The following is a 267,819-nucleotide window of genomic DNA, read 5'->3' on the forward strand; positions in this document are numbered from 1 at the left end:
ACAAAACAATGAAATCGATCCAGCCAGTGATGGAGGTTGTCAGAGCTTTGGAGACACCCTTGATGGCTTTCATTTGCACATTTAAAACCATAAACAATTCCATGCAACTTTACATACAAGAGTGATGCAGACCCCAAAGTGAGACAGACAGATCCAGCAGACAGGGACCTTAACAGGTGTCAAAGTCAGACAGGACTCACAGATTTGTCAGACCGCTCTGTTTATTTCAGCAAAGCTCTGCTAAAATGCATCCAGAAAATGTGAGCACCATACAAGGTCCAAACCCCTTGATTTATACAGTCAAAAGGCCAAGTTAACAAGATCAAAGGGTGTGGCAAAACTTCACATTATTAGTGTGGTTAAGTATCCTCATTTCAATATCAAGCACACAGCAATCTCCTGGCTATATCTCCCTGATTATCTGGAATTGCTTTCTGTCTAACACCTAATGTTCCTTTTCCTGTTAAACTCAGGCCCAAATTGGCTAGCACCTTGATCTGCATACCTACAATCAACATTAACATACTTTTCTTCTTCCTCTTAAAAAGACAAACAGAATTCCTTCAACTTATTCAATTATTGCAGCACAATTCATCTTTTTCTTACAGTATAATTATTTCTACTTTCACACAGGGATAGGGTTGCACCAGGTATTTTGTCCAAAGCATTTTTGAGTTATGCATGGTTGTATCCATAAGACTATTTCATACAGCATGGGGGTGGGGGTTCTGCCACAGCTCCCCTCAGAGCAGTGAACCCACTGTGGATTTGGGCTGTATTCCCTGTTTCCTAAAGGCTCCCTTTCCGCCCTGCCAGAGAGGAATTTTGGCCCGTCTGCCTCTGCCTGTCACTGCACTCAGCCTTGTGTCCGGCCACATCCTGGAAGAGGCTTTGCTCTCGCTGCCTTGGGCTGCCCATGGGAATGTTAACTCAGGGTGAGCCAGCGGGCTGACTCCTAGTCCATGGGAGATAGTCCTTCCTGCGGGGACCTGCTGCTGGTTTTAAGAAGGGTTCCCTGTGACTTATTACAAAACCAGATGCCCACATGCTCCAGCACTCGGCTGGGGCAAGCTGCACTGGTCTGGCTTCTTGCTACATTCCCTGCTGTGCCCATGGGAAAGGCCAGGAGAGGGGAACAGGGATGAAATCAACCTATTTATGCTTTTCAGATGATTTCAAATAAGCTAAATCTGAGTCAATAGCCACAGGGAAAGCACACTGGGCATGGACCCGTTGGGGAGAAGGGGCTCCCAGGGGCACCACAGTTTCTCAGGCAGATGCCGGGATCAAGGCTGAAGATGATAAACTAGGCAAATATAACTTAGATAGGGCCACGATAAGGTGGGTGCATAATTGGCTGGATAACCGTAGTCAGAGAGTGGTTGTTAACGGTTCTAAATCCTGCTGGAAAGGGATAACAAGTGGAGTTCCTCAAGGGTCTGTTTTGGGACCCGTACTATTCAATATCTTCATCAATGATGTAGATATTGGGATAGAGAGTACGCTTATTAAGTTTGCAGATGATACCAAACTGGGTGGGGTTGCGACTTCTTTGGAGGATAGGGACATAATTCAAAATGACCTTAGCAAGTTAGAGAAATGGTCAGAGGTAAACAGGATGAGGTTTAATAAAGAGAAATGCAAAGTGCTCCACTTAGGAAGGAACAATCAGTTCCATACATACAAGATGGGAAGCGACTGTCTAGGAAGGAGCATGGCAGAAAGGGATCTAGGGGTCATAGTGGACCACAAGTTGAATATGAGTCAACAGTGTGATGCTGTTGCCAAAAAAGCAAATATGATTCTAGGTTGTATCAACAGGTGTGTTGTAAGCAAAACTCGTGAAGTCATTCTGCCGCTCTACTCTGCACTAGTTAGGCCTCAGCTGGAGTACTGTGTCCAGTTCTGGGCGCCACATTTCAAGAAAGATGTGGAGAAATTGGAAAGGGTACAGGAGCGAAGCGGACAGGGGACTGCAGACAGGGGAGTTGAAGAGGGAGAGCAAAGCGACCCCACCGCCGAAGAGGCTACCCGGTGAGAGTACAAGCTGTGGTGTGAGTGTGTGCCTGTGCCTGACTGTTTGAATTTTACAGTTTGAAGTGGTGTGAATTGAGAGTCTGATTCCAGGTGAGTGCTAGCAGTTTCAGTTTCAGCTTCTGTGGCAGTTGGGACTGAGAGCCTGCCATTGTTCCCTTGATTGCCTCTGATTAGCCTCAGGCTCAGCCTTCCCCTGTGTGACTCAGAAGGGGGCAGGCCTGACCTAGGCAAGCAGGCTTTAAAAAGCCAGAGCAGTGCGACCAGGGGAGCGAAGCGGATAGGGGACTGCAGACAGGGGAGTTGAAGAGGGAGTTGGGCAGAGGGAGTGACTGATGGTGATGAAGACCCGTAGCGCTTGTGCCAGTACTTCTCCTGTCTCCTCCACCTGTGCCTGTATCCAGACAGAGAACCTGAGCATGGATGCCTCTACCCAGGTCCTGGTGTGGTCTTGCTGTATTTGTGGCTTGCAATTCCCACTGAGTGATCTCCAGGCTGGGGGAGACAACCATTGTGAAAGGTGCCTGCTGGTGGAATCTCTCAGGCAGCAGGTGGGAGAGCTACAGGAGGAGGTGGCCAGGCTGAGGAGCATTCGAAGCCATTAGGAATTCCTGGGCAGTATTCCTGTGGAGTCCACGGAGGTCACTGTCCTAGGATGTGGGACTGTTGACCAGCCACTTATGGAGGAGGCAGTGGTGCAGGGTGAGAACTGGCAGCTGGTTACTTCCGGCAGCAGGCAGTGTTCCACCCCTGCTCCTAACCCTCCCACTGTGTTACATAACCGTTACACTTTACTTTCAGCAGGAGACAAGGAGTCACTCCCCACAGTGGAGGAGACCAGGCCTTGCACCACCAAGGTTGAGCAGTCTCCTGCCACCACTGCGAGGAGGAAACGTAGGGTAGTGGTGGTTGGAGACTCTCTTCTGAGGGGAACGGAGGCACCCATCTGTCGTCCTGACAGCTCATCTCGAGAGGTATGCTGTCTGCCAGGGGCCCGTATCCGAGATGTTACGGAGGCATTGTCGAGGATTATCCGGCCCTCTGACTACTACCCCATGCTACTCATCCACGTGGGCACAAATGATACTGCCAGGTGTGACACTGAGCGGATCAAGTGTGACTACAGGGCTTTGGGAGTACGGGTGAAGGAGTTTGGAGCGCAGGTGGTATTCTCTTCTATCCTTCCTGTCAAAGGTAGGGGCCCGGGCAGAGAGAGGTGCATCCTGGAGGTGAATGCCTGGCTGTGACGATGGTGTCGCCAGGAGGGATTCGGCTTCCTTGATCACGGGGTGCTCTTCCAGGAAGGACTGCTTGGCGGAGATGGAGTTCACTTTTCTAGGAGCGGGAAGGCCTTGTTTGGACACAGACTGGCTAACCTTGTGAGGAGGGCTTTAAACTAGGTTTGTTGGGGGCAGGTGAGCAAAGCCCACAGGTAAGTGCTGCATGTGTGGGACTGGGAGATGGGTTGGAAATGGGGGGGACTACGGCCTATAATGGCAAGGAGAAAGGAGGGTCAGGGCACAACAGGGAGGCAAGATTAAATCAGTATCTTAGATGCCTATATACAAATGCGAGAAGTATGGGTAATAAGCAGGAAGAACTGGAATTGCTAACCAATAAATACAACTATGATATCATTGGTATTACAGAAACCTGGTGGGATGGGACGCATGATTGGAATGTTGGTATGGAAGGGTACGGCTTGCTCAGGAAGGACAGACAGGGAAAAAAGGGAGGAGGGGTTGCCTTGTATATTAAAAATGTACACACTTGGACTGAAGTGGAGATGAACGTAGGAGATAGCTGTGTAGAGAGTCTCTGGGTTAAGCTAAAAGGGGTAAAAAACGAGGGTGATATCATGCTAGGAGTCTACTACAGGCCACCTAGCCAGGTGGAAGAGGTGGATGAGGCCTTTTTTAAACAATTAACAAAACTATCCAAAGCCCAAGTTTTGGTGGTGATGGGGGACTTCAACTATCCAGACATATGTTGGGAAACTAACACAGCGAGGCACAGGCTATCCAATAAGTTTCTGGACTGCATTGGAGACAACTTTCTGTTTCAGAAGATTGAAAAAGCTACCAGAGGAGAAGCTGTTCTGGATTTGGTTTTAACAAATAGGGAGGAACTAGTTGAGAACTTGAAAGTGGAAGACAGTATAGGGGACAGTGATCACGAAATAATAGAGTTCATGATCTTAAGGAAAGGTAGAAGGGAGACCAGCACAATTGAGGTAATGGATTTCAGGAAGGCAGATTTTGATAAGCTCAGAGAACTTGTAGGTAAGGTCCCATGGGAAGCAAGACTGAAGGGAAAAACAACTGAGGAGAGTTGGAAGTATTTCAAAAGGACGTTGTTAAGGGCCCAAAAGCAAACAATTCCGCTGTGTAGGAAAGATAGAAAATATGGCAAAAGACCAGCTTGGCTTAACAAGGAGATCTTGCACGATCTCAAAATAAAAAAGGAGTCATATAAAAAATGGAAACTAGGACAACTAACAAAGGATGAATATAGGCAAGCAACACGGGAATGCAGGGGCAAGATTAGAAAGGCAAAGGCACAAAATGAGATCAAACTAGCTACAGGCGTAAAGGGAAACAAGAAGACTTTTTATAAATACATTAAAAGCAAGAGGAAGACCAAGGACAGGGTAGGCCCACTGCTTAGTGAGGAGGGAGAAGCAGTAACAGGAAACTTGGAAATGGCGGAGATGCTCAATGACTTCTTTGTTTCGGTCTTCACCGAGAAGTCTGGAGGTGTGCCTAACGTAGTGAATACAAGCAGAGAGAGGGTAGGTTTAGAAGATAGGATTCACAAAGAACAAGTTAAAAGTCACTTAGGAAAGTTAGATGTCAGCAAGTCACCAGGTCCTGATGAAATGCATCCCAGGATACTCAAGGAGCTGATAGAGGAGGTATCTGAGCCTTTAGCTATGATCTTTGAAAAATCATGGCAGACAGGGGAGATTCCAGAAGACTGGAAAAGGGCAAATATTGTGCCCATCTATAAAAAGGGGAATAAGAACAACCCAGGAAACTACAGACCGGTCAGTTTAACGTCTGTCCCAGGGAAGATAATGGAGCAGGTAATTAAGGAAATCCTATGCAAACACTTGGAAGGTAATAAAGTGATAGGGAATAGCCAGCATGGGTTTGTGAAGAACAAGTCATGCCAAACTAATCTGATAGCTTTCTTTGATAAGATAACGAGCCTTGTGGATAAGGGAGAAGCGGTGGATGTCATATACCTAGACTTTAGTAAGGCATTTGATACGGTCTCGCATGATATTCTTATTGATAAACTAGGCAAATACAACTTAGATAGGGCCACGATAAGGTGGGTGCATAATTGGCTGGATAACCGTAGTCAGAGAGTTGTTGTTAACGGTTCTAAATCCTGCTGGAAAGGGATAACAAGTGGAGTTCCGCAAGGGTCTGTTTTGGGACCCGTACTGTTCAATATCTTCATCAATGATGTAGATATTGGGATAGAGAGTACGCTTATTAAGTTTGCGGATGATACCAAACTGGGTGGGGTTGCGACTTCTTTGGAGGATAGGGACATAATTCAAAATGACCTTAGCAAGTTAGAGAAATGGTCAGAGGTAAACAGGATGAGGTTTAATAAAGAGAAATGCAAAGTGCTCCACTTAGGAAGGAACAATCAGTTCCATACATACAAGATGGGAAGCGACTGTCTAGGAAGGAGCATGGCAGAAAGGGATCTAGGGGTCATAGTGGACCACAAGTTGAATATGAGTCAACAGTGTGATGCTGTTGCCAAAAAAGCAAATATGATTCTAGGTTGTATCAACAGGTGTGTTGTAAGCAAAACTCGTGAAGTCATTCTGCCGCTCTACTCTGCACTAGTTAGGCCTCAGCTGGAGTACTGTGTCCAGTTCTGGGCGCCACATTTCAAGAAAGATGTGGAGAAATTGGAAAGGGTACAGAGAAGAGCGACAAGAATGATTAAAGGTCTAGAGAACATGACCTATGAAGCCAGGCTTCATGAACTGGGCTTGTTTAGTTTGGAAAAAAGAAGATTAAGGAGGGACATGATAGCGGTTTTCAAATATCTAAAAGGGTGTCACAAGGAGGAAGGAGAAAATTTGTTCCTCTTGGTTTCTGAGGACAGGACAAGGAGTAATGGGCTTAAAGTGCAGCAAGGGAGGTTTAGATTGGACATTAGGAAAAAATTCCTAACTGTCAGGGTGGTCAAATATTGGAATAAATTGCCAAGGGAGGTGGTGGAATCTCCCTCTCTGGAGATATTTAAGAACAGGTTAGATAGACATCTGTCAGGGATGGTGTAGGTGGAGCTTGGTCCTGCCTTGAGGGCGGGGGGCTGGACTCGATGACCTCTCGAGGTCCCTTCCAGTCCTATGATTCTATGATTCTATGATTCTATGTACAGGATGTTTTGTTTCAATTGTCAACTAAAACCCTTCAGCCCGAAGAGATCTGTCTCCACGAACCCTTTCAGTGAACCCTCATTTTCGGACAGGAAAACGTTGAATTTGAAATTTGTCATCGGTCGGCCCGATTTCTTCTTCCCTTTGCCGCCCTCCCGACGGGTGTCCCAGGGGACCCAAGGTGCCTCAGACAGAGCAAAGGCATTTTCCTGTCAGGTGGGAGCCAAACAGTTCCCAAGGGTGGACGCAGGCTCAGCAATGGTGATGTTAGGAGGACACCTCCTCTGCTGATGCTTGGGGCCCAGGGAGAACCTCTTCTGCCCCACAGTGACTTGCGGAGCCTGCTTGGTATTTCCAAGGAGGATGAAGGGAACTTCCCAGCAAAACTAGCACTTGTTTGGTCATGAACAGCCCAGCAACTTGTTATTTTGACAAAGGAAACAGGGCGGCAGAGGACGAACCTCGAGAAGCAAATGAACTTTTGTTTGATGCTCTTTAAAGATGTCTAGCAGAGTACAGAAGTTCATCTTTAATGGGAGGGCAACCCAGAATGCTGAGAGCTGTGGTCTGACACACATCTCCCGCTCCAGCGCCTTTGAAGTATCGTCTGATTTCTCAGTCTGCCTGAAGTAATGTTAGATTTATGCAGCAGATGGGGAATAGTCCCTCGTTACGTGGCTCATACTCCCAGGCAAGGCAGCCCGCCTCGTCTGCACACTTAAGAAGAACTCTTCGACAGTCTTGTGGGCTTCGGGGAGCTAAGTCTGTCATTTGCATATTTTTTTCTGTTTTGCTCTAAAATTACTCTTGAGAAGTCCAACATGTTGTGAGCATCTTCAAAGGAGAAGTGGGTGGAAGTTTGTCTGAAGAGCAAAAGGTGAATCATTTGAATTTGTTTGAAAACAACTCACCTTGTGTTTGCGGGGAGAAATGATGAAGGACTGAGACAGGAAGGCCTTACCATGACCTTTCTCAAACGCACTGGCTTTGAAGATGTGTTTGAAATGATTTCCCTGCAAACCTGGGATCGGCAAGGCACTTCCTGAGCCGAGCCCCCATCCCTGTGGGAGACTGGGGTGCTTCCCTGAAGGAGAGCATCACTGGAGTGAGCTGAAGTCGGTGGGAGGAGGGGGAGAGGAAGCGAGCCACAGATTAAGGGGATCTAAGTGTCTTGCTGGTTCAGTTAGCAGCTCTGGTGGCCGTGTGGCACGCTGCCTGCAAGGAGGGGACCCAACTCACAAGTCGGATGCCAGGCCTAGGTATGAGGGTGCTGCCCTCTGGCTGAGCCCCCAGGCCCACAGCTGAGGCTGAGCTGCGCGTTTTGTGTCAGAGAAGCTGACCTAGAGACTGACCCTTTGTTCCCAGCTTCCTTCCATCCATCTTGGGAACTCCGCCACCTCAGCCCCCAGCTCAGCACTGGACAGAGGCTCTGGAGGGGCAGCAGGTGTGTAGCAGTCAGAGAGAAGGCAGCTCTCGGGTAACCCTGTCCACCCTCCCCCAAGGACTCTGACATGCCCCAGACCCTGTTCCCTGGCATTTCATTCCCCACCCATCTGCTGCTTCCTGCCTCCGGGGTAAAGCACCAGCCTCCCTCAGGGTCCTTTGGCTGCTGCCTTCACCTGATCCCACCTGAACATGGGCTTTTCCACAGAGACAATCCAGGTACTGCACATTGGCCACCCAGGAGAGCTGCTTCCTTCCCAAACCTTTCAGGGCAGGGCAGGTCCCCAGCAGCACCAGGTCCCCAGGGAAGTATAAACTGGGCTAGATACTGATGCTATCTCAGGAGCACTGCATTTCTGGGGCAAGGTCAAAGCCCTGGTGGGAAACCCTGATTCCTGTTGGGCCATCTGCTTGTCCTGAGGCCCATTCAGATTGAAGGTGCCGAGTTCTGCAGGAGGAGGAATGGTCCACAGTGTGCCTGGTCCCCAGGAAGGCCAGTGTATCACACTGCAAATTAACTGCAGTCATTGACGTTATGCAAACAATCGTTTGCCCCAGTAGATTTGCGGCTGCTGCAGCCTTCCCTAGATTTGAACTTCGATGTTTTCCCTCTTGGCCAGATGTGGCCAGAGTTTATGCTCCTATTTAAAGCCCCCCTTTTCCAGACAAAGTTGCGTTTTTCTTTCAGACTACACAAAAGTCTCCCTGGAGTTTGCTGTGCCTGGGGGTCACTGATCTCCTTCCACCCTAACTTGTGATCTCTGAAGGGTTCAGCTCTGCCCGTCAAGGTACTGCCCAAATCCAGGGAAACACACTCAGCACAAGCCAAGACTAAGCCAGATTCATGTCCCACTGGCATAGCCTGTTGGGAGAGTTGGACTCAGTTCTCTGTGTGATGGGACTTTGGCCCATATGCCCAATGGGACAGCATCGCTGTATGGACTGGGTGGAAGGCAGATCCTGGAGAATGGCTGCAGCTCTCTTGGTACAACACAGTCATTCATCACCAGGGATGGACTCTTGTAGGCAAAATATTTCACCGGCCGGCAGAAGGCAGCATCCCAGTACTTGTATTTCCCCTCCACGGACCAGCCACAGGGTGTCTGCTTATAAGGGAGCCAGCCTTGACCGAAGTGCAAATCTAATAAGCAAAACCCAGGTCTGTCTCAAGTCTGGTGCACGTAATCACACAGGCAAGGCTGAAAAAAGCTTTGAAAGGCAGGAATGTTTGGGATAACATTGCAGATACAGCGAGACCATGACAAGCAACCTGGTACTGGTACTTCTGTTTCTAATAAGCAAAAACAAACAAAGAAAATAAAATACAGCATAAAACTGAACTACTCATATAGTTTTTGCAACATCCGGAGTAGCAGGATGGACCCCAAAAAATGGGCATAAAAGGTTCCTTACGCAATATGTACTTAATTAGTAAATGTAATTAAAATAACCAGGCCGAGTATAAATATAGATGTAAAAAACATAGTGAAAGGGATTGGATAAGGGGTCCTCACTACCTTACTTACTGTAATTAAAAAATTAGTACCTGTTCCTACCAGCAAATGCATTGTAAACGCCTCTGCATGTAAAAAAAAGCGGCAACTGTAAGGGTATGTCTACACTACAGCACTATTTCAAATTAACTTAATTCGAAGTAGTTAATTCAAATTAAGCTCATTTGAAATAATGCATCTAGACTCAAAAACTAATTTGAAATATTGTTTTTCTAATTCAAAATTACACGTCTACATTGAGTGGACCCTGAATCGAAGGTAAGGCTGGCCAGAACCAGTGCCAAAAGGGCATCAGAGTCGGACTTAGTGTGTGGGGCTGCTGCCTGAGGCTAGCCGAGGTCTGTACTTAAAGGGACCCAACCCCCCATCTCAGACAGACAGTTCTCAGGTTTCTCTGCTTGCTGGTCCACCTTGCTAAGGGACAGCAAAGCATTCGTGTCTCGGAGTGCTCTGCTTGCCTTCACTCAGGACACCATAGCACTCTGCAACATGGAACCAGACCTGTCCCTGGGCACACCAGTGCGTCTCATGGGATTGTTGCCATCAGCCCGGCTGCACTTGCTGCAGGCTGCCATCCGGGGAGTTCATCGGGGGGATCCAGGAGGAGCCCAGAGGAGCCCTCAGAGCCACACCAGTCCTCCCCACCGGGGGCTCGTGCTCCATTCCTCCCTCTCGTCCTTCCACTTACCCTTCCCTAGCCCTCCTTCCTGATGTCAAATAAAGACACATATTTTCAAAAATATTAACTGGGTTTGTTGAACACAACTGGGAGGGGGATGAAACTGTGGGGAGACGGGGAAAAGGAGGCGGGAGAGGGCAGGAGAGAGGGTGGGAGAGGGGAGGAGGAAAATTGGGAGGAGGGAGCTGGAAGGGGAAAGCAAGGGGAAGAAGGGGGAGGGGAAGCTCAGCACTCAGGGCTGGGGGTCTCGTTGGGCTAACCACCTCCCATCATGGCAAGGGAGGGAGCCTCGGTGTCCCTGGGGGGATGGGGAGGAGGGGGCAGAAGTTGAGGTGGGGAGTGTGGACATTGAGGGGGAGGGTGTGGAGGTTGAGGAGGAAGAGGAGGGGGGGCAGGAGTGGGAGGAGGAACAGTAGTTGGGGGGGCAGCAGGCACAGGACCGGCACAGGGCACCATGCTCTGCAGCAGGGCCTGCAGGTGACAGTTCCTTGCTTGGTCCTCTGAAAGCTGCTCCCAGTGGAGCTGCAGGTCCTCCAGCATCCAGGCCTGGACAGTCGGTGCAGGGCTCGCAGGGCCCCCAGGTGCTGGTCCCAGAACTCCTGCCACGTGGTGGTGTTCCAGACCAGGCAGCGGGTGTGGGAGCATGTCCCGGGCAGGGTGGTGCGCCCTGCACGAGCAGCTGGTGCAGCTGTAGAGAAAGAAGAGAAATGGTCAGTCTCCCTGGGAACACAGTGGATGATGCCCAGCCCCCCCCTGCCCCGTGACGTGAGGACGACCATGCCCTGCACCGTCAGAGCCATTGTGCTTGCACAGAGACCATGGTCAGGATGTCTGGCTCTCCCCGGGACTGGGAGCTGCGCCAAGACCGCACCCAAGACGCATCGTGGAATGAGGAGTACAGCTAGTTCGGATTAGGAAGCCTAATCCGAACTAGCTACTCCGTGCCGCGTGTAGCCGCGTGGCACGGGTTCGAACTGCTGGCATTTAAAAATGGCGCCGGCCAGCTTTATGCAAATGAAGCCCGGGAAATTCAAATCCCGGGCTTCATTTGCAAGTGCGGTATGCCTACATTACCCTCCTAGTTCGAATTAGGAGGGTAGTGTAGACATACCCGAAGAGATTAAACAGCAGATACAAAAAGGTTTAAAAGAGCTGTCTGAGCAGCTTGCTCCACTGATAATGTTACTTTTTCAACATGTGTTGGAGCGCTGGGTTCCAGAAGCCATCAAAAAAAATCTAATGTTGGGGGCCAGTTTTTAAAAAGGGTAAATGAGATGACCAGGATAATTATAGGCCTGTCAGCCTGACATTGACCCTGGCAAGATAATGTAATTGCTAGTATGGGACTCGATTCTATAATCAAGACCTAAAGAAGAATTATGTAATGCATGCGTGCAAAACAACATGGCTACGTCTAGATTGGCATGATTTTGCGGAAATATTTTAACGGAAAAGATTTTCCATTAAAAGTATTTCTGCAAAAGAGCGTCTAGATTGGCAAGGATGCTTTTGCACAAAAAGTGGTTTTGCTCAAAAGCATCCGTGCCAATCTAAATGTGCTATTGCGCAAGAAAGCGCCAATGGCCATTTTAGCCATCGGGCTTTCTTGCGCAAAAAATTAAGGTGCCTGTCTACACTGGCCCTCTTGTGCAAGTATTCTTGTGCAAGAGGGCTTATCCCTGAGCGGGAGCATCGAAGTATTTGCGCAAGAAGCACTGATTTTGTACATTACAACATCAGTGCTCTTGCGCAAATTCAAGCGGCCAGTGTAGACAGCTGGCAAGTTTTTGCGCAAAAGAGGCCGCTCACGTCAGACTCTCCTGCAGCCAGCTAAGCCTTGCCTGCTTTTCCCTCGGTTCCCCAAAAAACAGCCGCCAGTCTCCCAGCAGAGCCTCCAATATCCCCAGCCACAGCCCCTCCCCGTCCATTGTCTTCTCTCCAGGTACGAGGGTCGCCTGGACCTCTCTCTTCTCCACCTCCTCTCTGTCCAATGTTCTCCCTTCACTGGGATCAGCTGGGCTGGTTGCCAGGGTCCCTCTCTGCAGCCCATTGTCTGTCATCTGGCTATGTCCTCTAAGTAGGGTTGGGGTCACCAGGGTCCCAGACACCACAGCTCCAACTCTGGGCTGTTCTCTGAAACAACAACCCCCCCGCCCGTCACATTAAACCAGTAACTGCTGGGCACTGAGTGCCCCCTGTATGCAACACCCCCTTTGAGCCCCCAAAACTCCCCACTTCCTCACAGATACCATAAGAAATTTTCATAAAATATTAAATGGATTAAACCTGGCTAAGTGATAGATCTCGACATGTAACTGGGTATCAGCCAGCAGGTCAATGTCCAGAGGGGTCCTGGTGGAATTGATTTTTGGCTTTTCACCATTTTAACACTTTCATCAGTGATATTGAAGAAAACATAAAATCATCAGTGCTAAAGTTTTGCTATTGATTGTCGAGCTATCCAGAGGGACACATTAATATGGGTGCCAATCACAGAGCAAGGGGCACAACCCCCAACTTTCTTGTGGTTCCTCAATCAGTTTTCACCGACTACGTCCAACATGTGAAATCCTCAAGCACAGAGTCCGAGTCCCCGGGAGCACGCCGGTCTAGCCTTTCAGCCAGGCAAGCTGTCTTGGCAATAGATGGCCCCAAAGTCCAAAAATCACAACAATAGCTTCGTTGCTCCCGGTCCCAAAGGATCAGTCTTTTCCTGCTGCTCAACTGAACTGCAGTTCTCAAATGCAAGACAACACTCATGGCCAATTGTAGCAAGATTTAGTAACTAGGAAAAAGAATTGAGAGAGATTTACAAGCTTAAAATAGAGCTGCAACCCTCCCCCCCGCCTCCCTGGGGATCCTTTGCTTATGCTTAGAAACCTTTGCCACTCAGTCCCGGAACTGACTCTTCCTCTTCAGAATGCCTCTAGGCCGATGTCTCGCCCACTATTCTCTGTCTTTTCCCAGTTCCCCACCTTCTTGCCTCAGGCCCATGTCCCTCCCAGACCACGGTGCCCCTGCCCCTGGGTTCTGACCTGTGGCAGCACACGCATTCTTGGGCCTTCCCCTCCCGGGAATCCTGTCACCCACTGCCATTCATCATCTTGCCCCTTCCTCGGGGCAAAGTGCAGTCTGCTGGCCTTTGCCTGCCCTGGAGCCGGTGAGCTGCTGTGAGCCCCGAGGCCCTGCAAGGGACCAGTGGGTTTTGGCTTTGCTAGTGATTGGTCTGAAGAGAGGGGGAGGGGGATGTTCCCAGAGAACAGCTGGGCACCCCAGTGGCCTCTTTGCTCTGAGGGTCGGGGGAGGGCTTGGGGGCCTGACGGGGCCAGGAGCCCCAAAGGATCCAGGAGAGGCCAAGAGCTGAGCTGCCCAGGGAGGGAACAGTGACTTGTTTGGTGTCTACACACGCTCCTGGATGCACGTGGCCCATCGCCAGCCCCAGGGGGCTTTGGACAAATGAGGAAAATGATGGACTAGAAGGGAATTAACGGAGCAGAAAATGACAAATGATGTAGAAATAATTCCCTGGTCTGAGGGGAGCTTGTTGGCTTTTTCATTTCAGAGCACAACTGGTTTCCTGTTGCAAAATTACAATTATCAAAGAGCGGGCCCACTGCCTGGTCCAGAATCTGACTGGTTGGAGCCCCCCATTACTCTGGGGGTGCAGGGCGTGGCTGGGCGGGGGTGTCGCTGTGCACACAAAGTTGCAGGCAAGCGTGCAGCATCCACCACAGATGAGGTTGGATTAGGGCAGAGTGTTGTGCAAGATGGTGCTAAAGCAGCAGGATCAGGTTCAGGGTATCAACGAGAAGGCAGCCGGATTAGGGTCCGGGTATCGGCGAAAAGGCAGAAGGTTCAGAGTCGGGGTGTCGGCAGGAAGGCAGCAGGATCGGGGTTGAGGGCCATGAGCTCTGGCCAGGCGAGTGCTCAGAGGGGCGAAAGGACCCTCCCCATTGTTTGCGCCTGGCCCCTGGGTTTCAGCTGCTCTCCCCCCCAGTAGTCGGGATTGAGAAGATGAGTTAGTGAAACTGTGTCACTTCAAACCTGCTCACTGGGGAACCCAGAGCAGCATCCTGCTCCTCTATGCCTGCCCCAGAGCTTCTGAAACCTGCCCTTCCCACAGGCCCACTGGGAGCCAGGACTGTCCCAGGGCGCTGTGCTCCGCACTGGGGCCTGGACACAATGGCTGTGTCTAGACTGCATCCCTTTTCCGTAAAAGGGATGTAAATTAGACGTATCGCAATTGCAAATGAAGTGAGGATTTAAATCTCCCCCGCTTCATTAGCATAAAAATGGCTACCGCTTTTTTTCGGCTCGGAGCTTTGCCGGAAAAAAGCACCAGTCTAGACGTGGATCTTTCGGAAAATAAAACCTTTTCCATAAGATCCCTTATCCCTTATTTTAAGAGGGATAAGGGATCTTTCGGAAAAGGCTTTATTTTCTGAAAGATCCGCGTCTTGACTGGTCCTATTTTCCGGCAAAGCTCTGAGCCGACAAAAAAAGGGGCAGCCATTTTTATGCTAATGAAGCGGGGGGAATTTAAATTCCCGCTTCATTTGCAATTGCGATATGTCTAATTTGCATCCTTTTTACAGAAAAGGGATGCAGTCTAGACACAGCCAATGGAGATAGAGGAGCGGACACAGGACATCTCCCTTCAATGGCAAAAATCATCTGGTAATCATCCAGGAGCCCTGAGGAGTGGAGTCAGCTCATCCTTGAGAGAGGAAGAGAACTCAAGGTGTCCTTCAGCCTCACAGCACAGTGAGCTGCGCTGTGCTCAGCCCCCAGAGGAAAACCCCAGGGAACTACCCACTCACTCGTCTCCAGGGCAGCCAGAGGAGCCGTCACACACCTCCAGAGAAGAAATGGACTCGATAGAGACCTTAGATGGGCACTTCCATTCCCCTTGGCTGGAGACAAGAACAAGGGACATTCAATGATACTGAAAGTGGGCAAATTTAAGCATCTGAGAGGAAATATTTTGCACACCTGCCACAGTTAGCGTGTGGAACTCACTGCCTCAGGATGTAGTGAGCTTCTAAAGGATGGAGCATTTATTGGAGTTGTCACATTATTGGATCTTGAGGGGAGCAGTCAGATCACTGATGCACCCATAGGTGGGGGTGTTGGCCCCAAAAATGGTATAGAAGGGGGCCATGTGAGGTATTGAATAGGAGCTTACTGTCTGCTGATCCTATGTACACTAGTCATATGATTGTATAATGTCTGTGTGTGTAGTTAGGAATCTGTGTAGATACTGAATATTTCTCTGCATGTAGTTGAGCAGTGGGCAGAGCCCGGCCTATGGACATGTTAATCAGTGAGGCCTTGTGGGGCAATGGCACTCAGTGGGCCAAGGACACACCTAAAGAATGAGTGGTGATTCATACCTAGGGACTACCAGCAGGGGACACAGGATAGGCCATGGGCCAGGTGACCTGGTGTAGCCAAGAAGAGACCAGGAAGGAGGGATAAATAGGTCATGTGGTGGTCTCCATCTTGATTCTCAGCTCAGCACTTCATCCCAGAGGCAGCAATGCAGGGATCAAAGAGCCGGAAAGACCTGTGAACCCATCCTGATCCTAGGATGTGCAACAAGGACTTTTAAACTAGCAGCTGTAACATCTCTGCTAGAGCCTGCATCGAGGACTGGGAGATTCAGTGCATGTAATGTACTATCCTTTAACAACCTTACTCTCAGGCTTTTCTTTCTTGTGATAATAAACCTTTAGATGTTAGATGCTAAAGGATTGGCCCAGCATGATTTGTGGGTAAGGTCCAAAGGGTAATTTGACCAGGGATCTGTGGCTGGTTTCTTGGAACCAGACAGGACTTGTTTGGGGTAGGTGGGATTGGGTGCTAAGATCCCTCACCTGTGTATGAGGCCCAGGGCCATCTGAGGCACGGGTATTGCTGGGGTGTCGGAGGGGTTTTGCTCGTGAGGCTTCAGGCAGGCTGCTGAAGCGCTCTGTGGGACTGGTTTGTGGCCTGTTTGGAGAGGTCACCAGTCTGGGGGCTGTAAGGAGCCCCAGATTTGAGCAGAGGCCAGGCGAGGACTCCTCCAGTTGGACCGTGGGCAGAGGCCGGGCAAGGACTCCTCCAGTCGGACCGTGGGCACAGGCCGGGCGAGGACTCCTCCAGTCGGACCGTGGGCACAGGCCGGGCAAGGACTCCTCCAGTCGGACCGTGGGCACAGGCCGGGCGAGGACTCCTCCAGTCGGACCGTGGGCACAGGCTGGATGAGAGACAGAAAACCAGGGGAAAGGCAAGAGAAGGGCTGAAAAGCAGCAGTAGCCGAGAAATGAGCAGACTCTCCTGCTGCCCTGGGATGTTCAGTGTTTCTCTCTCTTGTAGAGGCCTCCCCGGGGCCGCAGGGAAGTAGCTGTCTCGGTGAGGTGTGAGGCACGGAAGGCACTCTCAGGCAGCTGGTGGGGGCAGCGCAGGGCTGGAGCCCCTGGCTGTTTGCTCTGTTGTGCCAACAGTAGCGTGTAAAGTGCAGACTGTGCGAGAGGAATAGCGTGTCAAATGTCCCTCTGGGCCCGGGCTCACTGCTTCTCCCTCCCCTCCCCAAGAACTCTTGAGTGCTTGCAAAAGCAAACAGGAAACATGGCAAAGAAAGTGGGCGAACTCAGTTAGGATTGATTCAAAGTACCAAGAGCCAGTGTGTGTGACACCTGCACAAGCCCAACCTAGCCCAGCATCACTGTCAGTTCCCAGCTTGAATTCGTAGACTTGGCCCTTCCTAAAACCCTCCGGAACTGAACAGGACGAAGCCTGCTCGTGAAATTGGAACTGCAGCTGGCAAGGATGTGAAGGGGGGAACAAGAAAGGTTTCTACAGGCATGTTAGCAATAAGAAGGTGCTCTCAAAGAGTGAGGGCCCCTTACTGGATGAGGGTGGTAACCTAGTGACAGATGATATGGGAAAAGCTGAGTGACTCAATGCTTTTCTGCCTTGGTCCTCACCAACAAGGTCAGCTCCCAGATGGTTGCACTGGGAAACACAGTGTGGGAAAGAGGTGGGCAGCCCGCAGTGGAGAAAGAACAGGTTAGGAACTATTTAGTAAAACTGGACATGTACAGATTGATGGGCCCAGATTTAATGCATCTGAGGGTACTGAGGGAGTTGGCAAGTGTCATTGCAGCACCTTTGCCCGGCCATTATTTTTGAAAACTTGTGGCGCTCAGGAGAGGTCCCAGATGTTTGGAAAAAGGCAAATGTAGTGCCCATCTTTAAACAAGGGAAGAAGGACGATCCAGGGAACTACAGACCAGTAAGCCTCACCCCTCTCCCTGGAAAAATCATGGAGGGGATCCTCAAGGAATCCATTTTGAAGCACTTGGAAGAGGGGGAAGGGATCAGGAATAGTCAACATAAATTCATGAAGAGCAAGTCGTGCCTGACCAATCTGATTAGCTTCTATGACGAGGTAACTGGTTCTGTGGACATGGGAAAGTCAGTGGATGTGATATACCTTGACTTTAGCAAAGCTTTTGATATGATCTCCCACAATATTCTTGCCAGCAAGATAAGGAAGTATGGTTTCGATAAATGGACTGTCAGATGGATAAGAAGCTGGATAGATTGTTGGGCCCAACAGGAAGCGATCAACGGCTCAATGCCAGGTTGGCAGTCGGTTTCTGGAGGAGTGCCCAAAGGGTCGGTTCAAGGGCTGTTTTTGTTCAGCATCTTTATTAATGGAAGCTTCAGGGTTAGTCTGTAAGGAAAAAACAACAAATGGTCTGGTAGCACTTTATAGACTAACAAAATGTAGATGGGATCATGAGCTTTCATGGGCACAGCCCACTTCTTCAGATGACCGGAGTTTTGAATTTAGGATGTGCAGACCCAAAATAAATAGGGGAGAAAGGGGAGGGAGGAAGGAAAAAAAAGAGGGGGGTGGAGACAGGGAGCAGAGGGTATGGAAAATCAAAGGGAAAAACAGGAAGGTAGAGCTGGGAGTCAGCAAGTATCTGAAGATTGGGTAGTTAAAGAGAAGCAATAATTGATCTTTATGAATGACCTGGATGAGGGGATGGATTGCACCCTCAGCAAGTTTGCAGATGACACTAAGCTAGGGGAGGAGGGCAGGGTTAGGGTCCAGAGTGATCTAGACAGATTAGAGGATTGGGTCAAAAGAAACCTGATGAGGTTCAACAAGGAAAAGTGTAGGACGGAAGAATCCCAAGCACTGCTACAGGCTGGGGACCGACTGGCTAAGTAGCAGTTCGGCAGAAACATACCTGGGGATTGCAGTGAATGAGAAGCCGGATGTGAGTCAATAGTGCGCCCTTGTAGCCAAGAAGGCCAACGGCATATTAGGGTGCATTGAAGGAGCGTTGCCAGCAGATCTAGAGAAGTGATTTTTCCCTTTATTCAGCATTGGTGAGGCCACATCTGGAGTATTATGGCTAATTCTGGGGCCCCCATTACAAAAAGGATGTGGATGCATTGGAGAGGGTCCGGTGGGAGGCAACCAAAATGCTGAGGGGGCTGGAGCACATGACCTATGAGGAGAAGCTGAGGGTATGTCTACACTAGAAAGTTAGTTCGAACTAACGGACGTTAGTTCGAACTAACTTTCCTATGCGCTACACTAGCGCTCCGCTAGTTCGAATTTGAATCGAACTAGCGGAGCGCTTAGTTCGAACTAGGTAAACCTCATTTTACGAGGACTAACGCCTAGTTCGAACTAGCTAGTTCGAACTAAGGGCTGTGTAGCCCTTTAGTTCGAACTAGTGGGAGGCTAGCCCTCCCCAGGTTTCCCTGGTGGCCACTCTGGCCAACACCAGGGAAACTCTATGCCCCCCTCCCGGCCCCGGACCCCTTAAAGGGGCACGGGCTGGCTACGGTGCCCGTGCCAGGTGCAAGCCTGCCAGCACCCAGCTAGCAGACCCTGCACCTGGCACGGCACAGAGCCACCCACCCGATGCCCCCCAGCCCACCCCCTCTTGCCGGGACCAGGCTGGCGGCTCCCGGGAGCTTGCCCTGGACCGCAAGAGGCGGGCACCTTCCTGGGCTAGTGCGGACATCGTGGACCTTGTCCACGATCTCCGCACTAGGCACAGGAAAGTGGCCGTCTAGGGCAGGAGAGCTGCCAGCCTGGCCACCCAGGACCAGGTGTGCATGAAAATCAAGGGGGTCCACTGAGACCCCCGACACTGAGCCCTGAGCTTACAATGGCCGTCCTGGGTCAGACCAAAGGTCCATCTAGCCCAGTAGCCTGTCTGCCCACAGCGGCCAACCCTAGGGACCCTGGAGGGGATGGACCGAAGACAATGACCAAGCCATTTGTCTCGTGCCATCCCTCTCCAGCCTTCCACAAACTTTGGGCAGGGACACCACTCCTACCCTCTGGCTAATAGGACTCCATGGACCCAACCTCCATGACTTGATCTCACTTCCCTTTAAACTCTGTTCTAGTTGTAGCCTTCACAGCCTCCTGCAGCAAGGAGTTCCACAGGTTAACTATTTGCTTTGGCAACAACAACTTTCTCTTACTAGTTTCAAGCCTGCTACCCATTCCTTTCCTTTGGTGTCCTCTAGTCCTTCTTTATGGGATCTCAGGAAGAACTTTTCTGAATGCACCCTCTCCACCCAACCCCTGCTTTTACAGACCTCTATCCTGTCCCCCCTCCGTCTCCTCTTTTCTAAGCTGAACAGTCCCAGTCTCTGTAGCCTCTCTTCATCTGGGACCTGTTCCCAACCCCTGATCATGTTAGTTGCCCTCCCCTCTCCCAGCCTTTCTCTTCCCCTCTCCCACCTCCTTTTCCCAGTCTCCCCCAGTTTTTTTCAATAAAGACAGAGTCAATGTTGGAAGAAACGTTATCTTTATTTTGTACATCAAGAAGAAGGGGGGCTAGGGAAGGGCAAGTGGAAGGAGGTGAGGGAGGAATGGGGTACGAGCCCCCGATGGGGAGGACTGGGCTGGCTCTGCGGGCTTCTGGGGGTGGAAGCTCTCCTGCAGCCCCCCAATTACTCCCTCTCCCCAGATGGCAGCCTGCGGCAAGTGCAGCCGGGCTGATGGCCGAGTGGTGTGATGTGCCCAGTGTGGGCACTCAGGGCACTCCAAGCCAGAACTTCTTTGCAAGCGGGGCACCCCTTAGAACTGTGTGTCCGGGGTGGGGGTCGGGACCCTTTAAGCGCAGCCCTCGGCTAGCCTGAGACAGTATCTCCATGCTCTAAGTCCTCCTTTTATGCCCTGCCGGCACTGCTTCCGGCCATCCTTAAGCCCTGTTCAGAGTCCACTCAATGTGGACTTACTAGTTCGAACTAGCAAAACGCTAGTTCGAACTAGTTTTTAGTTCTAGATGCGTTAGTTCGAACTAGCTTAGTTCGAATTAACTAATTCGAACTAAGTTAGTTCGAACTAGCGCTGTAGTGTAGACGTACCCTGAGGGATTTGGGTTTGTTTAGTCTGCAGAAGAGAAGAGTGAGGGGGGATTTGAGAGCAGCCTTCAACTTCCTGAAGGGGGTTCCAAAGAGGCTGGAGAGAGCCTGTTCTCAGTGGAGACAGATGGCAGAACAAGGAGCAATGGGAGAGGTCTAGGTTTGATATTAGGAAAAACTGTTTCCCTAGGAGGGTGGGGAAGCGCTGGGATGGTTCCCTAGGGAGGGATGGAATCTCCAGCTCTAGAGGCATTTAAATCACAGCTTGACAAAGCCCTGGCTGGGTTGATTGATTTGGGGCTGGTCCTGCTTTGGGCAGGGGGCTGGACTTGATGACTCCTGATGTGTGATTCCTGAGGACTTACTGCAGCTGTGTATTAGGTCCAGATACCTGAGGGCCAGACTCAGGAGATCACAACCCCTGCCCAGAGAAGGGAGACTGGAGAGGCAGGGCTGCACCAGGCTGGGGGGTAGGGCTGGTCTCCTCTGGGCTAGGATGAGTGAGGAGGCTTGGACTCTCGGCTGAGCAGTGTCACGTGTGGAGCCGCACAGCTTGACAGCACTACAGGCGGTGGGTGGGTGTGCAGCCACGGGGGACAACACTGTGCCAGCCCTGGTCTCTGCCGGCTTGGAGCGCTGCAGGGCCAGGGCAGGATCATCCCCGTCTCCAGCCAGACTATACAGAAGGGAAGAGCTGTGCCAGGCTCAGCGGCTCCTGGCAGCGCAGAGCAGGCCCGTTGGGAAAGGGGACCGACTGGGAGGGCAGTGGAGTCATGCTCTGTCTGGCAATAACACGCAGGGCACGCTGCAGGCAGTCAGGCGCCAGGGACAGGTCTGGTTCCACCAGTGCTGCTTCCTGCAGGCAGTCACCCCATCCTGTCCCCATCTGTGCCTTGGCGGGGGCTGGTTTCTGAGCCCCCGGCCAGGGTCAGGTTCATGGGAAGCGCCAGGCAGAGGGTGGACGTTGAAACTCTGAGGAGCGAGGAGGGGAGCCCTGGCACCGGGATGAGCAGACCCCAGGATCAGCTGCTGTGCTTGCGGCCGGCCCCGGGGCTGGGCGGAGGAGCCGTGTGCAGGGCTGGGTCATGGAGCAAGAGGTATTGATCTGTTTGCATGTTTCCCAGGCCGTGGTTTCCTGCCGGGATAGCGTGAGGACTGTTCTTTCCCTGTCACCTCGGTGAGAGCTGGGTCCCTGTGACTCAGATGGAGCGAGGCACAGAGCCTCACGGGGCTGGCGCTGGGGAGGGCAGCGCACTGAGCTGGGCACCCCTTGCCCTGCACCCATGAGCACGGAAGACGTTTCAGGATGCTGGGCTAATGGTAAAGCCAGTTAAAAACTGATTGAAACTGACAAGCTCCTGGCCTCCTGCAGGGTCGGGATTTAAAGAGCTGGCCCCACCCCCCGCTCGCAGCCTGCATTGCTGTGTGTGGTGCTCACGCGATGGGGCTTAGCACGGCCTCCCCGGAGCTCAGTGCTCCCGGCAGGCGTTCGGCAATGCACAGGGGTTTGCAGCGTATTACCCAGACAGGTTGAACTCACCCCTCTGTGTGGACAGGCGGGCGGGTGGGAGAGACAAAGGAAGCCCCCACTGCAGGGGCTCTGGCAAAAAGCCCCAACTTGCGATCAAGGCCCCATGTCCTGACCCCCAAAGAGCCAGTTCTGGTGCAAGCACAAGGCTGTTTGTGGAGCTGAGGCCCAGACAGACGCCCCCAAACAGCCGGTGCATGGGGACAACCTCTGACCTCGGCAGAGCAGGCCGGCGGCAGGCCCGGAGGCGGCCAGGGGGTGAGTCACGCAGACCCAGTTTGGCAGGTTTGTCCGGTGCAGTGCGGGAGCCTGGGCTTTGCTGGCTCGGTTGCCAGATCTCCCCCAGTGACTGGGGCAGCTCCACTCACAGGGAACAGCAGTTACCCCCGAGCACGAAAACGCGGCTCAGCTCCCAGGCACAGAACAACTGGCAGGGTCAGTGGGGGAGTGTCATGGCTCACAGGTCGTGCCTGTCGGTCCCTGGGTGGATCCCCCTTCTCAGGGAGTCCACTCCAGTGCCGTAGCCCTCTCAGCTGGCGGGTCTGCCCTTCCGCCTCCGGGACGGCGCCTCTCAGGGCCTCCAGCCGCCTGCCCTCACGTGAGTCTCCTCCCTCTGGTCTCCAGAGCGAGACTCAGCCAGCACCAAACAGGAGGGTTTATTGAGCTTAGCATGCAAAGGATCTCTCAGGCCTGGCCCCCCAGCCTCCCACATCCAAGTCTCCCTGCAGCCAGGTGAGCCCTGCCTGCTCCCCCTCTGTCCCAGCTGAGCCTTCAATATCCCCTGGCAACAGCCCCTCCCCTGGCAATTGCCTCTATCCAGGTAACAGGGTTGCCTGGGCCCCTATTCTTTCCTCCTCTCCTCACTCCATTGTTCTCCCCTCGCTGGAGCCAGCTGGGTCGGTCCCAAGGTCCCTCCCTGCAGCCCATTGTCTGTCATCTACCCAGACCCGGCTGTGTCCTCTGGGTGAGCAATGCCGGGCACGTGGGCACCAGACGTTGGGGCTCCAGTTCTGGGCTGTTCTCTGCAACAACAAACTCCCTCTCCCCTTGCCATGGTGAACCACTAGTATCCCTTTGCACTAAGTGCCCCCGCTGCATGAAACCGCCCATTTGAGGCCCCAAAGCTCCACACTTCCTCACAGAAGTGACAAGGAGTCCTGTAGCACCTAAGAGTCTGTCTACACTGCCACTCTAATTCGAACTAGGGTGGCTAACGGAGGCATTCGAACTTGCAAATGAAGCCCGGGATTAAAATATCCCAGGCTTTATTTGCATGTTCCCGGGCGCCGCCATTTTTAAATGCCCGGTAGTTCAAACCCCCTGCCCGCGGCTACAAGTGGCATGGACTAGGTAGTTCGAACTAAAGCCCCTAATTCGGACTACCGTTACTCCTCCTGCATAAGCTTCTGTGGGCAAAGACCCAGTTCGTGAGATGCACGTTTTGCCCACGGAAGCTTATGCTCCAATACATCTGTTAGTCTATAAGGTGCTACAGGACTCCTTGTTGCTTTTGCAGATCCAGACTAACACGGCTACCCCTCTGATACTTGACTTCCTCACAGAGTATCACACTCCCTGACTGTAAACCCTGCCCAGTCCCTGGGTGCAGCAGTGTGTCACCTGCCCGGTACTGGAATCCACAGTTACCCCGACTTTCCTCAAACTCACCAGTCCCCGGGTGCTGCAGTGTGCCACATGCCTTGTCCTCCAAGGAGCCCAGTAACTGCAGTGTGCCACCCCCATCCTCAAACCGCCCATTCTCTGGGTGCTGCAGTGTGCCCCCCGGGAGCGTGTCAGGCTCTGAGGGGGGGGGGGGTGGAGCAATGGAGCCCACTGGAGAGACCGGACAGCCTCCCAGGGGAACCCTGCAAACCATAGTCCGCCCAGGGGAGGGTCCAGCCCAGCAGAGCTGCGGTGGCTGGAGATCCAGCTGCGGATGAAGGAATTAGAAGTAGAGGACCGAGGGTATGTCTACACTACAGCGCTAGTTCGAACTAACTTAGTTCGAATTAGTGAATTCGAACTAAGCTAGTTCGAACTAACGCATCTAGAACTAAAAACTAGTTCGAACTAGCGTTTTGCTAGTTCGAACTAGCAAGTCCACATTGAGTGGACTCTGAACAGGGCTAAAGGATGGCCGGAAGCAGTGCCGGCAGGGCATAAAAGGAGGACTTAGAGCATGGAGATGCTGTCTCAGGCTAGCCGAGGGCTGCGCTTAAAGGGTCCCGACCCCCACCCCGGACACACAGTTCTAAGGGGTGCCCCGCTTGCAAAGAAGTTCTGGCTTGGAGTGCCCTGAGTGCCCACACTGGGCACATCACACCACTCGGCCATCAGCCCGGCTGCACTTGCCGCAGGCTGCCATCTGGGGAGAGGGAGTAATTGGGGGGCTGCAGGAGAGCTTCCACCCCCAGAAGCCCGCAGAGCCAGCCCAGTCCTCCCCATCGGGGGCTCGTACCCCATTCCTCCCTCACCTCCTTCCACTTACCCTTCCTTAGCCCCCCTTCTTATTGATGTACAAAATAAAGATAACGTTTCTTCCAACATTGACTCTGTCTTTATTGAAAAAAACTGGGGGAGACTGGGAAAAGGAGGTGGGAGAGGGGAAGAGAAAGGCTGGGAGAGGGGAGGGCAACTAACATGATCAGGGGTTGGGAACAGGTCCCAGATGAAGAAAGGCTACAGAGACTGGGACTGTTCAGCTTAGAAAAGAGGAGACGGAGGGGGGACAGGATAGAGGTCTCTAAAAGCAGGGGTTGGGTGGAGAGGGTGCATTCAGAAAAGTTCTTCCTGAGTTCCCATCAAGAAGGACTAGAGGACACCAAAGGAAAGGAATGGGTAGCAGGCTTGAAACTAGTAAGAGAAAGTTGTTGTTGTTGTTGTTGCCAAAGCAAATAGTTAACCTGTGGAACTCCTTGCTGCAGGAGGCTGTGAAGGCTACAACTAGAACAGAGTTGAAAGGGAAGTGAGATCAAGTCATGGAGGTTGGGTCCATGCAGTCCTATTAGCCAGAGGGTAGGAGTGGTGTCCCTGCCCAAAGTTTGTGGAAGGCTGGAGAGGGATGGCACGAGACAAATGGCTTGGTCATTGTCTTCGGTCCATCCCCTCCAGGGTCCCTAGGGTTGGCCGCTGTTGGCAGACAGGCTACTGGGCTAGATGGACCTTTGGTCTGACCCAGGACGGCCATTGTAAGCTCAGGGCTCAGGGTCGGGGGTCTCAGTGGACCCCCTTGATTTTCATGCACACCTGGTCCTGGGTGGCCAGGCTGGCAGCTCTCCTGCCCTAGACGGCCACTTTCCTGTGCCTAGTGCGGAGATCGTGGACGAGGTCCACGATGTCCGCACTAGCCCAGGAAGATGCCCGCCTCTTGCGGTCCAGGGCAAGCTCCCGGGAGCCGCCAGCCTGGTCCCGGCAAGAGGGGGTGGGCTGGGGGGCATCGGGTGGGTGGCTCTGTGCCGTGCCAGGTGCAGGGTCTGCTAGCTGGGTGCTGGCAGGCTTGCACCTGGCACGGGCACCGTAGCCAGCCCGTGCCCCTTTAAGGGGTCCGGGGCCGGGAGGGGGGCATAGAGTTTCCCTGGTGTTGGCCAGAGTGGCCACCAGGGAAACCTGGGGAGGGCTAGCCTCCCACTAGTTCGAACTAAAGGGCTACACAGCCCTTAGTTCGAACTAGCTAGTTCGAACTAGGCGTTAGTCCTCGTAAAATGAGGTTTACCTAGTTCGAACTAAGCGCTCCGCTAGTTCGATTCAAATTCGAACTAGCGGAGCGCTAGTGTAGCACCTATTAAAGTTAGTTCGAACTAACGTCCGTTAGTTCGAACTAACTTTGTAGTGTAGACATACCCCGAGAGAAGGAGCGCCAAGATCGAGCGAGGGACTGCCAGGACTGAGAGAGGCAGCGATAGCGTGAGTTGGCCATGGCAGAGTGGAGAAGCGGTAGGGCCCTGGCTGCGCTGAATGGGGAGGGGTCCCAGGGTCCTGGGGCTGCCAGATGCTTGGAGAAGCTTGTGGTGGCCCAACTGAAGGACATGGGTGACATAGACGGGTTCCTCAGCTCCTTTGAGGGGCTTGTGGACTGCAATGGGTCCCCCCAGCTGACTGGCTGCAGGAGCTCATCTCCGTCCTGAACCAGGAGGCTGCCAGGATGCTCAATTAGCTGGAGGACCTACAGCCAGGGGATTACCAACGGGTCAAGGAGGCCCTGCTGCACAAGTTCGGGCTGACCCCCGAGATGTACAGGAAGAAGTTCCGGGGGGTGCAGAATGGGCCACAGAAGACCTATGTGGATATGGCTTCCCGCCTGGTGCAATACTGCCGCAAGTGGGTGTGCGGGGCTGGAGCCCAGACCGCAGAGGACTTGCTTAAGCTGGTCATGATGGAGCAGTTCTATGAAGAGTGCACACCCAGACTGAGGCTGTAGCTCAAAGACCGAAGACCAGAGAACCCCCAGGAAGCTGGGAGGCTGGCGAACGAGTTCACGGAGATCCGGTCCAGGAGTGAACGGGAGTCCTGGAGAGAAAGTGAATCGCACAGGGACCGGTTCTCATCTGAGCAGTGGAGAGAGTCATCTACGAGGCGAGCCCAAGAGACAAGGACCAACCGTCTGTGCCCCAGAGAACCAGCCAGGGCCCGGGCAGAGCCGGCCCAAAGGGACCCGCAGAACTTGCCATCGCTGTGGGCAAAAAGGCCACAAGAGGACTCAGTGCACCAGGCACCAAGACCTGGGATTTCCCAGGGTTAACTGGCTGAGGCTGGGGGAAGGACAGGCTGCCCCAGAGGCAGGGGCAGCAGGCAAACCTCACCTCAGAGTGGGGGGAAGGATGCTCAGTGCACCTCCCCTAGGAGGTCTGATCCTCGGATTTCTCTGTGTACCGGGTGGGGGCAGGGCGGCCCCTGCAAACTGAGTGCCTCATGCCACTGCAGGCTACTAGGACACGGGAGCGGAGGTGACGCTGGTCCGGCCCGAGGTCCTAGCCCCAGACCATGTGGTACCTAACACTCAGCTGACCATGAGGGGCATAGACCCCGTTTAAGGTGCCCGTAGTCCGGGTGCATCTGAAATGGGGGCCCCCAAGGAAGTGGGGGCACCAGCACTTGCCCACGGAGGTGATGATGGGGGGTGACCTAGAGGAATGGCCAGATGGACCCCACATGGCCCTGGTCACCACCCGTAGCCAGAGCCAGCAAGGGGCTGGCTACCCTGACCCAGGGGATACGGGGTCCAGCCAGGTTGGGAGTCCGGACCTAGGCACGGGTGGGGAGCAGGTCCCAATCCCTGCCCCAGTGGCTGAATTCCAGGCTGCAGTGCAGGCAGACCTCTCCTTGCAGAGGCTGAGGGACCAGGCTGGCCTCCGTGCAGCTCAGCCCCTGGGGAGAGGAGACCAGGAGAGATTCCTGTGGGAGCGGGGATTCCTGTTCTGGGAATGGCTTCCCCCCAGGAAGGTGAGGGCATGAGGGGTCCAGCGGCAGCTGGTAGTCCCCCAAAAGTGTCTCCGCAAGCTACTGTATCTTGCCCACGACATCCCCTTTGCAGGCCACCAGGGGATCTGGCGCACCCGGCTGAGGCTGCTCCAACACTTTTACTGGCCGGGGATATTTGTGGCCCGTGCAGCGGTACTGCCGGTCCTGCAACTCCTGCCAGAGGGGCAGGAAGGCCCAAGATGGGAGGAAAGCTGCTTGGGACCCCCTACTCCGTATAGAGGAGCGGTTCTGGAAGGCAGCATTAGAGATAGTGGGGCCTGTCGGCCAGGCGTCCCGGACAGGGAACAAATACATCCTGGTAGCCGTGGATACGGCTAGCAACTGCCCTGAGGCCGTGGCTCTGCCCTCTCTCGAGGCAGACACAGTGGCAGACGCACTGCTGGCCATTTTCAGCAGGGAGGGTTCCCTCAGGCGGTCCTCACGGACCAGAGATCCCACTTCATGTCAGCCCCGCTCCGGTGCTTGTGGAAGAAGCACAGAGCCCAGCTCACCCAGGCCCCAGTTTTTGGCGCCTGGCAAAACGGGCTGGTGAGCAGGTTCCAGGGGACCCTAAAGCAGATGCTGGAGGCCTTTATGCTCTGGCACCCGCAGGACAGTGTGCCACCCCCATCCTCAAACCCGCCCAGTCTCTAGGCACTGCAGTGTGCCACCCCCATCCTCAAACCCGCCCAGTCTCTAGGCACTGCAGTGTGCCACCCCCATCCTCAAACCCGCCCAGTCTCTAGGCACTGCAGTGTGCCACCCGCATCCTCAAACCCGCCCAGTCTCTAAGCACTGCAGTGTGCCACCCGCATCCTCAAACCCGCCCAGTCTCTAGGCACTGCAGTGTGCCACCCGCATCCTCAAACCTGCCCAGTCTCTAGGCACTGCAGTGTGCCACCCGCATCCTCAAACCTGCCCAGGCTCTAGGCACTGCAGTGTGCCACCCCCATCCTCAAACCCGCCCAGTCTCTAAGCATTGCAGTGTGCCACCCGCATCCTCAAACCCGCCCAGTCTCTAGGCACTGCAGTGTGCCACCCGCATCCTCAAACCCGCCCAGTCTCTAAGCACTGCAGTGTGCCACCCGAATCCTCAAACCCGCCCAGTCTCTAGGCACTGCAGTGTGCCACCCCCATCCTCAAACCCGCCCAGTCTCTAGGCACTGCAGTGTGCCACCCCCATCCTCAAACCCGCCCAGTCTCTGGGCACTGCAGTGTGCCACCCCCATCCTCAAACCCGCCCAGTCTCTGGGCACTGCAGTGTGCCACCCCCATCCTCAAACCCACCCAGTCTCTGGGCACTGCAGTGTGCCACCCGCATCCTCAAACCCGCCCAGTCTCTAGGCACTGCAGTGTGCCACCCGCATCCTCAAACCTGCCCAGTCTCTAGGCACTGCAGTGTGCCACCCGCATCCTCAAACCCGCCCAGTCTCTAGGCACTGCAGTGTGCCACCCCCATCCTCAAACCCGCCCAGTCTCTGGGCACTGCAGTGTGCCACCCGCATCCTCAAACCCGCCCAGTCTATAGGCACTGCAGTGTGCCACCCGCATCCTCAAACCCGCCCAGTCTCTAGGCACTGCAGTGTGCCACCCGCATCCTCAAACCCGCCCAGTCTCTAAGCACTGCAGTGTGCCACCCGAATCCTCAAACCCGCCCAGTCTCTAAGCACTGCAGTGTGCCACCCCCATCCTCAAACCCGCCCAGTCTCTAGGCACTGCAGTGTGCCACCCCCATCCTCAAACCCGCCCAGTCTCTGGGCACTGCAGTGTGCCACCCCCATCCTCAAACCCGCCCAGTCTCTGGGCACTGCAGTGTGCCACCCGCATCCTCAAACCCGCCCAGTCTCTGGGCACTGCAGTGTGCCACCCGCATCCTCAAACCCACCCAGTCTCTAGGCACTGCAGTGTGCCACCCGCATCCTCAAACCCGCCCAGTCTCTAGGCACTGGAGTGTGCCACCCCCATCCTCAAACTCGCCCAGTCTCTAGGCACTGCAGTGTGCCACCCCCATCCTCAAACCCGCCCAGTCTTTAGGTACTGGAGTGTGCCACCCCCATCCTCAAACCCGCCCAGTCTCTAGGCACTGCAGTGTGCCACCCGCATCCTCAAACCCGCCCAGTCTCTGGGCACTGCAGTGTGCCACCCGCATCCTCAGACCCGCCCAGTCTCTAGGCACTGCAGTGTGCCACCCCCATCCTCAAACCCGCCCAGTCTCTGGGCACCGCAGTGTGCCACCCGCATCCTCAGACCCGCCCAGTCTCTAGGCACTGCAGTGTGCCACCCGCATCCTCAAACCCGCCCAGTCTCTAGGCACTGGAGTGTGCCACCCCCATCCTCAGACCCGCCTAGTCTCTAGGCACTGCAGTGTGCCACCCCCATCCTCAGACCCGCCTAGTCTCTAGGCACTGCAGTGTGCCACCCCCATCCTCAAACCCGCCCAGTCTCTGGGCACTGCAGTGTGCCACCCGCATCCTCAAACCCGCCCAGTCTCTGGGCACTGCAGTGTGCCACCCGCATCCTCAAACCCACCCAGTCTCTAGGCACTGCAGTGTGCCACCCGCATCCTCAAACCCGCCCAGTCTCTAGGCACTGGAGTGTGCCACCCCCATCCTCAAACTCGCCCAGTCTCTAGGCACTGCAGTGTGCCACCCCCATCCTCAAACCCGCCCAGTCTTTAGGTACTGGAGTGTGCCACCCCCATCCTCAAACCCGCCCAGTCTCTAGGCACTGCAGTGTGCCACCCGCATCCTCAAACCCGCCCAGTCTCTGGGCACTGCAGTGTGCCACCCGCATCCTCAGACCCGCCCAGTCTCTAGGCACTGCAGTGTGCCACCCCCATCCTCAAACCCGCCCAGTCTCTGGGCACCGCAGTGTGCCACCCGCATCCTCAGACCCGCCCAGTCTCTAGGCACTGCAGTGTGCCACCCGCATCCTCAAACCCGCCCAGTCTCTAGGCACTGGAGTGTGCCACCCCCATCCTCAGACCCGCCTAGTCTCTAGGCACTGCAGTGTGCCACCCCCATCCTCAGACCCGCCTAGTCTCTAGGCACTGCAGTGTGCCACCCCCATCCTCAAACCCGCCCAGTCTCTAGGCACTGGAGTGTGCCACCCCCATCCTCAGACCCGCCTAGTCTCTAGGCACTGCAGTGTGCCACCCCCATCCTCAGACCCGCCTAGTCTCTAGGCACTGCAGTGTGCCACCCCCATCCTCAAACCCGCCCAGTCTCTGGGCACTGCAGTGTGCCACCCCCATCATCAAACCCGCCCAGTCTCTAGGCACTGCAGTGTGCCACCCCCATCCTCAAACCCGCCCAGTCTCTTGGCACTGCAGTGTGCCACCCCCATCCTCAAACCCGCCCAGTCTCTAGGCACTGCAGTGTGCCACCCCCATCCTCAAACCCGCCCAGTCTCTGGGCACTGCAGTGTGCCACCCCCATCCTCAAACCCGCCCAGTCTCTAGGCACTGCAGTGTGCCACCCCCATCCTCAAACCCGCCCAGTCTCTAGGCACTGCAGTGTGCCACCCCCATCCTCAAACCCGCCCAGTCTCTGGGCACTGCAGTGTGCCACCCCCATCCTCAAACCCGCCCAGTCTCTAGGCACTGGAGTGTGCCACCCCCATCCTCAAACTCGCCCAGTCTCTAGGCACTGCAGTGTGCCACCCGCATCCTCAAACCCGCCCAGTCTCTAGGCACTGCAGTGTGCCATCCCCATCCTCAAACCTGCCCAGTCTCTAAGCACTGGAGTGTGCCACCCCCATCCTCAAACCTGCCCAGTCTCTAAGCACTGCAGTGTGCCACCCCCATCCTCAAACCTGCCCAGTCTCTAAGCACTGGAGTGTGCCATCCCCATCCTCAAACCTGCCCAGTCTCTAAGCACTGCAGTGTGCCACCCCCATCCTCAAACCCGCCCAGTCTCTAGGCACTGGAGTGTGCCACCCCCATCCTCAAACTCGCCCAGTCTCTAGGCACTGCAGTGTGCCACCCGCATCCTCAAACCCGCCCAGTCTCTAGGCACTGCAGTGTGCCATCCCCATCCTCAAACCTGCCCAGTCTCTAGGCACTGCAGTGTGCCACCCGCATCCTCAAACCTGCCCAGTCTCTAGGCACTGCAGTGTGCCACCCGCATCCTCAAACCTGCCCAGGCTCTAGGCACTGCAGTGTGCCACCCCCATCCTCAAACCCGCCCAGTCTCTAAGCATTGCAGTGTGCCACCCGCATCCTCAAACCCGCCCAGTCTCTAGGCACTGCAGTGTGCCACCCGCATCCTCAAACCCGCCCAGTCTCTAAGCACTGCAGTGTGCCACCCGAATCCTCAAACCCGCCCAGTCTCTAGGCACTGCAGTGTGCCACCCCCATCCTCAAACCCGCCCAGTCTCTAGGCACTGCAGTGTGCCACCCCCATCCTCAAACCCGCCCAGTCTCTGGGCACTGCAGTGTGCCACCCCCATCCTCAAACCCGCCCAGTCTCTGGGCACTGCAGTGTGCCACCCCCATCCTCAAACCCGCCCAGTCTCTGGGCACTGCAGTGTGCCACCCGCATCCTCAAACCCGCCCAGTCTCTAGGCACTGCAGTGTGCCACCCGCATCCTCAAACCTGCCCAGTCTCTAGGCACTGCAGTGTGCCACCCGCATCCTCAAACCCGCCCAGTCTCTAGGCACTGCAGTGTGCCACCCCCATCCTCAAACCCGCCCAGTCTCTGGGCACTGCAGTGTGCCACCCGCATCCTCAAACCCGCCCAGTCTATAGGCACTGCAGTGTGCCACCCGCATCCTCAAACCCGCCCAGTCTCTAGGCACTGCAGTGTGCCACCCGCATCCTCAAACCCGCCCAGTCTCTAAGCACTGCAGTGTGCCACCCGAATCCTCAAACCCGCCCAGTCTCTAAGCACTGCAGTGTGCCACCCCCATCCTCAAACCCGCCCAGTCTCTAGGCACTGCAGTGTGCCACCCCCATCCTCAAACCCGCCCAGTCTCTGGGCACTGCAGTGTGCCACCCCCATCCTCAAACCCGCCCAGTCTCTGGGCACTGCAGTGTGCCACCCGCATCCTCAAACCCGCCCAGTCTCTGGGCACTGCAGTGTGCCACCCGCATCCTCAAACCCACCCAGTCTCTAGGCACTGCAGTGTGCCACCCGCATCCTCAAACCCGCCCAGTCTCTAGGCACTGGAGTGTGCCACCCCCATCCTCAAACTCGCCCAGTCTCTAGGCACTGCAGTGTGCCACCCCCATCCACAAACCCGCCCAGTCTTTAGGTACTGGAGTGTGCCACCCCCATCCTCAGACCCGCCTAGTCTCTAGGCACTGCAGTGTGCCACCCCCATCCTCAAACCCGCCCAGTCTCTGGGCACCGCAGTGTGCCACCCGCATCCTCAGACCCGCCCAGTCTCTAGGCACTGCAGTGTGCCACCCGCATCCTCAAACCCGCCCAGTCTCTAGGCACTGGAGTGTGCCACCCCCATCCTCAGACCCGCCTAGTCTCTAGGCACTGCAGTGTGCCACCCCCATCCTCAGACCCGCCTAGTCTCTAGGCACTGCAGTGTGCCACCCCCATCCTCAAACCCGCCCAGTCTCTAGGCACTGGAGTGTGCCACCCCCATCCTCAGACCCGCCTAGTCTCTAGGCACTGCAGTGTGCCACCCCCATCCTCAGACCCGCCTAGTCTCTAGGCACTGCAGTGTGCCACCCCCATCCTCAAACCCGCCCAGTCTCTGGGCACTGCAGTGTGCCACCCCCATCCTCAAACCCGCCCAGTCTCTAGGCACTGCAGTGTGCCACCCCCATCCTCAAACCCGCCCAGTCTCTTGGCACTGCAGTGTGCCACCCCCATCCTCAAACCCGCCCAGTCTCTAGGCACTGCAGTGTGCCACCCCCATCCTCAAACCCGCCCAGTCTCTGGGCACTGCAGTGTGCCACCCCCATCCTCAAACCCGCCCAGTCTCTAGGCACTGCAGTGTGCCACCCCCATCCTCAAACCCGCCCAGTCTCTAGGCACTGCAGTGTGCCACCCCCATCCTCAAACCCGCCCAGTCTCTGGGCACTGCAGTGTGCCACCCCCATCCTCAAACCCGCCCAGTCTCTAGGCACTGGAGTGTGCCACCCCCATCCTCAAACTCGCCCAGTCTCTAGGCACTGCAGTGTGCCACCCGCATCCTCAAACCCGCCCAGTCTCTAGGCACTGCAGTGTGCCATCCCCATCCTCAAACCTGCCCAGTCTCTAAGCACTGGAGTGTGCCACCCCCATCCTCAAACCTGCCCAGTCTCTAAGCACTGCAGTGTGCCACCCCCATCCTCAAACCTGCCCAGTCTCTAAGCACTGGAGTGTGCCATCCCCATCCTCAAACCTGCCCAGTCTCTAAGCACTGCAGTGTGCCACCCCCATCCTCAAACCCGCCCAGTCTCTAAGCACTGCAGTGTGCCACCCGAATCCTCAAACCCGCCCAGTCTCTAAGCACTGCAGTGTGCCACCCCCATCCTCAAACCCGCCCAGTCTCTAGGCACTGCAGTGTGCCACCCCCATCCTCAAACCCGCCCAGTCTCTGGGCACTGCAGTGTGCCACCCCCATCCTCAGACCCGCCCAGTCTCTAGGCACTGGAGTGTGCCACCCCCATCCTCAAACCCGCCCAGTCTCTGGGCACTGCAGTGTGCCACCCGCATCCTCAAACCCACCCAGTCTCTAGGCACTGCAGTGTGCCACCCGAATCCTCAAACCCGCCCAGTCTCTAGGCACTGCAGTGTGCCACCCGCATCCTCAAACCCGCCCAGTCTCTAGGCACTGCAGTGTGCCACCCGCATCCTCAAACCCGCCCAGTCTCTAAGCACTGCAGTGTGCCACCCGAATCCTCAAACCCGCCCAGTCTCTAAGCACTGCAGTGTGCCACCCCCATCCTCAAACCCGCCCAGTCTCTAGGCACTGCAGTGTGCCACCCCCATCCTCAAACCCGCCCAGTCTCTGGGCACTGCAGTGTGCCACCCCCATCCTCAGACCCGCCCAGTCTCTAGGCACTGCAGTGTGCCACCCCCATCCTCAAACCCGCCCAGTCTCTGGGCACTGCAGTGTGCCACCCGCATCCTCAAACCCACCCAGTCTCTAGGCACTGCAGTGTGCCACCCGCATCCTCAAACCCGCCCAGTCTCTAGGCACTGGAGTGTGCCACCCCCATCCTCAAACTCGCCCAGTCTCTAGGCACTGCAGTGTGCCACCCCCATCCTCAAACCCGCCCAGTCTTTAGGTACTGGAGTGTGCCACCCGCATCCTCAAACCCGCCCAGTCTTTAGGTACTGGAGTGTGCCACCCCCATCCTCAAACCCGCCCAGTCTCTAGGCACTGCAGTGTGCCACCCCCATCCTCAAACCCGCCCAGTCTTTAGGTACTGGAGTGTGCCACCCCCATCCTCAAACCCGCCCAGTCTCTGGGCACTGCAGTGTGCCACCCGCATCCTCAAACCCACCCAGTCTCTAGGCACTGCAGTGTGCCACCCGCATCCTCAAACCCGCCCAGTCTCTAGGCACTGGAGTGTGCCACCCCCATCCTCAAACTCGCCCAGTCTCTAGGCACTGCAGTGTGCCACCCCCATCCTCAAACCCGCCCAGTCTTTAGGTACTGGAGTGTGCCACCCGCATCCTCAAACCCGCCCAGTCTCTAGGCACTGGAGTGTGCCACCCCCATCCTCAAACTCGCCCAGTCTCTAGGCACTGCAGTGTGCCACCCCCATCCTCAAACCCGCCCAGTCTTTAGGTACTGGAGTGTGCCACCCCCATCCTCAAACCCGCCCAGTCTCTAGGCACTGCAGTGTGCCACCCGCATCCTCAAACCCGCCCAGTCTCTGGGCACTGCAGTGTGCCACCCGCATCCTCAGACCCGCCCAGTCTCTAGGCACTGCAGTGTGCCACCCCCATCCTCAAACCCGCCCAGTCTCTGGGCACCGCAGTGTGCCACCCGCATCCTCAGACCCGCCCAGTCTCTAGGCACTGCAGTGTGCCACCCGCATCCTCAAACCCGCCCAGTCTCTAGGCACTGGAGTGTGCCACCCCCATCCTCAGACCCGCCTAGTCTCTAGGCACTGCAGTGTGCCACCCCCATCCTCAGACCCGCCTAGTCTCTAGGCACTGCAGTGTGCCACCCCCATCCTCAAACCCGCCCAGTCTCTAGGCACTGGAGTGTGCCACCCCCATCCTCAGACCCGCCTAGTCTCTAGGCACTGCAGTGTGCCACCCCCATCCTCAGACCCGCCTAGTCTCTAGGCACTGCAGTGTGCCACCCCCATCCTCAAACCCGCCCAGTCTCTGGGCACTGCAGTGTGCCACCCCCATCCTCAAACCCGCCCAGTCTCTAGGCACTGCAGTGTGCCACCCCCATCCTCAAACCCGCCCAGTCTCTTGGCACTGCAGTGTGCCACCCCCATCCTCAAACCCGCCCAGTCTCTAGGCACTGCAGTGTGCCACCCCCATCCTCAAACCCGCCCAGTCTCTGGGCACTGCAGTGTGCCACCCCCATCCTCAAACCCGCCCAGTCTCTAGGCACTGCAGTGTGCCACCCCCATCCTCAAACCCGCCCAGTCTCTAGGCACTGCAGTGTGCCACCCCCATCCTCAAACCCGCCCAGTCTCTGGGCACTGCAGTGTGCCACCCCCATCCTCAAACCCGCCCAGTCTCTAGGCACTGGAGTGTGCCACCCCCATCCTCAAACTCGCCCAGTCTCTAGGCACTGCAGTGTGCCACCCGCATCCTCAAACCCGCCCAGTCTCTAGGCACTGCAGTGTGCCATCCCCATCCTCAAACCTGCCCAGTCTCTAAGCACTGGAGTGTGCCACCCCCATCCTCAAACCTGCCCAGTCTCTAAGCACTGCAGTGTGCCACCCCCATCCTCAAACCTGCCCAGTCTCTAAGCACTGGAGTGTGCCATCCCCATCCTCAAACCTGCCCAGTCTCTAAGCACTGCAGTGTGCCACCCCCATCCTCAAACCCGCCCAGTCTCTAAGCACTGCAGTGTGCCACCCGAATCCTCAAACCCGCCCAGTCTCTAAGCACTGCAGTGTGCCACCCCCATCCTCAAACCCGCCCAGTCTCTAGGCACTGCAGTGTGCCACCCCCATCCTCAAACCCGCCCAGTCTCTGGGCACTGCAGTGTGCCACCCCCATCCTCAGACCCGCCCAGTCTCTAGGCACTGGAGTGTGCCACCCCCATCCTCAAACCCGCCCAGTCTCTGGGCACTGCAGTGTGCCACCCGCATCCTCAAACCCACCCAGTCTCTAGGCACTGCAGTGTGCCACCCGAATCCTCAAACCCGCCCAGTCTCTAGGCACTGCAGTGTGCCACCCGCATCCTCAAACCCGCCCAGTCTCTAGGCACTGCAGTGTGCCACCCGCATCCTCAAACCCGCCCAGTCTCTAAGCACTGCAGTGTGCCACCCGAATCCTCAAACCCGCCCAGTCTCTAAGCACTGCAGTGTGCCACCCCCATCCTCAAACCCGCCCAGTCTCTAGGCACTGCAGTGTGCCACCCCCATCCTCAAACCCGCCCAGTCTCTGGGCACTGCAGTGTGCCACCCCCATCCTCAGACCCGCCCAGTCTCTAGGCACTGCAGTGTGCCACCCCCATCCTCAAACCCGCCCAGTCTCTGGGCACTGCAGTGTGCCACCCGCATCCTCAAACCCACCCAGTCTCTAGGCACTGCAGTGTGCCACCCGCATCCTCAAACCCGCCCAGTCTCTAGGCACTGGAGTGTGCCACCCCCATCCTCAAACTCGCCCAGTCTCTAGGCACTGCAGTGTGCCACCCCCATCCTCAAACCCGCCCAGTCTTTAGGTACTGGAGTGTGCCACCCCCATCCTCAAACCCGCCCAGTCTTTAGGTACTGGAGTGTGCCACCCCCATCCTCAAACCCGCCCAGTCTCTAGGCACTGCAGTGTGCCACCCGCATCCTCAAACCCGCCCAGTCTCTGGGCACTGCAGTGTGCCACCCGCATCCTCAGACCCGCCCAGTCTCTAAGCACTGCAGTGTGCCACCCCCATCCTCAAACCCGCCCAGTCTCTGGGCACTGCAGTGTGCCACCCGCATCCTCAGACCCGCCCAGTCTCTAGGCACTGCAGTGTGCCACCCGCATCCTCAAACCCGCCCAGTCTCTAGGCACTGGAGTGTGCCACCCCCATCCTCAGACCCGCCTAGTCTCTAGGCACTGCAGTGTGCCACCCCCATCCTCAAACCCGCCCAGTCTCTAGGCACTGGAGTGTGCCACCCCCATCCTCAGACCCGCCTAGTCTCTAGGCACTGCAGTGTGCCACCCCCATCCTCAGACCCGCCTAGTCTCTAGGCACTGCAGTGTGCCACCCGCATCCTCAGACCCGCCTAGTCTCTAGGCACTGCAGTGTGCCACCCCCATCCTCAGACCCGCCTAGTCTCTAGGCACTGCAGTGTGCCACCCCCATCCTCAGACCCGCCTAGTCTCTAGGCACTGCAGTGTGCCACCCCCATCCTCAGACCCGCCTAGTCTCTAGGCACTGCAGTGTGCCACCCCCATCCTCAGACCCGCCTAGTCTCTAGGCACTGCAGTGTGCCACCCCCATCCTCAAACCCGCCCAGTCTCTGGGCACTGCAGTGTGCCACCCCCATCCTCAAACCCGCCCAGTCTCTAGGCACTGCAGTGTGCCACCCCCATCCTCAGACCCGCCCAGTCTCTGGGCACTGCAGTGTGCTACCCCCATCCTCAAACCCGCCCAGTCTCTAGGCACTGCAGTGTGCCACCCCCATCCTCAAACCCGCCCAGTCTCTGGGCACTGCAGTGTGCTACCCCCATCCTCAAACCCGCCCAGTCTCTAGGCACTGCAGTGTGCCACCCCCATCCTCAAACCCGCCCAGTCTCTGGGCACTGCAGTGTGCCACCCCCATCCTCAAACCCGCCCAGTCTCTGGGCACTGCAGTGTGCCACCCCCATCCTCAAACCCGCCCAGTCTCTAGGCACTGCAGTGTGCCACCCCCATCCTCAAACCCGCCCAGTCTCTGGGCACTGCAGTGTGCCACCCGCATCCTCAAACCCGCCCAGTCTCTTGGCACTGCAGTGTGCCACCCGCATCCTCAAACCCGCCCAGTCTCTAGGCACTGCAGTGTGCCACCCCCATCCTCAAACCCGCCCAGTCTCTAGGCACTGCAGTGTGCCACCCGCATCCTCAAACCCGCCCAGTCTCTAGGCACTGCAGTGTGCCACCCGCATCCTCAAACCCGCCCAGTCTCTAGGCACTGCAGTGTGCCATCCCCATCCTCAAACCTGCCCAGTCTCTAAGCACTGGAGTGTGCCACCCCCATCCTCAAACTCGCCCAGTCTCTAGGCACTGCAGTGTGCCACCCGCATCCTCAAACCCGCCCAGTCTCTAGGCACTGCAGTGTGCCATCCCCATCCTCAAACCTGCCCAGTCTCTAAGCACTGGAGTGTGCCACCCCCATCCTCAAACCTGCCCAGTCTCTAAGCACTGGAGTGTGCCATCCCCATCCTCAAACCTGCCCAGTCTCTAAGCACTGCAGTGTGCCACCCCCATCCTCAAACCTGCCCAGTCTCTAGGCACTGCAATGTGCCACCCCCATCCTCAAACCCGCCCAGTCTCTAGGCACTGCAGCGTGCTACCCCCATCCTCAAACCCACCCAGTCTCTGGGCACTGCAGTGTGCCACCCCCATCCTCAAACCTGCCCAGTCTCTAGGCACTGCAGCGTGCTATCCCCCGTACCCTTCCCTCTCACATGCTGGGTGACTGCTCCCGCCTCTACTAATCATAGAATCATAGAATTATAGGACTGGAAGGGACCTCGAGATGTCATCGAGTCCAGCCCCCCGCCCTCAAGGCAGGACCAAGCTCCGTCTACACCATCCCTGACAGATGTCTATCTAACCTGTTCTTAAATATCTCCAGAGAGGGAGATTCCACCACCTCCCTTGGCAATTTATTCCAATATTTGACCACCCTGACAGTTAGGAACCTCCCTTGCTGCACTTTAAGCCCATTACTCCTTGTCCTGTCCTCAGAAACCAAGAGGAACAAATTTTCTCCTTCCTCCTTGTGACTCCCTTTTAGATATTTGAAAACCACTATCATGTCCCCCCTTAATCTTCTTTTTTCCAAACTAAACAAGCCCAGTTCATGAAGCCTGGCTTCATAGGTCATGTTCTCTAGACCTTTAATCATTCTTGTCGCTCTTCTCTGTACCCTTTCCAATTTCTCCACATCTTTCTTGAAATGTGGTGCCCAGAACTGGACACAGTACTCCAGCTGAGGCCTAACTAGTGCAGAGTAGAGCGGCAGAATGACTTCACGAGTTTTGCTTACAACACACCTGTTGATACAACCTAGAATCATATTTGCTTTTTTGGCAACAGCATCACACTGTTGACTCATATTCAACTTGTGGTCCACTCTGACCCCTAGATCCCTTTCTGCCATGCTCCTTCCTAGACAGTCGCTTCCCATCTTGTATGTATGGAACTGATTGTTCCTTCCTAAGTGGAGCACTTTGCATTTCTCTTTATTAAACCTCATCCTGTTTACCTCTGACCATTTCTCTAACTTGCTAAGGTCATTTTGAATTATGTCCCTCTCCTCCAAAGAAGGTGCAACCCCACCCAGTTTGGTATCATCTGCAAACTTAATAAGCGTACTCTCTATCCCAATATCTACATCATTGATCCTACATCAGCACCATCAGCCAGCGCTGTGCTGGGAGCAAGACACACAGGGTCCCCTTCCTTTCTCTGCCCTGGTAGTGGCTGTTCCTCTTTGCCCTAGGGCTGATTCCCCACCCCACTCCTGCTGGGTGCCGCTCCAGGCAGGCTGGTAGCACCGTGGGCAGATCAGGAGCAGCCCTTCCATCTAGCACAGCTAGATGAATGAGCTGGGCCTGGCTCACTGCTCCCCAATTTCAGGGAGCCGCACTGTATAAACTGGAGGAGCGCAGTGGTGAGCCTGCACAGGGAGCTGGTGTAGCACCCGCCTAGAAAGCCCCACAAGTCCGCAGGCCGTTGTGCTCACCGTGTTGCTCAGTGACCCCTGGCAGCCAGAACCCTGGTGCTTTGCTGTAATCATTTCTGCCACCTTTTAGGTGTGACTGGTCACAGGGCCTTCGTGCAGAGCAGTGGGTGCTGCATCATTGGAATCCCTGTTCCTAAAGGGAGGGGGCTTTCCTGGGCCCACCCTTGAGGGGCAGGCCGCAGACATGCTTCCTTCACCCCCCCAAAGACTAAGGACCCCGCCCACCAGATATGGGCAGAGTGGGTGAGCATGTGGGGGGACATTCTGAGAGCCGATGGGCCCATTCATGCTCCCCACACCCTCACACTGCCCTCACCAGGACAGCAGTGCACTGCATGCTGGGACAGCTGCTGCCCCACATTACCAAGGCAAGAGGCTAGCTCTTGGTGGAGGTCAGGCTCTCGAACTTGGGGGCATTTGTCTCCGTAATGACATTCCCGCATCGTCTCTTTGCAGTAACACCAGTAAACAGCCTGTTTGTGTCTAGACTGCATCCCTTTTCCGTAAAAGGGATGCAAATTAGACATATCGCAATTGCAAATGAGGCGGGGATTTAAATCCCCCTGCTTCATTAGCATAAACATGGCTGCCGCTTTTTTCTGGCTCGGAGCTTTGCCGGAAGAAAGCGCCAGTCTAGACGCAGATCTTTCAAAAAATAAAGCCTTTTCGAAAGATCCCTTATTCCTCTTACAATGACCTTGAGAGGTCATTGAGTCCAATCGCCTGCTCTCACAGTTCCTAGGACCAAGTACCAGCCCTGGCAGATTTTGCCTCAGATCCCTAAAGGGCCCCCCCCCCAGGGTCCCTGGATTGAACTCACAATGCTGGGTCTAGCAGGCCAATGTGCAAACCACAGAGCTATCCCTCCCCCCTTTGAGGGAGGGCGATGACATGGATGCCTTCCTCACAGCCTTTGAGAGGGCTTGTGCTCTGCACCAGATCGACCCTGCGGACGGCTCTGCAGCCTGACCGCCCCCTGCTGGGCCCAAGGCCATAGCGACATTCGACCAGGTGGACGGGATTGAGACTGGGGACCATGAGCTGTTCACACAGGCCTTGCTGTGAAGTTTGAGCTGACCCTCGAGGCCGACTGGACACGGTTCCGGGGCACACACGCGGGTGGGGGGACACACTCTGGGGTGGGGTGCACACACACACACACTCTGGGATGGGAGGGTCGTCAAATGCTCTCCCCCTGCAGACAGCAACCCCCCAATGCTTCTAGGCTGGTGTCGCCAAGCGGAGAAGCTGAGGGTGCATTGCTCCTTGTTCTGCCATTGGTCTGTACTGAGAACAGCCTCTCTCCATCCTCTCTGGAACCTCCCTTCAGGAAGTTGAAGGCTGCTCTCAAACCCCCCCTCACTCTTCTCTTCTACAGACTAAACAGACCCAAGTCCTTCAGCCTCTCCTCGTAGGTCCCATCTGTCCTTCTAACTGCACTGCACAGCTATGTCGAGATACTGGGGGTATCCCAGAATAGCTACCCTGCATCTACACAAGCTGCCCGTTATTCTGAAATATTTTTCAAAATAATAGGTGCGCTATTTCACCATCCTGGTAAACCTCGTTGCACATGGGCTAAGGAATGGCTTGAAATAGCGCCTTGTGTCGAAAGCTGGCGCTGTGTAAATGAGCCAAATTTCAAAATATGCGATTTCAAAATAGATTCAAGCTAAGATATGCAATTTGCAGGTTAGGGTGCTGTGTAGATGCACCCCTACTTATGAAGGTGCTACTGCTCTTTCAATAGTAAACTTGGTAAATTGTCTCTTCTCTTCTACCAGAAGGTGCATTATCCTTGGGCGTCACAAGGCGGCGCTGGTACACTTGTTACAAGGGACATTGAACCCAGTGTGGAGGCAGATCTTGGAGGAAAGCTGCATGGATTGCAGTGCTGGTCTCTTTGGCCGGGAGGAGGATGAGCGGACGATGTCCCCAGGAAAAGTTTATTCATTGCCTGAGTCACTCAAAATGATCCCTTAGCTGCAGAGCTGCTATCTATAGGACATCCCCCCGGAAACGAAATTATTGCTTCATGTCAAGCTGACACCAGCAACTTGGGACCCCAGTACCTCTAGCAAGTCAGCGTGCGGAAAGGCAAGAGCGTGCTGGGGCAAAGGCTGGGTAATAGCTCCTGCCTCGCCTGCCAGTCAGTGCACACATGGTGCCGTATCGGCTCTGCTGAGCTGAGGAGGGACCGGCCCTGGGATCCCAGCGTGACAAAGGCGCAGACAGCAGAGGTGGGATGGGAGCGTTCAGGGCAGCTTTGCTGCCAGGAAATTCATTCCGGAGCGAGGACACGCAGAGGCGAAAAGCCCAGGAAGGGAAGGGGCCGCACGGCAGCCTTGGGAGAAGATCAAAGCGAAGGAACAGCTTTGTGAGGGCAGCCGTGGCTGTCAGCACCGGCGCCAGGGGACTTATCAAAACTCTGGGAGCTTTGTGCAGCCTGGAGTGAGAAATCCTCCCGCTCCGCCACGTCCAGCCAGCCAGCTCCCCTCCCTGCCAGGCGCGTTGCAGCGGGGAAATAAAACCCAATCAGTTCCCTTCCTGCCTGTGGTGAAGTGTGTGAGGGGAATTGTTAAGAGGCCTCAGCTGCCTGCTCCCAGGTGCCAGGTGCAGGGCTCTGCTGCCAGGGCCGGGGCTCCCTGGCTGCTGCTAGGCGTTGTGGTCCTGGCACCAGGAGGCCTCACCTCTCCCCCGCAGCAGGGCCAGGTTCTCCTGTCTCAGCTTTCTGGCCTGTGTCCCTGCCCCTCTGCTGCGCAGCCTGTCCTGCTGCAGTGACAGCCCCAGGGCAGCTTCAGCATCCCCCCCCCCCCCCCCACACACACACCTTTGCTTTCCGGCGGCACCCAAAACCTTCCTTCCAGGGCGCACCGCTCATCACACACAGGCCTGCTGCTGCCCCTGGACACAGGCAGTGCTGGCGCCAGACATTTGCTCCTGCAACTCCCACCCCCAGGGGCCCTGTCTCAGGCCGTGCCAGGGGTCCGGCAGGGTGCCCGTGTGTGGAGGTTAATGTGGCAGGCGATGTTGATTTGCCTTGGACTAGTTTAGAGAACAATGAACATTTTTAATCTCGCTGGTAGTTCGACTCTGGACACCATTACTTGTTGTAAGGCCCACGGTACTGGACGGGGGATAGTGTGTGTGGGGGGATGCAGGCACTGTGGGTAGGCAGTGTGTGCATGGGGGGGTGTGCGACAGTGTGGGAGGTGTGGGGCAGTGTGGGGGGGCAGTGTGTGTGGGGGCAGTGTGTGTGGGGGATGAAGGCACTGTGGGTAGGCAGTGTGTGCGTGGGGGGGAGCCATGTAGTTTAGACATACCCACATACAGACAATCAGAGACAGTTTCTCCTTTGTCCCAATACTTCTGGCTATTCTCAGGCACGCAGCTAGCTGCTGAGACAGCTTACTTCACTGACCCACTGCTACTTTTATCAGCCAAATGGCCAGCTTGCACACACTGTGGCTGCTCACACTGTGCTTCTCCACACAACTCACTTCCAGCTAGTGCCAGTGTTGCTTCACGAGCATCACCCGCCAACGAGTCATCCTCCTCCAAGAACTGTCTCTTTTTTCTTAGCTAAAACTCCACTCCAGACTGCCCCTGAGAAACACTTCCCTGATCTCTGGGCTTTTTCTGCCCTGTTCTTGATTTCAGCCTCACCTTTGAGGCACTAGACAGGCCCTTAGAAGCCTCACTCACAGACACACGGCTATCTGCCACAGGCAAACGTTTAGAGACACTTTTCTTTCGGTTACAATAAGATTGACTAGCCCCAGAAAACTTCCCAGAGTCACCTGTACCCCCCTCACAGATCCCATACATGCTTTGGGGCTGGGTTACAACATCAGACTGATTATAATCACACCACATACTCACACAGATATACACCGAACTTTCAGGAGAATACAGTCCCTTTTGTGCTTCTATTCTCTTAGGCTGAAGTTCAAATCCGGCAGCTTTTTCCTTGCCTTGATTGATTTCTCTATCCAACTCTGCCATTCTCTCTGCATGTTCTGCCATCTCCTCTGCATGTTTTGCCTGCTCTCGCTCCATCTCCTGCCTTACTTCAGCAATTTTTTCCTCTATCTTTTGCCTTCTTTCAGCAGCATCCTTGGCTCGCTTCTGCTCCCTTTCAGCCATATCTTCGGCTATTAACACACATTCCTGCTCTGGCTTAGAGGCTCTTTCTCGAAAGGTAATGCCTCCCTCCCAGCACAAAAGTCTCAGAGCCCTTTTGTCCAGACTCTCATACTGTAGCTCACTCATGTCAGCAGCCCTTTAACCCACCAAACTCTCAACACCCAAAATATCAAATGTAGACAGCGTGGGATCCTGATCCAAAGCTCAGTTGACCAAGATCTGTAGATCCTGCCGACTACGCCACTGTGATAGACCGGCCGTGTCTGGGCACCGCTGAGGGCATCTGCTCAGGGCAAATTGCTCAAACTCGGGACTCTCTCTAGCCCCTGACTGGCGGCCCTTCCCAAATAGGCCACAAACCAGCCCCACAGAGCACTCAGCTGCCTGCCTGGCCAGCCAGAAGCCTCACAAGCAAAACCCCCCTGACACCCCAGTGCTCTCCCTGCCCCAAACGGCCGCTGGCCTGCCCACAGGTGAGGGGTCTTAGAGCCCAATTTCACCTACCCCAAACAAGTTCTGTCCGGTTCCAAGAAACCAGCCACAGATCCCTGGTCAATTTACCCCCTGGACCTTACCCACAAATCACGCTGGGCCAATCCTTTAGCATCTAACATCTAAAGGTTTATTACTACAAGAAAGAAAAGCATGAGAGTAAGGTTGCCAAAGCAAAGGATCATATATTACATGCATCAAATCTCCCAGTTCTCGGTGCAGGCTCTAGCAGAGATGTTATAGCTGCTGGGTTAACAGCCCTTGCTGCACATCCCATATCAGGATGGGTCCACAGTTCTTCCCGGCTCATTGATCCCTGCAATGTTGCATCTGGGACGAAGAGCTGAGCCGAGCACCAAGATGGAGTCGGCCACATGGCCTATTTATATCCCCCCTGGCTTCTTTCAAGCTGGGGTCAGTCACATGGTCAGTGGCCTGGTGTGTCTTTGGCCTTCAGAGGTCCATTGTTCCCGGGAGCTTTGCTCATTAGCATGTCCATGGGCTGAGCGTTCCTTGTCTATTGCTCAGCCACAAACAGAGAAGTTTCCAGTATTGACACAGAATACATCTTCATAATTCCACACCCAGACACTATACAGATATATGAAGAGCAGATACAGAACCAGTAGAAAGTAGCTTTTGTTTGACACCTCACATGGCCCCCTTTGTACCCACTTTTGGGGCAAACACTCCCCCATGGGCGCAGCGTGATCTGGCTGCTCCCCTCAAAATGGGAGATGGGATTGCACTGCTCACCCAGCCCCCCCGACTAGTACTGGGGTAAGGGCAGGAGGCAGTGGATTGGGATCCAGCTGTGGAGCATGGGGGTCAGGTGGGATGGGGTGGAGGGGCAACCTTGACCAAAACCAGCATGAGCCCCTTACCCATGGCAGGTGGCAAGCAACATTCAGAGCCCCTACCCCACCTGGATTTCCCTTGTGCAGCTTGCCCCTTGTGGTCATTCTGCAGTATAGCTGTCCCTTCTATCAGCCTCCCCCACTCCATGTCAGAAAAACCAATCCCATTCTAGGCACTATCCGTTGTCTTGGCACCACCAACCCCAGCCTTGCTTTAAATTAGGAGATGAGGAAGCTGCCTAGCAAACGTGGTGGTCCTGGCTCTTAACATTTTGGAGCAGTTCTTGAACAAACAGACTCTCGGACGGACGGACGGACTCACGGACACACAAACGCTCAGAAATATATAGGAGTAGAAGACAGGAGGGTGGAGTTGCAGCAAACCCCTGCATGCTGAATTTCCTGCCCTTTCCTCATTTCCTAGCTCAGACTTAGCACAGGGGAGCTTTAGGAAAGGAAGCCCCAGATCTACCTCCAAAGTAAAGTCCCATGAGTCAGTATCAATCATGGCCAACTTGAGTCCTCCCTTGTTTGCTCTCTCCTGCCTGCTGCCTCCCTCCAGGCTGGGGTGACCGGCGGGAAAATTGGCAACCTTTAAAAATCTGTTTTACAGGAGCAATACGATTCTCCTTTCTGCTGTTTGCTGGAGACACAGGTTCTCAGGCAGGGCCTGGGTCTGTTGGACCCACCTGACTCTCTCCGGCAGGGCCTGGACCCGTTGGACTGCCCGGCTCTCCCAGGCAGGGCCTGGACCCGTTGGACTGCCCGTCTCTCTCAGGCAGGGCCTGGACCCATTGGACTGCCCGGCTCTCTCCGGCAGGGCCTGGACCCGTTGGACTGCCCGTCTCTCTCCGGCAGGGCCTGGACCCATTGGACTGCCCGGCTCTCTCCGGCAGGGCCTGGACCCGTTGGACTGCCCGTCTCTCTCCGGCAGGGCCTGGACCCATTGGACTGCCCGGCTCTCTCCGGCAGGGCCTGGACCCATTGGACTGCCCGGCTCTCTCCGGCAGGGCCTGGACCCATTGGACTGCCCGTCTCTCTCAGGCAGGGCCTGGACCCATTGGACTGCCCGGCTCTCTCCGGCAGGGCCTGGACCCGTTGGACTGCCCGTCTCTCTCCGGCAGGGCCTGGACCCATTGGACTGCCCGTCTCTCTCCGGCAGGGCCTGGACCCATTGGACTGCCCGGCTCTCTCCGGCAGGGCCTGGACCCATTGGACTGCCCGGCTCTCTCCGGCAGGGCCTGGACCCATTGGACTGCCCGTCTCTCTCAGGCAGGGCCTGGACCCATTGGACTGCCCGTCTCTCTCAGGCAGGGCCTGGACCCATTGGACTGCCCGGCTCTCTCAGGCAGGGCCTGGACCCATTGGACTGCCCGTCTCTCTCAGGCAGGGCCTGGACCCATTGGACTGCCCGTCTCTCTCCAGCAGGGCCTGGACCCATTGGACTGCCCGTCTCTCTCAGGCAGGGCCTGGACCCATTGGACTGCCCGGCTCTCTCAGGCAGGGCCTGGACCCATTGGATTGCCCGGCTCTCTCAGGCAGGGCCTGGACCCATTGGACTGCCCGGCTCTCTCAGGCAGGGCCTGGACCCATTGGACTGCCCGTCTCTCTCAGGCAGGGCCTGGGCCTGTTGGACTGCCCGGCTCTCTCAGGCAGGGCCTGGACCCATTGGATTGCCCGGCTCTCTCAGGCAGGGCCTGGACCCATTGGACTGCCCGGCTCTCTCCGGCAGGGCCTGGACCCATTGGACTGCCCGGCTCTCTCCGGCAGGGCCTGGACCCATTGGACTGCCCGGCTCTCCCAGGCAGGGCCTGGGCCTGTTGGACTGCCCGGCTCTCTCAGGCAGGGCTCTGTGCCTGTCGTATTGGCCCAAGTCTCTCCGAAAGAGTCCAGGGACTGTCCTATTGGCCCAGCTCTGTCCAGCTGGGCCCCATGCGTGGCTCTGCTGCTCTGTATTAATGTTGTTGCTGTTTCCTTGCTCTGTATTTTGAGCTGCTCACCCCGTCCTTGTGCTTACAGGCCTCCACTGTAATGTGCCTGGAAGGCAGCTCCCACTAAGCACACTGCTCAGCCAAACTCACCGAGCAGCGAGGCAGGGGACAAGGGGGACGCCAGGCGTGTCCGGGGATCCTGGCGGTGGCTTTTGGACAAGGGCAGAAAGCTAATGGCTTGGACACGGAGGTCCCCAGTGGAGGCCAGGGCAGAGGGGGTAAGGCCATGGGAGGTTGGCAGCAACCAGGTGTGAGGTTCCAGACTGCTCCACTGCGCGGATCCCTCGCTTGCTGAGACCCCCGCACTCGCTCCACTGGTGGACAAGCCCCAGCAGCTCTCTCAGCTCAGCTGCCGGCCCCACAAGTTTGCTCCTCCCAGCGTCATGTCTCCCTCTTCACAGCTCCCAGGCAAAATGCCACATCAAAGGCCGGAGCCTTTTGTTTATTCCCCGTTTGAAGTGCGGCTAATTTTCGGGATGCATGCAGCGGCGCTGGGCTCTGCTCGCCCGGAATAAATGCTTGTCGCGCGGCTCTTAACTGACTGGAGACCTCCAAGTTTAATCTTTTATTCATAATCTTCTTGCAGCTCAGACACAGAGAAAACATGTAAATGCAAAACCTCTGGGAATGGAAAATTTCATAAGTGCTGCTGACCCTTCCCTGACAGCGCAGGATGGGAGAGACATGGAGGAATTCTAATGAGGCGCCTCTCCTTTGGCGTACAGGGCCCTGCACAGAGGGGGCTGCTGGCCTCACTGCTCTACACCAGAGGGAGAGCACAGGCAGGAACCAGACCCTCCCTCCAGGGCCAGGGACTGCTCCTGCATCCCTGCTCATACCTGTCAGGGTGCTCATGTCTGGCTGCATGCGTGTGCACTTCCAGTCACCTGCACATTCAGCTACACACTCATCCAGTGCTCCCTGCAAGTGGGCGCTTGTGTGGCCACACAGGAGAGATTCAAGTGCCACTCTGCACTTGAGATTCAGAGGTAGGTGTTTGTTGCTCCTGGTGGTGCACATTCTCACATACCTCAGTGCCCATAAAAATGTATTCCGCACATGGATGGAAAACAATGCCCTGCCTCCTCACCACAGTGCCCTGGAAAAGATTGCACACACCCATTCTCTTGCACACTTGCCTCTGCTCACTGCCTGTACCCACACACCCTCATGGTGCACACAGCAAACCTCCTAAGTGCCCATTCAATGCATCTCGCTCACCAACTGACATTGGGCCACTAAGGGCACATCTAGACTACCTTAAGCTTCCGAAAGAAGATATGCAAATTCAGCGTGAATTTGCATATCTTCTTCTGATCCCTTTTTCAGAAGAGATTTTTTTGAAAAACAAAAAGCAGTTTAGATGGGGGGGTTGCGCACCCCCGTTTTTCGAAAGAACCCTTATTCCTCAAAAAATGAGGTTTACAGGGTTCTTTTGAAAAAGGGAGGGGGTGCGTGAAAAACCCTGTGTAGACTGCTTTTCTTTTTTTAAATAACCTCTTCCAAAAAAGGGATTGGAAGAAGATATGCAAATTCATGCTGAATTTGCATATCATCTCTCGGAAGCCGAGGGTAGTCTAGCCGTGCCCTAAGCAATATCCCCTTCCCACGGTCGCTCTCGCTGGGCCAGCAGGGATTGTCAGGAGACAGACGCAGGAAGTGAGCCAATGCCTGGGAAGAAGATGCCTCGGGGGTGAAACGCTTCATGGCCCTTAAGAGATCACTGGCTGGGAAGACCCCGCTGGGGCGCACCGGCAAAGCCTCCTAGGGCAGACACAAATCAGCCTCACTGCAGGGTGGTACCATGTCATGACGCTGCCTCCCCGGGGAACAGTAGCTACATCCTTTGAAGCTACGTGCACGGCTGTAGGGCTGGTCTGTTACACTGGGGGTGGAGGAATTCACACTCCTGAAAGCTGCACGTCAACCAGCCGGGAGTGCAGATTTTCAGAGCAGCTATGGTGGCCTCCCTTGAAAGTGTAGCCCAACCCTTACTGTGTCAGGCTGGAGGCCTCAGAGCCAAAGGGTGCGCTCAGCCTTAGCAAATGACTCTCCAGAGATGGGCAGCTGTCAGGGGCTGCTTGGGGCCCTGGCTGGCAGAGGGTCTGAAGTTAGCTGATGCTGGGGGACTCTGGTAAGCTCCAGAAGGCCAGGCTCAAATTCACAGCTTTATGGTGTGTATGGCTCTGAGACAATCACAGCGTTCTCAGGGTTGAGAACAGGCACCGTCCTGTCTGGAAAAGGCTGTTGGGTCACTCTTTGGCTATCACTGGCCCCAGCTCCTGAAGGTGGAACTGCCCTCCTGGGGCAATCCCGCTGGTGCCCAGGGGCCTGTGCCCTACACCCAGCCCTAAGAATGGGGAAATCGTCCCCGAGAGAGGAGAAAGCTCCAGGCTTGTCACCTGTGGGGGATCCACGGAAGGGTGGCTGCAGCGCCGGCATGAGGACACTTGCTCCGGTGGTGGAAGGGGGTTGCTGTTCTGGAGCCAGTCAGCGTGCCAGTCACAGCCAGGACTCAGCGTTTTGCACAGCCCTGAACGTCTGGATTCTCAGCTGGAAACCAGGCCTGAGTGTTCATTCAGGGACCTCACGGGCAGCTGCGTCCGAGAGAGGACCGAGGCCGCGACTCCACAGCGCTCGCCTGACCTGAGAGACATCGCTGCAGAGCTGCCCTGCCGATGGCTGTCTGTGGCCTGGAGGGGTGCTCAGACCCGTGGCTGCCAAGAGCCTACACCACGGGCAGATATGTGGGGGAGCCGTGTAGCAACCCTAGTGGGGGCAGTGCCATCTGGGAGCCGAAATGAGTCACCCGGGGATCTCTGGGAGCTAGTGTGACACTTTCTCTAGCCTCTAATGCCATTGTAGCAGGGTCAGCACCCGCCTTTCATGAATGCCCCTTTCTGTGGCTCACAGTGCTGGCAGTGTCTCGGCTCGGGGCGCCCCCTTTCCTGCCAGGGGATTCCGTGGTGAGTTCAGAGATGTCCTGAGCCACCTACACTGTGCCCTTTGCCAGGGTGCACTGGCCACCCGGGCTCATCTCAAAGCCTTCCATCATGCCTGGTAGCCCTCCCCGGATGCCAGCGTCTCTGTAGCCCTCCCTGAGCTCTGGGCCTCAGTCCTCTAGTTGGCCAACTGTGACAGACCGGACTGGTCTGGACACAGCTGAGGGCGTCCGCTCAGGGCGAATTGCTCAACTTCGGGGCACCTTACAGCCCCCAGACTGGTGACCTTTCCAAACAGGCCACAAACCAGTCCCACAGAGGGCTTCAGCTGCCTGCCTGAAGCCTCATGAGCAAAACCCCTCCGACACTCCAGCAATATCCATGCCCCAGATGGCCCCGGGCCTCATACACAAGTGGGGGGGTCTTAGAACCCAATCCCACCTACCCCGAACAAGTTCTGTCCGGTTCCAAGAAACCAGCCACAGATCCCAGGTCAATTTATCTTCCGTATCTTACCCACAAATCACGCTGGGCCAATCCTTTAGAATCTAACATCTAAAGGTTTATTGCTACCAGAAAGAAAAGCATGAGAGTGAGGTTGTTAAAGGATAATACTTTCCATGCATCGAATCACCCAGTTCGCGATGCAGGCTCTAGCAGGGATGTTATAGCTACTGGCTTAGAAGTCTTTAGTTGCACATCCTAGATCACAATGGGTCCACAGTTCTTTCCGGCCCTTTGATCCCTGCACTGCTGCCTCTGGGATGAAGTGCTGAGCTGAGTACCAAGATGGAGTTGATCACATGGCCTCTTTATCCCTCCTTCCTGGTCTCTTCTTGGCTACTGCAGGTCACCTGGCCCATGGTCTATCCCTGTGTTCCCTGCTGGTAGCCCCTAGGTATGAGTCACCACTCGTGAGGTGTGTCCTTGGCCTATAGAGGGCTACTGTTCCAGAGCTTTGCTCGTTAGCATGTCCATAGGCTGAGCTGCTTTGCCCATAGTTCAACCACATACAGAGAAACATTCGGTATCCACACAAAGTACATGCTTATAACTTCGCATACCGACATTATACAATCCCATGAATAGCGTATATGGAATCAGAAGACAGTAGGCTTCTATTTGACACCTCACATGGCCTCCCTTTGTGCCACTTTTGGGGCTAACACCCCCCATGGATACAGCAGTAATCTGGCTGCTCCCCTCAAAATCCAGTAACGTGACACCAACTTACTCGTGGGACCCGGGGTGCAGCGGCACTCCTGGGGGGTTTGCACCCGCCCTTTTGTCCTCTGACACCAGCTTGCTCAGTCTAAAGCAGCTCCCTTCTGGGGATTAACAATTCCCTGGACAGTCCCTTCCATGAGCCGGTCTCCACTCCTTTGTTGGGGGGGAACCAGGCTCGGCCACTTCAAGTCCCAGCCCACAGACCCAGCCACATGCTACATCCCTTTAACTAAGTGAATTTCCTGGGGCCACTTTCCCACCGCCTGTCTTAAGCGAGTCCTAGCAGCCAGCTGGAAGCTCTTCCACGTCCCTGGTTCCTGCCAGCAACTCCCTGCCTTAGCCAGTCAGGAAGCCTCTTGCTTCCCCAGTGCGTGCTAGCAGACTCCACTCATTCAGCCCTGCAGCTCCTTTTATAAGAGCCTGCTGGGCCCTCCCTGGATACTTTTTGCAGCTTATCCGGTTGGCTGCTTCTCCTGCAGCCTCTCTAGCCTGTTGGGAGGACATGCTGGCTGTGTCTAGACTGGCAAGTTTTTCCGGAAAAGCAGCCGCTTTTCCGGAAAAACTTGCCAGCTGTCTACATTGGCCGCTTGAATTTCTGCAAAAGCACTGATGATCTCATGTAAGATTGTCAGTGGTTTCCCAGAAATACTATGCTGCTCCCGTTTGGGCAAAAGTCTTTTTCCGAAAGGCTTTTGCGCAAAAGGGCCAGTGTAGACAGCACAGTGGTGTTTTCCGCAAAAAAGCCCCGATTGTGAAAATGGCGATCTGGGCTTTTTTGTGGAAAAGCGTCCTGCCAATCTAGACACTCTTTTCCGAAAATGCTTTTAACGGAAAACTTTTCCGTTAAAAGCATTTCCGGAAAATCACGCCAGTGTAGACGTAGCCCTGCATTGTTCCTTTCTGGGGTGCGTGTGACAGGACCCAGCAGGGGCCTTTGGGCCCTCGGCCATGCATGTCTCATCGTCTTTGTGTCTTATTCATTTTTAATCCCACAGACCCGAGTGGCACTTTTCCATCTCCCCCATCTCTGACAGAAGCACGGTGCCCACGGAACTCTGCCCTGCTCTCGTGGACGTGGCACATATACGGCACGGGATTCTCCTGTCTCTGCAGATTGGCAGGAAGGACCCCCTCCATAGGGGATGGGATGTTCCTTCAAGGACAGTTTGTTGCGGAACACAGAGGAGAACAATGTGCGGTTGCTGGCGGCTTTCCCAGAGCAGCTGCAGATGGTGGAGAGTCACTTTGGGGCCGAGAACGGAGCCCTGACTGTGGGATCACATTGCAATGCAGGTTTGGGATGATGAGCTGCCGGATGCCAAAGGGCCCATTCCTGGGTCTGTGAGCGAGCTCAGCTTTGCTGGACGGGGCAGCAGGCTGAGCGCTGCCCTGACAGTAGTGAAGCGAGTGGCAACCACACTCGGAAAGCTTGGAACACGGGATCCATTTGGGACTGGAAAATCCACCATGGGGGCTGTTATCATGCCCGTGTACAGGGCCATTCATTGTCTCTTGCTGCACAGGACTGGGCCTTTAGCACCATGCACGTCCTAGCGAATGGATTTGCAGCAAGGAGGCGCCTGCACCACAGCGAGGCAATCGATGGGACCTCCACCCCCATTTCGCACCGGCCCACCTTGCAACAGAGCATAGCAACAGAAAGGGTGCGCGGCCAGCACTGGTGCATCATCAGGGGCTGCTTCGCTCACACCAATATGGGCTGGCCCTGGAAGGAGCGAGATGCAGGTGAGTTCAGAAACCTGCCAGCAGAGACCTTCTGACTTGAGCAGCAGATTACCCCTGCTGGTCAATATTGAAAACAGGAGTGATTCTGGGAGACCAGCTGGCCCCTTGCTCCCCTGATCACCTTGACAGCACCAAGCAGAGATCCAGCTCCGGCCTCAGCAGGTGCAGACGAGCTGACTGTGCTTTGCAAAGGCATGTTGGTGGTATTTACAAACCCGATTGGATCTCAAAAAAAATCCCTTGGGCCCTGACAGTCATGGGGTCAGGGGAGATCCCACTACAACACTCTGACTTGTACTGTGACAGCACAACTTGACTAATGCCTAATTCTCCTGGGCTATTTCCTACCACAGTCCACTGGTGTGGCTCCGTAGCCTGTGGGTCCTCCATCTCAGGTTAAGTGACAGATGGCTTCCCAGTTATTCTTCCTCTAGGGTGAGGCTATGCAGTACCATAGGTCGAAATAAGATACACAATTTGAGCTATGCACAATTTGAGCTTATTTTGAAATGTGGTGCTGTCTACACAGCACTTATTCTGAAATAAATCGCTATTCCGAAACGTCCTTTACTCCTCGTGGAATGAGGTTTACAGGGACGTCGGAATAATGAGCCCATTAAGTTTTGAAATACCAGACATGCTCAAAAGACTTGGAATAGCTATTTTGGGATACCTCCAGTACACTGAAATAGCGCTACAGTGTAGACGCAGCCTTAGAGTCTCATGGCAGGACTATTAGACCACCCCTCACAAGTGTGTAACCCCCTCTTTCCTCCCTGGGTTACTCGGGAGCAGGCCACGCTCACCAGAGTGCCTGAGTGCTTGATGGTTTTAATATTAAAGGAGCTCCTGAGTGCCCCAGTGGTGACGTTGGATAGTTGGGGTTGGGATCCCCTATCCACCCCCTTACAACAGTCCCTTGCTTCTAAAGGAATATACACAGCAGTGCCGCTGCCTGGCTGGCCCCTGTACACACTTAATGGTGTGCCTTGAATGCCTCCAGGAATAAACTTACTCCAGTAATAATCCGGATCTAACTCCAAAGCAACAATTGCAAATAATAGACATCTACTTGATTAAATTAGAATTCGCACAGCTTTACTTAACAAATTAAAGAAACAGGGTTTAACAGAGCAAAAGTGAATAAAATCAATTAACAAAGTACAGAGAAATAAAGGAAACTTACCTACCTGGCATTTATACTGCTCCCATTTATCCCACCCCAGAGTGTGCCCGCCTCTGGATCTCAGAGTCCCTGATGCTTATGTGGGTGTGTGACGATGCGTTGGGGTCCCCCGTCTCCTGCACCCCCGAAATGGCACAAACAGACTCCACCAGCCGGTAGAATAGAGGTGGTTTATTGCTTCCCCAAGATACAGCACAGATGTCATCAGGTTACAGGGCAGGCCTAGGATGCCTCAGCCCCCCCTTGATATGGGGCTTCTAAACCCCCAGCTTGTTGCTGAGGCTGCTTCCTCCATGCTCCCAGACAGAAACTAACTCACTCTCCTCCAGCCCTGCCCCCAGCCAGGGCAGCATCCACCTTCCTTTGTTTCTCCCCATGGGGGGTGGCTGGTCAGACAGGTTGAGACACTCTTTGCATAGTGACTCATCCTGTTTTGCTGGGCCGTGGTACCAACTGCAGCCAGTGGGGGTTCCCCCAGAGCCAGCAGCATAGAAACCAGCCAGGTACCCCCACTACGTCACAGGGTGCACTGGAAGATCTGCAGCTGGAGTGGAGACAGCACTGTGCAGGTTGTGTGTGTGTCAGTCCAGGCAGCAACAACTGAAAAATCCCACTGCCACTGGAGCTGGCCCCACCAAACGCCAGCAGCTCTGGTTCACTGGGCAGATCACTCCGGTTCTCGTCGGACTTCTGTGCTCCATCCCAGGCAGAATTTTCCCAAACAGCCACAGTTACTCACAGCAGGCCCTTCTCAGTCACAGGCACAGCCAGAGTCTCTCCCGTCCAGGGACAATCACCAACAGCATCTGAAGCAGCCTGCTAGATCCAAGCCCCAGCAGGCTCTAGCTTCCAGCAGCAGCACCTGGACTGGAAAAGGCTCCACACCAGCAATCTGCCTCCTCTCCCCAAATTGGAGCCCCCCAACTCTCCCCGCACTGCCTGGAAGAGTGCAAAAGTTTCCCTCCTTTTTTCCCAAGGCATCATGGGAGTTGTAGTCTCTAGGGCTAGATTGTAGCACAGAGGATCCTCCCAGTAATAGCCAGAGGCTCCTATAGTAAAGGGAGCATACAAGTGTTTGTTTAACTTGCCCTTAAAATTTCCAGTGATGGAAATTCCACTTACTCCATTGCTTAACCACCCAGGGTATGTCTACACTACCCTGCTAGTTCGAACTAGCGGGGGTAATGTAGTCATCCGCAATTGCAAATGAAGCCCGGGATTTGAATTTCCCGGGCTTCATTTGCATAAGCCGGGCGCCGCCATTTTTAAATCCCGGCTAGTTCGAACCCCGTGCCGCGCGGCTACACGTGGCACGGAGTAGCTAGTTCGGATTAGGCTTCTAATCTGAACTAGCTGTACTCCTCGTGGAATGGCTTTATGCTGGCCGGCTTTATGCAAATGAAGCCCGGGAAATTCAAATCCCGGGCTTCATTTGCAATTGTGGATGACTACATTACCCCTGCTAGTTTGAACTAGCGGGGTAGTGTAGACATACCCCCAGACAGTTAGGAAGTTTTTCCTAATATCCAACCTAAACCTCTCTTATTGCAATTTAGTCCCATTGCTTCTTGTTCTATCATCTGAAGTTAAGGAGAATATTTTTTCTCCATCCTCCTTGTAACAACCTTTTAGATACTAGAAAACTTTTCTCACGTCCCCTCTCGGTCTTCCAGACTAAACAAACCTAATTCTTTCAATTTTCCCTTATAGAGCATGTTTTCTAGACCTTTAATCATTTTTTTGCTCTTTTCTGGACTTTCTCCAGTTGTCTGCATCTTTTCTGAAATGTGGTGCCCAGAACTGGACACAAGACTCCAGCTGAGGCCTACTTGGTGCAGAGTAGAGCAGAAGAATCACGTAACGTGTCTTGCTCACAACACTCCTGCTAATGCATCCAGAGCTATGTTTGCTTTTTTCCCCCCACAACAGTGTCACACTGTTGACTCCTATTTAGCTTGTGGTCCACAATGGCCCCAGGTCCCTTTCTGCATAACTCCCTCCCTCCTAGACAGACACCTCCCATTTTGTATGTGTGTCTTGGACCGTCTTCCTAAGTAGAGTGTTTTTCATTCGTCCTTATTGAATTTCACCCTCAGACCATTTCTCCACTTTGTTCAGATCATGTTGAATTTTCATCCTATCGGTGTGTTGTTTGTTTATATCAATCCTTTGCATGTTGAAGTTGTTTCCACTTTGTGTAGGACTCTTTTGATTTTTAGATCTTACAAGATCTCCTGGTTAAGCCAGGGTGGTCTCTTGCGATTCTGTCTAGCTTCCTACGCCGTGGGATAGGTTGCTCTTGTAACAAAGGGGACTGGAGGAGCAAACGGGGGATAGAGATTGCAAGTGGAAGGTGAGGTTCCACAGGGAGAGCCTGGGGCTGGAGAAGAGGAAGAAGGCTAGTCAAGCAGTGTGCTGAACAGGGAGAGTGCAGGGAACAGCCTGGGGAAAGGACTGACCGGAAGAGACAAGAGGAGAGAAGAAAACTCCTGTAATTTTTGTAATCGTAGCCATAGTGGAGCAGAGTAACAAGGTGCGACTCACCGCCAAGGGCACCTCCTGCTGGACACTCTGGGAATTAGATTTTCAGCTCTGGAGCATCCTCTTTTGTCTGGTGTCTCACCTGCTGTTACCTCTTTTTCCTCCACCTCTGTGTATTAGGACCCACAGCCCTCTTCATGTGTGGGGCCCTCCCCTCTGAGTACTGCCCTGCAATGCGCCCACACTCCGGGGTCCTCCCTCTTTGGGAACCCCCATCCCTAAGCCCACCTTGGCTCAGTGACCCACAGCCTGTCTTCATCTCTAGCCCCTGTCTCAGGGGCAAACTGCAGCCTGGAATAGCCACTCATCATAGGCAAGGGGTGTGGACTGGCTGCCCCCCTGCAGCCCGAGTACTCCCAGGCCTTGTTCAGACCCTGCAGCCTGGGAACTTGCCTGGCCAGAGCCACCCCCCCCCCCCCCAGCTCTGCCTGCCTTTCCCCAGCCCTGCTCTAAGTCAGGAATCCATCAGCTTCCCTGGCAGCCAGGTCCTTCCTGCTCCCCAGCTAGGAGCCTTTATTTAGATAGTCCCAGCTGGGCCCTAATGGAGTACTAGGGCTGCAGGGGGGCAGCCAGTCCACACCCCTTGCCTATGATGAGTGGCTATTCCAGGCTGCAGTTTGCCCCTGAGACAGGGGCTAGAGATGAAGACAGGCTGTGGGTCACTCAGCTGCTGGTTCCACATCTCCACCACTCCAGCCCTCTCCCAGGCTGGGTTTTGACCCTTAAAGGGCCAGTGCAGGGCAAATGCCCCATCACAAGCAGCTTCCCCAGGGGAGGTGGAGAGCCTGGCATCAGATTGCCCCAGAGCCTGGGGTGACGCATGTGCCCGAGAGGCAACAAATCGCTTCTCCCCTGGCGGGAGGGGAACGTTGGACCTGGGGCTCATACATGCAGCTGAGGGCTATAACCCTGGGCTGTGTCGACATTGGCATGATTTTGCACAAAAGCCGGTCCTTTTGCACAAAAACTTGCTGCCTGTCTACACTGGCAGGGAGTTCTTGTGCAAGAGCACTGACGTTCTCATGTGTGAAATCAGGGCTTCTTGCACAAGAGCGATGATGCTCCCACTCAGGAAGAAGCGCTTTTGTGCAACTGTTCTTGTGCAAGAAGCCAGTGTAGACATGCAGCCCCCCGACCCAGGCTGGCCCCTGTGCTGCAAGGACTCAGCTAGCCTGGAGGCTCAAATGTGTCTTCTGCCTTCAGCCCCCACTGGGAGTTGCTGGGAGAAAAAACTCAGCTGGGCTCAGCCACTGGCTCTGGTGGACGAGCCTGGCCACAGGCACCTCTTGCAGAGGGGGGAGGGACAGGTCCCTTGTCGCGCCGGGGTTTTGTGGGGGCATTTCCCAGAGAGGGGCTCTTGGCATGGACACTTGTTTAATTCTCAGAGCCTGCAGCTGAGCAGAGGGCTTTAGTATCCCCACATGCCCATGGCTGTGCCAGCTCGCATACCGATGGCACTGGGCTGCCTGGGCCCGTCTCTAACACATGTAATCCCCCCCCCCCCCCCGATCGGGTGCTTGCTTTTGGACTGAGGAGCCCTGAATATGGCATCAGTGCAGCGTGGCAGCCCCAGGCCTGCCAGAAGGGTTGGCAGAAGCAGCCTGCGGCTCCTGTAACAACAGCCCTCATGCCCGAGAGAGCAGTGCTGCCCAGCGCATGAGTCAATGACAACCAAAGAAAGGGGCAATGGAAGAGTTTTATTGTCCTGGAAGAGGTGCACACTCTGAGCACGGAGCAGTGGCAAGGAAGAGAGAGGCAGGGCCCAGCTAGCAACCCCCCACCCCTGGAGACCAGGGTCCATCTAGTAACATTCCTCTGCAGGCCAGGGCCTGTCCGGCCACTCCCATCCCCGGGGTTGGGGCTGTCCAGCAACCTCTCCCTCCTCCCTGGTCCCAGGATCCTTCCAGCAACTCAGGATCTGTCCAGAATCCCCTGCCCTCTCCGTGGGCGCAGGAAGGGCTGCTGTGCCACGCGCCGAGTACACGACCCCGTCACTCACTGACTGACCCTAGCACTGGCACGAGAGGGCTGATCCGGAGAACGGAAGTGGAGCCGCATGCTGCGTGTGGCCCTCAGGAGGAAGAGCTTCCATAGGAAGCAGGAGAGCCCAGGCCCACGCCGAGCAGGACCGATCCCCTGGATAGAAAACGAAGCCAGGCCTGGCAGAGCCAGAATTATTGCCGACTGGAAAATGGCCTTACATCCCAACCGCCTCCAGCTCGTCTGCTGCTGGAAGGAGGCGACTGGGCCAGATTCCACTGTCAATCCGCAGTATCCCCACTGGAACGGGATTGAGTCTGGAGTCCTTTGCCGGAACCGAGGGCAGACGCTGGCCTCGCCACCGAACCGGCGTGGATCGCAGGCACGGACCAGCTCGGTGCACTCCGGCTACATGGCCCCTCGAGGGCTCTTGGCTGCGTGAGCACCCCTCTGTGCAGTGTCTAACTGAGATGCAGCAGCCTGGCTTTGGACACAGTAGAAAATCGTATTTACAAAGGGGAGCAAGGGGCCTGCTTTCCTCACCAGCCTGCGCCTGTCTGGCCTCTTCAAGCCCATTTCTGCCTCTAGGCACAGCTCCGCCTGTCCAACAAACCCATCGCGCTAGCCTGCCACCTTCCCGGGCCCTCCACATGCCAGGGGCATGTTCCCCCGCAGGGGGCGTGAGAAGGGAGCTGTGCCGGCTCCTGTCAGGGTGGCCTAGAGATGCCTTCTGCGCTGGGCAGCCCGGGTCTGACAGCTGGGCGGGGGTTGCACGTGCTGCTGGGCTCCAGGAGTCTGCCCCTGGCTGCTTTGGGGCCATGGAAGTGCAAAGCGGAGTTCAGTAGCCCCACCTCAGGCCCTGACGAAGAAGTGACGAGGGAGGGGGCTCACTGTTGTGGCTCGGGGGAGGCAAAGAAGAGGTGCAGCATCTTTGCAGCCCTGGAGCAAACCTGAGTGCGTGGCCCTAAGACGAATGCTCCCCCCTCCCCCCCGGCCTCGGCCTGCTGGTGCTAGTTTCAGGAAGTGGTGACCTCCTAGCTGGTTCTGGGTTCTCCTTTGACAGCCCTTCTCACACCTGCCCAGGCACACGGCAGCCCCCAGGCCCCTCTCCCCAGCTCCGGGAAGGTCCCTTCCGCTCCCAGCACCAGCAGAACCTCCAGCGGGTTCACAACTGTCGGTTTCCAGTCCCACATGGGCTGGCCCTGCTGGGGGCGGTGGAGGACAGGGCTGAGGGAGGGACTGGTCTGCAGGTCCTGGGCAGGGCAGGCACCATCCCAGTGTGGCGGATGCGGGCGATGTGCTCGCTCTGCCATGCCATGGTGCAGGAGGCCCTACAGGGCTCCCGCTACGGCTCCAGGCCGTGCAGGCGGCAGCAGCCCACGGAAGAGACTTGCCCAGCTGTGCCGCCATTGCTGTCAGTGCAACTCCATTGGCAGAACAGCTCAGGGCCAGCCTGAGCAGCAAGCCCACGTGCTTAGCACCCTGGAGCCCCTAGGCCAGGGAGCAGCCTCAGCCCGCAGGGATGCAGGACGGAGTACGAAGGGGCCTGCCCTGTTCTGGAGGCTGCTCCCACCTTTAGCGGGAGGAAGGAGGCGGCAGATTCAGCAACGGAGCTGGAAAGTGCTTCCCAGCAAGGCCATGGGAAGCCGCAGAGCAGGAGGGCCTGGCTCAGGTGCCTCCAGCTAGTTGCTTGCCGCTCTGCCAGGACCAGTCCTTCAGACGTCAGCTGCTGGGCCTGGGGAGCTGGGGATTAGAGGTGGCGCCAGGGGCCATTGGGGTTCAGCAGCTGGGACCTCATGATCTGGATGCTGCTCAGGATCTTCTTCTGGTGCCCCAGGAGGGTGATCCCCAGGCTCCGCACGTCACTGTGAAAACAAAGGCAACGTCAGAGCCACGGCTCCCCAAACAGCCAGGCCCTGGGGCTCCCCAAACAGCCGGGCCCTGGGGCTCCCCAAACAGCTCAGCACCGGGGCTCCCCAAACAGCCGGGCCCCGGGGCTCCCCAAACAGCCGGCACCGGGGCTCCCCAAACAGCCGGGCCCCGGGGCTCCCCAAACAGCCGGGCCCCGGGGCTCCCCAAACAGCCGGGCACCGGGGCTCCCCAAACAGCCAGGCCCCGGGGCTCCCCAAACAGCTCGGCACCGGGGCTCCCCAAACAGTTGGGCACCGGGGCTCCCCAAACAGCCGGGCCCTGGGGCTCCCCAAACAGCCGGGCCCCGGGGCTCCCCAAACAGCCGGGCACCGGGGCTCCCCAAACAGCCAGGCCCCGGGGCTCCCCAAACAGCTCGGCACCGGGGCTCCCCAAACAGTTGGGCACCGGGGCTCCCCAAACAGCCGGGCCCTGGGGCTCCCCAAACAGCCGGGCCCCGGGGCTCCCCAAACAGCTCAGCATCGGGGCTCCCCAAACAGCCGGGCCCTGGGGCTCCCCTAGTCGTTTTGCGGCCCTTGCCTGCCAATGGGGCAGCGGCTGCTGTCTGGTTCTGGTTCTGGTGCTGAGCTGCTGTTCTCAGGAGCTATGTCTGGCTGTGTTCGCCAGGGCCCCACAGCGCCATGGCCCCAGGCTGTCCCTGGGGGGAGGGAGCAGAGGGGAAATAGCTACCCATAGGCTAAGTGCAGGCAAGAAGGTTGCTCTGAAATTGGATTCTTCTTTAGTGAGCTGCTCCCAGTTAATCCAGTCTGACCCACAGACAAGGGACGGATGGACAGACAGACGGACGAGCAGACGGACGGGCAGACAGATGGATGGATAGACGGACAGGCAGACGGAGGAGCAGGCAGACGGATGGGCAGACAGACGGACGGATAGATGGACAGGCAGACAGAGGAGCAGGCAGACGGACGGGCACACAGACGGACGGATAGATGGACAGGCAGACAGAGGAGCAGGCAGACGGACAGGCAGACAGACGGATGGATAGATGGACAGGCAGACAGAGGAGCAGGCAGACGGACGGGCAGACAGACGGACGGATAGATGGACAGGCAGACAGAGGAGCAGGCAGACGGACGGGCAGACAGACGGACGGATAGATGGACAGGCAGACAGAGGAGCAGGCAGACGGACGGGCAGACAGACGGACGGATAGATGGACAGGCAGACAGAGGAGCAGGCAGACGGACAGGCAGACGGAGGAGCAGGCAGACGGACGGGCAGACAGACGGACGGATAGATGAACAGGCAGACAGAGGAGCAGGCAGACGGACGGGCAGACAGACGGACGGATAGACGGACAGGCAGACAGCCCTCTCCACTCAGCAGCTTCTCTGCTGTGTCCCTGGAACACCAAGCTTCAACCCTCACTCTGCAATCAGGCTGTGTCCGCCCAGACACTTGGTCGGCCAGTGGCTGAACTTCCGCCATGGAGCTGTCCAGTCGACCCTGCTATACACACCATACAAAGCCCTCTGTGCGTACACTCACATACACGCAGAGCTCTCTGCGCATACACACACACGAGCACACAGAGCCCTACGCACACACACGCAAAGCCCTCTGCGCATACACACACACACAGCCCTTGCGTGTACACACACACATACACAGCCCTATGTGCGTACACACACACACACACAGCCCTATGCATATATACACACACACAAACACATAGCCCTATGCACGTACACACACACAGAGCCTTCTGTGTACACACACACACACACACACACACACACACGGAGCCCTATGCACAAATACATACACAGAGCCCTTTACACATTTACACATTGAATGTATTTACACATACAGAGCTCTATGTGCGCGTGTGCACACACACACACACACAGAGCCCTCTGCATGTGCATGCACACACACAGAGTCCTATAAACAAACACATACAACACAGAGCCCTATGCACAAATACATACACAGAGCCCTTTACAGGTGTGTACACACACACAGAGCCCTATGCACATGCACTCCGAGCCCTATGGTGTGACCATGTACACACCCAGGGTACGTCTAGACTACATGCCTCTGGTGACAGAGGCATGTAGATTAGGCTACCTGGCATAGGAAAATGAAGTGGCGATTTAAATAATCGCTGCTTCATTTAAATTTAAATGGCTGCCGCGCTGAGCCGAGCAGCTGTTTGTCAGCTCAGTGGGCTAGTCTGGACGCTCCGAGGTCGACATCAAAGGCATTTGTCAACCTCCCACGTAAACCTCATCCCAGGAGGCATAACAGGGAGGTTGACAAATGCCTTTGATGTTGACCGCGAAGCGTCCAGACTACCGCGCTGAGCCACCAAACAGCTGATCGGCGCGGCAGCCATTTAAATTTAAATGAAGCGGCATTTATTTAAATCGCCGCTGCATTTTCCTATGCTGGGTAGCCTAATCTACATGCCTCTGTCACCAGAGGCATGTAGTATAGATGTACCCAAAGAGAGCTCTATGCTCATGTGCGCGCACACACACACACACACACACACACACACAGCCCAATGCAAACACGTGCGCACATACACACACACTGAGCCCTGTGCATATGTGTGCATACACACACACACACACACACACACACACACACACACACACAGCTCAGCATCACCTTGGAGCGCTGGCTCTGGACCGACTCATCAAGGAGACGCCGTGGAGAGATGCGTCAAGTCCCCTTCCTTCAGGATTTGGATTTTCTGCACTAGCCTCCCCTCCACATGCTAACTACGCCTGATGCCGAACGGGTGGTACCAGCCCATCACGGCCCACTTCAGCCACTTCTCCCCTTCGTACTCACTCAACGTTCATCCGCATCACTGCCCCCAGCGAGGAATACCCGGCCACGGCGAAGTTTTCTCTGTAGCGTCCCAGTCTGATGGACTCCAGCCAGTCCTCCACCGTCACGCAGGTTGTGAAATCAAAGCAGCTGTTGTCAACCGGCCTTTGGGTGAAGCTACCCGTCAAGAGACAAGACAAACGGGCCGGGGGTGGGGGTCAGTGAGTAGAACCAAGGCAACTGCAAAGCAGACATAACCCAGGGCGTACAGCTGGGAGGCAGCCTGCTCCCCCCCCGCACCCCCCGCTGCCGCATTCCCATTATTCTCCTATTGCAGAGCCCCCACTCCCCACAGCCTGGGAGCTCTCTGGTCAGCGTCGGCACTCCGGGTGCGTTCGGAGTGTCTCTGGCTAACCACGGCCATGAGCAGGAGATGCGGTAACCTGTGCAGCTATAACTGGCTCATTCTGACTGGGACCTGCCTTACCAGATCACCATGGCTGTCGCTGGCCTTACAGATTTAGAGTAGCCGGCCCTATGGGATCATCAGGGCTGTGGCCGGCCCTATGGGCTCGCTGGGTCTGTGGCCGACCCTATGGGCTCATCGGGGCTGTGGCCGACCCTATGGGCTCATCGGGGCTGTGGCCGGCCCTATGGGTTCATCGGGGCTGTGGCCGGCCCTATGGGCTCATCGGGGCTGTGGCCGACCCTATGGGCTCGCTGGGTCTGTGGCCGACCCTATGGGCTCATCGGGGCTGTGGCCGACCCTATGGGCTCATCGGGGCTGTGGCCGACCCTATGGGCTCATCGGGGCTGTGGCCGACCCTATGGGCTCGCTGGGTCTGTGGCCGACCCTATGGGCTCATCGGGGCTGTGGCCGACCCTATGGGCTCGCCGGGGCTGTGGCCGGCCCTATGGGCTCGCTGGGTCTGTGGCCGACCCTATGGGCTCATCGGGGCTGTGGCCGACCCTATGGGCTCGCCGGGGCTGTGGCCGGCCCTATGGGCTCGCTGGGTCTGTGGCCGATCCTATGGGCTCATCGGGGCTGTGGCCGGCCCTATGGGCTCATCGGGGCTGTGGCTGGCCCTATGGGCTCGCTGGGTCTGTGGCCGATCCTATGGGCTCATCGGGGCTGTGGCCGGCCCTATGGGCTCATCGGGGCTGTGGCTGGCCCTATGGGCTCATCGGGGCTGTGGCTGGCCCTATGGGCTCGCTGGGTCTGTGGCCGATCCTATGGGCTCGCCGGGGCTGTGGCCGGCCCTATGGGCTCGCCGGGGCTGTGGCCGGCCCTATGGGCTCGCTGGGTCTGTGGCCGACCCTATGGGCTCGCCGGGGCTGTGGCCGGCCCTATGGGCTCGCCGGGGCTGTGGCCGGCCCTATGGGCTCATTGGGGCTGTGGCCGGCCCTTTGAGCTTGCCGGGGCTGTGGCTGGCCCTATGGGCTCGCCGGGGCTGTGGCCGGCCCTATGGGCTCGCCGGGGCTGTGGCTGGCCCTATGGGCTCGCCGGGTCTGTGGCCGGCCCTATGGGCTCCTCGGGGCTGTGGCTAGCCCTATGGGCTCATTGGGGCTGTGGCCGGCCCTATGGGCTTGCCGGGGCTGTGGCCGGCCCTATGGGCTCGCCGGGGCTGTGGCCGGCCCTATGGGCTCGCTGGGGCTGTGGCCGGCCCTATGGGCTCCTCGGGGCTGTGGCCGGCCCTATGGACTCCTCGGGGCTGTGGCCGGCCCTATGGGCTCATTGGGGCTGTGGCCGGCCTTACCGGTTCACTGTGGCTGTGCACTTGAGGTTCTCAGGGTTGCGAATAAGCTTGTCCAGGAGGCTGACGATTTGGGAGAAGCGCGGCCGCTCACAGCGGTCCTTCTGCCAGCAGTCCAGCATCAGCTGGTGCAGGGCTGTGGGGCAGCCCATGGGGGCAGGCAGGCGGTAGCCTTCCTCCACTGAGTTAATGACCTGAAAGAGAACGTGCTCTGAGTGAGCACGCAGCCCTGCACACGCGCACTCCATGGGAGCCAGCCACGGGCTGACGCTGGCCGAGCAGCTGCAGGAGCAGCAGCCAGTGGCCCATGATGCACCTGTTGTGCGGAGGAGCCGCACTGAACACACCATCCCCTGGGCTGACTGGCCTTTGTGCCAAACCCCTCACGCTCCTGTCCCCTCCCTTGCTTTGTCCCTGGCGGGGTGGGGACGCCCAGTGGCGTGGGGGGAGGGGCGGGGTACCCCATAGCATGCCGTGGGGAGGAAAGAAGGGCTCCAAGCATTTATCTTTCACATGGGACATTTGGCAAAAGCCCCCCCTGCTCCCCGCTTGGCCCCTGCTCTGCCCTCCCCAGACAAGAGAACATCTCGCCCAGGACGGGCCGAGGTCACCAACATGCCCTTGCCCAGAGGCAGCGACGCCTCTGCCCAGAGACCTACACTCTGGCTCTGGACTCCCTTCCCCAGGAGCCCTCCCAACCTGGGAGGGACCTGTAGGGAGGAGCCGGCTGACGCTCACTTACATCCCTGTTGGTCATGTTCCAGTAGGGCCGCTCCCCGTAGGCCAGCACCTCCCAGGTGACGACGCCGTAGCTCCACACGTCGCTGGCTGAGGAGAAGGTGCGATACGCTATGGCCTCGGGGGCTGTCCAGCGGATGGGGATCTTCCCCCCCTGGAACAGAACACAGGGACACCCTCCAGCGCAGGCTCCATCCAGGGCAGAAAGGGGGTTACGGTGGAGAGCCAGAGCCGGGCTCAGCCTGCAGTTGCTATCTCCATGACAGCCAGCGCTCCCCGGGCTGCTATGGGAACCCACGTTTGAATCCTGTGTGCTTTCACACTGCCTGGGTCTTCCCGCAGCCCCCCAGCCTGGCTCCGAGGCAGGGCTCTCCGTGCTCTGAGCGCCTGACCCACAGCTACTAGGGACACGGCGTCAGCCAGTCACAGCAGCCCTGAGAGGCAATGGGCCCCGGCGGGAGCATTCCCCAAGGCAGCGTGGCGGGCGCCATGGACAGAGACTGAGCCTGGAACAGGCAGCTCCCCCCCCAGATCCTAGGAACCTGTCCCAGCCGGGCCTGAATGTAAACGGCCCCCCCTTCGCTCGCTGGGCCGGACTGTGAGCAGCTCCGTCCCCCTGGGCTTGTCTGCACCAGCCAGCAGGACCCCCGGATCCCCACGGGAAGCAAGAGCAGGTGCACTAGTGTAGACAGGGCCAGGCATTTCCACCACGTGCCACAGCGTGGCTGACAGGACTGCTGGGCCCCTGGGCACCCTGGCGGGTGGGGGGGGGGCAGCTTCATGCCCCTGGAAGGGGGAGGGCCTTGGGCAGAAGGGGCAGGGCTGGGGCAGCCAGTCCTCAGCGCCTCCCCCCAGCCACTCCTCAGCTCTGCCTGGAGCCCCCCCCCCGGCCAGCCCTCGGCACTGCCTGGAGCCCCCCCCCCGCCCGCCAGCCCTCAGCACTGCCTGGAGCCCCCCCCCGGCCAGCCCTCGGCACTGCCTGGAGCCCCCCCCCCGCCCGCCAGCCCTCAGCACTGCCTGGAGCCCCCCCCGCCCGCCAGCCCTCAGCACTGCCTGGAGCCCCCCCCCCCGCCCGCCAGCCCTCAGCACTGCCTGGAGCCCCCCCCCCCCGCCCGCCAGCCCTCAGCACTGCCTGGAGCCCCCCCCCCGCCCGCCAGCCCTCGGCACTGCCTGGAGCCCCCCCCCCCGGCCAGCCCTCGGCACTGCCCGGAGCCCCCCCCCCCGCCAGCCCTCGGCACTGCCTGGAGCCCCCCCCCCCGGCCAGCCCTCGGCACTGCCCGGAGCCCCCCCCCCCGGCCAGCCCTCGGCACTGCCTGGAGCCCCCCCCCGCCCGCCAGCCCTCAGCACTGCCTGGAGCCCCCCCCCCGGCCAGCCTTCGGCACTGCCTGGAGCCCCCCCCCGCCCGCCAGCCCTCGGCACTGCCTGGAGCCCCCCCCCCCCCGGCCAGCCCTCGGCACTGCCTGGAGCCCCCCCCGCCCGCCAGCCCTCGGCACTGCCTGGAGCCCCCCCCCGCCGCCCGCCAGCCCTCAGCACTGCCTGGAGCCCCCCCCCCCGGCCAGCCCTCAGCACTGCCTGGAGCCCCCCCCCGCCCGCCAGCCCTCAGCACTGCCTGGAGCCCCCCCCCCCCGCCCGCCAGCCCTCAGCACTGCCTGGAGCCCCCCCCCGCCCGCCAGCCCTCGGCTCTGCCTGGAGCCCCCCCCCCGGCCAGCCCTCGGCACTGCCTGGAGCCCCCCCCCCCCCGGCCAGCCCTCGGCACTGCCTGGAGCCCCCCCCCCGGCCAGCCCTCAGCACTGCCTGGAGCCCCCCCCCCCCCGGCCAGCCCTCGGCACTGCCTGGAGCCCCCCCCCCGGCCAGCCCTCGGCACTGCCTGGAGCCCCCCCCCCGGCCAGCCCTCGGCACTGCCTGGAGCCCCCCCCCCGGCCAGCCCTCGGCTCTGCCTGGAGCCCCCCCCGCCCGCCAGCCCTCAGCACTGCCTGGAGCCCCCCCCGCCCGCCAGCCCTCGGCACTGCCCGGAGCCCCCCCCCCGGCCAGCCCTCGGCACTGCCCGGAGCCCCCCCCCCGGCCAGCCCTCGGCACTGCCCGGAGCCCCCCCCCCGGCCAGCCCTCGGCACTGCCTGGAGCCTCCCCCCCCCGGCCAGCCCTCGGCACTGCCTGGAGCCTCCCCCCCCCCGGCCAGCCCTCGGCACTGCCTGGAGCCCCCCCCCCCGGCCAGCCCTCGGCACTGCCTGGAGCCCCCCCCCACGGCCAGCCCTCGGCACTGCCTGGAGCCTCCCCCCCCCGGCCAGCCCTCAGCACTGCCTGGAGCCCCCCCCCCGGCCAGCCCTCAGCACTGCCTGGAGCCCCCCCCGCCCGCCAACCCTCAGCACTGCCCGGAGCCCCCCCCCGGCCAGCTCTCAGCACTGCTTGGAGCCCCCCCCCGGCCACTCCTCAGCTCTGCCTGGAGCCCCCCCCGGCCAGCCCTCAGCTCTGCCTGGAGCCCCCCTCCCGGCCAGCCCTCAGCACTGCCTGGAGCCCCCCCCCCGGCCAGCCCTCAGCACTGCCTGGAGCCTCCCCCCCCCCGGCCAGCCCTCAGCACTGCCTGGAGCCCCCCCCCCCGGCCAGCCCTCAGCACTGCCTGGAGCCCCCCCCCCGGCCAGCCCTCAGCTCTGCCTGGAGCCCCCCCCCCCGGCCAGCCCTCAGCACTGCCTGGAGCCCCCCCCCCGGCCAGCCCTCAGCTCTGCCTGGAGCCCCCCCCCCGGCCAGCCCTCAGCTCTGCCTGGAGCCCCCCCCCGGCCAGCCCTCAGCTCTGCCTGGAGCCCCCCCCCGGCCAGCCCTCAGCACTGCCTGGAGCCCCCCCCCCGGCCAGCCCTCAGCTCTGCCTGGAGCCCCCCCCCCGGCCAGCCCTCAGCACTGCCTGGAGCCCCCCCCCCGGCCAGCCCTCAGCTCTGCCTGGAGCCCCCCTCCCGGCCAGCCCTCAGCACTGCCTGGAGCCCCCCCCCCGGCCAGCCCTCAGCACTGCCTGGAGCCCCCCCCCCGGCCAGCCCTCAGCTCTGCCTGGAGCCCCCCCCCCGGCCAGCCCTCGGCACTGCCTGGAGCCCCCCCCCCGGCCAGCCCTCGGCACTGCCTGGAGCCCCCCCCCCGGCCAGCCCTCGGCACTGCCTGGAGCCCCCCCCCCGGCCAGCCCTCGGCTCTGCCTGGAGCCCCCCCCCCGGCCAGCCCTCGGCTCTGCCTGGAGCCCCCCCCGCCCGCCAGCCCTCGGCACTGCCCGGAGCCCCCCCCCCCGGCCAGCCCTCGGCACTGTCCGGAGCCCCCCCCCCGGCCAGCCCTCGGCACTGCCCGGAGCCCCCCCCCCGGCCAGCCCTCAGCACTGCCTGGAGCCTCCCCCCCCCGGCCAGCCCTCAGCACTGCCTGGAGCCTCCCCCCCCCCGGCCAGCCCTCAGCACTGCCTGGAGCCCCCCGCCCCCGGCCAGCCCTCAGCACTGCCTGGAGCCCCCCCCCACGGCCAGCCCTCGGCACTGCCTGGAGCCTCCCCCCCCCGGCCAGCCCTCAGCACTGCCTGGAGCCCCCCCCCCGGCCAGCCCTCAGCACTGCCTGGAGCCCCCCCCCCCCCGGCCAGCCCTCAGCACTGCCTGGAGCCCCCCCCGCCCGCCAGCCCTCAGCACTGCCTGGAGCCCCCCCCCCGGCCAGCCCTCAGCACTGCCTGGAGCCCCCCCCGCCCGCCAGCCCTCAGCACTGCCTGGAGCCCCCCCCCCGGCCAGCCCTCAGCACTGCCTGGAGCCCCCCCCGCCCGCCAGCCCTCAGCACTGCCCGGAGCCCCCCCCGGCCAGCTCTCAGCACTGCTTGGAGCCCCCCCCCGGCCACTCCTCAGCACTGCCTGGAGCCCCCCCCGCCCGCCAGCCCTCAGCACTGCCCGGAGCCCCCCCCCGGCCAGCTCTCAGCACTGCTTGGAGCCCCCCCCCTGGCCACTCCTCAGGTCTGCCTGGAGCCCCACCCGGCCAGCCCTCAGCACTGCCTGGAGCCCCTCCCCCGGCCACTCCTCAGCACTGCCTGGAGCCCCCCCCCGGCCAGCCCTCAGCACTGCTTGGAGCCCCCCCCCTGGCCACTCCTCAGCTCTGCCTGGAGCCCCCCCCGGCCAGCCCTCAGCACTGCCTGGAGCCCCCCCCCCCCCCGCCAGCCCTCAGCACTGCTTGGAGCCCCCCCCGGCCAGCCCTCAGCACTGCTTGGAGCCCCCCCCGGCCAGCCCTCAGCACTGCCTGGAGCCCCCCCCCCCGGCCAGCCCTCAGCTCTGCCTGGAGCCCCCCCCCGGCCAGCCCTCAGCACTGCCTGGAGCCCCCCCCCCGGCCAGCCCTCAGCTCTGCCTGGAGCCCCCCCCCGGCCAGCCCTCAGCTCTGCCTGGAGCCCCCCCCCCGGCCAGCCCTCAGCACTGCCTGGAGCCCCCCCCCGGCCAGCCCTCAGCTCTGCCTGGAGCCCCCCCGCCGGCCAGCCCTCAGCTCTGCCTGGAGCCCCCCCCCCGGCCAGCCCTCAGCTCTGCCTGGAGCCCCCCTCCCGGCCAGCCCTCAGCACTGCCTGGAGCCCCCCCCCCGGCCAGCCCTCAGCACTGCCTGGAGCCTCCCCCCCCCCGGCCAGCCCTCAGCTCTGCCTGGAGCCCCCCCCCCGGCCAGCCCTCAGCTCTGCCTGGAGCCCCCCCCCCGGCCAGCCCTCAGCACTGCCTGGAGCCCCCCCCCCGGCCAGCCCTCGGCTCTGCCTGGAGCCCCCCTCCCGGCCAGCCCTCGGCTCTGCCTGGAGCCCCCCCCCCGGCCAGCCCTCGGCTCTGCCTGGAGCCCCCCCCCCGGCCAGCCCTCGGCTCTGCCTGGAGCCCCCCCCCCGGCCAGCCCTCGGCACTGCCTGGAGCCCCCCCCGCCCGCCAGCCCTCAGCACTGCCTGGAGCCCCCCCCGCCCGCCAGCCCTCAGCACTGCCTGGAGCCCCCCCCGCCCGCCAGCCCTCAGCACTGCCTGGAGCCCCCCCCGCCCGCCAGCCCTCAGCACTGCCTGGAGCCCCCCCCCCGGCCAGCCCTCGGCACTGCCAGGAGCCCCCCCCCGCCCGCCAGCCCTCAGCACTGCCTGGAGCCCCCCCCCGCCCGCCAGCCCTCGGCACTGCCTGGAGCCCCCCCCCGCCCGCCAGCCCTCGGCACTGCCTGGAGCCCCCCCCCGCCGCCCGCCAGCCCTCAGCACTGCCTGGAGCCCCCCCCCCCCGGCCAGCCCTCAGCACTGCCTGGAGCCCCCCCCCGCCCGCCAGCCCTCGGCACTGCCTGGAGCCCCCCCCCCCCGGCCAGCCCTCGGCACTGCCTGGAGCCCCCCCCCCCCCGGCCAGCCCTCAGCACTGCCTGGAGCCCCCCCCCGCCCGCCAGCCCTCAGCACTGCCTGGAGCCCCCCCCCCGGCAAGCCCTCGGCTCTGCCTGGAGCCCCCCCCCCCGGCCAGCCCTCGGCACTGCCTGGAGCCCCCCCCGCCCGCCAGCCCTCGGCACTGCCTGGAGCCCCCCCCCGCCGCCCGCCAGCCCTCGGCACTGCCTGGAGCCCCCCCCCCCGGCCAGCCCTCGGCACTGCCTGGAGCCCCCCCCCCCGGCCAGCCCTCGGCACTGCCTGGAGCCCCCCCCCCGGCCAGCCCTCGGCACTGCCTGGAGCCCCCCCCCCGGCCAGCCCTCGGCTCTGCCTGGAGCCCCCCCCGCCCGCCAGCCCTCGGCACTGCCCGGAGCCCCCCCCCCCGGCCAGCCCTCGGCACTGCCCGGAGCCCCCCCCCCGGCCAGCCCTCGGCACTGCCCGGAGCCCCCCCCCCGGCCAGCCCTCAGCACTGCCTGGAGCCTCCCCCCCCCGGCCAGCCCTCAGCACTGCCTGGAGCCTCCCCCCCCCCGGCCAGCCCTCAGCACTGCCTGGAGCCCCCCCCCCCCCGGCCAGCCCTCAGCACTGCCTGGAGCCCCCCCCCACGGCCAGCCCTCGGCACTGCCTGGAGCCTCCCCCCCCCAGCCAGCCCTCAGCACTGCCTGGAGCCCCCCCCCGGGCCAGCCCTCAGCACTGCCTGGAGCCCCCCCCCCCCCGGCCAGCCCTCAGCACTGCCTGGAGCCCCCCCCGCCCGCCAGCCCTCAGCACTGCCTGGAGCCCCCCCCCCGGCCAGCCCTCAGCACTGCCTGGAGCCCCCCCCGCCCGCCAGCCCTCAGCACTGCCTGGAGCCCCCCCCCCGGCCAGCCCTCAGCACTGCCTGGAGCCCCCCCCGCCCGCCAGCCCTCAGCACTGCCCGGAGCCCCCCCCGGCCAGCTCTCAGCACTGCTTGGAGCCCCCCCCCGGCCACTCCTCAGCACTGCCTGGAGCCCCCCCCGCCCGCCAGCCCTCAGCACTGCCCGGAGCCCCCCCCCGGCCAGCTCTCAGCACTGCTTGGAGCCCCCCCCCTGGCCACTCCTCAGCTCTGCCTGGAGCCCCCCCCGGCCAGCCCTCAGCACTGCCTGGAGCCCCTCCCCCGGCCACTCCTCAGCACTGCTTGGAGCCCCCCCCCTGGCCACTCCTCAGGTCTGCCTGGAGCCCCCCCCGGCCAGCCCTCAGCACTGCTTGGAGCCCCCCCCCGGCCACTCCTCAGCACTGCCTGGAGCCCCCCCCGGCCAGCCCTCAGCACTGCTTGGAGCCCCCCCCCTGGCCACTCCTCAGGTCTGCCTGGAGCCCCCCCCGGCCAGCCCTCAGTACTGCTTGGAGCCCCCCCCCTGGCCACTCCTCAGCACTGCCCGGAGCCCCCCCCGGCCAGCCCTCAGCACTGCCTGGAGCCCCTCCCCCGGCCACTCCTCAGCACTGCTTGGAGCCCCCCCCCTGGCCACTCCTCAGCTCTGCCTGGAGCCCCCCCCCCGCCCGCCAGCCCTCAGCACTGCTTGGAGCCTCCCCCGGCCAGGCCTCAGCACTGCTTGGAGCCCCCCCCGGCCAGCCCTCAGCACTGCTTGGAGCCCCCCCCGGCCAGCTCTCAGCACTGCTTGGAGCCCCCCCTCCTGGCCACTCCTCAGCACTGCCTGGAGCCCCCCCCCGGCCAGCCCTCAGCTCTGCCTGGAGCCCCCCCCCGGCCAGCCCTCAGCACTGCCTGGAGCCCCCCCCCCGGCCAGCCCTCAGCACTGCCTGGAGCCCCCCCCCCGGCCAGCCCTCAGCTCTGCCTGGAGCCCCCCCCCCGGCCAGCCCTCAGCTCTGCCTGGAGCCCCCCCCCCGGCCAGCCCTCAGCTCTGCCTGGAGCCCCCCCCCCGGCCAGCCCTCAGCACTGCCTGGAGCCCCCCCCCCCGGCCAGCCCTCAGCACTGCCTGGAGCCCCCCCCGCCCGCCAGCCCTCAGCACTGCCTGGAGCCCCCCCCCCGGCCAGCCCTCAGCACTGCCTGGAGCCTCCCCCCCCCGGCCAGCCCTCAGCACTGCCTGGAGCCCCCCCCCCCCGCCAGCCCTCAGCACTGCCTGGAGCCCCCCCCCCCGGCCAGCCCTCAGCACTGCCTGGAGCCCCCCCCCCCCGCCAGCCCTCAGCACTGCTTGGAGCCCCCCCCGGCCAGGCCTCAGCACTGCCTGGAGCCCCTCCCGGCCAGCCCTCAGCACTGCCTGGAGCCCCCCCCCCCCGCCAGCCCTCAGCACTGCTTGGAGCCCCCCCCGGCCAGGCCTCAGCACTGCCTGGAGCCCCCCCCCGGCCAGCCCTCAGCTCTGCCTGGAGCCCCCCCCCGGCCAGCCCTCAGCACTGCCTGGAGCCCCCCCCCCCGGCCAGCCCTCAGCTCTGCCTGGAGCCCCCCCCCCGGCCAGCCCTCAGCACTGCCTGGAGCCCCCCCCCCGGCCAGCCCTCAGCTCTGCCTGGAGCCCCCCCCCGGCCAGCCCTCAGCTCTGCCTGGAGCCCCCCCCCCCGGCCAGCCCTCAGCACTGCCTGGAGCCCCCCCCCCGGCCAGCCCTCAGCTCTGCCTGGAGCCCCCCCCCCGGCCAGCCCTCAGCACTGCCCGGAGCCCCCCCCCCGGCCAGCCCTCAGCACTGCCCGGAGCCCCCCCCCGGCCAGCCCTCAGCACTGCCTGGAGCCCCCCCCCCGGCCAGCCCTCAGCTCTGCCTGGAGCCCCCCTCCCGGCCAGCCCTCAGCACTGCCTGGAGCCCCCCCCCCGGCCAGCCCTCAGCACTGCCTGGAGCCCCCCCCCCGGCCAGCCCTCAGCTCTGCCTGGAGCCCCCCTCCCGGCCAGCCCTCAGCTCTGCCTGGAGCCCCCCCCCCGGCCAGCCCTCGGCACTGCCTGGAGCCCCCCCCGCCCGCCAGCCCTCAGCACTGCCTGGAGCCCCCCCCGCCCGCCAGCCCTCAGCACTGCCTGGAGCCCCCCCCGCCCGCCAGCCCTCAGCACTGCCTGGAGCCCCCCCCCCGGCCAGCCCTCGGCACTGCCTGGAGCCCCCCCCGCCCGCCAGCCCTCGGCACTGCCTGGAGCCCCCCCCCCGGCCAGCCCTCGGCACTGCCTGGAGCCCCCCCCGCCCGCCAGCCCTCAGCACTGCCTGGAGCCCCCTCCGCCCGCCAGCCCTCAGCACTGCTTGGAGCCCCCCCCTTGGCCACTCCTCAGCACTGCCTGGAGCCCCCCCCGGCCAGCCCTCAGCACTGCCTGGAGCCCCCCCCGGCCAGCCCTCAGCACTGCCCGGAGCCCCCCCCGGCCAGCTCTCAGCACTGCTTGGAGCCCCCCCTCCTGGCCACTCCTCAGCACTGCCTGGAGCCCCCCCCCCGGCCAGCCCTCAGCTCTGCCTGGAGCCCCCCTCCCGGCCAGCCCTCAGCTCTGCCTGGAGCCCCCCCCCCGGCCAGCCCTCAGCACTGCCTGGAGCCCCCCCCCTGGCCAGCCCTCAGCACTGCCTGGAGCCCCCCCCCGGCCAGCCCTCAGCACTGCCTGGAGCCCCTCCCCCGGCCACTCCTCAACACTGCGTGGAGCCCCCCCCCCCGCCAGCCCTCAGCACTGCCCGGAGCCCCCCCCGGCCAGGCCTCAGCACTGCCCGGAGCCCCCCCCCCCGGCCAGCCCTCAGCACTGCCTGGAGCCCCCCCCCTGGCCAGCCCTCAGCACTGCCTGGAGCCCCCCCCCGGCCAGCCCTCAGCTCTGCCTGGAGCCCCCCCCCCGGCCAGCCCTCAGCACTGCTTGGAGCCCCCCCCCTGGCCAGCCCTCAGCACTGCTTGGAGCCCCCCCCCCGGCCAGCCCTCAGCACTGCCTGGAGCCCCCCCCCCGCCCGCCAGCCCTCAGCACTGCCTGGAGCCCCCCCCGCCCGTCAGCCCTCAGCACTGCCTGGAGCCCCCCCCCCCGCCCGCCAGCCCTCAGCACTGCCCGGAGCCCCCCCCCCCGGCCAGCCCTCGGCACTGCCTGGAGCCCCCCCCCCCGGCCAGCCCTCAGCACTGCTTGGAGCCCCCCCCCGGCCACTCCTCAGCACTGCCTGGAGCCCCCCCCGGCCAGCCCTCAGCACTGCCTGGAGCCCCTCCCCCGGCCACTCCTCAGCACTGCCTGGAGCCCCCCCCCTGGCCAGCCCTCAGCACTGTCTGGAGCCCCCCCCGGCCAGCCCTCAGCACTGCGTGGAGCCCCCCCCCCCCGCCAGCCCTCAGCACTGCCCGGAGCCCCCCCCGGCCAGCCCTCAGCACTGCCTGGAGCCCCCCCCCCCCGGCCAGCCCTCAGCTCTGCCTGGAGCCCCCCCCCCGGCCAGCCCTCAGCACTGCTTGGAGCCCCCCCCGGCCAGCCCTCAGCACTGCCTGGAGCCCCCCCCCGGCCAGCCCTCAGCTCTGCCTGGAGCCCCCCCCCCCGGCCAGCCCTCAGCACTGCTTGGAGCCCCCCCCCCCGGCCAGCCCTCAGCACTGCCTGGAGCCCCCCCCCGGCCAGCCCTCAGCACTGCCTGGAGCCCCCCCCCCGGCCAGCCCTCAGCACTGCCTGGAGCCCCCCCCCGGCCAGCCCTCAGCACTGCCTGGAGCCCCCCCCCGGCCAGCCCTCAGCACTGCCTGGAGCCCCCCCCCGGCCAGCCCTCAGCTCTGCCTGGAGCCCCCCCCCCGGCCAGCCCTCAGCACTGCCTGGAGCCCCCCCCCCCCCGGCCAGCCCTCAGCACTGCTTGGAGCCCCCCCCCTGGCCAGCCCTCAGCACTGCCTGGAGCCCCCCCCCCCCCCGGCCAGCCCTCAGCTCTGCCTGGAGCCCCCCCCCCGGCCAGCCCTCAGCACTGCCTGGAGCCCCCCCCCCCCCCGGCCAGCCCTCAGCACTGCTTGGAGCCCCCCCCCTGGCCAGCCCTCAGCACTGCCTGGAGCCGCCCCCCCGGCCAGCCCTCAGCACTGCCTGGAGCCCCCCCCCCCCCCCGGCCAGCCCTCAGCTCTGCCTGGAGCCCCCCCCCCGGCCAGCCCTCAGCACTGCTTGGAGCCCCCCCCCCTGGCCAGCCCTCAGCACTGCCTGGAGCCCCCCCCCCCCCGGCCAGCCCTCAGCACTGCTTGGAGCCCCCCCCCCCTGGCCAGCCCTCAGCACTGCTTGGAGCCCCCCCCCCTGGCCAGCCCTCAGCACTGCCTGGAGCCGCCCCCCCGGCCAGCCCTCAGCACTGCCTGGAGCCCCCCCCCCCCGGCCAGCCCTCAGCACTGCTTGGAGCCCCCCCCCCTGGCCAGCCCTCAGCACTGCTTGGAGCGCACCGTGGTCACTGCAGCCCCCCCCCCCCCCCCAGCCAGCCCTCAGTGCTGTTTGCAGCATGCCATGGTGTCCTCCCCGCCCGTTGAGCCCTCAGAGCCACCTGGAGAGGGCTCAAGGCTCTGGTGGCCACTGCTGCTATGGCAACTGGCCCCTTTGCCCCCATGTTGGCAGGTTCCCCAGCAGACACACCGAGCCCTGGACCTGGCTCGGGTGCACCCCAGGGGAGCAGTGAGTTCTGGCTTTGCCAGGTCGCAGGGCTCCGGAGCAGCTGGACCACAAAGGCGGCTCCTCAGGCCGGACTCCGGGCTGGCTCCCAGGGGAGCAGTGTGCTCCTCTCAGAGATCGCCTGGCCCCCACCTTGGGAGAGGGGCTGAGTGTTAAATCCATTTTCTTGCCTCTGCACCAGGCTCAAGGTGGCCATTCCCCCCCCGCTAGCACCCACCGAAGCAAGGGGACCTCCTGACACCCTCCGTCAGTGGCAAATGCCCACGCGGGGCAAAGCACGCCCTGGAGCAGGGCTGGGCAGGACGCGGCCCCCGAACACGTCGATCCAGGCTGTGTCTGGCTGTTCTCTTGCTAGCCTGCTGCCCGTGCCAGTGAATTTTCCGGCAGTGGTGCAGGCAGCAGGAGCCTATTTAAATGTGCTACCCTGGCAGGGGCCGGCCCAGGAGCCCTTTGCTGTGTTTTTCATTCAAAGCCTCCAGGCCCAGACAGCTGTGGGGGAGGCTAGTCCCCAGCCCCACCCCTTCCTCTCCAGGCCCCGCTTCTTGCAGGGGCGGAGCCGCCCTGTCACCACAAACCAACATTTATTAAGTGGCCCCCCTGCGAAAATGATTGCCCACCCCTGCCCTAGAGTCTGCCTGGAGCACCGCCTGCATACTCAGTGCAGAGGCGCAGGGCGGGCCTGGAAACGGCAGCTGGATTGGTGAGGGCCCTTGAACGGCTCAAGGCTTGTGTCATGTGACACCCCAACCTGTCAGGATAATCTCCCCCTGCCCCCCAAGCTGAGTGCCGAGAGTTCGCTTGCGCGCAGGCTGACCCTGAAAGCGCCGGGGAACAATGGTGAGATTAGCACAGCGGCTGGAAGCCTCCACTCGCCGAGCCCCGGAGAGCCGGTTATACACACGGCAAGGAAGCAGAGCGGGGTTCACATCCCACCAGCAAGCCTGGCGTGGAGCACCCGTGGAGGAGGCAGGCTTACCCGGGAAGGAGCAGCCCGCTGCAAGGACCCCTCTCACTTCCCAGTTGGGTGGCTTTAGGCCAGACATGCACATGCCAGAAATGTGACCAGGACATGTTTGGATGGCAAAAGCGGCACTGCAAGGTTAAGAATTGTCACCACTGCTGTGGAACACACGGCCTCCATGCTACGCCCTTGTGGGACCGTGCTGGGCACTGAATGAGGCAGGGTCCTATGGCAGATAGATAGGGTTGCCAGGTGTCCAATTTTCACCTGGACAGTTTGGTATTCGGGTCCCCCGTCCAGTTAAAAAAAACCCAGAAAATACCGGACAGTTTCCCCCGCTGCATTGGGTGGGGGCAGGGGAGCGCGGCGAGCGGGGCCATTTAAAGGTGAAGCAACTTTTTTTTTTGCTCAACAACTTTGGTCTCCCCTCCCCCCCCCCCTTTTTTTGGCTCAACCAAGTTTGCCATGTTCGGGATTTTTGTTGAAAGCATCTGGCAAGCCTACAGATAGAATGTGGAAGCATGTTCCTACAGCCTAGGCCAGAATCAGGCCCGCCGACGGAGTAGAAGCAAAGGGGAGGGGTACTGCTGCACCTGAAGCAGTGGCTCTCAATCTTTCCAGACTTCTCTACCCCTTTCAGGAGTCTTGCTTTGGGTACCACCAGGTTTCACCTAATTTAAGAACAACTCGCTTGTGAAATCACAAACAAAGCAGTTTCTCCTCTCTTAGGGTACGTCTACACTACATGGCTCCGTCGACAGAGCCATGTAGATTTGTTGTTTTGGCAAAGGCAAATGAAGCCGCGATTTAAATGATCGCGGCTTCATTTACATTTACATGGCTGCAGCGCTGAGCCGACAAACAGCTGATCAGCTGTTTGTCCGCTCAGTGCGCTAGTCTGGACACTCCCCTGTCGACATCAAAGCCCTTTGTCGGCAGCCCCGGTAAACCTCATCCCACGAGGAATAACGGGGCTGCCGACAAAGGGCTTTGATGTCGACAGGAGAGCGTCCAGACTAGCGCGCCGAGCGGATAAACAGCTGATCAGCTGATTGTCGGCTCAGCGCGGCAGCCATGTAAATGTAAATGAAGCCGTGATCATTTAAATCGCCGCTTCATTTGATTTTGCCTATGTGTCTAATCTACATGGCTCTGCCGACAGAGGCATGTAGTCTAGACACAGCCTTGGTGTTCAACCTCCAGATCAGCTACTAGAAGTGGGCCTCATCCTCCCTGATTGGATCCACCTCGTCATCTCCAGCCTGATTCTTGCCTGCATATTTATACCTGCCTCTGGAAATTTCCACTACATGCGTCTGATGAAATGGGTCTTTGCCCACGAAAGCTTATGCTCCAATACATCTGTTAGTCTATAAGGTGCCACAGGACTCCTCGCCGCTTTAACATCTCACAGTGCACTATTACAGAAAACCTGCTGACTTTCTTACTTCTGCCATATCATTTTAAAATAAATGAATTGGAAAACAGCGTACTTACATGTCGGTGCTGCCTACAGAGCAGTATAAACAAGACACTATTAACCTAACATTCAATGAAGGTGCAAACAGCTCTTTGTGTAGATTCCTGTGTTAGGAAGGGTACTGTCTATTGACTTTGATTCTTATCTGCTTCGTTTGAACTATCCAATCTTCAGGTACTCACTGATTCCCAGTTCTGCCTTCCTGTTTTTCCCTTTGATATTTCCATACCTTCTGACCCTTGTTTCCCGCCCGCCTCCTTTCTCCCCTATTTATTTTGGGTCTGCACATCCTAAACTCAAAACTCCGGTCATCTGAAGAAGTGAGCGGTGCCCACGAAAGCTCATGGTCCCATTTACATGTTTTGCTTATCTATAAAGTGCTACCAGACTATTTGTTGTTGTTTAAGTTTATCTGTACAGACCAACTTGGCTCCCCCCTGAAGCTTCTGATCTAAATTATGTTTGCAGTGCCCTTGTAGCAGGATATTAGAGAGACCATGAAAAATGTTTGTTTGCCCACATTGTCTTTCTAACCGATGTTCATTTAACATTGTTCTTGTTTGTAGGTTCCAAGATTTTCTTTAAAAGGAAAACCACACTCTGTGATGAATAACTGTCAACTCCCTGTGCAGGATTTGAACCCAGAACCTTCATGAAAGTAATCCTAGATCTGGACGAGTCCTCAGAAGGTCATCAAGTCCAGCCCCCTGTTCTAGGCAGGACCAATCCCAACTAAATCAACCCGGCCAGGGTTTTGAAGTGCCGACTTAGACCACATCACCCAGGACTTGAAGGGACAGGGCTGGGTTTGAGCCCCCTCTCATGTAAGAAGCAATGGGTTCCTGCTCCCTGTGGCCCCCATGGTGCGGGGGATGGGCTCCTGCCTTGTGCATCAGGTCTGGGAAGGCGTGTGGTCAGGGGGAGGCCTTGTCCCCACTCCCAGCACTCCGGCTGCTCCCGCAGCTCCCTAGGCCGTGGCTGCCACTCAGGCAGAAGCAGGGCTTGTCCTTCAAACATCTGCACCGAGCTTCTAATTGGCAAACTGCCACCTCTTCTCAAAGCCACGCAGGTGAGAGAATGGGGATGGTGCTCAGTGGGATTTCACGGGGCAAGCAAAAGGCACATCTCCAGCGCAGGTGCATTGCCCTAGCCTGGCTGAACAGCCAAGGCCTGCTGGGTATAATGGAGGTGTGAGAGCTCTGGGGGAAAAAAAAAAGTCACAAGAATCTTTTGTGCCAGAAACGGAGGCAACCGGAATCCAGGGGTCTCACCTCTCTCCCCCTAACTCAGAAACCCTCTCCTGCTGCCAGCAATGGGACTCAGTGCCTCGGAAGAACCCTGCCCCCACCTACGTCAAACCTGGCTTGTTCTGTCATAGAATCATAGACTCATAGAATCCCAGGACTGGCAGAGTCTCAGGAGTCATGAAGTCCAGCCCCCTGCCCAAAGCAGGACCCACCCAACTCAATCATCCCAGCCAGGGCTTGGTCAAGCCGGGACTTAAAGACCTCTAGGGATGGAGAGGTCAGTAATAAAAAGATTAAATAATAATGGTCCCAGAACTGATCCCTGAGGAACTCTGCTAGTAACCTCTCTCCAGCCTGACAGTTCATCTTTCAATATGACCCGCTGTAGTCTCCCCTTTAACCGGTTCCTTATCCACCTCTCCATTTTCATATTGATCCCCATCTTTTCCAATTTAACCAATAATTCCCCATGTGGTACTGTATCACATGCCTCACTGAAATCGAGGTAGATTAGATCCACTGCATTTCCTTTATCTAAAAAATCAGTTAGTTTCTCAAAGAAGGAGATCAGGTTGGTTTGGCACGATCTACCTTTTGTAAAACCATGTTGTAATTTGTCCCAATTGCCATTAACCTCAATGTCCCTAACTACTTTCTCCTTCAACATTTTTTCCAAGATCTTGCATTCTACAGATGTCAAACTAACAGGCCTGTAGTTCCCCAGGTCACTTTTTTTCCCTTTCTTAAAAATCGGAACTATATTAGCAATTCTCCAGTCAAATGGTCCAACCCCTGAGTTTAGAGATTCATTACAAAATTTTGCTACTGGACTTGCAATTTCCTGTGCCAGTTCCTTTACTATTCTTGGATGAAGATTAACTGAGCCCCCTGATTTACTCCCATTAAGATGTTCGAGTTTGGCTTCTACCTCGGATTTGGTAATATCTACCTCCACATCCTTAGTCCCATTTGTTATGTTGCCATTATCCCTAAGGGTATGTCTACACTACAAAGTTAATTCGAACTAACAGACGTTAGTTCGAATTAACTTTGATAGGCGCTACACTAGCGCTCCGCTAGTTCGAACTTAATTCAAACTAGGGGAGCGCTTAATTCGAACTAGGAAAACCTCATTTTATGAGGACTAACGCCTAGTTCGAATTAGCTAGTTCGAATTAAGGGCTGTGTAGCCACTTAATTCGAACTAGTGGGAGGCTAGCCCTTCCCAGCTTTCCCTAGTGGCCACTCTGGGCACCACCAGAGAAACTCATCTGCCCCCCTCCTGGCCCTGGAGCCCTTAAAGGGGCACGGGCTGGCTACGGTGCCCGTGCCAGGTGCAAGCCTGCCAGCACCCAGCCAGCAGACCCTGCACCTGGCACGGATCGAGCCACCCACCCGATGCCACCCAGCCCTCCGCCTCTTCCCGGGACCAGGCTGGCGGCTCCCGGGAGCCTGCCCGGGTCCACAAGAGGCGGGTGCCCGCCTGGTCTAGTGCAGAGATCGTGGACCTCATCCACGACCTCCGGACTAGGCACAGGAAAGTGGCCATCTAGGGCAGGATAGCTGCCAGCCTGGCCACCCGGGAGCAGGTTTGCATGAAAATCAAGGTGGTTCACTGAGACCCCCGACACTGAGCCCTGATCTTAGAACATAAGAACGGCCGTACTGGGTCAGAGCAAAGGTCCATCTAGCCCAGTAGCCTGTCTGCCGACAGCAGCCAACACTAGGGACCCTGGAGGGGATGGACCGAAACAATGACCAAGCCATTTGTCTCGTGCCATCCATCTCCAGCCTTCCACAAACAGAGGCCAGGGACACCATTTTTACCCCCTGGCTAATAGCACTCCGTGGACCCAACCTCCATGACTTTATCTAACTTCTCTTTAAACTCTGTTCTAGTTCTAGCCTTCACAGCCTCCTGCAGCAAGGAGTTCCACAGGTTGACTATTTGTTTTGTGAAGAAGAACTTTCTGTTATTAGTTTGAAGCCTGCTACCCATTCCTTTCCTTTGGTGTCCTCTAGTCCTTCTATTATGGGAACTAATGAAGAATTTTTCTTTATGCACCCTCTCCACACCAGTCATGCTTTTATAGACCTCTATCATATCCCCCCTCAGTCTCCTCTTTTCTAAGCTGAGAAGTCCCAGTCTCTTTAGCCTCTCTTCATATGGGAGCTGCTCCAAACCCCTGATCATTTTAGTTGCCCTCCCCTCTCCCACCCTTTCTCTTCCCCTCTCCCACCTCCTTTTCCCTGTTTCCCAGAGTTTTGTTCAATAAAGAGAGTTTCTATTTTTGAACACACATGTCCTTTATTTTGTACATCAATAAGAAGGGGGGCTAGGGAGGGGTTAGTGGAAGGAGGTGAGGGAGGAATGGGGTACGAGCCCCCGATCGGGAGGACTGGGGTGGCTCTGTGGGCTTCTCGGGGTGGAAGCTCTCCTGAAGCCCCTTGATTGACCCCCCCCTCCAGATGGCAGCCTGTGGCAAGTGCAGCCGGGCTGATGGCCGAGTGCTGTGATGTGCCACTCCAAGCCAGGACTGCTTTGCAAGCGGGGAACCCCTGAGAACTGTCTGTCCGGGGTGGGGGTCGGGTCCCTTTAAGCACAGCCTTCGGCTAGCCTGAGGCAGCAGCTCCACGCTCTAAGTCCTAATCTGATGCCCTGCCGGCACTGCTTCCGGCCAGCCTTAACCTCAGTTCAAGGTCCACTCAGTGTGGACATGCTAATTTTTCAGTCTAGATGCACTAGTTCGAATTAGCTTAGATTGAATTAACTAATTTGAACTAAGTTAGTTCGAATTAGTGCTGTAGTGTAGACATACCTTAAGTTCTTCATTAGCCTCATTAAATACTGAAGCAAAGTATTTGAGGATTCTCTGCATCTTGGGGTCTTCAAAGTATTTGAAGGCATCAATATCTGAGATATAGATGAGAGGATTATTCTGGGTGGGGTGGGTGAGATTCTGTGGCCTGCACTGTGCAGGGGGTCAGACTAGATGATCATAATGGTCCCTTCAGACCTTAAAGTCTATGAGTCTATTTGTTTAGGTATTGGGCCATGCCTAGATAATCCTTAACCTCCACTCCATCCTCAGTGATTAGTGGTCCTACTTCCTCCTTTTTTGTTTTCTTCCTTATTTATATGGCTATAAAACCTTTTACTATTGGTTTTAATTCCCTTCGCAAGGTCCAAGTCAGCATGACTTTTAGCCTTTCTCACTTTGTCCCTACATGCTTGAACCTCAGTCAGGGAGTTTTCTTTGCTGATCCCTCCCATCTTCCACTCCTTATATGCTTTCTGCTTTTTCTTAATCACCTCCCTGAGATTCTTGCTCATCCAGCTTGGTCTAAAACACCTACCTACACATTTTTTCCTCTTTCTTGGGATACAGCCTTCTGACAGCTTCTGCAACTTTAACTTAAAATAATCCCAGGCCTCCTCCACTTTTAGATCCATAAATTCTTTAGTCCAATCCACTTACCTAACTAATTTCCTTAATTTATTAAAATTAGCCCTTTTGAAATCAAAAACCCTAGTCTCAGAGGGTATGTCTACACCACAGCGCTAATTCGAACTAACTTAATTCGAATTAGTTAATTCGAACTAAGCTAATTCGAACTAGTGCATCTAGACCTAAAAACTAGTTCGAATTAGCATTTTGCTAATTCGAACTAGCATGTCCACATTGAGTGGACCCTGAACCAAAGTTAAGGATGGCCGGAAGCAGTGCCGGCAGGGCATCAGGTTAGGACTTAGAGCGTGGAGCTGCTGCCTCAGGCTAGCCGAGGGCTGTGCTTTAAGGGACCCGACCCTCACCCTGGACAGACAATTCTCAGGGGTTCCCCGCTTGCAAAGCAGTCCTGCCTTGGAGTGCCCTGAGTGCTCGCACTCGGCACATCACAGCACTCAGCCATCAGCCCGGCTGCACTTGCTGCAAGCTGCCGTCCGGGGGGGGGGGGGTCAATTGGGGGGCTGCAGGAGAGTTTCCACCCCGAGGAGCCCACAGAGCCACCCCAGTCCTCCCGATCGGGGGCTCATACCCCATTCCTCCCTCACCTCCTTCCACTTACCCTTCCCTAGCCCCCCTTCCTGATGTACAAAATAAAGGACACGTGTGTTCAAAAATAGAAACTCTCTTTATTTAAGAAAACTGGGGGTGGGTGGGGGATTAACCTCTGGGGAGACTGGGAAAAGGAGGTGGGAGAGGGAAGAGAGAGGGTGGGAGAGGGGAGGGGGAAACCTGGGAGGAGGGAGCTGGAAGGGAGAAGCCAGGGGAAGAAGGAGGAGGGGAAGTATCAAACTATAGTACACCCACATCTTCAGTACTGTGTACAGATGTTATCTCCTCACCCCAGAAAAGATATTTTGGCCTTAGAAAGGGTTCAGAAAAGGGCAACTAAAATGATCAGGGGTTTGGAACAGGTCCCATATGAAGTGAAGCTAAAGAGACTGGGACTTTTCAGCTTAGAAAAGAGGAGACTGAGGGGGGATATGATAGATGTCTATAAAAGCATGAGTGGTGTGGAGGGGGTGCATAAAGAAAAGTTCTTCATTAGTTCCCATAATAGAAGGACTAGAGGACACCAAATGAAATGAATGGGTAGCAGGCTTCAAACTAATAACAGAAAGTTCTTCTTCACAAAACAAATAGTCAACCTGTGGAACTCCTTGCTGCAGGAGGCTGTAAAGGCTAGAACTATAAGGGAATGTCTACACTACCACCCTAGTTCGAACTAGGGTGGTTAATGTAGTCATACGAACTTGCAAATGAAGTCCGAGATTTGAATTTCCCTGGCTTCATTTGCATGTTGCTGGGCGCCGCCATTTTTAAATGTCCGCTAGTGCGGACTCCATGCCCGTGGCTAAACGCGGCATGAACTAGATAGTTCGGAACAGGAAGCCTAATCCGAACTATCTTGTTCGTGCCGCGTGTAGCCGTGGGCACGGAGTCCGCACTAGCGGACATTTAAAAATGGCAGCGCCCAGCAACATGCAAATGAAGCCCGGGAAATTCAAATCCTGGGCTTCATTTGCAAGTTCGTATGACTACATTAACCACCCTAGTTCGAACTAGGGTGGTAGTGTAGACATACCCTAACAGAGTTTAAAGAGAAGTTAGATAAAGTCATGGAGGTTGAGTCCACGGAGTGCTATTAGCCGGGGGGTAGAAATGGTGTCCCTGGCCTCTGTTTGTGGAAGGCTGGAGAAGGATGGCAACGAGAGAAATGGCTTGGTCACTGTCTTTGGTCCATCCCCTCCAGGGTCCCTAGGGTTGGCCGCTGTCAGCAGACAGGCTACTGGGCTAGATGGACCTTTGGTCTGACCCAGTATGGCTGTTCTTATGTTCTAAGCTCAGGGCTCAGGGTCGGGGCTCTTACTGGACCACCTTGATTTTCATGCAAACCTGCTCCTGGGTTCGCATGTGGCCTTTGGTGGCCAGGCTGGCAGCTCTCCTGCCCTAGACGGCCACAGTCCTGTGCCTAGTGCGGAGGTTGTGGACGTTGGAGGCCTCCCCCCTAACTTGGATGAGGTCCACGATCTCCGCACTAGACCAGGCGGGTGCCCACCTCTTGCGGCCCCGGGCAGGCTCCTGGGAGCCACCAGCTTGGTCCTGGGAAGAGGCGGAGGGCTGGGTAGCAGCGGGTGGCTGGCTTGTGCCGTGCCAGGTGCTGGGTCTGCTGACTGGGTGCTGGCAGGCTTGCAACTGGCACGGGCACCGTAGTCAGACCGTGCCCCTTTAAGGGTTCTGGGGCCGGGAGGGGGGCAGACGAGTTTCCCTAGTTGTGCCCAGAGTGGCCACCAGGGAAAGCTGGGGAGGGCTAGCCTCCCACTAGTTCCAATTAAGTGGCTACACAGCCCTTAATTCGAACTACTTAATTCGAACTAGGCGTTAGTCCTCGTAGAATAAGGTTTATCTAGTTCGAATTAAGCGCTCCGCTAGTTCCAATTAAGTTCAAACTAGCGGAGCGCTAGTGTAGCGCCTATGAAAGTTAATTCGAACTAACGGCTGTTAGTTCGAATTAACTTTGTAGTGTAGACATACCCAGATTTATTTTCGTTTATCCTTCCATTTAGTTTGAACTGAATTAGCTCATGATCGCTCGAGCCAAGGTTGTCCCCGCAACCATTTCTTCTATGAGGTCCTCGCTACTCACCAATCTAAAATGGCTTCCCCCCTTGTTGGTTCAACAACTACTTGATAAAGGAATTCATCAGCAATCACACCTAGGAAAACCTGAGCCCTATTATTATTACCAGCGCTTGTTCTCCAGTCTATATCTGGAAAGTTGAAGTCTCCTATGATTACGCAGTTTCTATTAGTATTTACTTCTTTAAAAACATTAAAGAGGTCTCTATCCATATCCAAATTAGATCCTGGTGGTCTATAACACAGCCCAAGCACTATCCCAGGGGAGGATCTAATAGCTTTCTTTCCCAATGTGATTTTTGCCCATAGAATCATAGAATCATAGAACTGGAAGAGACCTCAGAAGGTCATCAAGTCCAGCCCCCTGCTCTAGGCAGGACCAATCCCAACTAAATCAACCCGGCCAGGGCTTTGTCAAGCCGAGACTTAAACACCTCTAGGGATGGAGACTCCACTACTTCCCTAGGGAACCCATTCCAGTGCTTCGCCCCCCTCCTATTGAAATAGTTTTTCCTAATATCCAACCTGGACCTCTCCCACCACAACTTGAGCCCATTGCTCCTTGTTCTGCCATTCGTCACTACTGAGAACAGCCTCTCTCCAGCCTCTTTGGAACCTCCCTTCAGGAAGTTGAAGGCTGCTCTCAAATCCCCCCTCACTCTTCTCTTCTGCAGACTAAACAGACGAAAGTCCCTCAGCCTCTCCCCATAAGTCACATGCTCCAACCCCATAATCATTTCGGTTGCCCTCCGCTGGACCCTCTCCAATGCGTCCACATCCTTTCTATAGTGGGGGGCCCAGAACTGGACACAATACTCCAGATGCGGCCTCACCAGAGCCGAATAAAGGGGAATGATGACATCTCTGGATCTGCTGGCAATGCTCCTCTTAATGCAACCTAATATGCCATTAGCCTTCTTGGCTACAAGGGCACACTGTTGACTCATATCTAGCTTCTCATCCACTGTAACCCCCAGGTCCTTTTCTGCAGAACTACTACTTAACCGGTTGGTCCCCAGCTTGTAACTATGCTTGGGATTCTTCTGTCCCAAGTTCAGGACTCTGCACTTGTCCTTGTTGAACCTCATCAGATTTCTTGTGGCCCAAACCTCCAATTTGCCTAAGTCATTCTGGACTCTATCCCTGCCCTCCAGCGTATCTACCTCTCCCCCCATCTTAGTGTCATCTGCAAACTTGCTGCGGGTGCAATCCATCCCCTCATCCAGATCATTAATAAAGATACTGAACAAAACCGGTCCTAGAACCGAACCTTGGGGCACTCCGCTAGAAACCGACCGCCATCCTGACATTCAGCCATTGATCACTACCCGCTGGGCCCGACCTTCTAGCCAGCTTTCTATCCATCTTACCATCCATTTATCCAATCTACAATCCCTTAACTTGCTGGCAAGAATATTGTGGGAGACCGTATCAAAAGCCTTGCTAAAGTCAAGGTATATAACACCCACTGACTTTCCCATGTCCACCGAGCCAGTTACCTCATCATAGAAGCTAATCAGATTGGTCAGGCACGACTTGCCCTTTGTGAATCCATGTTGACTATTCCTAATAACTTTCCTCTCATCCAAGTGCCTCAATATGGATTCCTTAAGGATCCCTTCCATGATTTTTCCAGGAACCGAGGTAAGACTGACCGGCCTATAGTTCCCTGGATCATCCTTCTTCCCTTTTTTGAAGATGGGCACTAAATTTGCTTTTTTCCAATCATCCGGGATTTCTCCCGATCTCCATGACTTTTCAAAGATAATAGTCAAAGGCTCCACAATGACATTTGCCAACTCCCTCAGTACCATCGGATGCACTAAGTCCGGACCCATGGATTTATGTACGTTTAGCTTTTCTAAATAGTTCCTAACCTGTTCTTTACCCACCACGGGCTGTCCATCTTCATCCCATCTTGCGTCACTTGGCACAGAAGTGCAGGAGCCGACCTTGTCCGTGAATACAGAGGCAAGGAAAGCATTGAGTACTTCAGCTTTCCCCACATCATCTGTCACTAGGGGTACGTCTACACTACATGCCTCTGTCGGCAGAGGCATGTAGGTTTGTTTATTCAGCAAAGGTAAATGAAGCCGCGATTTAAATGATCGTGGCTTCATTTACATTTACATGGCTGCCGCGCCGAGCCGACAAACAGCTGATCAGCTGTTTGTCGGCTCGCTGCTAGTCTGGACGTTCCTCCTGTCGACATCAAAGCCCTTTGTCGGCAGCCCCGGTAAACCTCATTCCATGAGGAATAACAGGGCTGCCGACAAAGGGCTTTGATGTCGACAGGGGGAATGTCCAGACTAGCGGCGAGCCGACAAACAGCTGATCAGCTGTTTGTCGGCTCAGCGCGGCAGCCATGTAAATGTAAATGAAGCCGCGATCATTTAAATCGCGGCTTTATTTACCTTTGCCTACAACCCTAATCTACATGCCTCTGCCGACAGAGGCATGTAGTCTAGACACAGCCTAGGATACCTCCTTCATCCATTAGGGGCCGCACACCCTCTCTGATCACCTTCTTCTTGTTAATATGCCTGTAGAAACCTTTCTTGTTCTCCTTCACATCCTTAGCCAGTCGCAATTCCATTTGCGCTTTCGCCTTCCTGATAACCCCCCGGCATTCTCGAGCTATACCTTTAAACTCCTCCCTGGTCATTTGTCCAAGTTTCCACTCTTTGTAAGCTTCCTTTTTGTGCTTAAGTTCACCAAGGATTTCCCCTGTAAGCCAGTCCGGTCTCCTACCATGTTTGCCTCTCTTGCTACGCGTCGGGATGGTTTCTTTCTGTGCCTTCAATAAGGCTTCTTTAAAATACTGCCAGCTGTCCTGCACTCCTTTCCCCTTCATGTTAACATCCCAGGGGATTCTGCCCATCAGATCTCGGAAGGAGTCAAAATCTGCTTTTTTGAAGTCCAAGGTTTGTATTGTACTACTCTCTTTTCTTCCTTTGGTCAGGATCCTGAAATCTACCATCTCATGATCACTGCTTCCCAGGTTGTCACCCACCTCCCCTTCCCCTATTAGTTCCTCCCTGTTTGTGAGCAGAAGGTCAAGCTGCGCACGGCCCCTGGTCGGATCCTTCAGCACCTGTGTCAAGAAGTTATCCCCAACACTCTCCAAAAACTTCCTGGATTGCCTGTGTACTGCCGTATAGGTTTCCCAACAGATGTCAGGGTGATTAAAGTCCCCCACGAGAACCAGGGCCTGCGATCTGGAAGCTTCGCTCAGTTGTCCGAAGAAAGCCTCATCTACCTCATCCACCTGGTTCGGTAGCCTGTAGCAGACACCAACCACAACATCACTGCTGTTGTTTGCTCCTTTAAACTTAACCCATAGACTCTCAACAGGTTTTTCTCCCTCTTTATACTGGAGTTCAGAGCAATCGTAGTGCTCTCTTACATATAGTGCAACTCCTCCTCCTTTTCTCCCCTGCCTGTTCTTCCTGAACAGTCTATACCCTTCCATGACAGTGCTCCAGTCATGCGAGTCATCCCACCAAGTCTCTGTTATCCCAATTAAATCATATTTCTTGGTCTGGGCCAGGGCCTCCAGTTCTTCCTGTTTGTTGCCCAGGCTTCTCGCATTAGTGTACAAACACTTCAGGTACATAAGGAGGGAGGGCAGAGTGGATAGTAGTCTAACAGGTCATATTGGAAGTACAATGTCCGGGCCAAATGGGGTAAAGAACGTGAGTGAGGTGAAACAGTTGATCGTCCTATCTTCTCCATTCGAAACATGGGTCCTCCTTTCTTGCCCCTTCCTCTCTGCATTTCTTCCCGGTATCCGACTTTCCCTCTCCCCTCAGGGTTTTGGTCACCGTCCCCCGACGAACCTAGTTTCAAGCCCTCCTCACTAGGTTTGCAAGCCTGCCCGCAAAGATGCTCCTTCCTCTCTTCGTTAGGTGGATCCCATCTCTTCCTAACAATCCTTGCGCCCAGAACAGAGTCCCATGGTCGAAGAAACCAAAGCCCTCTCTGTGACACCCAGACAGACTCTGTCTTCTCCATCCCTTCACTTTTTAATCCTTTGCAATCTACGTCATCATTGATATACAATGCTACTCCACCACCTTTACCTTTATTTCTGTCTTTCCTAAACAGCACATACCCTTCAATACCTGTACTCCAGTCATGCCTAGTATTCCACCATGTTTCTGTTATTCCTATAATATCTGGTTTCATTTCCTGGACCAATAGCTCTAGTCCTTCCATTTGTTACCTAGGCTCCTCGCATTGGTGTACAAACATCTTAATTTTTGCTGATTCACCTCACTCACATTCTTTACCCCATTTGGCCCGGACATTGTACCTCCAATATGACCTATTAGACTAGTATCCACTCTGCCCTCCCTCCTTATGTACAATCTCCTACCCCCAGCTATATCCTTTCTTACTTCGTTTTCCTCCCTCTCAATGCTAAAATCCGGCGTAGAGATTACCTGGACATCTCCCAACTGTCTCCCCCAAATTCCTAGTTTAAAGCTCTCTTAATCAGTTGATCCAGCCTCCATCCTAGAAGTCTGTTTCCTTCCCTACTTAGGTGAAGTCCATCCCGAGAGAACAGTCCTCTGTCCGTGAATGCCTCCCAGTGGCCATACATCCCAAAGCCCTCCTTACAGATTCGTTCCAGCGAGAATCTAGCCGTATCATTTGTTCCTACATGAAGGATGATCAATGGATTCTTTCCCGCCCCCTTTAGGATCCTCTTCAACCTTAGTTCCACATCCCGTATCTTAGCACCTGGCAGGCAGCACACCCTTCTGTTCTCTGGGTCAGCTCTGGTTACAGGCCTGTCTCTTCTTCTCCATAAGGAGTCCCCAATCACATAGACCTGCCTTTTCCTGGTGACAGTGCGATTCTCTTGTCTATCCCTTGTTTCCTCTGGCTGCAAGTCCTTTCCATTCCTATCTTCCCTTGTAATCCTCTTCAACCCATCCTGTATCCTTCTGGTGCTCATTATTGGTGTTGTCTCCATTGACTCTTCCCCTTTATGTATGGGACTAGCCAGTCTTCTCTTCTTCCTTACCCTTCCATCTTCAGTGGCCACCTGCTGTATCCCTTCTCCATTCTCCAACTCCGCATACCTGTTCTTGAGCTCTATTTCTCCTTCACTGACCCATCTTTTCCTCTGCCTGGTTCTCATAGTCACATGCTTCCACTGACCATTTTCTTCGCCCAGCAGTCCCCCCTCAGAGGCCTTTGATCCTGCTTCCATCTGCATATCTAAGCTTTCCCCTTCAGCCACGTCATGCCTTTGCTCCATCATCTGCTCAAACTCCCGTCTAAACTCGACCAGAGTTTCCACCTGCATCTCCAATCCTCGGATCTTTTCTTCCATCAGTTCTATTAGGCGGCATTTCATACAAACAAAACTCCTTTCATGTACCCCCTACAGAATCATATACATACCACAGCTGCCACATGCAGTCAGTCTCATTGTGTCCTCCACTGCTTGGATTATGGCCACTGCTATCTCAGCCTTCTCACCTAAATCCTGTTAGTTCGGCAAAAACAAAAACAAAAGCAAACCAAAACAGCCCCCTACGGCAAAAACAAACCCTAAACGAGTCCCACAATCCAAACTCCCCTTACAAACTCCCACTCAAACTCCCCTGTTTACAGCTCTGTTTTCTGGCTCCTGCGCCGCTGCTGCTGTCTGTGACCCCTGGCAACCCCTCCCAGCTTGGTATCATCTGCAAACTTAAACAGTGTACCCTCAGTGCCAATACCTAACGCGATGGAGATAAGGCTACATTCCTTGACTTTAGACTGTCTGATTTCTCTCCCTGAAGACTGTGTGGAATGGCTGCTGTTCTTTAAGACCCAGCACAGAGAAAGAGACGTGTAACAGCAGCAGGAAAGACGTGGAACATACCGTGGTGGTGTATGCAGCCTCCGGATCATCCTCAAGGATTCGCGAGAGGCCAAAGTCAGACACCTTGCAGACCAGGTTGCTGTTAATGAGAACATTACGGGCAGCCAGGTCCCGGTGCACGTAGCCCAAGTCGGAGAGGTATCTCATGCCGGCGCCAATGCTCCTCAGCATGCCCACCAGCTGGATGATGGAGAATTGCCCATCGTGTCTCTGGAGCAAGAACAACCCAGTCTTTATTCCTGGCCTCTCACCGGCACCTGACAAACCCCGAGTCTAGGCAATTCAGGTGCTCCTAGCAACCTGCAGGGCCTCAGGAAGCTGCATTCACCCAGCTCCCCTGTTGCAACCTGTAACACTCCCACACTCAGGCTCCTAACCTCGACGCCCCTTGGAGCAAGCCTGGCCAGGCATGGGGAAACGGACAGGTTGAACTCCTGCCACCTCCACTCCCCTCTCCACAGTCCTGGCCGATGCTCCAGTGCCTCAAGAACAGGTGGTCCTCTTGGTCCTCAGGAGAGCAAGGCCAGACCCCTGCAGCTAATGGATGCTCAGGGCCTGCACCTTTTCCTCAGCGGTCAGAGTGGCCACGAGGCTGCAGAGCGTGGCTCACCCTGTTCTCCCTCAGCCTCTCAGCCCAGAGGAATGTGCACGACTAAAACCACGGAGCTGATTACCCGGAGGAAGGAGTCCAGCGAGCCGTTCTCCATGTACTCTGTCACAATCATTACCAATTTGCCTGCGGGAGACAAGAGAGGTCAAGTTACGAGAGAATTCACTTTCTCCCAGGAGTCCCAGTGCCTGGTGCCAATCCAGGGCCATGGCCAACCACAGTGCTCCCACAGCCCTGCAGACAGCAGGTGAGTTCCCGCTCTCGTAGGGTGGGCCCACCGTGCTGGGCCCCTGGCAAGGTGCGGGGGCTGGGCTCTGCTGCTGGAAGGGGCGGGGCCTTGGGAAAAGGGGGCGGGGCCAGAGGAAACTGGCCAGCAGCACTGCCTGGAGCATGCCGCTGCCCTGCCCGGGCAGTCCCCAGGGTGGATTGGCGTGTTGTGCGGTGCTCTGGTGCCAATGTAAAGGGCCCAGGGCTCCTGGCTGCCACAGGAACAGGGTTGGCTGGGAGCCCGGGGCCACTGTCCCCTTCCCCCCTCCCATCAGTGGCTCTGCATTCTGGTGCCGTGGGTGAACCACCCCATTGTGTGAGCACAACACCAACACATCCAGCTCCCGCTCATGCATCCAGCTTGTGCGCTAACACAACCAAGTCACGCACACACATGCTACTGGCACTAACACAACTGACTCACACACACATGCTACTGGCACTAACACAATCAGCTCACACATATATTCAACTGGTACTAACACAACCGACTCACGCACACCCATCCAACTGGCACTAACACAACTGACTCATGCACACCCATCCAACTGGCACTAACACAACCAACTCACGCACACCCATCCAACTGGCACTAACACAACCAACTCACGCACACCCATCCAACTGGCACTAACACAACTGACTCACGCACACCCATCCAACTGGCACTAACACAACTGACTCACGCACACACATCCAACTGGCACTAACAAGTCCTCTTTGCAATCATGCATCCCACTTGAACTCACATATCCAACTCAGTGGCTCTACATGCACCATTGATGGTGCTAAGTCAGTTTCATTGTCAAAATGAAATTTGCATCCCATTACCATAATGCTTTGCATTTCAGTGTGCCTTTTAAAACTAACTCTTCTCATTATAATTGAATAGGACAAACGCTAATGCCTAGTGCTTCTTCTCCGGCCTTGAGGGGCGGGGCAGGGCGGAGCCGGGGAGGGGAGCCATCACACTACCCCTCTGCTACAGAGGCCCTGTCAGGCGCCCCATCTCACAGTGTTCTCCTGTGTGCGCTGCAGCCAGGAGCGAGCCCCTCCTGTCTCTGATACAGCCCCAGGGAGCGGAGAAGAGCCCCGGTCCTGCAAGCGACCAGCAGGCTCCCTCTCACAATGCCCGTCGGGAACGTCAAAACAAGAGAAAGCTGCTGGGCTGGGCAGCTGGCTCCCGGAGCCTCAGTCGAGCAGCCGAGCCCCCAGCTCAGGGTCAGACTCTATCCTGGGTCCTGGCCAGCAGCAAGCCCAAGACACTGCCAGGATTCAGGGCTCGTGCATGGCCCTGAGCAATGCAGCCCCCAGGCAGGCATGGCGAGGGCAGTGCCAGGCAAGCCCTCCAGCAGGGGACAGACCAGCTAGCTCCACCTTCCTCTGGTAGGCCTGCTGCTGGGTTCCCAGCCTAGCAGCTGGCACCCTGATGTGCCACCAGCCTGTTGGGAACTGGTGGGAGAGCCCACCCATGAGATGTTTGCCCCCACGGCCTGGACACATTTCATATTGGCCATCTGTGCCCCACCTTCCTGAATTCCCTCTGCAGCTCCCTCTGGATACGGGAGCCTCTCTACTCCTGCCCTAAGCCCTTTGGGGGTGTTGCAAGAGTCCCACAGCTGCCTCATTCCACCCAGAGGTGGCTGCATGTGGCTGGTGGACAGGGGATCTCTGCCCAGCAGTTCCTTTGGCTTGTTATACTGGGGATGACAAGGGCTAGCAAAGTGCAAGGCTCCCTTCCGGGAGATACGCCTTGTGCAGCAGCTGGCTGCCCTCTCGGGACCTAGTGGGAGCGGGGTCCCTGCCCAGCTTGGGGGAGGAAATTGCCAGAGATCAGCTCCCTCTTGGTGCCCGTAGCACTGCACTGTGTGACTCTCTGCTGCTGCACCCAGCCACGTACTCCTGGTGACCACGCCCTCCAGGTGGATGACGTTGGGGTGGTCGAACTGCGCCATGATGCTGGCCTCGCTCAGGAAGTCCTGTCGCTGCTTCTCCGTGTAACCCGCCTTCAAAGCTTTGATGGCCACAGGAAGTTCCCTCTTCCCTGGCACTTCCAGGTAGCCGTAGCACACCTCCCCCGATTCACCTGCAAGGCACGGAAAGACGAGCTTCTCAGTTCATGGCAGCTTCCTCGCACCCCCCCTCGCCCCCCCCCGTCTGCCGCTGGGCTAAGCTGATGTCTGAGCCACAGGCAGGGGCTGGTTTTCTAGAGCCAATACAGCTGCAGCATGGTCTGTGCTTAGGGGGCCATGACTCCTGGGCTCTACCTCACACAACCCACGCATCGTAAGGAAAACTGCAGGGCAAATTCCGGACGCCTCCCAGGCTGGGCCCCCTGGAAGCTGTCGGGGCCCTCGTGTCCTGGCTGGTTCCGTGCAAGTGCCAGGCAGGAAGGTGCCCAGACTCTGGATACTAGGGGTGTCACCAGCAGCCAACAGCTCGCTCGCTCCCGCATGCACTTGCCTTCCAAGCCCCCATCCTCAGCTGCTCACTTTTCAGGATAAAAATCGACATTTTTGCTGAAATGGCTCAAGCATCTCCTCAGCCTGAATGTGAACCGGAGGGGGGAGGGGTGTGAAATTCACTGTGGCAGCTTTGGAGACACCCCCGCATGGCTGGGCAGAGCTGCAGCTAGCACAAGCTGGCGCTGCTCCGTTCCTGTAGCTGAGCGTTACCGATTAACACCAGCTGAGCACCGGGCTCCGGAGGGCTCATTTCTAACATTACAAAATTCTGCACATGCTCCGCGTGCTCTGCAAGCTACAGAACGGCTCGGGCCCTCACAGGGGATCAGCGTAACACACAGCACGAGCTGCATTTAGTTAGCCCCTCGCTTCTCCAGAGCCCTGCCCAAACAGCAGCGCAGCGCCAGGGCAGACGGGGTTTCCGAAGGACGCTCTAAGTGGGGGAAATGCACGGAGCCAGCGCACTCACCAGACCCAATGACTTTCTCAATTTTAATCCTGGAGGCCTCGATCTCTCGTGGGAACTGGTGCCCGGCTGGGGCAGGGTCCTCGTACGTGTGGGGGTCCACGTAGAACTTTGCCTCGGGGAACTTCACTGTTCCACGTCAGCGGGAAAGAAAAGGGGAGATGACCCCAATGGCAAAGGGGAGATGACCCCCATCGCAAAGGGGAGATGACCCCCAATGGCAAAGGGGAGATGACCCCCATCGCAAAGGGGAGATGACCCCCAATGGCAAAGGGGAGATGACCCCCATCGCAAAGGGGAGATGACCCCCAATGGCAAAGGGGAGATGACCCCCAATGGCAAAGGGGAGATGACCCCCAATCGCAGGGAGGCGGCTGGATTCTACACGGTGATGCCGACTCCCTGGGGCCTCATGCAGAAGAAAAATGCCCCAGTCTCTGGCACCCAGATGCCCCCTTCCGAACATAACACTCCCCAGAGCGTCCAAAGGCCGAGGCCCCGAGGGACGAGGAAGATCACCTGAGCTGCCCAGAACTCAGCCCCTGCTGGGAAGCAGAGAGCGGCTCACCCCAGTCACATCTCCATGGGGGCGCTGTGAGAACGTGAGTTCCACCTGCTCAGCTCCCCTCATGCCATGGACCGATACGGCACCGACCCCCCTCCCCCCGTGAGGCCCAGCACTGGCAGCCCCACTAGCACTGGCAGCCGGGCCCCGGCGCAGCTGCTTTCACTACTCTCACCAGCGAGGGGCTGCTGGACACCGTGGCTCTGGCGCTGAGTGAACAGCCAGCCCCCGGCTGCGCTGGCAGCTGAGGCGCCACGTGCTCGGTGCACTGAAGACAGGAGCCAGCCATGCACCTACCCTGGCCATTCTGATAGTGCATCTTCTCCTCGTCCGAGTCCTGGAAAGCCTTGCTGTAGCCACAGTGCCTGCCAGGGAGACACGAGGGGATTCCTGATACGGCGGCTCTGTCTCCCATCTCACCCTCCCCAGGGCGCAGGAGCAGAGATTCACCCCCAAACTGAGCTGGGGCAGGCTGCCACTGCTGCACCCCTCCCCTCGCAGCCTCAGGACACCCAACAGGTGCACCACGGGCACCAGCTCGGAGAACAGCATCCTCCAGTCCCTGGTCTCCCAGAGCTCTGGGTTTGCCCACTGCTCCCGGCCTGTAGCCCCTGCGGTCGGCCCTGCTTTTGTGGTTTCTGTATGTCAACCCCACACATCAGATGCCCACCTAACGCCACTGCCACTGTGTAGCATTGTGAAATATCGCCCTTTCACCCCACCCTCGCCGCCCCTTGGCCAGCGGGAGCCCGTGTGATGTGGAGCAGACAAAATCCAGGCAGAAGAGTCCTAATATATGAGATCCGTATATTTACCAGTTCAATATCCATCAATAACTGCACGTATTTGAATAGGGCCCATGAGTCACAGGGCTGGGGGGATTGCATGGACCTTACTTGTCATTTAACACAGCAACCACTTCTTCTGATGTGAAAACCAGTCACCAAGCCAGAAACATCTCTGTGCAGCAAAATTATAAACGTAACCATGGTTGTAAGCAGAGACTCCCTGTGGCGTCACCGTATGTGAGCGACGGTGTTCGGTCTCATTCCAACCACAGTCGAGTGTCCCAGTGTTAGAAATACACCTCGCTACTCCCCATGGCGGTTTTACCTGTAAATGCTAACGCTGATGTTGTCAGGTTGCTGCAACACACCACACCCCCTTAGCATGCCCAGAACACAGTCCACGGCAGCTCGGCTCATAGACGTAGAAGATGCATCACCTTCGATTTACTTCCCAATAGCTGTGCACCATTCTCCGATACTGGCATTGGGACTGTCACCGGGCACCAGCCGGACTGCTGTGAATCCAGCGGCGGGGCAGCTGGATCCAAAGCACCTGACTCTGGGCTTGTTCGACAGTTCCTAGCAGAGCTCCCTTGGGGCGGTAAGGAGCTGAGCTCGCTTTTGAGGCGGCACCTTTGCCGAGTCTGCCCAGGATTTCTGCCACGCTTTAAGCTGGGGCACGGTTTGATTGTCTGTAGCGTTCAGCCATGAGTCTGATCGCCTGCTCAGTGACAGCAGGCACTGCTGCACTGCGCCACCAGCAGAGAGGGAGTCTCCAGCCTGCAGAATTTGCACCAGACTACGGCTACTCAGGCCTGATAGGAAGCTGCTGGAGAGAGCATGGCCCCTACAGCTCCAGCACAGTGCAGTAGCCCGGAGGGCGATTACAGCTCTCTCTGGGCCGGGGGTTCCACAGTCACCACGTCTGTCGGGCTCTGAGCAAGGAGCTGGCGCGAGAGTAAGGCGCGCACACCAGTGGCCATGGGGAATACAGGCTCCTGGCAGCTGTCGCGGCTTGTAGGAAGGTGTCCTTGGCTTCCTCTCTTGAGCATCAACCCTCCCTGGCTGTGTGCGGCTCAGGTGTTTTCTCTGCCTGTGCTAAGTGGTTCAGGCATGCGCGTGTGGCTCACGCAGCGTCCCGCACGGGGAGTTCTCACCAGCCACCTCAGTCGAGCTCTTTCTTCTTTCCATTAACTGTCAAGGCCACTTTCTGGGGAGGCAGCTGCTGCACGCTGCCTGCTTCCGCCGCCATCTCCATGTCGTGACTCTCCTTGTGCCCAAGGGCTTGCCCCGTCCCGGGTGAGGTGCAACCACCTGCACAGTGTCGCCTGCTGGCAGAACTCGGATGTGCTGGGATTCGCAGGAGGGGCGTCGGCCGGTGCCTCTGGGGCTGCTTCTCTCTCTGGGATGCAGTGCGTCAGCAGAGGCAGTGAGCGTGGAGGGCAGGTTCTCGGCATCGCCCCCACGCACGTGCCTACAGGCCCATCACTCTTCCCGAGATAAGCTCCGCACCAAGTATCTTTGCTGGACTGAGCTGTTGTTGCTGCCAGTGTCTCTGCTCCCCCTGCTGCTGTGTCTTGTCACTGACCCCGGGGCGGGCCAGCTGCCCTCACATTCACTGCTCGTAAGTGCTTTGCCGACCGTCACTGCTGGCTGTGCCTCTGCTACTGCTAGTGTGTGCAGCAGCCTCTGGGCGGGGTCAATGCCCCCAGCTCTAGTGCCTGACTCCTGGCTCCTCTGTCCATGGCATCTGCAGCCATCTCCGGTGGCTCCGGACTCCTGTGCTGTGTGTGATTTCTAATGTCTCTGATCAGAGCAGGAAGGGCTGCGAAGCATGGCACACTGCCGAGAGCAGCTCTGGCACAGGAGAACCTCCGATCTGCAAACAGCAGAGTGACGAACTGGCCGGCCACACCCCGGCTTGAAGCCAGAAGCAGGCACTCCAGCAGCAGAGACCAAAAATAAAAAAAAGCAGCTACTGTCCAGTCCGCATGTCAGAGAAAATAATAAACCCAGCAATGACGATAATACGTACAAAGACGTCGAGGTGTGGTCAAAGCACCCGGCAGTGATACCCAAGCCTTTGGCCCGACGGCTGCCTGCTGTCTGACTCCTGCCTGGCAGGACGCTGGAATACAGCCCTAGCAAGGCCCTTCCCAGCAGGCCTATGGCCACTGAGTGCCACAACCCTCACGGCCGTGTCAGGCTCCTGAGGTGCCCGGGAGCCCTGTTCTCGTCTGCCTGATCCAAGGCTCCCATTTTCTTGGCTGCTCTCGAGGGCGCTCCACTCCCCAACAGGCGGGGCAGAGGTGGCGCTAATGCAGCCTCTTGCCCCAGCTCTAGGGGGAGCAGCCAACTGGACGCGCCTGTGAGTTGAGCATGCAGTGACCGCTGCGGGTCTCCTACCTCTTCTTGCAGATCAGAACCACGAGCAGGAGTACAAGGCCCGTTATCAGGGTCAGGCAGATCCAGATGATTGTCATGGTGTCATACCTGAGAGCTACTGGAAAAGAAACAGCACAGACGGGGACCTGTGGGCACATGGGCCTGGTGTAGGTACCCACTAACCCACCCTCTGTCAAGACACAGAACACGCTGTCCCACTGCCAGCCTTCTACTGAGGATCCTGATGGGAAAGGCATTAACTGTCCTGACTCCCCATGCGGTCATCTCTTTCCAGGGGAAACTGAGGCATGAGGGTGGGCCAGTGGGAGTGGCATAGCAAACCCGTGGCAGAAGTGAGTGCAGAACCCAGGCGTGTCGGCTGCCACGCGCCTGCGCTAATCACTGCGCTGAGCGGCAGCAGCCCAGGTGTGCTCCCTCGGACGGGCGGCGGCGTCGCTCCGCCCACACAGCGACCCCGCTATTCCTGCAAGGAGCAGTGCGCACTGCAAAGCCCCGCTTGGATTCCAGCCCCATGCAGGTCGCTAGGATCCTGGGGGCACGCCCCATGGCTGCTTGCGCTGCAGTAATTGGTGCGCTGGGTGAGTCTCTCCCAGTGCATTGTGGGAGAACGTTTCTGTCCTTTGGGGCACCCCACAGGGTGGTCACTTGTCTGGAGGCCCTGGAGGCTCAAGCCGCAGTGATCCCCTGGCGTCACGTGTTGGGAGGCCACTCGCTCGGCTTTGTGGAGGGACTCAGCAGCAGCTGTGCCTTTGTCCAGGGAAACGAGAGAACTGTGCACGCAGGAGGGGCTGGCGGAGCCGGGGGAGGTGGCTCTGGGAAGGGTGGCACTGGCAGGGGTGGGCCCACGCAGGGGGCTGCCCTGTATTCTGGGGAGGCGTCAGTAGCCCCCAAAGGTCAGAGGGTCAGTGTGTGGATGGGGCGCAGGGTGTGAAACACCCACCGAGGGGCTGCAGGGAAGGCAGACCCAAGGGGGTCTCTTCTGCCCTTCAAGTCTGCGATGTCACGTCTCAGCCTCCTCCCCACTTTCCCACCCCATCCCACAGGTGCACCCCCAGGCTCCCTTTTGTGACAGAATCGCTCCTGGCCCTTCCCACTTCCCGCTGCTCCCAATCCCCCCAGCAAACCTCCATCCAGGCGCCAGCTGGTGCATCGCCACCGCCAGCACCTGGCTTCCCACTAGAGCCACCAGCCCCCTCCGACACAGCCTGTCCATGCACTCGTCTCCCCTCGGCCTCCCAGTGACTGAGCAGTGGGTCTCAAACAGCCCCGGCTAATCGCTGGGCGGGTGGACGCAGCCCTGTAACCCTCCGGCCCACGCACGGCCGCTCTCCCCCAACGCACTCACTCGCTTTCCCAGTCTCCACCTCCACCGTCTGGCTGAACCTCCCACAGCCAGCAGAAGTCCGGGCCCGAACCTGGAAGATGTAGCGGGTTGCAGGCTTGAGCCCAGACACAGTCGCACTGGTGCCTTTGGATTTCAGCGTGGAGTAACTCTGCATTTCCTTGTCCTGTTGCAGAGCAAGGGAAAGGTCTCCCTGAGACAGGCTGGGAGGGCCCAGAAGTTCCCTTGTTTGTGTGTCTGGCTGGGAAGATTACACCCGCTCACTAGAAGGTCGGCAATAACCCTGTCTCCATGCCCCACGGCCAGGCTGCGGGGCGGTTACCTTCTCGTAGTACTTGACCTCGTACTCCAGGATGACGCCGTTGGGCTGGTCCGGCTCATGCCACAGCAGCGTGACGCTGTTTTGACCCGTGTTCTCCTGGCGGAGCACCACCACCTGGGATGGGGCTGAGAGTGCAGAGGGCAGCACGTCAGCAGCTGGGCCTGCCCGCAGGGACACAGCGACATGCTGCAGCCTGGGACACCTCAGGGTCCCTGGGACTTCGGGAGCCCGTGCAGAGCCCAGCCACTGCCCCCATCTTGGGGTCTCTGGCAAAGGTAGCCCAGCTGTCTAGCACGTCCCTCAGAGCAGGACTCTGCTGTCCATCTGCCGGGCGCCCGGTGGAGCACTGACCCTCCAGACCCCCCCCCACTTATGCACAGCCTGTGCCAGCCCCCCCTCGCTCCCTAGTGAGGGGGTCCCAGGCCGTGGGACTTACTTGGGGTTCACAAAGGCACAGCAGATTCACACCCCTTTCTGGTCAATGGGGCCCCAGTCACACCCTTGCCAGCCCAGCCCCATTGTGCAGATGAGCACAGCTGGGCTCAGGGGGACCGATTTTCAACTCAGGTCTGTCTAGCCCATCAGCAGCCAGGCCAGACTACGGGGCGGGGCAGGGACAGCCCCACCCACACAGGCCCTGGGCACGCTGCTGCCTGTCTCGTCACTCCATTGCTGTGCACGGATGGATGCAGGGAGCCGTATGGAACGTGCCTGGCACAGGGACAGGGCACCGCTGAAAGGCTCCTGGGCCATCGTGGGTGGATGGAAGGGACCGTTCTGATCCCGCAGCCCTGGACGCCCAGGCCACAGTCCCCCCGCCCCCCACGGCTCTTGCATCTGGCCCAGAGATGTCCAGTCTCAATTAAAAGGCTCCAAATGACAGAGATTCCTCCCCTCTCCCCCCCCGCCCCCCCAGCAAGCTGGTCCAGGGCTTCATTAGCCCATTTCCACTGTGACTTTATCCAGCTCGGCTTCCAGACGCTGGGTCTTCCTGTGCCCGGGGCAGCTGGATCGGGCCCTGCTCCCAGACTCTCCTCTGCGAGGGCCTGGGCACAGGGCAATTCATGGCCCTGCTTGCACTGGGGGTAAGATGGGCCAGAATGGAATAGTCCAGTTTTTCAGTTGGTGGGGGCAGCAATGATGGAACATCCCATTGTTTGGTGGGGTGGGTGGGCGGTGGGCATAGAATCCTCTGGCTTTGGGGGCCAGGTGGGAGGGTCGCAGCAACAATGGAAGAGTCCGGTTTGGGGGGGGCAATAACATTACCCCGCCCCCAGGGCTGCAGGGGAAGAGGACTTGTCATTTTCAGAAGCCTCAACTTGCAGCCCCGCTGGTGGGGGAGCGTGGGGGGGGGCCAGGGGGCACCGGCTGCGCTATGCCCATGGAGACACAGGGCTGCAGTTTTACCTCATTGTAGCCCCCTGCGGCCCGGCCAGGCGGGGCGGCCAGGCCCCCGCGGCGCCATGCGCTGCAGTGACACAGCCGTGACTGGGCCGCACGGGGCCTCTCGTGCTGATGCTCACACAGAGGAGCTGGCGCCGCCAGTGCCTTTGTCAAAGCACCTGGGGATGCTCCCCCCCCCCCCCCGTGTTTCTTCCTGGCCATAGCGTGGATGCCGGGATCGGCCCATGGGCTGCAGTACGGCTGCCACTGGACCGCGGCAGAGCAGCCCAAGGGCTACGTGGGCAACGCTGACCCACAGCAAACATTCGGGGAGCATCCGGACTAGCCTGTGGGGCCTCAGACCTAGTGGGCAGAGCTGCAAGGCAGGAATCGGTAGCGAGGCCGCGCTCCAGCCCCAGGAAGCCCTGCTGGGCACAGCAGCCGGGAATGCAAGTCCAAGCAATCCCCAGGGGCAGAGCACTCCCAGCAGACCCTGGCAGTCCCGGCCCCCGGGAGCGGAGAGACCCTGGCAAGCCCAGGAAAGACTGGGTGGGAGTAGTGGGAGTCTGAACATACTGCAGGGGCGGGGAGCATCCGATCCGACTTGTCTGGATCCAGCCCCCACAGCTACCGCACCCCCCTGCCACCCCAAACCTGCCTCCCAGCAGCCCGTCCTCGCCCTGAGCCCCTCGCCTAGGCTCTGTCTGGGTACGTCGCCACTTGCTCCCTAGTTCGAACTAGGGATGCAAATGTAGGCGACCGAAATTGCTAATGCAGCAGGGATTTAAATATCTGGTGCTTCATTAGCATGATCTCGCCTGCGTGCTATTCTGACCGCCAGCCGATTTGAACCAGGAAGTGGGCGCCGGGACACGCTAGTTCGAATCAAACCGCTTGGTTACTCCAAGGAGTAACGTTAGTTCAAACCAAGCGGTTTGATTCGAACTAGCACGTCCCGGCGCGCACTTCCTGGTTCGAATCGGCTGGCGGCCGGAATAGCGTGCCGGTGAGATCATGCTAATGAAGCACCGGATATTTAAATCCCCGCTTCATTAGCAATTTCAGTCGCCTACATTCGCATCCCTAGTTCGAACTAGGGAGCAAGTGGAGACGTACCCTTAGTCTGCTGTCTCTGTCGGAGGCCACATCAGTGGGGGGGCTTTGGGGTTGTTTGCTTCTCACTTTTCTGGCCCCCAGCTCTGAGTTTTCTGTGGCTCAGCGACCTTGACCCAGAAAAGGTCCCTTGTCCCCGCTGTGATGTCTGTCTAACACAGTGCTCATCTGGCCCCTCCCCGCTGCACCAAGTCACGCTGCCCTGCCCAGAGCGCACGGGGAGGGAATCCGCTCCCAGCTCACCACCTGCCTTAGAAACCTTATGATGGGGGGAGGGGACTTGGCTTTCCTGCACGTGCAAATGGGAGTCAAGTCCCTCACTGCTCTGAGCGGGGCAGCTGTCGGGGTGACCGGGAACCATTCTTTACCATCACACAACTTTGGTCTCCTCCCCTCCTTTTTTTGCTTCAACAGAATTTTTTCCCGGTGGTTTTTTTTTTGGGGGGGGGGGTCAGTATTTTTGTTTCAACCATCCGGCAACCCTACTGGTCACCATGAGCAAGCCAGCATTTGCCACAGACCCCACACGTCGCCCACAGCTCACACCCCTTCTGAGCACAGGGAACCCAGCGCGGACAGCACTCCCTCCAAGGCCGCTAGGCAAAGGCTGGCCGCCAGGGAGAAGGCCCAGCCGCACCCAGCGGGGATGTGCACACCAGTGACCCTGGGCCCTGCCTTCTCTGGCTATCTGCTCCTCCTACCTGCCTGGTTCGTGGTGATGTTGACAACGGCGAACGTCCGGGGCTCCAGGCTGAGGTCGGACACGCCATTGACAGCCTCCACCCAGAAGGAGTAGTTCATGTGGGCCATGAGGTTGGCCACAGTGAGGGCAGCCTGTGCCAGGCTCATCTGCTGGGGAATGAAGCGGGTCCCACTGCCACAAGCCTCGCACTGACCCGGGCCCCATGTGCAGCGTCGGCAGAGCACGTTGTATGTGATATCAGCGCGTCCCCCCTTGTCCAGGGGTGGGGCCCACTCCAGTGTCACTGAGGTGCCGTTCACGCTGGAGACCAGGTTCACAGGAGCAGAGGGGGGCCCTGGAAGGAAGCAGAGATTCATCCAAATGGGTGGGGTGGGGTGCTGTGCTGGGGGCGGGGAGAGAACCCATGGGAAGGAGATGTGATCTGTAGGAGGGAACAGGGTGGTGCTGGCTGACCAGAGGGTGACATGCCGTGGGTGGTATGGGGAGGGAGAGGGGAAGGAATGACCCAGCTGAGATACAGGCTGATCTGAGGGTGACATGCAACGTGAGAACCTGAGTAGGGATGTAAAATCCTGTGAAATTAGTTAGCTGGTTAAACATTAAATCTGGAGTGCTCCCCCTGCCCCGCCCGCCATGGCCAGGATGGAGCGGCCCCCACACAGCAAGCAGGGACTGAGGGCTGGCAGCCCTCCTGCTGCCCGGCCTCCCACGAGGCTGCCGACTCCGCGCCTGTGTGCCCGTGCAGGCTAGGGGCTGGAGCCAGCAGCCCTGTGGGGCTGGAACAGCTCTCAGCCGGTGGGTTGCTTCGGGGTAATCGTTAGCCATTTCCTGCTGAGGTTAACGGTGACAGTTCCCGTTCACATCCTTAACCCCGACTAGAACAGACCTGGTGAGCGATCGCACGGCCCATTGCTTGGCCACACTCTGGTTTGCTAGGAAATAGACCTGAGAGACGAAATGCCCCCTCAGCCAGGGCTACTAATCCGGTGCAGGAAAAAGATTCTAGACAATACCAGTCTCCAAAGTTCCCTTCCCCCATCCTGAAGTGTGATCCCCAAGTCACTACAATACTCCACCCCCCGTCCCACTTCCCTGACTTGCTCTTCTGTTAGGGTAAGTCTGCACTAGCCACCCTAGTTCGAACGAGGGTGGCTAATGTCGTCATTCGAACGTGCAAATGAAGCTCAGGATTAAAATATCCCAGGCTTTATTTGCATGTTCCTGGGCGCCGCCATTTTTAAATGCCCAGTAGTTCGAACCGGCACGGGCTAGGTAGTTCGAACTAAAGCTCCTAATTGGGAGTACCGTTACTCCTCCTGCAATGAGGACGTTCATTTGCACGTTCGAATGACGACATTAGTTCGAACGAGGGTGGCTAGTGTAGACTTACCCTTCCTGCCTTGTTGTGTGAGTTCTAGCTCTCTGGCGGCTGGGCTGGGAAGGTGCTTCCCTCGCTGGGACTGAGACTAGAACGAATGGATGTTTCTGGATTATGACAAATTTCCCCTCTGCGTGTGCCAAATGTTTACTGCGGCAATGGCAAGAAGCGCTAAGGTGCTTAGCGGATGGGGCCAGCATTGCCACGCAGGCCCGCCGAGGCCGTGTCATTGTTACACTCTGTGCTGAATGCGGCCGGCGCCCGGTGCACGCCGAGGTACAGATCTAGGGGCGGGTAAGTTGCCGTTTTGCAACAGGTGTTCTGCGAGAGGTGCTGCTCGTGTCCATTGCACACAGGTGTGCACAGTGGGCCCCAGGGCAAGGTCTGGCTCTGTGCCCTGGAAAGGGGGGGGCTGAGGGCAGAGGGGGCAGGGCTGAGACCAATCAGCCCTTAGCACCACCCAGACCACGGCCCCGCCCCAGTGCTCAGTGGCCTTGGTGGCCATTCAAACGGGCCCAGAGCTGCAGCCACCACAGCAGCAGCGGCAGCGGCAGCTGGGAGCTCCAGGCCTCTGAAACTCCAGGTCCTGGGGCAACTGCCCCCTTTTCCCCCTCCGGTCAGCAGGCAGCAGATTCCCCCTGAGCAGCCCCCGTGGGGGACTCCTGAGCGGCGCTTTCCCCGAGACGACGGGGGCGGGGCCAGGCCCGGGGATGCGCGCAAGCACCAGCTGTGACACAGGGACACGTCTTTTCTTCCTCGAGTGCCTGCTCGTGTCCACCCCCGTGGGTGGCGTGGGGGCGGGCAGGCGCTCCCGGCTCTGCCAAAGCCAGTGTGTCAGCCTGCGGAGGGGTAGCACAACGAGACGTAAACATGTGGACCGAGGATCGGGCCGTGGCTCTGCAGATGTTCCGGATGAGTACCAGTGCCGGGAAAGCCACCCCGGGGGCCTGGGCCCCAGGGCAGTGGGCACCCTGCCAAGCTGTGGCGGGTGTGTGTACATGCGGCCATCCAGTTAGAGATTGGCTGCGGGGGCACCGGCAGGTCCCTCAAGCCGGCCACAGCGGTGACAGAGCTGTGTCTGCTCCAGAAGGGCTGGGTAGGCTCCTAGTTGCAGGCCAGAGTGCGGCTTGCGGAAGAGCACAGGCAGGGTGTATGTTAGTCCATCTGGAAAGGGGACAGTCCCCAGCAGGCCAGGTGATGCCCAGTGGTATCTGTGCCCCAGGAGGCAAAGGCAGGCCCTGGCCATGGTGAGGGGACATTAGGCCCCACGGCGGCCCTGCTCCAAGGATCCTATCCCTTGGAACGGGACGAGCATAGACTCGCTGCTCCCCAGAAGTCCCAGGGACTCGCAGACGCACGGCAGCTCCGTGCTGCTGAGTCACCTCCGAACCGGAGCAGCCTGACCAGCCAATCGTCTGGAGCAGGGAAGCGGTGACCATCGACGGCCGTTGGGCGGGCGCCCGAAGGGAAGGGCTGCGAGCTGATGCGGCACCACTGGGGAGCCTGTGTCCATGGATGGCTGCACAGCGACAAAATGCCTCCAGGGAAGTAACAAAGGGAGCCAGGGAAACCTTGTGACACGTCCACATTTGGAGGCAGCTGCTGAAGCCGGGCAGATCCAGGCCCCTAACCCGTCACCCACCTTTGGCCTGCGGGAGAAGGAAATAGCAGGACTAAAAGCCCTTCTCCTGGAGCTGTAACGGCCTTTTCCACTGCCCCTGCTGCCACAGCCCTTCCACCGCCTGCGCGGGACAGGGAAGGGCGGGGGAGCGGGAAGACGCACAGTGCAGGGGGTAGCCCCACTTCACTGTCTGGAGGGCCACTTGTCTTAGTTGGGTTGGTCCTGCCTTGGGCAGGGGCTGGACTTGGTGACTCTCGAGGTCTCTGCCAGCCCTGGGATTCTAGGGTGCAGTTCCAGGCTGGAAGGAAATGGGAAAGGTGGTTGGAAAAAATGGAGTCAGCTGGGTCCTGGGAATAGTCCAGTAAGTCGGCTTTGGGCGAACCCCCAGAGGGGCACTTGCCTCCCTGTTTCCGGTGGGATAAGCCTGCCTGAGCCAAAGTGGGGGAGGAGGGCTCAGATGCCTGCCCCGGTGGCACTGCATGCAGGGCGGCCACGATTCCCTCGCCCGGTGCCGGGATGGTGCTGTGCTCCATGGGATGCCCTTTGCTCCAGTGCGTCCCCTACAGAGGGTGGCCATGATGCCACCGCCAGTGGCCCTTCCAACTCCCCCGCCACCAACTGGGTGGGCTGAGGAGGTCGTGAAACCCCCACAGGGCCTCTCCTGCACCCCCAGCACCTGCCCTCAGCCCCCACCCCGCCTGGATTCCTGCACCCCCACCCCTGCCCTAGGTCCCCACCCCGCCCGGATTCCTGCACCCCCACCCCTGCCCTCAGCCCCCACCCCGCCTGGATTCATGCACCCCCACCCCTGCCCTCAGCCCCCACCCCGCCTGGATTCCTGCATCCCCACCCCTGCCCTCAGCCCCCACCCCGCCCGGATTCCTGCACCCCCCACCCCTGCCCTCAGCCCCCACCCCGCCCGGATTCCTGCACCCCCACCCCTGCCCTCGGCCCCCACCCCGCCCGGATTCCTGCACCCCCACCCCTGCCCTCGGCCCCCACCCCGCCCGGATTCCTGCACCCCCACCCCTGCCCTCGGCCCCCACCCCGCCCGGATTCCTGCACCTCCACCCCTGCCCTCGGCCCCCACCCCGCCCGGATTCCTGCACCCCCCACCCCTGCCCTCGGCCCCCACCCCGCCCGGATTCCTGCACCCCCACCCCTGCCCTCGGCCCCCACCCCGCCCGGATTCCTGCACCCCCACCCCTGCCCTCGGCCCCCACCCCGCCCGGATTCCTGCACCCCCACCCCTGCCCTCGGCCCCCACCCCGCCCGGATTCCTGCATCCCCCACCCCTGCCCTCGGCCCCCACCCCGCCCGGATTCCTGCATCCCCACCCCTGCCCTCGGCCCCCACCCCGCCCGGATTCCTGCACCCCCACCCCTGCCCTCGGCCCCCACCCCGCCCGGATTCCTGCACCCCCCACCCCTGCCCTCGGCCCCCACCCCGCCCGGATTCCTGCACCCCCCACCCCTGCCCTCGGCCCCCACCCCGCCCGGATTCCTGCACCCCCCACCCCTGCCCTCGGCCCCCACCCCGCCCGGATTCCTGCACCCCCACCCCTGCCCTCGGCCCCCACCCCGCCCGGATTCCTGCACCCCCACCCCTGCCCTCGGCCCCCACCCCGCCCGGATTCCTGCACCCCCACCCCTGCCCTCGGCCCCCACCCCGCCCGGATTCCTGCACCCCCACCCCTGCCCTCGGCCCCCACCCCGCCCGGATTCCTGCACCCCCACCCCTACCCTCGGCCCCCACCCCGCCCGGATTCCTGCACCCCCACCCCTGCCCTCGGCCCCCACCCCGCCCAGATTCCTGCATCCCCCACCCCTGCCCTCGGCCCCCACCCCGCCCGGATTCCTGCACCCCCACCCCTGCCCTCGGCCCCCACCCCGCCTCGATTCCTGCACCCCCACCCCTGCCCTCAGCCCCCACCCCGCCTGGATTCCTGCACCCCAGCACCTGCCCTCAGCCCCCACCCCGCCTGGATTCCTGCAACCCCACCCCTGCCCTCAGCCCCCACCCCGCCTGGATTCCTGCATCCCCCACCCCTGCCCTCAGCCCCCACCCCGCCTGGATTCCTGCATCCCCCACCCCTGCCCTCAGCCCCCACCCCGCCTGGATTCCTGCATCCCCCACCCCTGCCCTCAGCCCCCACCCCGCCTGGATTCCTGCATCCCCCACCCCTGCCCTCAGCCCCCACCCCGCCTGGATTCCTGCATCCCCCACCCCTGCCCTCAGCCCCCACCCCGCCTGGATTCCTGCATCCCCCACCCCTGCCCTCAGCCCCCACCCCGCCTGGATTCCTGCACCCCAGCACCTGCCCTCAGCCCCCACCCCGCCCGGATTCCTGCACCCCCACCCCTGCCCTCAGCCCCCACCCCGCCCGGATTCCTGCACCCCCACCCCTGCCCTCAGCCCCCACCCCGCCCGGATTCCTGCACCCCCACCCCTGCCCTCAGCCCCCACCCCGCCCGGATTCCTGCACCCCCACCCCTGCCCTCAGCCCCCACCCCGCCTGGATTCCTGCATCCCCCACCCCTGCCCTCAGCCCCCACCCCGCCCGGATTCCTGCACCCCCACCCCTGCCCTCAGCCCCCACCCCGCCCGGATTCCTGCACCCCCACCCCTGCCCTCAGCCCCCACCCCGCCCGGATTCCTGCACCCCCACCCCTGCCCTCAGCCCCCACCCCGCCCGGATTCCTGCACCCCCACCCCTGCCCTCAGCCCCCACCCCGCCTGGATTCCTGCACCCCCACCCCTGCCCTCAGCCCCCATCCCGCCTGGATTCCTGCACCCCCACCCCTGCCCTCAGCCCCCACCCCGCCTGGATTCCTGCACCCCCCACCCCTGCCCTCAGCCCCCACCCCGCCTGGATTCCTGCACCCCCACCCCTGCCCTCAGCCCCCACCCCGCCTGGATTCCTGCACCCCCACCCCTGCCCTCAGCCCCCACCCCGCCTGGATTCCGGCATCCCCCACCCCTGCCCTCAGCCCCCACCCCGCCTGGATTCCTGCACCCCCCACCCCTGCCCTCAGCCCCCACCCCGCCTGGATTCCGGCATCCCCCACCCCTGCCCTCAGCCCCCACCCCGCCTGGATTCCTGCACCCCCACCCCTGCCCTCAGCCCCCACCCCGCCTGGATTCCTGCATCCCCCACCCCTGCCCTCAGCCCCCACCCCGCCTGGATTCCTGCACCCCCAGCACCTGCCCTCAGCCCCCACCCCGCCTGGATTCCTGCATCCCCCACCCCTGCCCTCAGCCCCCACCCTGCCTGGATTCCTGCACCCCCAGCACCTGCCCTCAGCCCCCACCCCGCCCGGATTCCTGCACCCCAGCACCTGCCCTCAGCCCCCACCCTGCCTGGATTCCTGCACCCCCAGCACCTGCCCTCAGCCCCCACCCTGCCTGGATTCCTGCACCCCCACCCCTGCCCTAGGTCCCCACCCCGCCCGGATTCCTGCACTCCCACCCCTGCCCTCAGCCCCCACCCCGCCTGGATTCCTGCACCCCCCACCCCTGCCCTCAGCCCCCACCCCGCCTGGATTCCTGCACCCCCACCCCTGCCCTCAGCCCCCACCCCGCCTGGATTCCTGCACCCCCCACCCCTGCCCTCAGCCCCCACCCCGCCTGGATTCCTGCACCCCCACCCCTGCCCTCAGCCCCCACCCCGCCTGGATTCCTGCACCCCAGCACCTGCCCTCAGCCCCCACCCCGCCTGGATTCCTGCAACCCCACCCCTGCCCTCAGCCCCCACCCCGCCTGGATTCCTGCACCCCCAACCCTGCCCTCAGCCCCCACCCCGCCTGGATTCCTGCACCCCCAGCACCTGCCCTCAGCCCCCACCCCGCCTGGATTCCTGCACCCCCACCCCTGCCCTCAGCCCCCACCCTGCCTGGATTCCTGCACCCCCACCCCTGCCCTCAGCCCCCACCCCGCCTGGTTTCCTGCACCCCCACCCCTGACCTCAGCCCCCCACCCCGCCTGGATTCCTGCATCCCCAGCACCTGCCCTCAGCCCCCACCCTGCCTGGATTCCTGCATCCCCAGCACCTGCCCTCAGCCCCCACCCTGCCTGGATTCCTGCACCCCCACCCCTGCCCTCAGCCCCCACCCCGCCTGGATTCCTGCACCCCCACCCCTGCCCTCAGCCCCCACCCCGCGTGGATTCCTGCACCCCCACCCCTGCCCTCAGCCCCCACCCCGCCCGGATTCCTGCACCCCCACCCCTGCCCTCAGCCCCCACCCCGCCCGGATTCCTGCACCCCCACCCCTGCCCTAGGTCCCCACCCCGCCCGGATTCCTGCACTCCCACCCCTGCCCTCAGCCCCCACCCTGCCTGGATTCCTGCACCCCCCACCCCTGCCCTCGGCCCCCACCCCGCGTGGATTCCTGCACCCCCACCCCTGCCCTCAGCCCCCACCCCGCCTGGATTCCTGCACCCCCCACCCCTGCCCTCAGCCCCCACCCCGCCTGGATTCCGGCATCCCCCACCCCTGCCCTCAGCCCCCACCCCGCCTGGATTCCGGCATCCCCCACCCCTGCCCTCAGCCCCCACCCCGCCTGGATTCCTGCAACCCCACCCCTGCCCTCAGCCCCCACCCCGCCTGGATTCCTGCATCCCCACCCCTGCCCTCAGCCCCCACCCCGCCTGGATTCCTGCATCCCCCACCCCTGCCCTCAGCCCCCACCCTGCCTGGATTCCTGCACCCCCAGCACCTGCCGTCAGCCCCCACCCCGCCTGGATTCCTGCATCCCCCACCCCTGCCCTCAGCCCCCACCCCGCGTGGATTCCTGCACCCCCACCCCTGCCCTCAGCCCCCACCCCGCCTGGATTCCTGCACCCCCCACCCCTGCCCTCAGCCCCCACCCCGCCTGGATTCCTGCAACCCCACCCCTGCCCTCAGCCCCCACCCCGCCTGGATTCCTGCACCCCCACCCCTGCCCTCAGCCCCCACCCCGCCTGGATTCCTGCACCCCCACCCCTGCCCTCAGCCCCCACCCCGCCTGGATTCCTGCATCCCCCACCCCTGCCCTCAGCCCCCACCCCGCCTGGATTCCTGCAACCCCACCCCTGCCCTCAGCCCCCACCACGCCTGGATTCCTGCATCCCCCACCCCTGCCCTCAGCCCCCACCCTGCCTGGATTCCTGCACCCCCAGCACCTGCCCTCAGCCCCCACCCCGCCTGGATTCCTGCATCCCCCACCCCTGCCCTCAGCCCCCACCCCGCGTGGATTCCTGCACCCCCACCCCTGCCCTCAGCCCCCACCCCGCCTGGATTCCTGCACCCCCCACCCCTGCCCTCAGCCCCCACCCCACCTGGATTCCTGCACCCCCAACCCTGCCCTCAGTCCCCACCCCGCCTGGATTCCTGCACCCCCAACCCTGCCCTCAGCCCCCACCCCACGTGGATTCCTGCACCCCCAACCCTGCTCTCAGCCCCCATCCCACCCTGACCTGGAAGAGGAAGCTGAGCTATGTTCCCTCTAATTTTTCCCAGCCAGGTGCAGAATACATTTTGTTCTGTGCACTGAGGCATGTGCAGATGTGCACCACCAATACACACGTGCTGCTAACTGCAGGCGCTGTGGGCGCTCTGCTAATTAGCTGGGCAGCACTGGAATCTCTCCTGCATGGCCGCCCAAGCGTCTGGCTTCCAGGGATGCGGCAGCTGAGTGTCTTCCATTCCCTTAGCAGGGACACAAGGCAGATTAGGAGTTTGTGGGGCTGTGACGGACCGGAGCACAGCTGTCTGGGCACAGCTGAGGGTGTCCGCTCAGGGCGAATTGCTCAAATCCGGGGCTCCTTACAGCCCCCAGACTGGTGACCTCTCCAAACAGGCCACAAACCAGTCCCACAGAGCGCTTCAGCAGCCTGCCTGAAGCCTCATGAGCAAAACCCCTCCGACACCCCAGCAATATCCGTGCCCCAGATGGCCCCGGGCCTCATACACAGGTGGGGGGTCCTAGCACCTAATCCCACCTACCCCAAACAAGTTCTGTCCGGTTCCAAGAAACCAGCCACAGATCCCTGGTCAATTTACCCTCTGGACCTTACCCACAAATCACGCTGGGCCAATCCTTTAGAATCTATATCTAAAGGTTTATTATCACAAGAAAGAAAAGCCTGAGAGTGAGGTTATTAAAGTACAGTACGTTACATGCACTGAATCTCCCAATCCTCGATGCAGGCTCTAGCAGAGATGTTACAGCTGCTGGTTTAAAAGTTCTTGTTGCACATCCTAGCATCAGGATGGGTTCACAGGTCTTCCTGGCTCTTCGATCCCTGCAGTGCTGCCTCTGGGATGAAGTGCTGAGCTGAGAACAAAATGGCATCGACCACATGGCCTCTTTATACTCCTTCCTGGCCTCTTCTAGTCTGCAGCAAGTCACCTGGACAGAGGCCAATCCCTGTGTTTCCTGCTGGCTGCTCTCAGGTGACTGCCCCCATTCTTTAGGTGTGTCCATAGCCCATTGAGAGCCATTGTCCCACAGGGCCTCGGTAATTAGCATGTCCACAGGCTCGGCCCTGCCCAATGCTTAACCACATGCAGGGAAATCTTCAGTGTCCATACAAGTACATGCTAATAATTGCACACACAGACATTATACAAACACATGAACAGCGTACATAGGATTATCAGACAATAAGCTTCTATTCAATAGCTCACATGGCCCCCTTCTATATCATCCCTGGGGCCAACACCCCCACCCATGGGCGCATCAGTGATCCGGCTGCTCCCCCCCAAGATCCAGCAACGTGACAGGGGCCCTAGGCCAGAGCTACAGGAGAAGCCCCACCCCACCCTTGTGGCTTGCAGGGAATGGGGCCGAGGAGCAGGGACTTCCCTTGCTCTCTAGTGGCCGGGGCAAGGCAAGCCCCCTTGTCCTGACCCCGCTCCCAGGCACCTTGGAGTGTGGGGGACCCATTTTTCCAGGGGGCCCCAATTGGCTGGGCTCTCTGGGCACAGGACCCATTGGCGCCCTGGCTAATCTTGCACTGCATGGCTACACTCGACCATCAGGTGAACAGTCCCAAGGGAACAGTATCAGACACCCCGGGGGAGAAGAGAAGGCTGAACCCCCGCCCCAGGTGCTGCGCTCTCTCACTGAACTGGCTCTTCCGCGAGCCCTCTTCCGAGCACTGCAGAGCAGAGCATGGACGAGCCGGGAGTGCGCCTGCAGCCCTGGCCCTGAGGGGTGTTTGTGTTGGCAGCTGTAACTGTGGGACTGCAGAAGCAAGGCAGCGAAGCAATCCGGCGAGACTGGCTTCCAGCCCCCCGCCACTTTCCAGCCCAGGAACGGCCAGTGAGGAACCAGCCTCAGAAATGGGACTGCTTGAAACCCAACCGAAATCCCCTGGCCGTGGAAATTCAGGCCTGCCCTACGCGAGGACACTGAGTCATCTTAACGCTGCTGTGCAGGGGAGGCACAAATCAGACCCGCAGGGGCGCCAGGCTAGCCCCGGCTTTGGCAGCGCCGGGTTGGGAGAATTCTTCCATCCATGTAGCTGCCACCTCTTGGGGAGGGGGGTTACCGGGTACCAGGACAGCCCATCCTGCTGGTGGAGCCAGTGTCTGTGGGAAGCTCCATGTGGCGCAGCTGTAGCATCTCAAGCGCGGACAGGCCCTGAGAAGAGTCCCCCAGTGAGCATGTGCAGCGACCGAGGGAGAAAACACCCACAAGCCCTTTCGATCATCCAGACCCGGAAGGCAGCCCTGAGGCAGGAGGCAGCCCAGGAACGTTGGCCCCTCCCCTCGCTGGCGGGATGCTGGGAAGCTGGTTCAGGGCAGGAACGCGTCAAGCCTGCGGCTGCGTCTAGTTTGCTATCGCTGTCGCTTTCCCCTTGCCAGTTCCTCCTCGCGTGTGGGTTTGCCATACACGCGCCTGTGCTTCGCCTTGCTCCCAAGCAGGCCTCCGCTGCGCGAACTGTGCGGCGGGCGCACGCCAACCGGGGGCTGGTTCGTGGCTCCGGGCTGACAAACCGGACGGAAGAGCCGACGGTGCTGGGGGAGGAGACGCAGGACGGGACGGGGGCGAGGCTGAGGAAGCCAGGGCGAGACTTGTGCTTGTGGCGTGAGGGAACTGAGCCTCGCCTCGCAGCACGCTGGCCCCTGGCACTCGCTGGCTAGGGGGACCCCAAACGTCCAGGCAGAACCTCCGGCTTCCCTCATCCAGGAGCCCTGACATCATGCTGGAGCAGCCGGCTCAGCACTGACAGAGGAGAGAGTCACCCTCCCTCTGCCCCAGCACCCCCGGCCAGAGCCCCTCGGTAGCCCGCCGTTCTCAGCCGCCACCCGCCTGCTTTCCTGCAGGCCTTCGCTCGGGGATCCCGGCTGTGGCAGGGGCTGCAAGGACGATGTGCCGGCAAAGCAGCGGGGGCATTCGCCCAGCAGCAGTTGGTACCTGGCCTGGTTTACGCCCGTTCGACCAGTCTGAGAATTAACCCCTTCCCGGCAGACCAAGCGGCCTCTCCAGGGGAGCCCTTCCTGCCAATGGGTTGGACGGGGCTGCTCCAGCGGGTGCCACTTGCAGAATCTGCCTGCCTTCCCCAGTGACATTTCACCACCCCGATGGCTCCAAACGCTGGACAGCCCTGGAATTGCAAAGGGGCGGACGGGGAAAGTTCTTCCTCATCTGACGTGAGCAGAGACAACAGTGAACATGTTAGGGTGCGAGTTAGGGGAATTAACACAGGATTGGGATCACAAATGATTTAAAGGCACTATTTCCCTTAACACAAATGGATACACACAGATATGCATGCCCCTAAAAACACATACATGGACAGGCACGTGTGCCCAGAAACACACATAGGGTATGTCTACACTAGCCCCCTAGTTCGAATTAGGGTGGCTAATGTAGGCATTCGAACTTGCAAATGAAGCCCAGGATTTAAATATCTCAGGCTTCATTTGCATGTTCCCGGGTGGGCGCCATTTTTAAATCTCCTTAGTTCGAACTGACTGCCCTCGGCTACACGCGGCAGTCAGAAGTTAATCCAAACTAAGTCTTTAGTTTGGATTAACTGTTACTCCTCCTGCAATGCAAGTTCGAATGCCTACAGTAGCCACCCTCGTTCGAACTAGGGGGCTAGTGTAGACATACCCATACACTCTTCCTTCAGATGGACACAATAGCCCCAAAGACACAGACATGGACTCAGCCCATAGAGACAGACCTACAAACATGCATACAACTCTAGTGATCTATGTCTGTACACACACCCTTTCTGGAGGGATACGAGCACCCCAACCAGAGTATATAACAAATAAAAGAAAGGGGGATCTGATAATATTGAATATAAATCAGAACCTAGGGACTGTAGAAAATGGATAAGAGAAACAAAGGAACACAGAAAGAAATATATGGCCAGCAGAGTTAAAGACAACAAGAGTTTGTAACGTATATTAGGAACAAAAAGAAGCCTATGAACGGTATTCCTCCATTGCTAGATGAAAATGGTAGAATTAACCATTAAGGTGTTTTCTGTATTTCTTTTCTATATTTGGAATAAGACAGATCTTACAGGCATATCATATGATAACGCTCCTTCCATCCACTAGTAGCGCAGGAGAATGTTGAACAGCAGCTACGAACCTTACGCATTTTAAAATCAGCAGGTCTGAACAACCTTCTAACCAGCAGTTTTACAAGAGCAGGCTGAGGAGCTGTGTCGATTATTAATGCTGCTTTTTAGTAAGTTTTTGAACACCAGGGAAGTGACACAAGACTGGCAGGAAGTTAACATTACACCAATATTTTAAAAGGGGGACTGGGATGATGTAGGTAGGTGTGACGGCGCGTTGGGGGTCCCCTGTCTCCTGCACCCCGAAATAGCACAAACAGACTGCACCAGCCGGTGGAATAGAGGAAGTTTATTGCCTCTCCAGGATACAGCACAGCACAGATGGAATCTGGTCACAGAGCTGGGCTAGGATGCCTCAGGCCCCCTTGAGATGGGGGAGACTGGGCCCCTAAACTCCAGCCCCTTCCCCTAGGCTCTCCTCCATGCTCTCAGACAGAACTAACTAAATTCCCTTCCAGCCCTGCCCCCCAGTCAGGGCAGCATCCACCTTCCTTTGTTCCTCTCCATGGGGGGTGTCTGGCCACTGGTTCAACAAGTTTGGCACTACCTTTGCATAGTGAGGTTTTCCCTGCTGGGTCTTGCTCCAGACAGCAGGGGTCACCACAGCCCAGCAAGTACCCCCACTACGTCACAGTAGGTACAGGCCTATCCGCCTGACATCAATCCCGGGTCAGATACTGGAGCACTGATACAAGACTCGATAAAGAACTAAAGGAGGGGAAATATGATAAATGCCGATCAACACTGTTTAATGGAAAACACATTTAAACAAATTTCGTCTATTTATGAGAGAGAAATGGAAATAGGGTTGATGCGCTATAATCAGACTTGGATAAGGTATATGACTTGATATTGCACAATATTTTGATTAAAAAACTGACTTGGCGCATGTTAAATGGATTAAAAGGTGGCTAACGGACAGCTCTCACAATCTAGTTGTAAGTGGGGAATCATTGCTCAGTAGATGGTCTTCGATCGGAATTCCACAAGGATCTGCTTTTGCCCCTATGTTATTCAACATCTTTACTAGTGAGCTGGAGGAAAACAGAATCGTTACTGATGGTGGCTAACACAAACATTGGGAGAGTGGTAAATAATCACAAAAGACATGTCGCCACTATGGAGCAATCTGTGTCCCCTGGTAAACTGGATACAGTACAAGCAAACTTGAGATGAGAAAAGCAGAACATGCAGAGAGAATGGCAGAGAGGGCCAGACGTCAGCTTAAGGAAATGGCAGAGCATGCAGAGAAGATGGCCCTAGCCAAGGAGGAAAATGCTAGACTTGACCTCCAGCTTAAGAGACTAAAAGAACAAGAGAGACTGTATTCTCCTGGAGGTTCAATGTATAACTCTGTGGGTATGCGGTATGCTTATGATATGGCAGACGTATTTTGCCCAGCTGATGTGATGACCCAACCCCAAAGCATGTGTGAATGCAAACCTTTTGTGTTACCTGTAGCTAACAGGGAGGTTTGGGAAGGGGGTGCATGTGGGTATGGAAAGTTTCCTGGAGCTGGTCAGTCTCCCTGTAACCAAGGGGAAAGTGTCTCTACAGGTGAGCCTGTGGGTGAGGGCCCATCTGATGCCTCAGAGGTGAGGCTGGAATCAGAACCAGGGCAGGAAGAGCCCAGAAGTCAGGGAAATGTTTCTCTGGGGCAGCCTGGAGGGGCTGGCCAGAGTGAAGTTTTAGTTGAGGAGTTGGTGGTTGGTGAGGTTTGTGGAATTGAACCTGCACAAGCTGAAAGTGATTTGTGTGAAGAAGCACAGTGTGTGCAAGCTGGCAATTTGGAGGGTGGAAGTAGCTATGGGGAAGGGAAGGAAGCTGTCCCAGTGGCTAGCTGTATGCCTGAGATTAACCAGGGGTGTTGGGACAAGGGAGAAGCTGTCTCTGGTTGTCTGGCTGTGTGTGGGGAAGAGTTTCTTCCTTTGTCTGAGGAAGGTGCCCCACAGCCTGTGAAGGCTGAGAGCAGTGTGGTTGTCCCAGAGTTGGGTCTGGATATGGCTAAGGCCCAGGAAGGGGGTGGCCCAAGGTTTGTGTCTGCTGGGGAGAGGGATGAGGTGACTCAGGTAGTGTCAGTCAGTGTTTTACCAGAACCCCAGAGACCAGACAGTGGTGACCCTGATATTGTGCCTGATGCTGCTGTGTTGCTGGCAGAGAGGGGAGCGACTCTGTGGGAGCAGGGAGACCCCTTAGCCCGGGCACAAGGAGAGAATGAGGGTGTGTTAACTCTGGTGCCTAATGATGGTGTGGACATTTACAGCCATCTAGAGAGCTGCACAGGGAGTGAAGGTGCTTCTGACCCTGTCTCTTGTGGGTCTGTCTGTGTGCCTGAGAGGGGATTGTCTGTGAATCCACTAGAGGGGCCAGAGATGACTCAGGGAGTAAGGGAATTGCAGGAGGAGTTGGTTGTGGCTTAGCAGGGCAAGGCTGCTGCAGAGCCAGAGACGGGTGAACTGCTGCTTAAGGAAGTTCATAGGGAGGAGAGTCCTGGCAGTGCTTGTAGCAAGCAGTTTGCAGTAACTGAGAGAGGTGATGCCTGGCTTGGAGAAGGCATTCAGGAGAAAGCTCTGCCTGTAAAAGGCAGCAGCTTGTTGTGTGAGGCCCTTGTTGCAGTGCCTGACAGACAGAACTTGTCTGTTAGCAGTGACTCCACTGACTTGGGTTTAGGGAAACCCAGTGTGGATGGTGTTGGAGAAGTCTCAGAGGGACTGAGGGTTGTTCCAGATGAGGCAGGAACAGCCAGAGAACTGGAGCAGGCTGATAACCCAGTGACTGTGGGTGACCAGCTTGCTGGGAAGTCAGTGTGTGTGGGACAGGATTGTTCCCAGGTAAGTGAGGAGAGTGGGAAGTTAGTGTCTCAGATTCAGGAGAAGGACTGTGTAGCTAAGTATGCAGAGCAGAACAGCTGTGTGGTCACTCTCCCTAGGATGCAGGAGATGCCAGTTAAGCTCCCATCTCTGGACACGGTGGACACTCATACTCAATCAGGGAGGTTGATATCTGGTTCCATGTGGAAACAGAGGTTAGAGAGGGACAGAGGAGAGACTTGGGAGTCTACAGCTTACTGCTGTTACCCCACTGAGTGGGAGAAGGGGGAGAATTCCAGGGCCATTGTGAGCCAGGGAATCACACCCAGCCAGCCCTTTGTCTTGGTCTGGCCAGAGGTTTCAGGCCTGGAGTCCAGAGGACAAGGGGGAGGGGCAGGACCTGCTTTGGCCAAGAAGATTTGCAGTTTAAACCTGAAGGGCCAAAACTGCAATAGTGTGGGGCCAGAGAAGGGGCCTGACGGAGAATTTCAGTATACACCTGATATAGGATTGTTCTTGTTACTGATGTTAATTCTTGTAACCAATGTATTATTGTTGCAGAGAATTGTAACGGTATACAGGGTGCATGAGCTTATGAAAATACCATGTAATCTGTCTGGAGCTGTACCAAACGACAGACGGTATGTAAGGGGACATTGTGATGTTGCTATTTCGTGGTTAACACTTGTAACTGGTCTTGGAACTTCTTACAGGACAAAAAGGGTTCCAGCCAGAAGGTCCTGTGTAAGAAGGGAAACTGAGGCACACCACCATTTTGTTGGGGGAGGCCTGTGATGCCCTCAGTGATGTTACTGGCATCACTTCCTGCATCAATTTTGCGTTGGGGGTGTCACGTTGCTGAATTGGAGGGAAGCAGCCAGATCGCTGCTGCACCCCTGGGTGGGGGTGTTGGCCCCAGAAATTGGTGTGGGGGGAGCCATGTGGGGTATTGAATGGGAGATTATTGTTTGTTGATCTTATGTACGCTATTTATGTGAGTGTATAATGTCTGTGTGTGTAGGTAGGAATCTGTAATCTGTGTGGAAGCTGAATATTTCTGTGAATGTGGTTAAGCATGGCTATGGACAGGCTGAGTAGCAAAGCCCTGTGGAACAATGGCTCTCAATAGGCTATGGACACACCCAAAGAATGGGATTTGTCACCTGAGGGCAGCCAGCAGGGAACATAGAGATTGGCCTCTGACCAGGTGACTTGCTGCATACAAGAAGAGGCCAGGAAGGGGATAAAAGAGGCCATGTGGTCGATGCCATTTTGTTCTCAGCTCAGCACTTCATCCCAGAGGCAGCACTGCAGGGATTGAAGAGCCCGGAAGACCTGTGAACCCATCCTGATCTTAGGATGTGCAATAAGGACTTTTAAACCAGCAGCTGCAACACCTCTGCTAGAGCCTGCATCGAGGACTGGGAGATTCGGTGCATGTAACGTACTGTACTTTAATAACCTTACTCTCATGCTTTTCTTTCTTGTAATAATAAACCTTTAGATATAGATTCTAAAGGATTGGCTCAGCGTGATTTGTGGGTAAGGTCCAGAGGGTAAATTGACCAGGGATCTGTGGCTGGTTTCTTGGAACCGGACAGAACTTGTTTGGGGTAGGTGGGATTGGGTGCTAGGACCCCCCACCTGTGTATAGGCCCGGGGCCATCTGGGGCACGGATATTGCTGGGGTGTCGGAGGGGTTTTGCTCGTGAGGCTTCAGGCAGGCAGCTGAAGCGCTCTGTGGGACTGGTTTGTGGCCTGTTTGGAGAGGTCGCCAGTCAGGGGGACTGTAAGGAGCCCCGGATTTGAGCAATTCGCCCTGAGCGGATGCCCGCAGCTGTGCCCAGACACGGCCCGGTCCGTCACAGGGGGCAAGCGGATCCAGCACTCGTGGGGAGCCTGCTTAAAACCAGCTCCTCATGGTCCTGTGTCCCGCTCCCCTCACCGCCTTGCTGCCTCTGATACAGAGGCCATGTGCGGGGGAGTGTGTGTTGTCGATAAGCTCATTGGTTAATCATGGAGTGGACCACATCTTGCCATCCCTACTGTGCACATACAGTGCTAGGAACAAAGAAGGCAGCCTACTGGCAGGGTGCGGGACTTGGAAAAATATCGGGGCTTGTGGTGGGTGATCAACTGAACACAAGCTCCCAGTGTGAAAAGGTGAATATGATTCTGGGATTGTAGCCAGTTAGTCCTACCAGAGAGGTTCCTCCAACTCCGGGTCAGTGGGCGGTCACTCTGCTCTACTGACAGACACAAAAAATAACCCCCCAAGTCAACAGTTCAATAACTCGGCCTTGTTCAGTCAGGGAAGAGGCAAACTGTCCAGCGCCCGGCCTTGTGCAGGTCATAGAATCATAGAACCATAGAGCTGGAAGAGACCTCAGAAGGTCAAGTCCAGCCCCCTGCCCTAGGCAGGACCAATCCCATCTAAATCAACCCGGCCAGGGCTTTGTCAAGCTGAGACTTAAAAATCTCTAGGGATGGAGACTCCACCACCTCCCTAGTAACCCATTCCAGTGCTTCACCACCCTCCTAGTGAAATAGTTTTTCCTAATATCCAACCTGGACCTCTCCCACCACAACTTGAGCCCATTGCTCCTCGTTCTGCCATCTGTCACTACTGAGAACAGCCTCTCTCCAGCCTCTTTGGAACCCCCCTTCAGGGAGTTGCAGGCTGCTCTCAAATCCCCCCTCACTCTTCTCTTCTGCAGACTAAACAGACCCAAGTCCCTCAGCTACTCCTCATAGGTCATGCGCTCCAGCCCCCTCAGCATTTTGGTTGCCCGCCGCTTTAACTGGGCCCCGGAGAGAGTATCCCCAAGCTGTGGCTCTCCATCTTCGGTCAGGCTGGGTATCTGGGGCCCTAAGGTGGGTACGGCGGGATCATCAGGCCCTCTGGTCTCGCCATGGCTTCAGCAGGTTCACACGATAGGTCTGTTCTTTCTTTTTCTGGTAGGGCTGATAAAGCTCATAGGTTATGGGCCCAAGCCAGCGGGTGACCTCGCAGGGTCCTTGCCAGTGGGCAAGAAGCTTCGACTCCTCAGAGGGGAGCAGCAGAAGGACCCGATCTCCAGGTTCAAAAGTTCTTTCTTGCGCCCGGCAGTTGTAGCTCTGCTCCTGGGTTCCTTGAGCGGCTTGGAGGGTTTCCTGAGCCAGAGCACCCGCCTGAGTTAGTTGCTCCTAGAGCTGGAAGATTTACTGGAGGAGGCCTTGTGAAGTCAAAGGGGTCTGCTCCCAAGTCTCTCTCATAAGGTCCCGGATACCGCGGGGATGATGCCCATACAGCAGCTCAAATGGGGAAAATCAGGTTGAAGCCTGAGGCATTTCCCAGACAGCCAGCAGCAGTGGGGGAAGTAATTGGTCCCACTAGTGCATCTCGGCTGGGGGAAATCTTAGCATCCCCTTCAGCGTACGATTAAACCGTTCCACCAACCTGTCGGTTTGGGAGAGCTACACCAAAGTTTGCAGTTTCTAGATGCCCAGCAAAACACACACCTGTCAGAGTAACTGAGAGGTAAAGTTAGTGCTCGGGTCTGTGAGGAGCTCCCGAGGAAGCCCCACCCAGGCAAAGATTTTCACAAGCTCTGAGGCAATGGTCCGGGCGAAGATATTCCACAGCGGAATGGCTTCCGGAAACCGAGTAGCGTAGTCCATTAGGACAAGGATGTAGCAGAACCCTGCTTTACTTCCCGGAAGTGGACCCATCAGATCGAGAGCCACTCATTCAAAAGGGATCCCTACTACCGGAAGGGCTTTCGGCACCACAGGGTCGGCAGCCAGCTGGCAGTCCAGGCACGATTGACAATAGTCCTTTACTTTGTGGTGTACTCCGGGCCAAAAGAACCGAGACAGTACTCTGGCCAGAGTCTTCTCCGATCCCAGATGGCCAGCTGCTGGGACATCATGGGTGAGCTGTAGCACCACCCTGCGATGACACCGGGGAACAAGCTACTGAGTCCTGACCGCCTGGGTTCGGGGGTCTCACATTACCCGATAGAGGCGATCTGCCTTTAACTCAAAGCGGAGGCCACTGCACAGCCCTCTGTGGGTCCACCACGGCACCATCAACACATGCCAGCTGCTCACACGCCGCCCTCAGTGTAGGGTCATCCCACTTGTCCCGAGGAAAGTCCATCAGGGCGAGGGACTCAGCGTTCTCCTCAGCAGAAGAGTGGGAAGTGTTGGGCCGCTCACCCATTTCCCATTCTCAGGGTTCCTCTTCTTCAGCAGGCTCCCCTGGTTGGGCCCAGGAGGTCTCCTTCCACGCCAGTCGGGACAGGGGGTACCCCAAGACTCGCCTCTCTGATGGGCGTTGAATCCTGGCCAATCCCAGCCCAGGATAATACGGTAGGCCAATGTGGGCCCCTTCCCTACCATCAACTCCTCTGTCTGCCCTTGGATGGTAAGGAGGACCCTAGCCCAGGAGTAGGCCTTTACATCGCCATGAACACACAGCTCCCCCTCTGCCACTGTGCCGGTAGGGAGGATCTCCTGAGAGATGAGGGTCTGGCCACACCCCAAGTCTAGGAGGGCGGCCACCTCCTGTGACTCCACCTGTGCAGGGGTTGTGAGTTTTAGAGGGCCAGAGTGGCAGGTGTGGGTCATAGAATCATAGAACCATAGAGCTGGAAGAGACCTCAGAAGGTCAAGTCCGGCCCCCTGCTCTAGGCAGGACCAATCCCAACTAAATCAACCCGGCCAGGGCTTTGTCAAGCTGAGACTTAAACACATCTAGGGATGGAGACTCTATCTCCACTGTGCAGACCCGACCATACCAGCAACCCACCTTGCTGGGGCCCACTTGGACGTAGCGTCTCATTGCCCCGGCTCTCAGCCGGCAGGGGTCTGGCAATCAGAGCTGCCCTGGGCCTGGGTGACATAGTAGGTGCAGAAGCGAGCGCTCTTGGCACGGGTTCCGGGGTACGGGATCCTAGCCCCATGAGGTTTTCAGTTGCTCAAATGTCTTCCTTCCCAGTGATAGCCTCAGGGTCACTCCCGGGCTCCCTCCTCATGAGATGGGCAGGCGTGGTGGGGCTGGATGGCTCTCTGGCAGGTCCTGACAGCTGCCCTTCGGGTTGGGACCAGAGGGAGGTCAACTGCTGGAAACCCTGCTGTTGGAAATCCTGGAGCTGCCAGAGCTGGATGTCCAGCAGCTGTACCAGCTGCCAATATTGACCGCGAGTTGCTGGGCCAGCTGCTGCAGCTGTTGGTACTGGTGCTCAGCCAGAACCCTACACAGTTTGTCCACATCCATGGCTACTTTGGGAAAACTCACATCAATGACTACAAAAGAAAGAGAAAAACAATTTTTTTTTGAACTACTGAGGCACGTCCTCAACCCCTTACATCAGGGGTTGGGTCGTGCCCACATTCTCCACCATGTGTAGCCAGTTAGGCCTACCGGAGTGGTTCCTCCGCCTCCGGGTCAGAGGGCGGCCGCTCCACCCCACTACAGGGCTGCATAAAGAGGGGAATGACAAGCAGGAGCAGAGCGGTGACCTGGCATTGGCACGACCCCTGTGTCCAGGTGTGATTCCCCAGTTCAAGGAGGATGTTTACAAATTGGAGAGGATGCAGAGATGAGCCGTGAGACTGGCTAACGGGCTAGAAAGCCTGCCTGAAAGAGGTGGGCTCAAAGAGATCAGCCTATTTAGCTTAACATTAAAGAGGGACTTGAATACAGCCTGTAAGTAGTTATACGGGGAACAAATATTTAGCGATGGGCTCTTCAGCCTCACAAAGAAAGATCTGACATTACCCAGTGGCTGGCAGTTACCCTTAGACAAAATCAGATTGGAAATCAAGTATTCACTTTAATAGCGAGAGTAATTAACCAACGGAACAGCTAATAGCAGCTGTAGCGTGTTCTCCATCACGGTTAGTTTTTTCAACAAGACTGGATTTTTTGGATCTAAAAACTCTGCTCTAGGAATGACCTTGGGGCAGGTCTCTGGACTGTGTTACACAAAAGGTCAGACTAGATGATCACAGTGGTCCCTTCTGGCCTGGTCCCTGTGTCTCTATGAAGCCAGGGCCTTCACATGCAGAGAGACGGGGGCCCATCTACACTAAGAAAAAGGATGGTTAAAACACAACAGCTGCATGCTTTAATGGCCTTGGGGACTCTAACACATGAGCTATCTCGTTGAGAACACACACCTTTGCCCTAATGCAGACACGGCTCCAGGAAAGACCTGCGCCCCTGAGCTACGTACTCCCAGCAGCCACATGCATCCACGCACACACACGGCAAATCCCCCATGGACTCCAGCCCGGCGGTCCTCACACATTCACCCCGACAGCGTCAGGCCATTCTGATCCCAGACAGATACGCCCTCACCAACCTTCTGGCCCTGCCCTCTGGCCTGGGACTCGCCCTCTGCTGCTGTAGCCAGGCAGGCCCAGGGTCTGGCCCCTGCGTGCGGTGGACAGTGTGTGGGCAGCCCCAGGCCGATGGGCAGGTACTTACGCGTGCAGGCCGCAGAGGGGGGATCTTGTGCTGCCCGGTAGTAGCTGCTGTCACAGCGGCACACCCGTGCGGCCCGGCTCTCTGAGTAGCTGTGCAGGGGGCACTTTGCACACAGCTGGTCACCAGGGGCTGACTTGTAAAATCCCAGCTCGCAGGCTAGAGGAGAGGGGAAAAGGCAGCAGTCAGAGTTGGCATCGTGGTCACTGGTTCTCCACACAGGGATGCAACACTCCCAGCTCTGGCAAAAAAACTGAACAGGATGTTGGGACTCATGAAGAAAAGTATCATATTGCTGCTACATACAAGCACGGCGCGCTCTCATCTTCCATCCTGGGTGCGGCTGGGACTGTCCCATCGCAAACAAGGTATCTTGGAATTGGAAAAGGTTCAGAAAAGGGCAACAAAAATGATGAGGGATTTGGAACGGCTGCCATATGAGACTAAAAAGACTTGAGCATGAAAAGAAAAAGGGGGGGATATGATAGAGATCTGTAAAATCATGACTGGTGTGCAGAAAGTGAATAAGGAAGAGTTATTTACTCCTTTCCATACCACAAGAACTAGGGGTCACCAAATGAAATTAATAGGTTGCATGTTTAAAACAAACAAAAGGAAACATTTCTTCCCACATTACACAAGTCAACCTGTGGAACTCCTTGTAAGAGGATGTCATGAAGGCCAAGACTTTAATGGGGTTCAAAAAAGAACTAGATAAAGTCATGGAGGACAGGTTCATCAATAGCTATTAGCTAGCATGCGCAAGGATGGTGTCCCTAGCTTCTGCTTATCAGGGCTGAAACTGGGTGACAGGGGGTGGATTATTTTCAGGTACCTAAAAGGGCGTTATAAGGAGGAGGGAGAAAATTGTTCTCCTTGGCCTCTGAGGATGGGACCAGAAGCAATGGGCCTAAACTGCAGGCAGGGAAGTGTTGTTGGACATTAGGGAAAACTTCCCATCTGTCAGGGTGGTTACGCACTGGACTAAATTGCCCAGGGGGGCTTGTGGAATCTCCATCTCTGGAGATATTGAAGAGCAGGTTGGACAGACACCTGCCAGGGATGGTCTAGATGGTGCTGGAACCTGCCGTGAGGGCCGGGGACTGGACCCGGTGCCTCGTGAGGGCCCCTCCAGTGCTAGTGCTCTGTGAGTCTCTGAGCACCCAGTGCAGATGAAGCCCACACACCTACTGGGTGTAGCTCACTGTCCCGTCTAGTGCACGCAGCCCACTTACCGAGCGAATGCACGAGTGTGCGCTACAGCCCAGGCTTTTCATTCCAGCTGGACAGGCCCATGCATGAAGCTCCAGAGGGCCCAGGTTCGATTCTGCCTGTTGGCATTACACTGGCCTGGACAATCCCTTATCTAGACACTGAGCTCAACACCCTGATGGGACAGACCCCTGCTCTGGGGGGAGCTCTGCTCACAAGCCCTTCCCACTCCTTTCCCCTTCACAGTCCCCACCCGCCTGTGGGGAGCGCCCCAGTCTCCTGGCTGGCTCTGCCCTGCCGCTAGAGTTGTCCACCAGCTGCTGCTTCCCAGCACAAGGCAGGGAAATGGGCCGAGCAGCAGCACAATGTAGGTGAGACACCCAAGCGAGCTGTGGGGGAAGGAATTCATCCCCCGCTGGAGGAGGAGGCACGGCACGCCCAGGGCTCTGCTATACCCGAGCACAGCCCCCCACAGCGCTCCCCGTACATTCCAGCCATGTGCACACAGACTGACCTCCTGGCTCTCCCCCAAACTGTGCCCTCCTGCAACCTCAGCTCCTCCCTCCAGGGCTGCTACACCTGGCACATGGAGACTGGCCCCTCCTTACTGATCCAGTGTGGGGCTGAGTTTCAAAGAGAGGCAGCTGAGTTGCATGCTCAGGGCTGTGTTGGCACCGCAAGGCAAGGTGGGGGGACAGCTGGAAGCAGTGGCCCCGATTCCTAACTCCCTTCTTCTCCTTTTGACAGGCCAGTGTGGCAGGGAGCAGAGTTGCCCAGGAGAAGCTGCCAGTAGTTTTGGGGGTAATGGGTGAGAAGAGGAGGGGGCAGAAGAGCACAGCAGCTCAGGGTCAGCTCTATGGCCTTCCCTCTCCTGCAAAGCACGTCCTGCAGCCACTCTCTTCTGCTTCTCCTGAGCAACTTCTCAGAGACATACAGAGGGCAGCTAGGGCCTGCAGCTGCTGGAGGGGGGCCCCCCGCTACTGCTCCCTGCCCCGAAGAACATGGGACAAGCCTGAATGAGCGTTACTGCACTAGGGAGCCCACTGAGCACGCGGGCCAGGCTAATTAGGGAGGTGGGAGGGTGCTGTGGAGGGGCAGGAACTCATCCAAATTCTGCCAGATACCCGAGGGCTACGTCTACACTGGCAGGATTTTCCGAAAATGCTTTTAACGGAAAAGTTTTCCGTTAAAAGCATTTTCGGAAAAGCGCGTCTAGATTGGCAGGACGCTTTTCCGGAAAAGCACTTCTTGCGGAAAAGCGTCCGTGGCCAATCTAGACGCGCTTTTCCCAGATCTTGGGCTCCTTGACTTTCAAAACCCAACCCCAGGCTAGGAGTGAAACTACAGTCAGCTAGGAGGCTTGTCTGTTCTCCCCAGAGACCTGAATCTCCTTTGCATAGATCAGCACCTGCTTAACCAGGCTCCTGCAACACCCCGGGAACACCATTCGCATGAGACAATACAGAACTCTCGCCCTGGTAGGTTCCAGGGCTGTGAGCTCCTGTGAATCCACAGGGCAGATCCAGGGACGCACAGAAGCACTTGGGAATTTGCAAAGCGGTTTGAATTCTCCGTCCTCACTCAGTACAGTCAGAAGTGCCAGAAACCTGCCTAGCTGCCAAGGAGCCTTGACCGGGATTTCTGAAAGCACAGGGCGGGATCCTCCTGTAGGGGAAGGCTAGGGGAGGTCAGAGGAAGGCGGCAGTTGCAAGTGGGAGCAGATGATGAGAGTTTGGCTGCAGCCTTCAAAATGTTGTGCAGTCTAGTGGAAAGAGTGTTAAATGTAACACACTATCACTGGAAGTGTGAGGGATTCCTTGGTCCTGCTGCCAGGCCAGGGGCTCTGAGAAGTCCTGTGCTTTGAGTGAGAGGCTGGTGAGGGTGAATTGTGCCTGTTTCAGGGAGCAGCCTGCTTTGTGGGTTCCTGTGTGTACCTGTTTGGAGTGTTAAGAACCAGCCATGCACCCTCACAGCTCTCCAGCAAGACTCGTGTTGCTCTAACATCTCTGGGTAGCCCCAGGAAGCTAACAGGGGGGTTAGCCCCTCTCCATCAGACAGCCCAACACACCTAGGCTACGTCTACACTATAGCTTTTTCCGATTTTTTTTTGGAAGAGGCTTTTTTGAAAATCTCCCTTTTGGAACAGCCCTTCCTTGTGGGAGGAGGAAGACAGGGCTGCCGCAAAAAAAAGTGGAGGAGCAAACGCGTTCCCTGGACACGGCAAAGTTCTTCCGGGTTACCCCCCCCCCCCGCAGTGTAGACGTACCCTCCAGAGCTGGAGTTAGAGCCCTGCTCTGCCAGCACAGCCCTCGGCGCTGGTGGGAGTGAGCCCAGCCGGCTTGCACATGAAGAATCAGGCTCGTGCGCAATAGGAGGCAGCGCGCTCCCACTGATGCAATGACAGCGAGCCTGCCTGGAGCCCCCGGACAGGAGGCAGAGCCGCCTCGGTCGCAGGAGAGCGGAAAGTTTCCGCAGGCATGTCCGGATCCAGCTGCGTGGTTCTGGAGACGTTTGTTTAATGCGCATTTCCCTCTGAGCGGCTGCGTCACGAACCCCAGCTCCCTGCGGGGCAGGCGTGTGAGAAACCCGTGGCAACCCCTGGTCCCAGTGCACTGAACTGGTCATCCGCCTTGCAGGTCGGAGTCTGGCCAACACAGGCTGCTTCCCAGGCACCGTAACCCCGTCCCCACGAGCCCAAAGACACGGGGAGGCGGCTCCACTCACCAGCAACATGAACAGGGTGTTAGGAAGGAAAAGCCCCCGAGCCCAGGGGCTTCACGTGCTCTGAACGAGCCAGAGCCTTGACTCCCTACCTCACTCACCAACACTCCCGTGCGCCGCGCGCAGGGTCCTGTGGAACGAGTGTGAACCGGGCGCTAGAGACGCTTCAGAAGAGGTGAGTAGCTTGGGCCCTAGACACAGAAAACAACCCCTCGCCGTGCCTGGCGCACCGAGGCGCTGGGCCGTCTGCTCAGAGCCGAGCTAAAAGGCTCCTTCCAGCTGCAAGGAAATTAATCTGAAAACGCCTCTCGCAAGTTTGGCAAAAATCCCCTCCACTGGGCTCTGGGGGAGTGTCCTGGAGCGGTCCCAAGCCCGCAAATGCAACAAAAAGCTGTCCGGACACCTGTCCCCGCAGCCCCACTTCCCGCCTGCCAGACCACAGCCCCGCTGGAGGCGCCGGGATCCCCTGGAGCCCGCAGAGGAGAACTGGAAAAGGCAGCTACTTGCTACTTCTGAGCCGATGTCTGCAGCCGCGGGCTGGCCCAGGACACTTTGCCCATATGGCTAGTGCTTCCCAGGTTTCCACATGGCAGACAGTCATGCCACTAGCAATCTGCAGGAAGCAGCACTCCGGGGCACCTCACCCAGGACAGTCCAATGGGGCCCTTCCCCCGTGCTCCTGAGCTCCCCACTCTGCCCCCTCCCGCCCGGCATGGGATGCTGATTTTCCTCTGCTGACTTTGTTCATCAATGGACCCAAAACTGTATTGACAAGCCCCTAACTGCCACACCCGGGCTCTCTCAGAACTAGGGACGCTGCAACGCTTTGACTGCTCAGTTCAAACTGTCCGCAAGGAGGGTGGAAGGTCCATTCAATGAGTGTCCATTCCATGGTTCCCACTGACAGGAAAACAATGAACCGGCTCCCAAAGCCACTTCCAGCCGCCCCCGAAAACCAACCTGCACTGGGGGCCTGAAACCTGTTCGCTCTGCGTGGACCTGAGAGCCCAGACTGACAAGTTCCTATTAGCCCCAAGCCTCTCTCAGAATTGCTGATGGGGTCAGGTAACCTTGCCAGGCGGAGGAGAGTCGGGAGGCTCCATGTGCTATTCCCATGCCCCGTCAGTGTTCACTGTGGTCAGCCACGCCCCGTGCCCAGTCGGTGCTCACTGTGGATCATGGCCCACGCTCATTGATATTTGGCATGGGTCAGCACTGGCCGTGTCCTGTCGATGTTTGGTTTGGATTGGCACTGACTTGCTCCCTGTTGGTATTTGCTATGGGCCAGCCATGCTGCGTGCCCTGTCAGTTTTCAATATGGGCCAGCTCTGGCCTGTACCCCATTGGTATTTGCTATGGGTCAATATTGGTCTGTTTCTGGTCAGGGTTGCTATGGGTCAGCACTGGCCCACACCACATCAGTGTACACTATGAGCCTCATACCCTGATGGTGTTCCTATGGATAGGCACTGGTCTGTGCCCAGTAGGTCTACCTATCAAGGAAGGAGAAGAGAGTATTTGGATATAGACTGGCTAACCTAGTGAAGGGGGCTTTAAATTAGGTTTAATGGGGGCAGGTGAAAAAAAGCCCATTGATAAGCAAAAAACATGGAGACCTGGGAGAAGGGTAAAAAATCGGGGGCTATAACATAAAGGCACAAAGGAGAGATATAACAGATAGAGCCCTGCGCAGATACAAAATACATATCTGCATCTGCAAAAATTATCTGTGGATATAAGTAGAATATCTGCAAATCTGCAAGGTTCTAGATACAAAATTTGTATCTGCACTGGCATCCATAGCCGCACAAATGAACTGCGGATATCTACATCTACATCCATGGATAAGGATACCCGCGGCTATAAAGCAGATATCCACGGATTTGCAGGATTCTAAAGACAGAACTGGGGGGAGAAGTGTGAAATCAAATTATCATCTTAGTTGTCTGTATACTAATGTGAGACGTACGGGGAATAAGCAGGAAGAAGTCATAATGCTAATAAATAAACACAACTATGATAGATTTGGCATCACAGAGACTTGGCGGGATAATACGCATGACTGGACGAGGTGTATAGAAGGGAACAGCTTGCTCAGGAAGAACAGGCAGGGAAAAAGTGAGGAGGTCTTGTCTTATATGTATACACTTGGGCTGAGGTCAAGATGGGACTAGGAGACAGACATGGTATGAGTATACAGGTGAGGACAGAAGAGGTAAAAAACAAGGGTGATGTCATAGTAGGGGTTTACTACAGACTGCCAGCAACACTGTGAGTGCCCCCTTTTCGGCTTACTGTGTGTCCCTGCACTCTCTCCGTTCATCAGCCAAAACCTGGCTGAGTTACATACACCCTGTGTGCAATTGCACACACTGCTGCCCGGGGACACATCCAACAGGGGCCTGTCTCAGTGCCCACTGTAGTACCCCTCAGTCTGCTCTCCACTGGGAAGAGAGTGGTGTCCCTCCTGGAGACAGCTTCCTCGCCCTTGCCGCAGGCCTTTATCTTGGAGTCCTATCGCAGTCCATCAGTCTCATGAAGCTCGCCATGCAGAACTGTCTGCGGTGCTGCCACTTCCTCAGCCAGCCAGTCACCTGGTCTTCACAGCTTGAGCTCTCCAGAAGCACTACACTGACTCTGGTCCTGCAGCTCCTCTCTGGCCAACTCTCTGGTGCCTTGCAGCTACCCTAGCTTGCTTGGAGGACCTATCTATGGCTTCTCTGGAGCAAGGTGTGGCAGGGCCACAGGGCTTCGGGCAGTGGGACCTCAAGGCCTGATCCACCATGTCACACCACCTAAATAGGAAGAAGAGGTGGACGAGCACTTTTTTTTTTTTTTTTTAACAACTAACAAAATAATCCAAACTCAGGACATGATGGTGACACTGGACTTCAACTATCCAGACATCTGTGGGGAAATTAACACAGACGGGCATGTAACAATTTGGTTTTTCTGTAGACATCCTGAAAGGCCTGTAGCCATATTGGAAGGCCTAAACTAAAGTCTTCTTCTGCAGCCAGACTGAAGGGCAGCAGCCATGAGCTGTAAAGCCTGGAGTCACATTTTCATATTCCATTTCATTTGCATTAAAATTGTGTCAAACTAGGCTCTGAGAATGAAACCCTGTTCTAATGACCCCCACTGTCACCAGATAAAGGAACAGATCTCAAGATGGATAGAGAAAACTCAGTTAACAGCATTTCATCTGGCAAGAAACTGTTTACCAAGAGCTGAGATTGTAGAAACTGCATTCTATGATTATTGTCCCCACTTTCCTATTGTTTGGCTGATCTCTGTCTGGATTGTAACTCTTTCTGTCTGCTGTATAATCAACTAAGGTGGTGGGGTCTGGTTGATTAGGTAATTGTTACAGTATGTTATGATTGGTTATTAATATTATACTACAATAATTGGTTAAGGTATAGCTAAACAGGACTCAGGTTTCACTATATAAGCTGGGGTCCAAGGAGGAGACCAGCAAGCAAGCAAGCAAGCAAGGGAAAGGAAAGGACAGGAAAGGACAGGACAGGACAGGAAAGGAAAGGAAGATCTGGAAGAACTCACCTCCAAGACTCAGCCTAACACCAGAGCTGCCAGACTCCTTTGCACGACCGAGATGTGCAGCAGCTAAGATCCAGAGAGACTGAACTTGCCTGGCCAACAGGGGAAGTCTGCCTGCCTTTATCAGGATTGGTGAGCATGACACTGTGTGCTTAGCATGGGTATTCTGCTTGCTTGAGAATTGTCAATACATTGAGAATAAGAATATTAACGTGTGAGGCTCTTTCAGTGGCCAAAGATCCTGCACACCTGCAGGAAATTACACCCTGAGCCTTAGGAACTGGGTATGGGAGGGTATATAAATTAACAGGGTTGCACCATGAGCCCTAGAAATTGGGTAAAGGTGTGTGTCCCTAAAGTGTGGAAGGGATAGAGAAATTTGTGGGGTTAACAGGCACAGATAATTATCTAACACATTTTTGGACTATATTGGGCACAATTTTTTATTTCAAAAGGCTGAGAAAGCCACTGTGTGGAGGCTGTTACAGATTTGATTTTAAGAAATAGGGAGGAACTGGTTGGGACTTTGAAAGTGGAAGGCAGCTCGGGTGAAAGTGATCATGAAAGGTCACGATTCTAAGAAATGGTAGGAAGGAGAACAGAAGGCAGACTTGAGGAAACTCAGGGAGTTGGTAGGTAAGTTCCCATGGGAAGCAAGTCTCAGAGGAGAAATAACTGAAGACAGTTGGCAGTTTTCCCAAAGAGATATTAAGGCCAGAAGAAGAAACTATTTGACTGTATTAGAAAGACAGGCAATACAGGCAGTCCCCGACTTACGCGGATCCGACTTATGTCGGATCCGCACTTACGAACGGGGCTTTCTCGCCCCAGAGGTCGAGGTAGCGGATTGCTACCTGCGAGCTCCGGGGCGAGAAAGCCCCGTTCGTAAGCTGCTCCGGTGCCCCTGGTCTGCTGGAGACCGTCTCCAGCAGACCAGGGGCACCGGGCGGGTTCCCCCGCTTCTGAGGCTTTGCCAGAGCAAAGTCTCAGAAGCGCGGGGAACCGCCGCTGCTGCCGCTTCAGTCCCCTGCCTGTGGTCTGCTGGGGACCGTCCCCAGCAGACCACAGGCACCGGGACTGAAGCCGCAGCCGCGGGGGGGTCCCACGCCTCTGAGGCTTTGCCAGAGCAAAGCCTCAGAGGCGCGGCACCCCGCTGCCACTGCGGCTCTGCTCCCGTATCCCTGGTCTGCTGGGGGGGGGGCGGCTAGTGTGCCCCCCCCCCAGCAGACCAGGCTTTTGTTTTGGACCCTGGAGCAGAGCAGCTGGGGCTGCCAATTGGTCCTGCAGCACCTTCTGGGCACTACTGGACCAACCCGGCAGCACCCTAGCTGCTCTGCCCCAGGTCCTGATTCAGCCGCTGCTGGTCAGTTTCAGCAGTGGCTGAATCAGGATGCCTGGGGCAGAGCAGCTGGGGTGCTGCTGGGTTGGTCCAGTAGCGCCGAGGAGCGGCCATGCTACTGGAGCAACCCAGCAGCACCCCAGCTGCTCTGCCCCAGGCGTCCCCAAGTCAGCCGCTGCTGAAACTGACCAGCGCTGACTACAGGAAGCCCGAGGCAGAGTTGCTCTGCCCCAGGCTTCCTGGAATCAGCTGCTGATCAGTTTCAGCAGCAGCTGACTTGGGGAAGCTTGGGGTTCTTAAATTGAATCTGTATGTAAGTCAGAACTGGCGGTCAGTTTCAGCAGCAGCTGAATCTGGACGCCAGTTCCGACTTACATACAGATTCAACTTAAGAACAAACCTACAGTCCCTATCTTGTACGTAACCCGGGGACTGCCTGTATGACAAAAGACCACCCTGGCTTAACCAGGAATGATCTAAAAATCAAAGGAGTCCTAGAAACACTGGAAACTATCATAAATTACAAAGGATGAATATAAACAAGTAACAAGAAGACAGTAGCAAAAGTAGAAAGGGCAAGGCACACAATGAGCTCAAACTAGCTGGAGATAGAAAAACAAAAACAAAATCTACAAATATAATAAAGACAAGAGGAAGACCAAGGAGAGTGCAGGCCCATTACTCAACTAAGGGGGAAAAACAATAACAGAAAACATGAAAATGATGGAGGTGCTTAAAGAGTCCATTTAAGTTTCCAACAAGAAGGTTGGTGGTGATTGGATGCCCAGCATACTGAATGCTGGAGAAAATGCGAAGGTAAAATAGAAAAAAAATCAAAATTATTTAGACCAGTTAGTAGCCTTCAAATCACCAGGGCCTGATGAAATACACCCTAGAATACTCAATGAGATGACTGAGGAGATATCAGAGCTATTAACAATTATCTTTGATAAGTCAGGGAAGATGGGAGAGATTCCAGAAGACTGAAAAAGGGCAAATATAGTGCCCATCTATAAAAAAGGGAAATAAGGACAATCCAGGGACTTACAGATCAGTCAGCTTAACTTCTGCACCCAGAAAGATAATGGAAAAAATAATTCAGAAATCCATTTGCAAACATCTAGAAGATAATAAGTTGATAAGAAACAGTGTGATAATAAGCTCATGTCAAACCAACCTAAGAGTTTCTTTCATAGGATAAGGAGGAAACAACAGATGTGGTACATCTAAACTTTAGTAAGGCATTTGATATAGTCTTGCATGACTTCCTCATAAATAGAGCAGGGAAATGCAAATGAGATAGAGCTACTATAAGTGGGTAACTGGTTGGAAAACCATTCCAGAGAGCAGTGCTGCATGTTCACGGTTATGCTGGAAGAGTATAACAATTGGGGTTCTGCGGGGGTCAGTTCTGGGACCAATTCTGTTCAATGTCTTCATCAATGATTTACATAATGGCATAGATAGTACACTTGTAAAGTTTGCAGATGACACCAAGTTGGGAGGGGTTTCAAGTGCTTTGGAGGATCAGATTAAAATTCAAAATGATCAGGACAAACTGGAGAAATTGTCTGAGGTAAACAGGATGAAGTTTAGTAAGGACAAATGCAAAGCTCTCCACTTAGGAAGGAACAATTCGCTGTACACACAGAATGGGAAGTGAAAGTCTAGGAAGGAGTACTGTGGAAAGGGACGTAGGGGTCACAGTGGATCACAGGCTAAACATGAGTCAGCAGTGTGACATGGTTTGGAGTCTTTTGGCCCTGCCCTACTCTGCCCAGGAAAGGAGCAGTACAGGAGTTCTCCAAGCTCCTGGAGTGACAGTATAAGAAGCAGCCAATCACGGCTCAGCAAACCAGTATAAAAAAGGCTCCTGGGCCACAGGCAGTTCCTCCTTGGAGCTGGAGGAGCGAAGTCTGGGTGACTGGCTGGTTGAAGGAGCAGCAGTACCATGGACAGCTCACTGTGAAGCGCTTACTGCAGAGGGGACTGATGTCTAGAGAATGCTTCTGAAGGCCAGGGCCTGGCTGGTGGGAAGAGCTACGGAACCCTGGATAGAGCACCGCTGGGACTTCATTGAGACAAAACCCCGAGGTAAGGGCAAGGATGGAGCAGGGCTGTGGGGAAGTAGCCCAGGAAGTCAGAATAGCAGCAGAACTTTAATAAAAAAGATACCACAGACACCTGCTATTTCGGAGGTCCCTGGGCTGGAACCCACAGTACTGGGTAGGGACGTGAATGACTAGTTGACTATCCGATAAGCAAATGCTTATCGGATAGTCAACACACTAGTCGACTAGTTGCTCCCCCCCTTCCTGCCTCTATCAGAAAGGCTGTGTCTAAACTACATGGCTCCAACGATGGAGCCATGTAGATGAGGGTTATAGGCAAAGGGAAATGAAGCCGCGATTTAAATAATCGCGGCTTCATTTAAATTTACATGGCTGCCGCGCTGAGCCGACAAACAGCTGATCAGCTGTTTATCCGCTCAGCACGCTAGTCTGGACGCTTCCGCGCCGACCTGAAAGCCCTTTATCAACATCCCCGTTATGCCTCGTAGGATGAGGTTTACAGGGGATGTCGATAAAAGGCTTTCATGTCGACAAGGGAGCGTCCAGACTAGCACGCTGAGCCGACAAACAGCTGATCAGCTGTTTGTCGGCTCAGCGCGGCAGCCATGTAAATGTAAATGAAGCCGCGATCATTTAAATCGCGGCTTCATTTCCCTTTGCCTACAACCCTCATCTACATGGCTCCATCGATTGAGCAATGTAGTTTAGACGTACCCAAAGAGACAGCAAGGGGGGAGGGAGACGAGGGCATGCTTTAAAGTGGCGGCTGGGGCCAGCTGGGGACTCCTGGCTGGGGCTGTTGCTACATTTCAAAGGCAAATCAAATTGCATCGACTATTTGATTTGCCAATTAATCTAAATTTAACATCCCTAGGCCTGGGTCCCCCCCCCTCCTCCAAGTCCCATTAGCTACAGGGGGAAAGAAGCCTGGTCCTAAAGCAACCCAGAAAAAGGAGCACTAAGACACCACCCGTCCAGAGCTGGAAGAAATAGCAAGACCGGGCAGACACGTGTCCATGGCACAAGGGGACTCGCATGGGAAGAGGGTCACAGATGCATTATCGGGAGTGCTGTGAGCAAGACACGAGAAGTCATTCTCCCACTCTGCTCTGCGCTGATTACACTCAATGGAGTATGGTGTCCAGCTCTGGGTGCCACATTTCAGGAAAGATGTGGACAAATTGGAACAAAGAAGAGGAACAAAAACAATTAAAGGTCATGGAAACATGGCCTAGGAGGGTACATTTAAAGAACTGGGGTTTGTATAGTCTGGAAAAGAGACGACCGAGGGCAGACATGAAAACAACTTTCAAGTACCTAAATGGTTGTTACAAGGAGGAGAGAGAAAAATGATTTTCCTTAATCTCCTCTGATAGGACAAGAAGCAATGGACTTAAATTGCAGCGAGGGAGGTTTAGGTTGGAAATTAAGAGACACTTCTTAATGGGGGGTTAAGCACTGGAATACATTGTCTAGGGAGGTTGTGAAACCTCCATTATTGGAGATTTTTAGGAGCAGGTTAGACTAATACCTGTAGGGATGATCTAGATCGGGGTGCGGAACCTCAGGCCTGGGGGCCGGATGAGGCCCCTGGCTTGCCTGGATCCAGCCCCCGAGGCTCAGGGTCCCCCCCCCCCCCCAGCATTGGGGGCTTGCACTGGCGCTCCAGCCTCTCCTCCCCTCCTGCTGTCCCACTGTGGGGCTGGAACACACAAAATCTGCTAGGCTGGGGCCCCCTCGGTTCTGGAGTGGGAGAGGAAACCCCAGAAAGCCTCTCACCCCCGCTCCCAGCAGTGCGTGGTCCTGCCCTGAGCAGAGCGACTGGACTTGATGCCTTCTCAAGGTTCCTGCGATTCTATCCCTGGCTCGCCAATGCCACAGCGCTTGGGCGACCTGCACCTCCGACACACGGCTCGGCGCTGGCCTGGGGGCTGGGATTGTGCATCCACACGCCCCACAGACAGGCACAAAGAACAAAGCGAACCAGAGAAGTTGGGCGAGGCCAAGAACGGGGCACTAATTTCTTCACAGGTGTAATTCTTAATGAGCATGCAGCCAGCTCCCCGCAAATCGGCATGTTTCATGCGCCTCGTGTTTTACACGTTTCTGTTCATTTGTTGACACAAACTCTGCCCCACAGACACCGCAGAGCCAGACAGCAGGCAGCCTGGCTGCTCCCCCACCCGCATGAATGGATGTAGGTCAGTTTCCTGATTTGAAATCACATGGTATCTGCATAATAGGTGTAATGGATCAGCTGCATGCACGCAATGTGCGATCTGCCACACAGACTCTCTGCAATGGCTTGTGTGCACCCTGCCACCTGCCACCAGGAGAAAACAGGCAGAAGGTTAATCTCTGAAAATGGTACAAGCTGCAGGGAAGAAGAATTTGGAAGGACTGGCCATTTCAGCACCTCCTCCTGTCTCCTGGGCCGTGTGTGATGGTCACCGGAACGTGTACAGCCCTGGGCCCATCCACACGTAGCAAACGAGGATTTCCAGACACCTGCAGGGTGGGACCGGGGAATGGCTGGCCTGGCTGGACTTCTCCTGGGAGACAGGACAGAGAACCCTGACTCCAGCTGGAGGTGTAAGCACAGGCAGCAGGATGTAATGGCCTCCAAAGGATGTGACTGGTGCTACCAAGAGAGCTTCCCAGCTCCTCCAGGGAGCGCCTCAGGCCCTTGGATGGCTGAGAATGGCTGGAGCCTCCGTTTTATTTCTCCGCAGAATGACAGGCCTCCGACTCCTACCTAGCGAGCGGCAGTGGTTGCATCCGTTGGTGCAGCGCCCACACAATGACTGGAACAGAGGCACAGTGCAACTGGTCCCAGAGCCCACAACCTGCTGTCCTGGCGGACCTCCACAGCCAGAGCCCTGGTGCTTGCAGTGGGGTTGCAGGTGGGAGGAGACCAGGAGCCCCCAGGCAGGGCTGGGAAGATGCTGATAATGAGACTGACACCACGGGAATTAAGCCGAGCGATGTCACCGAGGGGGAGCAGCGCAGCCTGGCTGGCTCTGGGCACAACCCGTGGCCTTGCCAGACTGGGGGAAGAGGGGTGTGCAATAGCACAGAGATCGTGTTGACAGGTCGCCACCCAACGGACAAGCTGGGAAGCTGACGGCAGAACCACGTGCACCCGGCTGCTGCTGCGAGGTGCCGGGCAATGAAATAATCCCGAGGCACCTCCCCCGAGCAGCGCGGCGCCACCTTTGGGGTGGGACAGGAGAACTCCCCACAGCTGTCCTGGCACCGCTCAGCCCACAGCACCAGGCTCAGGTCAGCAACGCGCCATGGCTTGGGACAGGCGGTGGGGAAGGATTCTGCACCAGTGCCAAGTGGGACGGGAATACAACAGCAGAGTGGCTGAGAATGTCCCTGTGGAGACATCTATTGACAGGGAATACAGGGGACTACGGTACGAACTGATTCAACCCCAAGCAACAAATTCTGGCTTTGTGCACTGAAGTAAAACATTTCATTTTCATAGGATCCCAGAACCCCAAGGCTACAGCCCTCAGGAGCCATCGAGTCCAGCCCCCTGCCCAAAGCAGGACCAGCCCAACTCAACCCTCCCAGCCAGGGCTTGGTCCAGCTGGGACTTAAACACCCCTAGGGATGGAGATTCTCCCCTCTCTAGGGAACCCAGCCCATGTGTCAGCTTGACAAACATCTGCCTCTGTCCATGTTGCTGCAGTGCCTCCTGGGAGTTGTGGGTCAGGTGTTTCATGCCCCCAACCATCACTTATACCAGGCTCCCAGGCCAACTAGCTCTCCCATGGCACACTGTGGTCTCTCATCTGATTGAGACACATAGGGCAGCATGGGAGTCCCATCAATGCAATCGCTCATAGGAGATGTTGCTCAGCCAATCTGGCTCCTAGGGCACAATGGTGGCACGGAGGAGCAGAAGTCCAGCCCCTGGCAGGCACTGCCGGATCCCAGGCAAAGCCGGTTCCATGGCGAAAAGGAAATGTTTCAGGTCGGTCCAGGACATTTCAATTCAGGAGCTGTCAGAACACGTTGTTGCTATAGAAACAAAATGTTCTAATGGTTCTGAATCTAAATATTTCCAGTATTTTTTAAAATATTGATACTTCAACTTTTCATCCCAATTTGGGATGAAACTGACCCAAATATCCACATTTCCCATCCGCATCCTGCTCGACCCCAGCAGGACTTTGGCCAGCACATCCTCACTCAGCCCTGGAGTCCGTGGGTCCATCTCTAGGGAAGCCCAGACGGCTGGACACGGCCAAGTCCACCAAGAGAAGATAACGGACTGAGCTCGTCTTGCTCATGTCTGATAGGTAAAAACCCGGAGGGGAAATCGGAAAGTTCTGCCCAATCTGTCACATGGGAGCGCGAGCAGGCAGACCGAACGAAAGCAGAAACAGCAGCCGCATGTTGGCTTGGCAGGTGGGTAGCAATGCCTCTCCCGTGAGCCTCAACACAGCCAGCCCAGGGGTCGACTCCTCCATGCACAACTGATGCTAAAAACTGACAATCCAGTGTGTGTGCGCGGTAGGAAGACAAATTGTAACGGACGCTTTGATGTTACTTTGAACATTGTTATCAGCTTTGGATTCCTCAGCTTAAAATGACAGAACACTGGGAGGGACCTCGAGAGGTCACCAAGTCCAATGCCCTGCGTACATGGGTGGACCAAGCGCCATTCACCCACCCCGATAGGTGTTTGTCTAACCCGCTCTTCACAATCTCCACTGATGGTGTGATGGGGGGAGGGGACGACTCTTTTAGGCTCATTCCAGCCATTCGGTTAACTCAATGGTCTGTCAGGGTTAAACCCAGAGACAGGAGGCTCTTGAGCGTCTCCAGGAAGTGTTGGCAGGGAGCGGGGAGAGTCAATCCCACACAGAGACAAACACCTACAAGATCTGTATCAGGCATTCTTAAAACTGAAATACCCAGCTGGGGAAGCGAGGGAACAGAGCAACAGAACTGGACAAGTACCCACAAATCAACCACTTCGACAGGCTCACCAAGGAAAATACGAGAACCCCACTGGGCATCCCCTACAGCCCCCAGCTCAAGCCCCTCCTGCGCATCATTGGTAATCTACAACCCAGCCAGGAAAACCATCCCTCCCCTCACTGGCCTGGGAGACAGGCCAGTCCTCACCTACAGACACCCTCCCAACCCGAGGCCACACATCACACCTCAGACACACTCACCCATCCCTGCAGCAAACCCCACGGCCAGCGCTGTCCACACAGCCGTATCAGCGACACCAGCACAGGATCGAACCATGTAAGCTAGTGGCTCCCAAACTTCTTTTATACTGCACACCAGCAAACTCATTCAAAAACTTTTGGTGGACCAGCAGGGAAACACTTGCATATTCATTATGGTAATCAATTTGTTTGCATATTTGCATATTCATTATGGTAATTAATTGTAAGCAGACATGTATTCTATTACGTTGCAGCTGTATGCACAAAATACATGTCATTGTGTGGACTGGAAGATCAGTCGGCCATTGTGAAACAGACGGCGTGCTCTGCAGAGTAGTTCTGGTTTCACTCATTTCTGGAGAGGCAAAGGGCCCAGCAGGAAGGGGAGCAGAAGGGAGGCTGTGGCTAAGACGAAGAAGGGAGGGAAAGAAAAGCAAAGGGGGACCAAGCCATGGAGAGGCTGGGCTGAAAGCAGCAGGGTGCTAACTCCGGCTCGGAGGGCTTCTCCCCCCCTTCTCCCCTTGCCCCACCCCAACCGCTTGGTTAGTGGCAACCCCTGCTCAGCCCCAGTTGCCCCGCCAGGGGGTCCCCAAGCCAACCCCCAGGGCTCAATACAGCCAGAAGGCCCTGATCCACCATGCCAGCCAGCCACTCCTGGAGCAGCCCCGGCCCCCAGAACAGCCCTGCTCTGCCACGCAGCCTGGCTGCCCCAGAAGCAGCTTCATGGCCCCAGAGCAGCCACCTGCCACGTAGCCCTGCTGGCCAGGCCATGTGGCTGCCGCAGAGCTGAAACCAGGCCATGGGGAGGCTGCCCCAGTAGGGTCAGCCTCACTGTGTCCCGGATCCCTCAGCGGCACACAGCTGGGGGTGCAGCCTGGCAGAGTGCCATGGCCTGGCAGGGAGGGGTTCGTGGACCGGTGGTTGGGAACCGCTGATGTAAGCCACCACGTCAGAGGTTGATGTAAGCCACCACGTCATCCAACTGCACATCCTCTGATGTGATCTGTGCCAGCAAGGCCCCGCTGCCATGAGTACTGGCCAAAGCGGGCAGTGTCTGCGACAAAGGATTAACGGGCGTCAGAAATGGGCACACACAGAAACCTGCAGGGGAACGTTTCTACTCGCCTGGGCGCCCAGCCATGGATTGAAAAGTCACCTTTGACCGGAGAGATGGAGAGAACCCCACTGCTCTACGAGCCCCCTCCCCCGCACTCCCACAGCCCTGTAGGCACTTCTGATGTGCTCAAGGCCAACCCCCGAAGCATCTTAGGGCCCACATGGATGAGCAGCATGGGGCCGTCGTCAGAAGGCCAGATAATCCTCGAGTCGCCCCCTAACATCTCGGATACGGGCGCTTGGCAGGCAGCACCTCCTGGGATGTCATGTCAGGGTGACAGATGGTCATCTCACCCGCCTCAGAGGAGAGTCTCTGGCCACCACTACGCTACGTTGCCTCCTGGGGGCGGCGGCTGCAGCCTCCCAGCTTCGGGGGTCCACGGCTTCTCCTCCTCCCTCTTGGGGGTGACTCCTCATCTCTCACAGCCAGGACAGTGCAACCGATCTCCAGCACCAAGGAGGGTGGATTGGGAGCAGGGGTGGAGCACTGTCTGCTGCCAGAAGTGACCAGCGGCTTGTGGCAGAGCCATCTCCTCCTCCCCCAGTGGTGCACCGGCCTCTGGAGCTGGTCGGCCTCAGCCTCGGACGGCTCCACATGAGCACCCTCAAGCAACTCCTGATGGGCACAGATGCACCTGAGCTCTCCCCGCTGCTTCCTGAGAGATTCCCCCAGTAGGCACCTTCCCATCGGATGGTCCCCCCAGCCTGGATTTCTGCAAGTGGGAAATGCAGACCACAGTCCCTGCAAAACCACACCCGGGTCCATGAGCAGGTGGTCTGTCTGGCTACAGGTGCAGGAGGAGGAGACAGGAGCGGTGCTGGCACAGGCCATGTGGCCCTTCCTAGCCACACTGGTTGTACCTGGACTCCCTGTTCCAACCTCCCCCTGGAGAAGCTTCAGAGCAGCAAGTGGAGAGGTCGAGGGGAAGGCCACAGGAATGATTAGCACAGGACAGAGGGCACCGAACTGCGTGGGAACCAGAACATACCTGGTTAGTCTGGGAACAGGGAATAATACACGGGCTCTTGTCTGGCTCATCCCCCGACCCGTAGCAGGGGACCCGTGACATGAAAAGCAGCACAGCGAGAGCGGAAGAAAGCAGAGTCAGTTCCAGCGAGATGATACCGAAGCCTGATTCTAGCCAGACTGGCCGCTTCACACACGGGGAGAGTCGATGGGGTGCCCCGCCTCCCCATGTGCTCCCTCAGCACGGTTCTGTTCACACTGGTGTCGTGAATCCAGTGAACCTGCTTCTCCCAGACCTCCACTGCCCCTGCCATTCCTTCCTAGGCCTCACTGTGAAGTTAAATCAGCAAGTACTGGGGACTTGCTGCCTCATGTCCAGCGTTCGGGGCTGCTTGGGGTCGTTCTGTAGGGTAAACTCGGCACGTTTTTAAGGCTCTCTACACTACACATAGACTAGTGATAGAAACGCAGCCGTGTTAGTCTGGTGTAGCTGGAACAAAAGACAGGACTATGTAGCACTTTAAAGACTAACAAGATGGTTTATTAGGTGATGAGCTTTCATGGGCCAGACCCACTTCCTCCGAACAAATAGTGGAAGAAAATTGTCACAATCATATATACCAACCTAACCTCAAGATGATTCTTACCAACAACCACAGGACATACCACACTAGTACCAACCCTGAAACCTTCCCTTGCAACAAACCCCGTTGCCAGCTTTGTCCACATATTCACTCTGCTGATACCATTATTGGACCTAACCAAGTGAGTTATAAGATCAAGAACACATGTTCCTGCACATCCAGAAATATAATCTATGCTATCGTGCCGAAAGTGTCCGTCTGCTATGTGCATTGGACAAACGTCTCAGACACTTCACCAAAGGATCAATGCCCACAAAACAGATATTAGTCAGGATCACAAAGAAAAAACAGTTTCTTGCCATTTCAACTGGAAAGGACATTGTCTCGACGACTTGATTACCTGCATCCTGCTTCAAAGACCTTTTCAGACCACACTTCAAAGAGAATCCTCTGAACTATCATTCATGCTTAAATTCGACACTTAACACTTAGGTTTAAACAAAGACATTAATTATCTTACCCATTACAAAGATAGCTTCCCCAATTGTCACCTCTAATATCATTAGCTCATAGACATTCACCTTCCCCCCCATTCCCCTTCTGTTCTGAAATTTGATTTGTCCTTTTCATATGTGTTCATTTTTTTAATTGTATCCTTTGGTATATATGGTTGTGACAATTTTCTTCCACTATTTGATCGGAGGAAGTGGGTCTGGCCCACGAAAGCTCATCATCTAATAAACCATCCTGTTAGTCTTTAAAGTGCTACATAGTCCTGTTTTTTGTTACACTACACGTAGAACCTGTCTTGTGCCCTCTCCACATCACGGTGCTTACTGGGGAGATGGTGAGTGTGGGAACCCGGCTTCAGCAACACAGCTCTCAAGACCACATGGCCAGAAGAAATCTGCTAAAACACACGGATGATCTTTAGGTGACATCTGGCGGAAAGGTCCAATTCAATGTGACTTCCCACCACGCTCTTCAGCAGCTCCCTGCGGTGGAATGCATCATGGGGCCCATGAATCACTGCGCGAGGCAGAAGGAGGGTCATGGGCTACCAAAGGCCCAATTAGCCCAAATTAAGACACCAGGAGCAGGAAAAGGCTTTCAGGGAGCAGCTTAAAAAGAAGATATCTACTCAGCTGGAGGAGAGCGGCCAGAACTGGGGGGCTCTGACGGTGGGGAAAAGGCTGGGGCAAGGTGCCTGGCCAAGCTCCGGGGGAAAGGGAAGAATTTGTTTATGCTGCTTCAGTCTCGTGTGCTTTGGGTGCCTTGGAAGGGCAGAGGGTGGGCTGAGTCCCTGCAGCCGAGGTGTGGGTGGGTAGCAGAACCGCAGAAGATCAGTTGAGAAACAGGATTGCGGGGCTGCTGAGCCACATGGTGCCAGCAGGGGGCGCTCTGTAATGAGAGTGTAGCAAGTCCCAATATTAGTGCAACAGGCAATAATTGACTCATCCTGTCAATCACCCCCCTGCAAGTGGCGGGGGAGGGGTATCCAGAGACTACATGGACATGGAAGAAAACGGATACAGATCTTTGCATCTAAGGTTTGTGTGCTCGATATGAACAGAGTGAATTTTTCATAGTGAAAAGGGCTTTTGGAAAGATTTATAACCTGAATGAATTTGTCAAAATTGGAAATTAGCCGTTTTAATTGTCAGGCGGGCAGGCGCCAGATTCCAGCGGCTAGCACCCCAGCAATTTTTCATTCTCCGCCACTGGGACGAGACAATATAAATCACTCTGTGGAGCCATAATCATCTTTATATTAATATCAGGGAAATTCCGTTGTGGCTGGGACAAGAAATGAAAGACGAGAGACTTTGCCTTTATAGCAGTGTTTAAAATGTGATTCCAGATTAATTTCCTGTTGCCTTTCCCAGCCAGACGCCTGATTTGTCAAAGCTAAAGATGTCTGACCAGCGGATGACTTCTCCCCCCTCGCCCTGTTTTCCTAAGTACCTGCCCGAATGATGGACGACAGGTCAGGAAAATGGATCCTGGCCGATGCATTTCTGAGCCTGGCAGCGCTGGGGGCCGGGAGGCGGAGCAGCACGGCTGGGGACTGATAACCCTCAAACCAGGTGTAGGATGAGGCAGAGGGGCATCCAGCAAGCTGCTTTCTGGGCACCATTCCCTCTGCATTCACCTTTTGGGGTTCCTTTGGCCTGGGCCTGAGCCCAGAGTCGGCCTTTTGTCAGGGCCAGTCCTAACCAGTCCTAACCTTGCCCATAGGTTTGCCAGATGGTTTTAAAAAAAACACCAGACAAAAATTTGTCAAGCAAAAAAAGGGGGGGGGGGTCGGAAAACTAGGGAAACCTGGGGGGAGGATTTGGGAGGTCGCCCCTAAGACCGGCTCTGCTTTTTGTATCATGTTAGTAATGGTAATCCAGCCTGCTGAGGGACGGGTGCCCCGACTCTTCCCCCCACAATGCCAGGGGTCTACCAGGGCCAGTGATATGATGCTGACAGCAGCACCCGGGTCCCCTGAACTCAATGGGTGGTGCCACAGGGCAGGACCAAGCACCAACCAGCCCATCCCTCCAACCTGCCTTTAAAAATCTTCAGAGATGGAGATTCCACAAGCTCCCTAGGGAATTTATTCCAGTCTGTAACCACCCTGACAGTTAGGAAGTTTTTCCTAATGTCCAACCTAAACCTCCCTTGCTGCAGTTTAAGCCCCATTGCTGCTTGTCCTGTCCCCAGAGGCCAAGGAGAACAATTCTTCTCCCTTTTAGATACCTGAAAACCGCTCTCATGTCCCCAGTCAGGCGTCTCTTTTTCAGACTAAACAAGTGCAGTTCTTTCAATCTTCCTTTAAAGACCCTGGTTTCTAGACCTCTCATCTTTTTTGTTGCTCTTCTCTGGATTGTCTCCAATTTGTTCACATACTTCGTAAAATGTGGCTCCCAGAACTGGACACAACACTCCAGTTGAGATCTAACTAGCGTCGAGTAGAGCGGAAGAATGACTTCTCGTGTGTTGCTCACAACACTCCTGTTAATGCAGCCCAGAATCACGTTTTTGCCTGCCACTGCACACGGAGTGGATGTTTTCAGAGAACTATCCACAATGACCCCAAGATCTCTCAGCTAACTTACTCCCCAGCATTTTGTACATATAGTTGAGATTCTGTTTTCCAATGTGCATGACTTTGCATTTATCAACACTGAATTGCATCTGCCGTTGTGTTGCCCAGTTACCTAGTTTTGTGAGATCCTCTGGACGCTCTGCATCGCCTGTTTTGGACTTAGCTATCTTGAGCAGTTTTGTATCCTTTGCAAATTGTGTCCCCTCACTGTTTACCTCTTTCTCCAAATCATTTAGGAGTAAATTGAATAGAATTGGTCCTAGCATGGTTCTCTGAGGGACACCACTAGAGACCGCTCTTCATTCTGACAATTGGCAGGTGACATGTACCCCGTCAATTATTACTGAGGGTTTTTTGGGGTTTTTTTAGTGCTTCTATAATCTCCCTGGGCATGTCCAAGCCACTACCACCTTCCTGGCCAGATGGTTGGTACTTCATTTGAGTCTATGTTTTCTTTCACATACAATGCCACTCCCCCACCAGCATGACCTGGTCTGTCCTTCCGGTATATTTTGTACCCTGGGACACTTGAACCTTTTTTTAATCCAGCAACCTTGGGACAAAGGCCATGATGGATTATGGAATTTTCTGGACGATGGGTGTTCTTGGATCACAGATTAAGGAGGTTCAAATGCGTTTCTGTGTCCCATTTATTACCCTCATTCCACTAAGTTTCTGTGATGCCTTTTAGAGCCTCATTTAACACAAGCCACTCTAGTTCACCCATCTTATTATTTAGACTTTTAGCGTTTGTATACAGGCACTTTACAAACCTGTCACTATTTAGCTCTCTGCCATTACAGGATGCTATTGAATGTGATTATTTTTCATTTGACTGTTTCTCATCAGACCTTACTCACATTTTATCATCTTCCTTCCTCTCCTCTTTACTAGGACCCAGAGAATCTCTGTTAATAGACTCTCCTGTAAGGGATATCTCTGTCTGATCCATAGGCTCCTCCGCACCTGCCAGCTTTCCCCCTGCCCTTAGTTTAGAAACTCCTCTATGGCCTTTGTAACGTTGATTGCCAGCGAATTGCTCAGTTAATGTGTGTAGTGGTGAAGAGCCACAAGGCAGGAGCCGTAGAAGAGAGGCCCACAGCACTGCAGATTTAGAGGGAGATTCTAATCTCTTTGCTCTGATAAGATAAATCAAGATCTATTACTGCTGTTGCCTGTCTGGGATCTACCTCAGGGCCCAGGCACCTAGGGCGGAAGATCCAACACTGGATCAGTGCAATGGCTTTCTGCTAAGAACAGTAGAGTTAGTTCCAAATTACCTAGTCAAAGGTGATCATCTACCTAGCCCACCCACTCCTACTTCACACAATGGAGCACCAGAGGCCCTTTGCCAGCTGAAAGAACTCCTGCGAAACACCCGACCAGGTCAGACCAACGATAGCCTGCATGCCAGGGTAACACTCAAACCAAGGACACCACGAGAGGTGGAACTGACGCCAGTAACTTATTCTGCCTGTTCTCCCAGTTCTCCAGAAATCCTGCCTCCCCGGGCGGAAAACTGGGTCTTTTCCGTTCTGCCTTTGGAAGTTCTCACCTTGTCTCCTGTCTTGTAAGACAAACAACCCATTTACCTGGCCCCAAAGTTCAAAGAAAGCCCTGGCCCCTGTTTGCGGAGCCGGAGCCCAGCTTCTCGAAGTACCTGGCCGGACGACACCAACAGCAAATGCCCCCGCAGAGGGGTCTCCGCAGGAGGGGCTCAGTCCACATGCAGCCCTGTGCCAGCAGCACAGCCCGCTCCCCGACTCACCAAGCCTGCGCATCTGTTTATTCAGAGGGAGCCGGAACCCCTGTGTGGGACAGGGAGCACGCGGGGAGTCTCCTCTCTACCCGGGCGGTGCAGTGGCAGCTCTGGCGGGTGACATGACCAAGGCGATAACCTGGCTTGACAGAGCTCAGGGTGTGTCTACACTACCCTCCCAATTCGAACTAGGGGGGTAATGTAGGCATACCGCACTTGCAAATGAAGCCCGGGATTTGAATTTCCCGGGCTTCATTTGCATAAGCGGGGAGCCGCCATTTTTAAATCCCGGCTAGTTCGAACCCTGTGCCACGCGGCTACACGCGGCACGGAGTAGCTAGTTCAGATTAGGTTTCCTAATCCGAAGTAGCTGTACTCCTCATTCCACGAGGAGTACAGCTAGTTCAGATTAGAAGCCTAATCCGAACTAGCTACTCCGTGCCGCGTGTAGCCGCGTGGCACAGGGTTCGAACTAGCCGGGATTTAAAAATGGCGGCACCCGGCTTATGCAAATGAAGCCCGGGAAATTCTAATCCTGGGCTTCATTTGCAAGTGCGGTATGCCTACATTACCCTCCTAGTTCGAACTAGTGGGGTAGTGTAGACATACCCTCAGCATCTGGCTTTGCTGTCACTCCCTGCCAGAGAGAAGCGCTGGCTTGGGTGCTCAGGTCCGCGGGAGGGAGGGCTCTTCTCCTGGATCGCGAGCTGCTTCCAGCGGGTCCTGGAGCTTGCAGCTGCTGCAGGGCCAGGTCCAGTGCCACGTCCCAGCCTTCCTTGCCTGGGCTAGCAGGCACAGGGAGGGGGAGAAGTCCCACAGCCTCCTGACGGCTGTTCCCATGGCGGGTTCACTGGGTAAAGGGCCCCCTGGGCCAACATGCTTCTCCTCTCTTGGGTCAGTTTCTGGCCAATGCCGCGGTCAGCTGCTTGGGCGCTAGCCCGGCGCTGCAATGGCTGGACTGCGAGTGCGGCCCAGGACTGGCCGATTGTTACTGAGAGAGGGAAGAAACAAGCCCCCGGCCACCGGGATCCATCCGAATATTCCTGGGACCGTTTCTGCTGCGAGAGCCCCCAGCCCTCCCCTCTAAGTCGCAATTAGCCTCCCCGCCCCCAGCTCTGCCAGAGGTAACCAGTAGCCCAGAGACTTACCCATGCAGGACTCCCTGTACTCCTGGTAGCCGGCGCTGCACACGCATTTCCCAATGGGCACCAGCCACTCCCCCTCCGCACTGCAGTACATTTTGGGGGTGTCTCTCTCCTCCGCGTGCCCCACGCACTCTCCCCGCACCTCCACCAAGGAGGAGGAGTCCGCCCCGGTCACCGCCTCGGAGAAGGCGGCCAGGTTCCTGACCATGGCAGGGCACTTCTTGTAGTACACCCGGACGGAGATGATGGCGATGCAGGCTCCGATGTCCTGGAAAGCCAGGTAGAAGCCCCGCTTGCTCAGGGGCCCCACGCCCCGCACCTCGGTGTTGAGCTTGAGGCGCCTGACCCCCAGGTCCGCGCCGGTGAAGCTCTCATCGGCGGCGATGGTATCGATCTTCACAAAGTGGCTCTCCCGCGTGCTGGTGCCCAGGTCCCGGTCAGACTCCAGGTAGTAGAGGTTGAAGGTCTCCTTGCAGGTGCCCAGCACCCCTGGCATGCTGTTACAGTCCCGCAGGGTGAACTTGATCTCCGCGTAAACCCGGCGGGCACCGTCCCGTGGGACCCAGCTGGTCCGCAGCCAGTTGTTCTGGTTCGGGGTCATGACGTTGCAGACCTGGTACGTGTGGATTGGGCTGAAAAACTCGTCCATTTCATTGATGGAATCCCACTGCGGGACAGAGGGGAGAGGTTAGTGCGAGCGCACGGCAGCCACTCACCGATGGGGGAGCGTGCGCGGCTTCCTCCTCAGCAGCGTGGTGAGAACGGCCGCTGGCCGAACGATCTCGTGAGTAAAACTGATTGTGAACTTGGGGGCGGGGCTTTGTGGGTCTACAGGATTTAGGTGCACAAGCCCCATTTAAAGCAGCTGGGATTTGTGTGCCTAAATCCCATGGGCAACTCTGAAAAATCCCCTTTTCCTTGGGCCCTTTTGCTGTTTGTAAATAATTGGCAACCCCCCCCCCCCCCTTCCCCCGGGCGTGTTGCCTGTCCGTGACGGAGCAGCCCTAGGGCCCTGGGAAGCTCCCGGACTGGCCACGGCCAGTGTGATTAGTCCCTTCGGCGCCTGCTCCTGCTCCCGGCTGGATGACAAACACTGTAAAGAGCTGGCAGGCGAGCAATGCTGGTGCCAGCCTGAGCTCTTCCTACAGTGCCCTGGACCCCAGGCCTGGGAAGATCATATTCCATCCATTAGCCAAACCCCTGCCCCTGCCAACTCAGTGGCCCATTTCCTTGTGGCCTGGCACACGAGGCCTCTGGCCAACGCCCCCGCCTGCCAAGAGGCCATGCTGAAGTTTGACTTCTGCAGGAGATTCCAGAAATCAGCCCGAGCCGCCAGCAGGGGCCAGTCCTGGCATAAAACAAAGGCCTGGGCGCCAAAGGCACCTGCAGTGATAATCCCCACTCCAGGCCCCGTCTCTGAGACTCGTTTGCTGTGGCCAGCGGGGGCAGCAGCGAAGGAGCAAACACCGGGGCTGCAATGAGCGAGCCCCACCCTGGAGAGGGGGCTTGGGGCTCACTCATATTTTTCCTTCCCCAAGTTGCTTGGGTGGCTGCCCTGACCAGAGATTCCCCTGCCGTGGCCCCGGGGCTCTGTTCTGCTCCAACACGGCCTGGAGACTGTCTCACTAATGGGGCTCCTCTTACAAAGTCTCCTGCCTTGCCACATCCCTCTTGTCCTCCTCCCCCCTGCCCGCATCCCTCTCCCAGCCCCGCCCGTGTCCCAGCACACGCCACGGTGCCACGCAAGCAGAAGCCCCGCAGGGTGCAGCAGTGGGGCCCAGCCACTGGACCGAAGGGCCTGATCCCCGGAGGCAGAGCTGTTGTGGGAGTCTGTGCGGGAAGCGGGGAGAGAGCAGGAGGCGCCAGCTTTGCAGCAGAGACTCCTGCTACTGCTGAGCGAGACAGAGGGACGGAGCTTTGCAATGACGCTGCCCCGCCCAGGACGCTGCATTGCCCTTCGCACGAGAGCGACAGGCCCCCGAGCTCCCCGCCTCCGCTGGCCCCTGCCGGTGAGAAGAGGCCCAGCCTCTGTGAGAGCAACACGGTGCCCCCAGACCTGAATGCTCCCCACGGACCGACCCTATTCAACCCACGGATACATGATCCAGAGAAAGGGCTGAGCAGGGAGGGGGCAACATTGGCAGATACCAAACTCCTCAAGACAGTTAAGAGCAAAGCAGCCTGTGAGGAGCTTCACAAAGATCTCCCCAAACTAAGTGACTGGGCAACAAAATGGCAAATGAAATGGAATGTTGATGAATGTAAAGTAACGCCCATTAGAAAAATAATCCCAATTACACATACAATAGAACGGGGACTAATGTAGCTACAACTACTCAAGAGAGATCTTGGAGTCTCTGTGGATAGTTCTCTGAAAACATCCACGCAGTGAGCAGCAACAGTCAAAAAAGCAAATAGAATGGTAGGAACCAGTAAAAAGGGGATAGAGAATAAGACAGAAAATATCTTATTGCCTCTGTATAAAACCATGGGATGCCCACATCTTGAATGCTGAGTACACATGTGGTCACCTCATCTCAAAAAAGGATAAACTGGCATTGGAGAAGGTTCCGAAAAGGGCGACAAAAATGTTGAGGGGTTTGGAATGGGTCCCATACGAAGACAGATTAAAAAGAGTTGGAGACTAAGGGGGGATAGGACAGAGGTCTATAAAATCAGGACTGGTGTGGAAAAAGTGAATAAGGAAAAGTTATTTACTTATTCCCACAATATGAGAACTAGGAGTCACCAAATGAAATTAATAGGCAGCAGGTTAAAACAAACAAAAGGAAATGTTTCTTCACTCAGTGCACAGTTAACCTGTGGAACTCCTTGCCAGAGGTTATGGTGAAGGCTAGAAGTTTAACAGGATTCAAAAAGAGCTAGATGGATTCATGGAGGTTAGGTCCATCAATGGCTCTTAGCCAGGGTGGGTAGGGATGGGTCCCTGGCCTCTGTTCCTCTGGGGGTGCGTAACAGGGGAGGGATCACGTCAGGATTGATTCCTCCCTCTGGGGCATCTGGCTCTGGTCACTGGGCAGACAGGACACTGGGCTGGCTGGACCTTTGGCCTGACCCAGTCTGGCCGCTCTTATGTTCTTACGCTCTGTTCTTGGGAGCCTGGCTATTGGTGCCCAGCCGGGCCCTCCCACAACAAGTCGCCGCCGCAGCAGAGACGAGCGCAGCTGGAAACCCGGTTCTGTACGAGCGTGAAAACGACCCAGTCGCTCTGTTCCCGTTGCACACGAGGCTCGAGGGGGTGCACGGCTTAGGCAGGCGCAAAGCCAACCGCAGCCAAGAGCCCGTAGCCTGATCCTCACTGAGTTCCTGCTGACTGCACCAGCACCCGTGAGAAATGCCCTGCGAACGGGTGTGCATGGCACCCCCCACATACACACGGCCCGCAGAGACGTGCCGCAAAGGGGCTACTGCAGCACCCCTCTGCTGCTTCAGCAGTGGGGCTGGAACCCAGGACCCTCAGCCCTACAGCAGAGCCCTTGGCTCCTTATGCCAGAGGAGTTCTAGACAGCAGTAGTAGAAGGCTCTTACCCTGTGTGGGGAGGAGTCACTAGAGGGGCAATGTGACCCACATGGTGCAAACATGTCTCAATAGCAAAGGCCTTTCCGATCTGAACCAAATCCATAGAAATGTCCCTTGTGTTTCAGACTCCAACTCCTGAACCCGTGTGAGCCGTCCCCCCCCACCCCCAGCCATGCTTCTGCCACAAACCCGCTAACCCTGACACCGAGGCCATGAAATGGCCCTTGTCCTGTCACCCCACAGGCTGCAAGCAGTCTGGTCCCCAGAAGTGCAGAGCCACTTTCACCTGAGAACTCAGCTCTGCTCTGCCAAGCCCCTCGGGGCGTCTCACCCTGCTGGCTCCTTCCACAGCAATCGCACGCGCACGCGCCCAGCACCCGGAGCAGCGCCAGCACGAGGGGCGTTCCATTTCGTTCCATCAACTAATGGACCGGTCAACGGATTTTCCATCGACTAGTCGATTAGGCGATAAGCGGGGAGCCGCAGCAGGGCTCCCTCCCGGCCCACGAGCTAACCCTGCCGCGGCTCTGCCTTTTAAACAGGGTAAGAGCCTGTCGGCTGACCCGGCTCGTGCTGGGCCCCCGCTGCGCTTTAGCCTTTTCGATGTATTAACAGCCTGGTGGCTCTCAATACTTTTCAAAAGCAGAGGCACCTCTGGGACTAGGCGTCAGCTGGGAATCAGCTCACGCCCGGCGCCCGCTACCCCTGCCCCCCGTGGAGAAGGTGCTCGGGGGAACCTGCTCAGCACCGGCTCCTGTCACCCCTCCCCCCCCCCCCCGTGCTGCCTCTGATAGAGGCAGCAAGGGCAGGGGGGAGCAACTAGTCGACTAGTCCCTCGACTATCCGATCAGCTTTTGCTAGTCACTTACATCCCTCCTAACCTGTTCTTTACCCACCATGGGCTGTCCATCTTCATCCCATCTTGCGTCACTTAGCGCATTAGCCCGGGAGCCGACCTTGTCCGTGAAGACAGAGGCAAAGAAAGCATTGAGTACTTCAGCTTTCCCCACATCATCTGTCACTAGGGCTATGTCTAGACTGCAGGCTTCTTTCGAAAGATGATCTTTCGAAAGATCGCGTCTAGACTGCAGGCGGATCTTTCGAAAGAGAAATCCGCTTTTTCGAAAGAGAGCACCCAGCGAGTCTGGATGCTATCTTTCGAAGACGGCCTCTTTACATTGAAGAACGCCTTCTTTCGAAAGAGGAGCTTTCGAAAGAAGGCGTTCTTCCTCGTGAAACGAGGTTTACCGCCATCGAAAGAAAAGCCGCGTTCTTTCGAAATAATTTCGAAAGAACGCGGCTTGAGTCTGGACGCAGGGGAAGTTTTTTCGGGAAAAGGCTGCTTTTCCCGAAAAAACCCCTGAGTCTGGACACGGCCTAGGTTACTAGGGGCCGCGCACCCTCTCTGATCACCTTCTTCTTGCTAACATGCCTGTAGAAACCTTTCTTGTTCCCCTTCACATCCCTTGCGAGTTGCAATTCCATTTGCGCTTTCGCCTTCTTGATAACTCCCCGGCATTCTCGAGCTAGACATTTAAACCTCTCCCTAGCCATCTGTCCAAGATCCCACTTTTTGTAAGCTCCCTTTTTGTGCTTAAATTAACCAAGGATTTCCCTGGTAAGCCAATCCGGTCTCCTACCATATTTGCTTCTCTTGCTACGCATCAGGATGGTTTCTTTCTGTGCCTTCAATAAGGCTTCTTTAAAATACTGCCAGCTGTCCTGGACTCCTTTCCCCTTCATGTTAGCATCCCAAGGGATCCTGCCCATCAGGTCTCTGAGGGAGTCAAAATCTGCTTTTCTGAGGTCCAGGGTGTGTATTTTGCTGCTCTCCTTTCTTCCTTTGGTCAGGATCCTGAAATCGACCATCTCATGATCACTGCTTCCCAGGTTGTCACCCACCTCTACGTCCCCTATTAGTTCCTCCCTGTTTGTGAGCAGCAGGTCAAGCTGCGCACGGCCCCTGGTCGGATCCTGCAGCACATGTACCAAGAAGTTATCCCCAACATTCTCCAAAAACTTTCTGGATTGCCTGTGTCCTGCCGTATTGGTCTCCCAACAGATGTCAGGGTGATTAAAGTCCCCCACGAGAACCAGGTTTTTCTCCCTCTATATACTGGAGTTCTGAGCAATCACAGTGCTCTCTTACATACAATGCAACTCCTCCTCCTTTTCTCCCCTGCCTGTTCTTCCTGAACAGTCTATACCCTTCCATGACAGCGCTCCAGTCATGCGAGTCATCCCACCAAGTCTCTGTTATCCCAATAAAATCATATTTCTTGGACTGGGCCAGGGCCTCCAGTTCTTCCTGTTTGTTGCCCAGGCTTCTCGCACTGGTGTACAAACACCTTAGACACACAGCAGTCGATCGCTCTAACCTCTGCATTCGAATCAGGGCTCCTCCTTTCTTGCTCGTTCCTCTCTGCATTTCTTCCCGGTATCCGACTTTCCCACTCCCCTCAGGGTTTTGGTCACCGTCCCCCAACAAACCTAGTTTAAAGCCCCCCTCACTAGGTTTGCAAGCCTGCCCGTGAAGATGCTCCTTCCTCTCTTCATTAGGTGGATCCCATCTCTTCCTAGCAATCCTTGTGCCAAGAACAGAGTCCCATGGTCGAAGAAGCCAAAGCCCTCTCTGCGACACCACCTGCACAACCACGCATTTACGTCCTCAATTCGACGATCCCTGCCCAGTCCTTTCCCTTCACCAGGGAGGATGGACGAGAACACCACTTGCGCTCCGAATTCTTTGATCCTTCTTCCCAACCCTACGTAATCCGCAGTAACCTGCTCAAGGTCGTTCTTGGCTGTATCGTTAGTTCCCACGTGGAGAAGCAGGAAGGGGTAGCGATCCGAAGGATTGATCTGTTTTGTAAGCGTCTCAGTCACATCCTGAATGCGAGCTCCCGGTAAGCAGCACACTTCTCGAGATTCCAGGTCTGGACGGCAGAGGGATGGCTCAGTCCCTCTTAGGAGGGAGTCCCTGACCACCACCACCCGCCTTCTTCTTTTGGGGGGGTGGTCATGGAACCCCCATCCCTAGGACTGCGCATCCCGTGCCTTCCAGTAGAAGTGGTTCCCTTCCGATTCCTTCCTTGTGAGGTCCCTTCCAAAGCATTCACCACCGCAGAGCCTGTGGATAGAGCCTGAAAGCGATTCCTTACCTCTGTAGGAATGGAGGATTCCTGTGCTGGCTTATTTTTTCCTTCTAGAAGTTACATGCTGCCAGTTCTCTTCCTCGTCCTGTATTGCCCTCTCTGGCTCTTCTGCCGCCTTGCTTGCAGGATTAAACACTGCCTTCTATCAAGCAAGCTCTCTGTCCCACAGCGAAGGTTGCCAGGGTCCCCAGCACATGCAACAACCTCGGACGAGCCTCGCTAGCCGGGGTCCTGCCTCTCCACCGCTGCCGGCCTTCCAGGCAGGCGGGTGGCGCTCCTGTGACCTGGCCCAGGCTTCGTCCCCCCAGCAGCCACCAGCTAGAGAAACACTTCTGGGGCACCAGCCCTGGGCACAGACCTTTAGGGCAGAACATGCCGCCTGCTCCCTCTGCACCATCCGCACACGCATCTTGCCACGACTGTGGTGAGCGGTGGGACCCTGGCTTTCACCGGACACCTCCCATGACACTTCTTAGCCTGTGTGCACCAGACCCAGGAGACCCCTGGTGCCCCCAGCAGCCCTCTGTGCCCTTTCGCAGCTGGCACCGAGAGGTGCTGGGTCACAAACACTCACCCTGCTCGTGCTGCAGCAAAGCCAGCCTGGCCACGCCTCATGGCAAGGTCTCTGCACTGCTGCTCGGGGTTGTCACTAACGGGGCTGGCGCCTTCACCCAGCCTGTCCCCTTCCGGCCCCACCCCAAGGTCAAACCTCCAAGCAACTCTCCTGCTTCTCCCATGGTCTTTGCTTGCTCTTTGCCCTGGTCCCAACAAGGCCACAACATGGGGCAGACCTGGCCCCACCTTCCCCGTCTGGCCTTCCCCGCGCCTCGTGCTCCCCTCCCTCAGCAGGGGGCTCATGCCGGACACGCAGGCTGCTGCTGGGATGCGGGGCAGGTGAGCCTGGGAGCTGGGAGGGGGCAGGGGGTTGTCAGGCGGGCGAAGGAGAGCGCCTGGAATCTGACCCACCTAGACACTGGCCTGCAAACAGGGATGGGGCTGCCCCAGCCTCCGCTCCTCATGCAACGGCCTTTGCTTCACAGGGCCCTGCTAAAGGAATCGCCTGCCTCTGGGGCGGCACCACGCGCCCGACCCCACATAGAATGCGCCTCCAGCCCAGTGGGGGAGGTGGTAGGCCTGGACAGCGAGGGGGAGAAAGGGCTGAGTCACCAGCAGCGACCCCCGGGACTGGGAGAGAACAGCCCTGGGCAGCGCAGACCCACCCCCGGCTCCCTGCAGCACCTGCAGCGCAGCAAGGCCGAGCAGCCGGGGAGAGGAGGGGAGGCTGCAAGGGTGGGAAGGGCAGGGCTCCTGCTTCCGGGCCCCCTCAGGCGCTTGCCGTCCCCTGAGCCGAGAGCACAGGGAGAGACACAGGCCAGGCAAACGTCAACCCACAGAACGGCAGGGTGGCGAAGCACGGTGTAGCAGCCGTTAGAGTGGAAAGGTCCTGACTCCTGGCCCGAGGATCCCTCCTGCCCTGCTGTCACGTTATTGGATTTTGAGGGGAGCAGCCGGGTCACTGCTGCACCCATGGGGGGGTGTTCGCCCCAAGAGTGGTACAAAGGGGGCCATGTGAGGTGTCAATCAAAAGCTACTTTCTACTGGTTCTGTATATGTCCTTCATATATCTGTATAGTGTCTGTGTGCGGAGTTATGACTCTGTATGGAGACTGGAAGTTTCTCTATTGAGCGATGGGCTCAGCCTATGGACATGCTAATTAGCAAGGCTCCAGGGATAATAGGTCTCTTAAGTACCCAAGACCCACCTATGAAGGAATCTAGGTGCCTGGTCAGAGACCATGTGACTGTCTCCAGCTTGGAAGAAGCCAGGAAGGAGGTATAAATAGGCCATGTGGCAGACTCCATCTTGGTCTCCAGATCTGCTCCTGACTCCAGATGCGGCCTCGCAGGGAATCACGAGCCGGGAAGAACTGTGAACCCATCCTGATCTAGGATGCGCAACAAGGACTTTTAAGCCAGCAGCTGTAACATCTCTGCTAGAGCCTGCATCGAGAACTGGGAGATTCGATGCATGTAATGTAGGATATTTTGACAACCTTACTCTCAGGCTTTTCTTTCTTGTAGTAATAAACCTTTAGATGGTAGATTCTAAAAGATTGGCTCAGCATGATTTGAGGGTAAGATCCAGAGTGTAAATTGACCTCGGATCTGTGGCTGGTTTCTTGGAACTGGACAGAACTTGTTCGGGGTAGGTGAGATTGGGTTCTAAAACCCCTCACCTGTGTAGGAGGCCTGGGGCCATCTGGGGCACGGATATTTGCTCGTGAGGCTTCAGGCAGGCAGCTGGAGCGCTCTGTGGGACTGGTGTGTGGCCTATTTGGGAAGGTCTCCAGACTGGGGCTGTAAGGAGTCCCAAAATTGAGCAATTCGCCTTGAGCGGATGCCCTCAGCTGTGCCCAGACCCAGCCTGGTCCCGGCCCCTGCCCTGTGGATCCCTCCTGCCCCACTCCCGGCCCCTGCCCTGTGGATCCCTCCTGCCCCACTCCCACCCCTGGGATCTTCCTACACTCCGTGCTGCTGAAGCCGAGGTTGGGTGCATGGGACGTGATCCTGTCCTGGGCACGAGGCGAGGATTCACCCCAGGGAGCGATGTGCAGCTGCTCTGTGACTGAAGGTGTCTCTCTCTCAGGATTACGGCACCTCCTGGCTTGCTGCCCTCCTGGGGAGGCGTGGGCCTGGCAGATCTGACGTGGAGCAAGGCCCGAGGATCAGTTCAGTAACTTGGCCCCTCCAGCCGCACATGCTTCCGCCTGCTGCTGGCTCCCAGGGGCTTTTCTTAGCCAAAGCCCAGCTCGTCCCTTGCCTGCGATAAGATCCCTAGCGAGGCGAAAACGAGGCCATCGTAATTAGCATGGTGAGGGCCTGGTGGGGGAGGAGCGCAATTCCGTCTGCATTCAGGGGCTCGCTGAACAGTTTAAATGAAAGTCAACACACGTTATAGAAGGAAAGCCCAGACTCAAAAGGCAAAAGATGCAAACAGCAGATAGGCAGGCAGCTGAGCAAGGACTCTGAACCCCCGGGGCCTGCATGGTGCAAGGGGGGATGAGGCGGAGGAGGGGAAGTCGAGGGGGAGAACACCCAAGGAGATAAGTTTGGCTCCACGAAAGGGCCTCAGCCTTGTTATTTTCCATGAGAACCCCCAAACGGCTCCCACAGCCGAGGTCCCAGGCCTACCTCATCCCGGGATCACCCCCCCAGGGGACGGCCACAGAGCCTGTCACTGCTGGTCCCACCCAGCTGCTGCCCCCAGGAATCTGCACTGTTCCCGGCGGGTGCGGAGCCGCGGTTCCTTGCCCGTCGCCGTAGCAATAAAGCATCGTGTGGGTCCAACGAGGAATCGGCGAGGCAGTCAATTCCCCTGCGCTCGGCTGCAGTCGCTAACTGCCAGTAGCGCCTGGTGCCTGGGGAATTAGCAGTAAGTGCCATGTTCGCAGGGAGACGGGCGTTTAACGTCTGCAAAAGGCTCCACTCTGGCCACCGGGCCTGGCCTGGATGCTGCTTTCGGGCCCATCCTCACGCAGTGAGAGCCCGTCCCGGCTCTCACACAGGCGGAGGGGGCCCAGGCAGCTGGAAAGGCCTAACTATTCCGAATGAGCTCTTTGGGAAAAAGGCGCGTGTGGCCGGGGAAGAGGAGTTCTTTCGGAAGACGGGGAAAGAGGAAAAAGCGCAGGTGCCCTGGTGGCCGCTCCGCCCACAGCAATCACAGCTGAATGCGAGAGCGTGGACACTATCTGTCGAAAACGCAGATGGCGTTTTCCATGCACTTTGGCAGTGGGGACGCTCTCTTTTGGAAGATCTCTTCTGGAAAAGCTTCTTCTGAAAGAAGCCTGCAGTCTGGACACAGCCGGAGGGCATGTTGGCTTTTCCTGGCAGCATCTTGGGAGCTGCAAAAGGGGAAAGGCCGTTAGCAGGGTAATGAGCCAGCGGCGCCTGCTGCGTGCGCTGTGACTGCTCTCCCATGGAGATCGGCCCCCGGCCACCCTGCTGGTGCGTCGCCAGCAGGCAATGTCCCTCGGTAACACACAGACACGGCGGGCAGCTACTCCTGCGGCGGGCACGCCAGCCGGCGGTTCGAGCAGCCCTGCAATTCCCCTGCATTGTTCCAGAGGCTGCGTCGGGGGCGTACGCCCCTGGCTGCGGTCAGGGCACCGAGAAGCAACTCCCTTTGGGGAGCAGGGCAAGAGTCTCCAGCAGAGCAACCAGAGGTGCTCTGGGTGGGGGATCCTCTCCCCCCCCCCCCCCGCACAAGAGTGACAGGCAGCGAGGCACCTGCCACGGCTCAGGAAATCAGGCTGGGGAACAGGCAGCGATTTCTTCAGAGCAACACGCTGCAGGCAGCCGACGGCCAGGCTCCTGGAAGGGGTGCGCATTGGTGGAGCAGTTGCCAGGACCCTCATTAATGAGCAGATGCCAATAACCCGGGCACGTGTCCTGGCCCTCGCCACACCCGTCAATCAGGAGTGAGTGACCCTCGCACCCCCCCAGGGGCAGGTCTGCAGCAGTAGCCCTTGTGCAGGGGGCGATGAGGCATGACGGGCCCATGGCAAGTGAATAGGAAAGCCGGGCTCTAACCTGCCCCTGCTCTCACCACTAGTCCCAGCTCCCCCTCAGGTCTCCTCTCAAGGCAGGCAGGAGGCACCTCTCAGAGGGTTCGTGGGCGGTGAGCCTGCCCTGCTATGGCTCCCCTCCCAGGAGCAAGGGGGAAGGGCGCAGATGGCAGGAACTCCCTGCACCAGGCAGGCGTGAGGTACACACGAGCCATGGCCGTCCCCCTCGCTCCGACAGTGCGGCCAACAGAAGAGAGGCAGGCAGTGTCCCGTATGCACGGCCCCCGCCCCCTCCCAGCCGTGGACGCATGGCAGGGCCTGCTCACCACCCACAAGATGCCACTCGTGGTGAGGGGGCAGCTGGCGGAGTGGCTGCCATCGGCCAGACAGGGCGTGGGCCCGCGCTCACCAGTGGAGGGGCAGATCCTCAGCCTGGCTGAGGGCCCGGCTCCAGCTTCTGGAGGTCTCTGGAGCCCATCTGCATAGTCACGCCCCTCGGGCACAACACTGTCTCCAGGGCATTGTCCCACCTGTACAAGAAGCTTGGTCCTTCCCCTCCCAAGGCTGAGCAGGCAGGAGGCGGGCGCACCAGCTGCCAAGGCCGGGGGGTACAGGGGAGCAGGCCACGATGCTGGCACTCCAGGCACCCCTTTCCAATTACATTGCTGGATTTATCCCGCCTCTTTGCACCCTCAGGGTCTGAACCAAACCGTTCCCTGTTTGACTTTGCAAATCGAAAGAGACGACACGATAATTATTAATGATATGTTGACTCATCTCATCAGCGCTTTAATTAGTCAGTAGAAAAGCAATTTGCAGGCTGGCCGATCGGGCGCTCTCTGTTCCAACGGGCCATGCGTTTTGTCGCAGGGCTGGCGTTGGGCAGCGTGAGAAGGGGCCAGCGGGGATGTTGGTCGGCACGGAGAAGAGCTCGATCGTCAGCATGAAGGGGAGAGCTCCAGGGAGCTGCGGTGACTCTCCAGGACGCTGTGGAGTTTTCATGGAGAGGAGTTGAAGCCTGTGGCCCTTTCTGCTCCTGCATGTCACTGGGTGTAATTAAACCCTGGAGTGGCCGTTACAGCTAATTGCACACCTGGTCATCACCCCGACGAACGTCAGGCCAGACCCCGGGGGCTGCAGGGGGCTCCGGCGCAGCACACTCCGGACGCTGGGTTTGTGCGTCTGCTTCCCAGCACCTTTGCGCAGCCCAGACAGAGCTCCACGCCAGCGCCTCGACCGGGCCTCCTCTCGCTGCCGCGGCTGAAGGCCAGAGCAGAGGTCCCTTGGGGCTGCCAGTCCAAGGTCCACCTAGAGCAGTTGTGCCTGAAAGTTATCACCATGTGCAGCTGCAGCTGCTCATGACCCCCTGGTCCCGCTCCGCCCACGTGACAACACACCGTGCCCACTGGCTCAGGCCGGCCCATCCCAGCCTGAGGAAGGCGCTGTTTGCAGACAGCAGTGATGCGCAAGCCAAGGATGCCTGCAGGACACCACAGCCGGTGAAACTGCCGCTGTGTCCACACTGTCAGCTGCCAGCCAATGGTCCCTCTAATATTTTCCGTCCACATGTGGATTTTTTTCACCCATGTGTGGAATATTTTTTTGCGCACTGAGCCTATGTGAACGTGCACCACCTGGAGAAACACAAAACCTGGCTGTGGGCGCTCTGCCATTCAGCTGAGTGGCATCTGAATCTCTCCTGAGTGGCCACACAAGCGCCCAGCTCCCAGGGGGCACTGCGCCAATGCTGCAGCATGACCACAGGTGCAGCACTGGCAGCATTCAGAACTATGCACCTTGGCCTCTTCTGCCTCTGAGCTGGGTGGAAAGGCAGAGAAGGGTGGGTCACGGGGCAGCCTGCGTCCTATCCCAATGCCCCTGGTGCATCGCTTTGCACCCCAGCAAGACCGTGGGGAATGCGGGCTGGCTTTGCCCAGACAGGCTTCCCAAACTGTGGGGCGGGGGGTGATAGGTGGGATGCACATGTCAATCTGGCGCCAGATCACCTAGCCTCCGAGCACGGTACCCGGAAGGGGGATTTCTCCAGAGTTCCCCAGGCACAGGCTGCTCCGGAAAGGGGCGTGACACATCTTTCCCAACAGTGGCCTGTTCAGGGACCTGCAAGTGGGGATCACTGTCGGGGAAGCCAAAACGCCCTTGTGACTCTGGGAGACCCTGTGTAACCCCTTCATGACACAGCTCATGCAGCCAGACACGGGGTGCCCCAGAGCAGCAAGGACCCGTTCAATGGCTGGCTGAGCAGGTGCCCAATGAGCTTTGGGCCATTAAAAGCTCCCTGGTGATGTTTGAATGGGAAGCTGGACCAAGCCAAGAACAACATCCCTGTGCTACTCACTGCCCCGTTCATAGAGCTCTAGGACTGGAAGGGACCTCGAGAGGTGATCGAGTCCAGTCCCCTGCACTCATGACAGGACCAAATACTGTCTAGACCAGGGGTGTCCAAACTTTTTTCAAAGAGGGCCAGATTTGATGAAGTGAACATGCATGAGGGCCGACCATTTTGCCTGACATTCTTTGAACCATTAAAATTAAACGCAAATTAACTATTTTATGCAAAGTTTATTGCAAACGGCATACTTTTCATTTCGTCACATGGATGACAAATCTAAACAGGTGTTAAATCACTCTGCCTTTCATATCTGAAGGCCAGATGAAAAAAAATCCAGGAAGCTGAAATATACGTCAGGAACATTGTAAAGTACATTACATATTATTGGTAATAAAGGTTGTCTGTCAACTTTTAAGTTCAAAAAATATGAACAGGAACATAACACCAAGTATACATGTTGTGTCCAAATATATTTATAACTGATTTAGACCAACTGACTAACTGAGATTTTACAATGTATTCATCTCAATACATATGGATTCGTTGGGGGCCATAAAAGATAGATATTGCCAAATTACCTGTGGGGCCGTATTAAACCGGAACACGGGCCGCAATTGGCCCGCGGGCCGGACTTTGGACATGCCTGGTCTAGACCATCCCTGACAGACATTTATCTAACCTGCTCTTAAATATCCCCACAGGTGGAGATTCCACAACCTCCCTGGGCAATTTATTCCAGTGTTTAACCACCCTGACAGGTAGGAACTTTTCCCTAATGTCCAACCTAAACCTCCCTTGCTGCAGTTTAAGCCCATCGCTTCTTGTGCTATCCCCAGAGGCTAAAGAGAACAACTGTTCTCCCTCCTCCCTGTGACACCATTTTAGATACCTGAAAACCACTATTATGTCTAGTATTTTATACAAGAAACAGAAAAACATCAAGAATGACATTTCTAACTTAGAGAGTCTCATCTCAAGACAAACATCCACTCCGACTGACACCTTGCAAGACTTTTGTTCCACCAGACAAGAAATCTACGCTACACACTTCTATTCCCTACAACAAAGAAAAGACAAACTTTCCAAACTGCTCCACACCACAGGCTACAACAGCAACTACCTCAACCCACCGGATACTATTGTTAACCTCTCCAGCTACAAACTCAATCCAGCAGAAGAGTCTGTCTTATCCCGGGGTCTCTCTTTCTGCCCCACATCCCCCACAAACTGGATACAATTTTGTGGTGACCTTGAAGCTTTTTTTCGCCGCCTCCGCCTCCGAGAATATTTCCAAACCACCAATGAACACCAATCTGACCCCTATCAACACAAAAGGAAAAATAATTCTATATGGACTCCCCCTGACGGTCGGAATTACAATCTGGATTTCTATATACAAAGCTTCCGCAACAACGCACAGACTGACATTATTCGCAAACGACAACAAGCGACACAATCTCAGCCGCGCTGAACACCATGCCATCCAGAGTCTCAAAAAACAACCTGGACATTATAATCAAACCAGCTGACAAAGGGGGTGCTGTGGTCATTATGAATAAGGCCGACTATAACCAGGAGGCAACCAGACAACTCTCCAACACCACATTTTACAAACCTCTCTCCTCTGATCCCACCTTGGAATACCAAAAGAAACTACACTGTCTCCTTAAAAGCCTTCCCACAGCTACTCGGGAACAAATCCACACAGAAACACCTTCTGACCCCCGACCAGGATTGTTCTATCTGCTTCCCAAGATCCATAAACCTGGACACCCCGGACGTCCCATCATCTCTGGTATCAGCACGCTCACTACTGGTCTATCCAGCTATGTAGACTCTCTCCTCAAACCCTGAACAACCAACACCCCCAGCTATCTCCAAGATACTACTGACTTCCTAAGGAAACTACATAACATTGATAACCTCCCCAATAACACCATCCTTGCCACCATGGACGTAGAAGCACTATACACCAACATCCCACATGAAGACGGATTACAAGCAATTAGAAACACTATCCCAGAGGACACCACTTCCAATCTGACAGCAGACCTATGTAACTTTGTTCTCACCCACAATAATTTCCAGTTTGAGAACAACTTATACCTCCAGATCAGCGGCACAGCCATGGGTACACACATGGCCCCACAGTATGCTAATATCTTTATGGCTGACCTAGAACGTTTCCTCAACTTCCGTCCACTTTCACCCCTTCTCTACCTACGGTACATCGATGACATCTTTATGATCTGGACACATGACCAAGAGACACTGGAGACATTCCACAGAGATTTCAACAACCTACACCCCACCATCAACCTCAGCCTGGACCATTCTACACGAGAGATCCATTTCCTGGACACCACCGTACAAATCAACAATGGAAAATTAGACACCACCCTCTACAGAAAACCCACGGACTCATACAGTTACCTACATGCTTCCAGCTCCCATCCAGCACACACCATACGATCCATCATCTATAGCCAAGCCCTTTGATACAACCGCATCTGCTCTAATCCAACTGACAGAGACCAGAAACTTCAGGATCTCTACCAAGCATTTATAAACCTCAACTACCCACCCGGAGAAATAAAAAAGCAAATTGAAAGAGCCAGACGAATACCTAGAAACCATCTACTTCAAGACAGACCCAAGAATACCAACAATAGAACACCACTTGTCATCACCTACAGCCCCCAACTTAAACCTGTCCAACACATTATCAATAAACTACAGCCTATACTGGAACAGGATACTAAACTCCAAGAGGTTCTGGGAGACAGAACCATAGTCTCCTAGGGTATGTCTACACTACCCCCCTAGTTCGAACTAGGGGGGTAATGTATGCATACCGAACTTGCTAATGAAGCCCGGGATTTGAATTTCCCGGGCTTCATTAGCATAAAGCCGGCGCCGCCATTTTTAAAAGCCGGCTAGTGCGAACCCCGTGCCGCGCGGCTACACGCGGCACGGACTAGATAGTTCGGATTAGGCTTCTAATCCGAACTATCTGTACGCCTCGTACAGATAATTACCTGCATCCTGCTTCAGAAGCCTTTCAAATCTGCACTTGAAAGGGAATCCTCTGAACTGTCATTCATGCTAAAATTCGACACTCTACGCATGGGTCTCAACAAAGACCCCAGTTATCTTACCCATTACAAAGATAGCTTCCCCAATTATCACCTCTAATACCATTAGCTCACAGACATTTACCTTCCCCCCGCCCCGCATCCCCCTTCTGTTCTGAAATTTGATTTGTCCTTTTCATATGGGTTCTTTTTTTTTTTAATTGTATCCTTTGGTATATATGGTTGTGACTATTTTCTTCCACTATTTGATCTGAGGAAGTGGGTCCGGCCCACGAAAGCTCATCACCTAATAAACCATCTTGTTAGTCCTGTATTTTGTTTCAGCTACCCCAGACTAACACGGCTACATTTCTATCACTATTATGTCCCCTCTCACTCTTCTCCTTTCCAACCTAAACAAGCCCAATTCTATCAGTCTTCCTTCATAGGTCATGTTCTCTAGACCATTAATCATCCTTGTTGCTCTTCTCTGGACCCTCTCCAATTTCTCCACATCTTTCTTGAAATGTGGTGCCTAGAAGTGGACCCAATACTCCAGCTGAGTCCTAATCAGTGCAGAGTAGAGCGGAAGAATGACATCTCGTGTCTTGCTCACAATACACCTGTTAATGCAGCCCAGAATCATGTTTGCTTTTTTTGCAACAGCATCACACTGCTGACTCATATTCAACTTGAGGTCCACTATGACCCCTAGATCCTTTTCTGCTGTACTCCTTCCTAGACAGTTGCTTCCCATTCTGTATGTGTGAAACTGATTGTTCTTTCCTAAGTGGAGCACTTTGCATTTCTTCTTATTAAACTTCATCCTATTTACCTCAGACCATTTCTCCAGTTTGTCCAGATCATTTTGAAGTATGACCATGTCCTCCAAAGCAGATGCAACCCCTCCCAGCTTCAGATTATTTGCAAACTTAATAAGCGTACTCTCTATGCCAATATCTAAATCAGCGATGAAGATATTGAACAGAACCAGTCCAAAACAGGTCCCTGCAGAACCCCACTTGTTATGCCTTTCCAGCATGATTATGAACCATTAATAACTAGTCTCTGAGAATGGTTATCCAGCCAGTTATGCACCCACCTTATAGTAGCCCCATGTAAGTTGTATTTGCCTAGTTTATTGATAAGAAGATCATGCGAGACCATATCAAATGCCTTACTAAAGTCTAGGTATACCACGTCCACTGCTTCTCCCTTATCCACAAGACTTGTTATCCTATCAAAGAAAGCTATCAGATTGGTTTGACATAATTTGTTCTTTACAAATCCATGCTCGCTGTTACCTATCACCTTATAATCTTCCAGGTGTGTGCAGATTAATTCCTTAATTACTTGCTCCATTATCTGTCCTGGCACAGAAGTTAAACTGATCAGTCTGTAATAGAGAGGTAGCCGTGTTAGTCTGGTCTTGCTGAAACAAAAGACAGGACTATGCAGCACTTTAGAGACTAACAAGATGGTTTATTAGATGATGAGCTTTCATGGGCCAGACCCACTTCCTCAGATCAAATTATGGAAGAAAATTGGCACAACCATATATACCAAAGGGATACAATCAAAAAAAGTGAACACACTTAAAACTGACAAATCAGATTATCAATTAGCACCCCTAATATCATTATCTCAGACACTAACCTCCCCCACACACCCCTCTGTTCTAAAATCTGATTTGTCAGTTTTATGTGTGTTCACTTTTTTTAATTGTATCCCTTTGGTAGATATGGTTGTGCCAATTTTCTTCCATAATTTGATCTGAGGAAGTGGGTCTGGCCCACAAAAGCTCATCATCTAATAAACCATCTTGTTAGTCTTTAAAGTGCTGCATAGTCCTGTTTTTTGACCAGTCTTCAGTTTCCTGGGTTGTTCTTATTTCCCTTTTTATAGATGGGCACTAGATTTGCCTTTTTCCAGTCTTCTGGAATCTCTCCTGTCTTCCATGATTTTTCAAAGATGATAGCTAAAGGCTCAGATACCTCCTCTATCAGCTCCTTGAGTATTCGAGGATGCATTTCATCAGGCCCTGGTGACTTGCAGACATCTAACTTTTCTAAGGCTACATCTAGACAACTTCCCTCTACTGCTAAAGCCTATGCAAATGAAGCAAAGATTAGCACATTGCTGTGCTTCATTTGCATAATTAATTAGGAGCCATTTTTGTGCAAGAGGTTTTTGCACAAGAGCTGTTCTTCCCCATTTTTTTCAGGAAGAACGGCTCTTGAGCAAGAGGTGGAGGTTTGTACAAAAAGGTGCTGTGTAGATGGCACCTTTTTGCGCAAAAATGGCTCCTAATTAATTATGCAAATGAAGTGCAGCAATATGCTAATCCGTGCTTTATTTGCTTGACCCTTTTGCGGAAGAGGGACGCTGTGTAGACTTAGCCTAAGTGATTTTTAACTTGCTCTTTTTATTTTATCTTCTAAACCTACCCCCTTCCCACCAGCATTCACTATGTCAGGCATCCTTCATCAGAGATCTTGCTGAAGACCAAAACAAAGACGCGTGTCTGCCAATTCCAAGCCTCCTGTTACTGTTTTCCCCTCCGCACTGAGCAGTGGGCCTACCCCAGGGGTAGGCAATAATATTTGCCCAGGGGCCACTTCAAAAATGATTGAAGTAACCTCAGGCCATGCCAGAAGGGGTGGGGCTACCCCACCCCCAGTCCATGATTGGTCTGCGAGTGGGGGAGCCCCTTTGGGAGACACCCATGCCCTGGAAGAGGCTTGGCACGCTCCCCCACCCCCAGGCCAATCAGGGCTTGGGGACAGAGGAGCGCAGGAAGCCTCCTCCCACCCTGCGAGGAGCACGTGGCACTTGGAAGTGCCACAGGCTCCTCGCAGGGCCAGTGCAGGGTGCAGGAAGTTTCACGCAGCTCCCTCCCCCACAGCGTCCTCCATTCTCACCCCCTCCTCCCGCCCAGCGAGCAGCACGTGGCACTTCAAAGCACCGTGCGCTGCTCGCCGGACGGAGGCAGAGTGGAGAAGGCTTTGGGCACTCCCCTGCCCCCAGGTCCTAATTGGCCTGTGGGCAGGGGAGCAGCAGGGCCTCCTCGGGCCAGATCCACCCTCTTGGTCCTGCCCGCAGAAGCCCTTTTGCCCACCCCTGGACTATCCTGTCCTTGGTCTTCCTCTTGCTTCTAATGTATTTATAGAATGTCTTCTTATTTCCCTGTACGTCTGTAGCTAGTTTGAGCTCGTTCTGTGCCTTTGCCTTTCTAATCTTGCACCTGCATTCCTGTATCGTTTGCCTATATTCATCCTTTGTAAGTTGTCCTAGTTTCCATTTTTATATGACTCCTTTTTCATTTTGAGATCATGCAAGATCTCCTGGTTAAGCCAAGGCAGACTTTTGCCGTACGTTCTGTCTTTCCTACACAGCAGAATAGCTTCCTTTTGGGCCCTTAATAATGTCCCTTTGAAAAACTGCCAACTCTCTTCAGTTGTTTTTCCTCTTAGTCTTACTTCCAATGGGACCTTACCTACCAATTCCTTGAGCTTACCAAAATCTGCCTTCCTGAAATCCATTGTCTCTATTTTGCTGTTCTCCCTCCTACCATTCCTTAGAATCATGAACTCTATGATTTCATGATCACTTTCGCCCAAGCTGCCTTCCACTTTCAAATTCTGAACCAGTTCCTCCCTATTTGTTAAAATCAAATCTAGAACAGCTTCCCCCGCACGGTAGCTTTTTCAACCGTCTGAAATAAAAACTTGTTTTCAATGCAGTCCAAGAACTTATTGGATAGTCTGTGCCCTGCTGTGTTAGTTTCCCAGCATATATCTGGATAGTCGAAGTCCCCATCACCACCAAATCCTGCGCTTTGGATGATTTTGTGAGTTGTTTAGAAAAAGCCTCATTCACCTCTTCCACCTGAGTAGGAGGCCTGTAGTAGACTCCTAGCATGACATCACCCTTGTTTTTTACCCCTTTTAACCGAACCCACGTCTGTCTCCTACGTCCATCTCCATGTTAGTCCAAGTGTGTACATTTTTAATATATAAGGCAACACCCTCCTCCCTTTTCCCCTGCCTATCCTTCCTGGAGAAAGCTGGACCCTTCTGTACCAATATTCCAGTCGTGTGTATTATCCCGCCAAGTCTCTCTGATACCAACGATGTCATAGTTGTGTTTATTCATTAGCACTTTCAGTTCTTCCTGCTTATTCCCCATACTTCTTGCATTTGTATATACGCATCTAAGATACTGATTGATCTTGCCTCCCAGTTCTGCCTTGTCCCTCCTTTTTCTCTGCTATTGTAGCCCACACTCCCTCCCATTTCCAACCCATCTCCCAGGTCTCCATGTTCTCCACTTAGCTGTGGGCTTTGGTCACCTGCCCCTGTAAAACCTAGTTTAAAGCCCTCCTCTCTAGGTTAGCCAGTCTGCATCCAAATACGGTCTTCTCCTTCCTTGAAAGGTGAACCCCATCCCTGCTTAGCAGTCCTTCTTGGAACAGCACCCTGTGGTCGAGGAAGCCAAAGCCCTCCTGGTGACACCATCTTCGCAGCCAGGCATTCACCTCCAGGATGCACCTGTCTCTGCCTGGGCCCGACCTTTGACAGGACGGACTGAAGAGAACCCCACCTGCGCTCCAGACTCCTTCACCCGCACTCCCAGAGCCCTGGAGTCACTCTTGATCCGCTCAGTGTCACGCCTTGCAGCACCACTAGTGCCCACATGGATGAGTAGCGTGGGGTAGCAGTCAGAGGGCCATAACGTCTCGGGTATGGGCCCCTGGCAGGCAGCACCTCCCGAGATGACATGTCAGGACAACAGATGGGCGCCTCCGTCCCCCCGAGAAGGGAATCTCCGACCACCACTTCCCTAGGTTTCCTCCTCACAGTGGTGCCTGCAGACCTTCCAGCCTTGGGGGTACAAGGCTTCTCCTCTGCTGTAGGGGGTGATTCCTTATCTCCTGTATCAAGAAAAGTGTAATGGTTTCCTAGTACCACGGTGGGGTGGAGCAGTGCCTACTACCAGAAGTAACCAGCTGCCAATGACGCCCTGAGCCATCTCCTCCTCCACCAGTGGTGTGTCAGCAGTCCTGTGTACTGGGACAGCTACCTCAGCTGTCTCCTCATGAACGCGGTCCAGGAATTGCTTGTGGATTCGGATGCTCCTCAATCTAGCCACCGCCTCCTGTAGCTCTCCCACCTGCTGCCTGAGAGATTCCACTAGCAGACAGCTTTCACATTGGCTGGTCCCCCAGCCTGGATATCAGTAAGGAGGAATTGCAAGCCACAGGCCCTGCAAAACCACACCAGGATCTGGGGAGAGGCATCCATACTCAGGTGGTCTGTCTGACTACAGGCGTAGGCGGAGGAGACAGCAGTGCTGGCACAGGTGTTGTGGGTCTTCCAAACCATCATAGGCCTCCCTCTTTCAAACTCCCTCAAACTCCCCTGTCCGCTTCGCTCCTGGCTTTTAAAGCCTGCTCGCCCAGGTCAGGCCTGCCCCCTCGTGAGTCACACAGGGGAAGGCTAATCCTGAGGCTGATCAAAGGCAATCAAGGGAACAAAGGATCAGGCACTCAGTCCCAACTTCCGCAAGTAACTGAAACTGGCAGCCTGTTTAGTGGCGGGATCTCTTGCTCTCCCTCCTAAACTTCCGTCTGCAGCCCCCTGTCCGCTTCACTCCCCTGGACACTTCCCAATGCTTGGTGAAGGGAAGGGTGAAAGTCTCTCAGGGTATGTCTACACTGCCACCCCAGTTCGAACTAGGGTGGCTAATGTAGGCAATCGAAGTTGCAAATGAAGCCTGGGATTTAAATATCCCAGGCTTCATTTGCATCTTGCCGGGCGCTGCCATTTTTAAATCCCCGTTAGTGCGTTACTAGAGAGCCTAATTCAAACTACCTACTCCGTGCCGCATGTAGCCGCGGGCACCAAGTCCACACTAACGGGAATTTAAAAATGGCATCGCCCGGCAAGATGCAAATGAAGCCCGGGATATTTAAATCCCGGGCTTCATTTGCAACTTTGATTGCCTACATTAGCCACCCTAGTTCGAACCAGTGAGGCACAGCGCCCGGAGGCGGAGTGTGAACAGCTGACGAGCAGGGCTCTTAAAGTGCAGTGCAGGGCCACAAGGATCGGCACTGGAGGCGGAAAGCCGGTGCTAGTTGTGCCAAGCACGGAGCGCAGCGGCTGCACTGCCAATGGGCGACTGACCGGTCCCTACAGCGCACTCAGCACAATGGTGTCTGTTTGCTTGGGTGGCTGTTGCTTGTTTTCATGTAATGGAAAGGCAGCTTGTGATCCCCTGAATGTCACGTATTTAAACTTGGAACACTGGACACGCCCCCAAAGAACCTGCAGAGGCAGACTGCCCAGAACCCGCATGAGACTGTCGATGAGATCTGTGGGGCCAAGCACCGTGAAGGGAGAAACTCCATCAAACCCTGGTTCGCGTCTGACTGTCCCTGTGTCAGCACCAGCCCTTCACAGACCCAGCCTGCTCTCTGCCCCCCTCCTGCCCCAAGAGCTCGCGTCAGCCCTTCCAGAAACCGAAGCCACCTACCGGGGCATCCTCTGCTGTTTGTGCTTCCCCAGGCTCCACGTACTGTGACCAGCTGGCCTCCTCCGGGGGGGAACTGCTCCTGACTGCATGCAGTTGGGGCCGCCGAGCCATTGCCTGGCTCTGGGTCCGCCTCCCCCTTGGTACCTTCCCTCCAGGACTTCCGCCTCCTGGCTCAGTCGACTCTCGGATGGCCCCCGAGTCCCCAAAGTATCCACGGGGACTTCCAAGGGGGGAGTCCCCAAGGGCGCCAGCTCTTTGTAGAAGCAGCAGGTCAGGGGCACAGCACCAGAGCAGCAGTTTGTCCCCTGCCTCGTGGTGGGTGTCCACAGCTCCTCCACTTCAACCCTGCAGCGCAATGCGTCCCGGTCACCGCCCCTTCCAGCCACGCACCTGCAGAGCTGCCCTTCTCGGGACTCCTTGGGCTGGCGTGAAGCTGGGACCGGACAGGCCTCCTCGCCTCAGCATGGCTCCAAGCTGGGCTCCACAGGGGCTGGCCTGAGCGCGCTCCATCCCTCCCCCGCAAGGGGACTTTCACAATCCCAAAGGAAGTCAAGGGGGGGAGGGTCACCTGAGGGCAGGGCAGAGAGTCCAAAGCAATGACCAGAGAGGCAAGGCCAGGCCTTGTAGAGCAGGCACCGGAGAACAGTCATGATGCTGTGGTGCACTCCCAGCACCTCAACGCTGTAGCCATGGCACCCAGCACCCCTGTGGCGGCTAGTCGGGCCCCCCCCCCGATCCTGCACCCCGTCTGCAGCAAGATGAGATTCCACCAGCCAGTAGAACAGAGGGTTTATTGCTTCTGTGAGGTGCAGCACAGCCTGGGTTCGAGGTGGGCATCGGAGTGAGGGCCCAGGCAGCCTCAGATCCCTTGGGGTGGGGTCCACAGGCCCCCGAACCTCCAGTACTCAGCTTGGTCTCTTCTCTTCATGTTTCCCAGCCAAGAAGTGCCCAGCTCCCAGGCCCTGCCCCCAGCCCGGTGTCCGTCTCCCCTCCCTCCCTTTGTCTGTCCCCGGGAAGAGCCCTGTTATCTGCTCAGGCTGGGACGGGGTGTCTGGGCCAACACACACGTGGGTGAGTCAGTGGGAATCACACAGCACAGTGTAGGGGACCCCGGGTTACAGAGCAGACAGCCCCCCACTACGTCACAACCCTGGTGCTGTAGCCATGACACCTCGGCACCCCAACACCATAGCTATGGCACCTTGACACCCCAGGCTGTAGCTATGGCACCTTGACACCCCGGGCTGTAGCTGTGACACCCCCGACACCCCAGGCTGTAGCTGTGGCACCTCGGCGCTGTAGCTGTTGCGCCTCTCACCGAGGTGGTTCCCGGGAGCTCAGCATCTGCGGCGCTAGCGCACTCTCAGAACCTGACCAGCACGGACGCCTCGAAAGTCACCGCGCTGGGACTTGCCTGTGCAGACAAGGTCTGACTCCTGGGGAAGTCAAGGCCATCACAGTCCCCAGCGTGGCAGACGGGCGGGCAGTGGAGCTGAGTGGGACTCAGATTAGGAGCACGGATAAAGTTCATTCTGGAGCAAATGGCTGTGAGCTGGTGCAGGCCACCTGTGAGACGCCAGCAGAGAGGAGAGAGAGTGGAGCCTGGCGCAGGAGGCTTGGATGTCCCTGGCCCGGACAGTGGCTCACGCGTGGGCGCAGCAGAGGTTGTGCAAGGACACGGGACGGAGGAGCAGGAAGATGAGTGCCGAGGCACTGGCCAAGCGAAGAGTGGAGGAGGGCAAAGGCACAGGACGCACTCAGCTGTCTCAAGCAGCAGGGGATTGCAGGAGAATAAGAACATGAACTGGGCAGCAGGGCACTCCTTGGCCCCAGAGTGGGCCCCGTCCGCTGCACTCAATGGAGATTTGCTCCTTTCGCTCACGGGAGCCAGGCCCCAGAGCACTAGCCAAAGGGATCCGTTGGAGAGCAGGAAGGGGCTGGCTGCAGCAGGCAGAGCTTGCAAAGGAGCAGCCGGGACGCGAGAGGCTTGTGGGGGAAGGAGCCGAGGAGCAGGGAGTGGACGGAAGCGAACAAAGAACCGGATCAGCGCCAGCGGCGAGGCTTTACAGTCCAGAGATGTGGCAACGTTTCCTGAAGGACACGGCAAAGGCCTTGTTGCTGGAGTCACTGAAGCCCCGGCAGGGCAGCACGCTGGGAACCGTGCTGCGAGGCACAGCCGGGTGCGGGCGTGCGGGGCAGGGCTGGGAAAGGTCTGACCATCTGCAGCAGCCGTCGCCAACCTGGTCCTTGCGACCGGCGGGTGGACCCTGGAGCCGCAGCCAGTTGAGTGCAATCTCCGGACACTGAAGTCCAGCAGGGCTCCGACGGGCTGCCTGCCCACCCGGCTCCAGGCTGCTCCCAGAAGCCTCTGGCTGCAGGCTTGTCTCTGTGCGCCCCGTGGAGGGAGGGGGATGCTTGTGCCTGCAGCTCCCAGGGGCTGAGTCCTGGCCAATGGGAGCTGGGAGGGCAGTGCTGGGAGGGGGGACATGCTGTCCCTCTCCCCCTGCGAGGAGCCTGCAGCTGGTCACTTTGGGGAGCGGCATGGGGCCCTGCTGAGGTGAGCAAGTCCCAGCCGGAGCCTCCACCTCGCACCTCCTCCCAGAGCCACCTGCACGCCAAACTGTGCCCCAGCATGGAGCCCCGCCCCCCAGCCAGCTCCTTGTACCCTCTCCTGCACCCAACCTCCATCCTAGCCTGGAGCCCCCTCCCAGAGCTTGCACCCCTCACTCCTTCCTCGCCAGAACCCCTTGGCCCAGCCCAGGGAAAGGTGGGAGTGGGGAGAGCAAATGACAGAGAGGGGGGAATGGAGTGGGCGGGGATTGAGGAAGGAAGGGGTCTCAGGGAAGGGGATGGTAGCTCCTGGGTTTCCCTGAGATGTAAAACGCGATATTGGGCAAAGAAAGGCTGGAGACCACTGGCCTGCGATACATTCTGGCTCTCCTGACGGCCGTTTCTAACTATGTTCCCTGTGAGCTGGGTGCTTGTGCAGCACTCGGGAAAGATCCAAATGCCAACCAGCTGATTAGCAGAGCACCCCAGCCAGCTTTTGTGTTTCTATTAGTGGTGCACATCTGCACATGCCTTAGTGCATGAAAATTATTCCACACATGGATGGAAAAGCTTAGAAGGAACATTGTTTCTAAGTGCCAAAATCAGACCTGAGCCAATGAGTCAATGTACTTACATATTTGATAATATTCTCTACACAATTTCAGCCTCGTTATTAAGAATTCACAGTTCTAACCACTCCTTCCCAAAGAGAGAGAACTCCAGCAGCAGACCAGAGGAGATTCCTGGAGGCTTGGAACAATTCCTCTGTGAGAAGGAACGGAAAACCTTAGGGCATTTCGTTTCGAAAAGACAGAGGGGAAAGTAAAAACTCGACACTTTCGGGAAGGCAACTGCAGCCCCAACTCACTCGCACTGGAAGCGGTGTTGCTTGGCTGTGATTGGTCCCGTAGGTCCCGGTGGGAAGGGTGCGTTCCCAGACTGGACGAGCATAAGTCTCAGAGCAGAAACCCCAACACCAGCACAGTGGGGACTAGGGATGGCATCTGCCCCGGCCCAGATGTGCACGCACGTGGGCAGTGCTGATCGCTTGTCCCGTCCTGACGCGAGCCCGAGCCCCTCACACTACAGGGCTATGGCTATGGCCGCAGCAGAGCCGGGCCTCTCCCAGGGCCCTCTCCATCTTGGGACTGGCTTTGACGCTGGCCTGCTGCTCTGCCAGCATAGGCCAGCGGGCGGGGGCCCTCAGGGACACAGCCGCCTAGGAGAGGAGCAGATGGGCTGCCAAACAGCAACTGGGCAAAGGGATCGGTGTGGCTGGCATTTCGCTCCCACTCTAGATCTGCTCTAAAAGTGGATGTCTGGGGGTGGGGGCAGTCAAACGGGGGTTCGGTGCGTCCGTGTGTGCGCATGCCCGTGCAGGGCAGTTGGTGTGTTTGAATCTAGGCACGTCAGCCTGGCTTGCGGGTCCGGGTGATTGTGGCAGGTTGTGCTGTTCCCAGCTGTGAGCAGAAACCTGCGAGTGTCCCCCCAGCTGCACCGCCGTTGGACAACTCCCGTGATCTGCCACACACTCGCAGCTGCGCTGCTAGCACCAGCTGGGGTCCTCCTGCGGCTGATGAGACGCTGTGGGGTGACTCCGGCCTCCTGGGCTAGACAACAGCCAGAGGAGACTCCAGCTCCTGCATGTGCTCAGCCCAGTACAGCCGAGTGGGCCGGGGACCACAGCACCCTCCACCATGCCCAGGGGACACCCCGGCACAACAGCCCCGTGCTGGGCCACTCCGGGAGACGGCACGGCCCTTCCTTCCGCTCACCCCCAGCACCCACCAGGGCACAGGCAGCACGCACCATAGCCCCTGTTTGCTCCGCTGGGAGCCTCAGACTTACCCCATGCGACGGGTGTGTCAGCCAGCCCCAGTCCCCGGGGATCACTGCCGTGTCCAGTAAGTTCACTAGAAAACACAGGAGGAAAAACACGTTAGAAACATGCTCAACTGTCACAAACAGCCTGAGAAGCAGCACAGTCCAACGTACACCGTGAAGCCTCTTGTTACCATCCTGCAGCACAGCCCAACGTACACCGTGAGGCCCCGTGCTCCCACCCCGCAGCACTGCCCAACATACACCATGAGGCCCCATACTCCCACCCCACAGCACTGCCCAACATACACCGTGAGGCCCCGTGCTCCCACCCCACAGCACAGCCCAACATACACCATGAGGCCCCATACTCCCACCCCACAGCACTGCCCAACATACACCATGAGGCCCCATACTCCCACCCCGCAGCACAGCCCAACATACACCATGAGGCCCCATACTCCCACCCCACAGCACTGCCCAAGATACACCATGAGGCCCCATACTCCCACCCCGCAGCACAGCCCAACATACACCATGAGGCCCCATACACCCACCCCACAGCACAGCCCAACATACACCATGAGGCCCTGTGCTCCCACCCTGCAGCACAGCCCAACATACACCATGAGGCCCCATACTCCCACCCCGCAGCACAGCCCAACATACACCATGAGGCCCCATACTCCCACCCCACAGCACAGCCCAACATACACCATGAGGCCCTGTGCTCCCACCCTGCAGCACAGCCCAACATACACCTGTGACGGCGCGTTGGGGGTTCGCCGTCTCCTGCACCCCGAAATGGCACAAACAGACTGCACCAGCCAGTGGAATTGAGGGTGGTTTATTGCTCCTCCAGCACAGCGCAGCACAGATGTAATCTGGTTACAGGAACTGGGGCTAAGAGGCCTCAGTGCCCCCCCTTGAGATAGGGGAGTCCCAGCCCCCTCCCCAGCTCCTTATTCCCTGCCTTCCAGATAGGAACTAACTAACCCTCTCCAAGCCATGCCCCCCAGCCAGGGCAGCATCCACCTTCCTTTGTTCCTCTCCATGGGGGGTGTCTGGCCACTGGTTCAACAAGTTTGGCATTACCTCTGCCTAGTGAGGTTTTCCCTGCTGGGTCTTGCTCCAGACAGCAGGGGTCACCACAGCCCAACAAGTACCCCCACTACGTCACAACACCATGAGGCCCCATACTCCCACCCCACAGCACAGCCCAACATATACCATGAGGCCCCATACTCCCACCCCACAGCCCATCCCAACATACACCATGAGGCCCCGTGCTCCCACCCCACAGCACTGCCCAACATACACCGTGAGGCCCCATACTCCCACCCCACAGCACAGCCCAACATACACCATGAGGCCCCATACTCCCACCCCACAGCACAGCCCAACATACACCGTGAGGCCCCATACTCCCACCCCACAGCACAGCCCAACATACACCGTGAGGCCCCATACTCCCACCCCACAGCACAGCCCAACATACACCATGAGGCCCCATACTCCCACCCCACAGCACTGCCCAACATACACCACGAGGCCCCATACTCCCACCCCACAGCCCATCCCAACATACACCGTGAGGCCCCGTGCTCCCACCCTGCAGCACTGCCCAACGTACACCGTGAGGCCCCGTGCTCCCACCCCGCAGCACTGCCCAACATACACCGTGAGGCCCCGTGCTCCCACCCCGCAGCACTGCCCAACATACACCGTGAGGCCCTGTGCTCCCACCCCGCAGCACAGCCCAACATACACCGTGAGGCCCCGTGCTCCCACCCCGCAGCACAGCCCAACATACACCGTGAGGCCCCGTGCTCCCACCCCGCAGCACTGCCCAACATACACCGTGAGGCCCTGTGCTCCCACCCCGCAGCACAGCCCAACATACACCATGAGGCCCTGTGCTCTCACCCCACAGCACAGCCCAACATACACCGTGAGGCCCCATATTCCCACCCCACAGCACTGCCCAACATACACCATGAGGCCCCATACTCCCACCCCACAGCACAGCCCAACATACACCATGAGGCCCCATACTCCCACCCCACAGCACTGCCCAACATACACCATGAGGCCCCATACTCCCACCCCACAGCACAGCCCAACATACACCATGAGGCCCCATACTCCCACCCCACAGCACAGCCCAACATACACCATGAGGCCCCATACTCCCACCCCACAGCACAGCCCAACATACACCATGAGGCCGCATACTCCCACCCCACAGCACTGCCCAACATACACCATGAGGCCCCATACTCCCACCCCACAGCACAGCCCAACATACACCATGAGGCCCCATACTCCCACCCCACAGCCCATCCCAACGTACACCGTGAGGCCCCGTGCTCCCACCCCGCAGCCCATCCCAACATACACCGTGAGGCCCCGTGCTCCCACCCCGCAGCCCATCCCAACATACACCGTGAGGCCCCGTGCTCCCACCCCGCAGCCCATCCCAACATACACCGTGAGGCCCTGTGCTCCCACCCCGCAGCCCATCCCAACATACACCGTGAGGCCCTGTGCTCCCACCCCGCAGCCCATCCCAACATACACCATGAGGCCCCGTGCTCCCACCCCGCAGCACTGCCCAACATACACCATGAGGCCCCGTGCTCCCACCCCGCAGCACTGCCCAACATACACCGTGAGGCCCTGTGCTCCCACCCCACAGCACAACCCAACATACACCGTGAGGCCCCGTGCTCCCACCCTGCAGCACTGCCCAACATACACTGTGAGGCCCCGTGTTCCCACCCCGCAGCACAGCCCAACATACACAGTGAGGCCCCGTGCTCCCACCCTGCAGCACTGCCCAACATACACTGTGAGGCCCCGTGCTCCCACCCTGCAGCACAGCCCAACATACACCGTGAGGCCCTGTGTTCCCACCCCGCAGCACAGCCCAACATACACCGTGAGGCCCCGTGCTCCCACCCTGCAGCACTGCCCAACATACACCGTGAGGCCCCGTGCTCCCACCCTGCAGCACTGCCCAACGTACACCGTGAGGCCCCGTGCTCCCACCCTGCAGCACAGCCCAACATACACCGTGAGGCCCCGTGCTCCCACCCTGCAGCACTGCCCAACATACACCGTGAGGCCCCGTGCTCCCACCCTGCAGCACTGCCCAACGTACACCGTGAGGCCCCGTGCTCCCACCCTGCAGCACTGCCCAACATACACCATGAGGCCCCAAACTCCCACCCCACAGCACAGCCCAACATACACCATGAGGCCCCATACTCCCACCCCACAGCACTGCCCAACATACACCATGAGGCCCCATACTCCCACCCCACAGCACTGCCCAACATACACCATGAGGCCCCATACTCCCACCCCACAGCACAGCCCAACATACACCATGAGGCCCCATACTCCCACCCCACAGCACTGCCCAACATACACCATGAGGCCCCATACTCCCACCCCACAGCACAGCCCAACATACACCATGAGGCCCCATACTCCCACCCCACAGCACTGCCCAACATACACCATGAGGCCCCATACTCCCACCCCACAGCACTGCCCAACATACACCATGAGGCCCCATACTCCCACCCCACAGCACAGCCCAACATACACCATGAGGCCCCATACTCCCACCCCACAGCACAGCCCAACATACACCATGAGGCCCCATACTCCCACCCCACAGCACAGCCCAACATACACCATGAGGCCGCATACTCCCACCCCACAGCACTGCCCAACATACACCATGAGGCCCCATACTCCCACCCCACAGCACAGCCCAACATACACCATGAGGCCCCATACTCCCACCCCACAGCCCATCCCAACGTACACCGTGAGGCCCCGTGCTCCCACCCCGCAGCCCATCCCAACATACACCGTGAGGCCCCGTGCTCCCACCCCGCAGCCCATCCCAACATACACCGTGAGGCCCTGTGCTCCCACCCCGCAGCCCATCCCAACATACACCGTGAGGCCCTGTGCTCCCACCCCGCAGCCCATCCCAACATACACCGTGAGGCCCTGTGCTCCCACCCCGCAGCACTGCCCAACGTACACCATGAGGCCCCGTGCTCCCACCCCGCAGCACTGCCCAACATACACCGTGAGGCCCTGTGCTCCCACCCCACAGCACAACCCAACATACACCGTGAGGCCCCGTGCTCCCACCCTGCAGCACTGCCCAACATACACCGTGAGGCCCTGTGTTCCCACCCCGCAGCACAGCCCAACATACACCGTGAGGCCCCGTGCTCCCACCCTGCAGCACTGCCCAACATACACTGTGAGGCCCCGTGCTCCCACCCTGCAGCACTGCCCAACGTACACCGTGAGCCCCGTGCTCCCACCCTGCAGCACAGCCCAACATACACCGTGAGGCCCCGTGCTCCCACCCCGCAGCACTGCCCAACATACACCGTGAGGCCCCGTGCTCCCACCCCGCAGCACAGCCCAACATACACCATGAGGCCCTGTGCTCCCACCCCGCAGCACTGCCCAACGTACACCGTGAGGCCCCGTGCTCCTACCCCGCAGCACTGCCCAACATACACCGTGAGGCCCTGTGCTCCCACCCCACAGCACAGCCCAACATACACCGTGAGGCCCTGTGCTCCCACCCCGCAGCACAGCCCAACATACACCATGAGGCCCTGTGCTCCCACCCCGCAGCACTGCCCAACATACACCGTGAGGCCCTGTGCTCCCACCCCACAGCACAGCCCAACATACACCGTGAGGCCCTGTGCTCCCACCCCACAGCACAGCCCAACATACACCGTGAGGCCCCGTGCTCCCACCCCGCAGCACAGCCCAACTTAAACGGAAGCAAAAAACAGGACTATGTAGCACTTTAAAGACTAACAAGATGGTTTATTAGGTGATGAGCTTTCGTGGGCCAGACCCACTTCCTCAGATCAAATAGTGGAAGAAAATTGGCACAACCATATATACCAAAGGATACAATTAAAAAAAGAACACATATGAAAAGGACAAATCACATTGCAGAACAGAAGGGGAATGAGGGGAGGAGGTAAATGTCTGTGAGCTAATGATATTAGAGGTGATAATTGGGGAAGCTATCTTTGTAATGGGTAAGATAATTAGAGTCTTTATTCAAACTTAAGTGTAAAGTGTGGAATTTAAGCATGAATGACAGTTCAGAGGATTCTCTTTCAAGTCTGGTGTTAAAAGGTCTTTGAAGCAGGATGCAGGTAATCAAGTCGTTGAGACAATGTCCTTTCTGGTTGAAATGGCAAGAAACTGTTTTTTCTTTGTGATCCTGTCTGATATCTGTTTTGTGGGCATTGATCCTTTGGCAAAGTATCTGAGACGTTTGTCCAATGCACATAGCAGACGGACACTTTTGGCACATGAGAGCATAAATCAAGAATATGTGTTCTTGATCTTATAACTCACTTGGTTAGGCCCAATAATGGTGTCAGCAGAATGAATATGTGGACAAAGCTGGCAACGGGGTTTGTTGCAAGGGAAGGTACCAGGGTTGGTATTAGTGTGGTATGTCCTGTGGTGGTTGGTAAGAATCATCTTGAGGTTAGGTGGCTGTCTATAGGAGACTATGGGTCTGTCTCCCAGAGCCTCTCGGAGTTTAGTATCCTGTTCCAATATAGGCTGTAGTTTATTGATAATGTGTTGGACAGGTTTAAGTTGGGGGCTGTAGGTGATGACAAGTGGTGTTCTTAAACTGTGAGCCTGTGTGCTCCCACACACAGAACAGCACAACCTACAACTGTAAGACCAATGTTCCTCCCCCACTGCTACAGCACACCCACCTAAACCATGAGGCCATGTGCTCCCACTCTGCGGCACACTCATCGACACCAGGAGACTGTGTGTTCCTGTCCCTCAGCTAAAGCACAGGCCAAACTACACCGTGAGGACCTGTGCTCCCATACCACAGCACCCCCCCCCCCCCACGTGTGGCCACGTACTAATGCCCCACAGCCAGAGGGGTGACAGCACAGGGACAGCCCTGCCGTGTGCCCCAGGAAAGGGCAGGGCATCAGGCGGAAGGAGTGGGATTCAACAGTCCTCAGCACTGCCCGGAGAGCGCTGTTTCCCCCGCCCCATGCTGCCTGGAGGGCGCCGCGCACCACTCTGGCAGCAATTTCTAGGGTTTGGGGCTCTGGCCGCTACAGTCGCAGCAGCAAGGAGGTCCAGGCCTCGGGGCACTTGCTCCATTTGTTCCCTGCCTGTGAGCAGGACAAACCGCAGCACAGCCAGCTACACCAGGAAGCCATGTGTGCCTACTCCAGGGCACAGCCCACAACTGCACCACAAGGTTGCATATTCCCCGCCACTGCACAACACAACCCACACCGGGAGGCTGCGTGCTCCCACCCCACGGCCCAGCACAACCCACACTGGAAGGCTGCGTGCTCCCACCCCACGGTCAGCACAACCCACACCAGGAGGCTGCGTGCTCCCACCCCACGGTCAGCACAACCCACACCAGGAGGCTGCGTGCTCCCACCCCACGGTCAGCACAACCCACACCAGGAGGCTGCGTGCTCCCACCCCACGGTCAGCACAACCCACACCGGGAGGCTGCGTGCTCCCACCCCACGGCCCAGCACAACCCATACCAGGCGGCTGCGTGCTCCCACCCCACTGTCAGCACAACCCACACCAGGAGGCTGCGTGCTCCCACCCCGCGGTCAGCACAACCCACACCGGGAGGCTGCGTGCTCCCACCCCACGGCCCAGCACAACCCACACCAGGAGGCTGCGTGCTCCCACCCCACGGTCAGCACAACCCACACCGGGAGGCTGTGTGCTCCCACCCCACGGCCCAGCACAACCCACACTGGAAGGCTGTGTGCTCCCACCCCACGGCCCAGCACAACCCACACCGGAAGGCTGTGTGCTCCCACCCCACGGCCCAGCACAACCCACACCGGGAGGCTGTGTGCTCCCACCCCACGGCCCAGCACAACCCACACCGGAAGGCTGTGTGCTCCCACCCCACGGCCCAGCACAACCCACACCGGGAGGCTGTGTGCTGCCACCCCACGGCCCAGCACAACCCACACCGGGAGGCTGTGTGCTCCCACCCCACGGCCCAGCACAACCCACACCGGAAGGCCGTGTGCTCCCACCCCACGGCACAACACAAGCCACACCGGGAGGCTGCGTGCTCCCACCCCACGGCCCAGCACAACCCACACCGGAAGGCTGCGTGCTCCCACCCCACCCCACCGCACAGCACAACCCACACCAGGAGGCTGCATGCTCCCACCCCACGGCACAACACAAGCCACACCGGGAGGCTGCGTGCTCCCACCCCACGGCCCAGCACAACCCACACCAGGAGGCTGCGTGCTCCCACCCCACGGTCAGCACAACCCACACCAGGAGGCTGCATGCTCCCACCACACGGTCAGCACAACCCACACCAGGCGGCTGCGTGCTCCCACCCCACGGTCAGCACAACCCACACCAGGAGGCTGCGTGCTCCCACCCCACGACCCAGCACAACCCACACCAGGAGGCTGCGTGCTCCCACCCCACGGTCAGCACAACCCACACCAGGAGGCTGCATGCTCCCACCACACGGTCAGCACAACCCACACCAGGCGGCTGCGTGCTCCCACCCCACGGTCAGCACAACCCACACCAGGAGGCTGCGTGCTCCCACCCCACGGTCAGCACAACCCACACCAGGCGGCTGCGTGCTCCCACCACACAGTCAGCACAACCCACAGCAGGCGGCTGCGTGCTCCCACCCCACGGTCAGCACAACCCACACCAGGAGGCTGCGTGCTCCCACCCCACGGTCAGCACAACCCACACCAGGCGGCTGCGTGCTCCCACCCCACGGTCAGCACAACCCACACCAGGCGGCTGCGTGCTCCCACCCCACTGTCAGCACAACCCACACCAGGAGACTGCGTGCTCCCACCCCACGGTCAGCACAACCCACACCAGGAGGCTGCGTGCTCCCACCCCATGGTCAGCACAACCCACACCGTGAGGCTGCGTGCTCCCACCACACGGTCAGCACAACCCACACCAGGAGACTGCGTGCTCCCACCACACGGTCAGCACAACCCACACCAGGAGACTGCGTGCTCCCACCCCACGGTCAGCACAACCCACACCAGGAGACTGCGTGCTCCCACCCCACGGTCAGCACAACCCACACCAGGAGGCTGCGTGCTCCCACCCCACGGCCCAGCACAACCCACACCGGAAGGCCGTGTGCTCCCACCCGACGGCACAACACAAGCCACACCGGGAGGCTGCGTGCTCCCACCCCACGGCCCAGCACAACCCACACCGGAAGGCTGCGTGCTCCCACCCCACCCCACCGCACAGCACAACCCACACCAGGAGGCTGCATGCTCCCACCCCACGGCACAACACAAGCCACACCGGGAGGCTGCGTGCTCCCACCCCACGGCCCAGCACAACCCACACCAGGAGGCTGCGTGCTCCCACCCCACGGTCAGCACAACCCACACCAGGAGGCTGCATGCTCCCACCACACGGTCAGCACAACCCACACCAGGCGGCTGCGTGCTCCCACCCCACGGTCAGCACAACCCACACCAGGAGGCTGCGTGCTCCCACCCCACGACCCAGCACAACCCACACCAGGAGGCTGCGTGCTCCCACCCCACGGTCAGCACAACCCACACCAGGAGGCTGCGTGCTCCCACCCCACGGCCCAGCACAACCCACACTGGAAGGCTGTGTGCTCCCACCCCACGGCCCAGCACAACCCACACCGGAAGGCTGTGTGCTCCCACCCCACGGCCCAGCACAACCCACACCGGGAGGCTGTGTGCTCCCACCCCACGGCCCAGCACAACCCACACCGGAAGGCTGTGTGCTCCCACCCCACGGCCCAGCACAACCCACACCGGGAGGCTGTGTGCTGCCACCCCACGGCCCAGCACAACCCACACCGGGAGGCTGTGTGCTCCCACCCCACGGCCCAGCACAACCCACACCGGAAGGCCGTGTGCTCCCACCCCACGGCACAACACAAGCCACACCGGGAGGCTGCGTGCTCCCACCCCACGGCCCAGCACAACCCACACCGGAAGGCTGCGTGCTCCCACCCCACCCCACCGCACAGCACAACCCACACCAGGAGGCTGCATGCTCCCACCCCACGGCACAACACAAGCCACACCGGGAGGCTGCGTGCTCCCACCCCACGGCCCAGCACAACCCACACCAGGAGGCTGCGTGCTCCCACCCCACGGTCAGCACAACCCACACCAGGAGGCTGCATGCTCCCACCACACGGTCAGCACAACCCACACCAGGCGGCTGCGTGCTCCCACCCCACGGTCAGCACAACCCACACCAGGAGGCTGCGTGCTCCCACCCCACGACCCAGCACAACCCACACCAGGAGGCTGCGTGCTCCCACCCCACGGTCAGCACAACCCACACCAGGAGGCTGCATGCTCCCACCACACGGTCAGCACAACCCACACCAGGCGGCTGCGTGCTCCCACCCCACGGTCAGCACAACCCACACCAGGAGGCTGCGTGCTCCCACCCCACGGTCAGCACAACCCACACCAGGCGGCTGCGTGCTCCCACCACACAGTCAGCACAACCCACAGCAGGCGGCTGCGTGCTCCCACCCCACGGTCAGCACAACCCACACCAGGAGGCTGCGTGCTCCCACCCCACGGTCAGCACAACCCACACCAGGCGGCTGCGTGCTCCCACCCCACGGTCAGCACAACCCACACCAGGCGGCTGCGTGCTCCCACCCCACTGTCAGCACAACCCACACCAGGAGACTGCGTGCTCCCACCCCACGGTCAGCACAACCCACACCAGGAGGCTGCGTGCTCCCACCCCATGGTCAGCACAACCCACACCGTGAGGCTGCGTGCTCCCACCACACGGTCAGCACAACCCACACCAGGAGACTGCGTGCTCCCACCACACGGTCAGCACAACCCACACCAGGAGACTGCGTGCTCCCACCCCACGGTCAGCACAACCCACACCAGGAGACTGCGTGCTCCCACCCCACGGTCAGCACAACCCACACCAGGAGGCTGCGTGCTCCCACCCCACGGCCCAGCACAACCCACACCGGAAGGCCGTGTGCTCCCACCCGACGGCACAACACAAGCCACACCGGGAGGCTGCGTGCTCCCACCCCACGGCCCAGCACAACCCACACCGGAAGGCTGCGTGCTCCCACCCCACCCCACCGCACAGCACAACCCACACCAGGAGGCTGCATGCTCCCACCCCACGGCACAACACAAGCCACACCGGGAGGCTGCGTGCTCCCACCCCACGGCCCAGCACAACCCACACCAGGAGGCTGCGTGCTCCCACCCCACGGTCAGCACAACCCACACCAGGAGGCTGCATGCTCCCACCACACGGTCAGCACAACCCACACCAGGCGGCTGCGTGCTCCCACCCCACGGTCAGCACAACCCACACCAGGAGGCTGCGTGCTCCCACCCCACGACCCAGCACAACCCACACCAGGAGGCTGCGTGCTCCCACCCCACGGTCAGCACAACCCACACCAGGAGGCTGCATGCTCCCACCACACGGTCAGCACAACCCACACCAGGCGGCTGCGTGCTCCCACCCCACGGTCAGCACAACCCACACCAGGAGGCTGCGTGCTCCCACCCCACGGTCAGCACAACCCACACCAGGCGGCTGCGTGCTCCCACCACACAGTCAGCACAACCCACACCAGGCGGCTGCGTGCTCCCACCCCACGGTCAGCACAACCCACACCAGGAGGCTGCGTGCTCCCACCCCACGGTCAGCACAACCCACACCAGGCGGCTGCGTGCTCCCACCCCACGGTCAGCACAACCCACACCAGGCGGCTGCGTGCTCCCACCCCACTGTCAGCACAACCCACACCAGGAGACTGCGTGCTCCCACCCCACGGTCAGCACAACCCACACCAGGAGGCTGCGTGCTCCCACCCCATGGTCAGCACAACCCACACCGTGAGGCTGCGTGCTCCCACCACACGGTCAGCACAACCCACACCAGGAGACTGCGTGCTCCCACCACACGGTCAGCACAACCCACACCAGGAGACTGCGTGCTCCCACCCCACGGTCAGCACAACCCACACCAGGAGACTGCGTGCTCCCACCCCACGGTCAGCACAACCCACACCAGGAGGCTGCGTGCTCCCACCCCACGGTCAGCACAACCCACACCAGGAGACTGCGTGCTCCCACCCCACGGTCAGCACAACCCACACCAGGAGACTGCGTGCTCCCACCAGGAGGCTGCGTGCTCCCACCACACGGTCAGCACAACCCACACCAGGCGGCTGCGTGCTCCCACCCCACGGCCCAGCACAACCCACACCGGAAGGCTGCGTGCTCCCACCCCACGGCCCAGCACAACCCACACTGGGAGGCTGTGTGCTCCCATCCACGGCCCAGCACAACCCACACCAGGAGGCTGTGTGCTCCCACCCCACGGCACAACACAACCCACACCGGGAGGCTGTGTGCTCCCACCCCACGGCCCAGCACAACCTACACCGGGAGGCTGCGTGCTCCCACCCCACGGCCCAGCACAACCCACACCGGGAGGCTGTGTGCTGCCACCCCATGGCCCAGCACAACCCACACCGGGAGGCTGTGTGCTCCCACCCCACGGCCCAGCACAACCCACACCAGGAGGCTGTGTGCTCCCACCCCATGGCACAACACAAGCCACACTGGCTCAGGCACTTGCACCATGAAGCTGTTTGCTCCAACATCCGTGTACACTGCTACATCCTTGGAGTCCAAGGCCAGAAGAGACCACTGTGATCACCTCCTCTGACCTCCTGCATGGCCCAGGCACAGACTCGGCAGAGCTCGCACGGCCAGCCCAGGCCCTGGTCGAGTCCCTGCTCCCCAGAGAGCCCTGTGGCCGGGGAGGGCCATGCTCTCTGGTAGGGGTGGTCGCTGGATGCCATGGTGAGCCCTGCGATTACTGACAAGGGCAAGGGAGCGGAGCCTTGGCAGGATGCCGCTTCCGCCCTCAGGACCCTGGGCCCTGCATCCTCACCAGGACAAGGTCCTGGGCCCCCTCCCCACTTGCCCCCAAGGGAGGGGCCTGCAGGGCCGGGAGAGGTGGGTGGTGACCGCAGCGCAAGCCAGGGCGACGCCAGCCCGTGTGGACCTTCGGGAGCTGCGACTCTCGCCTGTCCCCACCCAGGGCAGCACCTGGCAGCTGCTTAAACCCGGCGCAGGGTCCTGCTCTTTGGGGTGCTGGGTCTGCGGCTCTGCTGCCAGGCAGGGAGGAGCTGCCTGAGGGCGACAGGCTCATCAGCAGAGACCCTTCTCGGCGGGGGTCACGGCGCATTCCCAGGGCAGGGCCCATGCGGGGCGGGGAGGGGGGACGCGGCTCTAGCGCCGGGCTGTTCTGCTAGCACAGGGCTGCGGGCTCATCCAAGCTCTGCAAACAGCCGCCGATGGGAACCACGCTCCGTCTGGCCCAGCAGCCACTCCCACGTCTCAGCCCCCTGCAGCAATGGGGGGGTCGCAGACAGAGAGCAGGAGGCACAAGGACAGGGTGACCATATTTCCCCCATGCCCGGGGGGGGGGACTGGTGCTTGGGGCTTCAGCCCTGCAGCGGGATGCGGGGGCAACACTCCGGGCTCCACCCCCACAGTGAGGGGGGAGGAGCCGCCGGAGCTCAGGGCTCCAACCCCCCAATGGGGGGAGGCACCGCCAGCACTCAGGGTACTCGAGACTTCCGTGGCTGAAGCTCTGAGCACCGGCGGCTGCCTGCCCACCCTGCCCCACTGCAGGGATGAAGTCCAGGCGAGGGCGGGGAAGGGGACAGGACCCACTGGCACTGCAGGGACAAGGTGCCCGCTTTTTAAAACACGGCCTGCAGCACTGCCAGGAACGGGGCCGGATGGGCGCCCTGGGCAAGGCGTGAGGAAGGGCGGGACGTGCTCCCGGGATGGCGCGGCGCTCGCCTGGCTGGACTGGCCGTATCTCACTGTCCTGCGTGAAGTGAGCGGCCGAGCACTGCCCGCTGCCCCGCCCACAGCAGCCCCCACGCCGCCAACGCCACACGAGAGACCCGAGGGCCCCACGCGGGGGAGGGAGCGGCAGAGTCGGGGGGCGAGGAATGGGACATATCTTGTTGGACTGGGGACTCAGAGGCAAAGGACGTTGCTGAATCCCTTGGAGCTGGCTGCGCTGCGAGCCGTCCTTCAGACCCTGCCTGCGCTCTAACCACTCGCCATGCTGCCCTGGGCAGTGTGTCAAGAAGCTGGATTAATCCCCAGTTGGAACAGACGACGATCCAGCCCCGTAAGGGAAGTTTCTCGCCACGGTGGAAGGTGACTTAGTCACACAACAGACACTGGCATCGCTGAAAGGCACAGGAAACCGCTCCCAGCACGCCGTGCTCCTGGGCTCTGTGGCGGTGCGGCGGGGACCCCGATCCTGCACCCCGCCAGCCAGTAGAACGGGGAGGGGTTATTGCGTCTCCAGGACACAGCACGGCAGAGGCGTGATGTGCACATACGGAGTCAGGGGCTGGCAGCCCTAGACCCCTTGGATTGGGGTCCACAGGCCCCTGAACCCTCAGTTGGTCTCTTCTCTTCATGTTTTCCCAGCCAAGACGGCCTCTCCCCAAACCCCCCAGGTAGCCACACCCCTTCCTTGCTCAGGTGAGACGCCCCAGCCGGCCACTGTCTACCTGCTGGGCAGTGCTCACAGACAGGCCAGCGGGGGTCACCCACAGCCCAGGCCTAGCGCCCAGCGAGTGGACAGCTCCCACTATATCTAACAGGAGGCCTGCCACGGGGCCAGGGCGCGGCTACCCCCAGCTCTGGGGGCAGTGCAGAGACAGGGCAGTGAGCCCTGGCCGACTGGTTGCCTCCCAAGAGGTCCCTGTCACTCACCTGTGACGGCAGCAGGGAGCAAGGGCCCTGTCTAATGCTGAACCTGCCGCAGTCCCCGGTTCTGCGACTGGCCCCCTCCCTCCCAGCAGCCATCGCAGTGGCACACACGGGGAGGAAGGGTCAGTGGAGGCAGCTCCAGCCCCCTGGGCTTCCTCCTTCATCATCTCAACTTCAAAGGCCTCCCAGATTCCCAGCCAGGCTCCCTCCGGAGCGGAATGACGCCTTTTGCATTGCTAATGAAACGCTTCCCCCGGCCTCCCCGCACACCTGCTCTCAGCCTCCCTCGCTAGCCCGCTGAGCGCCCCCTCCAAGCAGGGCTCCCGGCCCCCGCTGCGCGATCTCCCCACTGCTGGCCCAGTGCCGCGCCAGGGATAAAGCAACGGGGTCCAACCGCAGAACAGAGCGAGCCTCGGGCGCAGCCTCTCCGCCGCCAGCCTTGTCAAGAGCGGAGGTTTGAAAATACCTGCTCTCGAGCCAGCTGGTCGCCTTGTCGGGGGCTCCAGCAGGTCAGGCTGAAAGATCCCAATGAGCCGCTCTGGCCTTGGAGTCCATGGGGAAGGGGTGCCCCGCAGGAGGCTCACCTGGGAGTAGTGAGCGTTTCCTCTAGACTGAAGCAATATTTGCAAGGGGCAGGTGCGGCCGGTATCTGAAGTAGGGATGTTAAATATTGGTTAATCGAATTCCTATCGGTTACCCGACTTTCTGTAGCGTGGGGTGGCAGGCGGGGGCCAGTTTAAAAACCAGGCAGCAGTGCGGGATGGAAACAGCCCCTGTCCACGGGATAGAGGCAGCAGCACGGAGGTGGGCAGGCAGCACGGTGGAGCCGGTGCGGGGGGAAACTAGCTCCCCCCACTCCCTGCCTGTGATAGAGACAGCAGGGGGGAGGGGGAAATGTGTATAGTTGACAAAATTAACCGATAAGCCTAGTGTATCGATTAATCGAATAGTCAACTACACGTCGACATCCCTAATCTGAAGCCAACAACTGAATCCGCAGAGTGGTCCACCCTGAGCCTTCGAACGCCCTCGCCCGGCTTACAGAGCGTGGGATTTAGACAGTGGCAGCCTGCTGGGTCTTTCCCTGGCTGCGGGCGGGGGGCCTGGAAAGCTCCTTCAATCTCTTCTCCTCCACGAGAAGGCCAAGGAACGGCCCTTTTCGGGGCAGGGTGAGTCTCCCAGACTCACGTGGCTCCAGGACTTCGGAACCAAGGAAACAGAGACGCTGGCACTTAGCATGGGAGCCAGCGTCGCTGGCTGTGGGGTGGATCCTGTCGGGAACAGGGCACCAATGCCTGTGCTCATGGCTTTGCAGTGGGTGGCTTGCCCACACCAGCAGCCGCCGGTGGACTGTGGAGCTAATCACAGCCCTTCCTGCTGAGCAAATGGTCAGACCTGGTTGCCTGAAGCGAATGGGCTGGACCCAGGAAGGTGCTGAGCACCCAGAGCCCTGAAACGGGAGCTGCAGCCCCTGAGCACGTTGAAACCCGGCTCAGGCCTGAGCAGCCGCAGGGCTGCCGGTGGGAACCCCGGCCTGGGGGCCTGAGGCTAGGAGAGCAATGAAAAGTGAATCGCAAACGTGTCGCCCCCACTCCTCGAGGCCACGTACAGGAGATGGACGAGCCTGCGGCAAGGGCACTCCAGAGCCGGCCTCACTCAGGCAGAAGAGCCCCCGATTAGCTCCAGAGGGCCGAGGCATTCCAGCTGCCAGCGACCTGGCCGGAGCAACACACTCCCAATGCGCCCGCTGGCCTGGCACTCTGGGACCAGCTGGGTGCTGCGCAGGGCACTGCCAGAGCCAGGCGGACGCTGAACACTGCAGCCACAAAGGGGTCGGAGCAGCATGTGGCCTCTGAGGGGCTTGACCAAGGCAGGCTAGGGATGTAATAGTGGAGTCCATTAACCCATTAACCAATTAGCAGAAGCGTATCGGTTAACGCTACAGACTCCACACATTCCGCCCCCAGCCAGTACATTTTTAGCAGGCTGGCCAGCAACCCAGCTTAGTCCAGGACCTTTCCCACTGCGGCTCTGCATTTAACGTGTATTAGGAGCTAGGCGGGCAGGCAGCCTGGCTCCGTTCTGGCTCCCATCGAGCATGAGAGCTCAAACCCCGCCCGGACAGGGGCTGCTGCCTCTGATCCAGGGGCAGCAGCATGGAGTGGCGGGGGGGGCTCCTCGGGAATGAGGCTGGAGTGCGCTGGCTGCTGGCCCCGCCCCCAGGGACTACAGAGCCGTCGAGTAACCAATAGGAATGAATGAGGTTAATCGACTAGTCAATTAACCGATCTGTAACATCCCTAAGGTACACGCGGGCGCCTTGCCCAGCTGTCCCCCTACCCCAGGCTGTGCTCTGCCGGCCTGGCCAGCTCGTCAGCATGTCCCTGAAGGGCTCCGGCTTCCCCTGGCTGAGGAAGGGTTGGGCTAGGCTGGTGGGCTCCTCCGGGGTTCTGGGCCTGGAGGCCTGAGGTGAGGAAGGCAGCAGGAATCCCCCAGCGCCAGGGGAGAGGACAGGCACTGCGGAGCATGGAGCCAGCGAGGAAGAGCTGCCGGGGGGCGGAGGGTCCCAGCTGCACCTGCCCTGTCAGCAGGGGAGGACATGGCTCGTCGGTGGGATGGGCAGCTCTGGGGGACAGTGGGTGCAGGGGGGTTAGCGGGTGGGCGCTCTCAGGAAGAGAGTTCTGGTGCCAGGGCAGGCGTGGGAGGGGAGAGCGGAAGGATGGGGCGTGCCCCGGGATGGGTTCTGCAGGGGCAGGAGCTCCCAGAATGGGATTCCAGGTCCATAAAGTGGAGCCGGCCTGCCAGTCTGGCTGATGCAGGCATGGTGCAGCATTAATGACACCCCCCTCGCTACGCACATGCTGGAGCGGGCGCCGCGGTTGCTGGAGGCTGTGCCGTTGTCGGGGGGGGGGGCGTGGCAGGAGGCAGAGCAGAAAATGGTTCATGCCTCAGGGCTGTTGCTGGTAAACGTGTCTGAGGCTCCGTTTTGGGAGTAATGCCTGCACAGTGCATCTGCCAGCCCCCCTCAGGACGCGCCTGCATGCGATCAGGCTGTCTCAAGATGGAAATTCCAACTAGGGGAATTTCTTAGAGCTGCAGCTCTTCTCGCGTTGCCCGTGCAGCACGAACACGGTTCCCAATGTCCGTAGCTCTTGCCCGGAACCCATCTCCCCAGTAGGCAGCTCTTAGTAACGTCCCATGCAGATATCCATGGGCTCTCTCAGCTCTCCCTCTGCCACTCGCAGGAGCCCTGGCCTTTTCAACCTGCTCTCCTGCCTGGGGAAGTTGCAAGCCACATTCCATAACGGCGCAAGGCAGCTCAGCCCCCACTGTGCCGCCCAGGGTTAAGAATAAGGACGTGCGTGGGGCTGGCTTGAAGGTCCTAGGCTTGTCGTCCGCCCAGGTCCCAGGGGGTGAGAGCTCCGGAGGCAGGTCCGGGGAGCCACAGCAGTGAGAAAGCAGCTTTTATTCCATTGATGTTAAGATCGCCAACAATACAGAACACACGGCAACGAGCTGATGGATTCAATCACTCTGAGCATGCAGCTGTAATTATCTAATTAGGCAGCTACAGTTACCTGGAATAATACAGTTACCGTCCCCGCATACACCGTCCTGGAGAGCCGGGCATGGGAGGACCAGCCTCCGTCTGCCGGTGGATGAGGATCTTAGTGAAAGGGTGACGCAGGGTATGACAGCAGAGCAAACTTAGAAAGAATAAGTCAAGGAAAGCATTTGAGACAGACAAACCTCAAAGAGAAAGCCCTTAACGCGGAAGCAAAATCCCACCGCACAGCCACTGCCATAGGGTCTTATAGGCCTTTTGGTGTCGCCTGTAGCCCCTCAAGGCCAAAACCAGATTTCTGCCCCTTAAGATGTTTGTGGGTGCACATATTTGATTAGATGATTAAACTGGGACACCCTTTAGAATATGCACAAAAAGGTCACTTGACGGCCTCTTGGGCACGTCCCCCGAAGTGGGAAAAATGGGAACTTGTGGTCAGGTACCACTGCCTTCTATTTCCTTGGTCAGGATGTCAGGTTGGCTGGGTCACTGCGTTTTGGACCCTTTTAGACTCTCATATTATCAGCCCTGTCTGGCTGCTCTGTGTGCCCCAACCCAGCTGAAGATTCCACCACAAACCCCTTCTCAACTTCTAATCTAGAAAGGGGATGTAGCTATTAACCCTCGCTTACAAAACTACTGCTACAGCCGGGGGGCCCTGGCCTGCCTGGAGAACAGAGCGAAAAGGTGACCTCGAGAGGAAAGTACACAGGGTCACAAGTCCACTGGCTACAGATGATGGAATGGGAATTTACTCAGAGAATCGGGCCCTGTCGCTTTAACCTAAATCATTGACCACAGGGAAACAAAAACCACGTTACACGTCTACAAGCAGCTGAAACTACAGTTCAACGGGCTGCGCGTCAGAAGCCCTCCCCCCCCCATTCTGGAACCCAGGCACGGCCAGGCCAATAGTGCTGTGACTTGGCTCAGAGAGAACATGCCCCAACACAGCAGAGCACGGCAGATCCCGGAGAGCGTGACTCCTGGCGGCACAGCTTCGTGTCCTATGTGGCTAAAACGGGGGACTCCCTGGCCAAGGGAGACCAGGGCGAGTGACCAGAATGCTCAGTGTTCCAAAGGGGGCTTTTCTAGTGCCAGGCATGATGGCGTTAATACTGCTCTCTCTTATGCAAATGCCTTGCCTGATACATCCTGGGACTATGTTTGCCTTTTCCACAGACACCATAGTGCTAGCTCGTAGTCCTCCTGTGATCGGCCCGCTCACCCCAGTCTCTCTCCTCGTCACTTCTCCCCGCCTGTGGATTGGTCACTGAGAAATGTTGAATTTTTCCAAATACATTTGTTACTCATAATCATAGGAAGGACACATCTCGTGAATGCGATTCTGTCTATTTGGAGTCTGTCCACTATTTGCTTTGATTACATCTTCAATGGAGTACTTGGTGGTAGTCAGAGTGCAATTGATTGCCCCACAGAGGAGCTTCTATGCTTAAGATGGAATTTTTAGAACTGGTTGAAATTTTTTCATTGGAAAAGATTTTTTTTTCCTGCTGAAAAAGAACCTCTTAAATGCTTTTTTTCCAAAATTTGTCAACGCTATCAACTTTTCAGATTATTTTGCAAAACTGTTCACATTAATTGAAAAGAAACAATATTGAATTCATTATCAAAATGGTGGTTCACATTTTTCATTTACTGAAAACTGGGATTTTGATAACCCATAAATAGAACACTTTTGGTAATTAATTTAATTTGTCCATAAGTTGCATTTATACTTACAATTATCATTATATGTTTTTATATTCATCAAAATAGATATCCACATTTGTCATTTACCAAAAACTAGATTTTCAGTACACAACAAATGTTAACAACCATTTCAATAAAACAAGAGCTGTGAAAAAAAATCTTGAAAACTAGGTCAGCTTTGAATCTTGCAAGATGAAAAATACTCCAAAATGTTTGTAAACATTTGGTTTTGATTTTGAACCAGCATTAGAAAATATTCTGACCAGGAGAAAATAAATTAAAGAGATTTCAAGATCCACTCAGGTCCCATTCCAGCATGAACCTTTCTGCACCCCCATATATTTACACACGTTTTCCACCAAACTTTCTTGCAAACGGAAAACAACAAAATAAAACAAACAAAAATCACTCCTGCAAATGATCATCGAAAACAAATTAAAAGAGTTTGCAAATTTTATCCAAGCCAATCCACACTTTTTATTCAGATATTTACAAGTCTTTTTTGCACTAATACTTCGTCCTGAATAATCTACAAGAAGGAAATCTTTGCTATTTTCCCTATTCCTAAATGCCAACCATGACTGTACATCCACAAGGCATTATAGCTGGAAAAGCCATTTCCTCTCTCTTTCAGATATTTAACAGACCATCCTTGGGTCCCCCCTCACTGCTGGAAGCTGAGCTGACAAAATAATGCATACTGACTACATTATCCAATGCCTTGTTTTCCATTTGAGCACAGAGCACATTAATGAGATTACGAGTGGAAGATTAGGAGGGAGAGGAGTCCATGAAACAATCTCTCTATTGAGCTGAGGGCCATTCGATGTCCCCACAAGAAAGAGCCAAGTTTTCAAAAGCACACGCGACGCTGAGTTCTGCGAACGCAACCCCAGCCGCGGGAAGGAAAGGACCACTTGGAAACCCAGCCCCAAAGCTCTGTGCAAATCTGCTCGGGTAAGCAAAGCCCATCGGGCAACTCAGCAAATCCGCTGGTCACTGTCTCGCAGGTTCCCGCTCTCCGCCTCACAGGGGAGGTCTGCACAGTGGGAATCACCGGGAGGAACGTCCCTTTTTGGAAGCCCAGCACAGAAGGGTCTTGAAGCTCCTGGCACCTCGCCACCTTTCAGAGACGACTGTCAGTAGCGCTGGTCTTGTCTTCTCCCCCTCCCGTCTCCCCTGGGACTGGAGGGGCCACGGGGCCACTTCCCCTCCACTGGTCCCCTGACGTGTGTGTGAACTGTTCCCGCGAACCAGTCTGGGCCTGGTGGTTAGCTGTGACGGAGCAACTCTTCCAGGCCTGAAGAAGTCGAAATCAGAAATGGGTCTAATAAAAAGAGGGCCTCTGCCACCTCGTCTCTCTAACACTTTCCTGGGGACACTGAGGCTGCAGTATCAGTAGCAAAGGAAGCTTCTCTGCTGTTTCTCTGAATACCCAGCATGCATTTCATCCCAGACGGCTCATTTGTGTACGTTCCTCCCACCCAAACGCTTCCTCACCTCGGGTGCGATTATGCCAAGAGACTAGAAGCAGACTGCAGATTGGAAGATAGATTTATATCAGTGGGGATCTGTGACTAAAACCAGATGAGATAATGTGGCCCCTATTCTTTGTCAATCGCTATTTTTATAGGCTCTTCCTCAGTCACTAACTGACCAGGTTATTTTCCCCTCTTGTTCTGCCTGGAGGCAGATTGTCAAAGTTCCATCTGTCGGCTATTTCAGAGCGATCATTCGGTTCTTCCCCTTTCTCTTTTCTCCATGGCTCTCCAGTGCTGACTGGTCTCCAGCATGTCCCTCTCCCCTGATACATTTTACAAGTGCCCCATCTCCGCCCCTGCCCCCCGGCTGCATTAACTCACTCTGCCCACGGGCTCCCGGTAGCTTCCCTATGCCCTCCCCTGCCCCCACACCCCAGAGCCCTTACCCCGCGTGCCCTCCTCTGCCCCCACACCCCAGAGCCCTTACCCCGCGTGCCCTCCCCTGCCCTGACACCCCAGAGCCCTTACCCCGCATGCCCTCCCCTGCCCCCACACCCCAGAGCCCTTACCCCGCGTGCCCTCCCCTGCCCCCACACCCCAGAGCCCTTACCCCGCGTGCCCTCCCCTGCCCCCACACCCCAGAGCCCTTACCCCGCGTGCCCTCCTCTGCCCCCACACCCCAGAGCCCTTACCCCGCGTGCCCTCTCCTGCCCCCACACCCCAGAGCCCTTACCCCGCGTGCCCTCCCCTGCCCTGACACCCCAGAGCCCTTACCCCGCATGCCCTCCCCTGCCCCCACACCCCAGAGCCCTTACCCCACGTGCCCTCCTCTGCCCCCACACCCCAGAGCCCTTACCCCGCGTGCCCTCTCCTGCCCCCACACCCCAGAGCCCTTACCCCGCGTGCCCTCCCCTGCCCTGACACCCCAGAGCCCTTACCCCGCATGCCCTCCCCTGCCCCCACACCCCAGAGCCCTTACCCCGGGTGCCCTCCCCTGCCCCCACACCCCAGAGCCCTTACCCCGCGTGCCCTCCCCTGCCCTGACACCCCAGAGCCCTTACCCCACATGCCCTCCCCTGCCCCCACACCCCAGAGCCCTTACCCCGCGTGCCCTCCCCTGCCCTGACACCCCAGAGCCCTTACCCCACATGCCCTCCCCTGCCCCCACACCCCAGAGCCCTGTGACGGCGCGTTGGGGTCCCCCGTCTCCTGCACCCCGAAATGGCACAAACAGACTGCACCAGCCGGTGGAATAGAGGAAGTTTATTGCCTCTCCAGGATACAGCACAGCACAGATGTAATCTGGTCACAGAGCTGGGCTAGGATGCCTCAGGCCCCCTTGAGATGGGGGAGACTGGGCCCCTAAACTCCAGCCTCTTTCCCTAGGCTCTCCTCCATCTCCCAGGGTATGTCTACACTACAAAGTTAGTTCGAACTAACTTTAATAGGTGCTACACTAGCGCTCCGCTAGTTCGAATTTGAATCGAACTAGCGGAGCGCTTAGTTCGAACTAGGTAAACCTCATTTTACGAGGACTAACGCCTAGTTCGAACTAGCTAGTTTGAACTAAGGGCTGTGTAGCCCTTTAGTTCGAACTAGTGGGAGGCTAGCCCTCCCCAGGTTTCCCTGGTGGCCACTCTGGCCAACACCAGGGAAACTCTATGCCCCCCTCCCGGCCCCAGACCCCTTAAAGGGGCACGGGCTGGCTACGGTGCCCGTGCCAGGTGCAAGCCTGCCAGCACCCAGCTAGCAGACCCTGCACCTGGCACGGCACATAGCCACCCACCCGATGCCCCCAAGCCCACCCCCTCTTGCCGGGACCAGGCTGGCGGCTCCCGGGAGCTTGCCCTGGACCGCAAGAGGCGGGCACCTTCCTGGGCTAGTGCGGACATCGTGGACCTCGTCCACGATCTCCGCACTAGGCACAGGAAAGTGGCCGTCTAGGGCAGGAGAGCTGCCAGCCTGGCCACCCAGGACCACTGAGCTTACAATGGCCGTACTGGGTCAGACCAAAGGTCCATCTAGCCCAGTAGCCTGTCTGCCAACAGCGGCCAAGCCTAGGGACCCTGGAGGGGATGGACCGAAGACAATGACCAAGCCATTTGTCTCGTGCCATCCCTCTCCAGCCTTCCACAAACTTTGGGCAGGGACACCACTCCTACCCTCTGGCTAATAGGACTCCATGGACCCAACCTCCATGACTTGATCTCACTTCCCTTTCAACTCTGTTCTAGTTGTAGCCTTCACAGCCTCCTGCAGCAAGGAGTTCCACAGGTTAACTATTTGCTTTGTCAACAACAACAACTTTCTCTTACTAGTTTCAAGCCTGCTACCCATTCCTTTCCTTTGGTGTCCTCTAGTCCTTCTTTATGGGAACTCAGGAAGAACTTTTCTGAATGCACCCTCTCTACCCAACCCCTGCTTTTAGAGACCTCTATCCTGTCCCCCCTCCGTCTCCTCTTTTCTAAGCTGGACAGTCCCAGTCTCTGTAGCCTTTCTTCATCTGGGACCTGTTCCCAACCCCTGATCATGTTAGTTGCCCTCCCCTCTCCCAGACTTTCTCTTCCCCTCTCCCACCTCCTTTTCCCAGTCTCCCCCAGTTTTTTTTTCAATAAAGACAGAGTCAATGTTGGAAGAAACGTTATCTTTATTTTGTACATCAATAAGAAGGGGGGCTAAGGAAGGGTAAGTGGAAGGAGGTGAGGGAGGAATGGGGTACGAGCCCCCGATGGGGAGGACTGGGCTGGCTCTGCGGGCTTCTGGGGGTGGAAGCTCTCCTGCAGCCCCCCAATTACTCCCTCTCCCCAGATGGCAGCCTGCGGCAAGTGCAGCCGGGCTGATGGCCGAGTGGTGTGATGTGCCCAGTGTGGGCACTCAGGGCACTCCAAGCCAGAACTTCGTTGCAAGCGGGGCACCCCTTAGAACTGTGTGTCCGGGGTGGGGGTCGGGACCCTTTAAGCGCAGCCCTCGGCTAGCCTGAGACAGCATCTCCATGCTCTAAGTCCTCCTTTTATGCCCTGCCGGCACTGCTTCCGGCCATCCTTTAGCCCTGTTCAGAGTCCACTCAATGTGGACTTGCTAGTTCGAACTAGCAAAACGCTAATTCGAACTAGTTTTTAGTTCTAGATGCGTTAGTTCGAACTAGCTTAGTTCGAATTAACTAATTCGAACTAAGTTAGTTCGAACTAGCGCTGTAGTGTAGACATACCCCCAGACAGTAACTAACTAAATTCCCTTCCAGCCCTGCCCCCCAGTCAGGGCAGCATTCCACCTTCCTTTGTTCCTCTCCATGGGGGGTGTCTGGCCACTGGTTCAACAAGTTTGGCCTTACCTCTGCCTAGCGAGGTTTTCCCTGCTGGGTCTTGCTCCAGACAGCAGGGGTCACCACAGCCCAGCAAGTACCCCCACTACGTCACAAGCCCTTACCCCGCGTGCCCTCCTCTGCCCTGACACCCCAGAGCCCTTACCCCGCGTGCCCTCCTCTGCCCTGACACCCCAGAGCCCTTACCCCGCGTGCCCTCCTCTGCCCCCACACCCCAGAGCCCTTACCCCGCGTGCCCTCCCCTGCCCCCACACCCCAGAGCCCTTACCCCGCGTGCCCTCCTCTGCCCCCACACCCCAGAGCCCTTACCCCGCGTGCCCTCCCCTGCCCTGACACCCCAGAGCCCTTACCCCGCGTGCCCTCCCCTGCCCCGACACCCCAGAGCCCTTACCCCCCGTGCCCTCCTCTGCCCCCACACCCCAGAGCCCTTACCCCGCGTGCCCTCCCCTGCCCCCACACCCCAGAGCCCTTACCCCGTGTGCCCTCCCCTGTCCCCACACCCCAGAGCCCTTACCCCGCGTGCCCTCCTCTGCCCCCACACCCCAGAGCCCTTACCCCACGTGCCCTCCCCTGCCCCCACACCCCAGAGCCCTTACCCCGCGTGCCCTCCCCTGCCCCCACACCCCAGAGCCCTTACCCCCCGTGCCCTCCTCTGCCCCCACACCCCAGAGCCCTTACCCCGCGTGCCCTCCCCTGCCCCCACATCCCAGAGCCCTTACCCCGTGTGCCCTCCCCTGTCCCCACACCCCAGAGCCCTTACCCCGCGTGCCCTCCTCTGCCCCCACACCCCAGAGCCCTTACCCCGCGTGCCCTCCCCTGCCCCCACACCCCAGAGCCCTTACCCCGCGTGCCCTCCCCTGCCCCCACACCCCAGAGCCCTTACCCCGCGTGCCCTCCCCTGCCCCCACATCCCAGAGCCCTTACCCCGCGTGCCCTCCTCTGCCCCCACACCCCAGAGCCCTTACGCCGTGTGCCGTTACCCTATTCCCATCCTTAGCAGGCGGAAATACCCCTGCAGGGCGCACCCCAGTGACAGCCTCACACCTTGCGACCATATTCCCATATTCTGTTCCGGGGATGGAGAGTCTGGGATCTTGATCCCCGGGGAGGGGGAGGGGAGAGGGGATGGTCTGGCTCCGGCCAGGCTTCTCTGTGGCTTTTACTGTTTTACACCTCTGCCCATCCCCCTTTGGCCCTCCTACCTGGTGGCTTGACCTTGGCTTAAGACAGACCCCAGGCAGCCAGGCAGTGGGTGCTCATGTACCCCCCGTTCCCGTGCAGCTCTCCCCCTTCGCGTCGGTGCCCATGACACTAGCACACAGCCGGCCGCGCAGCAGCAACGTGCAGTCTCTGCTCACACAGGCCAGCGCGAGACACAAGAGCGTCAAAGTCAAACCCGAAATCCTCTCTCAGCCTAACCAAGAACCCGACCTACTGGAGCAAAAGCTGGGCAGCCGGTGGAGCTGTCCAGGGGCTGCATATAGGTGTCCCACTTACAAATCTCTCCCTGCAGCCAAGGGACGTGCACACGGGGGGGGCCCATAAGCTATGTGGCGAGTGACAACAGATGTGTGTGTGCACCCGCCTGCACAGACAGAGCCGTCAGCGTAATGCCCTCGACAAAGTTACCAAGGGGACGCTGATCTATTGCAAACCCATCCATGGCTACGGAGCCAGCCCTTTAAACACCTCTGCTGGACTGAAAGACTCCGTGCCTTTGACAGATCTTTCCTAAGCTTGAGCTGAGGAACGCAGGGCTTGGAGTCGCTCTCCGCCTAGAGGAAACACTGTAAGTAGAGTGGGCTGAACAGTTTTTGACAGAACAATTTTTCATAGGAACATGCAGATTTCTCAAAATATTTGGTAGGCACATGTCATTTTTTATTAAATGTTTGATAGGGGAAAGTCAAACTGAATCTTGCAGCTGTCTTATATCATTTTGAAAAGGGCAAAACGGTACAGTATGTTTCAATAACATAAAATGTTTAATTTCAGCTCTCTCATTTGGATTCATTTCGTTTTGACTATTAATAGAATATATAATATTTTCACATTATCCAAACAAAACATTTTGTGTCATTAAAACATTATGGGTCTATGATGCTGAACAAAAAATGTTCAGAATTTTTGTTCTCTGGGAAATTTTGGCTTTTTATTCTGACTTGGAACAAAAATGAGTTTTGAAATGTCAGCGTTTCCAGCACCACAGAAAAAGAACTTGCCTTCCCCAAACAGCCTGTTTTAAGTTCATTACTGAACAAGCAATATCAGCCCCCCAACACACACACACACACACACACACACACACACACACACACACACACACACACACACACACACACACACACACACACACACACGTCCTGATTCTGCAGGGACCTCGCTCAGAGAACTCCAGACAGACATAAAGTTACACACTCCTGTTAGGCTATGTTTACACTACAATTTGCGTACATTTTTCCGACAATTTTTTCAGAAGAGGCATATCCGAAATGTGGCCCATCTACACTGGGCCCAATTTCGGAAAAGCTTTCTCTTTTGGAAGAGCCCTTCTTCCTCATGGGAGGAGGAAAACAGGGCTTCCGAAAGAGCGCATCTGCTCTTCCGCAAAAAAAAGCAGATGTGTACCCTGGACGTGGTGGAGTTTTTCAGAAAAATCCCGTAGTGTAGACATAGTCTCAGTCTTTGCAAGACTTAAGCAGAATCCTTGAACCCGTAGGGAGGAGCCCTCTGGGAAAGAGGGGGCTTGTTAGATATTGGTGGAACAGGAGGAAGAGCAGACAGAGGCAGCTTCTCCATCCTACACACGCAAACATACACAAGATCCTCTGCATACACACACAGCTCCAACGTGCGCTCCCCACACACCCCATCCCCAGCACACACCCACACATGCATGCATGCCCACACATGCACCCTCCCGCACCCACACCCAAACCCAACGTGCACAAACACAAATCCCAACACGCGCACACAAACACTGCCAAACGCACACCCACACCCATCCCAACATGCACACACCTACCAGTGTGCCCTCCCACCCACACTCAACGCACACCCTGCCACACCCATACCCAACCTGTGCCCCCCACACCCAACGCACGTCCTCCTACATCCAACACAGGCACCCCCACACCCACAGCACATCCCCCCACATGCAACATGCGCCCCCCCACCCACACCCAACGTGCGCCCCCATATACCCACACGCCAGTATGTGCCCCCCACAGCACATGCCCATACCCCAACGCACGCGCACGCACACACACACGCCCCAGTGTGTGCCCACCCACCCCCCAACACTCAGCTAATGGTGCTGATGTGACTGAGAAGGATTCTTTGCTCTGCGGCTGCATTTTCCAACTTTTAGGTTTACGCCAGGTCCTAGCATGGAGTGACCAGTCCCAGAAACAAGTCTCCAGCCAGAGTAGTCCCCGGCTCGCCCCGTTTAACCAGGTAACTAATTCAACGGGACTGAAATCCCTGGTTGGGACGGGCCTGGGGAGACGAATGCGGCGGGAGAGGGCTGGACTGAGGTGCGATGGGAGCGGCAGGATGTAGGAGGGAGAGGAAGGGGGCTGGGAAGTCTGTGGCGACAGGGCTGGCTCAGGATGGGGTCACAGGAAGGGAGACAGAGCTAACTGGGGGCAGCTCTGGAACAGTCTGTGATTTTATTTACACGGACACCACTTCACGCGCGGGGGTTTCCATGACACACGGGCTACAGCTCAGTGGCTCTCAGTGCCCCTACGATACCAACCACTCCAAGCCCTCTATCTACGACTGAAGCTGAACAATGGGGCGGCGGGGGGCAGAAAAGGGGCGCCCGAGGGCTCCGAGCAGCAAAACGTGGGCAATGAAAACCAGCCGGGACATTCTCTCTCTCTAAGCAATCTGGCCCTGCCAGGCCTACCCCCGCACCTTCTAACCTCACCCTGGTAACCTTCTCCCCAGGGAACTCCCTCTGCCCCAGATAACCTTCCTTCTGAGACCCTGCTCCTCCCTGGATAACGTAGCTGCAGGAAACTACCATGCCAGCCACCCACCCCATAGCGAGTGCAGTGCTGGCTCCACACACACCTGCGCCACAACCCCACCCAGGCCTCCCATAGCCATCGGCCAGGCCCCACGAACCCATCCCTGCCCTGTACACCCCAGGCTCCGCTGCCCAGTCGAACTGGCCACCACAGGCACCTCCTGCCCTCCGTGGCCCTGGCACATGGATCCATCACTTCCCCATGCGCAGGCAGCACGTCCCTGCCCTCAATGGCCCTGGCTCAGGGTACCAGGGGAGCAGGACTACACTGCAGCTGAATGTGAGTTACGTACCAGCCATCCCGAGGCCAAACATGCGCCCCTGCCCCTCCGCACTGAGCTGCCAGAGTTCTAACGCTGCCCACAATGGCCCGGGACCAATGCCGCACCAGAACCCTGCGCCACCGTGCACAGCCCCCCGTGCGCTCACCCCTCCCCATCACTACCCAGCTCTGAGCACCAGACACGGACCTGCCCCGCATACCGCTCTGCCCACTGCAGGCACATCCCAGCCCCCTGTAGCCCTGGCACTGTGCCAGCCCCGGCATTGCACGTACTGCCTGCTCGGATTCGGGCAACACAGACGTTACTGCCAGCTACTATCAGGCCCCACTGGCACGTCTGGTGTCACGGACTCATCCCTGCCCCAAAACCAGCATATTGCAGCATGAGGGCCGGGGGTAGCCATGGTGCTGCTAGCAAACCACTGGTCAGCATGACCCTGGGGTCACCACTAGACAGCACTGCCTGGTGCTTTCACTGTTGACAATCTGCTGCCCAGTCCAACCCTAACAGGCTGAACTCTGCCTGGCATTCCTCCACACCAACCCCGTATTGCTGCCCACAGCATCACAGACACCGCACTGCCCAGCACCAGGCCTGCCCGTCCACCAGCCGCCCGCGACCCAGTCCCCTTCCTCCAGCGCGAGTCCCGCAGCACCAAGGCACGGCTCTCCATCATGGCAAAAGTGCAAGCAAGCGGCAGGGCTGAGCAAGGCCAGAGGAATGCGGCCGTCGGGCAGTCCATAGCAGGGCAGACCCAGCCCCTGGTCCCAGAGAAGTGAGCGGTGTGAGCGAGAAACCTGCCAGCGCCAACGGCCTGGTGCCTCTGGATCTGCCAGGGGGCAGGGTCCTGCCAGACGGTGCATCCACAGAAGGGCACAGGGCTGGGGCATGAACGTGGGAAGGGAGGAGCGAGGCCGGCTGGGGCCGCAGAGCCCGCCCAGCTGGCAAACCCAGCGGGGTGCTCAGCTGTCGGCTCTGGTGCTTCTTAAAGCCGCTGGGGCGGGGACTCTGAGACCTGGCTCAGCAGGGGAAGGGCCCTGCGCACAGGCCGTCCTGGGGCGAGGGGGGGCAGCTGACCCCTGGGAGGGAATGTTGCCCCGGCAGAAAGACCCACCTTAGCGGGGCCAAGTGAGCACCCTGCCAACAGCCCCGCTCGGGCTCCGAGCCCCTGGCCCCAGGTGGAGCCCGAGTCGGGGTGGCAGCCCCCCCACCAGCAGGAGAGGGACCCACCCCTCCCCCAGGGGGAGCTGGCGACAAGTCCCCGGACCGCTGGGGGCCCGGCGGCTCGGAGCGCCCCAGCGCCGCGCGCCTTCGCTGCCCTCCAGGTGCGGGAGGCGCCAGGTGCGGCGGGGGCGCAGCCGTGCAGAGCGGGACGGGGCGGCAGGGCGGCCGAGCCCCGGGAGCCGGGCAGGGGCGGGCGGGGAGCCGCTGCCATTCCCCGGGGAGCGCCCCCGGCTGCACGTGCCCGGGGTCCCCGCGCTGAAGTTGGGGCGGCCCCGGGCTCCTACCTTGGCTGGCGGCCGCGGCGCAGGCGGCGATGGCGAGCAGCGGCAGCGGCAGGGGGGGCGGGGGCGGCCGGGCCATGCTGCGGCCGGGGCAGAGCCCAGCCAAGCCGGCGGCACTTTCCGCGCTCCGCTCGCGCACTCCCGGGCCGGCTGCATGGGGGGCGGGAGCGAGCCGCCCGTCACAGCCCACCAGCCAATCGGCTGCCTGGTGCCGGCCTCCCCCCGCCCCCCCGCGCACCCCGCAGCGACCCCCGCGCCCGCGGCCCCAGCCCCCGCCTGCCCCGTCCCAGGGCAGGGCGCTGCCAGTGCCCGAGGCAGCCGGGGAAGCCCTGGCCGGAGCCCTGCGCAGGCGGGTGCCCGGTAGCGCTCAAGCGCAGCGTCTGCCGGCCTAGGAGCAGCGGCTTAGCTGGCCCGGCTGATCAAACGGGGCGAGCCCCGCTGCCCTGTTCCTGGGGTGCCCCGCCCGCCCGCCGAGCAGACGGGGCCTTCCCCCGGCCGGGGCTCCATGCCAGACCAGGCCGCTGTGCCAGGAAGCTCGGGCAGAGCTTTGTGCATGGAGCTGCCCTGCCATGCGGGCGTGTAGGGGGAGTTATCCGCTGGCGCCTGGCAGCCCTGAACACCAGCCCGTGCCATCCGCTGCCACCCTTGGCTCCCAGGCTCCACCCCCAGCCTGTACCTGCTGTGCTCTCCCTGCAGCCCCGAGGGCCAGCACCAGGCTGCCAGGCCTTGGCACGTGCCCCCCGGGCCAGTACCTGCAGCGACACTGGCAGCGATTGAATGCATTGTTGTAGAATGACAGGGCTGGAAGAGACCTTAGAAGGCCCACGGCAGGGCCAATCCCAGTTGTGACCAGGGATGGAAAATCCCGTTTAATCGGTTAAATGTTCTGTTTAGCTGGTTAGCCACCTAAACAGGCGTGATGGGCCCGGCCTCCAGCCCCAGCCAGGAGCTATTGTGGCCCCACTAGAGCGCCCCTGCCCATGGTGCTAGGGACTGCTCTGGTTCCGTTGGGCCACTGGTTAACCATAACCAGGAAGCATCACCTGGTAAGGATGCTGCTTACAAGTTAACCATTCCCATCCCTCGACTTGTGACATGGTATTTAATGTGCATCCCAAAGAGTTTGGACACGACAGACAGGCACAGACGGGGACAGGGAGTGCTGGGAAGCCCAGAGAAGGGAATGGCTGGGATCTTTAGTCCAATGATTAGTGTCCTATTTTCAGCCTATTTCAGCACGTGGCTGCGGTGCCTCTTCTAGGACCTTCCCTGGCCATTGCCGCAGTCTGGGTTGGTCTCATGGAACACGAGTCTTTAGGAGCAATCTGAGGAGTCGCTTGGCTGCTCATGAGGGAGGGGCGGCTTTTCAGCTCTTCCCTCTGCATTACGTCTTTATGGAGTCTGGGGCCAATTCACCCTGCAGTAACCCCATGGCCACCCAGGGGGACAAGCAGGCCATCAGCCAGCTCAGCTCATTTACTGATAACCAAAACCTTTCTCTTCCTCTCGAATGTCAGGGGCAGGGCTGATCCCTCCTGCCTCAGCACTGCGGGGCAGGGAGTTCCTTCTTGCCCCAGAGACATTTATACAAATTCTGCAACATTCTGCATACTTTCTTTGTCAAAATAACCCCACATGAACCTGCCATTCCAATTATTTGGGGAGTGTATTTCAAAGTACCTGTCAGTCAGAATGTCTGTAACAGTGCAGCCAAAAACCATCCCAATTTTTGTGACTGATTCCTTTTTAGACATGTCAATGCAGAACTTTGAGCAGTCCTGTGAAGTGCAGCACAGCAATGTATTTCTGAACCGCTCAGAAGCAGGGTAGGGTAGCAGAGGAGCTTAGGGAGAGAGGGCCTGGGAGTGATCCTGAGCATTGTGGAATGTGGGTGGGAAAAGCCAGGGGAAGATTGTTAGGGAGTTGAGAGGCTTGTATGATGTTGGGTGGGACCCAGAACTGGACCACGCAGAGCCAGGGCAACGGCCCCAGGCTCCACGCTTTGGAGGACGCGTGGTTCCAGGGGCACAGGGTCCAGCACAGCCTGGGGGGTTCGCAGGGGCCTGGGGCTGGCAGCAGCAAGTAGTCTGGCCCCACCCGCCCCACCCCAACCTGCGGGAGTCCAGCCTTGCTCGGGGGACGGACCGGGGAGCCAGAAAGAGGCGGAGCAGAGCAGACTGAGGCCAGATCGCTCCCTGCTGCTGGTGGCAGCCCTGCCCCCACATCACCCTGGATCCGACGTGGGGCCCTCAGAGTGTGAGCTCTCCCGGTTGTGCTGGCCTCTGTCACACTCTGTCAGGAGCAGACCTGCAAAAGGAGCCCCCCCCCCCCCTGGCTGGGTGGAAGGGGCAGCCTGCATGAGCATGCTCATCAGGGCAAAGGCAAGACTTAAATGAAAACAAGCCTCGTGCTGCTCTGGAGCTTTCCCTACCAGGATGCCGAGGGAGATGCGTGAGCCCCCCCCCCTCCTCCCAGTGCAAGCAGGCTAAAGTGCCATTTCTGAGCAGGGTCCTCGGGGGCTCTGTGGGGACGCCGCCCTCTGCCAGCGCGGCGCCCGTGCAGGCAGCAACGTGCCTCTCCAGGCCAGGCCAGGAGCTGGCTGGGTTCCAGGGTGGGGGCGCGCTGCCCTTGCACCCAGCCTGCAGGGGCCTCAGAGAGCCTCCCACCGGCTGGAGCTAGCTGGGCTCGGGGACGCCCTGCCTGTCCCAGGTGCCCCTGCCAGGCTGGCTCCTGCTTGCACCAAAGCTGCTCCTGCCAGAGAGGAAGAAGTGCCGGCGTTTCCCCCTGGGGGCCTTGCCGCCGTCACGGGGGAGAGTCACCCCGGCAGTGCGGGCGGCCCGCCAGCTCGGCTGCTCCCGTGAGCCCCAGAAGGTGCCTGCTGAGTGCGCTCAGCTCCCTTCCCAGGCCTTCAATTCCCTGAGGGAGGAGGCAGCCTGCTCCTCTCATGAATGCCCCCAGCGAGGGAGCTGCCCCTTCTCCGGGCCCCGGGCGTTGCTCCGGTGGGCTCTCCAGGGAGCGCGGGGCCTTGGCAGGCGCCTCAATCAGCGCATGATTAATTCAGGCAGGGCTGCCGAGGCCTGGCGCTCTCCTCTCCCTTGTCATTACCAGCCGCGCTGCCTGTTAATACCCTTTATATTAAAAAGAATCTTATCGGAATTGCGCCTGGTTAGCGGCGAGGGCTGGAATCGGAGCTCAGACAAACAGAAGCCCGGAGTGCCGGCTGACGAAGCGGGAGGGGCCGAGAAAGGCCTTTTGGTAACGTCCCTCGTTCCCTTGTCAGCGAGGATAGGAAACGGATTGAAATGCTCAGCAGCTCGTCAGTGGCTGCCCTGCTGCCCATTACGGGGCGGGGCGGAGGGCGGGCAAGCCAGCAGGGGATCCCGTGTTCTCGGGGGGAGAAACGCTGACTGCTGGATCGTAACGGTGCTCGTGGCCTTTCCACCACGCTGCTGCTCCCACCTGGCTTATCTTCTCTCTTGCGGAGTGGAGCTTCCCAGGGGGTTCGGAGCACAGGCCAGGCCATGGGGCTGCAGTGGTCTGGGGGATCTCCCTGGGGAGCACAGTAGGTGCTCGGGTGTGCTGGGGGCAGGAAGGGGAGTAACTCACGTTCTGGGCTGTAGTAGGATGGGACTGCTCTAAAATAGCCTGGGGGGGGGGGGGTGTGGGGGGGAGCATGCAGCTGCTTCACCACTCCTGAAGCCAAGCAGCGAAAGGAGACGCCCCTGCTGCATGTCCAGCTGCATCTTGCATGTTGTGCTGCACAGGAGGGAGCCACCACATGGAACCTGCTGAGCCCAGGGTGGCTCAGGTAATGGCGCCAATATTTGAGCCAACCCCGCCAGGCCCCCTGGCTCCACCACAGAGAAGCGAAGCAGGCCATAGCCCGGCCAGGGCCTCTGCCAGGCGGCTCCAGGAAATTAGAGCCCTGGAGTGGCCCAGCACCGGGCAGTACCTGACCTACCCCTTCCACACAACCAAGTGCAGCTCCGGTTGTAGCACCTGTCGTTTGCCAGCCACCGACGCAGCCAGCTGCCACCCAGCCGCAGCATTCTACTAATGTGCTGCTTATGGTAGTGCTCAATTGCTTGGCCCTGCTTCATACTCAGAGAAACTTTGTATCTTTACAGCATAATAGGTGCCAAATCTTGCATAACACCAGCTATGCTTCTCTTCTGATTTCCCCAGTTCTTTAGCACAAATATCCATTTGACATGCTTTTTGTAGGTTTTGCACCAACATTTTTTGTAGGTTTTGCACCAACGTTTTTACTTCCTTAACTTGTGCATGTCTAGTTTTCCATAATAAATATAGTGCTTGACTGCTAAAACAATGCTCACAATCATCTGTGAGATGTATTGCTCCTCCCTCCAAGCACTCTGTTTTAGCAAAGAAGTTAGCAACAGAATTTTTACTCAAGCTTTTAAGAGTTAAACTTATAACTTATCACTATAGTTTAATATTTAATAAAGGTACAAACAAGTTTATTAAAATCTAGGGCTGTCAATTAAAAATTAATTGTGATTAATCATGCAATTAATTGCAATGTTAAATAATAATAGGATACCATTTATTTAAATAAATTTGGACGTTTTCTACATTTCCAAATACATCTATTTCAATTACAACACAGAATAAAAAGTGTACAGTGCTCACATATTTATTTTGATTACAAATATTTGCACTGTAAAAAACCAAAAGAAATAGCATTTTTCAGTTCACCCAATGCAAGTACTGCAGTGCGATCTCTTTATCATGAACATTAAACTTACAAATGTAGAATTAGGGAGACAAAATTAATTGCATTCAAAAATAGAATGATGTAAACCATTAGAGCAGGGGAGCTCAATAAAACAATGGTAGCCCATGGAGTTAGTCCCTGGTGGCCACTGCTGCTGTGTTTACCTGCGCCGCCGCAGGTATCGGAGGATCACAGCTCTGCTTGGCCACAAATCGGTATTGATGGTCAATACGAGTGGCGGGAAGTGTTGTGAACCGGGATGCCACTTCCTGCCACTTGCATTGGCCACAAATGGCAATTTGCGGCCACCAAGAGCAGAGAGGCAGGTAAACATGGAGGTGGGGGCCTGCCAGGGAGTAACCATGTGGACCAGATCTGATCTGCGAGCTGGAATTTTCCCGCCTCTGTTTTAGAGACTACAAGTCCAGTTAGTCCCTGTGACGGCGCGTTGGGGGTCCCCCGTCTCCTGCACCCCGAAATGGCACAAACAGACTGCACCAGCCGGTGGAATAGAGGGAGTTTATTGTTCCTCCAGCACAGCGCAGCACAGATGGAATCTGGTCACAGAGCTGGGCTAGGATGCCTCAGGCCCCCTTGAGATGGGGGAGACTGGGCCCCTAAACTCCAGCCCCTTCCCCTAGGCTCTCCTCCATGCTCTCAGAGAGTAACCAACTAAATTCCCTTCCAGCCCTGCCCCCCAGTCAGGGCAGCATCCACCTTCCTTTGTTCCTCTCCATGGGGGGTGTCTGGCCACTGGTTCAACAAGTTTGGCATTACCTTTGCATAGTGAGGTTTTCCCTGCTGGGTCTTGCTCCAGACAGCAGGGGTCACCACAGCCCAGCAAGTACCCCCACTACGTCACAGTTCTCCCCCCTCCGAGAGCGAACTGAGCAGGGTCACTCCGCTCGTGACCTAGGGAAGTTCGGGTCCTCTGCGTGGGAACCCGCCCCGGGGACATGGGTGCTCCCCTTGACTCAGGCCGGCCGTGGCAAGGCCCCACATGAGCTGGCTTCCCTCTGTCCACTCGCCGCCCCGCTCCAGGGCGACTGGCGCAGGCCTGTCCTCGGGGGTCACACCCACCCTTCCGCTGGCCTTGATCTCTGGCCAGGGTCTCTCGGGCCGGGGCCATGAGCCCAGTGAGCCTTCTCTGGACAGCCAGGGCGGCTTCCACCCCCGAAGCTCCATCCAGGGAGGTCTTCCCCTCCCATAACTCTCTCAGCAAGCCCAGAGGGTCTATCTGGGGTAGAGACCCCAAAGCCGCTTTCCTCCTGTCTTGGGCCTTCCCGCCCCTCTGGCAGGAGTCACAGGACCGGCAGTACCGCTGCACGGCTGTAAAGATTCCCGGCCAATAGAAGTGCTGGAGCAGCTTCAGCCGGGTGCTCCGGATCCCCCGGTGGCCCCCAACGGGGACATCGTGGGCCAAATACAGCAGCTTGAGGCGATACTTTCGGGGGACGACCAGCTGCCGCTGGACCCCCCATGCCCTCGCCTTCCTGGAGGGAAGCCATTCACGGAACAGGAGTCCACGCCCCCGCAGGAATCTCTCCTGGCCACCTCTCCCCCGGGGCCGAGCTGCACGGAGGCCAGCCTGGTACCTCAGCCTCTGCAAGGAGGGGTCTGCCTGCACCTCAGCCTGGAATTCAGCTGCTGAGGCAGAGATCGGGACCTGTTCCCCACCTTTGCCTAGGTCCGGAGTCCCAGCCTGGCTGGACCCCGTGTCCACTGGGATGGGACCCTGAGGACGCTGCCCGGAGTCCTTCCCTGGACCCAGGTTGTCAGCCCCCCGCTGGCTCTGGCTCCAGGTAGTGACTAGAGCCCGCTGGGATTCATGGGGCCACTCCTCTAGGTCATTCCCCATCAGCACCTCGGTGGGCAAGTGCGGGTGTGTGACGTAGTGGGGGTACTTGCTGGGCTGTGGTGACCCCTGCTGTCTGGAGCAAGACCCAGCAGGGAAAACCTCGCTAGGCAGAGGTAATGCCAAACTTGTTGAGCCAGGGGCCAGACACCCCCCATGGAGAGGAACAAAGGAAGGTGGAATGCTGCCCTGGCTGGGGGGCAGGGCTGGAAGTTGGTTAGTTGGTTGGTGGCTGTCTGTGAGGATGGATGAGACAGCCTAGGGAGAGGAGCTGGAGTTTAGGGGCCCAGTCTCCCCCCAACTCAAGGGGGCCTGAGGCATTCTAGCCCAGCTCTGTGACCAGACTACATCTGTGCTGTGCTGTATCCTGGAGAGGCAATAAACTTCCTCAATTCTACTGGCTGGTGCAGTCTGTTTGTGCCATTTCGGGGTGCAGGAGACAGGGGACCCCCAACACGCCGTCACAGGGTGCACCCCCACTTCCTTGAGGCCTTCCTTCGCCCCCCATTTCAGATGCACCCTGGCTACAGGCACCTTAAACGGGGACCCGTCTATGCCCTTCAGGGTCAGCTGCATGTGGGGTAGTATCCGCTCTGGGGCCACTATATCGGATCGGGCCAGCGTCACCTCTGCCCCCGTGTCCCAGAAGCCCGTCACCTTCCTACCATCCACCTCCAGGGGTATGAGCCACTCGCTCCGCAGGGGCCGTCCTGCCCCCACCCGGTACACGGAGAAATCCGCCTCCTGAGAATCAGACCTCCCAGGGGAGGTGCACTGAGCATCCTTCCCCTCTCTCTGAGCTGAGGTTTGCCTGCCAGCCCCTGCCTCTGGGGCAGCCTGCCCTTCCTCCCGCCCCAGCCAGTTAACCCTGGAAAGTCCCCGGTCCTGGGACCTGGTGCACTGAGCCCTCTTGTGGCCTTTTTGCCCACAGCGCTGGCAAGTTAGGCTTTGGGCTGTCTCTGTCCAGGCCCTGGCTGGTTCTCTGGGGCGCAGACGACCTGTTCCTTGGTCTCGCCCCGTAGTTGACTCCCTCCGTCGCTCAGCCGAGATCCGGTCTCTGCGCGGTTCCCTTTCTCTCCGGGACTCCCTTTCACACCCGGACCGGCTCTCCGTGAACTCATCCGCCAGTCTCCCGGCCTCCTGGGGGTTCTCTGGTCTCCGGTCCTTGAGCCACAGCCTCAGTTTGGGTGGGCACGCTTCATAGAACTGCTCCATCATGACCAGCTTGAGCAGCTCCTCTGCGGTCTGGGCTCCGACTCCAGACACCCACTTGCGGCAGTATTGCGCCAGGCGGGAGGCCAGGTCCACATAGGTCTCCCGTGGCCCTTTCTGTACCCCCCGGAACTTCTTCCTGTACATCTCGGGGGTCAGCCCGAACTTGTGCAGCAGGGCCTCCTTGACTCGGTTGTAATCCCCTGGCTGTAGGTCCTCCAGCTGACTGAGCACTCCGGCCGCCTCCTGGTTCAGTGCGGGGATGAGCTCCTGCAGCCAGTCAGCTGGGGGAACTCGTTGCAGTCCACAGGCCCTCTCAAAGGAGCTGAGAAACCCGTCTATGTCGCCCATGTCCTTCAATTGGGCCACCACGAGCCTCTCCAAGCATCTGGCAGTCCTGGGACCCTGTGGCCCATCCACTCTTGGCACAGCCGGTGCCCCGCCGGTTCTCCGCTCTGCCATGGCCAGCTCATGCTGCCGCTGCCTCTCTCGATCTTGGCGCTCCTTCTCTCGGTCCTGGCGGTCCCTCTCTCGGTCCTCTACTTCCAATTCCTTGATCCACAGCTGGATCTCCAGCCGCCGCAGCTCTGCTTGGCTGGCCCCTGCCCTAGATGGGCTGCAGCTTGCAGGCCTCCTGGGGGAAGCTGTCTCATCTCTCCGGTGAGTTCCAGCACTCCTCCCCCTCTCTGAGCCTGACACACTCTCAGGGGGGGTCTGGCTGCTTCCCCTGGGGACAAGATCCTGGCCCTGTGGCTGGTCGTTTGCTTCTAGCTGAGCAATCAGCTGGGCCTTGGTTGCTTTCTGCACAGGCAAGCCCCTCTCTCTGCACAGCCCCACCAGCTCTGCCTTCAAGAGTCGGGCGTAGGCCATCTGCCCGCTGGTCCCCTCGGTGCAGACTCACCAGTCTAGTGCTGCAGCGCCCCACGATTCCCAGGAACCACTTCGCTTTGTCTCCAGCACGCCTGGCTCCAGGGCTCTTGCTTCTACTGCGCCTTGTCGCTCGCCGCTGGAAGCTCCATCCACGGGGTGCAGTGCATCCCACTTCTGACACCAGTGTGACGGCGCGTTGGGGGTCCCCCGTCTCCTGCACCCCGAAATGGCACAAACAGACTGCACCAGCCGGTGGAATAGAGGAAGTTTATTGCCTCTCCAGGATACAGCACAGCACAGATGGAATCTGGTCACAGAGCTGGGCTAGGATGCCTCAGCCCCCCTTGAGATGGGGGAGACTGGGCCCCTAAACTCCAGCCCCTTCCCCTAGGCTCTCCTCCATGCTCTCAGAGAGTAACCAACTAAATTCCCTTCCAGCCCTGCCCCCCAGTCAGGGCAGCATCCACCTTCCTTTGTTCCTCTCCATGGGGGGTGTCTGGCCACTGGTTCAACAAGTTTGGCACTACCTTTGCATAGTGAGGTTTTCCCTGCTGGGTCTTGCTCCAGACAGCAGGGGTCACCACAGCCCAGCAAGTACCCCCACTACGTCACAGTCCCAATTCTGATTCAGCCAATCACTCAGACAAATAAGTTTGTTTACATTTGCAGGAGATAATGTTCATGTTCAAAACGTCAGATGAAAGTGAGAGCAGACTTTGCATGGCATTGGTGTAGACGGTATCACAAGATACATACATGCCAGATGAGCTAAAGAATCACATGCCCCTTCATGCTTTGACCACCACTCCAGAGGACCTGCATTCATGCTGATGAGGGGTTCTGCTCGACAACAGTTCAAAGCCATGTGGACCAACACACGCTCACTTTCATCATCTGAGTCAGATGCCGCCCTCAGAAGGCTGAATTTCTTTTTTGTTGATTTGGGTTCTGTAGTCCTGAGTGCTGTTTCTATCTTTAGAAACCTCATGTTGGTACCGTTGTTGCATTTTGTCAAATCTGCAGTGAAAGTGTTCTTCAAACAAACAATATGTGCTGAGTCATCATCTGAGATTACGATCACATGGAATATATGGCAGAATGCGGGTAAACCAGTGCTGGAGAAATACACTTCTCCCCCAAAGAGTTCAGTCACACATTTAATTAACACATTCTGTGTTTTAATGAGTCATCAACGTGGAAACATGTCTTCTGGTATGGTGGATGTTTAGAGGGGCATGGAGGGGCATGTTTAGCATATCAGGCATGTAAATACCTTGCAATGCCAACTGTTAAAGTGCCACGTAAACACCAGAGTGGGAACTCTTTGGGGACAGGGGAAATAGGAAGTGGATAGAATACTCTCCCAAACTTGTTTGTCTTAGGGATTGGCTGAACTAAATGTAGGACTGATTGGTCTTGTAGGCATTAAAGTTTTACATTGATTTGAGTGCAGTTATGTATAAAACATTTCAACATTTGCAAATTGCATTTTCATAATAAAGAGATTGCATTACATTACTTCTGGGAGGTGAATTGAAAAATATTATTTCTTTCATTCAACCTATTTGTAAATGATCTTGAGAAAAGGGTAAACAGGGAGGTGGCAAAATTTGGAGATGATACTAAACGGCTCAAAACAGTTAAGACCAAAGCAGAATATCATATTGCCTCTATCATGGTACGCCCACGTCTTGAATCCTGTGTGCAGATGTGGTCGCCTCATCTCAAAAAAGATCTATTGGCATTGAAAAAGGTTCAGAAAAGGGCAACAAAATTATGAGGGGTTTGGAACGGGTCCCATATGAAGACAAAATAAAAAGACTGACTTTTCTGCTTAGAAAAGAGGAGACTAAAGGAGATATGATAGAGGTCCCTAAAATCATGACTGGTGTGGAAAAAGTGAATAAGGAAAAGTTATTTACTTATTCCCATAACCTAAAACTAGGGGTCACCAAATTAAATGAATAGGTAGCAGGTTTAAAACAAACAAAAGGAAGTTTTTCTTCACACAGCGCACTGTCAACCTGTGGAACTCCTTGCCAGAGGATGCTGTGAAGACCAGGACTTTAACAGGGTTCAAGAAAGAACTAGATAAATTCATGGAGATTAGCTGCATCAATGGCTATTAGTCAGGATGGGCAGGAATGGTGTCCCTAGCCTCTGTTTGTCAGAGGCTGGAAATGGATGACAGGGGAGGGATCACTTAATGAGTCCCTGTTCTGTTCACTCCCTCTGGGGCACCTGGAATTAGCCACCATCAGAAGGCAGGACACTGGACTAGATGGACCTTTGGTCTGACCCAGTCTGGCCTTTCCTGTGTTTTTATGATCCACCTAATGAAAAGAGGGAAGAGCATCTTCATAGTCAGGCTTGCTAACCTACTGAAATGGGCTTTTCACTAGGTTTGCCAGGGAATGGAGACATAAGCTTCGAGGGAAGTGGGGAAGTGGGCTACTGGGAGGAAACACAGGGGAAGGGTGCAACAGGGGAGGCCTCCTGATTCCTACTGAGAAAGTAGGGCAAGCGGCTAGTTATCGTAAGTGCCTGTACATGAACGCAAGAAGCCTGGGAAACAAGCACGGGAAGAATTGGATGTCCTGGCACAGTCAACTATTGCGTGATTTGAATAGCAGAGACTGAGAGGGTAACTCGCATGACTGGAGCACTGTCACAGACCAGGAAGGACAAGAGGTGGAGCTGCACTATAGCTAAGGGAGCAGTATAATTGCTCACAGCTCTAGAATGAAACTGGAGAAAAGCCGGTTGAGAGTCTTTGGGTTAAGTTTATAGGCAAGAATAACAAGGGTGATATTGTGGTAGGCACCTGCCACAGGCCACCAGATCAGGAGGATGAGCTAGACGAGGCTTTCCTTGGACAGCTAACAAAGTTTCCAGATCACAGGCCCTGGTTATCACGGGGGACTTCAATCATCTTCTGGAAGAGCAGTACTGCAGCGCACAGAGAATCCAGGACACTTTTGGAGAGTGTTGGGGATAACTTCCTGGTGCAAGTGCTGGAGGAACCAAGTGTCACGTGACCGAATTTGAGGGAAGCAGCCAGATCACTGCTGCACCCATAGGTGGGGGTGTTGGCCCCAAAAATGGGCCATGTGGGGTGTTGAATAGAAGCTCACTGTCTGCTAATCCTATGTACGCTAGTCACGTGATGGTAGAATGTCTGTGTGTGGAGTTAGGAATCTGTAATCTGTGTGGATACTGAATATTTCTCTGCATGTGGTTGAGCAGTGGGCAGGGCCCGGCCTATGGACATGCTAATCAGCGAGGCCCTGTGGGACAATGGCTCTCAATGGGCCAAGGACACACCTAAAGCATGAGGACTGACACCTAAGGGCTGCCAGCAGGGAACACAGAGATAGGCCGCTGGCCAGGTGACCTGCTGCAGCCAAGAAGAGACGAGGAAGGAGGGATAAAGAGGCCATGTGGCTGACTCCATCTCGGTCCTCATCTCAGCACTTCATCCCAGAGGCAGCAGTGCAGGGATCGAAGGGCCGGAAAGAACTGTGGACCCATCCTGATCCTAGGATGTGCAACAAGAACTTTTAAACCAGCAGCTGTAACATCACTGCTAGAGCCTGCACCGAGAACTGGGAAATTCGATGCATGTAATGTACTATCCTTTAGCAACCTCACTCTAATGCTTTTCTTTCTTGTGGTAATAAACCATTAGAGGATAGATTCTAAAGGATTGGCCCAGCGTGATTTGTGGGTAAGATCCAGAGGGTAAATTGACCAGGGATCTGTGGCTGGTTTCTTGGAACCGGACAGAACTCATTCAGGGTAGGTGGGATTGGGTGCTAGGACCCCCCCCCTCCCCATCTGTGTATGAGGCCCGGGGCCATCTGGGGCACGGATATTGCTGGGATGTTGGAGGGGTTTTGCTCGTGAGGCTTCAGGCAGCCTGCTGAAGCGCTCTGTGGGACTGGTTTGTGGCCTGTTTGGAGAGGTCACCAGTCTGGGGGCTGTAAGGAGCCCTGAAGTTGAGCAATTCACCCTGAGCAGATGCCCTCAGCTGTGCCCAGACACAGCCCAGTCTGTCACACCAAGCAGGTGATGTGTTCCTCTTGACCTGCTGCTCATTAACAGGGAAGAATTGGTAGGGGAAGAAGAAATTGGTGGCAACCTGAGCAGCAGTGACCATGAGATGCTTGAGTTTAGGATCCTGACCAAAGGAAGAAAGGAGAGCAGCAGAATACGGACCCTGGACTTCAGAAAACAGACTTTGATGCCCTCAGGGAACTGATGGGGAGGCTTACATGAGGGGCAAAGGCGTCCAGAAAAGCTGACTGTATTTTAAAGAAGACTTATGGAGGGCACAGGAACATATTCTGATGTACAGAAAGAAAATAAAATATGGCAGGTGACCACCTTGGTTGAACAGAAATCTTCAATGCACTTACATACACAAAGGAAGCCTACAAGAAGCGCAAACTAGAACAGATGACTAAGGAGGAGGATAGAATTGTTGCTCAAGCATACAGGGTTGTAATCAGAAACGCCAAAGCACAATCAGAATTGCAGCTATCAAAGGATTTGAAAGGCAACGAGAGGTTTCCACAGGCATGTTAGAAATGACAAGGTGGTCAGGGAAAGGGCAGGACCTTTTCTAAATTGGGGGAAGAATCTAGTGAAAAATGATGTAAGAAAAGCTAAAGGACTGAATGGCTTTTTTTGCCTCTGTCTTCACAGACAAGCTCAGCTCCCAGACTGCTGCACGGGGCAGCACAGTATGGGGAGGAGGGGAGTAGCCCTCAATAGTGAAAGAACGAACTAAGGACTAGTTAGAAAAGCTGGACATGCACAAGTTCATGGGGCCAGATGCAGTGCATAGAATAATAGAAGACAAGGTTGGAAGAGGCCTCAGGAGGCCAGCTAATCCAACCCCCACTCAAGGCAGGAACAAACCCAACTAAATCATCCCAGACAGCATTGTCAAGCCTGGCCTCAAAAACCTATGAGGATGGAGATTCCATCAGCTCCTTGGGTAACCGATTTCCGTGCTTCACCACCCTTCTAGGGAAATCGTTTTTCCTAACATACAACCTAGGTCTTCCGGGCTTTTCAATCCCTGCAGTGCTGCCTCTGGGATGAAGTGCTGAGCTGAGAACAAAATGGCATCGACCACATGGCCTCTTTATACCTCCTTCCTGGCCTCTTCTTGTATGCAGCAAGTCACCTGGTCAGAGGCCAATCTCTATGTTTCCTGCTGGCTGCCCTCAGGTGACAAATCCCATTCTTTGGGTGTGTCCATAGCCTATTGAGAGCCATTGTTCCACAGGGCTTTGCTACTCAGCCTGTCCATAGCAATGCTTAACCACATTCACAGAAATATTCAGCTTCCACACAGATTACAGATTCCTACCTACACACACAGACATTATACACTCACATAAATAGTGTACATAAGATTAACAAACAATAAGCTCCCATTCAATACCCCACATGGCTCCCTTTCATACCAATTTCTGGGGCCAACACCCCCACTAGGGGTGCAGCAGCGATCTGGCTGCTTCCCTCCAACTCAGTAATGTGACACCCACTGCAACTAGAGACCATTGCGTATTGTTTTTTCACCTGTCACCGGTGAGAACAGCCTCTCTCCATCCTCTTTGGAACCCCCCTTCCACATTTTCCATAATTAAAATGAAATGCTGAACTTTAGTTTCCCTACCCATGATATCTCGGTATCAGCAGAAAATGATGTTTTATTGGTATACCCCATACATCTAAACCTCCATTAGCTGTTTCTCCATATTAACTGAACCATCACCCACCAGAGGATGACAATGGCGGGAGAACTCAGCCCCATGCTGAGCCAGATAAAGGAGGTTCTGGTAAATGTAAAAACTAAAGAGTCTCTGTAAAAATGCAACTAACCATGTTTTTCATGGCAAATGGATTTTTAGGCTCCCCGAGGACCACTAGGATCTCACGGCTTATGGAATGTTCTCCCCTTCCAAGCAGTTATGTTGCATCCACACTGTTTGGCATGACCGATGTGTATGCTAGATGGCTCCTGGCTGGCTCGCCAATTTGTTGCTAAATAGTATAGCAAATTGTTTGACCATATTTTGATTCATTATAAATTTATTTGTGAGGCTAGTGTCAGTCAGGTGTATTGCATAACAATTCAGTACAGGGAAAGGGTTCCATTTGATACCAGTCTCCAGAAGGCTCTCTCATGCATTGATGTTCCATTCATTTTACATAGAAGGTGTGCTCCACAAGTTATTCTTTTCAATGGTGTTATTGATATGGTGGTTTAACTAGTTGCACATCTTTCTATAAGCCACTAACCCCCACCCTGTTTGTTACAGGTTCCCAATGTGTTATTCTGTCCCTTCCTTTGCTTTGCTTTGCACTGGCATAGCAGGGACTGGTCTGTGAAGTTAATTCCCTGTCTTGTACCAAGACACAGAATGAATATATCTTGATTTTGGTAAGTCTATTTGTTATGTTTGCTTCAGCAAATGCAGGTAGTTCATTTGCTGGTCACTAAGAATTACCATAAGTGAGCAGGATTATGGCATGGCTCAGTTTAGCCTCTATCCCTGTTACAAGATTTGTGTTTAATGTTTCTGGCATAATCCTGCTTAGCAAGCTGCAGAAGCGAAGAGTGAGGGGGGATTTGAGAGCAGCCTTCAACTTCCTGAAGGGAGGTTCCAAAGAGGCTGGAGAGAGGCTGTTCTCAGTAGTGACAGATGGCAAAACAAGGAGCAATGGGCTCAAGTTGTGGTGGGAGAGGTCCAGGTTGGATATTAGGAAAAACTATTTCCCTAGGAGGGTGGGGAAGCACTGGAATGGATTACCTAGGGAAGTAGTGGAGTCTCCATCCCTAGAGGTGTTTAAGTCTCAGCTTGACAAAGACTTATAGCCTGGCCGGGTTGATTTAGTTGGGATTGGTCCTGCCTAGAGCAGGGGGCTGGACTTGACCTTCTGAGGTCTCTTCCAGCTCTATGATTCTAAGATAGAGCTAGGGCTAAAGCTAGAGAGCGATTGTGCAGCTCAGATGTATTATTAACGCAGCATAGCCAGGATATGTCAGTAAGAGTCATGAGAAAAGGTCTCAGGCCCCACCCCAAACCAACCCTGCACTGCATCAGGGGGTATGTCTACACTAGAAAGTTAGTTCGAACTAACGGACGTTAGTTCGAACTAACTTTCCTATGCGCTACACTAGCGCTCCGCTAGTTCGAATTTGAATCGAACTAGCGGAGCGCTTAGTTCGAACTAGGAAAACCTCATTTTACGAGGACTAACGCCTAGTTCGAACTAGCTAGTTCGAACTAAGGGCTGTGTAGCCCTTTAGTTCGAACTAGTGGGAGGCTAGCCCTCCCCAGGTTTCCCTGGTGGCCACTCTGGCCAACACCAGGGAAACTCTATGCCCCCCTCCCGGCCCCGGACCCCTTAAAGGGGCACGGGCTGGCTACGGTGCCCGTGCCAGGTGCAAGCCTGCCAGCACCCAGCTAGCAGACCCTGCACCTGGCACGGCACAGAGCCACCCACCCGATGCCCCCCAGCCCACCCCCTCTTCCCGGGACCAGGCTGGCGGCTCCCGGGAGCTTGCCCTGGACCGCAAGAGGCGGGCACCTTCCTGGGCTAGTGCGGACATCGTGGACCTCGTCCACGATCTCCGCACTAGGCACAGGAAAGTGGCCGTCTAGGGCAGGAGAGCTGCCAGCCTGGCCACCCAGGAGCAGGTGTGCATGAAAATCAAGGGGGTCCACTGAGACCCCCGACCCTGAGCCCTGAGCTTACAATGGCCGTCCTGGGTCAGACCAAGGGTCCATCTAGCCCAGTAGCCTGTCTGCCAACAGCGGCCAACCCTAGGGACCCTGGAGGGGATGGACCGAAGACAATGACCAAGCCATTTGTCTCGTGCCATCCCTCTCCAGCCTTCCACAAACTTTGGGCAGGGACACCACTCCTACCCTCTGGCTAATAGGACTCCATGGACCCAACCTCCATGACTTGATCTCACTTCCCTTTAAACTCTGTTCTAGTTGTAGCCTTCACAGCCTCCTGCAGCAAGGAGTTCCACAGGTTAACTATTTGCTTTGGGAAGAAGAACAACTTTCTCTTACTAGTTTGAAGCCTGCTACCCATTCCTTTCCTTTGGTGTCCTCTAGTCCTTCTTTATGGGAACTCATGAAGAACTTTTCTGAATGCACCCTCTCCACCCAACCCCTGCTTTTAGAGACCTCTATCCTGTCCCCCCTCCGTCTCCTCTTTTCTAAGCTGAACAGTCCCAGTCTCTGTAGCCTCTCTTCATCTGGGACCTGTTCCCAACCCCTGATCATGTTAGTTGCCCTCCCCTCTCCCAGCCTTTCTCTTCCCCTCTCCCACCTCCTTTTCCCAGTCTCCCCCAGTTTTTTTCAATAAAGACAGAGTCAATGTTGGAAGAAACATTAGCTTTATTTTGTACATCAATAAGAAGGGGGGCTAGGGAAGGGCAAGTGGAAGAAGGTGAGGGAGGAATGGGGCACGAGCCCCCGATGGGGAGGACTGGGCTGGCTCTGCGGGCTTCTGGGGGTGGAAGCTCTCCTGCAGCCCCCCAATTACTCCCTCTCCCCAGATGGCAGCCTGCGGCAAGTGCAGCCGGGCTGATGGCCGAGTGGTGTGATGTGCCCAGTGTGGGCACTCAGGGCACTCCAAGCCAGAACTTCTTTGCAAGCGGGGCACCCCTTAGAACTGTGTGTCCGGGGTGGGGGTCGGGACCCTTTAAGCGCAGCCCTCGGCTAGCCTGAGACAGTATCTCCACGCTCTAAGTCCTCCTTTTATGCCCTGCCGGCACTGCTTCCGGCCATCCTTAAGCCCTGTTCAGAGTCCACTCAATGTGGACTTACTAGTTCGAACTAGCAAAACGCTAGTTCGAACTAGTTTTTAGTTCTAGATGCGTTAGTTCGAACTAGCTTAGTTCGAATTAACTAATTCGAACTAAGTTAGTTCGAACTAGCGCTGTAGTGTAGACGTACCCAGGGTGACTTGGGAGAGAGAGGACATACCTTGCCAGAGCTGTCAGATGTCCCACTCCACCCTGGGTTAATAACCCGACTCCTGGTTTGGCAGTCCCAGCCTAAGGCCAGGAAGCTGGTGAAGCAGTTTGATGATGAACATCCAGCCAAGCAGATCAGACAGGCGGCCAAGAGCTGAGCATCCTTCCTTCCCATCCTGCCTCAGCCTCTCCCCTGGACAGCAGTGAGGGCCAGCTGCGTTGAGAGTGGGAGGACTCAGCATTCAGTCGCAGTAGCCAGGGCAGGGGAGCTTTGCCGTCTCTCCATGCTATGGTAAGAGGGAGACAGGAGCGAAGGGCTCGGCAGAGAGAGACACTGATGGAAGGACGTGGCAGGGGAGCATGCAGCAAGGGTGGGGGAGAGAAATAACAACACAAAGGGAGGGAACTCCAGAGGGGGGAACGATGGGTCCTCCTGCTTGGGAGAAGCCCTTCGTGCCCAGAGAACGGGAGGCCCAGGTACCTGCAGGAAGGAGATAACGGACCCATGTGCTGGGGGGAACCCAGAGCTTACACACGTGCCCAGCAGCCCCCACAGTCCCCAGCAATGTCACTGTTGTCAGTTCTAGCCAGTCTCTCTGCTGGAATGGGCTGGCCAGAGAGGGCACAGAGTCACTAGCAGAGTGGGGCTGCCCCTCTGAAACAGGGCTGCAGCTCCACGCTGCTGGCTGCAAGTGCCAGGCAGAACCCTCGTGCACCCAGGTGTGGAGGGGGTATGCTTTGTCCTGGGCATTATAGCCTGCTCCAAAGGGGTACCCTGGGGAATGCGCCTACCATGAACCTGCCCTGCCCAGCCCGGCGCAACCAGACACTCTCCAGCCTCCCAAGGGCTTTGGTCTCCTCTAAGTGATTTGTTCCTGGCTCTGCCCTGTGGGCTAGCAGGGCCGTAGAGGCCTGACAAAGCCCTGGCTGGGTCCATTTAGTTGGGATTGGTCCTGCTTTGAGTGGGGGGCTGGACTCGATGCTGCTTTTGTGGAAAAACTTGCCAGCTGTCTACACTGGCCGCTTGAATTTGCACAAAAGCACTGACGTTCTACTGTCCGAAATCAGTGCTTCTCGCGCAAATGCTTTGACGTTCCCGTTCGGGCAAAAGCCCTTTTCCAGAAATGTTTTAGCGCAAGAGGGCCAGTGTAGACAGGTAAAAACTGTTTTGCGCAAAAAAGCCCCGATGGCGAAAATGGCGATTGGGGCTTTCTTGTGCAAAACTGCGTCTAGCTTGGCACAGACGCTTTTCTGCAAAAAGTGCTTTTGTGCAAAAGCGTCCGTGCCAATCTAGACGCTCTTTTCCGAAAATGCTTTTAACGGAAAAACTTTTCCGTTAAATGCATTTGCAGAAAATCATGCCAGTCTAGACGTAGCCACAAAGTCTCGTCATGGCTTAAAGTTCCCAGTTTGTTACTCACATGAACTCACTGGCCAGGCAAGTTAAATGTGACGGGGAGGAGCAGGGCCTTCTCTCAGTCTGGACCGAAGCTCTAATGATGACAAGACGAGACCCAGAGATTCATCAAGACGCTCCATCTTTTATAGGACTTTTCTCCCATTCAGGTTTATACATTTTGCTGCCTCAGTTCTTCTTTAATCACCATTTTAACACCTGTTTATCTGGAGGTCATTCTTCTTTGCCATCTGACATCAGTGTATTGGTGCGTCCTTCCCAGTGTTATTTCAAGGCTTTCCAGTAGGCCGTTGTAGCGTGTGGCTCTCGTCGCCCTTTTGGTCACTGCCCTCCGGCAGTGACAACCATAGCCTCTAAGCTGTCCCCTTCCGGGGGATGGTTCGTTGTAGGCCGGCAGGCCTTTAGGAGGTGGATCCTCTGCCCTGGTACAGTGGATGGCTAGTCCGTCCTATGGCCCTACTGGGCCTTAAAGTAGTCCGAGTCCTGGCCCTTTAAAGGTCCGATCCGGATCCTGGCCGGGTGCCAACCTCTCATATGGACGCCCAGGCCCTCGAGCAGGGCAGGGCAGCACCCCTTGACTTCCGGTCAGGTGAGGGGGCGGGGCTAGGCCGGGCCCAAAATGGCCGCCAGAGGGGTTCCTCCGCCTCCGGCTCAGTGGGTGGCCATTCCACCCCACTACACTCCTCCCCCCTTAAGTCCAGTTCCCGATCTCCGGGACTGGGCTTCTGCTCTTCCTCCCTGCATTGTCCCTCCCCGCTCGGTGTTTCACTGTGAATACATACGGTTGGAGGGACAGGTACCATCTCATGATGCGACTGTTGGTATCCCGCATCTGATGGAGCCATTGCAGGGGGGCATGATCTGTGAAAAGAATAAAAGAGTCTCCAAGGAGGTGATATCGTAGCGCCTCGATGGCCCACTTTATTGCTAGGGCCTCCTTCTCGATTGCGGCGTAGCGACGCTCTCGGGGGAATAGTTTTCGGCTGATATACAGCACTGGGTGTTCTTCTCCCTCAATCTCCTGGGACAGTACTGCCCCCAGTCCGCAGTCTGACGCGTCCGTCTGGACAATGAAGGGCCGGGAGAAATCGGGGCTGAACAGAACCGGCTCGCTGCACAGAGTGGCTTTTAGGTCCTGAAAAGCAGTCTCGCATTCCGACGACCACCTGATCCTTTGAGGACTGTCTTTCTTGAGGAGCGCCGTGAGAGGCGCGGCTCGAGTTGCAAAGTGTGGCACAAACCGGCGATAGTAACCTGCCAATCCTAAAAACTGTCTTACTTTCTTCTTGGAGTTGGGTCCCGGGTAGTTTTGGACCGCCTCCACCTTCCCTACTAGGGGCCGGACTAGGCCCCGCCCCAGCTGGTACCCGAGGTAGGTGGTTTCCTGCCAGCCAATTTTACATTTCGTGGGATTGGTGGTCAGGCCGGCATCCCGCAATGTCCGCATTACGGCCACTACCCGCTCGAGGTGTTCCTCCCAATCTTGGCTGTAAATTACCACATCATCTAGGTACGCGGCCGCATATGCCGTGTGCGGTGATAGCAAGCAGTCCATCATTCGCTGAAATGTTGCAGGGGCCCCATGGAGTCCGAACGGCATCCTTTTAAAGTGGAACAATCCCGAGGGAGTTGAAAAGGCAGTTTTTTCTCTCGATTCGGGGTCCAGGGGGATCTGCCAATAACCCTTTGTAAGATCCAGGGTGGTTATAAAGTCGGCTCTCCCCAGACGTTCTAACAGTTCATCTGTTCGCGGCATGGGGTAGGCGTCAAATTTTGACTCGTCTGAAATCGATGCAGAAGCGGACACTGCCATCGGGCTTCGGCACCAAGACGATTGGGCTACGCCACTCGCTCTGGGAGCGCTCTATCACTCCCAGTTGCAGCATCGACTGGACTTCCTCCTCGACTACCTTCCGCATCCGGCGGGGGAGAGGCCGAGTACCTTCTCGTACCACTTGGCCTGGAGGGGTCCAAATGGTATGTGTTATTATCCCAGTACAGCCGGGTTGGGTTGTGAAGGTCTTTCGAAATGCATCTATGAGACGACGGGCTTGTTTCACCTGGGTTGCAGAGAGGGTATTTCCCAGCTGTGGTTCTCTTTCCTCCCCCAGATCAGGTATTTCCGACCCTAAAGGGGGCTCCGCTGGGTAGGGGGTAATCATCAGGGCCTCCCGTTCTCGCCAGTGCTTCAGGAAATTCACATGAAATATTTGGGTTTTCTTCTTCCGATCCGGTTGATAGATCTCGTAGTTCACCGGCCCGACCTGACGAATGACCTCATAGGGCCCTTTCCAGCGGGCCAGGAGTTTGGATTCCTCTGAGGGGAGCAGAAGTACCACCAGGTCCCCTGGTTTAAAACTTCTTTCCTGGGCTTGTCGATTATAGGTCCGTTCTTGGGCGGTCTGGGCTAGCTGTAGATTTTCCCGAGCCAGGGCTCCGGCCTGTCTCAATCGCTCCTGGTGCTGAAAAACATATTGCAGGAGGCCTTGTGACGTTGAAGGGGTCCGCTCCCACGTTTCCCTCACGAGATCCAGGATCCCCCGAGGACGATATCCGTATAGGAGTTCGAAAGGGGAAAACTGAGTGGACGCTTGTGGCACCTCCCGGACCGCAAGCAGCAGTGGAGGCAGTAACAGGTCCCACTGTTGCAGTTCTGCTGGGGAAAACCGTCTTAACATCCCCTTTAAGGTCCGGTTGAACCGCTCCACTAAGCCGTCGGTTTGGGGATGGTATACCGACGTTTGTAGTTTATGTATCCCTAGTATTGTACACACCTGTCGGAACAGTTGAGATGTGAAATTAGACCCTTGGTCTGTAAGGAGTTCTCGGGGAAGCCCTACCCGAGCGAAGATTTTTACCAGCTCCGAAGCAATAGTTCGGGCGTAGATGTTTCTCAGCGGTATGGCTTCAGGAAACCGGGTGGCATAGTTCATTACAACCAGGATATAGCGGAACCCCACCTTACTTTTGGGCAGCGGGCCGACTAGGTCCATGGCCACCCTTTCAAAAGGAGTCCCCACCACCGGGAGGGGGACTAACGGGGCTCTCGGCACTCCTGCGTCGGAGGCTAACTGGCAATTTGGACATGACTGACAGTAGTCCCGGACTTCGTGGTATACTCCGGGCCAAAAGAACCGGGACAGTACTCTCGCCAGCGTTTTTTCTGTCCCCATGTGGCCAGCTGCAGGAATGTCATGGGCAAGTCGCAACACCGCCCGGTGATGACAGCCAGGAACGAGGATCTGGGTCTTGACCTCCTGGGTTCGGGGGTCTTGCATGACCCGATAGAGGCGGTCGCCTTTTAATTCAAAGTGGGGCCACTGGGCTGCCCTCCGGGGGTCTACTACGGTGCCGTCAATCGCGGCCACCTGCTCATAGGCCGCCCTCAGTGTGGGGTCTTCCCTCTGGTCCCGGGGAAAGTCGGCCAGGGTAAGGGTCTGGGCATTTGCTTCCGCCGGGGCCCGGGGGTCATCGGGTACCTCACCTGCCCTTTTCCCACGAGGCTGCTCACCCTCAGGTGCCTCTTCAGACCGATCTGCTGGTGGTCTCTCTCCCAGAAGATCGGTCTCCACTTTCCCCCGGTCAGCCGGAGGCCTGGGGGTTACCTCGCGCACTAGGTCTGCGAATCCGGGCCAGTCTCTTCCCAGGATGATAGGGTAGGGGAGCGTCGTGGCGAGCCCTACAACCATCTCGGCAGACCGCCCTCGGATTGTGAGTCGGAGTTTTGCTCGGGGATAGGCCTTCACATCGCCATGTATACACCGCAGGTACAGCTCCCCTTCTGGCTTCAGGTCTTCCGGAAGGAGATCCCGCCGCACGAGGGTCTGCATACAGCCGGAGTCCAGAAAGACGGCCACTCCTTCGGAGTCCTTCGGTGCCTGGAGCAGCAACTCCCCCTGGTCGACCGGCAGAATGTAGGGGTTGGCGGGTGTCGGGGCCCCCGAACTCAGCCCCATAGAATCCCTGGGTCCACGTCCGTCCCTCTGCCCCATATAGGTTTCAGGCAGGGTTTCCGGTCCTTCCCCTGGGGGTGACGTCCCCCCGGCCGGGTAGGCAGGTTCTTGGGCTGGTCCCGGCCCTGGCACCTGAACAGCTGCTGAAGGTCCAGCTGCTGGAGTGCTTGGAGATGCTGGAGCTGAAGGCCCAGCTGCTGTACCAACTGCTGAGCCATCTGCCAGTGTTGGGCTGCCAACTGCTGGCGCTGTTGGTGCTGGCGCTCCGTCACTGCTCTCACCACTCGGTCCAGTTCCATCCTGTTTTGGGGAAATGGGGGGGGGGAACTCCCTGTTCGCTAGGTAAACAGTCCCCACAGCAGGGAAAACAAAAGGAATTTAAGGGGTTTTTTTTTGTTTGTTTGTTTTTTGACAAACTGAGGCACACGTTCCGTCCCTTACGTCAGGGTCGGGGTCGCAGTGCCCACATTCTCCACCATCTGTAGCGTGTGGCTCTCGTCGCCCTTTTGGTCACTGCCCTCTGGCAGTGACAACCATAGCCTCTGAGCTGTCCCCTTCCGGGGGATGGTTCGTTGTAGGCCGGCAGGCCTTTAGGAGGCGGATCCTCCGCCCTGGTACAGTGGATGGCTAGTCCGTCCTATGGCCCTACTGGGCCTTAAAGTAGTCCGAGTCCTGGCCCTTTAAAGGTCCGATCCGGATCCTGGCCGGGTGCCAACCTCTCATACGGACGCCCAGGCCCTCGAGCAGGGCAGGGCAGCAACTGGCGGCCAGGCCCCAACGCAAGGCGGGCCGCAACAAACCCACAGGTCTGTAGGAGCTCCTAGTTCAAGAGCGGGGCAGGCAGTGTAGCTGCAGCAGTGGCAAGGGGGTGGGAGACTGCCACCCGGTTAGTGGGTGGCAGGGGGCGCAGGCCCGCCCACTCCACTGCGCCCCGGCCCAGGGGCCCTGGATGCAGCCGTTCAGCTGCTACGGGCTCAGCAGGGGCTCCAGCCCGCAAGTTGCTGGCCTAGGGCTGTTCTCAGCCCCTGATACCCCCTGGGCCACTTCTCGTCTCCCCCCCCTTCCCCAGTACCTGTAGCCCCCGCAGCCTGTCGGGGAGTTGAAGTCCGCATCGTCTCCGCAGGGGCTGGCGGCCCAATCCAGGGGTCAAGAGGTCGGAGCTTTGTAGTGTCCCGTGGGGCTTGTCCAGCCCGGCGTTCCAGTACCCACCGGGGGTCCAGCTGGTCCAGCGGCTCGGTCCCGTCCTCTGGGACCGCGAGTGGTTCAGCTGGCGGGCCCGACCAGGCCTTAGTAGCCCGGGCAGGGAGGCCCTGGCCGGCCTCTGGGAAGGTGGCTGAGGGTGGCATAGCCTGGGTCTTAGCCTCCCCAGGCAGGAGCTCCAGCCAGGCCTCCGGTTCCTTCGGAGGCTGGGCCCTGACTGAGCTCCCAGGCAGCCTTCTTATAGTCCTAGTCCCACCCCTTGACTTCTGGTCAGGTGAGGGGGCGGGGCTAGGCCGGGCCCAAAATGGCCGCCAGAGGGGTTCCTCCGCCTCCGGCTCAGTGGGTGGCCATTCCACCCCACTACAGCCGTCCATATGTCCTCCATCAGTCTGCTTTGTATTGGGCCCAATTGATGGCAGCTTAGCGACTCTGAGTTTTACAACCTCTTCTCCAAACACTCACATTTCAAGCCCACTCCCCAGGCACTACACAGTCACTTCACACATGGGAAAAGGGATTCAATTGTCCATACAAAGGGATCAATCTATTTTCAGCCAAAACTTCTGCCAATACAAACTTTTAATTCACTCATTGTGTTTTCTTTATAACACAATCCATCTTCTAACTACACCTAAGAGCAACAGTGTGATTGTGCTGAATCACAAGGACCCTGCTGATCTCTTTCTGTCTCAACATCAGACACAATCACAAGCAGTTTGCCTGATGGATCTGTATGAAGGGCCTAGAAGCCTGTTCTTCCCCGCACTCCAGCGAAGGGCGGCCGGCCGGCAGAGTTACAGTCGTTTAACATTCATTCCCACACTACCCATTAAGCACATAAAACATAAAGCTCTGTGGTCTACAAAAGGAACAATTTTGTCTTTACCGTTGTGGCTCTGCTCTGTCTGACATGTGGGGAGACTGATCGGCTGAGAGCTGCCGGCCAATCACCCTACACGCCAGACAGACGGACAGTCTGAATAAGGGCTTCCGCAAACAACAACAACGTAACTTTAAAAAGCACCAAGGCTCAAATGCCCAGAGCAACAACCTACTGCTCTCCATCCTGCCTCCCGCCCACAGCTCTGGGCCAGATGCCAGGGGCCCACAGTCAAATCAACCATCCCAAGGGGTGGGCCACATGGAGTGAGACTCCAACAGTCAGCTTTTCTACATTTACTTTAACTCTGCTCATTTGGTTCTGCCCCATTTGTCCCCTGGCCTCCCCTTTCCTCCTCTCCATTTCCCCTTCCTTCCGCTTCTCTCCACTCACTTTTCTCTGGCTTTCGTGGCGAGATGCCTGTTCTTCCCTTTCCTGTGCCACATGGCAGAGGTACCCCACGCACTCCATCTTGCTGCTCCACTCAGCTGTCTCTCCCTCCTCTCCTCTGCTGCCGTTTCCCCCCTCCTTACGTCCTTCCCGCCTCCTGTAATTCAATCACAGCCTTGGCAGGCAGGACTGCTGGCATCTGGTGCTGACTCTACCAGGTGGGAGTGGGTTGTATTTTTTTACAGCTGGTGTCCTTGGTACAGTCACAGAGCTCAGTCCCGATTCACTCTCAGCTGCAGTGGGGACATGCTCCGGGCACAATGGCGGATTTGCAGCTGTGTCACTGAGAAGCAAACGAGGCTGTTCCAAGAGAGCTGGCCTTGACAGCCCACAGCCAGCTTGTGTATTTAGCCCCAGACACTGGAACTGAGGCTGCCATGGAGTGAGAAAGCAATTGGCCTCGCTTAGGCAGACAACCCCAGCTGCACAACTACAACGCTACGGATGCATGAGAATGAAGAGAGGGTGGCTGCCGAGCCTGTACGTTCCTGGCTAGAGCGGCTGTACCGAGCAATAGCAATCGGGAGCTCGGTGTGGGGGCCAGGGAAGTGGTTGGCCTGTCAGACGTTACTAGGTGTGATGTTTGCTTTGAGTGACTTTTGAAAAGGTTAGTTAGAGAGTTCGCTTTGGAGAAGTTGAGATTTTCTAGGGGCAAGACTACACGGATCTGAATCTCCGAGACAGGCCACCGGAAAATTGCTGCTGCCCCCATCACCCCGCGGTGTTGGGATGATCTTTTGGGGCGCTTTCAGATGGTGCTATTTGAGCTGTGTGATGAGTGAAGCCGAGGCCGTTGGGGTGGAAGCGCTCTTGTGTGAACCGAGCACTTACCAGACAGGTGATAATTCCCCGCCTCGAGCACCAGAGTCACTGCGGCCCGTCCTGACTGTGCCCATGTCATATGAACTGAGCCCGGGGCACATGGCTGGGCGGTGCCGAGGTGGCAGCAGCCCAGGGTGGCTGGGTGTGGAATCACGTCACACACATGGGGTGGCTGTGCAGTCCCAGTTCTTCAGCAGGCTGATCACAGCCTCCTCCTGCACCTGGGCTTCAGGCAACAGGATCCCTCAGCCCCGCACTGCTGGCTCAGCTCCAGATGCTGCTCCCAGACCCACCCCCTGCCCTGCTTGCCGTGGCTGAGCCCAGGGCAGGGACAATGGCCAGGGCCTCTGCCCACGAGGGTCCTTGTGCTGCGTCTCAGGCCCCTGTTGGTTGATCTCCACACACGTGTGCCCCTCGCGCCGGGCAGAGCCACATGGGCCAACCACTCCAGGGCACCAGTCTCCTGTTTCTCAGCCATGGCTAGGTGCCAAACCCGTGGCATAGAGCACACGGCAGCCCTTCTCCCCGCTTGGCCTTTCCGCGGCCTGGCCCACGAAAGCTCATCACCTAATAAACCATCTTGTTAGTCTTTAAAGTGCTACATAGTCCTGTCTTTTGTTTCAGCAAGACTAGACTAACATGGCTACATCTCTATTACTCTTCCCCCCAGGGGCCTGGGACCTGTCGCTGAGGACAGTGACTCAGAAACATCCTCCCAACAGTATGCGAGTTATTGGTTCATCCCTCAAAGGTGCACAGAGAGCAAAGGGTAGAACCAGGGGCAGGCCCTTCTGGGTCTTCAGCACCACCTGTCTCCTGGCCAGCTCCCCTGGGTCTTCAGCACCTCCTGTCTCCTGGCCAGCTCCCCTGGGTCTTCAGCACCTCCTGTCTCCTGGCCAGCTCCCCTGGGTCTTCAGCACCTCCTGTCTCCTGGCCAGCTCCCCTGGGTCTTCAGCACCTCCTGTCTCCTGGCCAGCTCCCCTGGGTCTTCAGCACCATCTCAGGGATCACTCTACGGCTGTCTCCTGGCCATCTCAGGGATCACTCTACGGCTCCCAGGAGCCTGCCAGCTGCCGTAAGAGGCATGCGCCGTCCTGCCTTTGGGGGGAGATCCTGGCCCTCATCGAGGTGTGGGGTGAGGAGAGAAACTCCGGGATCTCCACTTCAGATGGTGCAATGCCGATATCTATGGCAGGATGGCCGATAGCCTGGCCACCGAGGAGCAGGTCCGGAGCAAAGTTAAAGAGCTCTGCCAGGCCTGCACCATGGCGAGGGAACACAGCTCCCACTCCGGGGCAGAGTCCCACTCCTGTCCCTATTTTGAAGAGCTGCACCACATCCTGAGGGGCAGTGCAGCCCCTTCCCCACCCCTGGTAGTGGACTCGGGGCTTGAGACACCCATCGTAGCCCACCCGGAGGTCACAGCCAGGGATGAGAAAGAGCAGGAGGAGGAGGGGAACCCTGACACGGCCAGCACAGTGACCATGCTCACCCTGGAGCCGGTACCCTGCAGCCTGGATGTCTCCCAGGCATCCTCCAAGGCTGGGGAGGGATCATCAGTGAGCGCTCTTAGTTTTCTCACACACACAGGGCAGGGGTGGTGGGTGCTGAGGGGCTGTGGTGTGATCATCGCTTGGCCTGGACCTTGTGCTGCAGCACTTGCACGTAGTTGCACGGGCAGTGCCAGTCCGTGCCACGCAGCCCCAGGAGGCAGCCATGGAGCACCCCTAGGCTCCTGCTCACAGACTCTCGGGAGGGCACCCACACTTCTGACCCCTGGTAGGGGGACACACCCTCCTACCACGAGCCACCGCTACAAGGAGGCAGGTGACAAGGACACAGACACACACAGAGACTCTGGAGTGCTGCACACGACACAAGAGCAGGCCTGCACGCTCCAGGCAGCATCCACTCCTGGGGCCAGCACTGCCAGGCACAGTGTGTCTGCTGCTCCCCCCTCTCCCCCTCTCCCCCAGCAGCCAGGGATACAAGGTCTCTTCCCTTGGGAAGCCACCACTGCCAGAGCCGGCGTGTGCGCGGCACCGATAGAAGTGCAGGCAGCTCGAGGCCTCCCTCCCAGCCATCGGATCCCAGTGTGGCTGGCAATTTCCCATGCTTGCTTGTCCCAGGGATTGGGGGGGACAGGAAGCATGGTCCCTGGGGGTGTTTGGGACCCTGTAAGACAGAGCCTGTTGTCCAGGCCACACATGGCCTTGCTCCCAGGACATCACCTTCCTCTGACCTGAGAACTGTCGGTCTCGGCTCCCTGATGAGGGCAGGGATTCAGGGACGGTGTCTCCAGGGACGACTGACCGTCTCTATGCTCCCCGGCCAGACCAGCTGTGAGAGGGGGGTGGGCAACACCACCCAGGCCAGCCGCCTGACTACGGGGGAACCGCAGGTGCCAGAGGGCCCAGGAAGACCTGATGAGGAAGCACGTGTCCATATTCCAGGACCTGCATGAGATGCTGGCCCAGAAGGTCTGGGAGGACACGCAGTAGTGGAGAGAGACCTGGAGGGAGTTGCTACAGCAGGGACACAACATGTGTGCAACCATGCAGTCTCCCCTCATCCACCCAGAGCCAGCTCCTGCCCCTACCCCTGCCCCAGCTGCCCCTACCCCTGCCCCAGCTCCTGGTCCTGGTCCTGCCCCTGCCCCAGCTCCTGGTCCTGCCCCACCTCCCATGCCTGATCCTGCTCCAGCCCCCCTCCTGCTTATCCCACTAATCTCCCCAAATCCCCTCACCCTCAAGGTCCCTGAGCCATGCACCACTCCCAGCCCCAGCCCTGAGCTTCTCCCCCTCCTAAGTTCTCTTCCCCGTTCCCTCCCCCGGTACTTCTACCCCAGTAAATCACAACTCCCATCTGTTTTCATCAACCAGCCAGTTTTTGTATTGTGTCTGCGGGGGAGTGAGAGGGGGAAGGGAGGGGTTTTGGAGGAAAGGCAGAGAGGGGCAAGACACAGTAGGGAGAGAGTCACTGGGGTCCTTGTGAGAAACTCTCCCACAAGGCCTCCCGGTTGTGCACTCCCACCCGATGGGCCTGCCAGATGGCAGCTGTGTGTGGCTGCTCAAAAGCTCTGCCCTCCCAGCTGGCCACTGCCCCCTCCTCTCCACTATGTTGTGGAACACACAACATGCGGGCACCACCAGGGGATGTTCTGCTCCCCCACATCCAGGCGGTCAGGAGGCACCTGAACTCACCCTGAGATGCCCGAAGGCACATGCTGCCTGCATGCGGCCCTCCCAGGCTGGCATTGAAGTGTTCCTTGCTGGGGTCAAGGTGTTCAGTATATGGCTTCATGAGCCACGGCATGAGAGGTCAGGCCGCATCCCCCATGATGCAAAGTGGCATGTCCATGTCCCCGACACCAATGCTGTGCTCGGGGAAGACAGTGACGGCCTCCAGTGTGTGGAATAGGCTGGAGCTGTGGAAAACTGTCTAGGAAGGAGTCCTGCAAAAAGGGACCTAGGGGTCAGAGCGGACCACAAGTGAGTCAACAGCGCGACGCTGGTGCAAAAAAAGCAACCATGATTCTGGGCTGCATTCACAGGAGTGTGGTGAGATAGACATGAGAAGTCATTCTTCTGCTCTGCTCTGCACTCATTAGGCCTCGTTGGAGTCTTGTGTCCAGTTCTGGGCACCACATTTCAAGAAAGATGTGGAGAAATTGGAGAAGATCCAGAGAAGAGCAACAAGAATGCTGAAAGGTCTAGAAACCATGAGCTATAAGGGAAGGCTGAAGGAATTGGGTTTGTTTAGCTTGGAAAGGAGAAGACTAAGAGGGAACATGATAGCAGTTCTCAGGTATCTAAAAGGGTGTCACAGGGTACGTCTACGCTAGCCCCCTAGTTCAAACTAGGGAGACTAATGAGGGCGACCGAAATTGCTAACGAAGCTTGGGATTTAAATATCCTGCACTTGATTAGCATATTCCTGGCCGGTTGCCATTTTGGAAACTGACTAGCCCGAAGTAACTGCCCACGTCTAGACATGGCAGAGAAGCAAGATACCGATATAAACCCCTTAGTTCGAATTAACAGTTAAACCTCATGGCTGCGTCTAGACTGGCATGATTTTCCACAAATGCTTTCAACGGAAAAGTTTTTCTGTTAAAAGCATTTGCAGAAAAGAGCATCTAGATTGTCACGGATGCTTTTGCACAAAAGCACTTTTTGAGGAAAAGCGTCCGTGCCAATCTAGACGCGGTTTTGCGCAAGAAAGCCCTGATCACCATTTTCGCCATTGGGGCTTCTTTGCTCAAAACAGTTTTTACCTGTCTACACTGGTCCTCTTGCGCAAAAGCGTTTGCACAAGAGGGCTATTTCCTGAGCGGGAGCATCATACTATTTGCACAAGAACACTGACAATCTTACATTAGATCGTCAGTGTTCTTGCACAAATTCAAGCGGCCAGTGTAGACAGCTGGCAAGTTTTTCCACAAAAGCGACTGCTTTTGCAGAAAAACTTGCCAGTCTAGACACAGCCATGAGGTTTAACTGTTAATTCGAACTAAGGGGTTTATCTTGGAATTGCGCTTCTCTGCCGCGTGTAGGCACGGGCAATTACTTCGGGCTAGTCAGTTTCCAAAATGACGACTGGCCGGGAATATGCTAATCAAGCGTGGGATATTTAAATCCCAAGCTTCGTTAGCTATTTCGGTCACCCTCATTAGCCTCCCTAGTTTGAACTAGGGGGCTAGTGTAGATGTACCCACAGGGAGGAGGGAGGAAAATTGTTCTCCTTGGCCTCTGAGGACAGAACAAGAAGCAATGGGCTTAAAGTGCAGCAAGAGAGATTTAGGTTGTTAGGAGTCATTAGAAAAGGGATAGAGAATAAGACAGAAAATATTTTGTTGCCTCTGTATAAAACCAGATGTGATCACCTCATCTCAAAAAAGATATACTGGCTTTGGAAAACGTTCAGAAAAGGGCAACACAAAAATGATTAAGGGTTTGGAACAGGTCCCATATGAAGAGAGATTAAAAAGACTGGGACTTTTCAATTTAGAAAAGAGGAGACTAAGGGGAATATGATCGAGGTCTATAAAATCATGACTGGTATGGAAAAAGTGAATAAGGAAAAGTTATTTACTCGTTCCCATGACATAAGAACTAGGGGCCATGAAATGAAATTAATGGGCAGCAGGTTTAAAACAAATAAAAGGAAGTTCTTCTTCACGCAATGCAAGGTCAACTCGTGGAACTCCTTGCCTGATGAGGTGTGACGGACCAGGCCGTGTCTGGGCACAGCTAAGGGCGTCCACTCAGGGCGAATTGCTCAAATCCGGGGCTACTTACAGCCCCCGACTGGCGACCTCTCCACACAGGCCACAAACCAGTCCCACAGAGCGCTTCAGCAGCCTGCCTGAAGCCTCCCGAGCAAAACCCCTCCGACACCCCAGCAATATCCGTGCCCCAGATGGCCCCGGGCCTATACACAGGTGGGGGGTCCTAGCACCCAATCCCACCTACCCCGAACAAGTTCTGTCCGGTTCCAAGAAACCAGCCACAGATCCCTGGTCAATTTACCCTCTGGACCTTACCACAAATCACGCTGGGCCAATCCTTTAGAATCTATATCTAAAGGTTTATTATTACAAGAAAGAAAAGCTTGAGAGTGAGGTTATTAAAGTACAGTACGTTACATGCACTGAATCTCCCAGTTCTCGATGCAGGCTCTAGCAGAGATGTTGCAGCTGCTGGTTACAAGTCCTTATTGCACATCCTACGATCAGGATGGGTTCACAGGTCTTCCAGGCTCTTCAATCCCTGCAGTGCTGCCTCTGGGATGAAGTGCTGAGCTGAGAACAAAATGGCATCGACCACATGGCCTCTTTATACTCCTTCCTGGCCTCTTCTAGTATGTAGCAGGTCACCTGGTCCTCAGCCTCTCTGTGTTCCCTGCTGGCTGCTCTCAGGACAGCCCCCATTCTTTGGGTGTGTCTTTGGCCCATTGAGAACCATTGTCCCACAGGTAATTAGCATGTCCACAGGCTCCACAGGCTCAGCCCTGCCCAATGCTTAACCACATGCAGGGAAATCTTCAGTTTCCACACAGATTACAGATCTACACACACAGACATTATGTACTCACATAAACAGTGTACACAGGATCAGAAAACAACAAGCTCCCATTCAATACCCCACATGGCTCCCCCCACACCAATTTCTGGGGCCAACACCCCCACCTAGGGGTGCAGCAGCGACCTGGCTGCTTTCCTCCAATTCAGCAACGTGACATGAGGTTGCGAAGGCTACGACTATAACAGGGCTTAAAGGAGAACTAGATCAATTCATGGAGGTTAAGTCCATTAATGGCTATTAGCCAGGATGGGTAGGAATGGTGTTCCTAGCCTCTGTTTCTCTGGAGGTGGGTAACAAGGGAGGGATTACGTGAGGAATACCTATTGTGATCCCTCCCTCTGGGGCATCTGGTATTGGCCACTGTCAGCAGACAGGATACTGGGCTAGCTGGACCTTTAGTCTGACCCAGTCTGGCCATTCTTATGTTTTTATGTTGGACATTAGGGAAAACTTCCTAACTGTCAGGGTGGTTAAACACTGGAATAAGTTGCCTAGGGAGGATGTGGAATCTCCATCTCTGGAGATATTGAAGAGCAGGTTGGACAGACACCTGTCAGGGATGGTCTATGGTGCTGGATCCTGCTGTGAGGACAGGGACTGGACTCAATGACCTCTCGAGGTCCCTTCCAGTCCTAGTGCTCTGTGATTCTGTGATTCTAAAACACTAACATCATGCGCCTCCCCCGACAAGCCTACAAAGATGTCCATAAACTGGCCATGGTGGTCGACCAGGGCCTGAAGACCATCAAAAAGTTTCCCTTCCAGCTGATGTACAGTCAGGGCCCCAGATGGGGATGTGGGTACTGTCAAAAGCCCCTCTGCAAAGGGGAAGCTGAGGGCAGCAAAGCCGGCGACGATGGGGTCCATGTTGCTGAGGCGGATGACCCTGCGCAGCAGGACGGTGTTGGTGGCCCTCACCGCCTGCAGAAGGAGACAAACAAACAAAACAGAGAATCAAAGGGGTCCCAGAGCCTTCCCTGCCTTCCCCTCCAAACACACCAGGAGCCACCCCCTATGAAGCCTGCCTCCCTGTGTGAGGGTGGGACTGAAGAACCACCCGGTGAATGAGGCTTCCCCCACGCCCCATCCCCCACCCCGGGTTCCCCTTTCCAGTACTCCCAGACTGAAAGCCCCATACCTGCATGACGAGGGCCCTGATGATCGACTTCCTTATGCCGAACTGGTTCCCGATGGATCGGTAACTGTCTGGTGTGCTGAGCTTCCAAATCACGATGGCGACTCGCTTCTCTGGGGGGATGCGGGTCTCATCTGCATGTCCTGTCCAGGGGCGAGCCGGGCACACAGCTTCAGGAGCGTCTCCTTCCTCATGCGGAAGCTCTGGAGCCACTGCTGGTTTCCACCCCTCCATGAAGAGCCAGTCCCACCAATCGGAATTGGTGTCCCACTCCACCAGTGGGGGGCGTCTGAAAGAGCTGCGCTCCCAGACACATGTCGAGGGTCTCGTCAAGCAACTCAGGATCATGTTCCCGGAGGGCAGCCGGCAGAAACTGCAGCATGACAGTCAGGGGTGTCGCATGCCCAGAGGCAGCTCCAGCTCCATAGCTGGGAGTGCTGTGGAGTCCAAACACAGGGCAACCAAAGCACACAGTGGAAATGCTTTCCTGCCCTTCAGGGTACGTCGGCACTACAGAGTTTTGTTGGAAAAACGGCCATTTTCCCCCGACAAAACTTGAGGAACGTCCACGTTGCAATCACATTCTCCTGCAAGAAAATCGAAAGAACAGAGGCGGGTTTTCCGGCGTTGGGAATCCTCATTCTGCGAGGAAGAAGCCTTTTCCCGAAAGAGCCTTCGCAAAAAGGCGCGTGTGGCCGGGGAAGAGGAGTTCTTTCGGAGGAAGAGGAAAGAGGAAAAAGCACAGGTGCCCTGGTGGCCACACTGCCCATAGCAATCACAGCTGAATGCGAGAGAGCGGCCATTGGACACTCTTTTGAAAAAGCAGATGGCTGTTTCGATGCCTTTTGCAGGGTGGACGCTCTCTTTCGGAAGAAGCTTTTTTGGAAGATCTCTTCTGGAAAAGCTTCTTCGGAAAGAAGCCTGCAGCCTAGACGCAGCCTCCGAGAGGTAGGCAAGCAGGAGAAGAACCTGAGAAATGGCCGTCCAGGGGGCTCTCTTTAAGCACACATCTCAGATAGCCTCAAGCAGCATTGCGGACCCAATGCCCTGCCCAAACGGGTTCCGGGAGGCCTTAACTGCGAGAGAGCAACCGATCCATGTGGACGCTCTTTTGAAATAGCAAATCGCTACTTGGTTGCGCTTTTTGGGTGTAGACGTGCTATTTTGAAATAAGCTGTCCCAGAAGATCTCTGCAGTGCAGACGTACCCTCAGTCTTCCAGTCTCAAAATTAAACAGAGTTTGTATAACCTTTCCCCACGGGTCCTGCTTTCTAACCCTGCTCTCGTTTCTGCTGCTCTCGTCCATGGGCCCTCATCTTTCCTAAAGAGCAGAGCCTAGAACAGGGCACAGGGCTCCAGCTGGGGCCTCATTAGCGCAGAGCCGAAAGGGACAGTTTCCTCCTGTGTCTCACATACCACACTCTTGCTAATACACGCCAGAATCTTCACCTTTTTTGTAGCTGCATCACATTGACAACTCGTATTCAGTCTGGGTCTCTGTGCCCCTAGAGGCCTTTCAGCAGCACGGCCACACAGACATTTTCTAGGTGTGCATTTGACTTTTCCTCCCCAGGTGAAGTACTTTTCACTTGTCTTTACTGAATTTCACCGTACTGAACTCAGATCAAATCTCCAATTTGTCAAGGTCATTTTGAATGTTAAGCTTGTCCTCCTAAGCTACTTGCAACCATCCCAGCTTGGCGTCATCGACACATTTCTGTGAGCACACTCTCTACTTCATTGGCCATGAATTAATGAAAAAATTGAGTAGAACTTGGCCCAGGACTGACCCCCCTGGGAGTCCATTAGATACACCCTCCCCACATGACAGATACCCACCGAGAATGGCTCTTTGAGAGCCGGCTTTCAACTAGTTTTACAGTCACCTTAGCATAACTTCATCCAAATGGCATTTCTCCCGTCTGCTTATGAGACTGACATGGGAAACTGTGTCAAAAACATTACAAAAAAGCAAGGCACATCACTTCTACGGCTTCCCCATCCACTAGGTCAGTGACCCTATCACAGAAGGAAATTAAGTTGGTTTGGCAGGATTTGTTCTTTGCAAATCTATGCTGACTATTCCTTATAATGCTATCAGTCCTCCACTATTTAGAAATTGATTGTTTAATAATTTGCTCCAGTATCTCTTGGTACTGAAGTCAGGCTGACTGGTCTATAATTCTTCAGGTTTGGTTTGTTTCCCTTTTTAAAGATAGATGCTAAGTTTGCCCTTCACCAGTGTTCTGGGATCTCTCAGGTCCCCCAGGAATTCTGAAAGATAATTGCTAATGACACCAATATTGCTTCAGCTAGTTCCTCAAATACCCTGGAATGAACTTCCTCGGGCCTTGCTGACTTGAATACATCAGACTTATCTGAATAGTCTTTAACCTCTTCTCTCCCTGCCGTGGCTCACTTCCTTCCCTTGTCATTAATACCGGCTGGGTTGAGTCTCTGCTCAACATTCCTATTTTCAGTGATGGCTGAAGCAAAATAGGCGTTGAGCACCTGAGCTTTCCTGATGTCTCAGCTGTTAACTCCCCTTTCCTGCTAAGTACAGGCCCCACACTTCATCTTTCTCTTGCTCCTAATACGTCTAAAGAGCCTCTTGCTATTGCCTCTCACGTCCCTTGCTCGGTGCAACTCCTTTTGCACCTTAGCCTTACGTGGTTTGTCCGAGCTTCCACTTTCTGTGGATTTCTATTTTATTTTCAAGTAATTAAAGAGCTCCTGGTGGGCTCTTTCTCTTCCCCACGTCTTCCCTTTGTGTTGGAATAGTTTGCAGTTGCACCTTTAATCTCCTTTCCTCGAGAGCCTACCGGCTCTCCCAAAATACGTTTGCTGTTGGATTTTAACCATGAGATTGCTGAGGTGGCCTTTCTGAAGTCCCCTCCAGTTGTTGTGCTCCTCTCACCTCTTTTCCTTAGACTCGGGAGCTCTATCGTTTCGTGATCGATGTCACCTCCGTTTCCTTTCCCCATCGGATTCCTCCCGGTGCTCAGTCCCTGGTTACTTCTTCCACTTTCTGGAACTTTATCTCTGCTCCATCCCAGGAGTGTATTTGCTCCCCGTGGCCCCAACTGGTTTCCAGGGTGACTGCCCTTTTGTAACTGGAAGATTTTGACCTTGCACCCCTCAGAATGGCTCCTACCCAACAGCTTGCTGAGACCAGCAGGCCATGTGACTGGAAGCCCCTGATTGGAGGAGATGTCTGGCCTCTCCAATTGCATAAGACTTGCTATTTATGCCGGAAAGAGGTGCAGGAAATGGCCTGAGCAGCTGAGTGAATGACGGGCTGGCTGCTCTAGCAGATCCTGAGTTCTTGACTGGCTCCAGAGTCCTGTCTTGTCCAAATCTCGGTTTCTGTGCCTCACCCCAGCTGCAGCCCAGGCCTTGATGCCTGGCTCTGGCTCTCACCCCTGGCTTTCAACTCCTGCTTCCTGTGTTCCAGTCCATGACCCGGTCTCGCATGACCTTATCAATAAACTAGGCAAATACAACTTCAATGAGCATTTAAGGTGGGTGCATAGCTGGCTGGATAGCCATTCGCAGAGCATAGTTATTAATAGTTCACAGTCATGCTGTAAGGGTATAACAAGTGGAGTTCCGCAGGGGTCTGTTTTGGGGCAAGTTCTGTTTAATATCTTCACCAATGAGTTAGATATTGGCATAGAGAGGATGCTTACTAAGTTTGCAGATGATCCCAAGCTGGGAGGGGTTGCGAGTTGTTTGGAGGCTGGGGTCATAATTAAAAATCATCTGGACAAACTAGAGCACTGTTTTCCAAACTTTTTTTTTATTAAGTACTCCTTTTTAAAAAAAATTATAAGTACCCCCAATACCTACAGTTTTCAGACACACCATTTTTTTTCTACCATTGCAAAACATTTGTTTAAATAACTTAATCATAGCCAGGCAGGCAATGAAATTTTTGGGTGTAAAATGTACAAAATAATAAAGCGCTATAAAACGTAAAACAAAAATTCAGTTTTCTCCAAAATTTCAGATGTGTTGACATCGCCCCCCCCCCCCCAGACTTGTCTTGAGTACACCTAAGGATACCTGTATCACTGGTTGAGAAACACAGTTCAGTTCTGAGGTAAATAGGATGAAGTTTAATAAAGACAAATGCAAAGTGCTCCACTTAGGAAGGAACAATCAGTTTCACACATACAGAATGGGAAGCGAGTACGGCAGAAAGGGATCTAGGGGTCATAGTGGACCACAAGCTAAATATGAGTCGTCAGTGTGATGCTGTTGCAAAAAAAGCAAACATGATTCTGGGCTGCATTAAGAGGAGTGTTGTGAGCAAGACACGAGAAGTCCTTCTTCTGCTCTGCTCTGTGCTGATGAGGCCTCCATTGGAGTTTTGTGTCCAGTTCTGGGCACTGCATTTCAAGAAAGATGTGGAGAAATTGGAGAAGGTCCAGAGAAGAGCAACAAGAATGATTAAAGGTCTAGAAACCATGAGTTAGGAGGGAAGACTGAAGGAATTGGGCTTGTTTAGTTTGGAAAGGAGAAGACTGAGAGGGGAACATGAGAGTGGTTTTCAAGTACCTAAAAAGGGTGTCACTGGGAGGAGGGAGAAAAATTGTTCTCCTTGGACTCTGAGGATAGGACAAGAAGCAATGGGCTTAAACTGCAGCAAGGGAGGTTTAGGTTGGACATTAGGAAAAACCTCCTACCTGCCAGGGTGGTTAAATACTGGATTAAATTACCTAGGGAGGTTGTGGAATCTCGATTACTGGAGATATTTGTGACGGACCGGGCCGTGTCTGGGCACAGCTGAGGACGTCCGCTCAGGGCAAATTGCTCAACTTCGGGGCTCCCTACAGTCTCTAGACTGGTGACCTCTCCAAACAAGCCACAAACCAGACCCACAGAGCACTTCAGCAGCCTGCCTGAAGCCTCACGAGCAAAACCCCTCTGACACCCCAGCAATATCCGTGCCCCAGATGGCCCCGGATCTCATACACAGGTGGGGGGTCATAGAACCCAATCCCACCTACCCCAGATGAGTTCTGTCTGGTTCCAAGAAACCAGCCACAGATCCCTGGTCAATTTACCCTCTGGACCTTACCCACAAATCACGCTGAGCCAATCCTTTAGCATCTAACATCTAAAGGTTTATTGCTACAATAAAGAAAAGCATGAGGGTAAGGTTGTTAAAGGATAGTACATTACATGCATCGAATCTCCCAGTTCTCGATGCAGGCTCTCTGGGATGAAGTGCTGAGCTGAGTACCAAGATGGAGTCGACCACATAGACTCTTTATACATCCTTCCTAGTCTCTTCTTGGCTGCAGCAGATCACCTGGCCAGCGGCCTATCCCTGTGTTCCCTGCTGGCAGCCCTCAGGTGTCAGCCCTCATGCTTTAGGTGTGTCCTTGGCCCATTGAGTGCCATTGTCCCACAGGGCCTCGCTGATTAGCATGTCCATAGGCCGGGCCCTGCCCACTGCTCAACCACATGCAGAGAAATATTCAGTATCCACACAGATTACAGATTCTTAACTACACACACAGACATTATACAATCACATGAACAGCGTACATAGGATTAGCAGACAGTGAGCTTCTATTCAACACCCCACATGGCCCCCTTTTATACCATTTTTGGGGCCAACACCCCCACCTATGGGTGCAGCAGTGATCTGGCTGCTCCCCTCAAATTCAATATTTAAGAGAGGGTTAGACATCTATCAGGGATGATCTAGATGGTGCTTAGTCCTGCTGTGGGGCAGGGACTGGACTCGGTGACCTCTCAAGGTCCCTTCCAGTTCAAGTGTTCTGTGATTCTGTGACAACTTGTTCACAAGGTTCCGGATCAGACACTACATGGAGTCGTGCAAAATGCCATTTCTGCTTGTGCAAAGGGCCTCTCTGTTGGTGCAACTTTCACGTGTGGCCTCCTGGAGCTGCACTAAATTAAATCCAGGGTTAACCCGGCGGCTTGCAGAGTCCCTGCTTTGTTAAGAGTGAAACGGGCACCACTGGCCCTGGCTCTTCCGCGCTCAGGCTCTCTGCAAGCAGAACGCTGCGTATCTCAAGTGACTCTGTTATGTGGTGCCAGCAGCTCCCACTGTGGTAATTTAACTGCAGTCCCAGCCGGGCAAAATTGGACAATTACACCTGGAGCTGACGGTGATCCTGCAAGGCCAGAGTTGTTCCAGGGGCTCCGTCTCAGTGAGCTTAGTGGGATTAGATGCAACATCTACTAGGCCCGCATCTCGGTCACAGCCTGTGTCTCAGCCCCCCCCCATCTCGGTCACAGCCTGTGTCTCAGCCCCCCCCCCCATCTCGGTCACAGCCTGTGTCTCAGCCCCCCCCCATCTCGGTCACAGCCTGTGCCTCAGCCCCCCCCATCTCGGTCACAGCCTGTGCCTCAGCCCCCCCCCATCTCGGTCACAGCCTGTGTCTCAGCCCCCCCCCCATCTCGGTCACAGCCTGTGCCTCAGCCCCCCCCATCTCGGTCACAGCCTGTGTCTCAGCCCCCCCCCCATCTCGGTCACAGCCTGTGCCTCAGCCCCCCCCATCTCGGTCACAGCCTGTGTCTCAGCCCCCCCACCATCTCGGTCACAGCCTGTGCCTCAGCCCCCCCCATCTCGGTCACAGCCTGTGTCTCAGCCCCCCCATCTCGGTCACAGCCTGTGCCTCAGCCCCCCCCATCTCGGTCACAGCCTGTGTCTCAGCCCCCCCCCATCTCGGTCACAGCCTGTATCTCAGCCCCTCCCCCCCCCATCTCGGTCACAGCCTGTGTCTCAGCCCCCCCCCATCTCGGTCACAGCCTGTGTCTCAGCCCCCCCCCCCCCCGTCTCGGTCACAGCCTGTGTCTCAGCCCCCCCCCCATCTCGGTCACAGCCTGTGTCTCAGCCCCCCCACCATCTCGGTCACAGCCTGTGTCTCAGCCCCCCCCCCCCATCTCGGTCACAGCCTGTGCCTCAGCCCCCCCCATCTCGGTCACAGCCTGTGCCTCAGCCCCCCCCCATCTCGGTCACAGCCTTTGTCTCAGCCCCCCCACCATCTCGGTCACAGCCTGTGTCTCAGCCCCCCCCCATCTCGGTCACAGCCTGTGTCTCAGCCCCCCCCCATCTCGGTCACAGCCTGTGTCTCAGCCCCCCCCCATCTCGGTCACAGCCTGTGTCTCAGCCCCCCCCCATCTCGGTCACAGCCTGTGTCTCAGCCCCCCCACCATCTCGGTCACAGCCTGTGTCTCAGCCCCCCCCCCATCTCGGTCACAGCCTGTGTCTCAGCCCCCCCCATCTCGGACACAGCCTGTCTCAGCCCCCCCCATCTCGGTCACAGCCTGTGTCTCAGCCCCCCCCCCATCTCGGTCACAGCCTGTGTCTCAGCCCCCCCCCCCCATCTCGGTCACAGCCTGTGCCTCAGCCCCCCCCATCTCGGTCACAGCCTGTGCCTCAGCCCCCCCCCGCATCTCGGTCACAGCCTGTGCCTCAGCCCCCCCATCTCGGTCACAGCCTGTGTCTCAGCCCCCCCATCTCAGTCACAGCCTGTGTCTCAGCCCCCCCCCCATCTCGGTCACAGCCTGTGTCTCAGCCCCCCCCCCCATCTCGGTCACAGCCTGTATCTCAGCCCCCCCCCCATCTCAGTCACAGCCTGTATCTCAGCCCCCCCCATCTCGGTCACAGCCTGTGCCTCAGCCCCCCCCATCTCGGTCACAGCCTGTGTCTCAGCCCCCCCCCCATCTCGGTCACAGCCTGTGTCTCAGCCCCCCCATCTCGGTCACAGCCTGTGTCTCAGCCCCCCCCCCCCATCTCGGTCACAGCCTGTGTCTCAGCCCTCCCCCCATCTCGGTCACAGCCTGTATCTCAGCCCCCCCCATCTCGGTCACAGCCTGTGTCTCAGCCCCCCCCCATCTCGGTCACAGCCTGTGTCTCAGCCCCCCCATCTCGGTCACAGCCTGTGCCTCAGCCCCCCCATCTCGGTCACAGCCTGTGCCTCAGCCCCCCCCCCATCTCGGTCACAGCCTGTGTCTCAGCCCCCCCCCATCTCGGTCACAGCCTGTGTCTCAGCCCCCCCCATCTCGGTCACAGCCTGTGCCTCAGCCCCCCCCCCATCTCGGTCACAGCCTGTGCCTCAGCCCCCCCCCCCCATCTCAGTCACAGCCTGTGTCTCAGCCCCCCCATCTCAGTCACAGCCTGTGCCTCAGCCCCCCCATCTCAGTCACAGCCTGTCTCAGCCCCCCCCATCTCGGTCACAGCCTGTGCCTCAGCCCCCCCATCTCGGTCACAGCCTGTGCCTCAGCCCCCCCATCTCAGTCACAGCCTGTCTCAGCCCCCCCCCCATCTCGGTCACAGCCTGTGCCTCAGCCCCCCCATCTCAGTCACAGCCTGTCTCAGCCCCCCCCCCCATCTCTGTAAGAGCCTGGTTAACATGTGGGGTAACATGTGGCTCTCTCAGTCTTGCCCTGGGATCCACCTTGTGCCAGGACATTGTGAGACAAACACACGACAGGGCCTGTGCCGAGCACGGGCCGAGCTGGGCCTGACAAGCCCGCATGAGGCAGCGTCGCAAGGCACAGCTCGTGCATCTCAGCCGAGTCGCCGGAGCAGGGATGCTGCCACGTGTCCTGGGGCAAAGGGTGATGGTGCAACGACAGGCCTGGCTCTGCACTTAGCACAACCTGCAGCATCTGAAGGGCTCAGCCCCACAAGTGGGAAACCCGCCTGCAGAATCAGGAGAATGTGGCCTTGCTGGGACAGGAGCAGCTGCAGCCGAACTAACATCTGTATCCCCACATCAGGACGGCAGGGGCTAGAGAAGCCAGCCCCGAGTTTCTGCAGCTTCTTCCTGACCAGAAGAGGTTGGAGGTTTTGCCTTTGGTAGAGTCTTGCACTAACGGCGCATGCGGGCCCCGCACCTCCAGGGCCGGAGAGAGCCCTGCGTGCCGGTAGCCAGGGCAGAGTTTCATGCTTGGCTGAGGTCACAAGGGCCCACGCAGAGTCTGAGTTTGCCTCTCCAGGGTTTTTCCACAGCAGTGAAGATGGGAACGCCTCAGCACGGAGCCCGACGTTGGCTTGGTGCAGAGGCCGGAGGAGGCAGAGCCACCTCTCTGCAGCTGTGGGAAGGCGCCTCGGGAGGAGAGCTGTCTGCATGACGGAAAGTCTCTAGTGGCCTGGAGGGTGACTAGCCTCAGCCAGCGCAGTCACTTGGGCTCGGGATCCAGGTGAGTAGCCAAGAATCGGCCTGTTCAGCTGGGCGAATGCAGCTGAGCTGATGGACTCTGCTGATAGGCTGGAAGGACCCTTGTTCTCAGCTACCTTTACGGTGGCTCCTAGCCAGCCGCTGGCCTTGGCTGTCTGCAGCAGGTTGCCGGGGGGTTGAGATGGCCCATGCCAGGCAAAGGGACAGGGAAGATGTCCAGCTGACAGGTGCTGGCTGTGCTGGAGGCCAGGACCTGGCAAGCCCCAGGCAGAGGGGACCTCGGACCACAGGTCTCCACTTGATGACAGCTGCTTTTTTGCTGGCAGGAATGTGACTTTGTGGGAAGTTTCCCCAGATCTGGACTGACCGCCCAGCCTCCAAAGGAGCAGAGCAGGGTGCAAGGAGTGTCCTCTGCTTCAGTTCCTGCCCATGTCCCCATACGTTCTGAAGGGCCTGCCTCCCTTGGGGCTGCACCCTGCTAGCTGGCCCCAAGGCCGTGCTGGCTGCAAGGGCTCCGAGTGCCAGGCCAGCTCCTGTAAGGCCTGGAGTGTGAGAGCCCTACTGCAGAAACCACGTCCTCACGGGGACAGTCTGTCAACCAGTCTCCCACGCTGGGGGAAAGCAGCTGAGCAGGTTGGGTCGAGGCATTTCTGGGAGGACCTGGAGGCCTTTGATTCTCCTGCCCGGTCAGTCTGGTCTCGGTGTGGGACTGGCCATGCCAGCTGCATTGGCAGGTGATCTCCACCTGGGGAAAGGTGAGCAAGAGGCACTGGTACTAAAGCTCCTGGGTCTGCCATTGGCCCCTTGGTCACATGCTCCTGGGTCTGCCATTGGCATGTTGGTCACATGCTCGTGGTGACACGTCTGTGGTGATGGCGGCACAGCTTCACCTCCAGTCAGGTGTAAGAGCCCAGGGCAGCGCTGGGCCAAGGCTAATGCCCTGCCGGCTCTCTGCAGCTGTGCTACAAGCTTCCAGCCTGTTCAAAGCAGATCAAAGGCTCTTCTGCGGGTGGGCTGGGGCCGGACAGTACATGGGGGGCACTTTTCCTTGTACCCCTGCTCGGCCAGACACTGTTGCACTCACTGCTCAGTGGGGTAGCGGATGACTGTCCCCATGGGAGGAGTCAGTGAGGCTCACCACTGAGCTACACTGCCCCCAGCCCGAGCCAGCACACGGAGATCCCTGCACCGCAGCACAGCGGCTAACGGGAAGTGTGACGGCGTTCACCCTGCACCGGCCCTTTAAGGGCAAACCCCAGCCTGAAGCAGGGCCTGGGAGTTTAGCCCCAGCTGAGGCTGCGTTAGTGGACTAGGGCCCAGCTGGGAGCTATATAAGGGCAGGGGCAGCTGCTCCCAGGGAGGGCAGTGAGAGCCTGGCTGCTGGGGGGAGTAGGAGGCTCCCTGGAGCCAGTCCAGGCCAGGCTAGCAGAGCTCTGGCCAAGCAAGCCCCCAGACTGCAGGACCAGACCAATGGCCTGCGGGAGAAACAACCACCCCCGGAAGGGGGGCTCAGCGACTGACTTGGGCACTGCCGGAGGGCAGGGTGTTGAAGGGGACGACGCGACCTGGAAGAAAGGGGAAAGCGCCCTGCCGGCGAAAGGGGCGGATTCCGGAGACAGGTGGCTGACCCCCTCCACGGCGGTGAGTGAACCCCTCATAGGAAGGCTTGACCTTCTGTGCCCCAGGGAAGTGGATGCCCCCGTGGAGGCTGCTGGGGGTGGCCCGGTGCTGCCCGGGGACATGCCGAGTACCCGCCACAGAACAGACTTGGCTCTGTTGAAGGGTGATGAGTAAAGATTTAAGCAGGGTTTGGATCAACGCTTCCAATGCAGCCAGCTGGAAGGGGAAAGGAATCCTGGGCGGGTGATGTAAATCCAGTTCTTTCCATGCTACAGGCCTGATGGATGCTCAGTTGTTAAATGGAATTTTGCCCATTGTAGCTAATGTGGCTGTTGTGGGGTCACAAACCATGTTAACCTTAAACGCAGGAATTGTAAAGCCAGCAATGCTTGCAGGAGAGACACTATCATTGTAAAGAATCTCAGATGGACAAGCCTTCCCCTTCCAGACTCCGTGATGTGAATGGGGGGAAGACCAGAGCTCTGAACAAGTGGGCTACATGCTCTCAGGCATGCACTGTAAGACTGGTTCCACCCCTCTCCTAATGATAAACTAAAACACACTTCATACCGAGTCTCTTTATTTTCTGCTGGCCTGGGCTGTGGCTCAAGAGCTGAAATCACTGAGAAGCTGGAATCACTAGGTTTGCCCCAGATCCAAATCCATCACACAGGGTAATGGCGGCAGGCGGCTGGTGGGTCAGCTGGCAGGAGCAAGTGGCCAGCAGGAGTGGGTGGCTGGCTGGCAGAAGTGGCCAGCAGGCAATTGGTGGGAGTGGTTGGCAGGAGCAAGTGATGAGCAGGTGGGAGCAGTGGCAGACAGCCAGCAGGGCAGCTGACAGGAGCAAGTGGCCAGCAGGCAATTGGCTGGAGCAGGCAGCCAGTGGGCAGCTGGCAGGAGCAAGTGATCAGCAGGCGACGGGTGGGAGCGAGTGGCTGGCAGGAGCAAATGGCCAGCAGGGCGGTGCCAGAGCAGTGAACATGTGGATGGCGAGTGACCAGCAGGGTGGGTGAGATGCTTCCTACCCCCTCTCCCCGGGATGGGGGGTGAGCTCTGCACATCACCTCTGAGCTCTGCTCTGCTCTGACCAAGGCCAGCGATGGAGAGTGGGGAGCGGAGAAGGGTTGGGCATGTGACTGGGACAGTTGCATTGCTGGGCTTGTGAACCGGAAGCAAAGGACATGGCCAGACCTACTAGAGCCGGGTGTTCACTCGCGGGCTGATTCTGAGCGCTCTCTGGGTTTTTTTCCACATCACTGCTCTCCCTCTTTCATTAAATGTGTCTTTTCTACGCACAGACATTCTCCTCAGCCCCCAGGAGCGGAGCCCTGCGCACCTGGAGTCAGCCTGCCCCTGTGAAAGCCGCCGTAAAGTCACTCCCGCTTCCTAGGAAAGCTGTGATGGGCACCCCATGCTCTCCGGGCCCAGCCCCCTGCCCTCCCTCTCCCAGAGCAGCTGCTTCTCACAAACACATTTTCCTTCAAACTAGGGAGGCTAATGAGGGCGACCGAAATTGCCAATGAAGCATGGGATTTAAATATCCCGTGCTTGATTAGCATATTCCCTGCCGGTTGCCATTTTGGAAACTGACTAGCCCGAAGTAAATGCCCCCGACTACTTGCGGCAGAGAAGCGCGATTCCGAGATAAACCCCTTAGTTCGAATTAACAGTTAAACTTCATGAAACGAGCAGAGGAGGGAACCTTTGTCTAGGTGCCCACAGGCTCCCTGGGCTGCTCCCCGCCCCATAGGGACTGAAAGCGTCATCGTTGGGATCTAAGCCCCTGCAAGGCCCAGCTTGAGGCTGGTGAGGCTGACAGAGGAGCTGTGTGCGCCTGGCCCTGAGCAGTGCTTGGAGCTTTGGCCCATGACTTGGTGGCCATTTGCATGGGTGAAATCAAGCCAGGAGGGTCTGTTCCTAGGGTGGACAATCAGCAGCCCCTGTGGAAAGGGCAGGGCTCCGGCATTCCCTAGGGATATGCTCAGGGAATTGCTCCGTGGGGCCTGTTGGCAAAGCCTTCGCATGCAGCCCCGTGTCCTGTCACGGCAGGTCTTGTCGCGGGAGCGGGGTCCTGTAACAGGAGTGGGAGCAGGGTCCTGTCACGGGAGCGGGGAGAGGCCAGCACCTGTTCTGTTTGCTGGTGACCAGGAGAGACGGTGGTGGGGACTCAGCATCACGTCGATTCATGCTCAGCTTCCTCCTTCACTGACAGGACTCTCAGGGCGCGTCAGGGTGTGACGTAGTGGGGGTACTTGCTGGGCTGTGGTGACCTCTTCTGTCTGGAGCAAGACCCAGCAGGGAAAACTTTATTATGCAAAGGTGACTCCATACCAGTTGAACCAACCCCCCATGGGGAGAAACAAAGGAAGGTGGATGCTGCCCTGGCTGGGGGCAGGGCTTGGAGAGGTAGAGTTAGTTCCTGGCTGGAAAGCAGCGGAGAAGGAACTGGGGAGGGGGCCGGGATTCCCCTATCTCAAGGGGGGCACTGAGGCCTCTTAGCCCCCAGTTCCTGTAACTAGATTACATCTGTGCTGTGCTGTATCGTGGCAGCAATAAACCACCTGTATTCTACTGACTGGTGCAGTCTGTTCGTGCCATTTCGGGGTGCAGGAGACGGGGGACCCCCAACGCGCCGTCACACAGGGCACGGAGCAGTTGTGGGCACAGACAAGAGGGCAGGGCCTCCAGTTCTTCCTGTACAGGCCCTTTACGCCAATTGCCAGACCTTGCCCCAGTTGAATTAGGTTGGCAGAAATCCTAATTCAATCCTCCTCCTCCACAGCTCAGTCTGTGTGTGCAGACCAGGCCTTGCAGCCGCAGGTGTGAGGGGAAAGCTCCTTTTCACCTTGTTCTTGCTCAACGCAGAATTTTTAAAACCCAGTTGTTACTTTGAAAAAGTTCAGGCTGAGAACGTCTCCTGGGTGGGACCCAAATGGTGCTGGGTTGCAACCACTTGGTTTCTGTTTCCGCGGGATCAACCACTCTCCGCGCCCCCCCCCCCCCCCCAGGAGGGCTCATTACAAATGCGGATTTTTTCCCTCTGCTATGAAGAACTTTGACAAAAAGGGGGAAACTTCATTTTTGTCCAAAAAAAAAAAAAAATTCTTTGACCATTTTCAGGCATTTGTCAGGGACCACAAACGTAAAATTCCAACGTGTTTTCCTTTCTGGCGACTGAAAACCGGTGGCCGTAGACCGAGGGGTGTCCCACTTCCTCTAGAGATCGGAGAACTGGCAGCGTTCCCCGCAGCCCTTGCTGTTCTCCGCGCCCACGTCGGCAGGGACACGTGTCACCAGACGCGCGTGGGCGTCAAACCCTTCTATACGCTGGGCCCAGGCACTGTCCAAGGGCAGCTGGAGCGGCTGGAAGAGCACGAGAGAGACACTGAAGGGAGGGAAGATCTTTTAAAAAGAGCGCTGCTGTACTCAGCTGTCTGGAAGGGCAACTCCCCCATCCCCCACTGCAGGGGCTCCCTGCCCCCTGGGCTGATGTGCTGCTTCTGAGCCAGCACGCTTGATCTGGCGAGGAGCGGATCCTCTGCGGAGACGGGCTGCTCCAGCGCAGTGCAAAGCCTCCACACTGGCCAACACGGTGGGAGAATCCCTGACGTGCTGAAAACGCAGCTCAAAGGCCTGTTCCACGTCCGACCGCAGACCACGCCAGATGTCCCACGCCTGTGCGGGTGCTCTGACCAGTGGGCTGAAAGCGACACGAGCGAAGGGTTCGAGAGGCAGCATTCCACCCGCTTTGTGACTTGGGCCTTCTAGAAATGCCCAGAAATAAAAGGTTTGGCCTGAAAAAAATGCTTCATTCCATCCAGAATGGGCTTTTCCAATTCACCAAAGGACAAGAACAAAACAACAAAAAATCCCCTTTCAGGCTTGGTTCAACAGGAACTGAATTACAGGAGAGCAGCCAGACTGGATCAGACCAAAGGTCCATCTAGCCCAGTGTCCTGTCTGCCCACAGTGGCCAATGCAGGTGCCCCAGAGGGAGGGAACAGAACAGGGAATCCTCACATGATCCCTCCCGTCACCCAGTTCCAGAGGCTGGGGACACCATTCCTACCCATCCTGGCTAATAGCCATTGACGGACCTAACCTCCAGGAATCTATCCAGCTCTTTTTGAACCCTGTTAAAATCCTAGTCTTCACAATATCCTCTGACAAGGAGTTCCACAAGTTGACTGTGCGCCAAGTGAAGGAACACTTCCTTTTTTTGTTTTAAACCTGCTGCCTATTAATTTTAATTGTTTTCTGAACTGCCAGCAAACCATGGCCCCAGTGATTGGTCCAGCTCTGTGGGCCAACGTTAGGGTGGCACACCAGCAGGGAAAAGGGCTATCCTCAAGAAGGGGCAGGACGTGGAGGGCAGGCTTGGCTCTAGGGGCTGCGGAGATGAACGGGGAGTGACAGATTGGCTCCGGGGGTCAGAGCACAGTCTATACGTGGAGGGCTGGCCTGGCTCTAGGGGCTGCGGGGATGAACGGGGAGTGACAGATTGGCTCCGGGGGTCAGAGCACAGTCTATACGTGGAGGGCTGGCCTGGCTCTAGGGGCTGCGGGGATGAATGGGGAGTGACAGATTGGCTCCGGGGGTCAGAGCACAGTCTATACGTGGAGGGCTGGCCTGGCTCTAGGGGCTGCGGGGATGAACGGGGAGTGACAGATTGGCTCCGGGGGTCAGAGCACAGTCTATACGTGGAGGGCTGGCCTGGCTCTAGGGGCTGCGGGGATGAACGGGGAGTGACAGATTGGCTCCGGGGGTCAGAGCACAGTCTATACGTGGAGGGCTGGCCTGGCTCTAGGGGCTGCGGGGATGAACGGGGAGTGACAGATTGGCTCCGGGGGTCAGAGCACAGTCTATACGTGGAGGGCTGGCCTGGCTCTAGGGGCTGCGGGGATGAACGGGGAGTGACAGATTGGCTCCGGGGGTCAGAGCACAGTCTATACGTGGAGGGTTGGCCTGGCTCTAGGGGCTGCGGGGATGAACGGGGAGTGACAGATTGGCTCCGGGGGTCAGAGCACAGTCTATACGTGGAGGGCTGGCTTGGCTCTAGGGGCTGCGGGGATGAACGGGGAGTGACAGATTGGCTCTGGGGGTCAGAGCACAGTCTATACGTGGAGGGCTGGCCTGGCTCTAGGGGCTGCGGGGATGAACGGGGAGTGACAGATTGGCTCCGGGGGTCAGAGCACAGTCTATACGTGCGTTTTCAGACAATTCACAGGGATGGCCCCCCCTGGCCGAGAGGAACCAACATGGCAAGCCTGGAGCAAGCAGCTCTATAGCCTAAAGGTTCGGGCACAATTGGGGAGACCTGAGTTTGCCTCCCTGCTGCAACATATCGTCAAACTCTCTATACAAAGAGCATCCTTCCCTCCTGCCTCAGGCTTGCCCCGTGCGGTCTGAGGCCAGCAGGGACCAGCACAAGCTGCCCTGCGGCACACACAGGCTGTCAGTCCTGGGAGGCAGATTCCCTCAGGTGGCAGAGAGGGACTGGCAGCCCCTAGGTGTGGGGGGAGTCCCCAGCAGGCTCCACACCTCCTGGCCTGCAGCCCTCAGCACTGGTGCCATCCGGAAGAGAAGGGCACGTCAGGGGTCGTGTGGCGGGCGGGCACAGCATGCTGGCCGTCTCCAGCAGCTGCATGGGCACGTGGGGTTGCTGCCAGCTGGTGCTCAGGCCTTGTGTCGCTTTGCCCCGCCGGGCTGGATTCACACAATTAAATCTGGTAAAATTCCCTGGGGCGATGGACCCGAATCCTCTCCCCTGCCCTTCACCACATCAGCAAAGAGGCGAATAATGAAAGTGAAAAAATGAGATTTTATTCGCCTGTTCAAAACCAATCACTTGTCCTGAGCAAATGGGGAACAGGAACATTGCCAGGCTGATCCAACACAATCACGCTGCTGCTCACCGTGCAGACTGCGGGTTTTCTTTCCAGAGCACGGCCAGGCACGAATTAGTGCCAGAAGAGCCGGGCTTCGGCAGCACCAGCACCATCGCCTCCCGCTCAGCTGGTGACAGGTTTCAATAGCTGCGCTGGTGACTGGAGAAGCTCATTTCTGCAGGACACTAGCTCCTCAGACTGATCCCAGCCAGTGCTGGGAGTGGGGTTCACCGCAGCACCTTTGTCAGGCTACAGCCCCAGGCCTATGGCTCTCCACTTGGGACCGCTCCAGCCAGGGCTTTCAACTCTGCTGCTCTGCAGGTGACCAGGAAAAGCCCGAGAAATGCTGGTTTCGTTTCCTGTGCCAGCGTGGTGAGCAGACCTCAGAGCAGGCAGCGCACCCACGCAGCACCTGGCCGTGAATGCCCCGGGTCTCAGACGAGCACCAGCATGGAGCGGGCAGGAGATCCTGGAGCTCACTGCCACGTGGGGCGAGGAAGCTGCTCTCACAGAACTACAAAGCAGCCAAAGGGCTGCAGATCTCTGTGCCAAGATCGCAAAGGGCGCAGAGGAGAAAGGATCCGCCAGCAGAGCCGCATGAAAATAAAAGGGCTGAGCCAGTCATAGCAGAAGACAAAGGAGGCAAATGGAAGGTCTGGGGTGTCTCTGCAAACGTGCCGCTTCTATGAACAGCGACGTGGGGCCCGAGCAACTTCCCAAGCCAGCCCATGGATTCCTCCCGAGACAGTCTGGCAGCTTCGGGCAGCAGCGTGGAGGAGAGTGTGGATGGGGGATGAGGAGGATGGTCAGCAGGTGAGCAGGGTAACCGATCTCACTGACAGGCAGGACCTTTTTATAACTTTGGGGACAATCCCCTCTGCCAGGACATCTCCCTGCCAGGCCTCTGGGGAGTTCGCATTTTGTATCTTGCCAAAAGTGGGTTAAGCCATTTGGGTGCGATCTGAGGCCATCCTGCCTGCACGGCGCGGGCTCCCCGGAACAGCTTGTTAACGTGTCTGGAGACCGAGCGGGAACCCTCCCTGCACAGCTCCAGGAAGCTCTCCCAGAGGAACTCTTTCATCCTTCTCACACGGTTCCTGGGGAGACCTGCCCTATTCCGCTCTCCACGGCAGGACACCTTCCCACACCAAGCCAGCCGTGAGTGGGCTGCTCGCTGCAGCACAGAGCCGTGGGAGTAAGGCCCAGGTTCCTGGCCACAGTCGCTCAGCTTCTGCTCCCTGTCACTGTGACGCGGAGAGGACGGTATCTCGCATGGCCACCTGCATGAAGCAGGGAAGCTGTTAGCTGCTGCCCCTCCAGTAAACCTCCGTTAGCTCATCCCCAGTGAAGCATGGCTTGGGCCCCACCATGCCCCCACTCCTGACTCCCTCCCACCCAGAGGCTTCTCAGTGACTGCATGAGCCCCCTCCCTGCCTTGCTGACACGCCTGGACCCTCTCCCCCCTCCCACATGCTCCAGCAGGAAGGGAAAGTTTCACTCTTGTCCAAGTGGGCAGTGAGTGCCAAAGCCATGGCTGGACACCCTTCCCTACAGGCTCAAGCGCCGGGCTGTCCCTTACCGTGCCTGCCACCAAACGGAGCCCTGAGGAATACCTGCTGCATAGTGAACAGTGGCCTTGTACAGAACTGTCACATTACCGAATTGGAGGGAAGCAGCCAGATCGCTGCTACACCCCTAGGTGGGGGTGTTGGCCCCAGAAACTGGTATAAAAGGGAGCCATGTGGGGTATTGAATGGGAGCTTATTGTTTGCTGATCTTATGTACGCTCTTTATGTGAGTGTATAATGTCTGTGTGTAGGTAGGAATCTGTAATCTGTGTGGAAGCTGAATATTTCTCTGAATGTGGTTAAGCATTGCTATGGACAGGCTGAGTAGCCAGGCCCTGTAGGACAATGGCACTTGATGAGCCAAGGACACACCCAAAGAATGGGGGCTGTCACCTGAGAGCAGCCAGCAGGGAACATAGAGATTGGCCTCTGACCAGGTGACCTGCTGCATGCAAGAAGAGGCCAGGAAGGAGGTATAAAGAGGCCATGTGGTCAATGCCATTTTGGTTCTCAGCTCAGCACTTCATCCCAGAGGCAGCACTGCAGGGATCGAAGAGCCCGGAAGACCTGTGAACCCATCCTGATGCTAGGATGTGCAACAAGGACTTTTAAACCAGCAGCTGTAACATCTCTGCTAGAGCCTGCATCGAGGACTGGGAGATTCGGTGCATGTAACGTACTAATCTTTAACAACCTCACTCTCAGGCTTTTCTTTCTTGTAATAATAAACCTTTAGATGTTAGATGCTAAAGGATTGGCCCAGCGTGATTTGTGGGTAAGATCCAGAGGGTAAATTGACCAGGGATCTGTGGCTGGTTTCTTGGAACCAGACAGAACTTGTTCGGGGTAGGTGGGATTGGGTGCTATCGCTCTTATCTTTGGACAGACCTTCCTTTATGCAAACAGGTTGGGTCGTAAATGAGCCGGCTGCACACTCCCCGGCCAGCACAAATCTGAGGGCAAAACCGGGCCAGGATGCCACGTTCAGGGAGCAAATGGGATCTGCCCTTTGGACAGGGAGTGACTGAGCGGAGAAACGCTGCTGCAGGAGACACGAGCAGAGGGTGCGGACCGGGAAGTGTGCGGGGAACTTGAGATGAAGAACCAGGAGAGTTCGAAATCAGGTATCGGCTCAGCTCCTGTGGGTTCCAGAACCAGCTGCTCCAAGAAGCAGCCGTTTAAGACGTCAGGAAACTTTATTTCTGCATCTGTCCTGAGGAGACGTGTCCCAGTTGATATGGGCAGGGCTCGACAAATCCGCTTATCTACTCGCCCGTGGCGAGTAGATTTCAGCCGGTCGGCCCGTTCACTGGCAGTTCGCGCATGCGCAGTGCAGGGCTGGCAAGTGGTTTTCGCTGCGATCGTAGAGCCCTGGACATGGGAATAGTTGAAATCTCCCTTAGCATTCCATAGTCACTACCACTGTCCCGGTCAGGTGGTCGGTAATACATCCCTGCTGCTATATTCTTATGACGAGAGCATGGAATTACTGCCCATAGAGAATCTATGGAACCGTTTGGTTCATTTATCATTTTTACTTCATTTGATTCTATGTTTTCTTTCACATACACCTGCCACTCCCCCACCAGCATGAGCTGTTCTGTCCTTTGGGGCCATGCACCTGAGTGTTGTCAAGTCCCTTGGACTGAGTGTACCCAGAGCTGAGCTGTTCCCAGTGTCTGTGCCCCACAGGGCAGGGAGGCAGGCTCAGTGATATGATCAAGTAACAGTCTCATGGGGACCTCTGACTGAACCCATCACACCTGTTCGTTTACCTTGCCAGGTGCCATTGCCTCCTGGCATGGTCATTGTTCCCTGGGATTATTTTTCTTTTGCTCACTGGGAGTACCTGCAACACACCTGCCCCTTTGCAGCACCTGCTCCTCCTTGTCAGCTGACACGGTTCTAGGTCTCCCCAACTCAGAGGATGATTCGGGAGTGGACTGGTGCCCCTGGAAGAGAAATCAGCACAGGGATGAACTCTGCTCATTGCTAAGCCCTCACCCATAGCGACAGGCCAGGCTTACAAAGCCGGGACCCAGCAGCTGCCTGAGGTTAAACTCTCAGGTCCAAACACCCACTGTAGTCCACTGCTTTGCCCTGCTCTGAGGATGCGAAGCAGCCCTGAAGCCAGTTCAATGGGCCACTTGCAGAGTCCCTCTGAACAGGCGAATCCTCAGGAGACTGAGGGGCAGTGGTGAAAGCAACTTCACATTTCTTACAGGTCCTGCCCTATTGCAACCTGGGTCCCTGCCGGCTCTTTCACTAGCTCCCTGCTGGCTTTGCTGCAGCTCAGCCAGCTGTTGCTGGCACACTGCACCAGGGTGTGCCCGCACACTGTCACCTCTGCTGATGGGGCCAGGAATGGGGCCAGGAAATTTAGCAGAACAGCCCCTTGGGACCAGGGCAGGCCAGTGTGAACTAGAACAGCCCTTCACTCCCAGTCTGCAAACATGCTGAGAATCCCACTTCTCAGCGGTAGGTTTCTCAAAATGGCAAAGGAATTAAGAAGCCAGAACCTCTCGTATTACCGCCTCAGCTCCTGCTACAGTAAAAGGCTCCAGGGTTTCAAAGGGTTTAGTTCATGAAATTGGCAGCATCCATATGATCAAATATCTGTCCACCGTGCTAAAATGAACTTGGGAATGCAGCCAAGTGGCCAGGGATTCCTAGGAGAAGGCATCGTTTGTTCAAGAGCAAAGGCATATGGAGATATCTGTTTGTCTACTAACAACGATGAGAACATAATTGGTGCTAGGGAGGTCTGTTATTGCTTAGCCTGACATCCCCTGCATGAGGATAAGGTACAGAGCTCTGGGGCTGATGGCAGGCAGGTTACAGAAGGATTTAGCAATGCAGAACACTGAGCTGCCAAGTGCCTTGGGAATTGTGAGGATGTGGAGGAATCTGAAGGCCTCCTGTGTTCTTTGGGACACAGAGGGCTAGAAGACAAAAGTATGTGATCCTTTCTCTTAAAGAGATGGTAACCTATATTCACCACTGTTAACATTGTTATGATATATTTAGTACAAAGCATGTCTTGGGAGGTATTATCTGAAAAGCCATAATCTGCTGAATATCGTTGTCCTGTTAAAATGTGTGTCAACATTGAATATGACGTCATGAGATTTTGCTAAATTGTTTTTACTGAAACATTTATATTGAAACTGTTGTGGATGATACTAAGCTGGAGGGCTTGCAAGTCCTTTGGAGGATAGGATTATAATTCACAAAGATCTAGACAAACAGGAGAAACCGTCTGAGGTAAATAGGATGAAATTCAATAAGGACAAATGCAAAGTGCTCCACTTAGGAAGAAACACTCCATTTCACACACACAATGGGAAGCGACTGTCTAGGATGGAGCACCACAGAAAGGGATCTGGGGGTCAAGGTGGACCATATGCTAAATATGAGTCAACAGTGTGATACTGCTGCAAAAAACAAACATCATTCTGGGATGTATTCATAGGATTTTGTGAGCAAGACACGGAAGTGATTCTTCTGCTCTGCTCTGCACTGATTTGGCCTCTGCTGGAGTTTTGTGTCCTGAAATGTGGTGTCCAGAACTGGAAAGATGTGGAGAAACTGGAGAAGGTCCAGAGAAAAACAACAGAAATGATTAACGGTCTAGAGAACGTGATCTATAAGGGAAGATTGAAAAATTGGGTTTGTTTAATCTGGAAAAGAGAGGACTGAGGGGGGACATGAGTGCAGCTTTCGAGTACCTAAAAGATTGTTACAAGGAGGCAGAAAATTGTTCCTGTTGCCCTGTCCTCAGAGGTTAAGAAGTAATGGGCTTAAACTGCAGCAAGGGAGGCTTAGGTCGGACATCAGGAAAAACTTCCTACCTGCCAGGGTGGTTAAACACTGGAATAAATTGCCCGGAGAGGCTGTGGAATATCTGCCTTCGGAGATTTTTAAGAGCAGGTCGGACAATCACCTGTCAGGGATGGTCTAGACAGTGGTGGACAATAAACGGTGGCAATTTGCCAGAGTTAACTCCTGGTGGGACATTGCCACTAAATTTACCCCTGCCTCCCTGGGTACTGCTTCCTGCAGCTCCCATCGGGAATGGGAATGAGGATCTGCCGTCAATGGGAGCTGCAATTGCCCGGCTCAGCACAGAGGCAGGTAAATGTAACAGTGGTGGCCCGGATCTGGCCCCAGGCTGGTGTTTGCCCACCTCTTGGCCCTGCCGTGAGGGCAGGGGCCTGGACTGCTCAAGCCCCTTCCACTTCTAGGATTCTAGGTTGTAGTTCTGGGGAACACCCACAAGCCTGGGTGATGCACGATGCTGCTTTGGGGAGGCTGGGTGCTAGCGCCAGAAGCTTCCTAGAAGTAAGGGGACCTCAGGCTGGACTGTGCCCTTGCCTCCTGCTCCACCCCAGGTCCTGGTCCCACTTGGCCCCCTCCCCTGAGGGCCTCCCTGCAGCTTGCGTGTCTGTCCCCTCCCCAAGAACCCCCATCCCCTAACGTCTCTGCTCCGAGGGGCAGGAGGAGCCAGCAGCAGGCAGGGAGCCTGTGGGGAAGCGTCAGAGCAGGGATGGGAGGAGGTGGAGCGGGGGCAGGACAAGCAGTGGTGCACGAGGGGCCATGGGGGAAGAGGACTAGTGGGAGCAGGGCCCTGGGATGGAGCATGAGCAGAGCTCCGGCTCTGGCGCTAGGGTTGCCAGATGGTTTCCAGGTCGGCCTCCTCTCTGCTGCTCCCCCCAGGGCAGTTTCCCCCCCACCTCTGCCAGGCCCCAGGCAGCTAATCCCGACACCCACGTGTATCTCCCGGGTCACTCCCGTTTAGGGTTGCCAGATGGTTTCAACAAAAATACCGGACACGCTGGACGTGACGTCACAATGTGCATCCCAGCTGAGTTAGAAAGCACCAGACAGTTCTAGCTTCAGTTTGTTTCCCGGACAGAAAGCTCAACTACTGGACTGTCCAGTTCAAAACCAGACCCCTGGCAGCCCTGCCTGGCCCCTGGGTGGCAGCGCTCACGAGGGGGCAGGCCAGTGCTGCTCCAGAGGGAGGTGCCCTGCATCCTTTCAGGGCTCAGCCCCCTCTGGCCTCTTCTCCCCACTCCCAAAGCCGGCAGCCTGGCTCCTCAGTGTGAGGAAACCACCAAGGCCTGAAGCAACCGGGGGGGCGGGGTGCTGCAGGTCTTCCCAGAGACGTCCCAAGCAACAGGCCCCAGCGGTGTGGGCGAGGATTCACCGTTTTCCTGAAAGATGCTTCGACTCTCATAGACACGGGGGCTGCATCAGGCGGGGGAGGGGGGAGGACACACAGTGACCGATTTACCTCCCGTCCCCATCGTTCCTCAGGGCAGCAAGGGCAGCGGAAAGGCCAGGGGGAGCACAACTGCCCTGGGGGCGCAGTGAGGAGTAACCTCTCCCCCAGACCTGGGCCGCAGGGAGGGAGCAGGGTCAGGGTGTTGGCGCTTCTCCCGCCCTTCCCAGCACTTCAGGGTGGGCGCAGGGGCTTCTGCCAGGGCGGGGGTTGAGCAGTGGGGACTTCCCCCTCCTTGCTCACCTGACGTCACTGCCTGTCCACCTGGCGCTGCTGCCGGGGCCTGGGCGCTGGCACTGGGGCTTTCCCTGCTCCGCCTGCCCCATAGCCAGGGCCCCTTGGCATAGGCCCTGTAGGCCCAGGGCTAATCCACTGCTGGCCTCACCCTCCTTGTCTCTCAAACCCAGAGACACTCAGCCGCAGGGACGAGTCGGGAATAAACACAACGTACAACCACAGAAGAAGCTGACAATGGAGGCTCGCCCCATGCACAGCCTTCCAAAAATCTGTCAGGGATGGCGACAGGACAGCAGAGCGGCCAGATGGGGCCAGACGAAAGGTCCATCCAGCCCAGTGTCCTGTCTGCCCAGTGGCCAGTGCCGGGTGCCCCAGAGGGAGTGAACAGGACAGGGAACCATCCCTAAAAGATCTACCTCAAACCCAAATACCCTGGCCCCGCCCCTGCTCACTCCATCCTCCATCCCTCCCCCATCCTCCTTCACTTTCACCAGGCTGGGAGCACAGAGTGGGGGACAGATCCTGTAAACCCCCTTGCATAAGGGATCTGTCGAAAAAGGCTTTCTTTCTTGACAGATGCCTCTCTTTGCCGACAAAGTGCTTAGTCGGCAAAAACGGCAGCCAGTT

The 267,819-nt window shown here is 57.0% G+C and overlaps 1 protein-coding gene across 4 annotated transcripts; it reads right to left on the bottom strand.

The window, feature by feature from the left end:
• Positions 1 to 59,274: 59,274 nt before the first annotated feature.
• Positions 59,275 to 210,023, bottom strand: EPHA8 (EPH receptor A8). Of its 4 annotated transcripts, none has more exons than XM_075906309.1 (17): positions 209,801 to 210,022; positions 180,015 to 180,079; positions 152,398 to 153,061; positions 127,630 to 127,785; positions 105,759 to 106,094; positions 102,562 to 102,686; positions 102,243 to 102,405; positions 100,898 to 100,991; positions 98,001 to 98,068; positions 97,142 to 97,267; positions 96,108 to 96,293; positions 94,005 to 94,066; positions 93,331 to 93,540; positions 66,792 to 66,941; positions 66,053 to 66,243; positions 64,317 to 64,472; positions 59,275 to 61,447 (listed from the first exon to the last, which is right to left on the bottom strand). In XM_075906309.1, exons 1-17 carry the CDS (start codon positions 209,874 to 209,876, stop codon positions 61,333 to 61,335), a joined length of 2,943 nt encoding a protein of 980 aa, XP_075762424.1. In that variant the 5' UTR covers positions 209,877 to 210,022; the 3' UTR covers positions 59,275 to 61,332. The 4 variants fall into 4 exon arrangements, with proteins under 4 accessions (XP_075762424.1, XP_075762423.1, XP_075762425.1 ...); XM_075906308.1 differs by having other exon boundaries at positions 100,898 to 100,994; positions 209,801 to 210,021; XM_075906310.1 differs by lacking the exon at positions 127,630 to 127,785 and having other exon boundaries at positions 100,898 to 100,994; positions 209,801 to 210,023.
• Positions 210,024 to 267,819: the final 57,796 nt, after the last annotated feature.

Source organism: Pelodiscus sinensis, chromosome 23 (assembly GCF_049634645.1).
Source record: "Pelodiscus sinensis isolate JC-2024 chromosome 23, ASM4963464v1, whole genome shotgun sequence".
NCBI lineage: Eukaryota > Metazoa > Chordata > Testudines > Trionychidae > Pelodiscus > Pelodiscus sinensis.

Bases quoted from the DNA above. Each gene is read 5' to 3' on its own strand.
- EPHA8 (XM_075906308.1), bottom strand. From the start codon at position 209,876: ATGGCCCGGCCGCCCCCGCCCCCCCTGCCGCTGCCGCTGCTCGCCATC. The intron at 127,786-152,397 runs GTAAGTCTCTGG...CCTCTCCTCTAG, and splicing joins GTACAGGGAGTCCTGCATGG to CCTGCGAGCTGGGATTTTAC. The intron at 94,067-96,107 runs GTACGTGGCTGG...TGTCTCCCGCAG, and splicing joins GGAGGGCGTGGTCACCAGGA to GCAAATTGGTAATGATTGTG.